Source organism: Phascolarctos cinereus, unplaced genomic scaffold, assembly GCF_003287225.1.
Source record: "Phascolarctos cinereus isolate Bilbo 61053 unplaced genomic scaffold, phaCin_HiC Scaffold_726;HRSCAF=1367, whole genome shotgun sequence".
Classification (NCBI taxonomy): Eukaryota; Metazoa; Chordata; class Mammalia; order Diprotodontia; family Phascolarctidae; genus Phascolarctos; species Phascolarctos cinereus.
Genome location: NW_027556098.1, coordinates 113,229,928 through 113,518,285, shown reverse-complemented (window position 1 = coordinate 113,518,285; position 288,358 = coordinate 113,229,928). Strand labels below are relative to the sequence as shown.

The following is a 288,358-nucleotide window of genomic DNA, read 5'->3' as shown; positions in this document are numbered from 1 at the left end:
TCAGAAGTAAATACTTCTGAGGAGGGACAGGGTCAAAAGAAAGAACAGAATAAATGGGAGGGCAGGATAGGATTAAGGGAAATAGAGTTAGTTTTTTACAACATGTCTACTATGGACATGTTTTGCATAACTGCACACGTATAACCTATATTGAGTTGCTTGCCTTTTCAATGAGGGTGGGTGGGGAGGGAGGAAGGGAGAAGATTTGAAACCTAAAGTTTTAGAAACATATGTTTAATAAAAAATGTTTTCACATGCTACTAGGAAATAAGAAATACAGGAAATGGGGTACAGAAATCTATCCTGCTCTACAGGAAAACAGAAAGGGAAGGGGATAAGAGAAGGGAGGAGAGATAGAAGAGAGTACAGACTAGGGGAAGGGATATTCAGAATGCCTGCCATCTTGGGGTGGGGTGAGGGGTGAGATGGGGTTAAAATTTGGAATTCAAAAATTTGTGGAAGTGAATGTCGAAAACTAAAAATAAATAAATTTATATTAAAAAAAAAAAAGAAAATCTAAGTTCTTTCCCTTTTTGCAAACTTGAGATTTGCCCATCTCAAATTCTGTGACATGTCTCCCTGTCTGGATACCTTTTCAGAGACTACCATGAAAAGCTGAGAAGCAATTACATTCACCAGATGTGCCATAATGGATAAAATGATGGATTTCAAGTTGGGGAAATTTAACTTCAAAATTGCTTCCAACACTTACTACTTGGTGACCGTTAACAAAGCTGCTTTTATTTCTCTACACCTCAGTTTCTTATCTGTCAAATGGAGATTATGATACTTATAGCATCTAACTCATAATACTGTTGTGAAGATCAAATAATAAAGATGTATATAAAATGCTCTGCAACCTTACCTCTATAAAATGTCAGTAATCATTGCTATTGTCTTCGTAGCTTGGAATGTCATTTTGCTTGAGCCTGGTGACTTGAACCCTTTGAAGGGTACCTAATTTGTTCTCTTACCATCCCCTCACTTATTTGGGATTTCAATTCTCTGCTAATTATTTTTTATCCTCAGTCCAAAGTTCATTCCCATTGACAGATAAAACAAGAAGAAAATAAAAGTTGAGTATTTTTGTCTTCTGTAATTATCACATAATACTTTCTTAGGAAGTCGTCTTGATCTCAACAATTTTTTAAAATTTCCTTTTGTTATTCTTTGCATTTATTATAAACTCATCCTGAGCTTTTAGCCTTCCTGGCATGTCACAGGACTATGCCACTCACTAAACTGTATTTAGCCTCAGTTATCTGCCTGGACTTTCATCTTCTGCACATGTCTTTTAAAAAATCTAAATTGGGTGATCAGTTCCTTGTGCAGCCACATTGGTCTCTTCCAATTGTTTAGCACTCAGTATTTCTCCAAAAGGTGTAATTTTTTTCATATTTCACACCAAATGAAGGACAGATTGCTGAAGAGAAGAGTAAGGAAGGCATTCCAAGGAGAGGTGATAATATGTACAAAGACCATCTGGTCCTGGGATTTAGAGATGGATATAGGCTTAGAGATCACCAAGGTCAGCCCTTTCTTTTTACAGATGAGAAAACTGAGGCCCAGACAAGTTATGGGACTTGCCAAAGATCACATATATAGTAAATAATAGAGAACCATGATTTAAACAAGTGTCCCATGCCCCCCAAATCCACTTACATATAGAGGAAGTAAAGAAGGAGAAAGTGGAATGGGAAACAAATACATTTAGAGTAAGACTTCTGTCCCCCTCCCCTACCTTTTTCTAACAGACAGTACTTTAAACTGGATTAAGGGAGGCATTAATGTCCTAATTTATCCGCATCCCCTCCAGCATGTCATTTTTCTTTTCTGTCATGTTATACAATCTGCCAGATTCAAGGAAGTATTTCACAATGCTTTAAATTTGCATTTCTCTAATCATTAGTGATTTAGAGCAGTTTTTCATATGACTATTGATAGCTTTTTTTTTTCTGAAAACTGCCTGTTCATATCCTTTGACCTTTGGTCAAATGGGGAATGGCTCTTACTGTAAATGTGGCTCAGTTCCCTATATATTTGGGAAGTGAGACCTTTACTAGAGAAACTTGCCGTAAAATTTTCTCTGAGTTTAGTTTCCTGCTTTCCTTCTAATTTTGGCTGCATTGGTTTTGTTTGTGCAAAACCTTTTTAATTTTGAAGGGGCAGAGCCAAAATGGTGGAGTGAAAGCAGTGACTTGCTTGAACTCTCCCCCTCCAAATACCTGTAAAAAATGGCTCTAAACAAATTCTAGAGCAGAAGAACCCACAAAAAGAATGAAACAAATTTCCAGCCCAAGACAACCTGAATGGTTGATTGGAAAGGTGTATCTGGGCTGGGAGAGGAACACAGTTCAGCATGGGTGTGCAGGCAAAAACCAGGCCTCAGTGAACCTGGAACAGGCCTCAGGGGACTGAATCACATGGTTTCCAGACCTCTCAACCCACAAATGCCAAAGACATTTTAGAAGGTCAGTAGGAAAGGTCTGTGACTGCAGTAAGAGAGAAGCTTGGTTCCAGCTCCAGTCTCAGTGTAGCCCTGGGGCAGCGGCTGCTTCCAGAGCTCTTGGCCTACAGACAGAGGGGTAACTGAGTGGCTGATCAGAGAGGGACTGTAGGGATCTCTTTGCTGGTGCTGAGGCAGGATTCTCTTGCCTTGCCCCTGCTTGGATCTGGGTCACAGTTCTGGGTGGTGGTCCTGGGGCAAGAAGAAACACTAGCATGGCAGAGCTTGTGATTGTGGAGGAGTGAGAATCCTCCTCACAGTTCTAAGGCAGAAAAGAGTGCTTGTGGTCACTCATACACTAGAGCACAGGCCAGGAAAGGAGTAAACACCTCACCCTAGATCTTACCACCTTGGAAGAACAGAAAATTTCCAAGTCCCTAGAAGCATCCCTGAAAACAGCTGCACAAAACACCCAAAGCTTAGAACAGTACATTCTCCACACTGGAAGCAGACCCCTACCTTAACAAAGCGTTTATAACTCAAGTAATTGGCTGGGAACATGAGCAAACTGCGCAAAAATAAAAAAGTCAGACCATAGAATCTTTCTTTAGTGACAAAGAAGATCAAAACATATGACCAGCAGAAGACAACATAGTCAAAGCTCCTACATCCAAAGCCTCCAAGAAAAATATGAATCAGTCTCAGGCCACGGAAGAGCTCAAAAAGTATTTTGAGAAGTAGAGGAAAAACTGCGAAGAGAAATGAGAGGGAGACAAGAAAATCATGAAAAACAAGTCAACAGCTTGCTAACAGAGATCCAAAAAAAAATACTGAAGAAAATAACCCATTAAAAAAAAGCTTAAACCAAATGCAAATGAGGTACAAAAAGCCAAAGAGGAGAAGAATGTCTTAAAGAGCAGAACTGGCCAAATGGAAAAGTCCAAAAGCTCACTGAAGAAAATACCTCCTTAAAAATTAGAATGGAGCAAAAATTGAACTGCAAGCTAGTGACTTTATGACAAATCAAGACACTGTAAAACAAAACCAAAAGAATAAAAAAATAGAAAACAACGTGAAAGATCTCATTGAAAAACAACTGATCTGGAAGATAGATCCAGGAGAGATAATTTTAAAACTACTGGACTATCTGAAAGCCATGACCAAAAAAAGAGCCTAGACATCACCTTTCAAGAAATTATCAAGGAAAACTGCCCTAATATTCTAGTAACCAGAGGGTAAAATAGAAATTGAAAGAATCCACCTCCTGAAAGAGAGCCCCAAAGGAGAACTCCTAGGAATATTGTAGCCAAATTCCAATGATCCCAGGTCAAGGAGAAAAAATTACAAGTAGCCAGAAAGAAACAATTCAAATATTGTGGAAACACAATCAGGATAACACAAGACTTAGCAGCTTCTACATTAAGGGTTTGGAGGGCTTGGAATATAATATTCTGGAGGTCAAAGCAGATAGGATTATAGCCAACAATCACCTACCCAGCAAAATTGCGTATAATCCTTCAGGGGAAAAGATGGACATTCAGTGAAATAGAGGACTTTCAAGCATTCTTGATGAAAAGACCAGAGCTGAATAGAAAATTTGACTTTCAAATACAAGACTCAAGAGAAGTACGAAGAGGTAAACAGGGAAGAGAAATCATAAGGGATTTATGAAGGTTGAACTGTTTACATTCCTACATGGAAAGATGGTATTTGTAACTCATGAGATCTCTGTCAGTATTAGGGTAGCTGGAGGGAAAAAAAAATATGTATATATAAACAGATAGATAGATAGAGGGCACAGGGCGAGTTGAAGATGAAGGGGTGATATCTGGAGAATAAAATTAACGTGTGAGAGGGGATTACACTGGGAAAAGGAGAAAGGGAGAGGTAGAATGGGGTAAATTATCTCACAGAAAACAGACAAGAAAAGACTTTTACAGTGGAGGGGAAGTGGGGGAAGGTACGAAGGAATGAGTGAATCTTACTCTCATTGGATTTGACTTAAGGATGGAATACCACACACACTCAATCAGGTAAGGAAATCTATCTTACCCTACAGGAAAATAGGGGGGAAGGGGATAAGAGAGCTTGGGGATGATAAAGGGGAGGGCAGATTGGGGGAGGGGGTAATCAGAAGAAAATATTTCCGAGGAGAGACAGGGTCAAAAGAGCAAACAGAATCAATGGGGGTTGGATTAGGATGAAGGGAACTATAGTTAGTTTTCTACAACATGACTACCATGGAAGTGTTTTTCATGACTACACATGTAAAACCTCTATCAAGCTGCTTGCCTTCTCAATGAGGGTGGGTGGGGAGGGAAGAAGGGAGAAAATTTCGAACCCAAGTTTTAAAATCAAATGTAAAAACTTGTCTTCACATGTAACTGGGAAATAAGATATACAGGCAATGAGGTATAGAAATCTATCCTACTCTACAGGAAAATAGAAGGGGAAGGAGATAAGAGAAGGGGAGGGGGAGATAGAAGGGAAGGTAGATTAGGGGAGAAAATCTGGAACTCAAAATCTTGTGGAAATGAAATGCTGAAAACTAAAAATAAATAAATATATATATATATATATATATTTAAAAAAAGACAAAAAACCCCTTCTTAATTTAATACAATCAAAATACCTATTTAATTTCCTGTGGTCCCTTATCCACTGATATAATATGAATTGTTTTCTAAAAATCCTTAATTTGCTTATGATATTATCCTTTACTCCTAAATCATGTATCCATTTGGTCTCTGCCTAGTTTCTGCCAGCCTGCTTCTCAGTTTTCCCAACAGTTTTTGTCAAATAGTGAGTTCTTCTCCTAAAACCTTGGTTCTTTTGATTTATCAAGTGTTAGATTACTGTGGTCATTTACTTCTCTATATATTGTGTACTTAATCTATCTCATTGATTAACCACTCTTATCTCTTATCCACTACTACATTGTTTTGATGGTTACTGCTTTGTAACATAGTTTGAATTCTGGTACTGCTAGGCCCCCTTACTTCACTTAAAAAAAAAATTTGATTCTCTTGATATTCTTGACTTTTTTTCCCCCAGATTGAGTTCTGTAACTATTTTTTCTAGTTCTATAAAATAATTATTTGGTAGCTTTATTGGTGTAGCACTGAATAAGTAAACTGATTTTGGTAATATTATCATTATATTGGTTCAACCTACCCATGGTCAATTAATATTTCTGTAATTGTTTGTTGCTGTTCAGTTGTTTCAGTGATGTCCAACTCTTTGTGATCTCATTTGAAGTTTTCTTGGCAAAGACAATGGAGGGGTTTGCCATTTCCTTCTCCAGCTCATTTGACAGAAAAAGAAACCAAGGCAAACAGGATTAAGTGACTTGTCCAGGGTCACATAGTTATTAAGTCTCTGAAGCCAGATTTGAACTCACAAAGATAAGTCTTCCTGACTCTAGGCCTGGTACTCTATCCACTGCTCCACCTAGCTGCCTTCCCATTGTTTAGATCTGTTTTTGTGTGAAAAGGTTTTAGTGTTCATATAGTTCCTATGGGGTATCTTAGCAGGTAGACTCTAAAGAATTTTATATTATATGCAGTTATTTTAAATGGAATTTCTCTATCTTTTCCTGCTGGGTTTTGTTGGTAATATATGGAAACACTGATGATTTATGTGGTTTTATTTTATATTCTGCAACTGTGCTAATGTTGTTAATTGTTTCAACTAGTTTTCGGGTGATTTTCTCAGGTACTCTAAGTATACTATCATATAATGTAAAAAGAGAGATAGCTTTCCACTTCCAGGAGCCAAGATGGAGGAGTAAAAAGGTAGTCACTCTCACTCTCCCCTATCAACCTTTGAAAGCCCAGAAAATTTCACCCAGGAAAAATCCTGGAACAGCTGAATCAGAAGAAAGACGGGGTACAGCAGTCTAGTAGCCCAGGCCACTTGAGGGATTAATGGGAAAGGCCTGCCTCTTGCCCTGGGGGAAGGGGAACAGTATAGAATGAGAGGGGTCCGAGCAAGCTAGCAGAAAGCCCCACTTTAGCACACCAGGAGGAGATATTGAAACCCAGGTGATGGAACAGGCACACACCAACACCTGGACCTCTGAGTGCCTCAATGAGGGCAGGGAGAACCAGTGGAAACCAGCTCAGAAAACCATCAGGTGCCTCGGCACTCTACTGCAAAGGAATCTCCCAGTGCCTCGCAAAATTAAGGGAAGCAGCACTAAAAAGGGCCCCAGATGGATAAACCCCCTGCAACATCCATCTGAAAGGAGCTGAAGAAAGTGAAAGGAAAGGAAACGGAGGCAAACTAGAGTTCCAGTCTTGCTGATTCCAATCTAACACCAGGTAAGCGGCCAGAAACCTACAGCCTCCTATTGCCAACATAAGAGGCCCCAGCACACAAAGCTAGTGACCAAGACCTAGGCTCCCAACACAAGAAGCTTAGGTCAGTGCCCTCTGCTCCCCAGCAGGAGAGCTCAATCTCTTTAAAGGCCAGGGAATAAGCAAACACCATGAGTAAAAAGAAACGTACCATAGATTCATATTATGAGAAGAGTGAAGATCAAGACAGAAATTCTGAAGAGGACAACATTGTCAACAAACCCACATCTGCAACAACAAAAGGGAATATGAACTGGTCTGAAGCCCAAAAAGCCTTCTTAGAAGAGCTCAAGAAGGATTTTAAAGTCAAATGAGAGAGGTAGAAGAGTCCTTCAAAAATACAATTGGCCAATTGGAAAAAAATACACTGAAGAAAACAAGTCCCTAAAAAAACAATTGGCCAATTGAAGAAGGAAGTACAAAAACTAACAGAAGAAAACAATCTGTTAAAAATAGAATTGGACAAACAGAAACTAATGTCTCTATGAGAGAGCAAGAATCAGTCAAACAGAAACAAAAAAAATGAAAAAATAGATGAAAATAAAATACCTCATGGTAAAACAACGACCTGGAAAATCGATCAGGAGAGACAATTTAAAAATTATTGGACTACCTGAAAATCATGATGAAAAAAAGAGCCTGGACAGTATCTTTCAGGAAATCATAAAGGAAAACTGCCCTGAAGTCCTAGAACCAGAAGGAAAATAACCATAGAAAGAATCCACTGATCACCACCTGAAAGAGATCCCAAATTGACAAAGCCAAGGAATATAATAGCAAAATTCCAAAATTACCAGATGAAAGAGAAGGTGCTGCAAGCAGCCAGAAAGAAACAATTTAAATATCATGGAACCACAGTCAGGATTACACAGGACCTTGCAGCTTCTACATTAAAAGACCAGGGCATGGAACATGATATTCCGTAAGGCAAAGGAGCTTGGAATGCAGCCAAGGATCAATACCCAGCAAAAATGAGCATTTTTTCAAGGGAGGAGAGGATATTCAATGAAATAGGGACTTCCAAACTTTCCTGATAAAAAGACCAGAGCTCAACAAAAAATTTGATCTTCAAGTACAGACTCAAGAAGAGACAAAAAGGTAAATGGGACAGAAAGATACAATATGTTAATAAGGGCTGTTTAATCCCTACAAGGGAAGATGACACTTGCAACCTTGAGAACTGTATTGTTATTACACCATGTTAAAGGAGTATACATAAAGAGGGTGGATATTAGTTGACTTTGATGTAATGATAAAAAAAATCTAATCAAGTGGGTTAAATGGATCCAAGTAAGTAGATTAATCTGATCTGAGAAAGGAGGAGGCAGACAAGGGCAAATTACATTACAGGAAAAGACACAAAATCCTATTACAGCAGAGGGAAAGAAGGGAGGGGGAGCATTGTTTGAACCTTACTCTCATCAGATTTGGCTCAAGAAGGGAATAACATAAAGTTAGGTATAGAAATCTAACTTGCCCTATAGGCAGTAGGAGGGAAAAGGGGAAAGAAAAGGGAGGGGAAGAAGGGAGGGAAGAAGCAGTAAGGTAAAGGGAAGAAAATGGAAAGGGATAATAAAAGGGAGGAGGGACTGAAGGAGGCAGTGGTCAAAAGCAAAACACTAGTGAAGGGGGAAAGGAAAAAGGAGAAAGAAAAGCATAAAAGGGAAAAGGATGGAGAAAAAGACACAGATAGTAATCATAACTGTGAATGTGAATGGGATGAACTCTCCCATAAAATGGAACAGATTGCAGAATGGATTAAAAACCATAATCCTACAATATGTTGTTTACAGGAAACACATTTGAAAAAGAGTGACACATACAGGGTAAAGGTAAAAGGCTGGAGCAGAATATATTATGCTCAGCTGAAGTAAAAAAAGCAGGGGTAGCAATCCTGATCTCAGACAAAGCAAAAGCAAAAATAGATCTAATCAAAAGAGATAAGGAAGGAAACTACATCCTGCTAAAAGGCACCATAGACAATGAAGTAATATCATTACTAAACATATATGCACCAAATGGTATAGCATCCAAATTCTTAGAGGAGAAGTTCAGGGAGTTACAGGAAGAAATAGACAGCAAAACTATACTAGTGGGGTCCTGAACCTCCCCCTCTCTGAACTAGATAAATCTAACCACAAAATAAACAAGAAAGAAGTTAAGGAGGTGAATAGAACATTAGAAAAGTTAGGTATGATAGACCTCTGGAGAAAACTGAATGGGGATAGAAAGGAATATACTTTTTTCTCGCAGTACATGGCACATACACAAAAATTGACCATGTACTAGGGCATAAAAACCTCACAATCCAATGCAGAAAGGCAGAAATATTAAATGCATCCTTTTCAGATCATGATGCAATAAAAATTATATGTAATAAAGGGCCATGGAAAGATAGACTAAAAAATAATTGGAAACTAAATAATCTAATCCTAAAAAATGATTGGGTCAAACAACAAATCATAGAAACAATCAATAATTTCATTCAAGAGAATGACAATAATGAGACAACATACCAAAACTTATGGGATGCAGCGAAAGCAGTTCTTAGGGGAAGTTTTATATCTCTAAATGCTTACATAAATAAAATAGAAAAAGAGGAGATTAATGAATTGGGCATAAAACTAAAAAAACTAGAAAAAGAACAAATTAAAAATCCTCAACTAAACACCAAATTAGAAATATTGAAAACCAAAGGAAAAATTAATAAAATTGAAATTAAGAAAACTATTGAACTAATAAATAAAACTAAGAGCTGGTTTTATGAAAAAACAATAAAATAGATAAACCTTTGGTTAATTTAATTAAAAAAAAAGAAGAAAACAAAATTACTAGTATCAAGAATGAAAAGGTTGAAGCTGACACCAAGGAAGAGGAAATTAAAACAATAATTAGGAATTATTTTGCCCAACTATATGCCAAAATTTGACAATCTTAGTGAAATGGATACATATTTACAAAAATATAAATTGCCCAGATTAACAGAAGAAGAAGTAAAATACTTAAATAACCCCATCTCAGAAAAAGAAATTGAACAAGTCATTGACGAACTCCCTAGGAAAAAATCTCCAGGGCCAGATGGATTTACATATGAATTCTATCAAACATTTAAAGAACAATTTATTCTAATACTATATAGACTATTTGGGAAAATAGGTGAAGTAGTCTTACCAAATTCTTTTTATGATACAAATATGGCGCTGATACCTAAACCAGGAAGAGTCAAAACAGAAAAAGAAAATTATAGAACAATTTCTCTAATGAATATAGATGTAAAATTTTTAAGTAAAATATTAGCAAATAGATTACAGCAACTTATCACAAGAATATACTATGACCAGATAGAATTTATACCAGGAATGCAGAGCTGGTTCAATATTAGGAAAACTATCAGTATCACTGAGCATATCAACACCAAAACCAACAGAAACCACATGATCATCTCAATAGATGCAGAAAAAGCTTTTGACAAAATACAACACCCATTCCTATTAAAAATACTAGAGAACAAAAGAATAAATGGAGCCTTCCTTAAAATAATAAATAGCATCTACCTAAAACCTTCAGCAAGCATATGTAATGGAGACAAGCTAGAAGCATTTCCAGTAAGATCAGGGGTGAAACAAGGATGTCCACAATTACCACTGTTGTTCAATATTGTACTGGAAATGTTAGCTTTAGCAATAAGAGAAGAAAAGGAAATTGAAGGTATTAGCTTGGGCAAAGAAGAAACAAAGCTATCACTCTTTGCAGATGACATGATGATACCCTCAGAGAATCCTAGAGAATCAAGTAAAAAACTACTTGAAATAATAAACAACTTTAGCAAAACTGCAGGCTATAAAATAAACCCACGTAAATCAAAGGTATTTCTATATATTACCAACAAAGCCCAACAGCAAGAGATAGAAAGAGAAATTCCACTTAAACTTACTGTAGACATTATAAAACATTTAGGAGTCTACCTGCTGAAACAAACCCAGGAACTATATGAACACAATTACAAAACACTTTTCACACAAATAAAGTCAGATCTAAATAACGGGAAAAACATCAGTTGCTCATGGGTAGGCCGAGCTAATATAATAAAAATGACAATTCTACCTAAGCTAATTTACTTATTCAGTTCCATACCAATTAAACTACCAAAAAATTATTTTATAGAGTTAGAAAAAATAATAAGAAGATTCATTTGGAAGAACAAAAGGTCCAAAATATCAAGGGAACTAGTGAAAAGAAATGCAGGGGAAGGTGGCCCAGTCATTCCAGATCTTAAATTGTATTATAAAGTAGTAATCATCAAAACTGCTTGGTACTGGCTAAGAAATAGAGTGGTAGATCAGCGGAATAGGTTAAGTATGTAAGATACAGTAGTCAATGACTATAGTAATCTATTATTTGATAAACCCAAAGACCCCAGCTTCTGGGATAAGAACCCACTCTTTGAAAAAAACTGCTGGGAAAACTGGAAAAGAGTATGGCAGAAACTAGGCATTGATCAAAATCTCATACCACCTACCAAAATAAAGTCAAAATGGGTTCATGATTTAGGTATAGAGGCTGATCCTGTAAGCAAACTGGGAGAGCAAGGAGTAGTTTACCTATCAGATTATGGAGAACAGAAGAATTCATGACCAAACAGGAGATAGAGAACATTATGAAAAGCAAAATGGATAACTTTGATTACATTAAATTGAAAGTTTTTGCACAAACAAAGCCAATGCAACTAAGATTAGAAGGAAGGTAGAAAATTGGGAAAGAATTTTTACAACCAGTCTCTCTGATAAGGGCCTCATTTCTAAAACATACAGAGAATTAAGTCAAATTTATAAAAATAAAAGTCATTCCCCAATTGATAAATGGTCAAAGGATATGAAGAGGCAATTCTCACATGAAGAAATTAAAGCCTTCTATAGTCATATGAAAAAATGCTTTAAATCACTACTGATTAGAAAAATGCAGATCAAAACAACTCTGAGGTACCACATCACACCTATCAGATTGGCCAACATGACAAAACAGGAAAATGATAAATGGAGAAGATGTGGGAAAATTGGAACACTAATGCATTGTTGGTGGAGTTGTGAAATGATCCAACCATTTTGGAGAGCAATTTGGGGCTATGCCCAAAGGGCTATAAAAATGTGCATACCCTTTGACCCAGCCATAGCACTTCTAGGGCTATATCCCAAAGAGATCCTACAAATGGGAAAAGGACCCACATGTACAAAAATATTCATAACAGCTCTTTTTGTGGTGGCACAGAACTGGAAATTGAGAGGATGCCCATCAGCTGGGGAATGGCTGAACAAGTTGTGGTATACGAATGTAATAGAATACTACTGTGCTATAAGAAATGATGAACAGGCTGACTTCAGAAAAACTTGGAAAGACTTGTATGGCCTGCTGCTGAGTGAAGTAAGCAGAACCAAGAGAACGTTGTACACAATAACAGCCACATTATATGATTACTAATATTGATAAACTTAACCCTCCCCAAAAATACAAGGATCTAAGACATCTCCAAAGGCCTCGTGATGGAAAATGCTATCCATATCCAAAGAAAGAACTATGGAATTTGAATGCAGATTGAAGCATACTATCTGCTATTTTTTTTCTCTTCTGTTGAGTTTTGTTTCCTCTTTCTGGTGGTTCCTCCTATTGGTTCTAATTCTTTCTTACAACATTGCTAATGTGAAAATATGTTTAACAGGAATGTTAATATATAGGCTATATCAGATTGTGCACTGTCTTGGGGAGGGTGGTGGGGAGGAAGGGGGAGAAAAATTTTAAACTCAAAAGCATATGAGGGGCAGATAGGTGGCGCAGTCAATAGAGCACCAGCCCTGAAGTCAGAAGGACTTGAGTTTAATTCTGGCCTCAGACCAAACACTTGACACTTATTAGCTGTGTGACCCTGGGCAAGTCACTTAATCCCAACCGCCTTAAAAAAAAAAGCATGTGGAAGTGATTGTTGATAAATCAAAATAAATTAATTTAAAAAATACACATCAGAATAAAAAAGAGATAGTTTTCTTTCTTAATTGTGTATTTTTATTCCTTCAATTTATTTTTCCTGACTTGTTGCTATAGCTAGCATTTCTAACATAACACTGAGTAATAATGGTAATAATGGATATCCTTTTTCAATCCCTAATCTTAGTGGGAAGGTTTCTACTTTATCTCCATTACAGATAATGCTTGATCCTGGTTTTAGAAAAATACTACCTATTCTTTTAAGAAAAGCACCATTTATTCCTATGCTTTCTAGTGTTTTTAATAGGAATAGGTGATGTATTTTATCAAAAGCTTTTTCTCCATCTATTGAAATAATCATATGATTTTTGTTATTGATGTGGTCAAATTATGCTGATAACTTTCCTAATTCTAATCCAGCCCTGCATTCCTGGTATAAACCCCACCTAGTCACAGCGTATGATCCTTACGATATATTGCTATAATCTCTTTGCTAGTATTTTGTTTAAAATTTTTGCATCAATATTCATTAGGGAAATTGGTCTATAGTTTCTTCTTGTTTTGCTCTTCCTGGACCAGATATAAGCACTGTATTTGTGCTGTAAAAGAAATTTGGGTTCTTTGCCTATTTCCCCAAATATTTTATATAGTATTGGAATTAACTGTTCTTTAAATGTTTGGTCCTGGGGTTCACAAAAATTTTTTAAAGGTATTTCAACAGGTTAGTCAAGAGGTGACAATAAGGGACCAAACAAGGGTAGAGGACATATACAAGAGATATGGCAAATGTAAAACTGACAGGATTTGACCACAGATTAGGTGAATGAAAGTAAGGAGTCTAGGATGACACTAAGGCTTTGACCCTGAGGTGAGTAGGAGGATGGGTGTGCCCATCACAGTAATAAAGAACTTGCGAAGAGTCAAGTTAACAAGCACTTATTATGTGCTTACTATGTGCCTAGCTACCCCACACTGAGGATACAAATGGACAAAAAGAGACAGACAATTCCTAGTTTTTTAGAGGGGTGGGGGAAAGTAATGATTTCTATTTTAGACATGTTGAGTCTGAGATAAATCTAGGACCTCCAGTTTGAGATGTCTAAAAAGCAATGCAGAACTGGAGCTTAGGAGAAAGACTAGAGCTGGATATACAGATCAGGAAATCATCTGTATAGAGATAATTCAGCCTCGGAGATGATGCGATCATCAAGTGAAATAGTATAAACACAAAAATGAAGAGACCCTAAGACAAAGCTTTGGGGGACATCTATAATTAATGGGCATGGCATGGATGATGAATCAGCCAAGGAGACTGAGGATAGCTGAACAGAAAGGAAGAGAACCAGGAGAGAAGTATGTCCCAAAAACCTAGACGGAATAAAGCATCAAGAAAGAAAAGGTGATCAACATTATCAGTGCTACAGAGAGGTCAAGATGGATGAGGTTTGGGAAAAAAAAAAAGGTCCTTAGATTTGCCAATTAAGAGATCACTGGTCATCCTAGAGAGAGTTATTCAGTTGATGAGGATGGAAGCCAAATTGCAGAAGACATAGGAGAGGAAGTGGAAGCACCGAGTACAGATGGCTTTCTCATGGAATTTAACCATGAAAGGTAGGACAAATATATGATAATAGCTAAAAAGAATAGTAGAATGAAGGTGGAAGTGAAGGTTTTCAATTGTGGGGAAGACACAGGCAGGTTTTGTAGGGAGCAGGAAAGGAGCTAGTAGAAAGTGAGAGAATGAAAATAAAAGAGAGTAACTGACTCAGTACGGAATTGCTTACTTGGAACCCCTGGTGGATTCTGAATCTCTCTTTTCTGGATATATAAGAAAGTGTCAAAGCTGAATGGTACATGCCTCATAATCAGCCCTGCTTCCCTTTGCTGTCCTATCACTAGTGGGAGTCTTTTTTTTTTTTAATGGGAATGTTCTTTTTTTTTGGGGGGGAATAATTTATTTTTAGTTTTCAACATTCACTTCCACACAATTTTGAGTTTTAAATTTTCTCCCCTTTCCACTCTTCTCCCTCGCCCAGTGGGAGTCTTAAAATAAAGTTTTTACTTATCTATTGGCCTACTTAAACACAGACTTTTGGTTTTTCCTAGTTTGGTTGACTACATTAACTAATTTATCTTAATTATAGGAAAGGGTAAAACCTGAGATTCTTTAAACATCTAAGAAAAGAACAACAAATGAGAATGACTGAGAATGTCTGTGATAAAAAAAAGCATTGGAAAAATAGTTTTTCAGTAATAGGCAATTATACGGTAACCTCTTACTCTTACACAACTGAGATTGTCACCACTTGCCTGGATGGACTATTTCCAGCAAATTTAGCTGATGTTCCCGGGATATTCTCATGGCTCTTTGTCTTTGAAGTTGCAACTGTAACCTGAGGTCCTCTTCTTCCTTCTGCTTCTTTAGTTTCAGCAGCTGTTTTTCTCGTTTATTTCTAATAGATGGAAGTATTAACAGAGACTTTAAAATAGTACTACAAAAATCATACAGCCATAAAAATGTCATTCAGTAACCAAAAATCTACATTGTCTTGGCGAACATCTGAAAAAATAGCTAGCATTCTTTAGTCATTACTACTCCTTTCTATCACCTCTAACATCCCTAGCAAAGAGAACCAGGATATATAAAGTCATCACTTTATAGGGTTTACATTTGTCTAGCACTGAAAACATTGTTTATTTTTTCTTTGCACACTGCTCGAAATTAGGACATCCCCTCACCAACTGAATAGGGATGCCCAGGCTATGATCTCATCATGAATGACCATACTTGCCTAATACTTAACAAGTCACTTATCCATTCAGGGCTTCAGGCAACTAAGGCTGGAAATTGTAGAAGAGACTCTGTGTTCTTTGAGATAGTTTCCTATACCAATAAAATCATAGTTTACCTTTCCACATGTCCAGCCCACCACCACTTTATTTCAAATTCAGTATGGCAATAGAAGGAGCAAAGGACTAGCAGTCAGCAAAAACAAATTCTAGTCTCAGCTCTAGTGAAAGTAGTTTCACTGAGCCAACTGGATCAAGTCCTCTTTGGGTCCTAGTGCTTTCTTTTGTAGACTATGGAGTCTGGACCCTGGGGGGAGGAAGAGGTTGAGAGCTAAGATTGAACAAGATGATCTTTAAAGGCCCTCCTTACTCTGAAACTGTATGATTATATAAGATTCATATAGAGTAAAATAAGCACAACAATGTTGAAACCATTCTTCAATTTTCAGGTATATTTTTCCCTTTTTGGTGGCCTCCTGCTTCCCATTTGGCACCCTACCTCACTGGGTATTGTTTGCAATATCCAAAGCCCCCTACTACAGAGTTATACAGTGGTTTGCCCTACAATCGTGTTTTTCTAATCTTTTCTCAATTATAATTACTTCTCTTTTTTCCCCATTTCCTCAGGGACAGTTTGTTAGACAAATAATGAATTAATCTGACAAAGTAATTTGTATTAAAATATTAACAGTTTAATGTATCCCTTCTCTCAGATTTGAACAGGGACTTAAAAATACCTTAACACAAAGGAAGATTTTGTTGTTACTGAGTTATTTTAGTCATGTCTGACTTTTTGTGACCCCATTTGGAGTTTTCACCATTTCCTTTCTCCAGCACATTTTACAGATGAGGAACTGAGGCACAGAGAGTTAAGTGACTTGCCCAGGATCACACACAGCTAGTAAGTATCCAAGGCCAGATTTGAACTCACAAAAATGAGTCTTCCTGACTCCAGACCCAGTGCTCTATCCACTGTGCCACCTAGCTACCCCACAAGAAAGGACTAACGTACAAATTCCTGTTAAAAGGGTGTATGTAGATAAGTGAGGAATTTTGGGCCAAGCAAACTGTTAGGAACCTCTCAAATTACATCATGTGGGAAGAGTTAACATTTCACTGTTATATTCCTTGCACAAGCAAAACCTTAAAGAAAAATGAAGATTGGCCACAAGTCTAACAAGAATTTCTAGAACAGCTGAAACATTAATGAAGGAGCTGAAAATGATTTAAAAAACCAAATGAGAGGGGTGTATAAAACCTCGCTGAAGAAACTAACTCCTTGAAAATCAGAATTAGCCAAATGGAAATTAATGACTCCATAAGACTCCAAAAAATAACATAACCACATCAAAAGGCTAAAAAAAGGTCACCTCATAGGAAAAACAAATGACTTGAAAATAGATTAAGGAAAGAATTTAAGAATCACTGAACTGACAGACGAGAACAAAAAAAGAGCCAAGACATCATATTTCATGGTACATTATAAAGGAAAACTGCCCAGGTATCTTAGAATCAGAAGGCACAGTAGAAACTGAAAGAATCCAGTAGACATTTTTTTTTCTTTTGCTTTTTGGTGAGGCAATTGGGGTTAAGTGACTTGCTCAAGATCACACAGCTAGTAAGTATCAAGCGTCTGAGGGTGGATTTGAACTAAGGTCCTCCTGACTCTAAGGCTGGCGCTCTAACCACTGTGCCATCTAGCTCCTCCCCAGTGGACATTTTTTGAAAGAAACACCAAAATAAAAAATTCAGAACTTGCAGGTCAAGGATAAAATATTGCAAGCAATTAGGGAAAAAACCCTCAAGTACTATGGAGTCCTAGTCTGGATCCCACACAATTTAACAGCCACCACTATTAAAAAGAGGAAGGCTTAGAATGTCATTCTAGAAGGCAAACGAAAAATAAACACAGAGTTAAAATAAGGGGCTGCAGAAGAATCTATTATGCTGCAGCTGAAATAAAAAAAGCAGGAATAGAAATAGTGAACAAAGCAATTTAGAGGAGCTATTTGCCCAACTATATGCCAATAAACTGACAGTCAAAATGAAATGGACAAAAATTTACAAAGATATAAATTGCCCAGATTAACAGAACAGGAAACAGAATAATTAAAATAACCTTATCTTAGAAAAAGAAATTGAACAAGTCATAAATTGCCTTGCCAAAAAAAAAAAAGGAAGGAAGGAATAAGAATACACACACAATTGGGTACAGAAACTCATCTTACCCAACAGGGAAGTAGGAGAGAAATGGCTTAAGAGAAAGGGCAAGAGGGGAAATATTAAGAAGAAGAAAAATTAAGGAAGGCAATGGTCAAAAGCATATCTAGAATTATAACAAAGAATAATCTACACAAAAAAACTGAACATAAAGGAGGAAAAACTAACATATAACAAAATAAAGGACTTTCAAGCATTCCTGATGAAAAGACCAGAGCTGAACAGAAAATCTGACATTCAAATACAAGACTCAAGAGAAACATAAAAAGATAAAAATGAGTGAGGGACTAACATAAGAGACTAAACAAACTATTTACATTCTTCTATGGAGAGATGATACATGTAATGCTTCAGAAGTTTATCATCACCAGGGATCTTAGAGGGTGTCTAATTAGACAGAAAGCCTGGGTATAATTCTATTATGTTTGATTTCAAAAGAAGAATAGAAGGGTGGGGAAGAGGAGTGCAATATGAAAGGAGGGAAGGGAGAAGAATAGGGGAAATTATCTCACATAAATAAACACAAGAGGAATACAAGGAAGAGTTTATAAAACAGAAGTGATACTGAGAAAAGCAGACACATTTGAATTGGTTCAAGAAGGAAGGAACAGGGGCAGCTGGGTGGTGCAACAGATAGAGCACTGGTCCTGGAGTCAGGAGGCCCTAAGTTCAAATGTGACATCAGACACTTGGCACTAGCTGTGTGATTCTGGGCAAGTCACTTAACCCCAATTGCCTTGCCAAAAAAAAAAAAAAAGGAAGGAAGGAATAAGAATACACACACAATTGGGTACAGAAACTCATCTTACCCAACAGGGAAGTAGAAGAGAAATGGCTTAAGAGAAAGGGCAAGAGGGGAAATATTAAGAAGAAGAAAAATTAAGGAAGGCAATGGTCAAAAGCAAAACAGACTCTTAGAGATGTGAAAGGGTAAAAAAAGAGCAGGATAAATAAAAGAAAATAGGATGGAGGGAAATACAAAATTAGCAGTCATAACTATGAATGGGCTCAATTCACCCACAAAACAGAAGAAGACAGTAGAATGGATTAGAAGCCAGATTTCAACAATATGTGTTTACAAGAAACACACACTTGAAACAGAAGAATAAACACAGAGTTAAAATAAGGGGCTGCAGAAGAATCTATTATGCTGCAGCTGAAATAAAAAAAGCAGGAATAGAAATAGTGAACAAAGCAATTTAGAGGAGCTATTTGCCCAACTATATGCCAATAAACTGACAGTCAAAATGAAATGGACAAAAATTTACAAAGATATAAATTGCCCAGATTAACAGAACAGGAAACAGAATAATTAAAATAACCCTATCTTAGAAAAAGAAACTGAACAAGTCATAAATGAACTCACTAAGAAAAAAATCCCAGTACTAGAAGGACTGACAAGAAAATTCTATAAAACATTTAAAGAACAATTAATTCCAATGTTACATATATCATTCCAAAAATAATTAAAGGAGCCCTAACAATTTCCTTCTATAACACAAATATGGTCTTCATACCTAAACCCATGAGAGTCAAAACAGAGAAAGAAAACTATAGACCAATTTCTCTAATAAATATTAATGCAAAATTTTTAAATAAAATACTATCAATACAAAGATCATTCATTATGACCAGGCTAGATTTATAACCAGGAATGCAAGGCTGGTTTAATATCAGGACAATCTGAAGTATATAACTGATCCTATTAACAACAAAAATTATATGATAATTTCAACTGATGAAGAAAAAGCTTTTCGACAAAATACAACATTCATTCTTGTTAAAAATACTAGAAAACAAAAAAAAGACATCCTTCCTTATTATAAATATCTATTTAAAACTAAGAGCAAGCATTTTGTGTAATGGGGATAAGCTAGAAGCCTTTCCAATAAGATTGGAGTGAAGCAAGGATGTCCATTATTACAATTATTACTCAATATTATATTAGAAATGCTAACTATAGCAATAAGACAAGAAAAAGAAATTGAAGGAATAAGCATAAGCAATAAGGAAAGAAAATTATTACTTTTAAAGATGACATGATGGTTCACTTAGAAAACCCTAGACAGTAAAATAAAAAACTGATACATTTAACAATTTTAGCAAAGTTGTAGGATATTAAAAAACCCCACATAAATCATCAGCATTTCTCTACATTAACAGAAAAATCTAGCAGGAAGAGATAGAAAGGGAAATTCCATTTAAAATAATTACAGGCAGTATAAAACACTTAGGAGTCTACCTGCCAAGACACACAAAGGAATTATATGAACATAATTACAAAACACTCCATACAAATAGAGACAGATCTATATAAGTGAAGAAATATTAATTGCTCATAAGGTTGAGCCAATAAAAAATGACCATATTACCTAGTTTAATTTACTTATTCAGTACCATACTAACTGAAGATGTGAGAAAAAATAAAAACAAAATTCATCTGAAAGAATAAAAGTTAAGAATATCGAGGGAATCAATGGAAAAAAAGTAAGGTAGGGGCTAATATTATCAGATCTCAAAGCTGTAACCAGCAAAACAATTTGATACTGAGCAAAATGGAGAGGTTGATCATCAGAAAAGATTAGGTTCATAATACAAAAAAAAAATGACCACAGAATACTAGTGTTTGTTAGACCCAAAGATCCTAGCTTTTGGGGAAAGAACTCACTATTTGACAAAAACTGGAAAAGTAACCTGGCAGAAACTATATATAGACCAACAGTTCACACCATGTAACAAGATAATCTAAAATTTACAAGAATAAAAGCAATTCTACAATTGATAAATGATTCAAGGATATGAATAGGGCATTTTCAGAGGAAGAAATAAAAGCTATCAATAAACATATGAAAAAATGCTTTAAATCTCTAGAGAAATCATTAGAGAAATCTAAAATAAAATAACTTTGAAGTACCACCTCACACCTATCAGATTGGCTAACATGAGCTTGATTTTGATTCTTGGCTAAATCCTAGAACATACTACCAAAAGGATGGTGAGTGAACATGTGGAAAAGGAAATGGTGATAGCAAAGAACAAGAAACAAAGTGGGTGTCCACCAATTTAGGAATGGCTGAATCAACTATGATAAATGGATATAATGGAATATTACTGTGCAATTAAAAAGAATTAATATGAATAATCCCAATAAACAAGGAAAGATGTATATTAACTGATGCAGCATGAAATAAGAAGAGAAAGAAGATATTCAGTGACTACAATAATGAAAAAAGTACTAAGAGGAAACTGAATTCAGAGTTATCCTAATAACTCTTGGTCTTAGAGAACAACTAATAAAATGTATTTTCCTTCTCTTTGCAGAGGCAGGGGGATAGTAGGACATAATGTTACAAACACTAGCAGATAAAGTCATTTTATCTGTTGTTTTTACATACATATCTTCTGTGTTACAAGGGACAGTTTAATTTTAGGGATAGGAATTATATCCAGAAATGACTATGATGAAGAAGCAAGAAGGAAGCAATAAAATTTATTGAAACAGAAAAGAAAGCACTGGCCATTAAAATCTAGTATAATTTCATCAAAAATAGGTAATGCCAAACTCACCTCATTTCCTTTTACTGATAGGTTTACTAGACTAATAGATCACAGAAATCTAATAGGTTTGGTATCCTTGGGTTGTAGGCAAAGCACTTAATGAAATCTCCCATTATCCTCGTTGACAAGTTAGAAAGATGTGGGCTAGGTTGACTGAGAGCCAGTTGAATTACTAAGGAATAGCTCTAATAGACCAATATTGATTTGGAAAGATCTTAGAGGAATGCTTCAAGGATCTATGTTTGACCATTGTGCATTTTTTATTTATTATTTTTTTATCAATATTTTTATCAAGGATGTGAGTGAAGGTATAAGAGGAATGCTTGTTAAATTTGAAAACAACACAAAAATCGGAAGGATAAGTAATATCGAATGACAGATTTGTGATTCAAAAAGATCTTAAGAAGATCAAGCTGAATCTAATGAGGTAAAATTTAATAGGGATAAATATAGGATTCAACAATCACCTTCACAAAAACAGAATGGGGGAAACTTGGTTAGACAACCATTTGTGTGAAAGACATTTGGGTTTCTTTTTACTGGCCTGCAAGCTCATTATGAGTCAACAATGTGAGGTGGCAGCTGAAAAAAAAAAAAAAAACCTCATGTGATTTTACGGGGCATTTCAGAGAGAGAGACAGACAGACAGCATCCAGGCACCAGTTCCCATCATATTCTGCCCTGATCAGACCACATCTAGAGTATTATGTATAATTCCTGATACATTTTAGGAAGAACACTGTAAGCTACAGAGTATAAAAAGAGGGGTAACCAGAATGGTGGGGGGTGGGGGCTATAAATCATGCTATAGATAACTCAACAAGCATTTATTAAATACCCATTATGTAACAGCAACTATGCTACGTCCTGGGGAAACAAAGGCAAGAATGAAATAGTCTCGGCCTGGGGAGAAAACCCCCCACAAAATCCACGTATATAGACAAATTAATATATATAGGGATAAAGATTTGATCTGTGATTTGAGTGATTAAAAGGAACTCCCAAATGGTGAAACTCCCTCTACCAATACAGATCTGCATCTTATCATTATAATTCCTAGAACACTGCAAGGTTAAGTGACTTGCCCAGGGTCACAAAGACAGTATATATTGGAAATGGGACTTGAACACAGGTCTTCTTGGTTCCTAGTTAAACTTTCTATCCCCTAAAATACACACACATACACACAAACACACACATACAGTAATAAGAGGAGAATAACAAGTAGGTGAATCAGGAAAGGCCTTCTGAAGGAGGTGGCACTTAAGCTGAGTCTTGAAAAGAGACAGAGACTCCAAGAAGCAGACAGAAGGAAGACAGAGGCCCAGGGGAGGCAAAGGAGAGGTAAGGGAGAAAGTATGTGGGGAAATATTGGAAACAGAAAATGGGATGTTATGTAGGAGGAACAAAAAGGCCAGCTGGGCTAAAATCTTAGAGGGTGTAAGGGGAGCAATGTATAATCATCTTGGAAAGGTTGAAACTATATTCTGAAGGACTTTAATAACAAACTGAGGAGTTTATACTTGATCTTAGAGACAACATAGTCCAAATAAAGCCACTAACGTTTCTTGAACAGGGGAGTAACATGGTCAAAATTGAGCTTTAGGAATATTCATCTGGTAGCTATGTGAAGCCTGAATCGGACAGGGGAGAAGCTAGAAGCATAGACAAACTAAGAGGCTACTGCAATAATTCAACTGAGAGGTGACGAAGACCAAACTATGGTGGTTAACTATATAGACTAGAGAAAAAGGAACATGATAAGGAATCAGAGAACTTTGTGGAGAATATATACAAAAATGTAACTACTAAAATACCGTTGCTAAGCCATCTTCTGCTAGGAACTGGACAACATTTGTCTTACTACTCTCCACAAAGTTGGTAAGGCCTGCATCATGACACTCTGTTTCCTGCTAGTGGAAGCTGTGCAAGAGAGAAGGCTGTATTTCATTTGCAAAATTGTGAAGCACCATCAATGACCCCAAGCTTCTCTCTGAAAGAAAGTGTCACAATTTTGAGCATCAGTATTTTTCTGGTGATAATTACAATTCATGGAATATCACAGTCTACAAGGAATCAAAACTGTGGGTCACCCAAATATGTAGTAGGTGTAAATGGGCTGTGGCATATCATAAATGCTGAAGTATGTACACGATGTTAAGTTAAAGATGTAACGAAAAGATTACATAAACAGAAAAAAAGTAGGTGAGTTATATAGTAAAAACAATGGACAAAAAAGAACAATAAGAAATGAAAACAGAATGAAAATGAAAACTCCAATCCTTTATACTATATTTTAATACCTTCCCCCTTTCCCTTACTTTTTTTGGTCATATTTTTCTTTCATACTCCCTTTTCTTAAAAGTATACTTTAAGAATTGAGGAAAAATATTTTATATTCCTAAGTTTGCCTTGAGATTTGGTATAATTTTATTTGACAAACAATCACATGCTTTATGTTAGGGTGATTTTTGCTTATTTCAACCCCTCGCTTTAAATATGACATGACTTGTTGACTAGCTCCAGGAAACATTATTGTTTTAATCTTATCATAACTGAGAAATGCAGCTGGTGGATTTAAGTTACTGAAAGCAGAATAGTTTCATATGTATAATTTGTTAACTGCTCCTGATTAGGAAGTTTCACCTGCAAGTTTCCATGCCAAATAAAGTCAGATCTAAACACCAATACAGAGATGTCCTGAAAGCTCATTTTTACTACTCTTTCCAATGCTTCAAAGAATGTGTGTATGTGTATATTTACATTTGCACACTAAGGGGTAAGGTGGGGTGGAAAAAGACAGTAAAACCAGAAATTTGCCCAAGTTTTTTTTTAGCATTCTAGTCTTGCTCTTGCTCTTACCATAATTAAGTAGATAACAGATATTATTATAGATATTAGGGACTGAACCAGTCAGAGAATTATCCACTACCCAGCTCCCTCTACAAATACAGGCCTGACTCATTAGAATCTTATACAGGGAAACATCACCAAGTCCCTGCCATCTTATGCCCCAACCTGAAAATCTGCTTGAGCTGAAGAAGTTACCTCAGAAATTAGTGAGAGCCAATTAAATAAAACAAAGGGATTCAAAAATCACTAAAACTTCAGTTTCATCTATATATCTCTCTGACAGAGCTGTCTCTACTCACTGATTGACCTTCATTCCTCTTTTCCAAGACATGTAAAGAACTCTACAAACCTTAAAGTGCTACCTAAATGCGAGTTATTATTGTTACTATTATTATTGCTGTTCACATTCCTTTACCTGAAATTCCTCTGCAAAGTAGTCACCGCATATGGAAGTTTCTTCATTCTCTTTCTAGTCTGAAAACCCTTCCATGCAGCCTGGATCTTGCAAGCTGCTTGATAAAACTTCTGAAATTTAATACCAGAAAAAGAACTTAAAGGATTTTATTTTCATTTCAGTTCTTGAAAAACGAGTCTTAACAAGAAGTTTTTATCTCAAACAGGAAAGATGGGAGGTAACACCTGCTTTATAATGAACACTGCTGCTCATACTCAGAGCAGCCGTAAAAAGGAAAGCTTCTCTTTTCAACCTATATTGTAATAAGTTATGCAAACAGTAGTTAGAGAATATCTAAAAAGATTAATTCAGCACAACCAGCAATTTAAAGGGCAACTTCAAAACTTATCTCCAAAATGTCTTTTTTGATTAACCATCCATACATTATTGTCCTCTCTGGTGGGTTTTATTACTCTGCTTATTTCAATGCTGTCTAATACTTGATTCTTTGTGCCTTTAAATCATTAGAGAATTTTTGCAGCACAGTCTTATATCTCATACTGACAAAGGGAATGACTGAAGAAGTAGCAACAACAGGCAGAAGGTTCTACAACTGCTCTTAAAAAAATATCCAGGGGCAGCTAGGTGGCACAGTGGATAGAGTACCGGCCCTGGATTCAGGAGGACCTGAATTCAAATTTGACCTCAGACATATAACACTTACTAGCTGTGTGACCCTGGGCAAGTCACTTAACCCCACTGCCTAGCCAAAAAAACAAAACAAAACAAAACAAAAAAACAAAAACAAAATATCCAGAAGATCAGTCAAGATGATAGAGTAGCAAAAAGAAGTACAATTAAACTCTCCACAAAGTACGACTATTTCACAAAGATTTGACAATACATTAGACTGAATTCTGATCAGGAAATCCAAGAAAAAAACAGTCCCAGTGAATGCTATTTCCAGCCCAGATCATCACAGGGAGAAAGAGAGAAAGATCTGTCTACAGTGGGGACGAGGTCTTGCCATGAACATCTGAAGAAGGGCCTGCCTCTAGCAATGCCTATGGCAAGAAGAGGGCCCAGTCCTGGCTCAGAGGAGCCTGACTTTGTGCAAGAAGCAGGGACAGGTGGTACCTGACAGCTCTGTCACTCACTCCTCCTCAGGGTTGGGTCACAGATTAAGATGGAGGAGAGGCTTCTGGATGTCCAGGGCAAGAAGTGATCCCAGGCCTTCAGATGTGTATTGCAAATACAGAAGCAAACAGTAGTTCTGTGGCTCTGAGGCCAACAAAAAGTTCCAAGTCAGAAAGTAACAAAGAAAGAATGAGCAAACAAACAAGAATTATACCATAATGAGCTATTTTGGGACATTCAAGACACAAACCAAGAGAATGATACGCAAAGCCTCAAAGAAAAACAGAGCTTGGTTATAAGTTCAACTAGAATTTCTGAGAATGATGAAAAAAATAGTCTTTAAAAAAGAGCTTAAAATGATTTTGTAAATTAAATGAGTACATTTGAGAGAAAAATGGAAAATAAAAAAGAGCTATGTCAAAAATAATTAGAAAGATAATTAACAGCTTGGATCAAGAGGTATAAGGTCTTACCCAAGAATCAGACTCCTTGAAAATTAGAATAGAGCAAATAGAAGTTAATGATTCCAGGAGGTAAATATTAAAACAAAGTCAAAAGACTGAGCAAAACAGGAGAAAAGGTAAGGTATTTCCTGGTAAAAACAATTAACCTAGAAAACAAATCAAGGAGAAAACATTTGAGAATTCTTGGACTACCTGAATGCTATAATCAGAAAAAGATATAATATTTAAAGAAATCATATAAGAAAACTGCCCTAGATCCCTTTGAACCAGAAGGAAAAGTGAAAATAGAAAGAATTTACTGGTCACTGCATGAATGAAACTACAAAAATAATATTCTAAGGAACATTACATTCAAAATCTAGAACTTCAAGGTCAAAGAAAAAGTACTGCAAGCAGCCAGAAAGAATTAAAGTATCAAACAACCAGAGTCAGGATTATTCATGATTTAGCAGTCAATACTATAAAGGAGGGAAGAGCTTAGAAAATGATATTCCAGAAGACAAAGGATATAAAGCTTACAAACAAAAATAACCTATCAAGCAAAATTGAGTATAATGGTACAGGGGAAAAATGGACCCTTAATGAAATAGAAAACTTGCAAATATTCCTGATGAAAAGATCAGGGCTTTGTAGAAATCTCAAAGTTCAAACATAGGAATTAAGAGAAACATAAAATGGTTGATGTGAATAAGCAATCATAAGCAACTAAATAAGGATAGACTTGTCATACTGTATAGTGCCTGGCACATAAGTAGGAACCTAATAAATGCTTACCGACAGACTAATGTGAGAAAGGAAAAGGGAAGGGGGAAAGTATTTATAAAGTGCCTACTATGTACCAGGCACTATGCTAAGCACTTTTTACAAATACTATCTCATTTTATCCTCACAACAACCCTGCAAGGAAGGTACTATTATTATTATTAATCCCATTTTATAGTTGAGGAAACTGAGGCAAACAAAGGTTAATGACTTGCTCAGGATCACAGAGCTAATAAATACATGAGGTCAAATTTGAATTCAGGTCTTCCTGATTCTAAGCCCAGCACTCTACTCTGCTACCAGCTGCCCACAATAATATAGGAAGATGATAAATCTGTTGCTTCAAACCCTATCATTGTCAGGAGTCTAATTAGGTGGAGAGCATAGGAATTTTTTAAAAATGTTTTGATGATGTTAAAAGAAGAAACGAGTTAACATATCCTGACAAAACTATAAGTTCCTTGAGGTCAGGGACTGTCTTTTGCCTCCTTTTCGTATCCCCAGCGCTTAGCACAGCGCCTGGCACATCGTAAGTGCTTAATAAAGGTTTATTGATTTGATGTTTCTAAAATCTGCATTTCTAAGAATCTGACATCAAAGGAATCATAAAACCAACATAAAATAAAAATACAAGTAGTATGACACATTTAAATTATTTAAAACTTAAAATTATCCTTTAAATCCCATGAAATATGCTAGAGGCCCAGCTCCCATATAACTATTCCTGTAAAAACCTCTGAAGTTCACATCAAACTGCATCATGATTAAGACATCCAGCGAGAAGCCATACTAAGTTATTTCTGGTACTCTAGAACTGCACAAAAGTTACCCAGCATCCTATGGACAACAGGAAAGTCATCTTTCTGCCACTCTACCAGTAAAGACAGTGTAGGCAAACAAGTAGAGTCTCACAGGGAGTTCAGAGGCTGCCAGGAACTAGCAGAAAGCCTCAAAGTGGGAATCTTCAAGCCCCAGGGAACCACAGGAACCAGCAACCAGCACAGTGCCACAGCCCTCAGACATAAGAACTCTGAGGTCCCTAACACTCTGTTCTAAAACACCAAAGAAAGTCCTGAACACAAAATATCCTGGACCTCAAAGATACAGGCAAACACAGGAACTCAATGCAAAGCCAAGCAGGGAAACTTGTGGTAGGGACAGGAACATGAACTTGGCACTAAAAGCCAGAGATGAGTAAATGAAAGGAAACACTAGCAAGTGTTAAAAATTACTGTAGACCTAAAGATTCTCAAAAAGGAGTTAAGTAACTTCCTAACAGTTATAAGCAGAGACCTAAAGGGAAAAAGTGGATTTTCCACAGAGATTATATAGAACAAATGAAGAAGAAATTAAAAATAAAGAGCTCTTGAGAAAAGAACTAAAAGGAGAATAAGCGCCTTAGCAGACAAAATGGTAAGCTTTACCCAAGAAATGGATTCCCTGAAAATTAGAATAGGTCAAATAGAAGTCAACGACTCCATGAGAAACCAAGAAATACTAGTATAAAATCAAAAGACTGAAAAAATAGAAGAAAATGTAAAATATCTGATAGAAAAAAACAACTGAACTGGAAAACAAGTCAAGGAGAAATAACTTAAGAATCACTGTGTTTCCTAAAAGCCAAGAGTATTTTCAAAAGGTTGGACACTATTTCAAGAAATCATGAATAAAAACTGCTCAGATCCATTAGAACCAGAGAACAAAGTAAAAATAGAAAGAATCTTGCAATCACCTACAGACAGAAATCCCAAAAGCAAAAGTCTTAACAATGTCATAGCCAAAATCCAGAGCTTCCTCATCAGTGAATAAATATTGCAAGTTTTTGGAAATAAGCAATTCAAGTACCAAGAAACTTAGTCAAGATCACTACACACCATACAAGAGCACTGTGTGGATCCTTTTTGCTTGACTATGCTTATTTGTTACAAGAATTTTTTCTTTCTCTAGGTCTTTTAAATTATCGTGTGTGGCGAGGGGAGAGAAGGAGTTAGCAATACTGATGCCTGCCCCGCCCCTAAAAAAAGAGGACCACTGAAACTTTTAAAAAAATGAACAGAAGAAAAACAAAAGGAAATTCAGAAAGAAGTACAGACATGGAGTACAGCTTTGAAAGTTATATGTGGAATTTATTATATACTTTAAAAAAAAGTAGTATGAAATAGAGATTCATGATTTCATAGGCAGTCTTCTTTACATTTTTCTGCTATAACTTTGGAAATGCTCTTTTAGAGGGCCTAAGTTCAAAACTTAAAAATATTTTTTTAAAAAGTACAAGTTATAATAAATGCAGGTTGTAACAAATATGCATATTTGCAAAATGTCTATTACATTGAAAGGCAAAAAGGATGACAAAATTATTGTAAGTGAAAGGGGAAAAGGCATTGATAAGATAATATTTTAGTACAAATTCTGACAGGTGATATAGTAACACCTATACACCATAAAGCAGAGAGTTGAATAGTCTACAGTAATTTGAAATCAAAATATCATCAGTTTGGAGTTAATTATAAATAGGATATGTATTTGTAGGCTGGGAGTATTAATCTGAGGGGCAAAGACCTCACCAATCTGATAACATTTCTCAAAGAGAAGCATATTTACTAAAAGTATTAGAAGAGAATATAGAAAATAAAAAAGTCAAGTCAATTAACAAACATATTATGTTAATTATTCAATACCTGATCTTCTTCCTGGTAGACTTCAGAAGATAACAGACTGTGAAGCTGTTTAAGTTCTTGGTCAATTTCTTTTCCAGACCACTGCTTATTTAGCATACTTTTAAGTCCTAGAAATTAATTTTCAAAGGCATTCTTATTTTAAAACAGATTGTTCTTCAACTAATTATCAGAAAAGCATTTGTATCAAAGTTATGACTTTTAAATAAAAAAGCAGTCACTGTATTTTCCCTTTCTCAGTGTCAAAACTAAAGTGTCAAGATTCTTTCTATCCTAATCCTAATAAAAGCCAAGGTAATAGACTTGAGGGTTACCAGACAATATATTTAAATCGACCAGTGAACTCAAATATAGGAGAAACCACTAAGTAGAGGTACAGATGAAGAACAGGTACATGTCTCTGCTTGAGGACACACAGAAATAAGAATGTACTGAGTTACTAACAGATGGTTAGTACTAAAGGAAGGGTCTAAGTTAAGTAAAGATGTTATTCTCCTGTGCAGTTTCTAGCAAATTCACAGGCTCCTTGGCAACATCCAAAATTTTAGATAAGAGGTGCTGTAATATTAACTGTGACTCTGTTTTCTCAATTGAGAAAAGTACTCATGTAAATTCTGTAACTCTGTTTCTAAGAGGTAAAATAGAGATAAGGCATAAGGTGTCCAATACATATTCCCAATGCACATTAGTGTTTTCCACAGGTGAGAAAGACGATGTAGCATGAGCAACAGGCAAAGTCAGGTTTTCTAGGGTTGGTATAATTTCCTTTAAGCTAGCCAATCTTTTCTAAGCTTCAGAATCTCTTTACTGGACAAAGTCTTCAACACCGATACTAATTCCAAAAATCGTGGGTGGGATATACAACTAACGTTACTCAGATACTATTTAGAAAAAGCAAGAAAAATTATGATGGTCAAATTCTACTATAATAAGTTCCATGAAGCATTCACATTTTGTAATTTGAGAACTTTTAATAAAGCATTTTCTCCTTAGCATTATAACCAAAAGTTCTAGCTATCCCGCCTTAACTATACAAACCTCATACCCAAAGTTATTATTTAGTTGTTTTCAGTTGTGTCTGACTTTTTGTGACCCCATTTTTGATTTGTTTTTTTTTTGGGCAGTTGGGGTTAAGTGACTTGCCCAGGGTCACACAGCTAGTACGTGTCAAGTATTTGGTCTGAGGCCAGACTTGAACTGACGTCCTCCTGACTTGAGGGCCGGTGCTCTAGCCACTACACCACCTAGCTGCCCCTGGCTTTTTTTTTTTTTTAGCAAAGCTATTAGAGTGGTTTGCCATTTCCTTCTCCAGGTCATTTTACAGATAAGGAAACTGAGGCAAACAGGGTTAAGTGATTTGTCCAGGGTCATGCAGCTAATAAGTGTCTGAGGCCAAATCTGAACTTAGGTCTTCCTGACTTCAGATATGGCTCTCTATGTACTGTGCCACCTAGCTGCCCCCATGTCTGTGGCACCCAAAGCTAAATGATGTTCATATTAATGACTCTGGTGCCATCCCTCTTAAGTGATTTCTGAATCATGAAAGATAAATTATATTCACTATTGTTTTAGTGTTAAGTATATTTGGATTCTAATAGAAATACTATATTCCAATTCCTTCAAAATCTATGGTTTAATGGTATATACTATCAGTTTTGGTTGATGTCTTGGTTAATTTAACTAAATTGGTTTTTTCCCCTCTTTTATTCTTTGTAACAAGGGATGGCTTTCAGGACAGGGGTGAAGGAAGAGATAAGATTTGGAAATGAATGGGATATAAAAACAAGAGATATCAATAAAATTCTTATCTAAAATAGCAAAATAAATTCATGTTTTACCTAAGAATGCATAATTAGCCAGAGCTCCCTATTTTTGAGAATATTCAGTAACAGAATTTATTGGATTAAATACATTATTCTCATTTGTGTGAACTGGAGATGGAACAGAAAGTCACAAGTGGCAAATTATAAAGTCAGAAGGCCAAAGGGAAAGGCAAAGAAAAACTCTCTCCAACCTTTCCTCTTAGCTTCTCGATCTACTCCTGTGTTATTTCAGAGTTGTTCCTCCCCTCTCCTCCCACTGCCCCGGTTAGGGCCAAGGGAGAGCGAAGCAGAGAAAGTTGAGGTTGGCTAAGAAAGTTGAAGGATAACTGCTACTTGATGAAAGAATAAAAGTATCATGAAAAGCTCAACTATACTTCAGTTACTTTCCTTATCTATCTGTTGTGTCAAGAGAACAAAATCAGGTACGACTAAAATTCCCTTCTGCAACCTTCTGTGATTTCATTTGTCTAGAGAAGTCTCAACATAAAAACTTCCTTAATTAAAGCAGACCTGCAACTGTCTTGCAACTTAAAGTCTTAAATATTTGCCTGGACTCACATGTAGAAAAATATTTACAGCAGCTCTTTCTGTAGTGGCAAAGAACTGGAAATTGAGGGGATGCCCATCAATTGGGGAATGGCTGAATAACTTGTGGTATAAGAATGTAATGGAAATACTATTGTGCTATAAGAAATGATGAGCAAGCAGATTTCAGAAAAACCTGGAAAGACTTTGAACTGATGCTGAGTGAAGTGAGCAGAACCAGGAGAACCCTGTACACAGCAACAGCTACATGACTAATGTGAAAACACGTTTAGTAGGAATGTACATGTAGTGCCTATATCAGATTGCATGCCATCTTGGAGAGGGAAGGGCACAAAATTTAAAATTCAAAAGCTTATGGGATTGTTGAAAACTAAAAATAAATAAATAAATAAATAAATAAATGAATGAATGAATGAATGAATGAATGAATGAATGAATGAATGAATGTTTGCTTGGAATACTATGTGGTTCAGTGACTAACCCAGGATCACAGATATAGCATATATTAGATGCAGGATTTAAACCCAGAAGGATCTTCTTGACTCCAAGGCTAGCCCTCTAGCATTACTCCAGGCTCATTTTTCAGAAAATAATGACATGGATAGAGAATGTCACCAAAGCACTAGAGGCAGGCCATCTGTTAGGACAAAAAAATGGTATTTTACTGGTACACCTCAATTCTTTCTTTCTCATAATAGCTGCACTTCCATTCAAATACCTATCAGTAAAATGCTTTTGTTTTACCAATCTCAAGACCAAAAAAATGCTGCATACATTACCTGTATACCGACTTCTTAGCAGCACTAGAATTTCTGGTTGAGATTTGGCCACCAACAGCAACAGTTTTATAGCAATACTTCCAATGACAAGACTCGTTGAAGACGAAAGCTTAAAAATAAGTTCATCTAAAATTGAATGAAGGGCTTTTTCTTTTATTGTGAGCAAGTCTCCACTAATAAAACAAAAAGAAATCCAAAGAACATTAGCAGCTGAAGCACATGTTAAAATTAATTTCATAAAAGTTCCACTTCTCTGATAACTGACCACAAAACAGTAGTTTGATTTAATGGGGATTACCAATCCTGAAACACATTGCTTGGCTTTAAAGATGCATCAACTCCTATCAACAAGTATTTTTTGACTGCTATGTGCAAGGTACCATGCTAGGCACTGCTAATGATAAAAAATATATAAGTCAAGGTCTATCCCTTCAAGGGGGTTGTGATTTAGGTGGAGACAAGAAAAAATTTAAATGATGATAAAATATTTGGCAATTATTTACTGCCTTGTGACAGCTCAATTCAAGTTATACTGTTACCATGTTACTCAAACAAGTTTAAGCCCTACAGTCATTATCTATACAGTTTATCTAGCTAATTAATCATGCACTATCTTGTGACACTGTCTTGAACAGAGGAAAATGTTACAAAGCACCGTTAATGAATGAACATTTATTAAGCATTTATCACTGTGCTAAATCCACTGGGGATACAAACAGAAAAAATGAGAGTCCCTAATCGCAAGAACTCATACCCTAATTAGGGGAGATAACATATACAGTTCAGCTACAGAGTGAATTAAAGTCCTAAGGATGCAGGGAGAAGGTGGATGGAAAGACCCAGAAGTCCTTAAGGTACATCACTAGGTTTCATGACAGTGTGTAGGGAGAGTATGAAGCGCAAAGAGGCATGGCAGATGGTAAGGCCCAGAGGGCTGATGGTGGCTCTCCATCTCACTAAAGTATTAAAGCAGGTATTTCTCATCTCTTCCAAGAGCAAGATCTCTTCCTGACCAGCTGCCCTATGGGGTCTGGGTTGCCAGGGGATTGGAGCAGAAGTAGAAAAGGATGAGGAGGGGGCGGTGGGGAGAGCGAGAGGAGAATTGTGCCCAAGCAGGTACATCATTGAGAGCCAAATGAACTGAACGGATGATGACTAAAACTTTAACAAATCTGATAGACATGGCCACAGGATGACTATGTGAAACAACCACTACCACTTTTTCCCACCCACTCCATCTCTAATCTTTGGCAGTCTAGTACTATAGGATGATCATCTAATCAGGTCAATCTCCTGACTGTTCCCCAACAAGTCTTCTTTTAAAGCTTTCTTCTTTCTGACTGGGAGGTCCTCTCCACTAATTCAAGCCCATAACCTCTTTCAAGATCCAGTTTGAAATTTACTGCCCCAAAATACTTTCACTGACTAATCCCACAACAATTTGATGTCTCTTTTACTTGATGCCCCATTAGAGGTGATACATATGGTATCATCATGACCTCTAAGGTTCTAACTGGCTTCAACTCTACAATGTGTTCAAATGTCACTTCACAATTGTTTGTTAGTTCCTTGAGGTTTATATGCTTAGTTTCTCAAGCCACCAAACTGATTGAGCCCTCTTTTCCTCTGTATTCCTCCACAGTAACTAATACTGTTTTGTTGAGCACTTCATGTGATCAATTAATATTTACTAAATGGACTGTATAGGGGCAGCTAGATGGATAGTGGATAGAGCTCCAGCCTTGGAGTCAGGAGGACCTGAGCTCAAATCCAGCCTCAGACACTTAACACTTACTAGCTGTGTGACCCTGGGCAAGTCACTCAACCCCCCAACTGCCTCACCCAAAAGCAAAAAATAAATAAATAAATGGACTATATAACGCAGGATTTTACACTGTGCTCCTGATCATCCTCCGCATACTGGGGAGAGAAAAGAAACACCTACTGTTCTGATCATGTTTTGGGAAGTACTACTTTCTGGCACTTCTGGGCTCTAAAAGGAAAAAGAGTTCCATTTGCATATTAAGTTTTCAGCACCCTATGATTCTGTCTTTTTATTTTTTTTCTGTGACAAATATCATTATTTCTCAAGTGTCAGGCACATAGAATATAAAATAGTTTACTTTCTAAAAATTGATATAAGTTAAATATACTTCAGAGAAAAAAAATTACATGAACCAAGTTACCTTTTGACTTGTAAGATGGTCTGTAGTACGGTCATGACTGCAGATCCTGTTTCAACATCATCAGTTAGCAACAAATGTAAAAAATGATCACTTTGTAGTACTGTAGGAATAGAAGGAAAAAAATCAAAGAAATGAATACCGACAAGGCAAATATGAAGCTTCAAGTGACACATCAGCATTAAAACTTTTCCAGTGTCTAAATACAGTACTTCCTGCTCTTTCTTTATACTCTACAACAGGCCTGTACAGCATATGGCCCGAAGGCCACTTGTTGCCCGCCAAAGATTTCAGTACCTCTGAAAAATGTAAGGTTGCCACTGTGTACTTTCCTGTTTATCACATGACCCACAGCAAACAACCATCATCTGTCTGTCTCTAATGTAACCTATCTGCAGCCCGAAGAAGTTTACGAGTCATGCAGGTCTGCTCAACGATAGGGTTTCTAAAGGCCAACAGTTTCATAACCATAAATACAAATCATATCAGTTTTAGTGATTGTATGAACTCTGATTTTCAAATTTGTAACTACCACAGATCAATGAACTTACATTATGAGTTGTTCTTTTTTTTAATTTCATGAACTGTTTAAAGTGTTCTTCATTTAAATGATTCTCTTTCATTTAAAAAAATGCTTAAGGAAGTTCAAAGGTAGCAACAGTATGCAGGGCATTGTTGATACTTCCATTTCAAACTTAACACATTTTTTTAACAGCTATATGTAATAGACTGAGTTTCATTTGTAATCCTTTTTCTACTCTTCTTTGAATATGGAGATGTTAACATGTTTGATTTTCCAGTTCATAATAATTTTTTAAAAAAGAATGCTTAGATTTCTGGGAAAATGATTCTGAAATTGAAGCATGCCTGTTTCAAAGTTTTATATATAGGTTATTCCTATTTTTGTCATTTATTATAAAAATATTATGGGATTCAATAGCTGTCTTTTGAACTTTTGGTAACTGATGTATTTTTTTTCTTCTGGCAGATATGAAGGCTTTTTTCTTTGTTGCAATTTTAAATGTTGTGAATATAATGTAAGTTGAATTTTTATTTTTATTTTCACTTTCTTAGGGTATGAATTCTTTCTTTCTTAGACCCAGAGATTTCATTACCAGAACTCTATCCCAAGGAAGCTATTAACATCCAGAAAAGTCCCACTCTCATAACATGAAAAATGTCCATATAAATATATTCATGCTAAACTTAAGTGTAGGTATCTGATTGGTTTTAGACCTACTGCAACTCAGAATTTAGGTGGCTCACTAGTCTCAACCTGTCCAGCATCAGAGACTATTGGCATGGGTCACCATGCCTGGCTTCAGATTCTATTTTGTTTTCCAGAAACCTTGATGATTATGAGGTTCCTTCTTGATTAGTCTTTCAAATCCAACACTTTTACTGAAATTGTTATCTAGCTCTTTTCCAGCTAAATTATCTTCTGAAATTTTCCTGAATTGAATTGCCTTCATTTATTTTATCCTCCATTATATTTTTTTCCTCTGATGATTGTTGTTGTTTAGTTCTTTAGTAATTTGATTGGTACTATCACTAAACTGGTAGTATTATTTTGGTAGAATTGTGGTTTTTTTTTTACTAAACTGTATGAACAATAAAAAAATGAAAGCTGAGTCCAGATCCTTTGATCACACTCCATCTCCTAATCAAATCAATAAGTATTTATTAACTGCCTACCATGTGCCAGGCACTGTGCTAGACAATGGGAATATACCCTTCTTTGTCAGAGTCCACTTCACCTTAGGCAAGCTTGGGATTGCAGACACTTCTGTTAGAGAAGCATTCACTGGGAAGGCTATAGGACATGGAAGACCCTAGATTCAAATCATGGGAGCAAGAGGTCAGTAAGAATCACAACATGGTGGCAAAAAATGTTTTTATTCAATGGGGAGCTCATGTTTCCAACAGCATGAGAAGCCCCAGTACAGATCATATGAAATGGCAGCCTTTTTTTCTGAACTTTCTGGCATCACTGGCTCAACATGGATAGAAGCTTCCAACAAGTGTCATTTGGGTAAATTCTTTATAGTCAGACCATATGTGGACATGTAACAATGAGTCTTTATGCCATCAAGCAGTTCCCAGATAACTGGAGTCAAGTAGTTACTACCTAGCAAGGTAGATAGCTAATAGTTCTGCTGGCCAAATTCAGAAGGCAGTTACCACTACAATAAGAGAGATCCTTTGTTCACCCTGTATTTCTGCATAAAGGGCCCTTCAAATTTCCTGTCTTACAACATCAACCTACATCTTGGAAAGCAGAGACCTGAAGTCAAGATAATCTGGGAAAAGGGCAGAAGCTGAATCTGGAAGGAAACAGAGGTGCTTTAGAAGCTGGGCTCAGAAGACCTGGGGTCTGGAAAACATTGTAAGGGGGAAGGAGGAAGGTCAGAATGGAGAGGTTAGCTATAACAAAGATACAGATAAAGAAAGTGGTTACTTCTTCCTAAGGAAAACACTTTGCATTTCTTCCTCAAGGACATGACTTACCTCTAGAAGGCTACTTAGGCAAATGTTTTAAGAGATAATAGAAAGAATCCCAGTACCAAAATAACTCTCCCAAATGATGGGATAAAGATTCATTTGGTCTAATAAGCCTCTTTTAAAATATACATATACTTGGTAGACTTTTCTGGGGGAGTGGAGTGGAGCATAAAGGAACCAAGGGAATAGAAAGACAATATCGATTATTTGGCCTCCAGTAGGAAAACTATTTACTTCCTAGCACTTTGCTGAGATCATCTAGCACTAACGGAACTGAAGTTCGATTTGAGAGAAGTAATTTTCAAGTAGCCCTAACCTCTTCCCTCAGGTAGGCAACAGGCCTAGAAATCTACAAATAATCTTGTTTCTTTCCTAAGCTTCCTTGGTTGTAAAAAAGGGATAATAATAATAAAACCCTCATAGGGTGGTTATATAGCTCAAATGAGATTATATACATACATATATATATGTAATATATATATGTATATAAAATGCTGTTGCAAACTAAAGTGCTCTGTAGATGTCAGTTATTATATTTTTCCTTTTCCAACTTTTCAGACTATGTGTTTTTTTCTTCTCATAATGTCTAAAATTTCACCAATTAGAGAACTGAGTAAACAGTTCCTCTCTTAAAATTAAAATGCAAATAGGAGGGTTGAGGCAGCTATTCCAATCCAATCAGCACTTATTAGCTATTTATCATTCATATTTTATTGTAAATTAAACAAATAAATTTCCTCAAAACACTTACACAAGATTATTAGGTCGTAGGTAGAGGAGAAAAGGGAAATTTCTGAGCAGAAAACATTTCACGTGGACAGTCAACCTAGGTCAGACATTACAGTGGAGATTTTGGGCAGCTAGAGGGCACTTTGTGCTCATGAGGATTGGGGCAAGTAGAAAGGGAGATAAGGACACCAAAGACAAAATTCTACTTTTAAATTCTGTCTACATCTGTCTACCTTAGATCTTTTTGGGTCTATTTTGTATTACTATTCAACTATTACTCTTTCTATGTCTCAGCCCTAAAACCAATGTTTTGCCTGACAGAATCAAAGAATTATAAAAGAAAGACAAGCCAATTTCTAAAGTTGAGACAACCCTCAATTATCATTTCTGAGAACATTATAATGGCTATTAAATGTTAACTCCTTGAGAGCAGGGACTGTTTTTGCTTTTCTTTATATCCCCAGGGCTTAGGACAGTGCTTGGCACATAGTAAACACTTAATAAATACTTAGTGACTGACTAAAATATAGATACAAGAAAATTTGACTTTGGTACCATCTCCAACCAACATAATATATTCATTCTATAAATAAAAATTTAACACAAGAATAATCCACACAGACAAATTTCTCTTGGTAAAACAAGGCTGTTTTACTAAGTATCTGTTAAGTTACAGAAAAAAAATATACATATATCTGTACGTGTATATATATATATATATATATACACACACATATATATACACATATACATGTGTGTGTGCGTGTGTATATGTGTGTATATATATAATTCATATATATCTGAATAATACATATATTATTCATATATATCTGAATAATAAAAAATATATCTGGACTCTTAGTAATGGCATTAAAATCTATAATGACCATTTAGTTGCTATTTTGTTCTGTGCTTACCTGCCTAATCTTCTCTTACCATATTTAGTGAGCTGAATATGCCCTCCTAGTAGCCAGCATAGAGAGTCTATCATACTCTGAAAATGCCACAAGAATTCACCTTTTTCTTCATCCTTAATGCAAAGAAAAGACAGCAACTTTAACATAGCTCTACGTGGGAGTCAGAGAAGATAAGTTCTATTTCAAGCTATTCCATTTACTAATTGTGTGACTTTAAGCAACCAAACTTTTGAGCCTTAGCTTCTTTTTTTTTCTATAAAATATGACTAATTCCACCTACCTAGCACATACTAGTTAAGAGGATACTGTACATGAAAATGATGTGAAAACTTTTTAATGACAGAAAAATACAAGGTTTTAGAATCACAGAATCTCAAACTGTGAAAGTATTGAATAGGATCATAAATCTTAATAGCTGTAAAGTTGGCTATATAGCCCATTCCCCTCTTCTGAAGCTCAGAGATATTAACAGACTTGTCCAAGGTCACACAAGCAGTAAGTAAGGTTAAGATTTAGACTCAAGTTCCTAACCCCAGAGTCACTATTCTTTCCATTGTGCCACACTACCTCTTAACCATCTAGTCCAACTTCCTCTAGACCAGAATCCCTTCTACAACATTCCCTGTAAAGTAGGTGTCTTCCACTTTTATGGCATTTCCCAAAGCACCCCCAAAAGAGTTTGAGAATATGTTCCTGTAAGTGAGATTCACTGGTTTTTGGTATCCTCTGGAATTCTCTTTCTAGATATCCATTCCAACCCACATCCTAGCAAAAATCCCATTACAATATCCCCAACAAACGGTCATCTAAACTTTGCTTGAAGATTGCCAATGAAGCCACTACTCAAAAGAGAAAGGCTTTTCTATTTTTGCATAGTCCTCTATATATTTGCAAGTTTTTCTTTGTATCAAACCTTAAATTTGTGTCTCTGCTTCTACCAACTGTTCTTAATTCTGACATTTAGGGATAAGCAGAAGAAATCTAATTTATTCTTCTTTCACATGATAGCCCTTAAAATACTTGAAGCTATGGTTCCCAGAACTCTCTTTGGAGTTCCCAGAACTCCAAAAACAATTACATAGTAACATCAAAGATCACTGATCACAGATCACTGTAACAGATAAAATAATAATGAAAAAGTTACAAGAATTACCAAAATGTGACACAGAGACATGATGTGAGCATGTACTGTTTGGAAAAATATCACTCTAATAGACTTACTCAATTACAGGGTTGCCACAAACCTTCAATTTGTAAAAAAAAAAATGCAATTATCTTTGAAGCAAAATAAAGAAAAGCCCAATAAGATGAGGTATGCCTGTACAGTGGCCATTTATAATCATAGTTTAGGTAATGTGGCCAATAGTTCCTCAATCTCATCCTTAAATTCCTTAAAAACTTCCAAGTGAATAGATTAGCTACAAATTACATTATAGTAAATGACCATAGTAATCTAGTAAATGTAAACCCAAAGATCCAAGCTTTTGGAACAAAAACTCATTATTTGACAAACACTGCTGGGAAAACTGGAAAACAGTATGGCAGAAACCAGGTATAGACCAACATTTCACACCATATACTAAGATAAGGTAAAAATTAGTACATGATTTATGCATAAAGGGTGATGCCATAAGCAAATTAAGAGAGCAAGGAATAGTTTATCTGTCAGATTTATGGATAAGGGAAGAATTTAGGACTAAAGAAGATATAGAGAGCATTATAAAATGTAAAACAGATAATTGATTATATAAAATTAAAAAGTTTTTGCACAAACAAAACCAGTGCAACCAAAATTATAAGGAAAGCAGAAAACTGGGGGAAAACGTTTGCAACAAATATTTCTGATAAAGCGTCATTCCTCAAATATATAGAGAACTCAGTCAAATTTATAAAACATAAGTCATTCCCCAATTGATAAATGATCAAAGGATATAAACGGGCAGTTTTCAGACAAAAAAATCAAAGCTATCTGTAATTACATGAAAAAATGTTCTAAATCATTATTGATCAGATAAATGCAAATTAAAACAACTCTAAGATACCATCTCACACCTATCATATGACAGAAAAGGAAAATGATAAATACTGGAGATGTGTGAAAATTGGGATACTAACGCACTTCGTGGAGTTGTGAACTAATCTAACCATTCTGCAGAACAATTTGGAACTATGCCCAAAGGACTACAAAGCTGTGGATATCCTGTGATCCACAAATACCACTGCTAGGTCTGCATCCCAAAGACATCCAAAAAAAGAGAAAAGGACCTATTTATACAAAAATATTTAAAACAGTGCTTTGAACAGACATTGGAAACAAATATTCCTTTGGACAGTTATGAAAACGAGTGGGAGAAGGCAGCCTTAAAGTAGAGCTATAGTTTCCTTTTTATTCCATTCCAACCAGAATTTTACAACTTTCAAGTTTAAGCCTTCTCTCACCTTCTTCTCTTTGGATGAAATAAAAAAAAAGTTACAAGCCACTACTTTATTTTTTATTCTTACTTTCCATCAAATATGTACTGAAAAAATAACATTCTTTCTTAGAAGAAATGTCTTCAGAAGGCTGAACATATGCACATACCTCAACTGCACCGATGTAGTATTTTTGCAATCGTCTCCCTAAAATAAGGAAACTTTCTGCAGCTGAAGGAAGTAACTTATTGTAAAATTCTTCTGCATCTTCTGTTGGTTCCAAGCCCACGCAGCACTGGCTAAAACAAGAACATAGTTTTGTGTGTGATTTGGTTTGCACTTATTACAAATGTTAGTTGAGAATTAAAACTATCATAAATATTGAACTTTTTTAGCCACAATTCCTTAGCATCCTTTTTCTGTCACAACTGACTGATAAACAAAGGGCTCTTCCTTCAAAATCATATTGGTAACTTTCAGAAAAAGTAAACTTACTTAGGAAAAATAAACAGACTATGGATCATACCAATAGTTAAATCTAGCACTAGGTAAATCTAGATGTCCTGAGCACCTAGCAATCCCATGAGGTTTAGCTGACTTGAAGGAACACACAAGAGAGACATTAAGTCACTCAAAAATGGAAATACATCTTATGTGATATCTGTATCTACCAATTCTTCTTGAAAAAAAAAATTAACATCTGAAAAACACAAAAGTTAAACTCAAAGAGAAATCAGGAAAATAAGAGTACTAATTCCAGCTAGGCTACTGATGTTTCTCTGCGGTGCTTACACCTCCAAAATTTGTGCTTTCATTCCTTCATTTGAGAAAGTAACATAAAAGAGCCCTGTTTTTAATACATTTTAAAGAAATGATTCCTTAAATATTTGTATTCATGATAAGGGAAGAATTTAGTCCAATGCACATCTGACCATAAATACATTCTATAACATTCCCAATCAGTGGTCTTTTAACTTCAGTGAGCCAATAAGCATTTATTAAGTGTCTACTATGTGCCAGGCACTGTGTTAAACACTGGGGATACATAGAAAGGCAAAAGACAGTCCTTCCTCTAAAGGAGCTCCCAGTCAAACTGGAGAGACGACATGCAAACAATTATGTATAAGAGATATACATACATACACACACACACACACACACACACACACACAAATATACTCTCACACAAGATAAACTGGAAATAATCCATAGAGGGAAAGCATCAAGATTAAAGAGAACTGAGAACTGCAGAACTTTAAACTTTAGCTGAGACTTGAAGGAAGTTAGGAAATCCAGAAGGCAGAGATGAGGAGGGAGAGAATTTCTGGCACAGGGGAGAGCAAGTGAAAATGTTCCAAGTCTGAAGATAGGGTATCTAATTAAAGAAACAGCAAGGAAGCCACTGTCACTAGATCAGAGCACACTTTGTGAGGTGTGGAAGGGTGAAAGAGGAGGGGAGGTGTAAGAAGACTGAAAGAGCCAAGTTATGAATGGCTTTAAAACCCAAACAGTGGATTTTATATTTGATCCTGGAGGTAACAAGGAGCCACTGGAATTTAATGAATGGTGATAGGGATATGATCAGATTTAAGCTTTAGGAAGATCAATAAGACAGCTGAGTGGAAGATGGAGTAGAGTAGGAAGACATCTGAGGCAGTGAGAACAGTCAGAGGCTATCTATTATAACAGTCCAGTGAGGTGCTGAAGGTAGTGGCAGTGTCAGAAAAGAAAAGGGAGTATATGAGAGAGATGTTACAAAGTTAAAATAGATAGGTCCTGGCAACAGACTAGACAAGGGGTGCGAAGAGTGAAAAGCTGAGGAAGACACCTATGTTGTGAGCCTGGGTGACTGGAAAGATGATGATGCCCTTTATAGTAATAAGGAAGAGGGGAGGGTTTTTGGGCAAGTCGAGTTCAGTTTTGGACATACTGAGTTTAAGGTGGTTACAGACCATCTACTTCAAGATGTCCAATAGAAAGCTGAAGATGCTGGACAAATAAATCTGAGAATCATCAGAATAGAAAGAATAATCCAACCCCATGAGGTGATGAAATCACCAAATGAAATACCATAGAAGGAGAAGAGGAACCAGGATAGGGCCTTGGGGAATACACAGGGTTAGTGAGCAAGACCCAGACAAAGATCCAGCGATGAAAACTGAGAAAAAGCAGTCAGACAAGTACAAGAAGAATCAGGAGAAAGTAATGTCAAAAAAACCTAGAGGGAAAAAGTTATCAAGAAGAGGGTGACTGATAATGTCAAAGGCTGCAGAGAGGTCAAGAAATCTGAGAATGAAAAAAGGCCATTGGATTTGGAAATTAAGAGATTATTGGCAACTCTGGAAAGAGCAGGTTCAGTTGAATAATGAGGTCAGAAGCCAAACTGCGAAGAATTAAGAAGGAAGTGAGAGTAAAGCAAGTGGAGGCACATAAACAGCTTTCAAAAGGAGTTTAGCCAGAAAACGGAGAAGAGATACAGCGTGACAGCTAGCAGGGATGGATAGATCAAGGGCAGATTTTTTGAGGATAGGAAAGACATAGGAGTATTTGTAGGGAGAAGAGAAGCAGTCAGAAAAGAAGGAGAGAGACTTTAAGATAAGGGACAGAGTAGAGATAATAGAGAGGGCAATCTGCTGGAGGAGATAAGATGGATGCCAAAAGACCTCCAATGAGGGAGAACCCATTACTTTCTGAAGTAGTCCTCAGTGTCTTCTTTTGGACATTCAGAATACAAAACCAAAAGAGTTCCTGCCCTCTAGGAACCTAAGAGGTATTATTATTATTATCATCATTATAATTATTGTTATTGTTTTTGGTGAGGCAGTCGGGGTTAAATGACTTGCCCAGGGTCACACAGCTAGTTAAGTGCCAAGTATCTGAGGCCAGATTTGAACTCAGGTCCTCCTGACTCCAAGGCCAGAGCACTATCCACTGCACCACCTAGCTGCCCCTCTAAGAGGTATTAATGCCAATGATTATGAAGTCTTGGACAATTAAAACAAAGACGATGGGGGCAACTGATTGTGTTATTCTCTGTGCTGTCTTTTGAAGACAAAGAACCATGCAGAAGAGAAAATTACTTTAGGATGTGAAATTTGCTTAGGCTAAGGTGGCACCTGAGAATGGGGTTCAGATTTCTGGACCATGGCTTAAAATATAGAAATTACAAACTTTGGATCAGAAACTGAATATACCTACCAAAAGTTGGTAAGAATATATTTTCTGGATGTCTTGCAAATCTAATCAAGAGAACTTTAAACTAAAAAGGATGGAGAAAGAAGGCAAGCTGGATATAACAGACCATTAACTCCAGTAAAGAAAGAATGGCATCTGAGACACCCAGATGTTCACAGGACAAAAATTCAAAGACAAAAATTCAATAAAAGTGCCAGCCATAAAACCTATTATCTTAAATGTATACAGTCACAAACATTCCTTCATAAAGTTTGGACAGAGGAAAGGAAAGCCTGACACAGTATGGCATGAATTCTAAATTTGGAAAAGGCAAATTTTAAAGGGCTTAGAAGGATGGGTGGTAGGACACAATTCTTCTAGTGTTGTTTTTTTTTGAACAAAGGTAGTCTAGAGAATTCTAGAAATATACTTTATCATACATAAGGGGGAAAGTATCTGTTAACCAAGAATATCAAAAGTGCTGGGGATTCCCCCCTCATAAAACAGCAGCTGTTTTTCATCATACCAGAAAGAGTAAAATTTGGGGGAGGATAAAAAGCCCCACAGACCAAACTAATTCTGGAAGCATTTTTTTCACTTTAAAGAAATTCAAGTAGAAAAGAAGCCAATGCTTTTCCAATAGGTTTTCTGGTTGTTGTGATGTGGCTGACCACAGGCTGTTGGTAAAATACTATTTTTTCTTTTATTTTAGAAAAATCAATTCTTTTTTCATATTCAATCCTTGCCTCTCCTCACCAAAAACAAAAAAACAACAGATTTCTCCCCCAATTTCCTACCTGCCATAATGCTTCTCTCTTCCACTCAAATGAACTTGTTTCTCATATAATGTGTGCCCATGAGTCTGATTTTATTTTAAACAAACATAAAAAACACATACTCAAGTGAGTCTTATCCTCTTAGGCTTTATGTTCATTCTAATGACGCTACCAGTGCTCAAACACCTACATCTCATTCTTCTAAATAAACCTCAATGATAGCAAATCTTTTACTTCTAAGAGTAGATTTTATTTTTGCAAATAGTTAAAAGCACTTGAAAACAATTATTAGGAAATATGGCAGGTATTCAAGCTAGATAATACCAAAAACGTTTCATCTGGTCCTGAACCCAAAGCTTATTTTTCCTTTATCCTCCATCTTGCCTGGCACTGTACTTTACATACAGCTGAACTCAAAAAAATCTGTTTAAGAAAAAAACCACCATCCCCAAAAAGGAACTCCTAAAGAGTATTTCTAAAGATATTGCTAGCAATGACACCATTAACATAAATTTAATGCCTTCCAAAGTGACAACTTTAATGGACAACATTCATATGGATATATGAATTGTGATGTTTGTTTAAAAAAAAAGCAGGGAAGGAGAAAATCAGTCTCATTACTTTAGAGTCACATTTAAATAATGAAGACCTATACACAGTCAAGATATACAATTCCTTTTCTAGTATGAGTCAGCTCGTGAAAAACAAAGAAAAGTAAATACAATAAACTCGTTGGGCTTTGGTAGGCTCTTCTACTGTAAGCCTCTTTCAACAAATGGGCTCACTGCTACAGCTTTCCAAACACTCCCATTAAAACAAACCAAAAAACCTAGCCCTCTCCTAACTGGCACTTTACCAAAAGGAAAAAGTACTAGAAACTGATGTTTCTGATACTTCCTATTAAGTAAATATTCAACTTAGTAAGAGGAATAAATGTTAAAGATAGTAGAATGCTGAAGTTAGCATAGGAAGTTACTTATGCAATATTTTTTAGATCATGGTTGGGATGGAGAGGAGCTAGATTTCTGATTTCCTAAGGTTTTTATAAACAATACTGATTTACATGTCTAAATCACTACTCTTTCATTCATTTATTAATCTCCAGGAGAAAACAAGGAAAATCACAGTACAAATAACTCCCCATTCTCCTACATACCAGCTAATTAAGTTTTTCTTATAACAACACAACAGAGATTCCAGAATGAAAAGGGAAATGAGAACAGTAAGAATTAACTCTTTATCCATTTCTTCATCTTTACCTTAATATCTGTGCAAGTTGGGAAACAGTTATCCAACCACCCTGGATTTTGGTGACATCTTTTCTAAGAACCAATAGGCAATACTGAATGAGGTCATAGCAATATATGTCCTGTTTAATCTTCTTTAATTCTGAGCTTCCCAAAGGGACACTGTTTAACATTTCTGAGGCAAAAGAAAACAAAGCTATATTTAGTTACTTTCACCACAATTACCATAGCTTTTAAAAATTGTTTAATAATAACTTTTGGATAATAAATAAAATAATAATAAAATATTTGAAAGCATCATGAACTGTTCAAAGATAATTCAATATTTAACTATGTTTTGATAGGACTAGATCATAAGGATTCGAAGAAAAATATATAGTTTGGCACTTTGTTCAACCATTCAGTTATTCACAGGAAAGTAAATGCAAATGTGCTCTGGAACAAGTGTCAGTGTAAGATAGACATCTAAAATTCAGAATTAGATGATTAAAATATAATTTTCCAGAGTAACTTTGGAAGTTGATTCTACGGTTTCATTATTCAAATACATATTGTAGAATGACCACAGAAAAGTTTCCTTACCTTTTAATTTTTCTCTTTTTTTCCTAAATTTTAAAAAATGCTCTTTATTTTTAGTTTTCAGCATTTACTTCAATAAGATTTTGAGTTAAAAATTTTCTCCTCCTCTCTCTCTTCCCCCCAACCCAAGACAGTGTGCAATCTGATATAGGCTCTACCTATACATTAATATTAAACATATTTTCACATTAGTCATGTTGTAAAGAAGAATTAGAACCTATGGGAGGAAGCACAGGAAAGAAGAAACAAACAAAAAAAGAGCAAATAGTATGCTTTTATGCTTTGATCTGCATTCAGACTCCATAGTTCTTTTTCTGGATGTGGATAGCATTTCCATCATGAGTCTTTTGGAGTTGTCTTAGATCCTTGCATTGCTAATAGGTAAGTCTATCAAAGTTAGTCATCACACAATGTTGCTATTACTGCGTACAATGTTCTCCTGGTTCTGTTCACTTCACTCAGCATCAGTTCATGTAAGTCCTTCCAGGTTTTTCTCAAGTCTGCCTTGCTCATCATTTCTTATGAAACAACAGTATTCCATTACACTCGTATACTACAACTTGTTCAGCCATTCCCCAATTGATGGGAAGCCCCTCAATTTCCAATTCTTGGCCACCACAAGAAGAGCTGCTATAAAGATTTTTGTACATGTGGGTCCTTTTCCTATTTTTATGATCTCTTTGGGATACAACCCTAGAAGTGGTATTGCTCAGGATCAAAGGGTATGCACAGTTTTATAGCCCTTTGGACATAGTTCCAAATTGCTCTCCAGAATGGCTGGATCATTCACAACTCCACTAAATACAATAGTGTTCCAATTTTCCCATATCTTCTCCAACATTTATTATTTTCCTGTTTTGTCATGTTGGCCAGTCTGATAGGTGTGATGTCTTACCTTTTAATTTCAACAGTATAACAGAAACGTTCTGTTCAGGGCTTTCTGCAACCTCAGCAGCTAGAGACAATACCCTTGGATCCACAGTGATTGATTCCATTTCCCACTGGTTATCTTTGAATAAAAACAGGTATATAATACAGGTCAGTTAAGAGACCTATCACACTATATTATTAAAACATTTTAAATGGAGACATTAGGTGTTTAATAATATTTCACATTTGTAACATCAACAGTTAAAAATTCAAAAACATATATATGTATACTAGCATTACAGAAAAAGTATCAGATCTGGAGTCAGAGCTCTATTACCTTCTAGTTCTATTATCTCTATGACCAAAGGTATCACCTGGGAAAGCCTATGGGTTTGAAATTGTGGGAGCACCTGGACAAGAACCATGACATGCTAGCAAAAAGACCTTTATTAAAAGTGATAAAGACTAATTAACTAAAGTTCAAGTTTCCATTAGTAAGGGGAATCCTCCATTAAAGTCCCTGCAAATTACAAACCATATGTATGTGAAACTTCCAGCATTACAGACTCAGTCAACTAAGGCAGTCCTTTTTTATTTAATTACTTTTAGTTATGTGCCCTAGAGAATCATATTGGTCACATGCAATTGTTCAGAGGTTCCCTAACTGGTTGATGGACAACCAGAGCTGTCCAGTTAATAGTTCATCATCTTAGCTATTAAGAATAAGGTGGGGGGCAGCTAGGTGGCGCAGTGGATAGAGAACCAGCACCAGACCTGAAGTCAGGAGGACCTGAGTTCAAACCTGACCTCAGACCAAACACTTGACACTTACTAGCTGTGTGACCCTGGGCAAGTCACTTAACCTCAACTGCCTAAAACTTAAAAATAAATTTAAAAAAAAACAGAAAGAATAAGGTGGTTCACCTGGCCAGGTTCGGGTAGTGGTCACTACATGGCTTAGCAGATGTTGCATATAGTTTCACTGGCCAAGTTCAGAGCAGATACAACTATAGTTAAGACCAAAAGAAAGAAACAATATGTTCACTTTGTCTTTCTGTACAGTCTTCAGATTTCCAATCTCCCATATTGCCTATATCACTTAATCTCTGGAAATGTGGAAGAGTCCCACCCATAGAACATCTTTTATCATCAGAGAATTCATACAGAAAAGAAGCCTTATGAATGTAACAAATATGGGAAAGCCTTTAACAAGAACTGAAACCTTACTATTCATTAGAGAATTCATACAGGAAAGCAACTTTATAAATGTAATGAAAATGGAAAGGCCTAAAGCCAGAGAGGATATTTTAAAGAATAAAGAATTTATGCTGGAAACAAAAACCCTATAAATGGAAAAAGTGCTTGGAGTCAGAGGACCTGGGTTCTAATTCCAGCTTAGCCATTTACTACCTCGCATAGGTGGAGCAAGTCACTTCACCTCAGAAGGGCCTCATTTTCCTTGTCTATTAAAAAAAAAAAAAGGATGAACTAAACTAACTCTAAGTATCCCTTTAGCTCTAACTCTATGATGCTTTGATATATGCTAATTTTGTCAAACAGAACATCAGTTGTTCTTGATAATTTGTTCTCTTAATACAGAAAGCAAAATATACACCAAATATTAGTCTGCTGAATTGGGGATGCTTCACTTTTCAATGATTCAACAAACACTGATTTCAATTAGCTTTGGAGAATAAAATTCATGACAGAGTCTCTTATGAAACTACAAAATCAATCTAGGGGAAAAAATCATTCTTTTAAATACTGTATTATCAAAAATCGAATTTACTTATCACTGAATTGTGAAAAATATATATATGTACATGTAAACATCTATATTAAGGTTTGAGCAAATGGCAATATGTTTTATGGGGGAAATCATACTGAGTATTGCTGACTAGAATTTAGATAAGATGAAATGAGATATTTGTAAAGCACTTAGTACAGTACCCGGACCACAGCGTTTGTTCCCTTCCTCCCTTTCCTCACATAAAATTACACAATATAAAATGATATAATTTACCATATTATTTGTAACACGCTCATGGCAATTTAGTGTTATGAAAATTACAATTTAACTTGGTTGGATTTTAATAAAATGTACCATCTCTTCTAACTCTCTATGTTATTTCAAATAACATTTAAATGGCATGCTTTCACAGACTTCATTTTTCTTTCCACAGATAACCCATAACTAGCTATATTTGGACTAACTAGCAGCTTAAGGTGAGATTCCACGTTCTAGTCCACCACAGATCTTGTGATTTGAAGTTTACAATGATTAATTAAATTTTTATATTTTATTAGGATCTGACAATACTAACGTTCATGGAAGCAATACAGTTACAGAAACAAAGTCCTGAAAGAATGCAAACAGTTGACATAATCACATAAAATAAAGAGGTTTCTTATGATTCCATTTTCTCCAATCAGAGTAATATCCACACTTATCAAGAGGTCAAATTACCTCAAATCACCTGGAATATAACTCACCAGGAAGTGAAAAAAGCCCTAGGACATTTTTCTGAAACAAATCTGAAGAGAATTTAACTGTTCTGTGAAGTAATCTTTGAATCTGTTTAATACTATTAATATTTATTACCTGAAACTATATCTTGAATAGTTTTGACATTTTTCTCCTTGTCATCAATATTAATACCTACAGGTATATGTGACTGTTAGGTAAGATACAACGTCTTTTCTCCATTTTAGGTAGCTTACAACAGGCTGCAATTTCCCCCTTGTCCCATCACCACGATGCCACTAGTATAACTCTTGTTTACTGGAACACTTCATTTCCTAACATTAAAAATGTGAAATGAAGTATTCTATATAAGTGCATTTTCCAGATCACCTTTTAAATACCCCACACTTATTTTAACATTTACAACCTAAACATGTTTCAAACTAATATTTATGATTTAGTATTGTTATAAGCATCAGTTGTACTATACCATAATGATTTTTGGCAGTGTATTTCTTCTCTTAAAGTTTTTACTTTTGTTAGGGTGCCTCTCAAAATTTTGCTGCAGCAGCACCTCCTCTAATTGACTGTCTAAAGAGATGATTTATACATAATTTTAACACTGCAGGTAAAGAACTTTTAAGTTCTACATGACAATAAAAAAAATTACAGCTGGAAGAGACAACAGAGTTAATAGAGTCCAACCTTTTCATTTTACTGACAAGGGCACTGGTGGTGTAAGAGACAATAAATGCTAACATTTACATGTGGCTTTCAAGGTTTACAAAGAACTTTACAAATATTATCTCATATTATACTCACAACCACTTAGGGAGATATGGTGCTATTATTTTATAGATAAAGAAACTGAGGCAGAAAGTAGTTAAGTGATTTGGCCAGCATCAAAGAAGTACGTATCTGAGGCCACATTTGAACCTACATCTTAACTCCAGCTCTCTATCCACTTTGCCACCTAGCTCCCTCAAGAAATTAAGGAAATTGTCCAGTAAGCCACATTACTAATTATCTGTAGCTGGGCCTAGAATCACAGTCTCCAGAATCCATGTTTAGTGCCCTTTCCATTATACATGCTTCCAAAGGGCGAATCATTATTAGCAATAAAAAAGGACTCATTGGCACAACTGAGTGTCACAAATGGAAAAGTTTTCAAGATGGGCAAATCTGTCTAAGGATATCGTTTGGGTTTGTTTAGGATTGAAGAACTTTACCATCATCCATCCCTTGGCACCCAGTATTATTTAGTTCACGTCCACACCTTTATCTTTCATGGAAACAATTCCCTACTGATTGGACCCCCTGCTTCCATATAATTACTGCGGCCGAATTCCGTAAATTCAGCTAGCATTTACATGGTGCTTTAAAGTTTGCAGAGTGCTTTACAAACATTTCATTTTATCACAACAACCCTGAGAGGTAGGTGCTATTATCATTATCCCTAGTTCACAGATGGGGAAACTGAGGTTAAGAGAGGCCCAAGTGACTGACCCTAGGTCACATAGTTATACATTTAAACTTGGATTTGAAGGCGAGGCTTTCTGACTCAAGTTCAGCACGCTATCCACGGCCTCACTTAACTGCATAGGACAACCCAAAGTTCAAAGAAACTTATCTACCAGTTTCAACCTGTCAGTTTTCTTAAGGGAGACGAAAGGAAAAAGGGAGACAAAACAGGGAGGGAGGAACAGGGAAGGAGGTCTCCAAAAAGGTGCTCAGATAGTAACACAGTAGAAAGCGCTGGGTCAGATATCAAAAGAGATCCGAGTTCAAATGCAGCCTCGGACGCTAGCTGTGTGACCCTGGACAAGTCACTTAACCAGTTTCCTCAAATGCAAAACGGGCATAACAGCACCTATCCTGCAGCCATTGGTACAGCGCCTGGCATACATCTGACGCTTAATAAAATCTTGTTTCTCGCCCCTCTTTGCTTATGCTCAGCACACAAAGCTCGGCGATCAGCGTTGCCCAGGTAACCGAGGCGCCTCTCTTCCCAAGCCCCAGGGGATCTGCTCTACTGCGAGGAGTGGGGGGTGGGGGAGTTTCGCGCAGGAGTGCGAAGGGACGTTCGAAGGCGAGCCCAGACCTGGGTCGTAATGCGGTTTCGACCATTTGTCTCGCAACTGTATAATTAAGTTCAAGAAGTCCCTTCCTGCCCTCTCTGGGACCCACGCTCCGCCTGCGCGCTTCGGCGTCACGGATCCCTCGGAACCCTCCGGCCAGGAACGATGCCACGCGGCGGAAACAACCCCTTCACTTGATGGGAGCCGAAAGTCCTTCCGCCGATTGCTCAAGTAACGTAGTTCTCGATACCCCTCCGCGCCGCGCCCCGCCCCCGTTCCCGTCCCTACCCTTGTGACTTGCGGCGACCTTTACCTCACCCTCGCGCGGGGTTTCGCCAAGAGACGACCACCCGCGGCTGCGGTCGCCCACGTCAGAGCGAGGGGCACCAGACCTAGCGGCCGGGTGACGAATCTCTCTCTCCCAGGTTCACCGGCGAATGGCGGCTGCGCAAACCAGCGGCGGGCGCTCGCGGACCGAAAACGTTTCGGCGGCTCCACTCGAAGCTCCCACAGCCACACCCCCAGTCCTCCCCGGGTTGTCAAGCAACAGCCAATCCGCGCCTCCGAGACTCCCCATTGGCCCGTTCGGGGCGCCGCCCCGTGCCCCGACCTGGCGTGCAGCTGGGAGCTTGCGGCGAGAGGCCGGCAGGCTGCGGCTCCGGGTCCAGGTGGCAGGTGGCGGGCTGCCTAGCTGCGGCGGAGGAGGATGAATGGGCCGGCCGGTGCGCCGTACATTGACAGCCGGGAGCGGGTGCTGAAGTTGGGAGAGAGTTTCGAGAAACATCCGCGCAGTGCCTTCCACACCGTGCGTTGTGAGTGGGGCAAGAAGGGGCCATACCTTGCCTTCTCTACCGGCCCTTTGGGTGGCTCCCAGCAGTCCCCGGAGTCTTCCTTACCGATGTCCCCCACCTTTTTCCTGTGGAGAAAGGCCGCACTCCCCCCTGCCTTCTCTGCCACGCCAACCCCGCGGTGGGGCCCGGGGCCCAGGTGTTTAGTGGGGCTGGAAAGCCCGAGGCGTAGATGAGAAGCTGAGGGGGAGGGGAGGGCTTGAGTGACAGGCGGGTGACAGGCAGGCAGAGCGCAGATGAGTGACAAGCGGAGGCGCCTTGCTGTTCTGGGGGTGAGGGGGCTACTGCCTCCTCGCACGAGGGACAGACAGGTCCTGCTGAGGTGGAAGGAAAGGAACAAATCAGAGATCAAGCGAACCTGGAACCGTTTGCAAGGCTGCTGGTGCCATGCTGGTACGATGGGGGTGTGGGGGGAAAGGAACCGCAATTCTTGACCTCTTGCCCGTGCCTTGTTTTCTTTTCCCTCCCTCTACCACCCCCACCCCAATCAGAAGGATCTTGTGAGGACTTTCACAAGAATTTGAATTTCAGGAGTTTAAAAAGATCGCCTTTATAAACACTACCTGCTCTAAAGTAAGTTCACATATTTGGAACTTGATTCAAAAGTATTTGCTATGGGGAGAAAACCAACACTTGGAGGTCTTTCTATACAGGAGGTAGAAAGACTAATGAATGGGTGTTATGCTTGTTGGGTACTAGAGTGGGTCTTTTGCCACCCCCAAGGTACTGGATGTTTTCTTTTTCTTTCTCTTTTTCTTCCTTTTCTTTTTTCTCTTCCTCTTTCTCAGTTTTCCATATTTGAAAATGAGGGAGGTGTAGTTATGGTTGCCAAACTGAAAGAAAAGATTTAATACAGCTGAAGAAGGTACCAAACCAATCAGGTGGGTGATAGGGCTTCTGTTTTGAGGGTAAAGGACTAAGAACGTTTTAGTCTGGAAATGTAGAAACTTGAAAATATCTGTTTCACCATGAGATATGATTGAAATTCATAAAATCGTAACACATTGGAAGGGTAGACCTGAGCAGGTGGTTTTAGATCAAATTAAAAAGTACACCTTGTGTAAGAGCTAAAGAAGGTATTAAGTTGTTGATGAAGAGTACAGGCTAGTTAGTTTCAGAGAGTTTATTATAAGTTATAGAATCACAGAATCTAGAATTGAAAAGAATCTCTAAAGTCACCCAATCCACCAAACTATATTTGAATAGGTATCTAGTCTAAAATATCCCTGACAATTGGCCATTGAGCCTCTTTTTTTTTTTTGGTGAGGCAGTTGGGGTTAAGTGACTTGCCCAGAGTCACACAGCTAACTGAGTATTATGTGTCTGAGGCCACATTTGAACACAGGGCCTCCTGACTCCAGGGCCACTCCACTGCCCCACATGGCTGCCTCTAGAATCCTGTCTACTTTTTTTTTTTGTTAGGCAACGGGGTAAAGTGACTTGCCTACGGTCACACAGCTAGTAAGTGTTATGTGTCTGAGGTCACATTTGAACTTGGGGTCCTCCTGAATCCAGGGCCAGTGCTCTATCCACTGGCCACCTACCTGCCCCCATTGAGCCTCTGGACTACTAAGATCTAATTGTTAGGGAGATTTTTTTTCTTAAGCTGAACCTCTGTCATCTGCCTTTTTAAAGTTCCTAGTTGTGCACTCCAGGTTCAAACAAAACAAATCTTTTTTTTTTTTTTGGTAGTTGGGGTTAAGTGACTTGGGCAGGGTCACACAGCTGTTAAGTGTCAAGTATTTGGTCTGAGGCCAAATTTGAACTCAGATCCTCCTGACTCCAGGGCGGGTGCTCTATGCACTGCACCACCTAGCTGCCCCCAAACAGAACAAATCTAATTCTTCTTTGATTTGACAGTCCTTCGAACTGTTACATGTTCTTCTTCTCCACTATAGGGAGAGATCAAGTTCTCTGTGCTAAACATGCATTGTTCCTTCCACTGATTCTTTTTATGGCTTGGTTTCCAGTGTCCTCACTAGTCTACCAGCTTTCCTCCAGCTTTTTAGTGTTCTTCCTCTGGCCTCAGCACTTACTGTTTGACCTTGGGCAAGTCACTCTGTTTGTCTCAGTTTCCTCATCTGGAAAATGGGGATAATAATACCACCATCCTAAGGTTGTTGTGAGGATCAAATGAGGTAATAATTATGAAGTGCTTGACACTGTGCCTGGCATATAGTAAGCCCTATATAAATGTTAGCTGTCAAATGTGGCAGCTAGTGATGGACATAATATTCCACATATGGTCTGTCTAGGATAGGCAATAGCAAGATTATGTCATCTACAACATTTATTAATGCAGGCAAAGATCACATTAGCTTTTTTGGCTGCCATATACTGGGCCTGCCATCTTCTAAACCCCTAGCTTTTTTTCCCCACAAGAACTGTTATTTAACCATACATGCCTCTCCTATTCTGTAATCTTTGTAAATGCAAAGTATTTTCTTTGAACCCAATTAGAATACTTTACATTTATCCCTAGTAAATGCCATCTCATTAGATTCAGCTCACCATTCTACCCAGTCAAGATCTTTTGGGAACCTAACTTTTATCCAGCATGTGAATTATTTTCTGCCAGCTTATATCATGTCCATGTGTTGTTCATCCTTGTCATTTATAGAAATGGTGAACAGTGCAGGGCCAAGGGCAAATCCATGGGACCATCTGCTAGATATTACTCCAGGTTAATATCAACTCATTAAACCTTCTCTCTGGACTCTGTAATTCAACTAGTTCTGTATTTGCATAATTCTACCAGCACCTTATGCACGAGGTATAGTATGTCATTGACATATGCCTAATCTACCATCCTAGGAACCCTAGAGAAAAAGGAAATGAGATTAGTGTGGTATGGTCTGTTCTTTCTGAAGTCATACTGCCTGTTGGTTGTTGCTACTTTTTTTCCCAAAAATGCTCAAGAACCATCCTTTTAATAAGATTCAAGAATTTTTCTTCCTTTACTGTCATCTGTTTTCTCATTTACCATTAATAGTGATCCTATCCCTACTTTGACTTTTTCCTTGCTTCTAAAATGGTTTTTTAAAAAGAAGTTTTGTTTTCTATTAGCATTTATCACAAAACTTTGATGTTCCTGAAATTTTTCTTAAAAAGACTGTAACTTTTTTAACCTGCCCTCTCTTCTTCTAAAGGTATCTTTTAAAATTCTAATTTGATCGAATCCTTGTGAATCCACATATGCTTCTCTAAACAGCTCCTTTTCCTCTTCAGAATAGAAGAGTTTTAATAACCTTATAATGGGGCGTTAAGGAAAACAAGTGATATTTGAATACATCCTTGGCATTTTGAGATTGACATCATAGGAAAACAATTGTATTCTCTCACATTGGCCCATGGCCATTATCAGAACAATAGTTAGCTTGATGAACCATAGTTCCTTTCCAGTATGTCATTTTAGTTGATAAATGCTTATTGAGTCCATATGGTGAGCATAGCAACTTGAAGGATACAAAAGGAGGAAGAAGTAATTCCAATGCTCAAGTGATAATCTTGTTAGAGGAACAGTGTATGAGACAATTAGAGACTAGGACTGAACAACCTTTTAGCAACTGATTATAGAATCGTATTATTATACTATAATTATACTATTGCAGAATAGTATAATTATAAAATTATACTGGATGCTGTGATAATTCAGATAATAGATGTAGTCACAGGAAGCACAAAACCACCATCTGAGATGACTGACGCTGCTGTCCTCTTAGCCTAGCTTCCCACCTTGTTAAATATTCATGTGTGGTAGATTCTGCAGTGGTAGGCCCAGAAATAGAGAAGGAGGAGGAAGGGAGTACAAACTCCCAAAGAGGCACCCTTAGTACTAACATTATTTCTTAAACTCCAGCCTCCCCGCTCCCCCCTCCCCAGTTGATTTCCTTCTCTTCTCTTCTCCCAGTATTCCTCCCTCCAGAACTTGCTAGGCGTCTGTGTGAAATAATTTAGAATAGATTCTGGTTCTGTCTGAAATGTAGATGAACATTCCTTAAAGATATAACATTACTATTTGTGTGCAACTTTCTTACTTAGGACCTAGAAAGAAAAAGAGAGAAGGCACTTGTTGGGTAGAATAAGATCAGTCAGTCAGTAAATAAACATTTATTAAGAACCCACTATGTGCCAGGCACTGTGTTAAGTGCAGGAGGTGCAAAGAAAGATAAAGGGCAATCCTTGCTCTTCGAGTTCCCAATCTAATGAGGGGGGACAACATGAAAATAAATAACTATGTGCAGGATATATTGGAAATAATGAACATCAGGAAGGCACTGTTATTAAGAGGGATCAGGAAAAGCTTCCTATAGAAGGTGGGATTTTAGCTGGAAGAAAACCAGGAGGGAGAGCATTCCATGCATGGAAGATAGCCAGTGAAAATGCCTGGAGTTGAGTTGAGAGGGATAAGAGAAGAGGGCCCAGAAAAAGCCCTGGGGGATACCCAGAGTTGACAAATATGAAGATCCAGCAAAGGAAACTGAAGAGTGGTCAACTGAGTAGGAAGACAACCAGGAAAGTAATGTCCTAAAATTTTAGGTAGAAGAGAGTATCAAGGAAAAGAGGGTGATCAACAATGCCAAAGGCTGCAGAGAAGTCAAGAAGGATGAGGTTTGAGAAAAGGCCATTTGATTTGACATCTAAGAGATTGTTAGTAACTTTGGAGAGAGAAGTTTCTGTAGAATGATGAGATCAGATTATAGAAAATTAAGAAGAGAGTGAGAAGAAAGAAGTAGAGGCACCAGGCAGCATTTTCAAGGAGTTTAGGCAAAAAAAAAAAAAGGGAGGAAAGATGTGGGATGATAGTGGGGATGAATGGATCAAGTGAGGGGTTTTTGAGGGTGGAGAACACATAGGCATGTTAGTAGGCAGTGGGGATGTAGCTAGTAGACAGAGAGATTAAAATAAGTGAGAGAGTGCTGATGATAAAGGGGGCAGATTGCTAGAGAATATAAGATGGAATGACATCACTTATAGAGGTAGAGGGGTTTGCCATGGGAAGGAGAAGAGCCATTTCTTCATGTGAGACGGGGGTGAAAGTGAAGATGGTAACAGAAGTCATTTGGATGATGTGAGATGAGGAGGGGAAAAGAAGAAGCTCTCAGTGAGTAGCCTCATTTTTTTTTTCTTCAGGAAAACATGAGACCAGGCTCTCAGCTAACTAAGTGGAGGCAGGAGTAGTCATGGGATGTTTGAGAAAGGATGAAAAGATTTGGAAGAGCTGCTGTGATGAGAGGGATAATGAGTTAATTAGAGAGGTATAAAAAAATTTCCTGGCAGCAGTGAGGGATCAGTTAGGATAAGTAACCTAAATTTGTAATGGATCCATGGTTTCATAATTTTTTCCAGCTTCATTTAGCAGCACATGTGTAAGGGTGAAGGTAGTGGATTTTGGGAATCTTTTCATATCTGCTGTTTTCCTTCCATACTAATAGTAAAAAAAAAAATTTAACAACATGAAAAGGTTTTGATGCTTAAGGACCAGGTAGTAGGGAGAAGATGCAGACTGTTCTGTTATACATTAGGAGAGGAAACAACCTTGGCAGGAGCAAGTGACTTCATCGGTATGATGTGTAAAACTTTATGTGTTTATAGTGAAAATGAAAAGCAAGAGTGATAGAAGCATATACATTCTGTTATATTTATTTGGTGCTTTAAGGTTTCCACATCATATTGTTGAGGTAAGTAATGTATCTCCTCCATACTACATATAGGGAAACTAAAGCTCTCAAATTAAGTGATTTGCATATAGTCACAAAGTAAGTATTAATTATTACTTCTTTTAGTTCCCGGACTCACTCAGGAACTGTGCCTTAGTCATGAGCCCATCACTTCAGCAGCCCAATGGTATCTGTGCTCTAACACTTGAAAGATAACTGTTAATTCACAGTATTCTCAAGGGTGTGTGCTTCAGTCATTGCCTGAGAAACTCCCACCCCTTCTCGTTCTTCCAGGAAATCTCGGTCACATGACCAACAAGATAGCGGACTAAGTATTTTCTCCAATTAAGAAAAATCCTACATTTTCCTTTCAGTGACCTCCACTTCCATGTCATGTTTTGACATGTTTAGTCATGTTTTCAACCTCTTACTATCACTCATAACTTGTTCTTATGAGATCCTGGACACTTAAATTCTCGTCTCAGAGCATAATCTCTTCTTCTACCTCTTCCATGCTTATGAATAAGCAGTATTGAATATATGCTGCATCTTCAGCAAATATTTGATGATCATTACGGAGAAAGGCAATTTTGCACAGTAGATAGAGAGCTGGCTTTGAAGGAAGACCTGAGTTCAAGTCTTATTTCTATGAGTCTAGGCAGGTCACATAACCTCTCAGAGCCCCAGGCAACTCTCTAAGACTAAGTTGCAGGGCAAGTTCAGATCTGTTTTAGTAGAGCTTCCTTTTCAGGAGTTCACTATGTAAATGAAATCATAGATCCATACTAAATCTATACTTGTATTTAAATATTTTGTATTTTTGGCTCTCATTATATTCTCTATATACTTATTATATATACATGGTGTCTCCATGTTAGAATGTGAGCTTCTCAAGAGTAGAGATTTTTTTCATTCTTTGTATTTGTATCCCAAGCACTCAACCCCTTGACATATATATAGTGGTTACATAAGAAATAAACATTTGTTGAATATCATCTGGAATTAAAGATCATTCTTGAAGTACATTTTAATTTTGCAGGGAACACTTGAATGTTACTATTGTGAATTTCTCAGAAGCACTACCAAAATTGTTTGGCCATATGTATTAAAATGAGTCATTCTTACATTACATCAGATTCCCATGAAGCGGTCTTAACATTTTATATAGTCCCAGTTTGGTTGCAATGCCTGGTATTTGTAGAGTGTTTTATTAGAGTGCTATGAGAAGATATAAGTGAGTCAAGAATACAGTTTCAGCCTTAGAGGAGCTTACAATCCAGTTGAGAAAATAGATTTTCTCAGGTGGTGAAAAATGGCCATGCACAAGTATAGAAAGGAGGATACTACATTTTTAAAAAGGACTAATCTGTCAATTTGTAGATAGGGACTTTGCTACAGACTTTATAATGTATATAAAGTATTATACATATCAACTTTTCTAAGCAACAGAAACATTGTAAAATTATTTCCTGTGACTTTTTAGAATCTACAAAACCATACATTTGACCTTTAAATAGATAAAATGATTTAAAATATTAAATATAGTTCTTTTCTTAACTGCATATAGAGAAACAAGCTGTATTGAACTTTTTTTGGATTCCTGAGGTTATTAGAAAATTATTCAATACTTCTGAAATGTGTTCGACTTTTGATATACTAAGTAGTTTTTATAAGTTGTCAAAATCAGTGTTATTTTATTTTTAGATGACTTTAAACCTGCATCTATTGATACCTCTTGTGAAGGAGATCTTGAAGTTGGCAAAGGTGAACAGGTGACAATAACACTGCCAAATATAGAGGTAAGTATTGTCATCCATTTAAAATAAAAGAATGTTTAAATGGGAAAGTATAGTCCGAATTAGGGCTTAAAGAATATTAAAATTTTGAGTCTGAGAGGTTAACAAATTTCAAACATACAAAACTTTAGTTCACTTTCTAATGAATAATATGAACTGTTTAATAGTTCTAAGAGTTTTAGCAGCTCACACTGTTAGTCTGAAAAAATTACATAACCTGATGTCTAAAAAGAATCCTTAAAAGTTTAATCCATTTAATTGTTGCTAGGTAGAATTGCATCTAAATCCTTCTGCAAATGTGTTTACCTTTTTCTGAAAAGTATCTAAAGAAGATTTATTTGATAAAATGTTCCATTCTGCAAAGCCAAGAATTGGCTGTAGGTTGCTTATATTTAAGGGTTTGTTTTTTTCTTTTTCAAAATTCTGAATTTAACAGCAATTAAAATGTGTGTATCCATATACACAGTAAAACAGAAAAAAGGATTGTATTTGAAATTGTGTATTATATACATCACACTTCTCTCTTTAAGTGTATAATAAATTTAACACATAACTTTCAAAACTGTCTTGCTTGTCTGTGATTTCTTTTGGCCTCCTCTTTTTGCATTAAAAACTGCTTCAATGACACTTTCCCTTTTTTTTTCTTTTTCTTTCTCTTTTTTTTCGGGGAGTGGGGTGGGGGGAGGGTCACCCTATTCTTAGATCCCTTTCTACTTCAACTTCTTCTCAATGAGAAAAAAAAGGAAATCAAACTTTGTTATTGCTTCATATTTGTCTTAAATACTTTGTGTTTCCTTCTTAGTTGTCCTAAGGAGAAATTGAAAACATAATGCTGAAATTTGTGTATTAGTATGATACTACTTATTTCAATTCAGTTTAATTCAGCAAATATGTATTAAATGCCCACTGTGATTGCCCAATTCTGCCGTTGTTTGGCATATAGTCTAATAAGGGGACATGGCACAGGCTCAGATAACTCTAATACGTAATACATACATAAGCAAAGTGCTATGTGAGGTGCAAGGAAGGAAAGTTCAACTGAAAAGCCTTCAGTTGGTAACAACCACTGCCATGCTAGACTAGCCTCAAATTGTGTTCTTGACAATGGATGATTCTTTCAAATATTGTGTGTGTGTGTGTGTGTGTGAGAGAGAGAGAGAGAGAGAGAGAGAGAGAGAGAGATTTGACATAGATTGAATTATTGCTTTATCAAATGATCGTCTCTTACCGTCCCCACCAGAAGAACAAGGATTCCTCTATTGAAAATATTTCTTCTAAACTACATTCAGTAAATATTTCTAAATTGTCCACTCAATGTAAAGTATTCTCACTTTCCTTAAGAGTTAATATCTCTAACTCAAAGCTGTAGAGATCAAGGACAAGCCAAACACTGACACAGGTTGTTTCCAAGGTTTTTTTTTCCCCCTTTTTCCTCAAAGTACCCATGAGAATGTTTTATGCTTCTTTCATATGAGACTCTGAGCATTTGCTGACCCAGTAGGCTTTAGATACTGCTTGAGGGAAGAGCATAAAAGCTACTAGCACTACAGTGGAGTTGGTATTTATTTCATTTCCTATTATTCAGAATATTTAGAATCAAAGTCTTGTGTGTTTCTGTTCTCTCCTATACTGAAAAGGCTTTTTTCCTTACATATTCACAGTTAAAAAAATTAATGGATTAGTCTATTGAGGAGACCTGGCTATAGCACAGTTTAACCCGTGACCCAGAACTGAACATTTTTTGTGTATTGATTGAACTTAGTCTTGGGGGAAATTCTCATTAATCATAAACCTTTTCGACTTTCCAGAAAACATTAAAATTTAGCCTCTATCTACATTTCTGTGACAAAGGAGAAAGGTGTAAAAGACCTTCAGATCTCAGGCAAGCATTCAGGCTAATAAAATATTGAATATAGAAGATGCTTTATTTGACTCAACAGCAGTAGCAACAATGAATTTGTTCCTGAACCTATAAACAGCTAAGATAAATAGCTGCCACCTTCTCCACTAAGTCTTATGTTCCCAGGAATCTATATAGTCCTCCAGACCTAAAGTGCCATCCTGGGATTGAGGCCTCCTGCAAGTGGAAAGCATTCAGGGTTGCTAGGGCATCAAATGGCCCATTGTTGTGGTAAATCCCACTTCTACCAGAGAATGATACAGTCCTGACTTCCAGTACAACCCTGGGGAGTGGTACTGTCCTTTTGGGAGAATCTCCATCTTAGAGGGTTAAAGCCAAGCCAGCATATTTGCACAAACAGACTTTATAGCATGTTGTGAAAAACTAGGTCATTTGTACTTTCGGATTAAAAACTTCACTGATGGTTTTCCCTTTTACATATAACGTGAATTTTCTGGTATGATAATGGCATTTCGATTAATGATAATATGCAATGCTATTTTATCCTTCCAAAATAATTGAATACTTTCAATAAAATATATGAATAAGTATCTAGAAGGAGACTTAACTACTTAAGTAGCTGACAGTGATAGTGTTTAAGGTTTGCAAAGTGCTTTACATACATTCTTATAGCAGCCCCATGATAGAGATACTATAAGCATATTCTTATCCCCAGTTTACAGTGGAGAAAACTGAGTCTCAGACAAATTGTAACTTGCCTATAATCACACAGGACTTGCCTGTCTCTAAAAGCAGCACTTTTTCATCAGCACTGTGCCCATTGGCTCCAGTTAAAACTGACTCTTAACTAAAAATGACCACACTTTAAATGTACACAAAATTTTATTGTCCTACACTTTCTGAAGTTCTCTCCATTTCTCTCCTTTGTCTCTTCATCTCTTTTTCTTTTTCTCTTTCTTATTTATATCTTCAAGGTGTCAGCTGTGGAGGAGGCTAGAGAAGAGGCTTTAAAAATCTGCATTAAAACTGTTGAGTGTATTTGATTTTATGAGCTAGGATATATTCATATAGAGAGTTTAATGTGATTGGTGTATGTCTGTGTGTGTGTGCGCGCGCGCATGTATATGAAGAAGATACACTTAAAAAATACCATGTTTAATGGAAATAAGAAAATAACTCCAGGAATACACTATAGCATAAATTTACTAAGCAGTGTACTAAGTGCTAGGGAAGATAGACCATAATTTAAGACATGGTCCTTTCCCTCAAGAATCTAACAGTTTAATAAGCTCCTTTGAGAAATAATTTTGTATGATATGTATGTTGATGTAGTCAGAAGACTGGAAGATCATAATTCTGGAAAATCTTTCTCCTTAACACATCTTTCTTTTACCTACTGTTCCACCCTCACCGTAATACTTGCTAAACTAATATTGTTTAAACTTCTGTGTTGGAACCTCTAATATGAACTCCAAGACTGTGATCTGTTGTAGACATGTAGGAGCCAATTCAGTATAGAGTCAAATCTTGTGAGAGGTTTAGCCAAGACATCAGAGACTTATTCATATTTCTACTTCTTGAATATGTAACCTAGACCATCTTAGTAAATTATTAGTCATCTACCTTGCTTTTTTTAGTCCATGAGCAATCATGAGAAATAAAGAATAGAAGGTATATTCTTGAATAGGCTATACATTTTCCCCCATCATGAAAGTACCCCTTCAAATAAACTCTTTCCAAAGTCCTCAGTCACCATGAAAAATGTGAGGAATTGTATTTTCTGGAAAAAAAATGAGCTTTCCCCTACTAGCTGGTGATTTCATAATACCCAGAAGCTAATTTAATTATCCTAAACATTATTACCTTACATTAGTGTAGTATTATATATTACTCAGTGCTTCCAAGTATGTTCCTATAGTTCATTTTGCCACGTTTACAGCCTTGTCAGTAACTTGTTGTGTTATAGATTTGTGCTAGTGAGAAAAATGTTACAGGTTTGATCACTGTGTTGCCCAGCCACAGACTACTGATCCCAGTCAGAATATGCACTGTCCATCACAATGAGAATACTAGGTGAGAGAATATGAATAGATTATTGTTAACCTTTTCATAGGATTGATATAATTGAAAATACCTTGGATTAAACATTAGGAAACGGGCGTTCCAGTTCTGACTCGAACTGTGTGACCTTGGATAAGCCCATGTTGTAACCTCTTGGCTTTATCATTGGTAATACTTGCCCTGTCTCTGCCTCACCAGGCTAATAATGAAGATCAAACTGGATAATGGAGGTAAAGGTGTTGGAAGGTATAAAGCACTATTTGCATATCAGATATCATACTCTGTAAAGCTCCTTTAATGAAAGGCCCTTGAAAATCCTGTCTCCCTTCCCCCTGTCCCCCAAAGCCAGCTGACTCTTAACTATCACTTTAAAAGGAGACAGATTTAGTCCACCTGGGGCAGTTAGATGGTGCAGTAGATCAAGTGTCTGGAGTAAGGAAGACCTGAGTTCAAATGTGGCCTCAGATATTTACTAGCTGTGTGACCCTGGGCAAGTCACTTAACCCTGTTTTCCTCAATTCCCTCATCTGAAAAATGTGCTGGAGAAGGAAATCTCATACCACTCCAGTGTCTTTGCCAAGAAACCCCTCATAAACATGGGTTCACAAAAAGTCTGATACGGCTGAAACAACAAAACAACAGCATTAGTCCACCCTTTGTCAAAGCACTTTTCTACAGCTACCCTTTGATACAGCTTGGCGGGGAATTCAATGCATTTTTAAAAATTATAACTGTTGTCTGCCACAAGCTTTAGAACAATGTTCTCACCGTTCTAGAACTACGATCCATATTGTAGTTAGAGATAAGTCATTATGGAAGCATGGCCTGACTTCCATATGTTCAAGAGGAGTTCTCTGGGTAATTTTTCCATTTGTATTAAGCTACTGTAAAGAATAAGTGGGCAGCAGCCAATGTTGAAGATTTAGAATGGTGCTAAATTTAGAGAAAAAAGCAAATTCACCTTAAGCATATGGAATGTACATGAGGGAAATAAAGTTTTGTAAATGCTTCATTGCCTTGTTCTTATGAATGAAATCAAGTATCTTCTGTGCTGTCTTCTTAAGTCATTCCATTCTGCTTAAGAATTCAAAGGAACTTAAATATATTGTTTCCTACTGGTAATAATTGGCATTGTACTAATATATCCTCCTCCTTCCCCACCCCCCACAGTAGCATAATTTGCACATGTCTCTTTTTCCTTCTTGAGTTTTATGTTTCAAGGACCTCTGATTTTTTTCAGTAAAGGAACTCTACCAACCTGGATTTTAATAGTGCTATTATAGTTGCTAGTAATTATTATTATGGCAAGTGTATTTTGACATAGCCATTTCCACTCATCTACACAAGTGAATTATTGTGTCTTTTATGATTTGGTGAAGTCACTTGGTAGGATGGGGATCGGTGGTTTTATCCATATGTGTATTCTCTCCATCAATGTTGATCATAAGCCGTTTTTGGCTTCCTATCCTATGAGATTCTTAAACATGTCCTCCCATATACCCTTCATTGAAGATTTACCCAAAACACTGGAAATCTTCCTTATAGGTTTTTAAATATTCTGTAGGTACCAATGAACACTGGGGCTGTCAACGTGTTATTCTTCACTCTTTTTCTTTGCTGATATTTTTACCTAACTTATTAGTGTCATTGTTGATAATATGTTATAGCCTATTAATACCTACAGTAAGCTCTCCTTTATCCTTTGGGTTACCTGCAATTTAAATTATATGGACATCATGGATTTTCACCATAGGGTTCTAGATTTTAAGAAAACAGAAAAAGCAAAAAGTTCATATGTATGAAAGTTAAGTTTGGTGATAATTCTGGGCATTTAGAGTTGAGAGTTTTTTTCATCTTTAAAATTCAGGGATTGAACTAGATATGATCAATCAATTGATCAATAAACATTAAGCACCTACCCTGTGCCAAGCACTGTGCTTAAGCACTGAGGATACAAAAAGAAGCGAAAGATTGTCCTTGTCCTCAAGGAGCTTACAATCTAATGGGGAGACAACATGCAAACAAATATATACAAACCAAGCTACATACAGGATAAATAGGAAATAATTAAAGGAGGGATATGTGTAAGGTTATTTCTAATCCTAAAATTAGATGACAAATTCTAAGTAAATGTCAATTAACTAGTTAAAAATTTTTGAATAGGGTTCAACACCAGCAGTATCTGTTTTCAAAGGCTCAAAGAAACCTTACCTAAAAGAATGTATTTTGATTATTAACCATGATACTGGAGAATGTCGATTAGAAAAACTCAGCAGCAACATCACTGTAAAGAAAACAAGGTAAGTGGTTTAATAAAGAAATAGATGTCCTTTATTAAAAAATATTAAGGAAAGTAAACAAAATATCATGGGATTATTATATTTTAATATATCTATTCTATGAATAGATAAATAGTTTTATTTCCAAATTTTGGAGCCTAAAGTTTTTGTTTTGTTTTGTTTTTTTGTATCTCCCCATCATACTAAATGACTTTTTTTTGTTTTTCTGAATGTTTGTGTATTTTACATGTAATTTATTAATAGTTTTCCTTCCCTGAATAACTTTTACTCACATATTCCAAAAACATTTTGAACTCAGAATCCTTTCACTATGGCAGTTAGTATGTCTTGGCAGAATAGCCAATAACTACAGAGACCATTTGTCTCAGATTTTCTGGAACAGCCCCAATCTCAGGAAGAGTGTAGTTTTCAGAGCAGATATCCTTTATGAGACCATGTGTGTTTATTTTTAGTTTGTAAAATATGATTACCATCCAATAACTTAAATATAAAGTTCTCCTTATATCTCCAATGTATATTTATCTAGTATACTTTATTATTTAAAGATTTCATTGGTGTGAGTTTCCTGCATTGATACAGATCACATTCTTTTGATACTATAATGGATGAGTGAATGGGTAAGAAAAGTTTGTTAATTACTTATTGTGTGCTAAGCATTGTGCTGAGGGTTGGAGATACAAATGTGGGAAAAAAGCTAGATCTTGCACTCAGGCATGCATTCTAATAGGGAAAGACAGTGCATATAAGGGAGTGGTGGCCAGGAAAGGGAGTTTTTGTCTGATGAGTCACAGAGATGGCAAGTTGATGCATAAAGTTAACTAACCTATCCTTTCTAGAAATAATAGTAATGGTGCTATCAGTTATATTACTGTGTCTAGAGTGCAAGGTAGAAGATTGGGGTTGGAGGGAGGTGGTAAGAGGACCTGGGTGGATAGTTATTTGGCTGGATGTAAAGGCAAAGCATGGCCTGGTGAATAGGATTAGCAGTAGTGCTACTCCTTACCCTCTTCCAGAGAGTAAAGTCAGCTAAGTGAGCTAGTTTGCACTCTCTTAGCATTCCCAAAAACAATTAGGTTGGAACATAGGGCAGGAGTGCCAAAGATGAATAGGATTGATTTCTCTAGGTACTGAGGCCCTGGATTATAGAGAGTAAGGCAGGGGACAGCTAGGTGGCACAGTGGATAGAGCACAGGTCCTGAAGTCAGGAGGACCTGAGTTTGAATCCAGCCTCAGACCAAACACTTGACATTAGCTGTGTGACCCTAGGCAAGTCACTTAACCCCAGTTGACTAAAAAAAAACAAAAGAAGAAGAAGTAAAGCAGTGGGGCAGGGCTGGAAGGATGGCTAGATGTTATATGATGTGAAAATGAAGCATGGTTAGGTATTTAGGATCAGCAGGAAACAGAGTGTGCTAAGTGGGCAAAGTTTGAATTCATTTCATCACCAAGTATTCAACTGGGCTGGTAGTTACAAGGCCAGAAAATTTATCATCTGGAGTCCTTCCCTCTGGTGATTTGATTTTCTGAATTTATAGTCTGGACATTGAATAAAAAGCACACAGTCTATATTCAAATGCTTTATAGTTTGCTAGGACCTTTCTGAACTTATCTTCGGCTGCCACAGCCATCAAGAATCTAGGATTTATTATAGGTCATGGAAAAAGCACAGAGCAAAGCTTTAATGTGAAGGATGGATCTAGTACATAGGATCAATACATATAATGATTAATCAATGCCTCAGGAGTCAGTAATTTTATTGGATTGATCACTCCCTCTATTGATGCAAATCTTAGCCCAACTATAACTTAGAAGATGGGCATCAAGAATTGTTGTTGCCAATTAATTTCTCATCCTGTGATCAAAATGGTAATGAGTTCTTCCAAATTTTTTCAAAGTTCCTGCTTAGACAACAAATAAGTCTTCCTTAGATTGTGGCCTATACTTGAAATCTTGTGTACCTTGGTGGGATCTGCCAAAGTTTACCTTTCATGGTCCAGAGTTCCCTCTGTTCCATAATTCAAGAATATTTTTTTAGTACCCTAGTAGATCAGTGATCTTCCCATGGTGAAGATGGTGAGCCATACATAATTTGTCATCCTGTCTCCTATTTTTCCCCTATACCCTTCCCTAACTGCAACTTACTTTCTCATATTTCTCTTTTCTTCAGGTTTGGTGTTCATGTCAATCTTTGCTTTAACTAGTGAGCAGTCTGACTGTATGCAGACAGCTGATTCAGAAATGACTCCCTGCATAATTGATTAGCTCTTTCTTGTGAATATGTAATCAATTTGTTAATTAATATCATTATTTCTAAACAGTAAGTTGAAATATTGGGGCAGCTAGATGGCACAGTGGATAGAATGCTAGGTCTGGAGTTAGGAAAACCTGAGATTAAATCTGGACTCAGACACTTACTAACCGTGTGACCCTGGGCAAGTCACTTGGCCCTCTTTGTCTCAGTTTCCTCTTCTGTAAAATGAGCTGGAGAAGGAAATAGCAAACCACTCCATTATCTTTGCCAAGAAAACCCCAAAAGGAGCCATGAAGAGTCAGACATGACTGAAATGACTAAACAACAAAAAACAATTTGAAATATTACTGGAGGGTAGGAACCATGTCAATACTGACATTAGAATGTCAACTAAAGTTAACTCATGGCCACACCATCCGTTAAACCAGAACACATAAGGATGTTGCAATGAAATGGAAGGATTATTCTCAGGCTCTAATTTGGATGTAGTTTTCATCTTTTGTTCTCTCTAAATTCAATTTTTTGTGGGGTGTTTGGTCATCTCATGCTTATGGTGACCACAATAAAGATTGCCATGAAGGTAATTTGTTTATGTACTGACAGGAGTCACAGAATAGGAAAAATTCTATGACAAATGTCACATTCTCCAAATCAAATTAATGTATATCTCAACACTTTCAGCTTTAAAGTGAAGGTGAACAAAGAGTAGGATGGCAAAAAAAAAAAGTTGAAAAAAATGATTTGGTATTAAAAACATAAGAGCCAGTGTATTACTCAAAATTATACACTTATGTCCTCCCTGATGTCATGGTCCTCCTTGAGGACGAAAGACAAATGATAACATGTACGTCATAAACAATTTCTTTAAGAGGAGAGTAAGATGGAGATAGTGAGGATTGAATAACATCACCAAAAATGAAATTGACTATATACATTGACAGGAAAAGATGAGTTACTGAGGAGGAAAATCCATATCAAATTAATTATCTATGGCTGGCCAGACCATCAACTACTTATAACAACAGTCAAATTCAACCCACTAAATTATAAGAAACGATAAAGATGAGAAGACACAGCAATTAAACAGATCCAATCTGACCTTGGATCCATCAAAACATTGAAGTATAATAGAAAACCCCGAAAGAGAGAGCAAGGTAGAACTCTTATATCCATGAGCCTAGAGCCAAACAGAGACACCCCAAAAGCATATCTTGGCATGCTTTCTAGTTTTATGGTCTCTTCTACATAATTCTGATGTCTGGCCTAGGGGTCATTTCTTAATGACCTTAAGTCGCAAACCATTTGTAAAGCTGAAATGATTTTTTAGTTTTGTGATGTCCTCTCATGAGAGAGTAAAAAGCATTGGTGATGGTGGGGGAAATTGAATGTTTTAATTATTTCACCTTAAAATGAGTAAGGTGTCTTCAGTGCTCTTTGGATTAAGTAAAAAATTTGACTGATTTTCTGTAGTGGTTGATTTTTGATGTGTCTTAATCTTTTACTGAAGTAGTTGAGTATCAGGCAGAGTGGGAAGGAGAAGGCACACCTCCTCACACTTTTCCTCCAGTTCTTGTCACCATTGTATATCTGATTATATTTCTGTGGTGGACCTTTATGCCTCTCTCTTTACTGTTTCTTTGATTCTTTCCAAACCTTTTCTGGAAGGTTGGGGTCCAACTGAGAATATGCCACCTGAAGTTTGTGCTTCCTTCTGTTTAACGGATGGAAACCCATTGTTAAACAATGGGTTTAACAGTTAGGCCTGTGTGATCAACCAGGTGGATTGCTGTGTTCTTTGAGATCAGTAGAGTCCCAGAAAATCTTGTCATGCCTTTATGATCCTTCTGAATATCCACCTAGAACTTCATTTTTATTTCAGTCAGTTCTTCTCACCTCCCACCCTCACTGAAAATGTCTCATTAGTCAACCGAAATGTATCAGAATGTCAACTAAAGTTTAACTCATGGCCACACTATCCATTAACAATCTATCAATCGATGTAGAAACATTTATCAAATATTATTTATTTCTAGGGATACAAAGACGAAGATAAAAACAGAATGGCCCTTGCTTCAAGGAGTTTGTGTACCATACAGAGAGATAACATGTACACATAGGAGTAGACACAAAATGTATTTATGGTAACATGGAGATAGGGGGAAAAGATTAGCTGCTGAGGGGGACAGGGGAGGAAGGAAGGGCAAAAGATTAGGAAAGGCCTCATAAAAAGTAGCATTTGAACTGAGTGTTGAAGGAGGCTAGGCATTCTAAGTGACAGAAGTGAGGAGGAAGTATATTTTAGGCAAAAGTACAGAGATGAGAGATGAAATGTCATGTGTGAAGAACAAGAAATAAGCCACTTTGTTTAGAACATAAAATGTAAAGAGAAATTACAATATAGGTCTGGAAATGTAGGCTGGAGCTAGAAAGTGAAGGCTTTGGAGATGTTTTTATTTACTTGTAGAGGTAATAGGGAGCCACTGGAACTTAATGATCAGGGGAGTTACTTACACGGTCAGATCTGTGCTTTAGGAGGTGATCAGGGCCTGAACTAAATCAGAGACATTTAATGGAGAGAGATGTAAAAGACAGTGTGAAAGATATTGAGAAGAATTTGGCAACTAATTTGATAATGGAGAGTAAGGAGTAAAAGATGACTCTGAGATAGCAAACATAGGTGCTTAGAAGTATCAAGAAATAGGGAAATTTGGAAGAAAGATGAGTTTACACAGAGTGAATATAAAGTGAAAAGAATTAAGGACTAAGTCTTAAGCTATATCCACATTTAGTTGGAAGGGGGTGGATTTTAGGGGAACCATAGTGAATTCTGTCTTGGTCATGTTAAGCTTGAGATGACTATCAACCAGTTCAAAATATCCAATAAACTGTGATACAGGGAGAGAACTCAGGATAAGGGCTAGGGCTGGATTTATCTTCATAGAGATAATAATTGAGTCTATGGGAACTGTTGAGGTTGCTGAAAGAAGCTAGAAATAGAAGAGGAGGCCAGAAGAGAGCTTTATAAGAACACCCAGAAAGTGTGGCATTGTTACTGATTGAGCAAAAGATACTAAAAAGGAGAGAGAGAGAGAGAGAGAGAGAGAGAGAGATCCAAAAATAGAGAAGAGAGGGTATCTAGGTGGAGAATATGGTAGCAATGTCAAATGTTGCAAGTGGCCAAAAAGGATAAAGATTGAGGAGAGTCCAACCAATTTGTCAATCAAGAGATATTTGATAACTTTAGAGAGCAATTTCAGTTGAGTGATGATTTCAAGGAACCATAGATCACAGATTTAGATTTGAAAGGGATCTTTGTGATATTCAAGTCAAGCCTTCTCATTTTACATGTGAGGCAACCGAAGACTAAAGAGATTAACTGACTTGGTGTGTAAGGCAGGATTTCAACTCGTGTCCTCTGACTCCAAGTCCAGCATTCTAACCACTATATAGTACTGTTTTTGGTCCTAAAATCATAGATTTAGAGTCAGAAGGTATCTTAGAGCTCATCTAGTCTAACCTCATTTTGCAGCTGAAAAACTGGGGCCCAGAGAACTGAACTGACTTAACCCAAGGTTGCACCCCTAGCAAGTAATGGCGAGAATTTCAAACTCAATTTCTCTGACTTCAAATCTGATGATTTGCCTACAGCCTTGGCAAACTGACTTCTTTTCCCACTCCACTCAAATGATATTCTCAAAGTTTAAGACTCCCAAATCATCAAATCGATTCAACAGCTTTTTTTCTCAGTCCTCATTCTCTTTGAGCTCTCTGTAGCATTCAAAATTGTTAGCTACCCATTCTTTCTTGAAACTTCCTTCTCTTTTGTCTTCTATAAACCTACACTACCTTAGCTCTCCTTCTAGCTCGGTAACTGCTCTTTCACTCTCTCCTCCAATGGGTCTTCTTTTTCATCTTGTCTGCTAAGTGTAGACATTACCCAAGACTTAGTGCTTAACTCTTTTTACTTTACACTCACTCACTCCCTATACCATCCCTTTCTTATACCATGAAGTATTTTCAGCCTACAGAAATCTCCAGTTTCTCTGAACTCATTCATGCTATCTGAGTCATTTATATGCCAGTAAATTACATATTTATATGAAGAAAGACAACATGGTATAATGAGTAGAGTGGCGTATTAGGATTTAGGAAAACTCAAATCCTACCTCAGATATTACTGTGACTCTGGGCAGGTTACTTAACTTTTCTCAGCCTTAGTTTCCCTATCTCTTAAAGTAACCATGCCTCTGTCATAGGGCTATTATGTAGAACTAATGAGATATAGGAAAGAAAAAAAGAAAGAAGCATTTATTAAGCCTCTACTGTATGTCTGGGACTTTACTGTACTATATGTTAGGCCCTGCTTTACAAGTATTATCTCATTTGATCCTCACCGGAAGGTAGGTGCTATTCTTAGCCACATTTTACAGTTGAGGAAACTAAGAGAGACAGAAATTAAATGAGATCTGCCCAGGGCAATTTAACTTAAGCATATGAGGCCAGATATGAACTCATCTTCCTCACCCCAGGTTTAGCACTCTATTCACTGCTCTACTTAACTGCCTCTATTATTACTGAATATAAGGAGCTCTACAAAACTTTTTTTTGTATTTATTTTATATTGTTGTTTTTTTCTGTAGCATTCTAGAGCCATAGAATGTTAGTACTGAGAAAGATTGAGAAGGGAAATGAAAAGAAGTAGAGACAAGTGTAGAAAACTCTTTCTAGGACTTTAGACCAGAGAGTGAGAAGGGAGATAGAGGGGATAGTAGAGTTACTGAGAGTTTTTTGTTTTGTTTTGTCTGTTAAGTATGAGAGAGTCCTGGGAATACTTGTAGCTATCAAGGAAGGAGTCACTGAAGGGAAAGAACTTGAATGTGAGAGAGTGATATGGGGGTGATGACTGTAGGGAAAATCTACCTGAGGAAATGGGAAGGAATAGAATCAAGGGAACAGGTAGAGAGGTTGGCCTTGTAGAAGAGAGGGTATATCTCTTCATCAGAGACCAGAATAAATGAGGAGAGAATGAGTGATAATGTCTTGGGCAATGGTGAGGGGTGGATAGGTAAGTGGCATATGGAGAATGGAAAAAGAGGTAGATCATGGTAGATGGCCTTGATTTTCTCAGTAAGGAAAGGTCTTCAGTTGTAGGGAAGGGTAATATAGGAGTCTTGAAAAGAAAAGAAAAGTAAAGGTTTGGAACAATTGCTCTAGGGAGTGGGGTAGAGAATGAATTAGGTAAATTAGTAAAAAGAATTGCTTTACTGTAGTGAACTCCTAGCTGAGATTAGATGATGTGAATTTATAATGGGCACAGTCAGTTGGTGACTTTCACTGTTTTTTTCTTTAACACTGTTGTGCAGCATGTGAGTAGGACCCATAGTAGTGGAAGGGTTGGAATAACAAAGAACTGGAGTTTGGTAGAGTGTGCATGAAGATAGGATAAAGGGGCAAGGGATTGGAGAGGACAGGGTGGTGTTGAACTGGTTAATGAGTTAAGATTAGGAAGGGAGAAAAGTGAAGCCAGTAGAAGTGATGAACAGTGATGTCTCAGAGAACACTCAGAGTCAGAGGAACATGGTCATGGCGAAAACAAAAAAAAATGGGTTTAGGAGATGTGAGGCAAGTAGGAAGAGATAAGAATGTCTGGAGATTATAGTTAGATAGAGGAATTTCAAAATTCTTTAAGGGTGTGTGACCTTCTCTGTGTGTTTGAAGTAAAGATAAGATCCATGGGAGCTGATGTTTAATTTGGGATGCAAGGGTATTTAAAGGGGCATTAACACATAAGTTAATGCCCCTTTAAATACCCTTGCATCCCAAATTAAAGACCTTTTGTGTAAAGGCTGGGATTATGGTGGAGAGGAAGACTATGAGCCCAGCTCCTGAATTCCTTAAGGATAGACCTGGATAGGAAGAAAAAAAGACATTTCAACAAAACCAACCAATCCATCAACTGAGGCTAATTCTGACAGTCAGCATACAATATTTCACACTTGTATTCTCCATGTCCCTTTTCCCCCCAAAAGCAAGGAGAGAGGCACATTTTCTTATCTTCGGGGCCAAATTTGATTATTATAATTGCAGAGCATTCAGGGTTTGTTGTTGTTTCCATGAAAATGTTTTTACTGCCTTTGTTTAATGTGCTCCATCTCTGGCAAAGAACCCATTATTCCAATATCTTAAGCCATGGAACATAAATCTAAATTGCATTCTTAGATACCATCTTCCCAACTGTTGTTTACTTCTCCAAACTATTTTTTTTTCCTTCTGATGCCTTTACTTTGATTCAACAGTAATGATGCAATCACCGTCTATGACAGTAATGTCTTTAGTTTCTTGTTTAGGACTTCATGAGCCCTAGCAATGTATTCTAGATTCATTCTGGGTGATCCTTTTTCCTTTTGTGAATCACCAGAAGTAGCAGCAGTTGTAGGCTTGATTGGTGCTTTGTCATGTTACTTATAGGTATAGGTGACCTCTGATTATTAGCAGATGACTTCTACATTAGACTGTGACCTCCTTGAGAGTAGGGACTAACATTTGCCTTTCTTTGCATCCACTGTGCTTGGGACAGTGTTTGACACAAAGTGGGCACCTAATAAACACTTACTGACTGACTTACTGACATGTGGAATTTGTTGTGGATTCTTATTATTCCTTGGAGCAGAAACTACCTTTTCAAAAGTTAGTAGACCATGTTCTACCTGTTTTTCCCTCTGTGGGAAAAATCCTTGTAATATTTCACCGCTCCGAAGGTATAGTCATCTTTCTTCTTACTTTCCTTCTTCATGACGTTCCTTTCCCTTTTCATTTTCCCTTTTAAGCATTTCTTCCATGCTTGTACTAAATCCTTCATCCTACATAGATAGAGAGTATAGGGGTATTCCTGGAGGTATTTTTTAATAGAAAAACCAACCTACGTTTCATGCTGTTGTTGTTGCTGTGGTTTCATTTGGTGTATTTTCTAGATCTGTTTGAAGAAGTTTGTGGAACAGAGCTCACTGCACTGCTTTCTACTACTCTGCTGTCTTAGTTCCACCCTCTATTAATTTTTCCCTCCCAAAATCTTGTTTTGTTTATTGTGTGTTTGTTAAATTTTCTGTTCTGCAGCCCTTAATTTTGGTTTTTAAGATTTCTTCTTTGGGGCTTCTTTTTGGATCATTGATTTGTTTTCTAATTTTTAGCTCCATGTCAAGATATAAAGGTGCCTCTAAGATTTCTTTAGCTGTATACAGAACTTTAAATTGTTATGTAAATGTGAATTATTGCTGTCCCATATTTTGTTATATCACCTATAAATTTCTTTAATATAATTTTTAATAGTGTCTATGATTTATTTTGACCCACCCATTTGAGATTTTCATTTTTTTGTATCCATTGGTGTCCTTTTTATAATAACCTCACTTAGGTTTAAATTCCCTAATAACCATCTTTTATCCTTCTTTTTCTAAAAATTGTTTCCTCTGGGAGAAAAAACAGAAGCAAAATAGGAACTTTGTGTTTCTACTTTCTCTGTTATCATTCTTTCTACCCCAAGCAGTAGTCCCTTCTCTGTGTCCTCCTTTTGGCCTTTACATTCATTCATCCATCCATCCATCCATCCATCCATCCATCCATCCTTCCATCCGTGCATGTGTGTGTATCAATCATTATTTTTCTGTCCTTGGCATTTTTCCCAAGTCTCAGTTCATTCTGGATTTGAGTCTTCCTAACATTATCGTTAGAGGACTCTACCAGTCTTTTGTATCTGTACTCATTTACTTGCCCTTTTATCTTTTGTAACTTTTTTTTTTACTGAGGCAATAGGATTAAGTGACTTGCCCAAGGTCACACAGCTAGTACATTTCAAGTGTTTGGTCTGAGGCCGGATTTGAACTGAGGTCCTCCTGACTTCAGGGCCGGTGCTCTATCCACTGCACCACCTAGCTGCCCTGTCTTTTGTAACTTTTAAGAATCTTAGTTTGTCAGTGAGTTCCTTCTAGCCAGATTAGTCTCTTTAAAAATCTCACTCATCAGAAGCATGCAGAGCCAAGAGAACAGTTTACACAATGACCACGATATCAATACAGGGTCCAGTCATGATTTCAGAGGACTAACCAGGGAAGCATGTTTCTGGCAAAGAGGTGGTGAACTAGGTGCATAATGAGTCATATATTGTCAGACACGACCAAAATATTTCATCTTACTTAAATGTATTTCATTATAAGGGAAGATTCATATGTGTGTGTGTGTGTATGTGTGTGTGTGTGTGTGTGTGTGTGTTGGGAGGGGACAGTGCATGATTGGAATGAAAACTGAGTTGTTATTTAAAAGAAAAAAGCATTAATAAAAAAGTTTATAAAAATCTCATATTTCCTCCATTTGGCTGGTCCATCTGTAGCATATTCTCACCACGTTATCACTTCAGTGTCTCCTTCCTTTTGTACTTGCATGCTTTTCCCCCTCAGGTTTGTGAATTTCCATACAAGTATGTCTTCTTGATATATGATGCCACTACTCCTCTGTCCCTTTTACTTAATATCTTTATTTTCAACAAGGTAAATCTTCCCATTATCATCCTATTCTATTCTATTTGAAGGCATACCCCATCCTGTCGTGAGTTGCATCCTACCAACTTATGAGGCCATATTTACTTCCTTATATTAAGATTTCTAGTTGACTTTCTTATGCATTTTGTAGTCTAAAAAATGCCTTAGTTGTATTTTTTGATGGAAGGGAAGGAAGGTTCGCTTCTTCTGTGATAGGCTGATTCTGCTTTACTCACCACTCTTTCTTCTTGTCTGGCACCCCTCTATCATCTTTCTTGGAATCCTCCATTATTGAAGAATGGAAGTTCCATGCTAGTTCCACAGAGCTTCCAAGCTCTGTGACTCCATGGCCAGGAGATGACTTCTGCTGTATCACTTTAGCATCTTTCTGCCTGTGACATTAGAGGTGAGAAACCAATCAGACACACCCACTATAGATCTTTTTACCACTAAAATCCCAATGGCCTTTGTCCACATGAGCTGCCTTGGCCTGGAGAAGGGAGCCCACGTATCCGATATCATATTGAACTAGGAGTGATGAGAGTTTGGTAGAACCATTATTGACCCCATTTGTCCTCTTGCTGTCGTAGATTATCATATCCAGCCCTGGGTCCAGTTGTGTCCTTCCCCACATCAGCTGAGACTCAATTACATTCTTACCCTCTTGGGTTACTGAGACCTGGCTCTGAATCCTTTTTCAGTTGTCTCTACTGTCCTATGCCTCAGTCACTGAGTGTTTCAAGTTAGGCCTAATGCCTTTTCTTGTGTGCATTAGGATATGTCTTAGAATGAAGACTTATACATTTATAGCATTTCTAGCCTCTCTTTTGTGAAAGCTTTCAAGTCCCACAGCAGTTGTGATGAACCTGGATACTCATACTCGGTGCATTAGCACAGAGACATCTGAGGCCACAAATAATGGTTTTTGCCCCTCACCCTAGTTGACTCCTGTGAGTCACTGGGCTTCTGCTACTTTTCTTTTCTCCCTAATTTTATAAAATTTTATAAATTTAAAAACATTCTGAGAAGGGCTTCACCAGACTGGCAAAGGGGTTTATGACACACAAAAAAGGTTAAGAACTCCTTCTCTAAGGTATCTAGGCAATAGTTATATCTGGGCAGTAGTTTTTTGTTTATTTGTTTTTTAATTTTTTTTTCTACTTTCAGTTTAATGCCCTCTTCATTAGATCAACATCTTGTTGGACACTTGGACATTCTGTTCTGTCCTCATTGGATGGACTCCATCCTCAGCATAGAGTCTATTATATTAAATCATTGTCCAAAAAGCCAAGTCCTGTGCTGACATAATCTTCTTAGCCAACTCTTCCTATATTTGTCTTCCTCTAATAAAGTCCTTATATTCAATCACTAGTGAAAATGAAAACACTGCTTATGCTTCAGGTTCTTCTGTTTCCTCCTCAGCATTTCATAATATTTAGAGATGCTTTCAGGTTCCTTCATGTAGAATCAGTCATTTCTCCATGATCTCTGTAAGTGTAGTAGTAGTCATTGAGTTTGTCAAATTTCAATAGACTTAACATTTTCCAAGGAAGACGCTATAGTGCTTAATTGGTTGTGTCAGGTTGACATACAGCCACTTTCATACACTTCATTAGGGAGTTGTCAGACACCACATTACATCTTCTATCTAAATCCCAAAATTGATATATTTACTACTGACACCTTTTTAGATTCTCATGGAAATAGGAAGCTACTTCCGCTTTAAAAGGTCTAGATCCCCTTTCTCCTGGAAATCTCATGCCCATTTTTTTCTTCCTCGTTAGTGTCGCATTCTTCCTAGTATACTAGAAAGAATAGTGAATTCTTAGGGGTATCTAGGTGGCGCAGTAGATAGAGCACCGGCCCTGGAGTCAGGAGGACCTGAGTTCAAATCTGGGCTCACACCAGATACTTGACAATTACTAGCTGTGTGACCCTGGGCAAGTCACTTAACCCCGATTGCCTTGCCAAAAAACCCCAACAACAACAAAAACAAAAAAAGAATAGTGAATTCTGAGTCTGAGGAACAGGGTTTGGATCCCAAATTGGATAGTCACTTACCTTGCAACCTTTGGCAGTTCTTTTAACCTTTAGTTCCTTAATCTGTATGTTTCAGGTATTGGACTAGAGCCTCTGTAAGCTACATTAGAACTCCAAAATTCTGTGATGCAATGAACCTCTTGACTAGTTTGGATTCAATCAGTCATTTATTCAATAAGCTTTTATTAAGTGTGGTTCAACCAACAAGCATTTATTAAATGCCTACTGTGTGCCAGGCACTGTGCTTTAGAGACATGAAAACAAAAACAGTCTGCTGTCAAGTAACTTACATGCAATTTGGGAAACAACGTGTACACACAGAAGTGAGTAAAAATGCCAGAAAAATATAAAGTTACTTTTTTTGGAGGGGAGAGTCACTAGCAACTGGGGGTGTAATAGTGAAGACCCCATGTAGGAAGTAGCATCTGAGCTGAGCTTTGAAGAAAACCAGAATTCAAAGAGGCAAAAAATCAAGGAGGGGGAGTGCATTCCAGGCATGGGGGACAGGCTGCACCAAAAACATAGATATGAGAGGTGGAAGGTCATATGAGAGCCAGCATGTTGTCCAGCATGAGCATGTGTGTGAAGAGGAATAATGAATAATAAGTCTGGAAAGGTAGGCTATGTCCAGACTGTAAAGGAATTTATATTTTGTCCTTGAGGCAGTTAGAACCCTTTGGAACTTATCGAACAGGGAAGTGGACTGATCAGATTCATGCTTTATAAATATCCATTTGTTAGCTGTGCGGAAGAGACTAGAGAGGGAAGTGACTTGAGGCAAGGAGACCAGTTTGGAGGCTGTTGAAATGGTCCAGACAAGAGATAATGAGGACGTGAAGTAGGCTGGTGGATATGTGAGCGGAGAGAAGGGGTGGTGTCATAGTGAGATTGATAATACTCGGCAACTGATGGATTGTGAGGAGTGAAGGAGGATGGTTTCTCCAGTCTTTCTTCTGCGTTTTCTCCTTGGGATATTTCTTCCATTCAGGGAGAGAACACTTTGTGGAGTCCCTTATAGGCTGCTCTGAGGAGTTTGGATTTGATCCTGTAGGTAGTGGGGAGCATGATGAAATGGGAAGATTCCTGGATTTGACATCAGAGGCCCTAGGTTTGAATCCCAGCTCTGCCGCTTACTCTGTGTAGAGCTTTGGGCAAGTTGCCTAACCTCTCTGGCCCTGTTTCCTTATCTACAAAGTGAGGAGATTGGACTGGTTGTCATCTTAGTTCCCTTCCAGCTCTAAAATTATTAGCTTAGCATCTTCAGTGAGAGCTAGTAAATTTGTTTGAGTAGAGTAAGACGTTCAAAAGCAGTGTGCCAGAAATGATTGCTCAGACGATAGCTTGTGAGGTAGATTGTAGGAAGGGAACTGGATAGGAAATTATGGCAGTTATCAAGCTATGATAGCAGTTAATAGTTAACAGTTATATAGTACTTGCTATATGCAGTTCAGAAAACATGTATATACAGAAGTAAATAAAAAGGGAGGAGAGAGACTGTGGGGGCATAATAGGAAAGACCCCATGTAAGAAGTAGCACTTGGGCTGAGCTTTGTTCCTGTTCCTCTGATAGTGCCAGACACTAAGTGCTTTATAAATATTATCTCATTTGCCAAAAACAAACAAACAAATATTTCATTTGATCCTCACAACAATATAGGTGCTATTATTATTGTTCCCATTTTACAGATGAGAAAACTGAGGAATACGGAAGTTAAATGATTTGCTCAGGGTCACACAGCTAGTAAGTGTCTGAGGCTGGATTTGAATTTAGGTCTTCCTGGCTGGAACCCAGGGCTCTCTCTACTGGACCACCTAGCTTCAAGGTGATGAAAGGCTATATTAGAGTATCAGCAATGGAAATGAAAAAGAATGAATATGTGTGGGAGAATACTGCAATGGAAGAAATTAGTGACTAACTAAATTTAATAATTTGGGGGAAGGAAAGAGTCAAGGTTAACTCTGTTATCAGTCTTTAAAAATCTTTCTCTTAACAGATTCTATTAACCACTTTTGTTGATACACCAAAAATATGGATTCACTTAAAGATCTGGATGGAAAATCAACAAACAGCTGAATTTTCTTTCAGTCGGTCAACCAGAATTTATTATGTGCCTACTACATGTAAGGCACTGTGCAAGATGCTAAGACAAAATATGAAACAATTTCTGCCATCCAAGAGCTTTCGTTCTATCAGGAGAAATATCATAAATAGGTATAACCAGGATAGTCTCTGGACTTAATATCAGCAGGTCAGGTTCCTAAAGCATGGCTGGCTACATCTCTTTCCTCAGGGTTCTCCAGGTCCTGTGGATACCACTGTGAGGGTTCTTCTGTTAGAAAGAAAGCTCTTAGCTCAAGACCCCGTTGCAATGTGTTCTGCCAAGTATCAATCCCTAGTGATTTTTGCCCCCATATCATTTAACCAATTGACATCAATTAGACTTTACCAAGGGATATTTGCTGAGGAGATATAGCATCGTCTTGAACCAGGGCTATTCTCCCCTTTCCCACCTTGATGGGAGTAGAGAGAGTGGGCTCAGATTTAATATGGTCGCTGTGAAGCATCTGACCCCACCAAGTTCATCTGATAATTCAACAAAGGTGATGAGCAGATTTGCTCCATTCCTAGTAGGGTACAGCACCTAAGCTTCCTGGTTGATCCATTGCTGGGCTAGGTCAAGCAGGTAGCTCCTCAGGACCTCTGCAGGAGCATGGGCTCAGCTGCCAGTGTTTTCTGGCATGGACTCCAATTTCTGCACCTCCAGTGACTCTTCCAATCTTTTTAAGCTCACAAGGTCATGCCCTGGCTCATTGCATTCATAACATTCGTTCACAAAGTCCAGAGGAAAGTGGCCTGTGTCGTATAGGGAACATGTGGCGAAGGGATGACTAACAGCTCCTGGTTACTAGAATTATTTTTCTCCCCTTCTTGGAGTCACTCAGCATTTGTTAAGCTCCTACTGTGTGCCAGCTACTATGTGGGGGATTCATAGAAAGGCAAAAGACCCTACTTTCAAGGAGCTCATCATCTAATGGAGGAGACACATGAAAACAACTATTTATGGCCAAGACATGTAAAGGATAAATTGGAGATAATCAGCAGAGGGAAGGCACATATGAAGCTCCTCATAGGCATGGTGGAGCTTTCTGCTAGGCTCCTTTTAGTGTTGAAGCTGCCTTTCCTCAGTGTGTGTAATTTGTCCTTGGCACCCAGGAAAGTCATTGCAGTCAATCACCATTGTACCAGGGACACTGCTAGGCTTAGAATGTCCAAATCCTTTAACCCTCTGAAGTTCACAAGGTCATCTTCCAATAAGGAAGATGCTGGCAACTAAGTGATATCGTGGACAGGATGCTGGATCTGTAATCAGGAAGCAGGGAAAAGAAGGGGAAGAAAATAACCATTTATATAGCACCTATGTGCCCAGTAATGTGCAAAGCACTTTACAAATATTATCTCATTGGACAGGAAGATCTGAGGTCACATCTGACTTCAGACACTTACCAGCTGTATGCTCTGGGCAAATAATTTAACCTCTGTCTTACTCAGATTCCTTAACTATAAAGTGGGGATAATAATAACACTTAATTCACAGGATTGTTGTGAGGATCAAATGAGGTAATATTTGGAAAAGTGCTTAGCACAGTGCCTGGCATGTAGTAGGTGCTTAATAAATGCTTATCCCTTTAGGGGTAGGTTCTCTCCCCTTCCCCCAATCTAGTATTTCTCTCTCTTCCCTAGACTTCTAGATACTGAAATACCTAAGGAGCTTAATTTTAATAGAAATTTTGACAGAGCATTCTTCATCTTTTATTTTTATAATTTTAATTTTTACTTTTAATGTCTAATTTGAATACAGTATTCAAAACCTCTAGGGGAAGAACATAGTGTTTAATTATATTAACATCATAAGAGTCATATTACATTGGAATTGTTAATACTTGCAGAGCTGAAGGAAGCAGTAAAATTCAGTCTCGACTTGAGCAGCAGCAACAACAAATGAGAAATGCAGTTAAAACATCAAACAATGTGAAACATTCTCCACCAAAAGAAAAAATGTCTCCAGAGTCTCCTATGGATGATATTGAGAGAGGTAAAACTGAATCACATAATGTATAATTGTGTGTTTGTGAATATTTCAAGTAAAAATTTTAGTTTTGACTTTAAGATTGTAGGACTTGTGCTTATTTAATTTAATTTAATTTAACTCTGTTCAGGGTCCTCGCTTATTTTTTTCCCAGTCAGGATAGAATTATGTTAGGTGTAGATTTTAAGGTATATTATTTGATGTACAACTAAGCCAGCCCAGTTTTCTTGTCCCCAAACTATTGTGGGTATGAGAGAGAACATGTGATTGTGTACAAAGATGGAAAAATGTGCAGTATCCTTTTTTTCAAGAACTAATGCTGATTACACATCCCTTGTTTGGAGAACATCTCATCTGGGTTCTGGATCCATTTCAAGGCTGAAGATGAGTAAGATGTCACTCACTAGGAGGGCATAATAGAGAAATGGGATATAGTCTCAGTCAAGAACAAATAGACCACAGCAGTGCACAGATTTTTCAAATGTTGCCCTCTTCTCAGCTGTCAGCAAAAGAGTGTTTCATCTCTCTCTTTGGGGTATTAGCAGTCTTGGTTTTGTTTTGTGTTTAGGCGATTGGGGTTAGGTGACTTGCCCAAGGTCACACAGCTAGAAAGTGTCAGGTGTCTGGTCTGAGTACAAATTTGAACTCAGGTCCTCCTGACACCAGGGCCAGTGCTGTATCCACTGCGCCACCTAGCTGCCCCATTAGCAGTCCTGTTGACCAGAAGCAGGAAAACGTTTCTTTCGCTTTTCTCCAGCTTATGTCCTTTGCTTTGCTTGGCAGTGAGCCCAAAGTATTTAGCAACTGCTTCTTCCCTGGTCTCAGAAAATGGTGATGTTCTGCCCTCCCTTTACTCTTTCTCATTTGGCATGAGGGACCAAACTCCTGGTTAGACTCAAAGCTCTCTTGGAAAGGCTTACAGAACTCAGCTTTTAGTTCCACTAGGGATCCTGAATTTTGGATTTATCAAGAGCAATGGCAACAAAAACAATTATACTAACAAGTTTGGTTGCTTGAATTGTACCTGACCCAGGCGTCAAGACAAAGTCGGGGAGCCAAGTGGAAGAGACTGAGAAATTTTTCTTATCTCTGCCTCTTATCCCCAGGGTTGGCTATGATGAGCCTTCCTGTTACCAAGGAGGATGAAGCTGAAAAGTGTTGTTGTTGTTTTTAACTATTTCCTTAACTATTTCTACTGCCTCTCTTTCTTTCATTGCCCCTAACCTGGGTATTTCAGCTTGCTCTGTACTTGAAGTCAAGACAGGGAAAAGACCTTGATGAAACGGTAGATCAAACCAACCTATTGGAAGATAAGCAAAATCTTGAATTTATAGAAGGTGTGCTTTTTTTCGCATATAGAGTAACATGGTTGCATAAATACAAATATATATAAATATATAACTGTACCCTGATATTTGAGGTTGGAGTATGATTCCTCTTCTTGTACTCAGCTCATAAGATACAGAATGATCATAGGTGCCATTTTGGAATTTTGAGCAAAACATGGTTTAGAGTCTAGAAAACTGGATATTCAATCAATCAACAAGCATTAAATGCCTACTATGTGCTAAACATTCTTCTAAGCACTGGGGATACAAAAAAACTAGAGACATCTCCTTCCCTCGAAGGACAATCTAATCTAAACTAACCTAAAGCTAAATGGCCAGTCTAATTGAGGAGACAACATGCAAACAAATACATACAAAGTAAGCTATATACAGGATCAGTAGGAAATAATTAAAAGAGGAGGGGCAGCTAGGTGGTGCAGTGGATAGCACACCAGCCCTGGAGTCAGGAGGATCTGAGTTCAAATCCAGCCTCAGATACTTATTAGCTGTGTGACCCTGGGCAAGTCAACCCCAATTGCCTAAAAAAAAAAATGCTATGATCAATACACCAGAAAAGCCCCAAAATATGTATAGTGTGCTACAGTTATGGACCTCCCACCTCGGCAAAATGGTGGGCTGAAAGTGTTGTCTCACTTCTTTCAATTTCTTTTGAGTCATATTTCTGCTTTTTTTTTTTACCAATATTCAATATTGCTTGTGTGTATGTTTGTGTAGTTTTCTTTTTATTTACATTGTTGTAGTCTTCATGTCTTAGTTTCTTGGCTCTGCTCACTTTCCATTCTCTCTTGTCTAACCATAAGTCTCCCTTGTGAGTTCCTGCTTTCAATCTCATTCCATCAGTTCCCCACCTAAAATGGTAGTCAGAGGGAGAAAAAAATCAGTTATTTGGACCACCTCCTTGTCATGATTCTTTGGTTCCTGGTTGCCATTTTTGATGACTTGCTTTAATAGGTTCTCTATATTTTTTGAAAAGAACAATGAGGTTTTATCTTTTAGGACACATTTGTAGCTCAAGGATAATAATTAAGAGTCTCTTGCTATTTGCTTTCTTGGATAGGTTTGTTTAAGGATGCTAAGAGATTTCTCAAAGTTCAGTGCAAGGTCTCTTTTTACAAAAAAATAAGCAATAGAAGTTTCTTTTTGCACATATAGTGGTTGGGTCCGTATATAATTATGGCTGATTTGTTCCTTTTATATACACAATCTCCAACCCAATGCAGAAGTCCCTTTTCCAGTGTCCCTTCCAGGTGGTCATCTAACCTCAGATGTGAATATTTACAGGATGGTAAATTTAACCTTAATAAGAGCCCATTTCAAATTTGAACAAATCTAATGATTAGAAAGTTCTTCTTTTATAACGAGCTAAATTTTTCCTGTCTCCTTAGTCAGTATCCTTCTTTTTTTTTTTGGCTAGGCAATGGGGTTAAGTGACTTGCCCAGGGTCATACAGCTAGTAAGTGTTATGTGTCTGAGGCTGGATTTGAGTTCTGGTCCTCCTGAATCCAGGGCCGGTACTCTCTCCACTGAGCCACCTAGCTACCCATATCCTTCTTAAAATATTACAAATAAAGTTGAACACAGTAAAATGCCCCAACTAGTAAATATTACCAGATTTCTTTACGTTTTACCTGCGGATGACTTAGACCAGGAAGACCTTAAGGGCTCAGGGGCTTCTTATTCAGTCACAATGATTTCTTTCCTTCCTTATTAAGATCATCTGATTGTAGTATCAGAATTTTGTTACTTAGTTAACACCAATCCCTCTTTTTAAAAATAACATTTTATTTTTTCCAGTTGCATGCAAAAATAATTTTTAACATTCATTTTTTAAAATTTTGAGTTTCAAATTCTCTCTCTTCCTCCATCCTCTCCCCCTTTCCTGAGGTGATAAACAATTTGACTTAGGTTATACATATGAAATCATGCAAAACATATTTCCACATTAGTTGTGTTTTTAAAGAAAACACAGACCAAAAAAATGGAAAAAAAAAGAAAGTGAAAAATATCATGCTCCAATCTGCATTCAGACTCCATTAGCTCTTTCTCTGGAGGTGGATAAAATTTTTTATCATGAGGGTTTTGGAATTGTTTTGGATCATTGTATTGCTGAGAATAGCTAAGTCATTCACAGTTGATCATCATACGATATTGCTGTTACTGTGTACAGTGTTCTCCTGGTTCTGCTCACTTCACTTTGCATCAGTTCATGAAAGTCTTTAAGGTTTTTCTGAAAGCATCCTAATCTTTACTTTGTTTCCCGTGGGATTATAACACCAAAAAAGAAGTTGTCTGCTCTGAATGTCACTTTACTTTTAGTTTCATTTTTTTCCCATCAAGAGTTTCCTGTTAAATCTTGTCCTCTCCCTGTAGCTTTGACTGAATTATTTTCTGCTTCATTCATACTATGGTTCTGTCATTGCTAAGGCAGTATCTATCTGACAATAACAGAGGGAGTTCTAGTGGGAATTTTTCACTAGGGGGAAATTTTGTGTGATTTTAGCATATTTTTAGGGATATGTTTAAGAAATATTCTTGGGGCAGAATGGCCTAGTGCAAAGAGCCTTCAACTCGGAATTGTTCTTCCTCTGTCATGACCTAGCTTTTTGACCACATGTGAGTGCTTCATCACTCCAGGGTTCATTCAGTTCAGTAGATGAAAAATGAAGGGATGTTCTCCCAAGATCTCTTCCTGCCCTCATATTTTATGGATGTTTGGTCTCTGCTGGACTTATTAAACAGTGTCCTAAGTCCTTTGTGAAGAGTAAAAGAATTGAAAGATAGTCACTGTTCTCAAGCTTTAGTTTTAGAGTTAAACATATATACATATAACAAAGAAACTAGGGTAAAATATATCTCCTGTTGATGCCCATCCACTGGGGAGTGGCTGAACAAGTTGTGGTATATGATCGTGTTGGAATACTCTTGCCATAAGAAGTGATGAAGGGTTTGATTTCAGAAAAAACCTGGGAAGATTTGTATGAACTGATCCAAAGTTAATTGAGCAGAACTAGGGTAACATTGTTAAAAAATAAAAAATAAAGCTGGCTTGCTTTACTGAAAATAATTTATCCTCAGTTTTTAAGTACATCTTTATATCTGTTTTTCAGATTATTCATTATGTTTTATATAAGATGAGTTGATATTGTAATGTAAGCACACATTTATGCTCTGAGGAATATAGATTTCTGTATTGCCATGTGCCATGTTAGTTTATAATTTGATTTTCCTAATGAGTATTAAAAAGTGACTTTTGTTTATGTAATACCTCATATCCTATTAATGGATAATCTTACCCATTTTTCATCAGTAGTTTCATAACTACCACCTTTAAGCTTTCATTAGCTCTCAATTTCAATTTGTTGATTCATTTCTTATTTTATTTTTAGAACTGAAGCCAGAAGCCAGTGTAATGGACCAGATGACTAGTTCTGATAGCTCTTCAGAATCCCAAAGTTCTTCGTCTTCCAGTAGTGAAGATAGTTCTAGTGACTCAGAAGACGGAGGGGACAAACTCTCTCATTCCAGCTCAGTAAAACGTGCACCAGGCCATCAGACCTCATCTGCTGAACCACAGCAATGGATTCCTGATGTGGAGACCATGCATAACAGATCTCAGGATGGTAGTGGCCTTTTGATGAATACATTAAGTAAGTTCACTAAACAAAAGAGTAAAGGGAAAATCTCCCAGGATATTTTTGGTAAAAAACTAACATGGCTTTGGTGAAAAGTCTATGTTATATAGATCTGCTTGCATGCTTTTTGGGGAGGGACAAAATGTTACTTTTTTGTGTATCTGTGTTAAGTAGCTATGTTGCTATATGCTAATTCATATTGGATAAGTAAGCAATTAGGAGTAGATAAAACTAGTAAAAATACAGATAAATTGATAGAAGTTAGAGAACCACTAGTAAAAGAGAAAAGAGATTAGGCTAGACGTAGGTGTAGGAAAGCCAGGCCTGAGATACTGTTCTCTCTGAACTGGGAATTGGAGGTGTCAGACACCAGATAGCACTGCTTCTCCTTTGGGTGGCCAGGGTAGTACAAGAAAAGCTGTTTGGATAAGGTAAAAAGAAGAATGGATATGGAAAGAGAATGAAGACTTTTGATAAACTGGGGTGAAAGGGACCTGATGGAATGTTGGATTTAGGTGTATTGATGCAAGATTGAACAGGGGTACTTAAAACACAGGGTCTATCTAAGATATCTCCAAAGTGAGATAAAGATGGACTCTGTCTACTCTTTCTGGATCCTTCTTGGATGATCTTAATGTATGATGGGAGACATCTTATTGCAACAGAGCTTTAAAGGCACCATTTTTAAAAAAATATTTTTATTGCTGTTTTCTGTTTCTTCTATCACCATAGTATCCCATGTATCCCTCCCCACCACATTCCCCAAGAGCCATCCCATATGACAAATAATATTTTTTCATTTGGAGAGAAAAAACAAAACAAAACAGATCAATACATTGAGAAAGTTTGAAAACATCCACAGTGTGTAACACCTGTGGATCTCTCACCTTCATGGAGGGATAGGGTTGGGGAGTGTCTCATACCTTTTCATTTCAGTCCCACTTGATCTTTATAATTTTGTTACATTTACTTTTGATTTTTTGGTGTGTCGTTCTTTCTATTTACATTGTTGTAGTTACTCTGTATATTGTGTTCTTGGCTCTAATTATCTCACTGTGCATCAGTTCACACATACCCACTAATTTCTGTATCATCATATGTATTGTTTATTTATTTTTTTATTTTTTACGCTAGGCAATGGGGTTAAGTGACTCTCCCAGGGTCACACGGCTAGTAAGTGTCAAGTGTCTGGATTTGAACTCAGTTCTTCCTGATTCCAGGGCCAATGCTCTATCCATTGCACCACCCAGCTGCCCCTATTTCTTACAGCATAGTAAGGCTCTTTCTCATTTTTGAAAATAGATTGTGAAGTATGGGTATGAACTGTTTTTAAAAATTTTGATAGAACACCTATCAGATTGGTTAACGTGACAAAAAAGGAAAATGACAAATGTTGGAGAGGATGTGGGAAAATAGGTACATGAACGGATTGTTAATGGAGTAGTTAACTGGTACAACTTGGAACTAAGCCCAAAGAGTTATGAAACTGTAGCATACCTTTTGACCCAGCAATACCACTACTAGGTCCTATATCCCAAAGAGATCAAAGAAAAACGAGAAAGATCCATATGTACAAAAGGATTTATAACAGCTCTTTTTATCGTGACAAGGAATTGGAAATTGAGGCAATGCCCATCAATTGGTAAATTGCTAAACGAGTTGTGGTATATAATTGTGATGAAATACTGTTGTGATATAAGAATGATGAAAGGGATAGTTTCAGAAAAACTAGAAGACTGATATGAACTGATGTAAAGTAGAGTGAGCAGAACCAGAAGACCATTGTACACAAAAGCAATCTTGTAACCATAATCGACTGTGAACGATTTAGCTACTCCAATCAATATAATGATCCACAGTTCTTTTTTTTTTAAAAAACATTTTCACGTTAGTCATGTTGTAAGGAAGAATTCGAACCAAAAGAAGGAGCCACAAGAAAGAGGAAACAAAACATAAGGGGGAAAAAAAAGAACAAATAGAATGCTTTGATCTGCATTCAAATTCCATAGTTCTTTCTTTGGATGTGGATAGCATTTTCCATCGTGAGATTTTTTTGGAGATGTCTTAGATCCTTGTGTTGCTGAGAAGGGCTAAGTCTATCAAAGTTAGTCAATGATCCACAGTTCTAAGGAATTTATGATGAAAAATGCTGTCCACTTCCAGAGAGAAAAATGGTGAACTCTGAGTACAGATTGAAGCATTTTTCCCCAACTTTCTTTATTTTTCTTGCCTTTTTTTGGGGGGGGGCAACATGGCTGCTAAGGATATGGATTTAGCATTACTTTGCATGTATAATAAGCATCATTGCTCACCTTGTCAATGAGTAGGGGAGGGGCTGGGGAAGAGGGAGAGAATTTTGAACTCAAAATTTTAAAATGTAAAAAAAAAAAAAGAAAGCTTGATAGAATTCTCCTGTGAGTCCATCAGAAACAGGGGTTCCTCTCCCATCCCCACTTTTATAGTTCCTTTAGAGTTAGATCTATTTACTTTTTTGAGATTATTTAAGATCTCTTATCTGTTCTTCTGATAGTTGGAGTACTTTATGCTTTTGAAGGTACTCCTCTATTTCTTTTGTATTCTCAGTTTTGTTTGCTTGTTTGTTTTCAGCATGTTACTGTGCATAACATGCTCTGATTATTCTTTTTATTTCTTCTGGTTTGGCTCTGATTTCATCTTTCTCATTTGCTATTTTATTGATTTGATTTTCTGCTCTCTGCTTTTTAATCAGATTAGCTAAAGGTTTATCAATTTTATTAATTTTTTTTTCTCAAAAAGCCAGCTTTTAGTTTTATTTATCCTTTTTTCCTTTGGTTTCCATTTTACCTACTTCCCTCTAATTTTTATTATATCATCTTTTATGCTTTTTTTAGGTTCACTTTTTTTTGATTCTTTAATTATTTGAAATGTATATTTAATTCATTAATCTTCTCTTTTTCTATTTTGTTAATGTATGGATTTTCCCAAGGACTACTTTAGCAGCATCTCAGAAATTTTGGTATTTTGTTTCATCAATGTCACTTTCTTTTACACATTTGTTAATTGTTTCTATGATTTGTTCTTTGGGCCTACTCATTATTTAAGATTTCACTGTTAAGTCACCATTTGGGTCTCTATATCTTTTGTTTATCATCCCTGAACCAATTTATATTCTTACTGCATTATTTGGGGGTTTTTTGTTGTTTTGTTTTTTGGGGGTTTTTTTGGCTAGGTAATGGGGTTAAGTGACTTGCCCAACCTAGGGTGAAACAGCTAATAAGTGTCATGTATTTGGTCTGAGGCTGGATTTGAACTCAGGTCCTCCTGAATCCAGGGCTTGTACTCTATCTGCTGTGCCACCTCGCTGCCCCCTTACTGCATTATTTGTAAAGGATGTAATGAATGTATCTTCCTTCTTACATTTGTTTGCATATCTCTGTGCCCTAGAACCTGGTTGGTTTTTGTAAAAGTTCCATGTAGTGCAGAGAAATAGGTATATCCCTTTGCTGTCCCATTTAGAAAATGTCGTAAGTCTTTTAACTCTACTTTCTCCAGAAATTTGTTCAGTTCTATGTTTTCCCTTTTGTTTAAGGGATATTGTAGTCTCCTGTGAAAATTGTGTTACTGTCTTTGTCTTTTTGAGCTCAAATAATGTTTCTTTTTCAAATTTGGATACTAAAACATTTGGAGTAAATAAGTTTATTAGTGATATTCATTTGTTGTCTATGGTCCCTTTCAGCCTAATATAATTTCCTTGTTTTATCCCCCCTAGTTTTTGAATATTTGTTTTTGTTTTGTCTGAAAACTCCTGCTTTTTTGGATATACTTGATGCATAAATTTTTTTTCCCATTCCCTCAGTTTTATTTTGTGTATGTCTTTGATATTTAAATGTGTTTCTTGTAAGCAACAGATTGTAGATTTTTGTTTTCTTATCCAATATGTTGCCCTTTTTTGTTTCATTGGATTATTCACTCCATTCACATTTAAAGTTATAAAAGGTTTATATTTTTCTCCATCTGTCTCTAAAATTGGGGGAGAATTATTATGATTTTCCCCTCTTCTGATATAAGCACAATATTATATTCCTTCAGTTGTTTTACTTGAGTATTTTTTAAGATAGCCCTGTTACCACTATCTCTATTTGCCTCACCCCTGATCCCCCTCTTCTTGTTTGTTACCTGTTTCCCTTTAGTGTTTTGTTTTTAATTCCTCATCTCCTGATTTTTATCTGGTTATATATTTCTTCCCCATCTTTTTCCTCTCAATCAGGTGAATTCCTCTTTCTTCTTCAGCTAGTTTGCCCACTAGGTTTTTTTTAATTTCATTTTTTATACCCCTTTTGAAAAGTGATTTTTTTCACTCCTTATCTATCTTCTCTTTCTGTTTATTCCAAACCCTCATTCTCTGATTCATGACTCTATACTTGATCTGTCTCTCTCTCTCTCTCTCTCTCTCTCTTCCTCTCTTCCTCTCTTCTCTGTATTCTTCATATAATCAAAGCTTCCAAGGTATCCACTCTAGATTCTGTCCTTTAGGTGCTTTCTGCCACTGTCTTGTAGGGCTTACCCCATGGATTCCCCTTTTCCATTGTGCTTCACTCTCAGAACAATGTCATTTATTGCAGGTATCATAGGGGACAGTGCCCCATGGTAGGGCATCTCTTCCCCAACCCCTCACTGATATATATACTCTCTTGTTGACCTTTTTTCTTTTTATTCTACATTCGCCTGGAAATCTGCTCCCTGGGTCTATGTTCTCTCACTGTTTCAGGTGCCATTTGCCTCTAGGAGTTCCAACTCCCTCCACTCCCTGCTCCTAGAACTTTTCAGGCACCAAATCCCCTAGGCCTCATCTCCCTTCACTCATAGGAGCATTCATCAGTAGAACCCTCTCCCACCTCTAAAATAGGGCCTTCTCCCTTTCTTCCCCTTTTCAGTCTTCCCCCCCCTACTCACTCTTCTGAAGGTTCTTATCTTTCTGAGATCATAAAGGTCACCTGCTCATCGTTTGCCCTTGATTTGACCCCAGTGTATCATTCACTGTACCCCATCCTTTTGCTCTTCTCTCCCGCTTTCATATAATGTAGTCCCACAAAGGATGCATTCCAAGAGATTTTGCCAGATTCTATCCATAATGCCTCCTGTTTAGCTCTTCACTGTTACCTCTGCTAGATTTCCTCATTCCTGTCTCCTTGGGTACATTTAGAAAGAAGTTTCTCACTGGTCTCTACGTTGTCACTCTGTTGTTCATATTGTCTTTGCCGCTTTTATTCATTTCTCCTTCGTTTCTGTTGTTTAGAGTGTTTGAAAGACAAATAATTCCTTCCATTCTGGTTTTCTTTTTTAAAATATTTCAATCACTTCTTTGTTATTGAATGTCTTATCTTTTGTCTTGTATGGTTAGGCTCAGATTTGCAGCTTCAGTCACCCTGGGTTGCATCTCGAGCTCCAGTTCTCTTCAGAACATATTATTCTACTCCCTCTTTTTTCTAATGGGCATGGAATAGTTTTGCATTATTTGAGTGTCTTTTCCTTTGTATTTGAAGGTCTTTCCCCTGTTGGTTTATAGAACTTGTTTCTGAACTGAATTATTAATTTACAACAAGGCATCTTGGAATGCATAGCCTCATGTGTATTTTTTTTCTGGAAATTGTGATTTCTTCGTATTAGAATTTAATTTTCTATGTTGAGAAGTTCTGGGTAGTTCTATTATTCCCTTAATTACGGTGTTAAGATTTTTTATTCTGTCAGGTTCTTCTGGGAACCCTGTGATCCTTCAGTTGTCTCTGTTTATCCTGTCTTTGAGATCTGTCTGTTTTTCTTGCATAGTGAGCATATTTTCTTTTAAGATTACAGTTTTTTGCTTCTCTTCTTCTAGGTTGTCTTTCACTTCTGTGTATTTGGATTCCCAATCCCAATTTCTAATACTTTTCTATTTTGTTTCTTTGGTAGGGCTTACCATTGCAGATTCAAAATTTTCTGTTCTGTTCGGTATTTTTGCTGTGCAAGACATAAATTATAAGCACTGGCCCTGGAGTCAGGAGGACCTGAGTTCCAATCCGGCCTCAGACACATAACACTCACTAGCTGTGTGACTCTGGGCAAGTCACTTAACCCCAATTGCCCTCACAAAATTGGACCACTCAGGAACTATATGTTGGGGGTTCTGTGTTCTTCCCAAATTCCACAGGGTCCTCAGTCTTATCAAGTGTTGGATCGTTGTCCTATATTTTTCAGTATTTATCCATAAATTCCTAAACTCCTCAAAGTGTCTCGACCTCCTCCCAAATTGAGCCTCGGTCTCTGTCCCAACTGACTTTAGGGTGGTCAGAATTGGCCGTAGCTAGATGCTGTGTTCTTTCTTCAGGATTGGTAGGAATGCTGCACAGCTCCCCCCATGCACATGTCCTATCCTGGGGATCTGTCCCACTCCATCTGTTCCTTAGTTCTCTGGCTTGGTACCAGCATTTCAGAGTTACTGACAGTTCAGAGATTTGCAGAGTCGGTACTTCCAGTTGCAGGCCCTGGCAGGCTTTTGTTCCTAAAGGGCTATGACCAAGCTACCTGTTGAGGCTAGAGAAAACTTGTACAGTCTAGAACAAAGAATTCTATGGCATTGGAATGAAAGAGGGGGTATAGGGGTGCATTTTGATGTCAACTTGTGTTGTGAATTTAGATCGACTAGTGCAGCCTCAATCCTGGTAGTATGAGAGGTGTGGATAAGGGGTACTGAGTGAGTGCAGGGTCAGTGAGCATCAGTTCCTGTGTTTTGGGGTGTCTTTTTTTAACCTTTTGGATTCTTGATGTCCTAGACTAGGGGTTTCCAAACTTATTTGACGTACTGCCTCCTTTAAAAAAAAATTACTCAATGCCTCCCCCCATAATCTACTTTCTTTAATTCTTTAACGACTTTTTTGAAATTTGCATCATTTCAAGAAAATCATCTTAAATTTAGTAATTTATTGTAAATTTGTGGGCTTTTTCTTGCATTGAAATTTTGATGACACAATATTGCATCATGTAACTGTATAATACTGTATTATAAATAAGTCATCATACACATATTCCTGCTGATACGTGCTGGATTTCCCAACAATGCATGACACACTTGTTTGCCATCACTTGCTTGTTAACACCTGTTCACTGGACTTGACCACCAATTGGTTATAACTTGTACTTTGTGTGTTTATCTGGAAAATAAATGTAATCACTATGACTTTAGCTCTGTTACACAACAGAAGAAACATGTACAAATGTTTTTTCAAAAGTTTCCTTATCTTCTCTTCTTTCCTTATGCTTATTCCATTGCCCCCTTATTTTTATTTAATGCCCCCCCAATTGCACTTGAAGCTACTACCACCCCCTAAAAAACTATTGTTTTTGCAACAATATTCTAAAAGTCTGGTAATTCATTGAATGTCATTTTTTTTTAATTCAAGATTATGCTTAACTTTGCTGGTGTATGATCTTTTCAGCCCCAACCCCAGTTCTTTTGCTCTTCAATATATAGTGTTCCAAGACCTGTGATCATTTAGTGTCACTGTTGCTAAGTCTTGTGGCTGTACCATATTTGATTACTAATACTAAAAAAAAGAGTAACTACTAACTTATATACCTACTTTCTCATCTATGAAAAACCTTTATGAGCACTGGCCCTGAAGTCAGGAGGACCTGAGTTCAATTCCGGTCTCAGACCAAACACTTGACACTTACTAGCCATGTGACCCTGGGCAAGTCACTTAACCCCAATTGCCTGAAAAAAAAAAGGAAAGAAAAAAAAGAAAAACCTGTATGAGTAACATCTACACACAGACTAAGGGCATCTTTGATGTGAGTATCAGGGGAAAAGCAGGCTTTTCCAAGCAATGTTCAACAATGGACCACATTTTCACCATTTTGCACTTAGCTGAAAGATGTAGAGAAGGCAGAGTCAAGATGGTAGAGTAACAGCTACCAACTTTGCCTCAGCTCCCTCAAAGCTTCTTCCACAACATGTACCAATCTGAATTCTGTGTGGTAAAGCCAAGAAAAGATTTATCTTTGAAAATAGTTAAAATAAAAAGAGTTTTAGGGTGAAAGGAGTAAGTTTCAGTTATCTATAATGTTTACTTGGGTAGACATACATCATTCCCTGAATAATATAAGAGTAAGTAAATATGTATGACAAAGCATTGAAATAGATTTTCACATATACCTTATAGATGTGAACTCATAACTTTATAGGCATACCTTGTAACTATTACTATTTACCTTAATTTATAAGTAAATGAGGTAATACAAAATTGCTCTTTATAAAAGGCCTGCATGATAATAAGGTATCAATTACAAATTGTCTGTATCTAAATTAGTAAAGCTTTATATTAGCAGTAACATAAATAATAAAGCTATATTGGCAGAATTTGACTTAGAAAGAGCCAGAATCTTGCTAGGCTTCCCCTACTGCCTTCTCCTCCAGCTTCCTCCATGCTCCCTCCCCCCTTTTTTTTTTGCTTTTTTAGGCAATTGGGGTTAAGTGACTTGCCCAGGGTCACACAGCTAGTAAGTATCAAGTGTTTGGTCTGAGGCCAGATTTGAACCCAGGTCCTCCTGACTTCAGGGCCGGTGCTCTCTCCACTGCGCCACCTAGCTGCCCCATCCCCCATTTCTTAAACCAATAGAGAGCATGAGCTTAAAAAGGAAGCTTATCTAAATTCCTGCTGTGTCTTGTTCAGACCTTCCCAGAGGAGGTAGAAAGGTAATATTTGTTTAGTTTTCCTATACTATTGAACTAGAGTAAACAAAAGTATTGTTAATATTAACAAATTATAGATATGATAAGATTCAGGGCAGCTAGGTGGCACAGTAGATAGAGTGCTGGCCCTGAAGTCAGGAGGACCTGGGTTCAAATCTGGCCTCAGACCAAACACTTGACACTTACTAGCTGTGTGACCCTGGGCAAGTCACTTAACCCCAATTGCCTAAAAAACAAAACAAAAGAAAATAGATATGATAAGATTCTATGCTTAACATTTGAAAAAACTTGTTGTGGGATAAACTCAGATGTGAATGATCAAAAAAGTTGATTATATATTAATTAGTACCATTTAATTGAGTATAAAACAGAGTTTGCATTCTTGCTTAGAAGAGCCAGGTACTAATTACAGACAACGACTTCACAGAAATATAGTACTGTGGCTTTTTCTTCATAACACCATAATGTTTATGAAATTATTTTAATTTATTCTTTAATGGACTTACAAGCTCATCACTATAGGTAGCCACATTTCTCAGCTGGATATTTCCGTGAATATTGTACCACATGAACTCTTTGAGTACAGCTGGTTTTGGCATCAATATTCTATTAGCCATTTTCATTTTGTCCTGTCCAGTCCAAAGATTATTCTCTCTGGCATAGAAAACAGATGCAAAACAAGATCCGAGCAGCTCTGTCTCCTCTGTCATCTCATCATTGATCAGTTTACTCCAAGCAGTTGTCCTAGCTTTTGTCCTTTTCTTCAGTACAAGCTTTAAAATACCCCAAATTGTTCTTAGCTTGCCTTGCTTAGCTTTAGCATTCTTGACATTATTCTTACAAGACCATCTCATGATTGTGTATTCATCCTGTGTTTGCTACCCCTTGTTTCCCTCTTTTTTTTTTTAAATCCAGAAAAGAGTGGTGAGGTCTCTTTGCTCACACATCTGATAATTCCCCTGTTTCCTTCTGGTGGAATTTTCTTTGTGTATTCAGAGTTTCCTTTAGGAGAACATTTAAGAGAGCTGGCTTCCCCTGAAAAATTTTGTTTTATAGGAATCTAGCTTTCCTTTCTCTGAATCCACTGAAACCTGCTCTCCTAAAATGAATGGTACTTGTCAAACAAAACACATCTTTCCTCTCCATTATCACAATGTTAAGATAGAATGGTTCGTTCAATTCAAGGTTTCTGGAATTTCTACCCCAGCAATTTATTAAGTGTAATCAGATGGGGCAGCTAGGTGGCGCAGTGGATAGAGCACTGGCCCTGGATTCAGGAGGACCTGTGTTCAAATGCGGCCTCAGACACATAACACTGACTAGCTGTGTGACCCTGGGCAAGTCACTTAACCCCATTGCCTAACCAAAAAAAAAAAGTGTAATCAGATGCAGAATAGAATCAATTAGTAAATCCACAAGCATTTGTTAAGCACTTGCTATGCTAGGCACTGGTGGAAATTACAGTGTCAGAAGGCATTCTGTCCTTGATCTCCAGGATAGTGGTGTCAAACTCAAATAGAAACCCACGTATATAAGGATCCCTTCCTGCTTCAAATTGGCTTTATTTGGTTATTAACATTATCGTGTTCAAATGCATTTTTAAATTTATTTTGTTAAATATTTCCCAATTACTTTTTAATTTGATTTTGGCAGCACTAGGGAGTGTTGCAAGATGCAGTGTGGCCTAGGCAGGGTATTTGACACCACTGCTCTAGAGATTTACAGCATTTTGGTAGATGAGTAAGTATGTGATGTCTATGAAACAAATACACAGTGGTGGTATGTGTGGGGTGGGGGTGGAGGGGCACAGAAGAACTAACAACTGAGAGAATCAGAAAAGGCCTCTAAAAGGAAGTCGTATTTCACGTGATCCTTGAAGGGAGCCAAGAGGAAGAAGGTAGGGTTCCAAGAAATGGCACTGAGGAAATAGAGAATTCCAGGCATAGGAAATAGCTTTTGCAAAGGCACGAAAGTGGGAAAGAGAATGACATGCGTGGGGAATAACAAGTAGGCCAGTTTGGCTAGAGTTTAGTCTTATTTAGAGGGAACAATGTATAATCATCTTAGAAAGAGGGTCTGGAATCAAATTGTGAATGGCTCTGAATGTCAGAGGAGTTTACATTTAATCCTAAAGGCAACAGAGAAAACAAAATTTTTCTTAATTTTTTCCCCCTTTCTCAATCCTTCCATTTACTCATGCCTTCTGATTGTCACGGCAGGAGAGGTAGAATACGCTTTGCTCTCCAGTGAACATTCAGATACTCTATATCATCATCTTTCAGCAGCGTCTCTTCCTTTGAGATTCATATTATCCAAATTTATTACTCAATCCAGATCAGGTAGCCATTGTCTTTCAACCCCTAGGATATTCTCCTTCTTTCCTCATGCATTCAGTACCTGGCTCAGTGTTTTCTCTCCATCCCGAACCCTATCCTCATCCTAGGAGATTTCAACATACATATTGATGTTTCCTCAAATACCCCAACTTCTCTGTTCTCTCCGTCAGCTCAGTTCCCATGACCTACTCCTTTACTTCATCTCAGTAACATGCAGAGATGGTCATACCCTTGATCTTGCCATCATCCACAAGTATTTTACTTCCATGTTCATGAACTGCAGAATGCCTTTATCTGATCATAATCTGTTTATCATTCCACCTTTCCCTATGCCTCACAACCCCTAACCCTGATCTTCAGTGTCATCTTAACTTCTAATCCCTCTATTTCTCACTTCTTTTCAAGGTTATCATCCCTGCACTGCCCATACTGTCTTCCCTCCTATATCGAGACACCTTGGCAACTCTACATTATCTTCTACTCTCATCCCTTTTCCCTTTGTGTTACTGATCATACCTTGCCAAACCCCAATCCTGGATGACTTCCACTATCTTCCTCCTTCACTCATCTTCACTTACTGCTGAATGAAGTTAAAGGAAATCATGAAATCGTGTTGACTATACAAATTTATGTTACATAATCATAACTGGGCCCTTATTGAAGCAAGGCAGTCCTTTTACAGTTCCCTAATTTTGATTCAGTATCTCCCTACAATGATTATTCCAGACTTTTTCATTATTCTTCAAGCCTCCCATGATACTTCCTTCCCCTTCAACCCCTCTTGTTTGTTAGTTACCTCATATTTCACAAAAAAGAAATTGAGAGTATTTGCCAAGAGCTTCCTTTTCTTCTCTCTCCCTCAAATAAATTACAAAATAGATTATAAAAGATAAAATAGTAAATTTTGACTAATATTAAAAATCTATACATATGAAATCAATGAAAACAGAATTAAAAGATAAGTAGTAGAGTAAGGAAAAACATTTGCATCAAACATCACTGATATAAATCTATTAGCAAAATTATGTAGGCAATTCACACAAATGCACCAGGAATCATTCCCTAATAGAGGGATAAGTTGTCAAAGGCTATGAACAAACAGTTCTCAAAAGATTTTCAGGGGCAGCTAGGCGGCGCAGTGGATAGAGCTCTGGCCTTGGAGTCAGGAGGGTATGAGTTCAAATCCAGTCTCAAACACATGACACTAGCTGTGTGACACTGGGTGTGTCACTTAACCCTGATTGCCTCACCAAAAAAAAAAAGAAAGAAAGAAAGAAAAAAGATTGGCAAACTATTAAATGGCCACATGGAAGCATTCACCAAAAATGCAAAGCAAATTGTCAAAGATGATAATATATAAGAAGAGTTAAATCGGAGTGGCTATAGAAAGACATGGATATTGATGCATTATTGGTGAAGTTGTGAAGTGATTCAACCATTGTAGATTTCAGTTTAGAATTATCCAAGAGTAAATTGTTCTTGACCCAGAAACCTCACAATTTGTCATAACCTCCAGGAAAGTACAAGGTCCAGGTCATACCCCCCCAAAAAAAGAAACAAAGATGTAATACATACTAAAATATTCATAGTAGTACTTTGTTGTAATAGCAAAGAACTGGGGAAAAAAAGTACAAGTACTTATCAGTTGGGCAGTGGCTAAAATAATGGTATATGAATGTTGTGGAATATCATTATAGAGTTAAAAAAAGGTAAATCTGAAAGAAGAGAGGTTGGTATTGGCAAGGTAGAGAGCCACCTCATCTTCTCATACTGGAACAAAGGAGAGGATGTGGGATAATACTTAGATGATTTGAATTTGGGGAATTGAGGAGGAAAGGAAGTTCATGACAGCCTCAATTTTTCCAGTGAATTTTGAGGCAAGCTATTCTACTCAGAAGGAGGGGGGAGGTGGTGGAGTAACTTTATCAGAGGTTTGGAATAGCCATTGTGTGTGCTTTCATTAGAAAGCTGATCAAAGGACAGTAAAATTATTACTCTATGCAGAGGTTCCCAAACTTATTTTGTCTACCCCCCACTTTAAAAAAGAATTAGTGGGGCAGCTAGGTGGTGCAGTGGATAGAGCTGTGGCCTTGGAGTCAGGAGGACCTGAGTTCAGATGTGACCTCAGACACATGACACTTACTAGCTGTGTGACCATGGGCAAGTCACTTTGAGTGAGACATAGCCTCTGTGAAGACTTCTCAGGGTGGTGATTAAGAGACTGTCTCCAAACTAGAGACAGGCTTTGAAAGACTGAACAGGCCTAAGTTTCGGTTTCCTAGGAATTACCTAACTCATGGGAATTTGGGCCTAACCACTCCCCACTCCCACCCCCGCCTTGATTACCACACCACTGCCACATCAGCATTAAGTTTGCTAAATAAGGACATGTATGTTTGGATTGGCTATACCCTGTCTCCTTGTTCTTTATCTTCCGGGAAGATTTTCACGCCTAGAATGTAAGCCCACCTCCCAGCTAATGGGAATAAGGGATAGTGGTAGATGGAGGTTTGTTTGCGTTAGGGTATATAGTCTCATCTTGCTTTCTGTGCCTAGCCTCTCTCCTGCTGGTAGTGTAACAGAGGAGCAGATGCCCCTTCTCGCGAGATTGTGATAAAGAGTAACTTTTGCTTCCACCTTGAGAAGTCTCTGAGTTTAATTGAGTTAGGGTTGTTGTCCCACACAACTTGACCCCAATTGCCTCACCCAAAAAAAAAAATTACTCAGCAGCTTCCTGGGGTTAGGTTAGGTTAACCCTTATTTTTATTCAATGCCCCCCAATTACACTGGAGGCTACAACTGCCCCCCTGGATCATTCCAGTGCCCCCAGGGGGAAATATCACCCACTTTGGGAACCTATGGCACAGCAACGAGAGCCCATTTGAGATTGTACAACAGATTTTTGGAAGACCCACCCAGAAGAGTTGTATTGAGCAGCTCATGAACTGGTATGGAAAAAACAGAAGGGCAAGAGTGATTCAGGGTTGGGACAAAAATGGAAACATGGATAAAGTTAAATGGGTTAATCAAAGAGTCAAGATTTTGGTGGGAGGAGAATGAAGCCAAAATAAGAGTAACGGTTTGGGAACAGAGATAGATGTAGTGATTAGAAATGGCAATGGATGGGACAGCTAGGTGGCACAATGGATAGAGCACCGGCCCTGAAGTCAGGAGGACCTGAGTTCAAATCCGGCCTCAGACCAAACACTTGACACTTACTAGCTGTGTGACTCTGGGCAAGTCACTTAACCCCAATTGCCTAAAAAAAAAAAAAAGAAAGAAAGAAAGAAAGAAATGGCAATGGAGATGGAAAATAAATTTAAGAGAGGCAAAGCATAAGGAGAGCTGAAATTACAAAAGGGTAGTGGTCAAAGGAATTTCAGAGTTTTGCATTATAAGAGTCCCAAGCCTTCATTTGTAGGTAATAATGAGATCAAAGTTCTGACCATTCCTGTGTGTGGTTGAGGTGTAATGAAAATGCAGATCTATAGGAGGTGAGATTGATGAATTGAGAAGCAAGAGTTTTGTTTGTTTGTTTGTTTTTGGTCGTCCCCCCCAGGCAGTTGGGGTTAAGTGACTTGCCCAGGGTCATACAGCTAGTAAGTGTCAAGTGTTTGGTCTGAGGCTGGATTTGAACTCAGGTCCTCCCTGACTTCAGGGCCTGTGCTCTATCCACTGGGCCACCTAGCTGCCCCGAGAAAGAAGGGTTTTTAAGGGTATATTAACATGTCAGTCCCCAAGTATATAAGGATAGGGATTGGATAGAGAAAAAGACTGTAAACCAGGAGAAAGAAAGGGAAATGACAGGAGCTGATGGATAACAGCTGCTAGGATCTGGATGTCATGAACTTCAAAGGAAGAGAGGTTGCTAAGTGAAGATGGAAGAGGGAGAACCTGGGAATGGCAACGAAGAGAAAGAAGCATATCTAATCTTCTTTCTGGCCCAGTGTGTTGAGGTGCTTGAAAGAAAGTGCATCCAGTACTGGAGAAGGTAACCTGGGATGCAGTGTCTTCAAGAGAGGACTATACAGGTTTTCTGTAATTGTAAGGAGATGGCAGAAGGGTGAGATTAAGAAGTCCAATCTAAAAGACAGTTTTTAAGAAATAGAACTATTAGTCCACAAGACCTATTGGGAGGGGAGGGTAGAACTGGATAACGACCCAGAAAGAATAGTGATAATATGGATGGATAGTCTATGAGGGATCAAAGAGTGATTGACAGGGAAGGAATTCTGAGTGGATTCATAGGGCAGTATTGCTTTCATTGTTTCACCAGCTTTTGTTTTTCTGGGTAATTAATACTCAATTTATTAGTTATGGCTACCAAATAATTAATAGAGTGAGGTCATTGGTTCAGTGACCCAAGAAATAAACCTTGGAAACAACTGAACATTTAAATACCCTTGGAAGAGTAGATGTTCTCGACATCAACTCTGATTGATTAACAATTAATGAGAGAAGGAATATTTTAATGAGAGGTAGGCTTATTCTAATGAGGGTCTGGGGTTGGGGGGATGACTGATCGTGTCATTCTTAAATAAAGAGACTCATTGCCCCGCCCCAGACCACACCCACCTCAGGCAGTCTAGCCAAAGAGATCCACCTCCACCCAGACCATTTTTGTAGTTGAACAATGGGCCAGGATTCACCTAGATTTAATTAAGCTTTCCCAGTATGGTGGGGTCCTGCCCAAATTTGAGGAGAGTATTAACCTAATCTCATCATCAGCTTTGTCCTTCTGAGACTGCTTTAACTTAGTCTTTTTTATTTTTAAATTATTTATTTTTAGTTTTCAGCATTCACTTCCATAAGATTTTGAGTTTTAAATTTTCTCCCCCTCCCCAAGACAGTGTGCAATCTGATATAGGCTCTACTTATATATTCATATTAAGCATATTTTCACATTAGTCATGATATAAAGAAGAATTAGAACTAATGGGAGGAACCATGAGAAATAAGAAACAAAACAAAACAATGAAAGAAAAGGAGACCAAATAGTATGTTTCCATCTTGTTCAGACTCCATAGTTCTTTCTCTGGTTGTGGATATCATTTTCCATCATAAGTCTTTTGGAGTTGTCTTAGATCTTTGCATTGCTGAGGAGAGCTAAGTCTCTTGAAGTCAGTTATGGCACAATGTGGCTGCTACTGTGTTTCCTCCACCTTTTGAAAGATGCTATCATTAAAACAAGTCATGAACTAATGAGCTATTTTGGTTTTGGAAGAGGGAGAGAATTCTTACAATTTGTAATCCCCCAAGACTTCTGTGCCAAGCTTATAGTATTTCTTGAATACCTCATCTGTTTATTCTTTCTGTCTCTCTAGCACATAACACCTGCTGAATGAGATACGCCCTTCTAGAATGACACTTTAGTCAAGTCTCTCATTTTCCATGTCTCAGCGATAGCTGTCAGGTCAACTTTTTCTCATTGTTTTAAGATCTCTAGTTCATTTTATTTTATACTCATATTTTGTGCATTTGGATGTAATAACTACTCCTTTGGGGAATTTTATCTCCTATGAATATACTGGGTTTCTCTACTACTGTCCTTTCTACATAGTAGCTATTCTTTGGTATATAGCATGAAAAATTTACATAGTAGACATTTCTCTCCCTTTCCCTTCCTTATTTTTAGTTTAAAGCCCTCTGTTCATTATCTTTGGACCTAGATCCTCGAAGGCTACAGGTGCCCCTGGCTATCTCTGGTCATGTTGGGAGGCTGTGATGGCTTTGCTAGCGTGAGGAGGAAGTTTTCCTCCTCCTTATGGCCTTCTGGCTGACTTTCTTACCCTGAAAAGTTGAAGGTTGAGGTGAAGGAGTCACTAACTTGTAGTTTTCAATGGAATTATCGAATGTTATTCATTCTGGTGCAGCTAGATGGTGCAGTTAATAAAGTGCCAGGCCTGAAGATAGGAGGACCTGAGTTCAAATCCAGCCTTAAGGCTTTTCCTAGCTATGTGACCCTGGGCAAGTCACTTAACCCTGTTTGCCTCAGTTCCTCATCTGTCAAATGAGCTGGAGAAGGAAATGGCAAAACACTCCAGCATCTTTGCCAAGAGAACCCCAAATGAGGTTACAAAGAGTCAGCCACGACTGAAACAACTCAAGAACAACAAAAACATGATGACTGGCCTTCTTAAGGGTATAAGCACTTTTTAAAAGAGTTGGCTAACACAACTTGATGTGTAATGTGTCAGGGAATTATATTAAGTAGCTTTCCAACGCCACCTTCCTGACCTCACAGGCAATAATAATGAGGATCAATAATAGCACCCCATTTCTGAACCATTTCTAACCTGTCAGGCTTAAGATTGATCTCTAGAGAATAATACCGCTTGGGCACGAACCACGACACCATCAATAACTATCATCCAAGTAAATTAGGTTTTCCTCAATTCTCTGATAATTTCTCAAAAAAAGCCCCAAAGGAAGAGAATCAAACGTGTAATACATAAAGGCTATTTTTAATTTTACAATACATTGGTGATATGAACTAAAATGACAAAAATAGATATTAAGTGACATATGTAAACTAACATTTGACAGTAGCAAATCTGAACGCTAATACGTATTCAGACTTTAAAGTAAGCAAACTAATTCTTAATGTGATAATGTATGTAAAACACTTTGTAAAATATAAAGCATCATATAAATATCAGTGTTGTTATTATTATGGAAAATATCCATGGAAAATAATGAGCTTTAAGTTCACATTTTACCTGATATTATTTATTCTATATTGATTGAATTTTTAAAACTTCAATGTAATAACTTTTCCTGTTTCTTTTTTATTTTAGGAAATGATTTGCAGCTGAGTGAATCAGGAAGTGACAGTGATGAATAAAAAAACCAATGTGCCTCAACATAAATATTTTTTAAATATGAGAATGAGAGAATTTGTTTTGCACTAAGAATAAAATTTCTCAAGACTGAGAGCTGTCTCAATTTTGATAATAATGGAAACGTAATTTGATTTCTTAATTTTCTGCTAATGTTATGTGGAAACAACACAGCTTTAATGTAGGACTGGATTCATAGTAAAATAATTATTGATTGTATTTTATATTTCCCATCTGCTATTCTTGAAATTCTGGTTGATAATAACTATATAGATGTATATAAATTTAAGATCCAAAGTACATGGATCAGAGAAAACAATTTGTTCATTCCTCTTACAGATTCAATATCAATTCCTTATTGATTTTTGAGATGAAAAATAAACAGCTTAATGTCAAAAAGCTAAATCATGTTTCATTTATCAGCATCAGCCTTCCCAGTTCCATACCCTCAGGAACATTTACTCTCAAGAGTCCTTAAGTTCCTATTTGAACTTCTTCAGCAGCCACCTTCACCCACAGCTGCACCTGGTGTGTACTAGGCACTGTGCTAAGTGGTAGGGATTCAAATACAAATAAAAACAGTCCTTGCCCTCAAGGATTGTATACAATTTAATGGAGGAAGATGGGGGGGGCTTGAAGGAGGGCTCCAAAGAAACCCACAAGCAGTGTAACTGGTGGGAAATGGGAAGAAATACTCTGCTGAGCCCCCTCCTTAAATAGAGGTCCTGGAGCCCATCACCTTGTCTTCCAGTCATAGGGTACTGATAAAATGTGAATACCAGGCGGATTCAATCTTGACAGATAATGAGGGGACAGCTAGGTGGAGCAATGGATAGAGCTCCAGACTTGGGGTCAGGAGGACCTGAGTTCAAATTCAGCCTCAGACACATAACACTAGCTGTGTGACCTTGGGCAAGTCACTTAACCCCATTGCCTAGCAAAATAAAAAATTTTTTAAAAAAGATAAGATTTCCCAATGAAAAGGAGGCTAAATCTGGGGCTTTCTGACCATTCTGAGAGTTTCCCAATCTCTATCCCAAGTTTGCTTTCTTCTTCCAGTGCCATGGCTCCTTTATCATTAGGAGCTGAAGCCTCTGGGTCATAGACCATAGGATGGGTGCATGAAAGGGAGTCTCTCCCTCCCCATCCCTTTCAGGAGGGATTTCTTCACGGCAGGGCTTGCTGCTCTACATCGCATTGTTCCTGAAGGGATGAGTACTTTTTTTTTTAATGAACAGCTGCATCGTTTTGCAAATGACTGCCCACATCTGGGGTCTCTTTCTAGCAGCTGAATGTCCTGGCCCAGTTTCTCACTGTTAGCAGCTCAACTTATGCAGTCAACAGAAATGCTGGCTACGGCTCTTTCTTTACCCTCCTGGTCAGTATCCTCCAGCACCCACCAGTATCCCTCTGTCTAAGCATGAGTTTATGGCTAGTCCCATAGCAAAGACTCCCCCTATCCAATCAGGAGGACTCTGGTTATGAAGAACCAGGCAGTGTTGCTTCATCTTTCTGATCACGCTTCCTTCATATTGATATAACTGTATCCCAGCTATGTGTAGTCAAGGCCTCTCATACTTGGTAGGTTCCTGGGACCACTCTAGTCTCTAGCTCCTTATCATTGACATATTTACAGATGGAGACAATGGGGACCCCCATGAGGAAAGCTCAACACCACTGTATTCTTGTTGTGTTAGGGCAAAGTAAACTTCCTCCTTTGTTAAATGCTCAGTGACTTGTGAGTGCCACAGTTCACCCCCCAAATGGAACCTAAACTAAGAGGAACTCTCCCTGGCCATGTCATTCCTTGCAATTATGTTGACGATGCCAGTGCTGGTGCACTCCCTGCACGTAACCTCCCCAGTCTGTCATGTCTGGCATGTAACCCTGCCATCCATATCAATGATGTAATCCAACAATTTAATGATATGGCCTTCATTGTTCCTTCATTGTCTACTCATGGAGAGACCTCCCTTTTTGTGATTTTTATTGTCTTTAGTTCGTAAGTTCCAATCAAATCAGAGGTAAACTGATATTTTTTTATCTGGAAAATGCTTCTTTCACCTGTTCTCTTTATCTATTTCAACTGATTTTCCATTTTCTAATTTTTCTTTGGGACTTAGATCCTAGAAGTACAAGGTGAGAACATAGATGGATAATGTAGATGAGATCATTAATTCAGTTGAAGAAAGTGGATAGTAGAATCCCAGAACTGGTAAAGGCCTTCAGACAGTATCGCTTCCTTCCTTTTGACTATAGGCTACCTCAAATCTGCTCCCTAATTCTCCTCTCCCCCCTCAAATAAAAGCCCCTACTTTTACCAAGTGTAGTCATTCAAAATCACACATTGGCTAAGTCTAAAAAATATGTATATCATGATCACTAGTCCTTTGGGAACTAGCTCTTCTAATTATGACTGACAAAGCCTATTGCTTTCTTTTGCCAAGTACTGTGCATAGGGCTAGGCATACAAATTCAAAAGCAAAGACTACTGGAAAAATACCCAAAAGGGAGCCATGGCTAAGGAAAGGTACTTTGGTCCTGGAAAGACAAACCAATGGTGAGTAGAGGTAAAAAAAAAAAAGAGGGGAGTAGATTGATGTACTCTATCCAGGAACAATGGCAGCAATGATCATGGTTCATGTTCCAGAACTGCATGGGGGAGAGGAGGGTAGAGAGGGGGAAGTGGGGAGTAAAGAGTAAAAAGGTTAAGAGTACAGCTGGATCTCAGTTTGAATAGTGAATCCTCTAAAGTGGTTATATGTATTCAACTTCACACTACTCAAAGCTATAACTGTATAAATTATGGTCATTGTTTTCAGTCCTTTGGAAATGTGAAATATGAATTTAAATGAAGAGAATACTTCAGGGGATCCATTATTTGCTTTAACTGGGGCCTATTTGTGGGGAAATGAGTGAAGCATGGCTGGTCTTTCCTCAAGCACTATATCTTACAGCAGTGGTCCAAGATAGGCAATAGCCAATCTGGACTGTGGGAGCCCTGAGGCAGAAATTTCTTTAGGACATCTAGGCAATTAGTCTTTGTGGGGAAATGCATAAGAAAGTGCAAGCCTGGTGGCCCTAGAGCAGCATTGGTTTTCCTTTCACCTCAGGGTTTGCTGAGATAGGGAAGGGTAGGAAAAGGAACTCTGTTTTGAGTTTTGGGGGGTTTGTGCCAAGAAGATGTATCTCCAATATAAGGAGATCAAGAGAATTAGTAAGACTAGGGATTTTGCTCAGCCCAAAATGGTATTTTGTGTCCATGTCCAATGGGACTTGGAATGGCAGCAATGGTGGCTCACCAAGCATTTAGCCAGGTAGTCATAGTCCTTAAAATAACAAATGAAATTGTGAATTACCTTAGAAACTCTGCCCTAATCTTATCACTCATTAAACATCAAACACAAGGTCCTGGCAAAAAAAAACCAGCCTGTTGGGGAAGGGGGTTGAAAGAAGGGGCACTCTCTGCAGCTTATCTAAATAATATAGGATGGGTGGAAATGCTTAATTCACATGGAACTGACAACTGGGAGTCATTTCATCTGTATATGAGGGCATGAAGGCAATGCCAATATATTCTCAAGCTTGGTTTTCATAACCTCTTCCCTTCCTACCTTCCCAGTCTTCTTATACTTTTCTCCCTCCATGAACTTTATGGTCCAATGATACCCACCATTTTCCCTTTGTCTCTTCACTCTGTGTCTTTTCACTGACTTCTACTTCAGGCCTGGAAGGCTCTCTCTCTGTCTCTCTCTTTCTGTGTGTGTGTGTGTGTGTGTGTGTCTGGATAAAGCATTAGGCCTGAAGAACTCAATTTAAATCCCACAGCAAACACTGCTGTGCAATCCTAGGCAAGTCATTTAATTTGCCTTAGTTTCTTTATCTGTAAAATAGGGATAATAATAGGACCTACCTTCCAGGGTTGTTTTGAGGATCAAATGAGATAATAATTGTAAAGTACTTAGCACTTGGTACCTAGTAAACACTATATGAATGTTAGCTATTATTATTAATTATTATTATCTCTATTGGTTATTACTACCTCTACCTCCTGGCTTCCTCCAAGACTCAGCTTAAATCCCACCTTTTGTCAAGAGGCCTTTCCCACTCCCTACTTTCTTTCCATCTGATCCCCTCACCCCCAAACCCCACTGCTAGTGCCTTCCCTTTAGGACTACTTCCCCCTTCAGACTGTATGTATTTTGTATGTGCATAGCTGTTTTCATGTTGTGAATGGGGAATGTGAACTCCTTGAGGACTTGTTGCTCATTTTGCAGTCATGTCCGACTCTTCATGACCTTATTTGGGGTTTTCTTGGCAAAGATATTGGAGTGGTTTGTCATTTCCTTCTCCAGCTCATTTTGCAGATGAGGAAACTGAGGCAAACAGGATTAAATGACTTTCCCCAGGGTCAAATGACTAGAAAATGTCTGAGGCTAGATTTGAACTCAGGTCTTCCTGACTCCAGGGTGGGTACTTTATCCACTGTGCCACCTAGTTGCCCCTTCCTTGAAGACAGGGACATTTTTTTTGCTTTATTTCCCTTTCTTTGTATCCCTAGCAGTTAGCATTGTGTCTGTCTCATAAGAAAGCACTTAATAAAGGCTTGCCAGTGGATTCATTGGATAGAGAGTCACTGCTGAGGGAACAGCAGCTCCATGATAGCCTGTAGAACTTGGCCAACATGTTCATATTGGTCTGAGGCTTCCATATCGTGGTATCTCTCATTTGGAGGGAGAAGTAGCATAATGAAGAAAAATGTCTATTCAGCTCCCTAGTGGATATAGGACCAGGCCTGGGACAGTGACATAACATATCTTCTGGGCATCTGCAATGACCCTGGCTAACTTGGCTAATAATTTCTAACTATTCATTTGCTCACACCATAGACATTAGTCAAAATAAGTTAGAAAGAACAAGAATTCTGGGAGGAATGGTCTCTAACTTAATCATTAATGCTTTAGTCAGAAAACAAGCTGGACTCTTGTAACTGGAGTTCTTTCCCTTGGGAGCTGGGGTAAGGAATTTGGAAAAAGGAAGAGATAGTAATATTAGCTGACATTTATATGGTACGTTATGACTTTATTATATAATCTTATGGTGTCTCCTCTGGATTACTCCCCCCTCCCCTCCAGTAAAGACAACCTTACCTCCAATTTATGCTTTCAGAATGAGCTCCCAAAGGGCACAAATACCCTAGGTTAAAGGTATTCTTTAAATCTGCACTCCCAAAACTTGAGCTCATTGACCCCTCAGCAGTTTGTTGAAATGGCCTCATAAGAAACAGAATATTTGCCTTATTAAAAAAAATTTTTTTTACTCTGAATTTAACAAACACCTCCCAAAAAGAGAGAACATTTCTGTACAGAAAGTAGAAAAGAAAAAGAGGATTATATTTGTCTATTACATTTAGCTTGCTTTAGTAATTCAATGTTACTTTCAAAGCTTAACTTGGCTGTATTTCTCTCTGAACTTCCTTCTGTTCCTTTCTACACATTTTAAAGAATGCTTCAATGACCTTCCTTTATTTCTTTTATCTTTTTAAAAAATAATATGGTTATTATTGTATGAATTGTTCTATTGGTTCTGTTTACTTCATTCTACATCAGTTCATACAATTCTTGACAGGTTTCTCTGAAATCATCCCTTTTGGTATTTCTTATGGAGCAATAATATTCTATTATATTCATGTACTAGTCATATACCATAATTTTTTTATCCATTCTCCATTTCTCGAATACCCCATTAGTTTATAAATCTTTTCACAACAAAAAGAACTGCTATAAATATTTCTGTATGGGAATGGGGAGAGTCTTTTTCCTCTTTCCTTGATCTCTTTTGGGAATATCTCTTCTTAACCTGGGATGCAGCCTCCCACATAAACACAGAGTATGAGCAAGGAGTGGGCATACACAGAGGTTGACAGCAGAGAAGCATTCACATAAAAAAAGCATGCAAAGGAACAAGGGGAGGGGCAACTCACATTCATGCTTCTGATGCTGTCTGACTACATGCAGATACAAAGCTCCCATTAATCTTGGTCTTTCATGCTTCCAGTCACAGCTCCAGTGAAATACTCAGCGACGGCAGGTACGCTATTCTGTTTTAGAAAAGATACCCGCTGGGGCAGCTAGGTGGCACAGTGGATAGAGCACCAGCCCTGGATTCAGGAGGACCTGAGTTCAAATCGGGTCTCAGACACATAGTACTTACTAGCTGTGTGACCCTGGGCAAGTCACTTAACCCCAATTGCCTCACCAAAATAAAAAATAGTTTCAGCCTAGGACCAGTAGATGACTCCCAGGTTTTGCTCCCTCACAATCCATGCCCAAGGGCTTCCTTCTTATTCTCAGCCCAAGAAGATACCAAACCCTTTTGAAAAATGGCAGAGTGATCCCCTCAGATTATTGTCCTCAGGCTTAGCCTTTTTTTTTTTTTAACACCCCTTTCCTGCTGTGGGGTTAGGTGCCCTAGATCAGAGCCCTCACCATAGCTTATGGTAACTAACCAACACACTTCCTAAATTCGCATCTCTGTAGATCATGCAGATGACCATGTTCCCAATAACCACAAAACAGTTCTGGTGCTTAATTATGCCACTTTTACTTTCAAATATCTGCTGCTCTTGTATGTTAATGAAGGGGAAAGGAAACAAACATTGTTGTTCAGTCATTTTCAGCTGAGCTCAATTCTCCCTGACCCCATTTGGGGTTTTCTTGGCAAAGACATTGAAGAGGTTTGCCATTTCCTTCTCCAGTTCATTTGACAGATGAGGAAACTGAGGCAAACAGGCAAACTTACTATTTTCCAGGCACTGTGCTAAGTGTTTTAAAAAATATTATTTAATTTAAGAATCACAACAACCCAAGAGGTAAATACTTACCATTTCCCCCATTTTATATGTGGGGAAACTGAGACAGACAAAGATTAAGTGACTTGCCCAGTGTCACAAGCAGTGTCTGAGGTTGGTTTTGAACTCAAGTTTTACTAACTGCAGGCCTACTGTTCTATTCGATGTGCTTTCTAGCCCTTAATCACTGAATGGGGCGTTGCCTCGATAAACTGAGGCCTAGGAAAGGCCAAGGTCACCCACTGCATTCAGAGCCGTGGTCTTTGACTTTTATCTAGCCGAAGAACTCTGCCTCACTTAGATCCAATCCACGTGTAAGTCAAGATATCGGCCTGTGATGTCATTGGTTCTCCTCGGGAATGAAAGCCCAGCAACAGCAAGAGCAATAACAACAACAAAAACAACAGCTTAGTTCCCTAAATTAACGTTTAAAGGGAAAGATGTTGTGGCAATTTACACTCATCCACTCATTGTCTTGGTCTAGAGCTCAGTGAATCCCTTTTGAGAAGCAAATGCTGTCATTTAAGGTCTAGAAAGGGAAAAGTCTGAAAGGAACCTTGCTTCTTCCCTACACCTATGCCTCTCCCCCAGACTCTTTGGGTCTGGACTTCACCAAGCCACAGAAACTCCTTCTTCCATAATGTCACGTTAGCCCTTGCAGTTCACCCCTTAGCAGTGTCCTTTGTTCCAATGGCTTTTCTCGGAACCTCTTTAAGTAGAGTATTCAGGTCAGCCATCTCTCATTTCTACACACACACACACACACACACACACACACACACACACACACACACACACACACACACACACACACACACACACACACACACACACACACACACACACCCCTCCTAAAGAGATCAATGGATAAGTTTCACAAGGGAGGGTGATGAGTCTCAAATGTCTCCAATTAGATAAAGAATGTCTACCATTCGTTGAAAACTCCATCAACTCCACCTTTCCCAGATCCTCCAAGGAGGATGGGGAAGGAAGCACCAATTCCCAATTTCAGTGTCCTTCTGGTGTTTCTTGCATCATTCCTTTTATCCTGACCCTTCCTCCCTATTTTCACAGGCACCCCCTAAATCCAAGTACTCATGACCTCGTGCTGGGATCACTGTATTAGCAATTGCAAATCGATACATTCCTTGCCTAAGTCAAATTAAAGCAACAAATATTTGAGTGCCTAGTATGATTAAAGTGCTTTGTTACTATTGTTCAAGACTGCCAAGATAGTCTTCCTCGAAAGCGTTTTTTATCATTCCTCCTCTGGTAATCAATCCATCACATTTTCCCCTCATTCTTCCTCGTGACACTGTTTTTATCAGCGTCAACAAAGCCCCAACTGGAAAGCACGATATAGTGTAGTCAGCTGTTTATCAGAATAAGCTGCGATAATGATGATGAAAATGTTTCCCAGAATATAAAGTACTGTGCACGTTTAAGATGCTGTTTCACAGTTGTTTCCAGGTCTTTCCCCTTACCCACCTTACATTTCAGTGAACCAATCAGTTTAGTCTCCCGACAATTAATTCCCAGCTCTGCCTTATAAGCTACAGAACAGCTACAGCTGACACGCATAGGGTTAACTCCTGAAACCACTTCCCAGTTCCCACCCCCCTCCTCGTCCCTCTTCTCAAAGAAAGCTGGACACTGTCCCAGCCGCTTACTGCAGCCACATGCCTGAGGAGAGAGCTATTGAGGAGCTAGACATGAATACCTTCCCTACAAACGAGTCCAAGGAAACCCTCTTTGCACTCGTCTCCCCAAAAGAGGAACTTCCCCGGCCCTCGAGCCCTCCAAAGAAAACAGCTTGGGTGAGTCTCTACTTTAGTTAGGCTTGTACTGCCTCTCATCAGGGATACCTCACTCCTCTGTCTTTCCCTCTTGGTTCTTTCTGCCTCTTCCAGTTCCAATATGGGCTGTATAGGAGCAAGGAGATCGATTTTGTCTGGGACTGGAATTAACACCTCAAAGCCTTTTCTTAAAATAGGGTGAGGCATAATCATTGTGCTTCATCTTAAATTCAAGGTTCCATTCTATGTTCTGGAAGAATTTACTAAGGGAAAAGAATAACGAGTTTGGGGAGTCTTGTTTGCATGCTGACCTAAAGACCTAAGAGTGAGACAGTTCAGCTCACAGTCCCTCTGGGTATAAGTCCAGGAAGAGTCGGAAGATACAGTCTCTGTCATTGGGAAGTAGCCAGTCTGATGAAAGAGAGGAGACTTAGCCACAGTGCTTTGCACTTGCCATCCCAATTTGTATTTTCAAAATTCTTTAATCTTCCTTATTTCCCTTCATTTTGATAACAAGCTGATAAGTGTTGTTATTAAGTCATCATGGCCAACTCTCCCTGACCCCATTTGGGGTTTTCTTGGCAAAGATACTAGAGTGGTTTGCCATTTCCTTCTCCAGCTCTTTTGACAGATGAGGAAACTGAGGCAAACAGGGTTGACTTGCCCAGGATCAAACAGCTAGTAAGGGTCAAAGACCAGATTTGAACTCAGGAAGATGAGTCTTCCTGACTCCAGGCAGGGCACTGCCCATTCAGCTGCCCACGACCTGATGGGTAGGACCCCTGTTTTTGTCCTCTTTTTGCAAAGGAAGAAACTGAAGCCTAGAGAAATTAAGCAACTTCAGGGTACTCACCATTCATTCATTCAGACAGCAAACATTCATTAAGCCTCTACCCTGTGCTCTTGAAAAGTGATAAAAATAGGCAATGCCCTGTTTGGCATTCAAAGCCCTTTCTGACCTAGCCCCCACGTACCTTTCCAGTCTTCTTACACCTTCCTCTCCACCATGCACTCTTTGATTCCGTGACGCTGGCCTCCTGCCTGTTCCACAGACAAGACACTCCATATCTCAGCTCCTGGCATTTTCTCTGACTGTTCCCTATACCTGGAATGGTCTTCGTCCTTCGCTCTGACTACTGACCTCCCTGGATTCCTTTAAGTCCTAACTAAAATCCCGCCAGAGTCTTTGCTCTGTTAATTATTTTCTATTTATCCTGTATTTAGCTTGCCTTGTAAATTTGTTTGCACTTTGTCTCCCCCATCTAACCTGAAGCTCTTTGAGGGGACTCTCTTTTGCCTCTTTTTTGTATCCCCAGTGCTTAACACAGTACCTGATATATAGTAGGCACGTAATAAATGTTTATTGCTTGATTGACTCACTGATATGTCTGATTGCCTTTGGGAGAGAGGTAGTCTGTCTCAGAGGTTGTTTTTCTCCCCTTGCCCCTGGCTCTGATGAGGTGGGTTAGGACAATGGGCAAAATTTGGGATAAAATGTTCATTTTTTCAGCAATATATCAGCCTGTTTGTACTGAGTACTGTGGGAATGATTCTTCTAACATCCAGGACAGTAGAAATCCAACTGGAGTTGTAAAATCTCCCTTTCTTGGAGACTTGGAGGAAAAGTGAACATAAAATTTTGCAATATATCAGTGGTTTTGTGTTCTGAGTTATTCAGTCATTCCAGTTGTGTCTTTTTTTTTTTTTTTGGTGAGGCAACTGGGGTTAAGTGACTTGCCCAGAGTCACACAGCTAGTGAATGTTACATGTCTGAGGTCGGATTTGAACTTGGGTCCTCCTGACTCCAGGGCTGGTGCTCTATCTACTGTGCCACCTAGCTGCCCCCATGTCTTACTTTTTGTGACCCCATTTGGGGTCTTCTTGGCAAAGACAAATTGAGACAAACAGGGTGACCTGACTTGCCCAGGGTCACATAGCTAGGAAGTGTCTGAAGCTGGATTTGAACTCAAGTCCTCCCAACTTTAGGGGATATATATATAGGTGGCACAGTGGATAGAATGTTTTCATGTTCTGAGTTAAATGGGTCTTAACTAAGTCTTTGATCAATGGAGAGCACAACCTGGTACGCTAAAATTAAACTGACCTCTAAGAATATTTTCTGTCTTTTTTTTAACGTGCCCTGTTTCAAAAATACGATGTCCCTCAAACTGGAGAGTCACTGTGTTTGCAAGCATTCCCCTACAAGGATGCAGAGGTTATCCCTAAATAGCTTGTAGCCCACTACTGAAACTTTAGGATAATAGAGACCAGGTTTAATCTAGGAGGTTTCTTAATAAGTAATTCTCTTTCACTCATGCTCCCACCTAAGTAGTAGAATTCAATTCCTGTTTAGATCTTTTTTTTTTTTTGCTAGGCAGTGGAGTTAAAGTGACTTGCCCAGGATCACACAGCTAGTAAATGTTATGTGGCTGAGACTGGATTTGAACTCAGGTCCTCCTGAATCCAGGGCCGGTGCTCTATCCACTGCGCCACCTAGCTGCCCCGTGTTTAGATCTTTATGAGAGGAAAAGAAAGAGAGAAAGAATCTTTCCACTAGGATAATACTAAGGTTAACAGGACACTGAATATAGGACAGGTTTAATTTAACCTGGTCAAGCAAAGGCAAATGGCTAGACTCAACTTATGTGTCATCCACAATGCATCACTCTCATATCCCATAATAATCAGTTTCTACCTTCATAATATCTCATGTCTTTACCTGTAGTTATGCCTCAAATTGAATTCTAAACTATTCTGTCTATAAATGCCCAATATAGCGATTGTACCTCATTCGGGTCAGTCGTTCAATAAGCATTAAGTGTCTGTCATATGCCAGGCACTCTGTTAAGCTCAAGGGGATACAAAGAAAGATTTTAAAAAAAGGCAGCAGTTCCTGCTTTCATGGACTCACAATCTAATGGGGAAGACAACATGTAAACAGCTATGTACAAATGATTGAATTGGAAATAATCTCAGAGAGAAGGCTTTAAGATGAAGGAAGGCTAGGAAGGTAGAGCTTTAGCTGAGACTTGAAGGAAGTCGGTGACAATGTGTGGAGTCCAAAGATGAATGTTTGATGCCAGACACAGGGAGGTCAGTGTTGCAGGACCCTGGAGTACATGGGGTGGGAGCAGGGGAGAGAGGAAGGTATAAGAAGATTGGAGAAGTAGGAAAGGGCTTTAAAAGTAGCGGAGTTTATTCCTGATTCTAACAGTGATAGGGAGGGAACCACAGGAGATTAGGGATGACATTGTTAGATCTGTCCTTTTTGGAAGATTCATTTGACAGTTGAGTGAGGGTGGAATAGACTTGGGAGAGGCTTAAGGCAGGGAGACTAACCATCAAACTAATGCAATAACTTAGGCAGGAAGTGTTGGGGGCTTGCACCAGGGTGATGGCAGTATAATTGGTGGTATAAAAAAAGAGGCCATATGCATGAAATACTATGAAGGTAGAAATTGATTAGTATGGGATATGAGGGTGAAGAGTTGTGGATGACACATAGGTTGAAAGCCTGGATGACTAGGAGCATATTGGTACCCTTATTAGGGAAGTTAGAAAGATGAGAGGGTTTTTTTTTTTGTTTTTGTTTTGTTTTTTGGTGAGGCAGTTGGGGTTAAGTGACTTGCCCAGGGTCACACAGCTAGTAAGTGTCAAGTGTTTGGTCTGAAGACAGATTTGAACTCAGGCCCTCCTGACTTCAGGGCTGGTGCTCTATCCACTGCACCACCTAGCTGCCCCTGATAAAAGATATTTTTGAGGGGCAGGGGATAGATAATAAGTTCAATTTTAAACATGTTTGATTTAAGAAATAGGACATCCAGTTCAAGATATCCAATAGACAGTTGGAGATGTGAGACTGGAAGTCAGCAGAGAGATTAAAACTGGACGGACAGATCTGAGAACCATCAATATTGAAATGATAATTAAATCTATGGTAGCTAGTCAGATTACCAAACAAATTAATCTAGAGGGAGAAGAGAAGAGGACCAAGAGCCTTGGGTTGAAGATGCAGCCAAGGAAACTCAGGAGTGGTCAGACAGGTGGGAGGAGAATCAAGAGACAGCAGTGTCAAGAAAACTTAGAAGAAGGTGATGCACAGTGTCAAAGGCTGTGGAGAGATGAAGGAGGATGAAGATTAAAATGAAATCCTTAGCTTTGGAGATCTTCCCTTCCTATTAGTTTAGGTTAAGGGTTGGAACATTTAGAGGTCATTCAACAGTTAAAAAGGAGGTTTTATTTAGCCATAGCATAGAAAGGATATTCAACTAGGATACTACTACACTTAGTTTGTGTAGATGCTGGCCTCTTTGCCTGTAGGCAAAGGCGTGGTAACTTGTGTGGCTTTGGCCTTCTGCCCAAATTCAGCTGAATGGATCTTTTTATGTCCTTGGGCAACCTGGACACTGGTCAATATGGACTGAGGCTACCAGGAAACTGTATCAAGTGAGGTACAGGTTGAACTTTACTCCCTTGGATGAAGGTTTTGTCACCCTTGAGGGAAACACTGGCCTGTCCCATGTGGCAGAGGGAAAGAAATCCTCATAGATAAGTGGTCTTGTCACAAGAGTCTTCTACTCTAGCTCCACAAACATTGCCCATGATATTCTGGGAAGAAGGGTAGGATCTTGGGACTGCTGTAGGAGTTACAGGAGGTTTGGGCAACGAGATTTTATGCATTTTGATGCTTCTATACAATGTACATAAAAATGTACAAAATAACTCAGACACGGCCATTATTCCAGAATTGCCACCTCAAGCAAGTTTATCCTGGGGAGTGGAAACCATGGGTATCATCTCACCAATCATTCAATCAACAAACATTTATTAAGTATCTGTTATGTATCAGGTACTATGCTAAGTTGCTAAGTGCTGGGGGTAACAAAAGAGACAAAAGACAGTCCCTGCCCTCAAGGAGGGAAGCTAGCTGGCATAATGGATAGAATGCTGGCCCTAGGGGGCAGCTAGGTGGCACAGTGGATAGAGCACCAGCCCTGGATTCAGGAGGACCTGAGTTCAAATCGGGCCTCAGACACATAGTACTTACTAGCTGTGTGACCCTGGGCAAGTCACTTAACCCCATTGCCCAGCCAAAAAAAAAAAAGAATGCTGGGCCTGGTGTTCAGAAGACTCTTCCTGAGTTCGAATCTGGCCTCAGACAATTACTAGACAGACCCTGGGTAAGTCACTTAACTTTGCCTTAGTTTTCTCATCTATAAAATGAGTTGAGAAGGAAATGGCAAACCATTCCAAGAAAACCCCAAATGGGGTCACAGGTGTCATAGGTTCAGACACAACTAAAACAGATTGAACAGGTGCCCCTCAAGGAGCTCATCATCACTTGCGGGGATGGGAAAGTACGTTTTCTGACTAAGGCCATGGGTTCAGACATTTCAAGTGTATTTGTACTACACCCTTACCCCAATGTACCACCATTTTGTTCCATAGAAAATCTGTGGCTCTAATTACCCACTGAGCATTGCCTTCATCGTGGTGAATGAGTTCTGTGAACGATTCTCCTACTATGGCATGAAAGGTACTCTGTGAATCCCCAAATACCCCTCCCCACCTATCTCACTCTTCCATTCCCCTGTACCATATCCCCCCTCCAACCCTGGAGTCAGATAATTCCCCTTCCTCTCTTAGCATAAGACAAGCCTTCTTTTCTGGCCTAGGCTTAGCCATCTTAGAATTCCTACTGTTTATGAGGAATTACTTTGTAGTTCACACCAGTTAAAAGTAGAAGTCCAGGCCCTAAATGAAGAAATCTTACCGCAAGCTACCAAAACTAAAGGTGGGAATAGAAAAATTCTCCCGCCCTTAGCTGAATTCTGAAAGCTCCTGCTACTCTCACCCAGAAACTATAGAATCCCTGCCCTGACCCTGTGTGGGCTGAGAAATAACAACTATAATAACAATAACCACATTCTTCTGGCATTTTGAGGTTTATGAAGCTCTTTCCCCACAACAACCCTGCAAGGCAGGCATTTTACAGGTGAAGATATTAATGATTAGAGAAGTTAAGTGGCTTGCCCAGGACCCCACACCTGAAGAAAAACTGCTTTCAGACCCAATGGTCTATGAATTCACCATATCTTCATAGTAGTCCAGAGTGTTGGCATGAAGCCAGCTGTGAAATCCCTGCCCGGCAGAGGTGTTAGCTTTGTATTAGTACCAGAAGTACAGGTTAGTACCAGTACTATCAACACACACTGACCAGAGGAAGTAGGAGTGAGTTTTGAGATATGCTTATGCACTCTTTGTCCCTGCTAGCTGTGGTCCCATGATTCCTTAACCGTGACCTGATTCTATTGTCCAGCTGTCAGTCTTCTCAGAAGCCATTTCCCTCCCATAGACAGCACTGAACACAGAATTGCTTAGATGATCTCCAAAAGTCTGATCTAAAAGAAGTCAAGGATGAATTCTCCATATACTTTTCCCAAGGAGTCTGAATTTTTCAGGGTGGGACAAATCTTTTTTTTTTCCAGTCAATAAACACATATTAACCCTCTATTATGTGCCAGGCAATATGTTACCCAAATTTGCATTATTACTCCATCCTTTCCTATCTTACTTTGCATTATCAAATATCCCTTCCCTCTTTTGTGTCATCAGTCTCTCCATATGGGACTAAATCTTTGAGACAAAAGTTTATTTCACCAACCAGGGCCGGACAGAATTTTTTTCCCTTTTCTTTTTTTTTTTTTGTCTTTTGGCCAGGCAATGGGGTGAAGTGACTTGCCCTGGGTCACATAGCTAGTAAGTGTCAAGTGTCTGAGGCCACATTTGAACTCAGGTCCTCCTGAATCCAGGGCCAGTGCTCTATCCACTGCACCATCCAGCTGCCCCAATAGGGCATTTTTTATGTACTAGTTATGGTTACAAAAATCCCTCCCTCCCCTCCCCTAACCTTGGGTTACTTTGAGCCTTAACATGTAGAACTTAACTTATCACAAAATAAATACCTACAGACCACAGAGAGAACAACTTTCTGGCAGTAAAAATATATGAATTTATAGAATCATGTTTAAAAAATACACCTTATTGTACCTCCATGTATTTTACCCTAAAGGGCACCTACCTTGTCTACCCCTAGTCTCAGCTTTGCCTCTAGCTCATTGTTCTGAGTCTTATTTTTTGCCTAGAGCTTTTAAAATTCAATCACTGTAAAATTACAATTAAAAAAATTTTTAAAGACCATTTCTAGTCCCTGAACTACCTATGAAACCCAGAGCAAAGGTATATTAAAATGCATGTGTCTTCCCCCCTCCCAACAACCCCTCCCCTTTGCCTCCTTCTCTAAATCCTTTGCAAATCTTTGGTGGCCTTCAAATCCAGGAAGTTAAACTGCAAACAGGCATTGGCTACTGTGTGATGCCCTGGGAGCAGAGACTCCTTTGGCATCCTAAGCGTTAGTCTACTGTGTCTCATGGCCCATTCCAACCTCCCAGAGACGGGGAGATTAGTTTACTAACTCAGTTTCTCATCTGTATGCAGATTATTAATTTTTTGCATTATCTATGGCAAATTTTAATCCTAGACTGGCTGTCTTTCTGCCACTTCTACGTTAGGTGCTTAGGGCAGGTAGATTAATTTTAACTGACCAAATACAATTGACAAAGGAAATCTGCCATAAAATCATCACATCACACAATGCATTCCAAGCCAAACAGAAGTGATTTTTGTAAAGCCATTATTTTGGATTATTTGTGTTTTGGTTCCACTCCATTAGTACAGGTATTTGAAAATGTACTCTATCCTTCACATAACTGTACAGGTTCTCTATTTGATCATTAACTTCTAACCCCTCCCTTCCCAGATAGGGATCTAATCCAACTTTCATCTCACCTGTACCCTTTTCTCCCTCTAGCTGTGCTGACACTTTACTTTCTGTACTTCCTACACTGGAGTGAAGACACATCTACATCTGTATACCATGCCTTCAGCAGCCTCTGCTATTTCACACCTCTCTTGGGAGCAGTCATGGCTGACTCTTGGTTGGGAAAGTTCAGGTAAGAAAAGAACGTTATTCATTCTCATAATGTGAAAGACCACTTCCCAAGGAAATTCACAGATTGAGGCTACTGAAGTTCCTTTCTTCTTTCCCCTTGGCTGTAGGCCAGGGGTGGAGAACCTGCAGCCTTGAGGCCACATGTGGCCTTCTAGGTCCTTGGGTTTGGAACAAATCCTTTTATTAATGGAATTTATTCTGTGAAGTTAGGCTTCAGTCAAATGGCAGCACTTGAGGATCTAGAGGGCCACATGTGGCCTCTAGATGTCAGGTTCCCCACCCCTGCTCTAGGTAGTAACAGCTTTGTTTTTGTTGTTGAGTCATTTCAGTTGAGTTTGACTCTTAAGACTCCATCTTGGGTTTTCTTGGCAAAGATACTGGAGGGGTTTGCCATTTTCTTCTCCAGCTCATTTTACCGAGGAAGAAACTGAGGCTAACAGGATTAAGTGACTTGCCCAGGGTCACACAGCTAGTAAGTGTCTGAGGCCAGATTTGAACTCAAGAAGATGAGTCTTCCTGACTCTAGGCCCAGCTTTCTATTCCCTACACCACCTAAATGCCCCAGTAACAGATGTACTTCAGGCTTAACAGAAAAAAAAAAGTCTCGTCTAAGTTTACAGACTTTTCTCAGTCATCCTTGCATTGTAGCAGCCATTGCAACCCAGAGATTCTTTCATAAATATTTACTGAATGCCCCATGCTACAGTTTTCATTGTACTCCCCTGGCCTGGTAAAGATGGGAACTATCTACACATTAACAAATATTTTATTCAGCTTTCTTTTCTCTAGGTTATATAATCACAACTCCTTTATCTTTTCTTTAAATTATTAATTGTTATTTTTTTTAGGCAATTGGGGTTAAGTGACTTGCCCAGGGTCATACAGCTAGTAAGTGTCAAGTGTTTGGTCTGAGGCTGGATTTGAACTCAGGGCCTCCTGACTTCAAGGCTGGTGCTCTATCCTCTGCGCTACCCCCTTTATCTTCTCTACACAAGCTTGGCTTTTCTGCTTTTATCCTATTTCTTGGCCTCCTGAGCCTTTGTTATTTTCCTAGCTTCGAATAAGAATATAAAGAATACCTTCTTGAGTGAGCCTGGCTCATTATTTATTCTGTCTCAGAGATTAGCAATGAAAGGGCACTTACAATGTGGTTGTCTTTCACAGCACTTTTCTCACAGGTAATAAAGCATTTTTAAATTAAGGTACGTGTGTTTGGTTTTAGACATAATACTATTACACACTTAATAGGCTATAGTTTAGTGTAAACATAACTTTTATATGCACTAGGGAACCAGAAAATGTGTGTGATTCACTTGATTGCAATATTTGACTCGTTGGTTCAGTTCCAGACCACCACAATAATATCTCCGAGGTATGCCAGTACCAAGAAGGAAGTGAGCCTTCTTCTGAGTGACCCCAAGGGTGTGGTTCGCTCTGATTTTGAAATCGGGCCCTTTGGGTTTTAAAACCTCTCCTCTTGAGAACTGTTCTTTTCTGATTTCTCTCACTCTTCCTTCCCAGGAAGGGCAAGGCCTTCTCCCAAAGCCTATTTGTGTCATGGTTATGTGTGAGGTGGAGGGACAGTCTTTGGACAAGGATGTAGAGTTCTATATCCTTGAAAACCTGTCATCTCTGTCATCGATGCATTATAGATCAATGCATTATGAATTGATCATCATGAAATTAGAAATTTATCCTAACTTTTCTCAAACTCCTTTCTTGTCATTCATTTATCCTTTTACTCATTCATCAAAAAGCCTTTGTTAAATTCCACGCTGAAGAGTTTATTGCTCTGTGTGTGTATACACATATATACATGCAAAAATATGTTGCTTTGTCTGTATATATATAAATTTAAATATATAATGTACACACAAGAATATATTGCTGTAAATATATGTATATGCTTGTGAGAATGTATATACACATATAATGCAAGAGTATACTGTATATAGAGCATACACAAGAGATTGCTGTGTGTGTATATACATATACACACATAAGAGTACATTGCTGTGTGTATATGCATATATACACATAAGTATATATTGCTGTATGCATGTATATATCCACATATATACCCAAGAGTATACTGCTGTAAATATACAAAATACGTAATATACACAATAGTATATTGCTGTGTGTGTGTATGTGTATATATACATATATATGTGTATGTATATATTTATATATACATATATGTATACACACACACATACACGTGCACACACACACACACGAAGGGGAATGATGTTATTAAATCTATTTATTACCTGGAACCAGATTGTGAAGGGCTTTAAAAAACAGAGTTTGTATGTTATCCTACAGCTGTGTTATTGTGCTTCTCAGATTGCTGCATTTTTTATAAATTGAATGTTTGTGACAACCCTGCATCGAACAAACCTATCAGTGTCATTTTTCCAACAGCATGTACTCACATAGTGTCTCTGTGTCACATTTTGGTAATTCTTGCAATATTTCAAACTTTTTCATTATTATTATTATATCTGTTGTAATGATCTGTGACCAGTTAGTAATCTTTGATGTAATTATTTTGTAATTAATTGTAATTATTTTAGGGCACCATGCCCATATCAGACAATGCACTTAATAAATGTTTTGTGTGTGTGTTCTGACTACTCCATTGACCTGCTATTCTGCCATCTCTCCCTCTTCTTGGGCCTCCCTATTTCCTGAGACACAACAATATTGAAATTAGGCCAGTTAATAAACCTACAGTGGCCTCTAAGCGTGTTCAAGTAAAAGGAAGAGTTAACTCATGTGGCAAACTTTGCTGTTGTCTTATTTTAAGAAATTGCCACAGCCACTCCAATCTTCAGCAACTACCACCCTGATCAGTCACCAGCAAGATCCTCAAGACAAGACCTCCCACCAGCAGAAAGATTATGATTTACTGAAGGCTCAGATGATGGTTAGCATTTTTTAGTAATAAAGCATTTTTTAATTGAGGTACGTGTGTTTGTTTTTAGGCATAATACTATTACACACTTAATAGACTATAGTTTAGTGTAAACATAACTTTTATATGCACTAGGAAACCAAAAATGTGTGTGATTCACTTTGTTGCAATAGTTAACTTGTTGGTTCAGTTCCAGACCACCACAATAATATCTCTGAGGTATGCCAGTACCAAGAAGGAAGTGAGCCTTCTTCTGAGTGACCCCAAGGGTGTGGTTTGCTCTGATTTTGAAATCGGGCCCTTTGGGTTTTAAAACCTCTCCTCTTGAGAACTGTTCTTTTCTGATTTCTCTCACTCTTCCTTCCCAGGAAGGGCAAGGCCTTCTCCCAAAGCCTATTTGTGTCATGGTTATGTGTGAGGTGGAGGGACAGCCTTTGGACAAAAATCTCTAAAATGGGGTGAATCCTAACAGCACCTACCTCACAGGGTTGTCTGAAGACCAATTGAGATAACATATTTAAGCACTTTGCAAACTTCATAAGTAAAAGCACTATATAAGTGATAACTGTTATTATTTCTGTTGAGGGAGCACTAGCTACTGAGGAAATCAATCCTTTCCTAAGAGGTGACCCTAAAACTGTGCTTTGAAGGAAGGGAAGAGATTCCATGAGACAGAGGTGAGAATGGAGAAGGAAGTGACCATTCAAATTCAAGTGCTGGCTTTCTTCTTGGTTTTTAGCTATTCTCTGCCTCTAAAATATTTCTGTAGGGACTGGAAGCTGCTTTTGTTACAACTGTGCAACACAAGAACTAGTCCCAAGCAATTACCCTGATAACTGCCCTGTAGTCAGATGCCAGCAACCTGGGGTGGGGGAAGGACAACGTGCTTCCAACCCAGCACCAGCACGTACCTATCTGATCCTCCTCTGTCTCTTTCCAGGCCTGGCCTTACTTCTCCACCCCAAGGGTCCTGTGACCTTCAAGCTGCTGTCCCCACCTTTCTATCAGAGTGGTGTAGACAAGCTGCCTGCATCCCCCTTCCTTCCAACTGGTATAGGTATATGACTGGCATATGCTTAGTATATGCCTGTTATAGGAAATGGTTCCATTCAAACAAAAGGGCTGGGGTTAAGCCAGAAAGGGCACATGCTGGCCCTTAACTCTCTCTTTTCCTCCCTACTTTCTTTTCTTTTTCAGGTAATTAGGATTAAGTGACTTACCCACACAGATTGTAAGTATTAAGTGTTTGGTCTGAGGCCATATTTGAACTTAGGTCCTCCTGACTTCAGGGCCGGTGCTCTATCCACTGCACCACCTACCTACCCTTCCCACTTTCAAATTAAACTCAATACTAGCCCTTCTCAGTCCCTACCTTCTGCCTCTCATTTTCCACTGTGTCTTCCTCTGTTGTAATATAGTAGAAACATAGATGGATTAAGAGTCAGGGAAGCTGATCACGAATATAGGCAGACCTTGGAGATATGTGGTTTCAGGTCCAGACCACCACAGTAAAGGGAATATCACAATAAAGCAAGTCATACAAATTTTTTGGTTTCCCAGTACATAAAAAGTTATATTTAACTTAACTATGGTCTACTTAACTATGGTCTACTAAGTGTATAATAAGTATTATGTCTAAAAAAGTATATACCTTAATTAAAAAATACTTTATTACTAAAAAATACTAACCATCATCTGAGCCATAATCTTTTTGCTGGTGGAGGGTCACCTCAATGTTGGTGGCTGCTGACTGATAAGTATGGTGGCTGCTGAAGGTTGGGGTAGCTATGGCAATTTCTTAAAATAAGACAAAATGCTTAGAGGCCATTGTAGGGTTATTAGTTGGCCTAATTTCAATATTGTATCTCAGGGAATGGGGAGACCCAAGGAGAGGGAGAGAGATGGGGGAATGGTTGGTCAGTGGAGCAGTCAGAGCACACACAATATTTATTAAGTTTGCTGTCTTTTTTTTCCTTTTTCTTTAGTATTTTATTTTCCCCCAAATACATGTAAAAACAATTTTTAACATTTGTATTTAAAACTTTGAGTTCCAGATTCTCTCCTTTCCTCCTTCCCCACCTTCCCCCTCTCCCCCATTGAGAAGGCAAGCAATTTGATATAGGTTATACATGTGTAGTCATGCAAAACGTATCCATAATAGTCATGTTGTGAAAGAAAACAGAGAAAAAGAACCTCAAGAAAATAAAGTAAAAGGAATGTATGCTTTAATCTGTATTCAGACACCATCAGTTCTTTCTCTGGGAATGGATAGAATTTTTCATCATAAGTCTTTCAGAGTTGTCTTGGATGGTTGTATTGCTGAGAATAGCTAAGTCATTCACAGCTGATCATCTTACAATATTGCTGTTACATGTACACTGTACATTTCACTTTGCATCAGCCCATACAAGTCTTTCCAGGTTTTTCTGAGAGCACCCTGCTCATCATTTCTTATAGCACAATAGTATTCCATCATAATCACATACCACAATTTGTTCAGCCATTCCCCAGTTAGTGGGCATCTCTTCAATTTCTAATTCTTTGCCCGCAGAAAAGAGCTGCTATAAATATTTTTGTGCAAAAATGTCCTTTTCCTTTTTGTTTTTTATCTCTTTTGGGATACAGACCTAGTAGTAGTATTGCTAGGTCAAAAGGTATGCATGGTTTTATACCCCTTTGGGCATAGTTCCAAATTGTTCTACAGAATGGTTGAATCAGGGGCAGCTAGGTGGCACAGTGGATAAAGCTCTGGCCTTGGAGTCAGAAGGACCCAAGTTCAAATCTGACTTCAGAGACTTGACACTAACTAGCTCTATGACCCTGGGCAAGTCACTTAACCCTGACTGCTTAACCAAAAAAGCCAAAAAAAAAGAAAAATGGCTGAATCAGTTCACAACTCCACTAATAGTGCATTAATGTCTCATTTTCCCCACATCCCCTCCAACATTTGTCGTTTTCCTTTTCTGTCCTATTAGCCAATCTAATAGGTATGAGGTAGTACCTCAGAATTGTTTTAATTTGCATTTCTCCAATGAATAGTGAGTTAGAGTATTTTTTTCATATGGCTTAGATAGCTTTGATTACTTCATCTGAAAACTGATCATATCTTTTGATAATTTATCAATTGAAGAATGGCTCTTATTTTTATAAATTTGACTCAATGCTCTATATGTCTGAGAAATGAGGCCTTTATCAGAGAAACTTGCTTCAAGTTTTTTTTCAGTTACTGTTGCTAACTGTATTTCTTTACATCCTATTTCCCCTTCTATTTGTATTATTCTTTCTCTCCTTTCACCCTGTCTTTTAAGTTAACTGTCTTATATGGGCTTGGTTTGTGGCACCCCAAAACAATTACAATAGTAACATCAAATATCACTGATCACAGATCACCATAACAGATAAAATAATAAGCAAAAAGTTTAAAATATTGTGAGAATTACCAGGATGTGACACAGGGACATGATGTGAGCCCGTGCTGTTGGGAAAGTGGTGCTGGTAAGCTTGCCACAAACCTTCAATTTCTAAAAAATGCAATATCTGCAGGATACAATAAAGCTAAGTTCAATTAAACAAAGTATACCTATACTGAGTCAACTTATAAGTTATCTGACCTTAGGCAAGCGCCTTTACCTCTTGGGCCTCAGTTTCCTGAACTAGAAAAAGGAAGGGGATGTGGAGGAATTGGACTCACTTTTGAGCTATCAAAAGCGGGCACTGGCTTTTTTTAAAAAAATCTTTCTTGGTATCTCCAGGCCTTAGCACAGTGTCTGGTACACAGTAGATGCTTAATAAATGTTTATTGACTGACTAGCTGACCTAAAGTCCCTCCCAGCTTTAGATATAAATCTATTAACCTAGATCTCTTCTCATATCTCTCCTATAAGGGGGAGTTGATTAGGGAAGCCTCCCTTTCCCTAATGAATTGAGGAGCTCCCCATCAACTGGGTGAATTTATAATGTAGCTAGCCTGACCAGAGGTGCGAATGGGAATGTGGGGCAGCTAGGTAGCTCAGTGGATAGAGTGCTGGGCCTGGAGTCAGGAAGACTCATCTTCCTTAGTTCAAATCTGGCCTCAGACACTTAGTAGCTGTGTGACCCTGGGTAAGTCACATAACCCTTTTGCCTTGGTTTCTCATCTGTAAAAGGAGCTTTAGAGAAGGAAATGGCAAACCACTCCAGTATCTGCCAAGAAAAGCCCAAATGGGATCACAGAGAGTCAGGCACAACTGAAAAATGAACAATGAACAATGAAAAACAACAAGCCTCTAGAATAGAGGTTCTCAACCTGGGATCTATAAGCTTTGTTTTATTTTTAATATTTTCATAGCTGTATTTCAATATACTTGGTTTCCTTTGTAATCCTATGTATTCTGTTTAATGCATTTAAAGGCATTATTCTGAGAAAGGATGCATTGCTTTCACCAGATTGTCAAAGGGTCCGTGATATGTGAAAGGTTAAGAACCCCTGTCATCTCATGGGCACCTCTCTATGGAGAGTGTAGCCGTAGGTACCTTGTTGACAGGAAGAGGGACAGTTTCAGGGGCTAAAGCTGCTACCAAGATGATCTGGTTTGCTCAGATTCTGGGAAGTCAGTTAAGTCAGACAATAAGCATTTATTAAGGGCTAGCTATAATAAGATAGACACCGTGCTAAGTTCTAGGGACAGAAAGAAAGGCAAAGGACAGTTCCAGACCTCAAGGAGCTCACAGTCTAATGAATTCTAAGGAGGAGAACTGATACAGGAGGCACGCAGACACATGGGGATGGGAAAGAGAAAAAATGCCTCCTCCCCATGCTTTTATGTTCTTTCCTTTTCTGTCTTCAAAGCACAGATAAAACCAGAGTGGGAACAAATCTATTTTCTAGGAAGGGATTGTGGGGGTTGTAGGAAGATGTGGAAGCCTATATACCAGTACAGTCTCCTCCTCACTATAAAGTGCTACTGCTTCCCTCTCCTTCAAGGTTACCTTGTTTCTGCCTTGTAAGTGTTTTTACACACTTATATATGAGCATACTCTCCCCTCCACATTAGAATGGGGAGAACAGAAGCCTGTATAAGAGCACAATTCTCCTCCATCTGGAACCAGAGTATACATGCCATAGTGCAGGAGCAGATGGGAGATTCATGTTGTGTTCTCAAACACAACTTTCTGGCTTACTTGACTAGAGAGGAGAATTCCTGCCAGTGGATTTTCCCAGCTCAAGAGATAGTGGTAGCAGTGGTAATGGATATTTGCCAGAAGATTATGAGAGAAGCAGATGTGCTCACCCACCCACACACAGTGTTCCTGATCCCCAGGGTCCTACCTTAGATATTTTCATCCTTTACACCAAGAATTCTGTATTTGGAGGCCCATGAACAGATGACAGGGCATCTATGAACTTGCCTGAAGAAAAATTTACAGATATATTTTCACTAAACCCTAATTGAAATTTAGTATTCAGTTAAGAATGTAAGAAACAAACATTCTGAGAAGATACATCTTCTCTTTTAAAGGGTGACTCTTTCCCTCTTTTTATCCAAGATCTAGATAGGTTTATCCAACAAGCATTTATGAAGTGCCTACTATGTGTAAGGCACCTGGAAAACAAAAATGACAGCAGTCAGGAGTATCTTATTGGTCCCAAACTGTAGTCACTACAGTTTTCCTCCATTGCCTTTTTCTTTGATTATCCTTTAACAATAGTTAACTATACTTCTTAGAGAATACTCATTTTATGCTCTCCATGATTTCCCTAAGGTCCAACAGAGTATATTTTTGAGTCTCTCAGAGAAAGATTTTTAACTCCATTTTCTTTTCAAACGTTGACACTGGCCTAATCTTCCTTATATAGAGAGTTCTCTGCCTATATCACCCTCTCAAAATGGCCCTTCTTTCTGGATTCTGGATGTCCTAATTTGGGGGTTCAACACAGTACTCTAGCTCATCCAAAGTCCTATTGCATCCTGACTGTCACCCGGTGTGTTATCTATCCTTCTCAGCCTTATGTCATCTTCAAATCTGATAAGGATACTCTCTACAGATTCACAAGTCTCCTCCTGTCCCCATCATGTCTCTTATTTTACACATGGTATAGTAGATAGCCCATTGATCTAGTAGTCTGAAAACCAAGTTCTTGTCTTGACTCTTACTCCTAACTATGTCTGTTACCTTCAGCAAATCACTTAACCTCTCTGGGTTCAGTTTTTCATCTATAAAATGAGATGGCTAGAAAGGTTGATACTTTTCAGTTCTAAAGTTTTGCATCCTTTTTGTCCATAAGGAGAATGTGATGTGTGTGTCAAAGTGGCTGTGTTAGCATGTGCATGATTTCATAGCTTTACTTCTGGGTCTGTTGTTGAAGTACCACGGTAGCCTATCTATTGTCCTTCAATTCTTGGCCAAGATCATTCAGTTGAACATACATTCAGTAGGTAATGAAGGGTCCCTGAAGATTTTTGATTAGGGACTAAATGAACATAGCAGGGTTTTAGGAAGATGTATTAGGCAATAATGTGAAAGATATACTGAAGAGGGGATAAAGTAGAGGCAGGAAGACCTGGGCTATCACAATAAAGCAAAAGTGAAGAGAAAGGTACAAGAATAATTCATTGTGGCAGCAGAAACAACAGATCTGTGCAACTGCTCGGATATATAGGGTGACATAAGAAGTAAAAATGTAAGGGGAAAGACCAGGTTGAATAGGGAGGATGATGAGACAACTATTGGGTATATTGAATTTGAGGTGCTAAGGAGACATCCAGACAGAAATATCCAGGAGGCAGTAGTTAGTGATTTTAGGACAACATATTTAGATTTGACAGTACTCTTCAGAGTTGTGATAATTGAAGCCCATGAGAATAGATGAAACATCAAATAAGTGTAGAGGAAGAAGAGAAGAAAGACTAGAACAGAGCCTTGGGGCAAAACCATATTTAAGCACAGGAGCAGGATGGGAACCAACAAAGGAAGCAGAGAAATGGTTTGAAAGGTAAGAGGAGAATAATCAGAGTAAAGTATCATGGAAGCCAAGGGAAGAAAGGCCACCCAGAAGTGATACCAACAGTGATAAATGCTACAGACAGATGAAGGAGGACCAAATGAGAAAAAGAACTGTAGGATTTGGTAATAAAGATGTGATTAATGGTCTTGAACAAAGCTGCTTCAGTAGAGTGATGAGGATAGAAAGGATTTAATGGATTGCGAAGAAGATTGAGTTAAGTTACAGAATCACAGAGGTAAGAGTGTGACCTGGAGGTCGGTAGGTGACAGTGATAAGAATCAGGAGAGGGTATTGTAGTCAAATTTTATGAACTGAAAAAGAGAGGATTTAATTGGACATTATTACATCCTGTGACTACTTTGGCTGAGCTAGGAGTGAGGAGAGGGGAACCAAATTTTCCCTTCCCTTTCATTAGAGTAAGCCTGGAGCAAATCCTGAACAGGCAGCTCTAATTTCTTCTCTGGCCCCTAACCTGGTCTTTATAACTCCCTAGTGGCACAGTCACCCCTTGATCAAAATACACTCTAAACCAAGAAACCCTTCAGCTCTCCTAATTTTATAATCCCTTTGCGGTTTAGAGGTTCAGGGGTCCTGGGACACGCGAGTCCTGTCCAAAAGAATTCGACTCAGGCCTTCTTTCAGCCAAAGACAAGGTTTATTAGAACATTGTCATATGGGCAGACTCTTAAGGAGTCTGAACATGAGTAAGCAGTGGAGCAGTGGCTAGATTATTAGAATCTAAGACGTTGCTAGATTTTAAGAATCAGAGCAGTGGCTAGATTAAAAGAATCTGAGCATCTTAATGGAGACAAGGTGGACCTTATATACAGAAAGACTGTGGGAGGGACCTAGGAGTGGCCAGTAAACTGGGGTGAACAGAACTCCTGGCACCTGAGCCTCAAGGCCATGGGAGAATGGAGCCTACCTAGGATTAAGAGTGGGAAATGGCTGGGCCATGAGAAAGAAGGTAGCCACAATGAAAGTCCAGTTGATGGGATTATAGCCTCAGTCAAACACCAGAGATTTGGCCATGTGGGAAAGTCCAGGGTTTTTCCTTTCTGGGGTCCTGATCCCAACCCGATCACCTTCAACTCTACCAGAGACTCTACTCCTTAGTTTTGTCTTGTTTGCATTTGAAGGGGAGGGAAGTAAATGGGAGATATTTACTATCCTTGCCTAGCCCTTCATAGAAGGAAAGTGTTCATTATTGAACCCCTACCAGTCTTTTCTATTTAACTTCCGCCTTTGTTTTTCATTTAAATTTCTAAAATAGTTCCTTAAAGCAGCTTCTTCCTCTCTGTCCATTGTGTGTAACTTTAATGTTTTCCAAAACATCTACCAGAGGAGGAGGCTGAGAGTGTGGCAGAATATGGCACTTACATTTGTTTGTGCTCCTCTGTGTTCTCAAAGCATGAAATACAGTGTGGATTCTTTGAATGAATGCTATGAAACCTATGAATTCTAAAGCATTGGGTTAATATTGTAAAGTAACCTGTAAACTGCCTCTCACTCTTGAATGACTTGGATTTCTTGACAGGACAATCCTTTATCTCTCTTTGGTGTACGTTCTCGGTCACGTGATCAAGTCACTGGGCGCAGTACCAGTTGTGGGGGGACATCTAATGCACACGTGAGTAGAATCACTGAATGCACATTCTTCTCAGTTGTTCCTGCAGGTTTTGGTTCCCCCTCTGCCCCTTCCTAGGCAGGGAGATCTCTTGTTTTTCCTTAGGAATACTGGAGAGAAAAGACCCCCAGGGTTAGGGTACTCTCTGCTCTAGTGAGCTTTTTGTCTTGGAGCCCCACAATCTTTATTGCAGCAGTAAAACTGTGCATCCATATTGTCAGAATCTTTTTCTCTTTCTTATAGGGTGCTATCCATGGTTGGCCTTTTCCTGATAGCGTTGGGAACAGGAGGTATCAAACCCTGCGTAGCAGCCTTTGGTGGAGACCAGTTTGAAGAAGAACATGTAAGAACCACATGATTTCAGCATCTCCTTTTTGAAAATGAACCCAGGCATCACAGATTGGGGAGGGGCTAAATTAGAGAGGTAGAAGGCCCAGCTAAGCACGAATTGAATGGTTCTCCAATGAGGAGAATCATCAAGCAGACAAAAAATAGAACAGAAAGGTTTTCCATAGATATCACTCAGCTAGAAAAGCCTTCTTTCCCCCTCATTAACCCAAGTCAATGAAGGGGGAAAAATATGAATGGATAGATGAGCAAAGTGAAAATGGTTCACCTGAGATTCTGAGGATACAAGAGAGAATCATGTGTATTTCAAGTTATCCCAAATTCCTAACTTCCTTTTCATCCTTCTCCCACTTTTCCTCCCATTTTCCACCTTGTCCTGATTACTTCATGTGTTTTTCTTTTCTTTCTAACACTGGTCTTTCCCTATCTTGTATTGAGTATGTTTGCTTTTTTTTTTTATTGTTTTTCTTCCTGTTCTTATTCACCTTGTGATTTCTGACTCTTGAGAATTTTCCTGGCCAGGAAAGTGATGCTGTGACCTAGTGGAATAAGGTAATTGCTAATCTTTATGCAAATTTCAAGTTTCCAGTCTTGCATTATGTCCAGGGGGTGGGGAGAAGGCCATTGGAATTTCTTTTTCACTCCAATCACTTATATTGTCGTGTCTCTTTGATGGGCTGATTGTTTGCAAAGACAACTAGCCTCTAAACAGATGGGGATTAGATTCATTTGCTGGCTCTGTGAATTAGAGGATTGGGCAAGCATGAATGGAATGAGGAGAGTCCACTTGGGGATGGGGAAACAAACTTGGGTAAAGGAGCCTGAAGGAGCCAACTTATTTGAAATGTCACACTTTGTCTGAAGGAATTAATTTACCATCTACTTCCCACACTCTTTACTGCAAATGGGAAAGTGGCAGCTCTTCCCAATTTCTCTTTTCCAATTCACAATTCAGTTTATTAATTCTTCCATTAAACTTTCAGATAGGGCCCCTGGCAAGCGCCAGATGAGGTCTTCTGTCAGGTCAATGTTTCCTTTCTTTGCCCTTGGTTCTAACTTGCTTACCCTCCCCATTGCTAACATATTCCTACTATACAACCCATATAATCTGATTTGGTTTGTGTAGGTTTGATGAGCAAAACATGCAAATGACACAAATCTCTAATGTGTAATGTAGTTTGCAGAGACCAGGCAGTGTGCATGTAATGGGTGTCCCAAAAGTCTTACTGCAATTTTAAACTACTATGAAATATGTTTTAATAAAACTTAATAAGCTTAAGTAAATTAAAAAGAAATAAGCTTAATCTTTAATAGCTTTGAGCTGCACTTAGACTTTCAGGCTGCTCTATCATTGTTTACTTTAGTTCTGAGTTTGGCAGGTCAGGGAGATGAGGACTATAGGGATGTGAGGATCTGTTTCTGATAATAATAATGGTGAAGTTTATTCTGTGGGTTTTTTCCTTGTTTTTTTTTTTTTGTCCCAGGCCAAAGAAAGGAGCAGATTCTTCTCAGTCTTCTATTTGGCCATCAATGCAGGGAGTTTGATCTCCGTGTTTGTCACGCCCATGCTAAGAGGTTCGAATCCTTTATGAGGGGCCTGGTGAATGGTTTTGCTGTGACCCATCATGGAGTGGGAAAGTCTTTTTTTCAAAGAGGGCTTGGGAAATAGTAGGTGTTTCCTTCTGTTTAAATTTTCTCTGAAAGGAATTGGATTAAGCAATCCTTACAAAGATCTCCTCACACACCCCCTCCCCATGAGGAGGGTGATGTTGGGGAAAACTGTATGAAATTGATTTGTAGGAAAGCTAAGATTCAGGGTGACCCTGCTTTCTCTGTGCTCTCTCCAGGTGATGTACAGTGCTTTGGAGGAGACTGTTATGCATTAGCCTTTGGGGTTCCAGGAATGCTAATGGTACTAGCTCTTGGTAAGTGGACAGGGAATGTGAGAAGAGAATCCTTCCCTTCCCTCAACCTAGCTTACTAGGTCAAAGACCAGCTCCATGAGCAAATGGAGGATGATTTGATTTCTTAGGGTACCCAAAGGCACGCTCTGAAGTAAATGTATCTAATAATGTATGTAATCTAATGTAACTTGTAGTTGGCTGCCCCCGGTTCTGCCCTAATGACACAAGTTGAGCTCTTTGAGTGACTGGAGCTAGAAAAACCCAGATTCTGCATGTTAATGTGCAGGTGATGGGCTAAGTCTGATGCAGTGGAAATGAAGTGCGATTCTTCATCCACCCAAACCCCTCTTCTAGAGCCTAGCCCCAGAACAGGGGGCTGGGTTGGTTACTTGGGTTACATAATCCAGGGGCTGGTCTGTGTGTTTTTTGTTTTTAATCATTGACCTTAAAATACATTCCTCTCCTGGGGCCCAGTATGACATTTCTTGGAATGGATCCAGCCCCCAAACAACAAGAACTTGATAGAGAAAGAGTAGCCCAGGGATTCAGCATTTTGCTTAATTTTGATTGTTCAGAGAAGGGAGAAATCCTCAGATGGTTCATTTAATGGGGTTCATTTCTTGTTCATTCTAGGGGGGCTTGTTGTCTGTCTTACCCCTCTTCTATACCTTTTCTCTCCCACTCCCACCACCACCACCACCACACACTTCCCCAAGTATTGCCTCAGCCATCCTCTGATTAATCAAGTCAGCAAGTATTTATTAAGCACCTACTATGCACCAGGCCCTGTGGTTATCTGAATCAGATTTGCTACCCAATTATGTCAAGTTCCATATTAGCCATATTGCAAAAAAAAAAAAAAGGCAAGACAAATAAAGTGAGGAAATTATATTTTATCAGTTTTCTCTCTGAAGGTAGATAGCATTTTTACATCATGAGTCCTTTGGAACTGTCTTGGATCACTGTATTGATCAGAGTAGTCAAGTCTTTCACAGTTGATCATCATAACAACATTGCTTTTACTGTGCACAATTATCTCCCAGTTCTTACTTCACTTTGCATCAGTTCATATAGGTCTTGACATTTTTTTTTCTGAAACCACCCCCTCATCATTTCTTTTGTACAAAAATACTCCTAAGGGACTGTTTTTAACCATTAATATTTTATTTTTCCCCTAATTACATGTAAAAACAATTTTTAGCATTATTTTTAAAAATTGAGTTCCAGATTTTCTCCCTCCCTTTCTTCATTCCCCGCCCCCCCATTAAGAAGGCAAGCATCTTGATGTAGGTTATACATGCACAGTCATGTAAAACTCATTCCAGACTATATAGCACATGCCATTTTCTAGTAACTGGGTTCATGACAATTGAGACAACTATCCCTGTAATCAAGGATCAAAACAACAGTAAATTACAGTGCCAGGAATTTTTACCTTAAATAGCAAAATTTCACTCACCACAACTTAGGGCTTGAATATCTTTCCTTGTGTTTCCCTAATGGTTAACATTTCATTTATCCTTTACTTATAAAGTAAAACTACCCATCTTCTGGGGCTTCAGACACACAGCAAATATCTGATGGTTGTCTTGTCATTAATATGTTGAGACTACATCTTTAAACCACTCTATACACTTAGCCAAGATTTTCAAATGAAAATTCACTATTATAGTAAACATTTTTATTATCTGCTTTATAACAAAATATGACTTTTTTAAATATAAAAAATTAACTGTTTTCAAATATCTATTTTTATCACATCCTTTTAAGAGCCCAATTCATGTGTAACAGCATCCAGACTAAAAAGTTGTTTTGTCTAACAGCATTTCTCTTACAATGATCTCACAAATTCACAGTGTAAGAGAATTCAGATGACATCAATTGCATTTCCAAATTATCCCACATAAAAATCATTAATCTTATTACTTTTGACATTTTAAAACAACTTTAGTTATCAAGTATGGAACAATTTCATTCAATTAATGAAATAATAATATAGTGCTTAGCATATGGCAGTCACTGCGTTAAGCACTTTACAATCATCATATTATTTTGATCCTCAACAGCAACCCTGAGAGGTGGGTACCATTATTATTTTTCTCTTTACAGATCAGGAAACTGGGGCAAACAGAGATAAAATAACTTGCCAAAGATTATACAGTTACTAGATTTCTACAACTGGAACTTAATTCAAGTTTCCCTACATATTTTCCCGCATTTTTTTTTCAATCTATGTTTAGGAATCTGATCTGATATGAGAGGGATTAACAGAGTAAGAGGGAGAGGGTCTCTTACCAAGGAAGGGTTAACTGTAGGATAAAATTTAATCCTTATTTTTTCTTAAAACAAATTCTACAGAGTGCCACTCTGAAATTTACTAAGATATTTCAGAAGGGAATGAATTCCTGGAATTACCCAAAATCTCAAGAGTTCTCCCTTGCAATCTTAAAATGACAAATCTTCAAACTCCTTAATGATTAATCTCTAAATTTCCAAAATCTACCAAGATGTTTTTTAGTAATTCTACAACCTTTGACTATCTGACTTTATTTCTGTAATTCCAACATAGCCAAAGTGGAAATGACAGAGAAAAAGTGTCTCGCAGATTTTTTTCCCTTTTTCTCTTTTCTTACAACCTAATCTCCTGCAGAAAGCCTAAAGTGGAAGTTAGTCCTGCTTACTGGAACAATTGCTTCAAGTGTGAAAGTTGATTAATCTTTCCCAGATTTCTAAACTCTTTGACTGTAGCCCCTAGAAGTTTTCCTGGCTGGCTGCATTTTAAATCTTTCAAGGTAACAGAATCTACAAATAACACAAACATGACACAGACATTTAATAAGGACGCAAACAATTTTAACAAAGTGTGCAGTTACAATCAATACAGAGGCCAACAGTTACAGAGACATGCAGTTTAAGAAACATCAGAAGCATGCAGTTTAAAAATAACAGAGGCACACAGAGGGACCAATTAACAGAGGTGTGCAGTTTAGAAAAGGATATCCTTACCAGAGTGATCTGAGTTGGGTGAAGGGCTGGAGTTTTCCTCACAAAGAATGGCAAGCTCGACCAAGGTAAGAGCTTGGGCATTGGAGCAGGGAGAAGGGCAGAAGACTCACCAGATGAGGGTAGTCGTACTCTGAAGAAATAAATATCCAGTAATGCCTAGTCCTTTTCCACTGGTACCAGAAAGTCTAGTGACCTGGTTCCATGTCCAATCCTCCTTCTAATACTGATTGATGTCTATTGGACCAAACTGGCCTTTAACCTGTGGATGGCTGGAGCCAAACAGAGCAAGTAAGAGACAGGAGAGTCAGGAATCAAACAGAAGTTTAATTTCAAAATGAGGGAAATGGTTTGCAAGCAAGGAGGGGATCTAGATATGTGCTGGGGCCCTGCTCCTAGTGGGGGGACCCAAGGCTATGTGGGGAGATCTCAATACTTAACACTAGTGGTTGGACAGTGAACTGTAGCCCTACCGATGAGGATTAACAGCAACAATGTGACAAGTTTGATTCATCACAGGGCTTCATGACCAGAATTTGTTCAAGCTTGTCTAGTGCTTATCTAAGCTCAGAGAATAGCTGGTTCTGATAAGAGAAATACAATAATTAAGTAATTTTACCAGAGGGTCAGATTGTCCAGAGGGTGAGAGCAATCCAAAGGACTGTTGTTATGCCAAGCTCAGGGCACAGCTTGCTTGTTGGGTCTTATATATGGAAAACAGAGTGTCTTCTAATATCTTGACAATATTAAGTACGTAGTGTTTTGTTCGTCCTTATTATTGTGTCTGGTTTTATGTTCCCTGTTGGAATGGCAAATGGAAGGATATTTAAATAAACATGCACCATGTGCAAACCACATGGTCTGCATTCTACAGGATCCCACAAAACCTTAGACACACATATCAGATAATAAAAATGAGCATGACATCTGTTTCCTTATACCTCACCTCACAAATGAAGTTTCTCTACTTCTCCATGCTTGTATCCAATAATGTTTAAACCAAAACTTAGGGATCAAAAGCCAATTCCTTCCATAAGTGGTCTGCTTAACTCACCTATCTGTGTGTCCCTTACAGTTGTGTTTGCTCTTGGAAGTAAGATGTACAAAAAACCTCCCCCTGAAGGAAACATAGTGGTTGAAGTCTCCAAATGTATCTGGGTAAGCCAGTGAATCTTTAATCTTCTCTATTTAAAACTGGAGAGAAATGCATGAAACATTTAACTTAGGGGGCTATAAATATTGGTGCATATTTTTATTCTGTGACTTTGTAGGTCTGTTCTATCATAGCCTAGTTTTCTTTTTTTCTTTTTTATAAATTTATTTATTTTTAGTTTTCAACATTTACTTCCACAAGATTTTTAATTCCAAATTTTCACCCCATCTTTTCCCACCCCCCACCCCGAGATGGCATGCATTCTGAATACCCCTTCCCCTAGTCTGCCCTCCCTTCTATCTCTTCCCCCACTTCTCTTATCCCCTTCCCCTTCTATTTTCCTGTAGGGCAGGATAGATTTCTGTACCTCATATCCTGTATTTCTTATTTCCCAGTTGCATGTGGAAACATTTTTTTTAAACATGTGTTTTTAAAACTTTGGGTTCCAAATTTCCTCCCTTCCTCCCACCCCACCCACCCTCATTGAAAAAGCAAGCAAGTCAATACAGGCCATACATGTGCAGTTATGCAAAACACTTCCATAGTAGACATGTTGTGAAAAACTAACTCTATTTCCCTTAATCCTATCCTGCCACCCCATTTATTCTATTCTTTCTTTTGACCCTGTCCCTCCTCAGAAGTATTTCCTTCTGATTACCTCTTTCCCAGTCTGCCCTTCTCTATCATCCCCCTCTCTCTTGTCCCTTCCTCCCCTATTTTCCTGTAGGGTAAGACAGATTTCTATACCCAATTGAATGTGTATGTTATTCCCTCCTTAAGCCAAATCCTATGAGAATAAGATTCCCTCATTTCCTCTCACCTTCCTGTTTCCCCTCCATTGTAAGAACCTTTTCTTGTCTGTTTTGTGAGATAATGTACCCCATTCTACCTCTCCCTTTCTCCTCTCTAGTATAATCCTCTCTCACCCCTTAATTTTATTCTCCAGATATCACCCCTTCATCTTCAACTCACCCTGTGCCCTCTATCTATCTATCTATCTATCTATACTATAATACATATAATTTTTTCCCCTCCCACTACCCTAACTGACAAAGGTCTCATGAGTTATAAATATCATCTTTCCATGCAGGAATGTAAACAGTTCAGCCTTAATAAGTCTCTTATGATTTCTCTTTCCTGTTTACCTCTTCATGTTCCACTTGAGTCCTGTATTTGAAAGTCAAATTTTCTATTCAGCTCTGGTCTTTTCATCAAGAATGCTTGAAAGTCCTCTATTTCACTGAATGACCATTTTTTCCCCTGAAGGATTATACTCAGTTTTGCTGGGTAGGTGATTCTTGGTTGTAATCCTATCTCCTTTGCCCTCTGGAATATTATATTCCATGCCCTGCAGTCCCTTAATGTAGAAGCTGCTAAATCTTGTGTTATCCTGATTGTGTTTCCACATACTTGAATTGTTTTCTGGCTGCTTGTAATATTTTCTCCTTGACCTGGGAACTCTGGAATTTGGCTACAATATTCCTAGGAGTTTTCCTTTGGGGATCTCTTTCAGGAGGAGATCTGTGGATTCTTTCAATTTCTATTTTGCCCTCTGGTTCTAATATCAGGGCAGTTTTCCTTGATAATTTCTTGAAAGATGATGTCTAGGCTCTTTTTTTGATCATGGCTTTCAGATAGTCCAATAATTTTTAAATTCTCTCTCCTGGATCTATTTTCCAGGTCAGTTGTTTTTCCAATGAGATATTTCACATTTTTTCTAATTTTTCATTCTTTTGGATTTGTTCTACTGTGTCGATTTCTCATAAAGTCACTATCTTCCAATTGCTCTATTCTAATTTTTAAGGAAGTATTTTCTTCAGTAATCTTTTGGACTTCCTTTTCCATTTGGCCAATTTTTTCTTTTTAGGGCATTCTTCTCCTCATTGGCTTTTTGGACCTCTTTTGCCATTTGGGTTAGGCTATTTTTTAAGGTGTTATTTTCTTCAGTATTTTTTTGGGTCTCCTTTAGCAAGCTGTTGACTTGTTTCATGATTTTCTTGCATCACTCTCATTTCTCTTCCCAGTTTTTCCTCTACTTCTCTTACTTGCTTCTCAAAATCCCTTTTGAGCTCTTCCAAGGCCTGGGACTGATTCATATTTTTCTTGGAGGCTTTGGATGTAGGAGCTTTGACTTTGTTGTCTTCTTCTGGTTGTATATTTTGATCTTCTTTTTTACCAAAGTAAGATAATGTAGTCTGACTCTTTTTACGCTGCTTGCTCATGATCCTGGCCAATACTTGAGTTTTAAACTCTTTGTTAAGGTAAGAGTCTGCTTCCAATGTGGAGAATGTACTGTCCGAAGCTTAGGGGGTTTGTATAGCTGTTTTCAGAGATACTTGTAGGGGCCTGTAAATTTTCAGTTCTTCCAACGTGGTATGATAAGGGTTGAGGTGTTTACTCTTTTCCTGGCCTGTGTTCTGGTATTTGAGTGACCGGCCACAAGCAGTCTTTTCTCTCTTGGAATTGTGAGGAGGGTTTTCTCTTCACCGCTACTACAAGCTCCACCACTCCAGCCAGCGCTCCCCCTCACCCCGGGACCACCACCCAAAACTGTGACCCAGATCTAAGCATGGGCAAAGCAAGAGATTCCTGCCTCAGCACTGGCAAAAAGATCCCTGTAGTACCCCTCTGATCAGCTGCTTGATTCCCCCTCAGTCTGTGGGCTGGAAGCTTAGGACACAGCCACTGCGCCAGCACCCTCACTCTGCACTCTGAAACTGGCTCTGACCTAGCTCTACTCTCACCGCAAAAACAGACTTTTCCCACTGATCTTCTAAGTTGTCTTCGGCATTCGTGGATTGAGGAGTCTGGAAACCGCCACAGTTGCCTGTGATTCGGTCCTCTGAGGCCTGCTCCAGGTTCACTGTGGCCTGCGCGCCCAAGCCGAACTGAGCTCCTCTCCCCGCCCTGGGGGATATGCCTTTCCGATCAACCATCCAGGCTGTCTTGGGCTTGAAATTTGTTTTACTCTGCCTTTTTGTGGATTCTGCTGCTTTAGAATTTGTTTAGAGCCATTTTTTTTTTACAGTTATTTGGAGGGGTTTGGGGGAGAGCTCAAGCCAGTCACTGCTTTCATGCCGCCATCTTGGCTCCATCCCCCCATAGCCTAGTTTTCCAAGCTCAGATTGTCACTCTAGTTGTGCTTAGCCATCTTCAAAATGGTAGAATGTTCTTGAATCCTAGCTAGACAAGAGTACTTTCTAGAGACTAAAGTGGAAAAAAAAGTTATTGAGGACTCTGGAATTCTGTGATTAATGGTAATTGATTTGTCTAAAAAATTCAAAGGTGAAATGGATGAAGGTGGTTTTAGTTGGGAAAACATTTCTGCCTCTTTTTTTTTCTTTTTCTGATCCTCTCTTGGCTCTTCCTCAGTTTGCTATTTCAAATCGCCTGAAGAACCGTTCCAGTGAAATTCCAAAGAGAGAGCACTGGCTGGACTGGGCAGAGGAAAAGTATCCGGTGAGTCAGGGTTGTAGAACTGAATGGTCTGCTTAGCGGGCAGTATGGACCATGTGATGGCAAGTGACAGACTGATCACCTTTCCTTTGCCCTTAGCCCCTAGAGGCCATTTACTACTGCTGCTTAGTTGTGTGGACTCCTTCAACTGACATAATTTTCTGTGCCTCTAATTTCTCCACATCACTGGTGCTAATTCCTGATATAAGCAAATTGAGGCAAATTCAGAAGGCAAGCTCTGTTTTGGAGGAGATTTGGGAGCTGTGTGACTTGGGAGAGATTCCATAACCTCATTCATTCACCTGTTCACTAGAGTCTCATTGTCTTCCTGATCTCTAATCTAAATCCATCCTGCTGGTTTAGGCCTTTTCCCTCAGTCAACTCTGACCCAAGCTGTTCTCTTACTGCTTTCTGGCCCCTTTGTTCAGTGTTGGTAGATTTTTTTTTGCAAGCTCAGGAGGTTCCAGCTTTTCCCTTCTTCCTACAGAAACAGCTCATCTTAGAAGTGAAGGCACTGACCCGTGTGTTGTTCCTTTATATTCCACTGCCAATGTTCTGGGCTCTCTTGGATCAGCAGGTAAGAAAAAAGGTTCCTTAATAAGAATTCAGGGCTATACCCTTTCTAAGTTTCTTCCTTCCATTTCCTTCCACCATAGGGTATGAAATATCTCATGGAAACATCTCTGTTCTCTAGGGCTCTCGGTGGACTCTGCAGGCAACTAGGATGAATGGTAATATGGTGAGTAGAAGTGATTTTTCCATGTAAGTTATGCTTTTGATCTTTATCAAGGGAGTTGACTTCTTTGCCAAATGATAGCTTATCCATTTGCATTTATTTTTCCCATCTCTTTTTGGATCAGACCTTTGATTTCTTTGTTATGAGAGCAATTTGTCAATTTTCACTGGTAGATGCAGTTTCCTCATCTTATGAGGAAAGTTCATTTACAGGGGAAAATCAACCAATTGTTCTGAAAGTTAGTTTTATAAAGGTTAATTCTCATCTGTGAAATGGGGGGTTGGATACTATAGATGACCTATAATATCCCTTCAACCTCTGGAGCTATGGTCTTAAGTGACTTGCCCAAGGTCACACAGCCAGTATGTGTTAGGCTAGATTTGAACCCAAGTCCTCCTGACCCTAAGGTCTGCTCTCTACTACTCCACACTGCCATTTGTATAGTCTTCCTCCTATACATCATTATTTTAATGTAATTCATTCATCAGATGGACAGCTAGGTGTCTCAGTGGACAGAATACCAAGCCTGGAGTCAGGAAGATCTGAGTTCAAATCTAGGCTCAAACACATACTAGCTGTGTGACCCTGGGCAGGTCAGTTAACCTCTGTTTGCCTTAATCCACAGGAGAGAGAAATGGCAAACCATATCAGTATCCTTGCCAAGAAAACTCCATGGACAATACTGGTATGCTATTGTCCATGGAATCCCCAAGAGTTGGACCCAACTGAATAACAACAGCATTCATCAGATCCTGACTTTTGTCAGACAGACAATGCTCAATATAGAAGCATCTCTACAAATAATCTTTTCTCACAACAAACCTGTGACATAGGTGGTGTGAAGTATTGCTGTTTCCCCCCCCATTTTACAGATAAGAAATATTTGTTGATTTTCTTTTATATCCTAGGCATATACTAACCACAGGTGGTTATGATCCAACTTCTTTTTTTCAGAGGTTTACTAATGCTTTTTCTTTTCATGTTTCAGGGATTTTTTGTGTTCCAGCCTGACCAGATACAGGTGGGACCCTCCTCATAGCCATGACTTCTTGTACTCTCTTTCTTACCCCTTCCCAGTTCAGCAACTAGATGATGAGACAAGGAGGTCATAGCACTGGAGAAAATGGATTCTTTTTGACCCACTCTTCCAAACTACCCTGTACTACCAGCAAAATGAATATTCAGGCTCTGGATAAATCACAGGGTTTGGTTTATGCCGTTTCAGAGTGGACGCAATAATGTTTTGTAGACACTTTGAGTGCAGAATAGGGTCCCTACTTATATCCTTTAGCTCCACTTCTTATCAGTTGTCCTCCTATCCAGTTTCATTTTCCCTGGGGCTATGAAGTTGAGGCACCTGTGAGGAATGGGCAAATTCACAAATGGTCATTTTTATATCCACTCTACATAGGGATAGCCTGAAGAGAGCTCTTCCACCATGCAATTGGCCTTATTCAGGGAAGTTAGCCTTAGAATTAGACAAATTAAATTAGAATTTGAGAGGTGGGTGGGTAGGTGGCAAGCAGGGGATATTATCAAGAACAGCCATGAATTGGATGTGAAGGATCTGGGAGGTAGACTCTGAAGCTTTAAAGACTCCAGGCAGTGAAGAAATCACCCCTTCCTTATTATTTTTGAAGTATTCGAGATTTTCATGACACTTCCCTCAGCTGGTTCTCCTGTTATCCAAGAAACTTGACTCTCCATCTCTTTTGCTACCTCTTCATCTATGTAATGCTCTGTCCTGAACGTATCTTTTTTTCTTGATGCTCTCTCCCTTTGTGATTGTATCAGCTCCCAGGGGTTATCCTCTATATCCCCTGAATTATCCTCTATTCAGATGAATCTCCAAATCTATATACTCAGTCTCTCTCCTGAACTCCAGTCACACATCTCCAGCTGTCTCTTGGACATTTGAAGCTGGATACTTCAAACTCAGTATGGCCCAAACAGAATTCATCTTTCCCTCCAAACTCTTCCCTCTTCCCAACTTTCCTATTACTGTCTGTGGCCCCACTACCCTCCCAGTCACCCAGGCTCAGTGGCATCCTTAACTCCATATACCCAATATGTTGATAATTTCCTCCTTCCCATCCCCTTCTCTCCACTTGTTCAGGTCCTCATCACTTGAGTTATCACAAAATCCTTCTCTTTTATGTATCTGGTTAATTACGTGTTATCTTCTCTATTAGAATGTGAGCCCCTTGAAGGCAGGGACTGCTTTTTGTCTTTTTTTTTTTATAACACCAGCAAGTAGCTTAATGCCTGACACATGCTAATCACTTAACAAATGCATATGGGCTGAATAACTGACAATGTGATAGCAATGGAAAGTGCAAATCTTTAGAAATTAGTGGGAAATGGGGTGCCAGCTCTAAACTGCATGCCCCAGAGGTCAGCCAATGGATCTGGAGTAAGGGTGCCATCACAGAGTGTTCTAGGGTTTGGCTGGGAATGGACAAGAGAGGGATGACCCTCTTGCCAGTTGGGATATTTCTTTACAAGTTATTGTCTCTGTTGGGATGTTAGTAACTAGTCTTCCTTACATGACATTACAGGTGCTGAATCCCCTTCTGGTGCTTATCTTTATCCCAATGTTTGACTTGGGGATTTACCCTTTGGTCAAGATGTGTGGAATCAATTTAACGTAAGTGCTTGCTGTATATGTTTCATTGGACACAGGTTTTCTCTTTATCTAATTCTGAGATAGATGTTGTGGTTGGTAATATTTGTTTAGTGATACATTGAGATTAGTTTGCCATAGTTTCTCTGCTAATCCCTTATTTGTTCATGTCAAGACCATTTTGTAAATTGTTACAAAATGAGGATTCATTTCTATAGTTTTTATTTTTTAGTTCCACATATATTTGTGCTTTTAATCAGGCTTTATGATGATGAGACCCATTTTTTTTTGTGAGAGTAGAGAGTATAGGAGACAACTTTATCGACCAGCTTTTGTTGTATTGTGCTTTTATGAAATGATATTTGTAAAGGACTTTGCATAGTATCTGATACATAGTAGGTGCTTAACAAATACTGTTCTCTTTTTCATTCCCTAGATTGCCTCTTCTAAGGAGTTCAAAGTATTTAATGGCATAATTTGAATGGGATGGGACCCATTCCTCATTGGAAAGGAGAATCAAATAATCTGTGGGTGGGGACAGTTGTTAATCTTTTTGCCTTCAAGTTAGACTATCTCAATTCAAGTCTACAAATAGATGAATGTATCCCTTGTTTGCAGAAAACATTTCATGGCTTCCTCTCATTGTCTGATTGGTAGGGATATCTTGAAATAGTCCTTTGTTCCATGGATTTTCTTCCTTCCCTTATGCAGGTCTATTAGGAAAATGGCAACTGGTATGATCCTGGCATCCCTAGCATTTGCTATTGCAGCTACTGTTGAGATCAAGATAAATGTGAGTACAAACCTGAGATTCAAGTATATATGAGCTCTAATGCAAATTGAAAATGCCTCCCTGAATATTCTCTGCTTAGTTTGATAATCCACCATAAAAAATAACTATTTTTAAACAATATATTTTACATGCTTTTATAGTCTGTCTCTTCCAGTGCCTGCCCCACCACAAACCAAAAACGAACAAAAAAAGCCCTCATCATAAACATGCATTTGTTTATGCATATGCAAAACAAACTTCCACATTGGTCATGCCCTGAAATGTTTCTTTCTCTCTCCATTTTAAGTTCTTCATCTCCCCAGCAGAAAGTTTCATCTTTAGTCTTCTGGATTTATGGTTTGTCATTGCCATGAGTTCTTTCAAAGTTCTTATGTTCTTAACATAAAAATAGCAAATTATCCATGGTTTTATTAGCGTGGATGGGCCTTTCACTAACACAGAGGGCTTAATCATGTGCACTTTAGTGGCTGATTTTTAGGAGTTGCTATGGCCTAACTTTTATCACCTCGTGGCCAAACTTCTGGTGATAAGCGTAGTTAGGTTGTTTCTTGGATGACCAATGCATAGTCTTTCATTGCAATCATACTCAAAGGCTTTCCAGCTTAATAGGACCTGTCAGAACTTGTGCTCCCCTGTCATCATTTTGATAACCAAAGGTTGCCTCCATGACAGGAGGCATCAGAATCGTTTACTTTATACACTGTCCCAAAAAACTTTATTGGCTTAAAACTACACTAAGACTTTTGGACAAGCTTTATAATGCTTTGACAGTTTATAAACTGGCACTTATCCTCATTTTCCAAAGGAACCGAGGTTCAAAGAGGCTAGATGATTTTCCCAAGATGAGAGAGCTAGTGAATGTAACCTTAACAGAAGTGAGACTTCAACTCCGGTCTTCCAACCACTTCAGAATGCTGCTTGCCTAATTCAGATCTTCCTGAATTTTTCATTTCCAGCCATTCTGATTAAACTATAAATGTAAATGATCCCAGTGCTAGGATGATACATTAAACCAATAAATATCAGGACTAAGTTCCATGATACTTACGATTCCTTTATTTGGGGGAGGGAGTGTTTGGGTTTAAGTGACTTGCACAGGGTCACACAGCTAGTAAGTGTCAAGTGTCTGAGGCCGAATTTGAACTCGGTCCTTATGACCTCAGGGCCAGTGCTCTATCCACTGCACCACCTAGCTGCCCCTGATGCTTACGATTCTTGCATGTTGTTTATTGCTCTTAGGAACTGAGCCCACACACGCCAGGAGGCAAAGAGGTTTACCTAAGGATTCTGAATCTAGCAGATGATGAAGTGAAAGTGTCATTAAAGAATTATCATAACAACTCTGTGTTTCCAGAGCCCATTAAGCCCTTTCAGGTGAGGGGAGGAGATGGAACCAGGGTGGTTTGGGATCATACTTGCACAGTATCCCCAATTATCAGCACGGTTATTTAGAATGGCCCAGCCAAAGATCTCAAACTGTCTCCTAATCATTGACCTTCTAAGAGCAGGAGCTCTTAACCATAGGTCCATGAACTTGGATGGTGAAAAATACGTCTCTATTTCAATATAATTGGTTTCCTTTACATATTTGATGTGCTTAAAAACATTATTCTGAGAAAGAAAGGGTCCATAGGCTTCACTAGGCTGCCAAAGGGGTCCATGGTACAAAAAAGGTCAAGAACTCTTGTTCTATTCACAACTTTGACAATAAGGATTGCTATCTGCATTGCATCTTCATTCAAACCTATAATGACAGTGAAGATTTCTGAGTCTCCATGTCCTTCACCCCTTTTGGAATTATGATGCTCATGAAAGTAGCAAGAAACTATTTGATACCTCAGTTAATAGATTTAAAGCTAAAAGAGACCTTAGAGATCATCTGGTGATCTCTGGATTCTGCTTCCAACCTCCTCATGTACAAATAAGGAAAATGAGACCCCGAGAAGTTATGTGATTTGACCAAGGCTGTGCAGCTACTAAACAGAACTGGGATTCAAACCTATGTGTCCAACTTTACAATAAAGACTCTTTACCCTGAACACATTATGTCTTTCTGCAGAAGACAACAGACCATTCTAAAATGCTCTTGACTACAGAGAGCCAGAGTTTTCACTTCCAGCTACAGTATCACAACAGGTCTGTTACCAGTGAGCACATGCTGGAAGAGAAGAACAGATACAGTTTGGTCATTCGTGGAGATCAAAGTGGAGTTTCCAGCATCCTGGTGAGTGTGGTGAGGTTGACTGGCATATGTAGTGAGGTGATGGGCTCATTAACTGGGCAGAATAGTCTTTGTGATTCTTCTCTCCTAGTATAAATTATTGATGGCTAAGTCTAAAGGATTAAAAAGATTTTTTTTTAGGAGCAGCTAGGTGGCACAGTGGATAGAGCACCGGCCCTGGAGTCAGGATGACCTGAGTTCAAATGTGGCCTCAGACCAAACACTTAACACTTACTAGCTGTGTGACCCTGGGCAAGTCACTTAACCCCAATTGCCTCGCAAAAAAAAAATTTTTTTTTACTCTGAATTTAATGAACAACCCTCCCCCCCCAAAAAAAAGGAGAGGAAAAAAAATTCCACATATTTTCATGATACAAAGTAGAACAGACAGAAGGATTGTATGTGAAACCACAAGTCTCTATTACATACAGCTCGCTTTTCTTAAAAAGAATATAATACATTCAACGTGTTTTTTTCAAAGCTGACCTGCTTATCTGTGTTTACTTCTGAACTTCCATTCTAATCTGTCCTCAAATAAAAAAAAATCCAGTATTCTGGATATTTGCCATGTCCAAAAATGTATGTTTCATTAATTACATTGAGCTTATCACTCTATCAGGAAGTGGGTGTCATGCTTCATCTGTTGCATTCATATACCATAATTTATTTAGCCATCCCCCAATTTCTAGTTCTTGATGCAACAAAAAGTACTGCTATGGGTTGGAGCCAAGATGGCAGAGTAAAGGCAGGGACTTGCCTGAGTTCTCCCCCAAACTACTCCAAATATATTTAAATAATGACTCTATGACTCTAGAATTTGTTTTGAGCAGCAGAAGCCACAAAAAAGACAGAATGATAAAGTACTTCTATGGATACTTTTGTACATTGGGATCTTTTATTCTGATGTCTTTGTGGTTAGGTCTAGTAGTACTATCCTGGATCAAAGCCACAGATTAATTTGGGGATATAGCATTTCAGAATGGCTGGACTTTCCTATTTTTCCTAGACTCTCTCTATTTTTCTGCAGCCCTTTCAACAGTTGTCATTTTCCTTTTTATTTTTTATCTTTGCTAATATAATAAGTATGATGTGACCAAATAGTTTTGATTTTCAATCCAAATGTTCGTTATTTGGAGCATTTTTTCATATGCCTTTTGATCATTTGGGTTTCTTCCTTTGAGAATTGCTACTTATATCCTTTGACAATTTTCTAACTCATTTTGATTTCCCTGTGTTGTAGGTGAAGGGCATGGCAACTTCAACAGCCAATGGGATGGCAGCTGTGAGGTACAAATCACTGGGAATGCCTGGGGTCCTCTTTCCCTGCTGGATCATGGTCTAGGTCTGATCTGTGTGCTGTGGGTGGAGACACCTCTGCTTGTGCTGATTAGAGATTCACTTCTGGATTTCCTAGAGCAATAGGATCAACAAATATTTCCCCTGAGAGTGAAAGCACAGCAGAGAGGCAGGTTGGCTTTGATGGGGTTAGGGCAAGGACCAATCCCTTCACATAGTCCTGGGCCCTGTTGCCTAAATACCTCCTGCTTATATTTATCGTTTTCCTCTTGCTCTGTGCTCCAAAGACAGAAAGAGAGTAGGTCAGAAATTCTTGACCTTTTTTGGTATCATGAACCCATCTGTCAGTCTGAAGCCTATTTGCACTTTCTCAGAAGCATGTTTTTGAAGTCATAATATAAAATACATAGGATTATAAAGAAAACCAATTCTATGGAAAATACAGTTATCAAAACACTTGAAAAAAAACAAACGAACCACAAAATAACAAGGTCATGGATCCCAGGTTAAGAACTCCTGCATTAGGAAAGTTTTTTCAGGGCTTTGTCTGATTCTGTCCTAACAGCCTTTATCCTGACTCACAGGTTTATTAACACCTTGGATAAAGATGTTAACCTCACCTTAAGCAGAGATGTTTCCCTCAGTGTTGGTGAAGACTATGGCATCTCTGACTACAAAACCTTGGAAAGGGGAAAGTAAGAGCCTTATCCTCATGGGAATTACTTCAACAAGATCAAATATTTGTAGTGTGTATCCAGAGTAATCAGATATAGAAAGGGACATGGATCAGGCCTTTGAGTTTTCAGATCATGTTCTTCCCATCTATATTCAAGTTAAATTCATTTTTCCCTCCTACATACCTATAGTCCTGCAAAGACATGGGGAGATAGGAGTTACTCCAGAAACCAGAGGCGAATTGTGAGCAGTAAATTATGAGCGAAGCAAAGCTTGTATTTAGTGACCTATTCCCTGTGGGTAATCCTGCACATCTTGATGGCTTATCAACCAAGGCTTGCCCTCCCTAGGCCCAGCAAATTTCTGCTGCTCCTCAGCTACTTAGGAGCCCTACTGAGGTGCCTCATGGAGATCTACTGTCCATTAAACAGCTACCAGGCTGTTTACCCCTCAGATTTGTTTAACTTAGAAAACCTTGTACCTTGTCATGAAAACTCTACATCAAGGTGTGGAAGTGTAGTCATTATTTCCACATTTCAAAAAATTGCACTTAAATCACTTATTGTTTTTGTTTTATTACATTATTATTTAAATCACATTGAGAGAGAAGTCACTTATTTTCATTTTTATTGCATTATTATTTAAATCACACAGAGAGAGAGAGAGAGAGAAGGAGGGAGAGAGATGTCTAATTTTTTGAGGCATAGTGTAGCTTTGGATTTGAGATCCTTCTTTTGTTGTTTCTCCAGGTACCATCACGTGCAGTGTAGAACAGAAGATAAGGACTTCTCCTTGGACCTGGGACTACTTGACTTTGGTGCAGCATATGTAATTGCTATTACTAATGTAAGTAGCTCTCCCCCTTCTCATTTATGTCTGCCTTACCTTCACTTTCCCTCACCCAAGGAGGCTGCTTGGAAGTGGAGAATAGACTCTGTAAGCAAGTCAAGAAAGATAAGATGTTACAGTCATCATTTCTGCAAGAAGCCCATTGTACTCATCCATTGGGTAAGACATCCATTGCCCAGACTAGCCCTTGAAGGCCCACTGAGGTCTCTGTATGTTGTGTACCTACTTCTAGGACTGAGAATGTAAAGAATGATGGTATTTTATGGTTTTTAAGTGGAGTGAGGGTTGGAAATCAGAATTCACCTTGAGTCTTCACGCTCAAGTAAGACAATCTGCCCTTGTCTCAACATGGCCCCTAGAAACTATCACTATCTGGGATCTGCTTGGGTAAATTGTTGCTTCCTAAATGTGACTTGAACAGAAGGACTCAGGTCATTTGGCTCCTTGAAACCCCTGTCCAGTTAAGTATAAGAAATGAAGTAGCTGTCTAATAATTGCAAAAGGGTGGATTAATTTTGGTCCATTCAAAGCTCTTGTCATGGAGAGCTGGGCAAATTGTGTATATGTGAGGGAAGGTGTGTCCTTGATTTTTAATATAGATTTTAGTCTGATTTAATTTTGTTGATGATGGCCCTGAAAGTAATAGATTGAAAATAATGAAAAGCAAAAGAAGACTGTTAATATGATTGGTTGGAAAGATAACAACATGGGACAGCTAGGTGGCACAGTGGGATAGGATACCACTTCTGGAGTCAGGAGGACTTGAGTTCAAATCCAGCCTCAGACACTTACTAGCTGCGTGATCCTGGGCAAGTCATTTAATGCCAATTGCCTTGCCATGAAAGAAAAGGAAAAGAAAGATAGATGTCAGAAGTATGGGTTTTCTTTCTTTCTTTTTCTTTCTTTCTTTTTCTTTCTTTCTTTCTTTCTTTCTTTCTTTCTTTCTTTCTTTAAGTAATTGGGGTTAAGTGACTTGCCCAGGGTCACACAGCTAGTAAGTGTCAAGTGTTTGGTCTAAGGCCACATTTGAACTCAGGTCTTCCTGACTTCAGGGCCGGTGCTCTATCCCCTGTGCCACCTAGCTGCCCCAGAAGTGTTTTGATAGTACTACTGACTGGTGTGTCTCCCTCCTCTCCTGCTTAGAGTTCTGATCAGGGTCTCCAGGCATGGAAAACTGAAGATATTTCACCCAATCAAATGTCCATTGCATGGCAGTTACCACAGTACATAATGATTACTGCAGCCGAGGTTATGTTTTCTGTCACTGGGCTTGAGTTCTCTTATGCTCAGGTAAGGTATTTTTTTTATATTTTATTTTTAAGTTGAATTTAATAAACACCAAATAACATAGGCATTTTCATATGCATAGTAAAAAAAAAAGAATGAGGAGATTGTACGTGAAACTGCAGATCTTTAGTTTATAATAAGTCAGCTTCCCTGGCTTTCTTCAAGTCCCAGCTAAAATTTCACCTATTACAGGAAGCCTTTCCCAATCCTTCTTCATTCTAGCCTTCCCCTTGTTGATTATTTCCTTTTTAATCATATTTATTGTTTGTCTAGCCATTTTCATGTTGTTGCCCACAACAGATTGAGAGTTCCTCGAGGGTAGGGACTACCCTTTGCCTTTCTTTGTATCCCCAGGGCTTAGCACAGTGCTGGGCAGGCATTTAATAAATATTTATTGACTGACTGACAAGCTTTCAAAGCTGTCTCAGGTGAGGATTTACAGAGTTAGGGGTAGCATGATTCTTGTTGTTCAGTTGTGTCTGAGTCTTCCTCTGACCCCTTGGACCATAGCACACCAGGCCCTTCTATTCTCCACTATCTCTTTAAGTCTGTCCACGTTCATGTACACTGTTTCCATGGCACTATCCATCCATCTCATCCTCTGCCATCCCCTTTTCCTTTTGCCTTCCATCTTTCTTAACATCATGGTCTTTTCTAATGAATCCTGTCTTCTCATTATGTGGCCAAAGGATTTAAGCTTCAGCTTCAGTATTTGACTTTCCAGTGAATAGCATGAATTAATTCTTCATGTATTGACTAGTTTTATTTCCTTGCTGTCCACGAGACTCTCAAGTCTCCTCCAGCACCACAATTCAAAAGTGTCAATTCTGTGGTACCCAGCTTTCCTTACAATCCTACTCTCACAGACATACATTACTATTGGGAAAACCATAGCTTTGACTATATGGACCTTTGTCAGTAAGGTGATATCTCTGCTTTTTAGTATGCTATCCAGATTTGCTATAGATTTCCTTTCAAGGAGCAAGCATCTTTTAATTTCATGGTTGCCATCACCATTTGCAGTAATCTTTGAGCATAATTCAGGGAATTGTTAATTTGAATTCTTGAGTTTCCCTAACAAAAGTGTAGGACACAGGCCAAGGCCCTCCTTCACCCTAGGCCTTAGGCTCCTAACCTATGACATTGGCAGAATGGCAGCTTGGCTCCAAGGGATTCTTTATAACCATAGAACCAAGCAACTCATGTACTCATGAGAAGTCATAGTACTCAAGCCGGCCTGATAGCTAAGCTTAGTGGGTACTGTTTTATTTTAAAGGTTTATATCCCAGTAGAATATAAAGCTGTTTGGAGGCAAGGATTATTTGATTTTTGTCTTTATGTATCCAGAACTTAACATGGGCTCTTATACATAGTAGACATTTAATAAATCCTTATTGAATGAAAAGGTTCTTGGAAAGTGGAGTAGGGATGGGAAGCCTCCTGGGGTGAATGAAAAGACTTAGAGAAGCCCTGTTTACAAGCTTCTTTGTGTCCTCTTTAGGCCCCCCTCAGCATGAAGTCGGTGCTACAAGCAGCCTGGCTCCTGACAGTGGCCATAGGGAATATCATCGTACTTATTGTGGCACAGACAAGTGCTTTGGTACAGGTATGGGTCCTACGATGACAGCAGGTCACATACATTCCCCTAGGCACCCTCTATGATACTATATTGCAAAGCAATTTGGCTGCATGCCTGCTGCTTAGAAAGTGGACAACTAGGGCTATGGCTGTCACTTGAAGTGAACAATGACTCCCATGGGTAGTTAGAAAACATGATGAAATTGGGCCAAGAGACAACTAAGAAAGAACTATCTTTTTAAAAATAATGTAAGCTGATGGTCACAGAATGCCTCAGAATTGCCATAAGTATTCAACCAACGAGGACAGGAAAGGGGTAGGAGGTAGGGGCAAGGAAGCTATCTGGAAGTTAGGTAGAGATGAGAATCCATTCATACTTCTCTGGAGTCCTACTCTGAGATCTCGTCATGGTATGGAGGGAATTCTGAGTTCTCAAAGGTTATGCCAACAGTATAAACTCTTGTCAGATCCTACTGATTTGAAAAGGCTTTGAAAACAAGCCCAGAAATGGCTTCCAAGTCTGCTGTCCAAGCACGAAGTTCAGAGATGCTTATTATCACCAGTAGTTGGTTATCAGGTGGTGAATTTTTGTGGCCTTAGCAACTTATTTAAACTATCTACTGAAGTGTTGAAAGGCTTCAGTGGGAACTCCTTTCATTCATGTGAATCACAATGGTGAAGAGAATACCCAGAAAGAAGAAATCACTGATCTTTGAGGCATTGAATTATGGCCATTTGAAGATGTTTGGATCAGTACAGAATTAAAAGGAGAGTTTAAAAGAAAGAACTTTTCAATGTATCTTCAGGGAATCATGGTGTGGCAGAAAGAATTTGGATTGAGGGGTGTGGAAGGGAGAGAGGGCCCAGGAGAGGGAACCTACGGAGAACAACATTTCCTTTGCTTCTCCCATGGACATCTAGTCACAGCTCTGATCCTTTGAGATCCTTGAGTGAGTTATAGTTATTAATTCAGTGAGGTCAGAGCCTTCAGAGATCACCTCTTACTAATAAAAAGTAATGGCAAGAGTATAAATTTTCTTACAGTACTTTCCCTCACTGATGTCCTATTCTGATATTTCAGCATAGCATATCTTGGAGTGATGAAGACTATGCTTAGCAAAGCATAAACTCCGGTTTATTTTACCAAACTATGAGGTTTTTGAATAAAGAACTGATGGCAGACTATATGTCAGTCATCCAAAGACCAGCCTAGGGACTCATCACCAGGTTGGCTACAGGGTGATGAATTTTTCTTCAACAACAACTCTAAAAGACTCTAATAAGTCATAAAAAGTTGTGATCTACATTGATATCACACTAACAATCCCAGATCCTTAATGTATTGAACCATATAGTAGTTTACAATTTACAAAGCACTTTCCTTATTGTAATTCAGTGAGGCAGCTAATGTAAGTATTATGCATGAGGAAACAGACTTAGGTAAAGTGATTTGTCCAAAGTCACTGAGCTAGGAATTAACTCCAGGTGTTCTGACCTCAAGATACCCAGAGAAGGCAGATTTCAAATCCTTCCACAATTCCAGTACCATATATCATACAATGAAACAAAGTACCTTCTAATACCTAGCTAGCTACCCCTATACTCTAGTACCAGCCTGGTTAGCTTGCCTTAATCCTCAGAAAAGCTAGACTTACTGTTTGCCCATTTTAATAATCATTCCCTCCATCTTTGTATTAATTGATTAGCCTCACAGACCTGAGTTCTCTGGAATGCCTCCCCAAGAAATCTCTGTTCTGAGTGACTTTGTATATGGCAATATGGCCCCATACACCCACTTTCCCAGCGAGCCTTGACATGTTTCCTAAGTCTTTTTTAAATTTCTTTTTTCTTTCTATCTTTCTCTTCACAGTGGGCTGAATTTATCTTGTTTTCCTGTCTCCTGCTTATTGTTTGTCTCATCTTTTCCATCATGGGCTACTTCTACATCCCTATTAAACCAGAAGATGCTTATAATCTGGAGGACACAATGCCTTCCCATATCAAGGAGAACGCGAGAAACCTGGTGACCAAGAAGACAAAACTCTGACTGCTCCCTTAGCTCTATTCCAAGCCCTTTTTTTTAACCTGCCCTAATCAGTCTAACTCATCCCTGGTCCTGGCCCAGCCTACACCTGGCACTGAGTATCCTTCTTCCTACTGGGCTAGGCCAAAGAAGTAGCACCAATTTCATCAGAGACCTTCACCTGCAGCTGTCTTTCATCCTCTCTCTCTGGGGTCACCAACCCTGGAATAGGGACCCATTGCACACTTGAGCAAGAAATCCAACCACTCCATACCTCAGTCCCATCACCAATTCATGGGGAATCATACATTGTTTTGGAGAAGCTGGGACAGATGGTTACTCCTCCTGTGTCTAAAAGAATGTGAAGAACATAATTTAGCATATGTTACTGTGTAACTGTGACATTCTTCTCTGTGTGAATGCATACTGTCAGGGAGAAGGGAGATATGCACCTGTATTTGTCATTTGGAACATTGCCAAATGTACTTGGTCCTCTTGTCTGGGCTCTGGTCATTTAACTTTATGTCTAGGAACTGGACTTTTGTCAGTGCAACAGGATTGCTTGAGCCTAAGTAAACTGATTTAAACTAATCAAACTATAGGAGATGATTAATTTTATGCCATTATTATTATTATTATTATTATTCATGAAGTCTACTAAGGATATTACTACTAATAATAGCTTGTATTTTCATAGCGCTTTCCAGTTTATAACAACTCTATGTGGTAGGTAAATTAACAAGTCAGAATGTTGGTTTATTAACTTCTAATGGGGGGAAAGAGCTTGAAAGAGACTAGGCTGTTTTTATCCCAAGAGAGCCAAAGGGGACATAAAAAGAGGAGACACCTCTTTTCCAAGTATTGATATATATATAATGGAAATCATGTTAAAATGAAAGGTATGCTTGGTATTCTTGGAGCCAGAGAAAGGGAAGTGGAGGGTCTTTAAGGGCATGCTGTATGACAATTATGGGAAAATGATTAACTATCCTTTTTCCACTACACTGAACCATAATGCTTAAGTTTCTCCTCTCTGCTCCTGTCCCAGACCATGCAATGCATTTGCTAATTGTCACCCTCGATTTTCAATATTCAATACTTCTGTGCTAGCCTTTTCTCTGGATTATACCATCCCTTTCCCACTTAACCCTCATTCAAAATAGCTTTATATTTCTGAAAACCTGTTTTATACAGATTCCTCTAGCAATCCAATTCCACAAATATTTGTTAAGCATATACTGTTTGTAGGGCATGCAATGGGGAGATTTTATATATATATATATAGATATGTATATGTATATATATATATATATGTATATATATATATATATATTATATATATATATATATATATGTATATGTGTATATATATATATATATATGACAAATACCATAGTTCCTGATTTCAAGTACTTTACAATACAATAGGAAGATAAAGTATATAAAATAATTTATACAAGTTAGGATGTTCATCAGTGAGATTAAATTTGAAAAATGAATTCCAGGAGAGAGGGATCACTCCTAGCTGGAGGAATTAGAAATGGCTTCTTGGAAGAACTTGAGCTGGGAATTTTTTCGCTGTAGAGGTGATGACACATGCAATGCATGGGTTGTGTGAGTCATGTGATTGCCAACATAATAGAGTACACTCCTACTACATACTTCTACTTTTAAAAAAAAGCCTTTAGAAAAGGAAATTGTGCCAAATCAGAATAATTAAAACAATATACAAGGTAAAAGTCTCATGAAATAGCATTAGATAATTTAAGTAATCAGAGCTCCTACTCAACTGTCCAAACCTAGCCTATCCAATCTCTTGGTCATAGCCACTGCTACCAACCTCACAAGCTTGTGTTTCAGAATCTGGGTGGTGGGGCCCCTGCATGGCTCCTTCACAGCAGTAATTCACTTTGATTCCCTAGCACTCCCCAAAGAGGCAGAAAACATTGATTCTGCGTGGCCACATGAAGGTATGGAAGTGTAATCGTGTGTTGGAGTGAATGATTCAGAAGACACAGAAATTAAAAATCAATTAGATGGGAAAGACTTTTATGTTTACAGGAGAGAGACTATGCTAGAAACTTAGCTGGAGTCAGTCTTCTCTCCCAGGGTTTTACACTGACTTCAGAACTAGCAGGACTACTATACCCCCAAATCAAAAAGGTTGAAGATGCTTAACCTGAAGTATATATTTGTATGAGAGAAGAGAAAAGCAGGAAGTGGGGAAAGGGAAGGTGGGAAACTAGAGTTAAGCTATTGTGAAATATTATAAGATAATATAAATGTCATATAATATAAATTATATTAGTCTTCACCAACACTGAGGGAGACATCTCTGCTTAAGGTGATGTTAACATCTTTATTCAAGGTGTTAATAAACCAGTGAGTCAGGATAAGGCTGTTAGGACAGAATCAGACAAACCCTTGAAAAAACTTCCCTAGTGCAGGAGTTCTTAACCTGGCATCCATGACTTTGTTATTTTGTATGTGTTTTTTTAATTAATCAATTAATTAATTAATTAATTTTTTGTTTTCACAATCACTTCCATAAGGTTTTGAGTTTTAAATTTTCTCCCCCTCCCTCATCTCCTCCCTCCCCAAGACAGCATGCAATCTGATAGAGGCAATCTGATATATATTCCTATTAAACATATTTTCACATTAATCATGTGGTGAGGAAGAATTATAACCAATAAGAGGAACCACAAGAAAGAAGAAATAGAACAAAACAAAACAGAAGAAAAAAAGAGCAAATAGTATGCTTCTATTTGCATCCAAACTATACTTCTTTCTCTGGATGTGGATAGCATTTTCCATCACGAGACTTTTGGAGTTGTCTTGGATCCTTGCATTGCTGAGAAGGGCTAAGACTATCAGCATTAGCCATCACACAATGTGGCTGTTACTGTGTACAATATTCTCCTGGTTCTGTTCACTTCTCTCGACATTAGTCCATACGAGTCTTTCCAGGTTTTTCTGAAGTCCGCTTGCTCATCATTTCTTATAGCACAATAGTATTCCATTACATTTATATACCACAACTTGTTCAGCCATTCCCCAATTGATGGGCATCCCCTTGATTTCCAATTCTTTGCCAGGTGGGTTTTTTTTTTTAATGTTTTGCTAACTGTATTTTTCCATAGATTTGATTTTCTTTATAATCCTATGTATTTTATATTATGACTTCAAAAGCATGCTTCTGAGAAAGTACAAATAGGCTTCAGACTGCCAGATGGGTTCATGATATCAAAAAGATCAAGAATTTCTGACTTTCTTTCTGTCTTTAGAGCACAGAGCAAGAGGGAATTGATAAATATAAGCAGGAGGTGTTTAGGCAACAAGGCCCAGGACTATGTAAAGGGATTGGGCCTTGCCCTAACCCCATCAAAGCCAAACTCCTCTCTGCTGTGCTTTCACTCCCAGGGGAAATATTTATTGATCCTATCACTCTAGGCAATCCAGGAATGAATCTCTAATCAGCACAAGTAGAGGTTCTCCACCCACAGCCCACAGATCAGACCTATATCATGATCCAGTGGGGAAAGAGGACCCCAGGCATTCCAGTGATTTGTACCTCACAGCTGCCATCCCATTGGCTGTTGAGGTTACCATGTCCTTCACTTACAACACAGGGAAATCAAAATGAGTTATAAAATTGTCTAAGGATGTAAGTGGGTAATTCTCAAAGGAAGAAACCTGAAGATCCAAGAGAGAAGGCTTAGATTGCAATTAGGTGTCCAACAATGTTACTCATAAAAACAAGAAGAAATAAATTTAACAAGTATATTACAAAAGAAAACGAAACAAACTATTCTTGTTGAAAAATAATTCTGTGGAATCTCTGGAAATCAAAGAACAATAGCAAGAAGCCCTAGAAACGTTTAAAAGAAAATTTGAAAGAATAAAATAGGATGGAATTAGGTTGGTCTCAAATTAGAAATAATAAAAGTAAACAACAAAGGAGACAACATGGAACCGATGATAGAATTTCTCCAGAGTAGTAGAGGGTTTGAAAAGAATAACAGATTTGGGGGCAGCTAGGTGGCACAGTGGATAGAGCACCGGCCCTGAAGTCAGAAGGACCTGAGTTCAAATCTGGCCTCAGACCAAACACTTGACACTTACTAGCTTTGTGACCCTGGGCAAGTCACTTAACCCCAACTGCCTAAAAAATAAAAAAAAAAAAGATAAAAATTTAAAAAAAGAAAAAAGAATAACAGATTTGGACTTCTAAAAATGAGGAGGTGGAAAATTTGGGTGAAGAGAAGCAAAAGACTATAATTTAGAATAAACTGATTCTATTTAAATCAAAGTGACTGACCTTGAAGACAGGATAAGATGTACATAGAGTTTTGGTTCTCCCAGAAGAACATGATAATTTTACAAATCAGAACATTATGCTGTATGAAAAAAATATATAAGATAATTACCTAGAACATCAGATTGCAAAGAAATAAGGAAAAAAACAAGCATTTACCCTAATGACAGGCCCTGGACACCCACCCCATTTGAACTTCCCCTGAACTTTCTCACAAGGCCTGGTCCCTGGGGTTTGTCTCTGATCTTCATTGTCTGTTACCTTGGACTCAGCCCAGCCCTTCATCTGTTAACCTCTGTACCACTCCAGGCTATTTATTATTCTTAATCCCATCTAGACACCTCTGTTACCTTCTGGTCACCCCAGCCTATTGGCCATTCCTAGATCCCATTCAAATTTTCCCAAAAATCTTTTTCCCCTATAAAAAAGATAAATCTCATTTACCAAATGTGCTGGTTCTTAAAAGTGCTGCCTGTGTCTATTGGTGAAACAATAAACCTTGTTTCTGACCAAAAGAAGGCCTGAGTTGAAATCTTTTAAGGCAGAACTCATGCCTTTTGCCCTAGAATTTTGGAGTTCCCAGCACCCCTAGACTGCAACAAGTGGTTCCCTGACCCGGAAACTGCCCAAGCTCAAGCCTTTCTCCAACTGCGACCATAAGGTATGTAAGCCTTCCTTCTCTATCCGTTTCTCGCTCTGCAGTTGGGGTCACTCTCTAAGCACCTAGGAAAGTTTGGAGATGCATTTTGGCCATGAAGCTCTTAGGTTCAAGTTCGGGTTCAGGTCAGACAGTAAGGAGGCTGTCTCACACCCAGCCTGACTCTCATAACTAGAGCACAACACTGCTGTATTTCAGACACTGTGCCAGGTGCTTTACAATTGTCTCCTTTTATCCTCAAAACAATCCTGGGATGTAGATGCTGCTTTTCCCATTTTACAGTCAAGAAGACTGAGAGAGACAGGGCTTAAGTGCAGGGTATTACAGCTAGTGGTTGAGACCAGATTGGAAGCCTGGTGCTCTTTCCACTGAGCCACCTTGTTGTTGAGTCTTTTTTTAAGTTGTGTCTGTCTGTGACCCCATTTGGGTTTTCTTTGCAAAGATACTGAAGTAGTTTGCCATTTCCTTCTCCGGCTCTTTTCACAAATGAGGAACTGAGGCCAACAGGGCTAAATGACTTATCCAGGGTCATAAAGCTAGTGTCTGAGGAATAACCTGCCCAGGGTCACACAGCTGGTAGGTGTCTGAGGCCAAATGTGAACTCAGGTCCTCCTGACTCCAGGGCCGGCACTCCATCTGCTGTTCCACCTAGCTATCCCAAAACATGAGACAAAACAAAAGGCTGTGATCATTGTTTAAGAATCAAAATTTTTAATTGTCTACACATGGCAGCTAAAAGCATGGAGATAGATTATCTTTCTGAATAAGTGAATTGTTCAGTTGTTTCAGTCATGCCTAATTCTCTGTGACCCCATTTGGTGTTTTCTTGGCAAAGTTACTAGAGCGGTTTGCCATTTTTTTTTCTCTGGCTCATTTTACAGATGAGGAACTGAGACAAACAAGGATAAGTAAGCTGTCCAGGGTCACACAGCTAGTAGGTGCCTGAGGCCAGTTTGAACTCACGAACGTGACTCTTTATTCCAAGCCCAATGCTCTTTCTACTGCACCACCTTGATGCCCTTGTTGCCTTCAAAGTATAATTTGATTCTGCAGATTGTTGCCAGAGAAAAAAGCCCATACGTGAAACCCCAAGTCTTTTCGAAGTTAAATTCCACAATTTCAACACTGGGCAACAAATTTTGTAAACAACTGGGAAAAAAGTTTTCAGTTATGAATAAACAGTAATTTGATTAACTCAGACTTACGCTGAAGTCACAAAGCTGAACCTAATCATCAATTATAAAAAATAGACCTTAAGCAAAGGCGGCACTTAAGATTTTCCTGCAAAACACAAAACACTAGAGGTGAGCAAAATATTCAATTTGCAAATAACCCAAACAAAAGAAACATAAAAGTATCTCTTTATTTATCTAGAAAAGACCAAGCAATGATTTCAATCTCTAACATGTATATTATAGGCTATTTTTAAAACAAAAGAATAAAAATCATCAATGGACAAACAGAATGGAAGTAGCTAATGATCTGAAGACATCAGAAGAGAAAGGAAGAGGAACTGAATTAATACTCTGGACTAAAGGCTAAGCTTCTTTAAAAATGCTTATCTATGATGGGAGGGGAGAAACATGGGAAATTGCTCAGGGAGAAGGAAGGCTGGAGGCAGGGGAGTTTAGCAGTCCTATCTAAGCGAGAGAGGAGCAGAAGAGAATAATTTCTTCAGTCTTTCAGCAAGAATAGGTGAGAGGGTAGGTGCTAGGGGAAAGAACAATAAAAGCACTGATAGGGAGGGACTAGGATGGAGATGTTAGAAGATGGGTTTTGCCCTTAAAGGGAAATAAAGGTTTCCAGTGGAAAATGTTCCTACAGAGTGGGGCTGTATTTGGTGAAAAAGAGGGCCCTTATAATAGGTTTATTTGGGGGGGGGGGCAAATAACAAGGGGTGTCCATCAGTTGGGGAATGGCTAAATTAATTATGGTATGTGAATGTAATGGAATATCATTCCACTAAAAAGAAGCAATGAGCAATATGATTTCAGAGAAACCTAGGAAGACTTGTATGAACTAATGTTGGCTGAGCTGAGTAAAACCAGAAGAAGACTATCCAGTGACTATAACATTGTAAAGAGAAACAACTTGGAAATGCCTAAGAACTTTGATCAATGTAATGACCAACCATGACTCCAGAAAAATGATAACGCTTGCTTCTCATCTCTCAACAGAGAGGTAATGTACCAGTAATGCAGCATAAGATATACATCTTCAGACAGAGCCAATAATATGTGTATTTATTTTGCTTGGAATGCTCATTTATTACTTGGGAGGACTTTTTTTTTTTTTACTGGAGGCAGAGGGGAATTAAGGGGATGGGAGGGCTAGTGAGAGTGACACAAAAGAAACAAAAGAAAAGAATGTCAACTAAATATTTTTTTTAATGAACCCAAGTTTCAGAGGCAAACACAAATAAGCAAGATACCTATGGAATTAACGTGTTGGATTCAGTATGTACTGAAAATTTTAATTATTATATATTATATTATTGTAATATAATACAATAAAATATAACATAATTATATTAAAAGATAAATTTAAAAATATTTTGTTTTCAATTCATAGGACAAAACAAACATTTCCATAATACAGTACAATAAAAAAGATGATTGCATATGAAGCTACAAATCTACCATGTACAATTTGCTGTTCCCTCCAAATATACCATAGTTACATGTAAATTTCTTTTTTCTTCCCTCTCCCTCCACCCCCCTGATGGTTACCTTTAGACACAAATAGGTGTGTGTGTGTGTGTGTATATATATATATATATATGCAAAATCATTCTAAACATACTTCTATTTACTGCTTCTTTCTCTGGATGCAGATAGTGTCTTTCTTCATATGTTCTTTATTTTTAATTTGTGTATAGTCAAAATTTAGAAAAACGTACGAGCTGTATGTAACCAAAGTTTCATATATAGCCCTCTCTTAGGAAGATCCTAGGGCAGTGTGTGTTAGTGTGTGGCACACTAACATCCCTAAGGATGTGTGTTGTCTAACAATTTATCAATGACTTGGATAAAGGCATAGATGGCAGGTTTACCAAATTTACACATAACATAAAGCTAACAGGGAGAAGGATAACAAACACACTGGATATGATAAAGTGAAATTGAATGTGGATAAATATTAAGTATTACCTTTGGATTAAAAAAATACATAGTTTCACAAGTATAGGATGAGGAGTCATGCTGTTTGTAAATACCGTGAGCGCCTGCGTCTGGGGCTGTGGTTTAATGCCGACTGAGTGAGAAGAGAGAAAGACACACGGGCCAGGTGGGAGAGAAGTAAAGAACAAGCTCTGTTTATTAAAATCTGAGGGTTAGGGTTTTTATATGTTTGACTCATGGGAATATCTCCCAAAGTAACAGTGAGTAAAGCAACAGTGTTTACATATCTTTAATAACAAGCAACACCAAGAATTTTTCTCATTCAAATACTGACCAAAGTAACAATAAGCACATTTCTCATTGCAACATTATGCCAGCCATTTCCTTATCTCATGGGAACGTTAACCAGGGAGTTATCCTGTCCGTTTTCTCACTTCCTTGCAATCTCCAGGGGCATCCTGTTCTCAAAAGACAGAACAGGAGGGTGGGGAGCCAACATTTCTGAATTATGCAGCCATCGGATATAGGACATGCTGTAGGTAAAACCTGGCTTGGCCTGAATCCTCTGACTCTTCAGAGCTAGCCCTCTACATGTAGAAAGTTCACTACTTCTAGTCACCTCATCATATCATCTTTCTGCCATGGCACTCCTGCCTTTTAAAGCCCTTCATGACCTGGTCCCTTCCTACCTTTCCAGTATTCTTTTACCTTACTCTGTGATTCAGTGACACAGGTCTTGCTGTTCTTTTCATAAGACACTTCATCTCCTGACTCTAGGAACTTTTTCTGGCTGTCCGCCATGCCTACAATTCCCCGCCTCTTCATTTCCATTTCCTGGATTCCTTCAGATCCCAGCTAAAATCCCACTTTCTACAAGAAGCTTTTTCCTGATCCTCCTTAATGCTAGTGCCTTCAGTTGTACCCCCCCCCTTAGGAAAGAGCCTAGAACATAGTAAGCACTAAATACATGCTTATTGACTTGACTCCTTCTGTGCACCCAACCAATGAGATCCATAGCTCATGTGGGGACATGCTGATGTGTAAGAGTTCACTATATCTAGCTAGTCAATCCCAGTCACTTCTCTATCCTCCTGCCATACCTTCTGTGCATTGGTTCCCCTAACTCCTCATACTTCCACTTCTTGCTCTAGGTACAGTAATAAAATCAATACTCCCATTACTACTCAAAATCATACATCTTTCCATTGCCTTGTGGCTCCACTCACTATCCCTGTGACTTCACTATTTCCTAGTCATAACTTTCCTATATATATTGTTTGAGGGAATGCAAGTTCCTTGAGAGCCAGATCAGTCTCTCTTTTGTATTTGTATTCCCCAATGCATGGGAATTTTTCCCCCTATGTATTTGCTCATCCATCAAGCATGGTTGCATGGTAGTTTGTCTGAAAGAGATCTGGATGTTTCACTGGACTACAAGTTCAACATAAGTCTTTAGTGTTATTTGGGAGTCATGTTGTGATCTTGGGCATCAAGAAAAGCATAGCTTCAAGGTGTAAGGTGGAGATAACCACCATACAATGCCCTGGTCATACTTCATCTGGAATATTGTATTCACTTCTCTGAGACCACTTAGGAAGGACATTGAAAAGCTACAGAGTATTCAGAAGATGGCAAGTTTGATGGTGAATCCATGTATTATGAGTTCCAGTTGAAGGAAGTGGGAATGTTCAGATCACAGAAGATAAAAGTTAGAGGGGACATGATAGCTGCCTTCGGGGATTTGAAGGGCTTTCATGTAGAAGAGATATGAGACTTGTTCTTTGGCCCCAGAGGACAGAACAGTGAATTGAAGTTACAAAGAGGTTTAATGTCAGGAAAACTTCCTGACAAATAGAACTATTCATAAGTGGAATGGACTTCCTCAAGTGTTAACTGTTCATTTTTTTCTCACAGTCTTTCAGTCCCCAAACAGTCTCTCTCTTTGCATATTATTTCAGATAAGATTTGCCCCCCCCCAGCCCCCAAATTCATGCTGTCTGATCTGAAAGACTGATCCTCCCTTTCTTGGCCAACCTTCTAACAAAAACCATCTATACCTGATGCCTCTACTTCCTCACCACTTACTTCTCAATCCTTTGCAATTTGGATTTTGAACTTATCACTCTGTTGAAATTGCTCTCTCCAAACTTACCGACAATCTTCCCTTGCTGGCACAAGTCATGACCCCCAGACACTACCCTAGCACTGCTCTCCTCAGGCCCCTTGGCCAGCTTGCCCCAAAAGCTTTGAAAGAGATTCACTGGTAGAAGATAGCGCTGTGCTGTGGAGGTTGGGCCTGGCTTCTCTTGGGGTCTCTGGTCATGTCTAAATCTAGAAAGAGAAAAAAGGAGGGTGAGCAATCAGAACCATGAGAAAGCAAGATCCCTCCATCTCTAGGTAGAACTTGGTTGTTTCAGACAGGTACATGTCTTCTTGTGGCTGTTCAGTCATTTTTCAGTCATGTCCAACTCTTTGTGACCCCATTTGGGGTTTTCTTGGCAAAGACACTAGAGAGTCTTGCCATTTCCTTCTCCAGCTTGTTTGACAGATGAGGAAACTGAGGCAAACTGGGTTAAGTGACTTGCTCAGGGTCACACAGCTAATAAAGTCTGAGGTCACATTTGAATTCGTCTTCTGACTTCAGGCCCAGTGTTCCACAAAGATCAGCTCCAAATCAACCAATCAATGAACAAAATTTTTAAAGTACCTACCATGTGCTGGGCATTATACTAAACACTAGGGATACAAAAAGAGATAAAAGACAGTTCTTTCCTTCAAGGAACTTACTATCTAATGGTAATATTTGTTGTTGGTGTTGGTCATTTCCATTACATCTCATTGTGACCTCATTTTTGGGTTTTTTTGGCAAAAATACTGGAGTGTTTGGAATTTCCTTCTCTATCTCATTCCACAGATGAGGAACTGAGGCAAATAGGGTTAAGTGATTTGTCCAGGGTTACACAGATAGTAAGTGTCTGAAGCTGAATTTGAATTCATGAAAGTGAGTCGTCCTGATTCCAAGGCCAGTGTTCTATCTATGCCACTTAGCTGCCCCATGGGGGAGAGAATGTGCAAACAAATATACATAAACAAGCTATAGACAGGATAAATAGAAAATAACATAGGGAAGGCACTAGAATTAAGAAGGATTGGGAAAGTCTCCCTGTACGAGATTAGATTTTAGTCGGACTTAAAAGAAGCCAGGGAGGTCAGAAGGCAAAGTTGAAGAGGGAGAGTATTGTAAGTATGGGAGATAGAGAAAATGCCTGGAGCCAAGGAATATAGTGACCAGTGTCACTGATTTAAAAAAATATATAGTGGGGTGTGATGTAAGAGAGATCTGGAAATGAAGAAGGGGGCTAAGTTATTAAAGGCTTTGAATGCCAAAATAGAGGGTTTTATAAGGTGATAGATAGCAGAGCTTATCGAATGGGGGGGTGAGGGGTGTGTGTGACATGGTTGGATCTGAGGTTTAGGAAAATAACTTTGGTGGTTGCTGGAGGATGGATTGGTATGGGGAGGGATTTAAGGCAAGTTGATAATGGAGATAATAGGATAAGTGTTCTAAATAAAAGGTCACATTATAAAGGGGGAAAGAATAAGCATTTATATACTCTGCCTACTATATGCCAGGCACTGAGCTAAGCACTTTATGATTATTTTATTTAATTCTCATCAATAGAAACCCTGGGAGGTAGATGCTGTTACTATTCCCATTTTGCAGTTGAGGCAGAAGTTGCAAGGCTGGTAAGTATCTGAGGGAGGATTTGAACTCAAGGTTTTTCTCACTAGAGGCCCACTGCTCTATCCACTTTGCCACCTACCAGCCTCCATAAAAAAATCAAAAACAAATTAGAAAAACATGAAAGAGATTACCTTTCAGATCTATAAATAGGGGAAGAATTCAGAACAAAACAAGGAATACAAAAAATCATAGAATATAAAATAAATAATTTTGATTACATAAAAGTAAAAGGTTTCAAACAAATCCAACATAGCTAAGGGTAGCATATATATATATATATTATATATATATATATATATATATATATATATATATATATAAAAATTATGTAGCTTTAGACATCTTGTAGATTTGGATAGGAGAGACAGACAGACAGATACATACAGAGAGAGAGAGAGAAGAGAGAGAGAGAGAGAATATGAGCAATTTTCAAAGGCTGAAAACCAAGTTTTCAACAAACATATGAAAATATGTTCCATATAACTAATAATTAGAGAAATTCACATTAAGACAACTCTGAACTTCTACCTCATACCCATTAGATTGGCAAAACTAACAAAAAAGAAAAATAATAAATGTTAGAGAGCTAAGTGTGTTTACTGGCTAACTATTAAGGATCAGCTGACCAGTTGGGGCTTGTGAAGTTCACAAGGTCATACCTGTCTCCAATAATCTCCCTAAAAGCTGGAAGAATAGACACAACAGAGACTGAAACAATAGCAGGGCCATGCCTTCACAGACAATATGGTAGAAGCCTCCATGGGGAGAAATAAAGGCCAAAGGCCTTTCTCTTCACTTGGAAGGTTATAGGATTTCCTGCCTCACCCTATCACAGCTAGGCAGGAATGAGCTAGACCAAGAGACTTACTTTGGCTGGGTAGTACTTTTTAAATGCACCCAAGTACTGGATTTATAGGCAGCACTGCTAACTAGATGGTTAGCAGACTAGAGCCAATTTCACTGCACGTGCTCCAAATAGAGGAGGAAGTTCCTTTTATTACATGGCATCATGCCTTTCTAGAAGTGGGTTCCCCATCCTCTTCCGTGTGATGATCACTTTGGCTGAGTGCATTGTACACACTCACCAGCCTCCCCCCCATTACGCTGACATTTATATAGTTCTTAAAATTTTGCAAAGCATTTTATATATATAGTGGGGAAGAGGTGGTTCTGCAACCCCAGAGAAGTTGCAGTAACTGCAGAAAGTGAGGTATAAATAATAAAGGTAAAAAGGTGTTCGTGTGTTAAATTAAGTACAAAAAATTTATCTATATCCTGTTGTTCCTTTATCAAGTATGAAGAGGTTCCACTTATGGAATTCTCAAGGCAACTGGTCATTGGCTGACCAAAGATTGCCCATGTTCCTGAAGGTTTTTAAAATTACACCTATGAAGGACATAAAAGGAAGACACTGTCTGCACCCAGAGAAAGAACTGATCAATAGAAGTATGTATAGAATGATTTTACATATATATACATTTTTGTGTCTAATGGTAGCCATCTCTAGGGCTGTGGAGAGAGGAGGGAAGGAAAAAAAAGAAAAAAAATTTACATGATAATTTTATTATATATTTAAAGGAATAGCAAGTTGTGCATAATAGAATTGCAGTTTCGTGTGTAATCATCTTTTTTTATGTTATGTTATGTTATGTTATGGAAATGCTTGTTTTATTCCACAAATTGAAAAAAAAAAAGCTAAGCTTGCCAATCCTGAGGCAGAGTTGAAGCATTGTACAGATAGGTAGCAGCTTTATGTAGTGTGTGCGCCTCTATTAGCAGATAGCAGGTAGTGAGGAGGGGATTTTTAGTGTCCTACGATAGAGTTACTTGTTCAGTAGGAGAAACCACATCCAGTAGGGATCAGCAGACTGACAGACAGACAGATAGACACAGAGCCAGGGGCAATCAAGTAATTTCAAAGAGTATGACCTCTGGAAACACAGAAGGGAACCAAATATGGATTTAAGAGAGAACTAGCCCTGGGAGCTTGTGACTTATAGTTTGGGGAATTTAGACCTATAGAGTAATGCTTGATCCTGGAAATATTTGCCCCTTAGGGACTCAATCTGCTAACTTGTAAGTGACAAGTTAAAAGAATTATATCCTATATATACATTGTTTCATTGGAGTGTCACAACATCCTTGTGAGTTAGGTATTATAGGTATCCTAATTCCCATTTTACTGATAAAGAAACTGAGACTCAGAGAGGTTAAGCTCTTGCTTACATGATGTACTGAGTCATTATCAAAGATAAAATTTAAATCCAGTTCTCCTGGCTCCAAGTTTAACATATGCGATTCATTAAATCATCTTGTCTCTCAATAATAATTCCCTGAATAAATGCATGAAGTATTTTTTTTTTAATTTTCCTTCTCATTAGAACACTGGGTTTAAGCGTTATCAGTAGTAGGAGGTACAACTACAAAGTAATTTGATGAGATTAAAAATACAACAACACCTTAAGGTGCATCCAAAAGACTGCTGTGCCTTTTGAAGCAGTTACTTTGGAAGGTTATACTCAAGTAGTATAGGGCGCTCTAGGAGAATTACTTGCTGTGATAGAAACTCAGATCTGAGCTCTTAAGAGATTTTTTTGGCAGAAGGGAACAAATGTTTGGCAAAAGAGCTCTGCAAGTAAATTTCTCACACAACAAGTAAGATAAGGGAATTGTCTTCAACATATGATTCGAAATTCCAGTGTAGATTTTTAGTTTCTACTCTAAATGTTAGAACATGGTTTCCATGACTATTGGTATAAATTATTTTCAGATAACAAGATTGATTGTGTTCAGAAAACTGAAAGACATTTGGTCATTGTGTCATAGGGAAATATGAAAATATTTCTAATAATTCACCCAAATAATAAGTAAACTCATAAATCTGAAATTTATTATATTAGAAATAACACACTCTCATTTTTAATTAAATTGTTATTATAATAATATCAATATCAATACAAACTTTCTTTGCATCTCTTTGTATTTAAGTAAATGAATTTTAACTCATAAAATGTCATAACTTTTCACTCTCATTAATTCTCCATCAGATTTCTAAATTTGTCTATCCTAATGGGAAACCATTAATATTTTTATACAGTGTGTCCCAAAAGTCTTCGTGTCCTTGTAAGCTATTAAAGTGATTAGAGCTTGAAACTGCAGGAAGACTTTTGGGACACCCTGTACAGCTGTAGTTAGGGTGCACTCTGTTCTTGGTGGTGGTGGGGGAACAGAATACACCCCTAGTGGAAGGATTAATTGAAGGGACTAAGGGAGTTTAGCCTGAAGACAAGAAATCTGGGGGTGGGATAGTGGTAGTGAAAAAGGATTTAGCTTTGACCTGCTGAACCCTGTAGGGTGAATAACTAGGACCAAGGAGAGGATACCTATAAGCAGGCAGACTTCACAGCTCAATATAAGGAAAAATTCCCCAGCAATGAAAATTGTTCAAAAGTGGAATAGGCTATTGGTTTCAATCAACAAGTATTTGTTGTCTTTACTTAAAGTGAACTAAGTATTTACTGAGGGCAGTTAGGTGGCACAGTAGATAAAGTGCTGGACCTGGAGTCAGGAAGGCTGATCTTCTTGAGTTCAAATCCAGCTTCAGACACTTACTAACTGTGTGACCCTGGGCAAGTCACCTAATCCTGTTTTCCTCAGTTCCTTATCTGTAAAATGAGCTGGAGAAGAAAATGGCAAACCACTCTAGTATCTCTACCAAGAAAACCCCAAATGGGGGTCACAAAGAGCTGGATACATCTGAAAAACTACTCAACAACAAACTATTTGCCGTGTGCTATCTCACAATACTGAATTCCTTGTCATTAGAGACTTTTCAGAGGTGCTAGGTGACCACTTTTGGGAGATTAATGATTTGAAAATTGTCTGTATTGGATAACCTCTAAGTTCCCTTCCGACCTTGTCTGTGACTCTTTCACCAATGTGACTATTGCCATAGCATTGTTAGGATAATAACTAAACCTGCTGGGTTGCTAAGTGGAATAGTGGATAAAAGACTGTGCCTAGAGTTAGGAAGACCTGGGTTCAAATGCAGCTTCAGACACACACGTGTAGTTGCGTATCCTTGAAGAAATCACAACCTTTGTCTACCTTGGTTTCTTTATTTGTAAAATCAAGATAATAACCTACTTCCTAGGGTTATTGTAAGGAAAAAATGAGATATTTAATATTTAAGCCTCAGAGAGGTTTAAATATGAACTATTGTTGTTATTATTATCATAAAACTGGAATTGGCTATTTGGGTAGTGCATCCCATGTCACTGAAGTGTTCAAGTAGTGACTGAATTACAACTTACTTGTTGGGGACGATGTCAATGGGAATCATGTTTTGATGAAGCAGTGAACTAGATGACCTCTAAGTTCTTTCTAACTCAGATTCTATTAAATTCTTTGGATTATTCTCAATGGTAGGAAATATTGTTCCTTTAAGGAAAGATTTTATTTTTTAAACAGCCAAAAGTTATTTAGACCCAAGTCTGGTGACTAAGCTGGATGATCAAGTTGAATAAGGACATTTCTGTGTTTTTTTTAAATTATGACTATAAAGTAATAGGACTTATTTTGTTCTATAACTAGTAAATTGTCTGAGAAAGCAATACTAAAAGACAGCCCCAGGAATATTTTGAGAGTATTAAAAATGTGGAATATCCCAAGATAACTACTTAGAAGGACAGCCTTCCTTTGAATGCATAGATTCTGCCATATTTATTAAAAGATAAATTCCACTTTTTAATACAACTAGTACAGAGGGGGTCATCCATAAATACTTTCCATTTTTCTGCATGCTTTTATGAATGTCTGTCTCATAAAACAAGTTTACATACATGCTAATTACAAAAAGTAATCAGAAGCTCTGACCAAGGGTACATTTGGATAAGTGCACGATTTACCAAAAACTATGGAAGTGAAGCAATGTAATACAAGTGTTCTTTGGAAAAATTTGAAGATAAAAGGAAAGAGAGAGATATTACAGGGAGGTTGTTTTGTTTTGTTTTGTTTTTAGATAAGAGAGATTTGAAAATGTTGGATAAGGAGAGGAAAGGGCCAATAAAGAAGAAAGATTGAAGATACAAGAAAAGGATGGTATAACAAATGGTCAACAGATTTGAAACCTCAATTTCCAAAAGGAAATACAGTTAATTATCTCTCTCTCTCTCTCTCTCTCTCTCCCTCTCTCTCTCTCTCTCTCTCTCTCTCTCTCTATATATATATATATATATATATATATATATATATATATATATATCTGTATATATATACATATATACATATATATATTTTTTTAAATGCTTAACCTCATTATTCATCAAAGGGATTCAAATGAAAGAATCTTGTAGTATTATATTAGATCTAAAGTTGGCAAGGCAATTAAAAGTTCAATGCTAGGCTGGAAGGACTAAGAAAAAACAGCCATACTAAGTCATCACTGGAGGAGCTGCATAGTATTAGAAACTTTTTGAAAAGCATTCTGGCAAAGCTTGTAGAAAAAGTTATAAAAATAATCATATACTTTGTCCTAGTAGGTTCAACCCAATAATTCCATTGTTCAAAATATAACCCAAAATTACAGAAAAAGAAGTATCTTTTCAAATATTTATAGTAATATCATTTGTAATTGTAAAAAACTGGAAGCAAAAGTCCCTATGTACACCAAAATGTTTATAGCAGGATTGTTGTGTGGATAAAATGAGATAATATATGTAAAGGGCTTTGCAAACCATAAAATTATATGTCAATGTTAGTTATTATTATTATTATTATAGCAGTACTTGTGTAGTAGCAAAGAACTAGAAATAAAGTAGATGTCTACTGATGGAATGGCTAAACAAGTTATGGTACTTGAAAGTAATGGAATATTACTGTGGTATAAGAAAATGAATATGGTGACTACAGAGAAGCATGGAAAGATTTACATGAACTAATAGAAAGAGAAGCTTGCAGGACTAGGAGAGCAATATATTCAACAATGTGAATGAAAAGATCAGCAGCAAAGTAATCAAAGCTGAATGTGGTTAATTACAACATGAACTTACAATGACCAAACCTGGCCCCAAAGAAGAGATATAAGAAGGTACTTACCTCCATCTTGGCAGAAGTGAGAGTTTATGGATATGTAATGCGATATAAAATGTTGCATTTGGTTGATGGGTTTGTTTTTTTTCTTTCAGAAATCTTGTTATAAGGGATATCTACCTTAGAGAAACTTACGGAGAAATGTAGATGATGTAAAAACCAAAAAGATATCAATAAAAATTCAAACTAAGTAAATCTGGAGGCAATCTTAATGTCCAACAGTAGGAGCATGGTTAAATAAATTGTGTAGCATTAATGTAATGGAATAATATAATGAAATTAAGATTGACAACCGTAAGAAATATAAGGAAATATGGAAGGACCTTTACAAAATAATGCAACGTTAAAAAAAATAAAGCAAAGGGGCAGCTAGGTGGTGCAGTGGATAGAGCATTGGCCCTGGCATCAGGAGGACCTGAGTTCAAATCCGGCCTTAGACATATAACACTTACTAGCTGTGTGACTCTGGACAAGTCATTTAACCCCAATTGCCTTGCCAAAACAAAACAAAACAAAAAACAAAAACAAAAAACCAACAGAAGTTTACACTAATTATAGTCATTTTTTGGTGTATTTCTTTGGTGAATTTCTGTGATTTCTTTGGTAAAGGGACCTCTTGACCTAGAAACTCCCTCCACCAATACAGATTTTCAGTTTTCTATAATTTATAGTTTTAGAGATTTGCCTCAGGGCATTGAAAGATTAAATAACTTGTCTGGGTTCAAGCAACCAATATGTGTCAGTGTTATAGGCCCTGATGCCAAGCTGCATCAGTTAAGAAAGTTCCTTATGCTGATGAAATCAGAAGGCCAGACAAAATTAATATGTTTTTTTAAAGAATAGGAGGAATAGCATAATTGACAGAGGAAGGTCCTGGAGGAAACAGGAGGGGATAAGATCAAGAAGATCTGAAAGGCTTGGGATTGGAAAGGAGGAAGGTCATTTCTTCCACTGAATCAAGATGGAAGATGTGTAAATGCTAAGTCTTTGAGATGAAAAGGCAGGAAAATTATTCCATTCCTTCAATAGATTATACTGTCTCCAAGAGAGATTGTTAACTTGAGGAATTTGGTACAATTGCTATTAACAAGGAATGAATAAAAGGATTACTAAGCACAGAGAAGACCTATTGGAAATGTGTATAAATTTGCAATGGGTCATGTCTATGAGCATTTTTTGTGTTTTGTCTCTAACAGAATAGGACCAGTAGCGGAAAAAGTAGAGGTTGGTAACCCAGGGCAGGGGGTTGACATAAAGGGCACAGCTGAAGGTCATCAGGATGGTAGAAGAAGGAGCAAATTAAATAGCCCGTTATGAGGTCTAGGCTAAATAGGAAGACAAGTAAAGCCAGATTAGAAAAATATTCTCACACCATTAATGTGAATGTATGTGAAGACTGTGTTCAGAGCATATTGTTATCAGCGACTTGTTGCAATATTTAATGGAAAGTATCATCTAGAAAAAATGTAATCAGAAAATGGGATATATTGCATGACAAGAAAAATGCTGAATTTGAAGTCAAGACCTGGGTTTGAATTCTTTCTCTGATACTGCCTGTATGACCTTGGATAATCATTTGACATCTCCTGGCCTCAGTTTCCTCATCTGTTTTTTTTTCATTTGTTTTTGTTTTTTTGGTGAGGTAATCAGGATTAAGTGACTTGCCCAGGGTCACACATCTACTAAGTGTCAAGTGTCTGAGGCTGAATTTGAACTTAGGTCCTCCTGACTCCAAGGCCAGAGCTTTATCCACTGTATCACCTAGCCGTTCCCTTTTCCTCATCTGTTAAACGTTGAACTAGACGACCTCTAAGATCCTTTTGAGCTCTAAATCTATCAGTAGCCAATGATAAAGAGAGGGATAATAGATATGTAGCCCAAGTACTACACTGGTAACTATGAAATATAAATAGGACCAAGAAGAAGGCTTTTGCATGTTAGGTAGAGCCTTTGTGAAAGATCCACTTGAGCACACTACTACTCCTTCTCAGTCCCCTTTTGCTGGATCTTCATCCAAGCTATGCTTGCTAACCATGGGGGATCTTCCTCTTCTCTTCTCTCCCTGTACTTCTTCACTTGGTAATCCCATCAGCTTCATGGATTCAATTATCATCTTCATGCAGATGGTTGTCAAATCTATCTATCTAGCCCTAGCCTCCAGTCTCCCAGTTCCAACTTCCTATTGGAACTGCATGAACTGAACTGAACTGCATGTCTCATAGACACCTTAAACTCAATGTGTCCAAAAGTGAACTCATAATACTTCTCCCTAAACCTATTCCTTTTTAACTTCCCTTTTAGGATCAAGGACATCACCAGCTCCTGGTCACTCTGGCTCCCAAACTAGTTATCATTCTCAACTCCTCAATCTCTTTCATCCACATAGCCAATCTGTTGACAATGTCTATCAATTTTACCTTTGTAACATCTCTCATACACGTTCCTTTCTTTCCTCTGGTACTACCATTACCCTGATATAGGCCCTCCTGGATTACTGAAGATAATTGAAAATACCATATTCTCAAGGCTATAGCCACAAGAAGAAGCCCGAAGCCCTAAGCCCTCAGGTGATGACAGCACAGGAAAGAAACCTGCTTTGCCATCAATAAATGCAATCAGTGAAATATATAACCAATGTAAGTGCAAAGTTCCAAGATTTTGCTAGCTAGTTGCTAACTATGCCCTAGCTTCTAGAAAGGGAGAGAGACTCCTCCATCTAACGTTCCAGTGTCTCTGTCCTCATTGTGTCAGCTCTTATCACCTTTTCCAGATGGTTTTTTCTCCAGGGGAAAAGAGACATTCCACAGCTATGTATAGCTTAACTGCTAAGTAATTATTTGGGAGGTTAAAGATCAGACATAGGGGCTTGAAACACATGTTTTGATAAATATCTTTATAAGAACAGATCCCACTTTTTTTTTTGTTTAAGAAACCCTGTAACAATGTATTTGCCTGCTAAGTGTGTGGAGGTAGATAATATGTCTATATGGTCTTCCCATTATGGATAGATGAAGACATTGTTCCAGCATAGTCCTAGCACACATACACAGGCACTTGAGTAATCAACTAATTGTGAAAGTGTTTATAGGAAGGTACCCTCACATCACCTCCAGATTTCCCAGTTCCAGAAAACTAGGGACTGAGAATAGCCCAAAGCAAAGCCAGGTTACCACTATAACAGCATCTTGTTCAAATACTAAATAACTAATTGGTGAAGGTGACATGATTAAAATGTTTTTGTGTCTTATGTCTTCTTATCCTTTTTTGTACCACTTTATAGTTAATCAGAAGGCAGTTTTACATATGTGAGCTCATCTCCTCCCAACTGCCCTAGGAAAATAGGGACAGTGGTGGAAAAAATGAGTGTTGGAGAAACAGAGTTGGAGACTAACATAACATATGGAAGGATCTAATGTAAAGAGAAGGGAATCTAGAATGCTAGGGAAATGGTGGGTCATGAAGCCCAGGCCAGGTAGGGGGAAGTGAAGTCATTGAGATAATTCAATACAATTTAACTGAACAAGTATTTATTTAGTGCTACTAAGTGCCCAGGGTCAGGCTCTGTGCTAGATGCTAGGGATACAAAGACAAAAATAAAAGTCCCTACCCTTAGGTCAAGAATCATTTATCAAGGACCTACTATGCTCCAGGCTCTGTGCTTAAGCATTAAGCCCTGAAGGAACTCATACTATACCAGAAGGGAAACAACATGATAAGTGAATACAAAATATATGCTTTGTGAATCCAAATCCAAAATAATTTTGTGGATAGAAAGGAAGCAGGGCAAGGAGGGGAAAGATAAAGTACATATTATAAAACAGATCATTATTACCCCGCTTTAATTTATGGGAAAACCAAAGATCTGCTGAGAAAAGATTCACTTCCTTTGGAATATCAGAAATCCTACCAAAGTACAGGAAGGTCCTGAAATTCGTTTAAGTGTATTTCCAATCAATCAATCAATAAACATTTATTAAGTGCCAACTATGTTCCAGGCATTGTGATGGGGATACAAAAAGTGGCAAAAGATAATACCTGCCCTAAAGGAGCTTACAAGCTAATGGGGGATTTTTTTTCCAAGTGAGCAATATACAGGATAAATAGGAAGTAATTAACAGAGGGAAGGCACTAGAATTCAGAGGAGTTAAGGAAAGCTTTCTGTAGAAAGTAGGACAACATTCCAATATGGGGGACAGCCAGAGACAATTTATAATAAAATAATCTCAAGCCAATCTTCTTAATGCTGTTAATGGTCTAAGGATATTTCCCCAACCCAACAGTCTCCTTCTGAAGTCTGGCTTCACTTGACTCTCTATTTAGTCTGACCCCATGATCTTCCTTTTCAAGGAAATTTATCTCAACATTTTCATTGATTTAAGAAACATATTCATTATTGACAAAACAACATTATTGACAAAGTAACATTATTAACAAAACAAAACAATGAGGGCTTTGGTATTTTTGGTCCTTATCTGCTATTTTATCTGCGTAGGGAACTTCCCAGTGAGGAATTCCCTCAACAAATGCAATTTGTCTGAGACATCCTCTTAGAGAAGGAGAAGATGGGGTAGGGAGTGGTACATAAGAGGCTATGTAACTTTTCAAGGTTCACACTATCAATTTATGGCAGGGGTGAGATTTGAATCTAGGTGTTCTTCATTTTCTGAGGCAAGTTGGTGGCTCAGTGGATACAGCCATGGGCCTAGAGTCAGGGAGAGTTCAAATCCACTCTCACACACTTACTAGCTGTGTGACCCTGGGCAAGTCACTTAACCTCTGTTTGCCTTAATCCACTGGAGAAGGAAATGGCAAACCACTCCACTATCTTTGCCAAGAAAACCCCACGGACAGTGTGGTCCACAGGATCATGAAGAGTCAGACATAACCGAACAAGTGAACAACAGTTCTTCATTTTTGGGCCAGGCCAATTGTCCTCATTTCCATAGCACCTCAGAGTAGGAAAGGTAAGTGTACCTTCATTATAGTCAAGAGGGAATCAACCCTGTAGAGATGGCCTACAACCTTTCTACAATCTTCAAAATATTCCTGAGAATGAAGTCTGTTAAGGCAAAGAGCTTGCCAGTGTGAACCAGGCAACATATTGCTCCAACCTCTCAAGTTGTGATTATAGCTGTATAAGGCTTTCTGATTTTTTGCCTTTGTTTATTTCTGATGTGGAAGATCTTTCAGAGAAGGCACTGGGTCTTTTTTTTTCTTCTTTCCTTTGAATTCCTCATGCCATGCCAGAAAAAACACAGACCAATAGGTTTGTCCAACAAGTGAATGGAGGAACTGCACTGTTCTCTGCAGAGGTGTTTCTATAACATATGGAATACTGAAGAAGTTCCCCACAATCCCAGATTCTGTTTTCATTATCCTCTTCAATGACAAAACAATACTAATTATTTAAGAACTTGTTATATGCAAAGGCACTGTACTAGTCAGGGGAGATGAAAAGATAAAAAACAGTATGAGATTTTAGATCCACTGACCTATTGAAGAATAAGTCCTGCCCTCTAGGAGCTTACAGATAAATAACAAAGGGAAGAAGGGAACTTACATTTATTAAGTGCTTACTATGTACCAGGCACTGTGCTAAGCACTTTACAGATGTTATCTCTTTTAATCCTTACGACAACCCCTCGAGGTAGATGCTGTTATGACCCTCATTTGACAATTGAGGAGCCTAAGGAAGATAGACGTCACACACAGCTAGTGTGTGAAGCTGGATTTGAACTCAGGTCTTCCTGATTCCACGCCTATCACTGTATTCACTATGCCACCTAACTGCCTACCAAATATTCAAATAAATGTACCACAGGATTGGATATGATCAAGGGAAAAGAGAGATGCAGACAAAGCACTCTAAAAAAATATGAGAAAAGAGTGATGCGTGATCATATCTTCAAGGAAAAAAAAACTATCAAAACCCACCAAACCAACCAGTAATTGTCATAGTCCCTAGAGACTATCTCTGGAAAGACCTGGACCAGCCCACCAAGATTAACTACAGAGCAATTTTATCATCTACAATCCCTGAATTTTAACAATTCAATTCATTTCAACATAAATGCATTAAACAACTATGTAAATAGGTACCTGGGGTTACCAAAATGAAACAGTACCTTGTCCTTGAGGAACTTAATCACAACACCCTATAGCCAATCAGTGTTGTTATTGTCATTGTCTTTTTATAAGAAAATTAAGGAAGAATTCTAATATTGCTTTGACAGATCGTATAAAGTGTTTCCTCCAGGAGCAGGTCTGGCCTCTTAGGGCTTCATGCAGCATGTTTGAATAACTTTTTTTTTTCCATTCTCATCAATAAACCTATCGCTGACTGGATCAGAGTAGATGATGTCCTTATGCCTCCATTCTGTTACCAGTGAAGTAAAGAGGAGTATGTATTAATTTATTACTTGAAACCATGCTTGAGAATATAGACTACAAACTGCTATCATTCACTTGTTTATTCTTTCTATTTTTAAATTTATTTTTAAAATAAATTTTACTTTTTAATTCTTAATTTAACAAATACTAAAAGAGGAAAAAATTTCTGGGTAGAAATTTTATATTTACATATGTGGTTTTCTCAATCCACAGGGATCCATATGTACAGTTTTAGCGGCTGTTGTTTCTATTTGATTTTAATACCACTGATGTGCAATGTTTTCTAAAAAGTATGTAATGATGTGATGGAATACTACTGTGTATCAGAAATGATGAGCAGGTTGACTATAGAAAAACATGGAAAGATTAGCCTGACATAACTCAGAGTGAAAAGAGTAGAACCAAGGGAACGTTGTATATTGTAACAGTAATATTGTTCAACTGTGAATGACTAAGCTACTCTGAATAATGTGATCATTCAAATCAGTTACTAAAGACTTATGAAGGAAAATGCTATACACCTCCAGAGAAAGAACTAATATATGGAATATATATGGAACATGGATACATTGTGTAGTTCCACATATATATGTATATCAAATGTTGGCCTTCTCTAATGTTGGGTTGGGAGGGAGGGAGGAAGACAACTTGGAACTCAAAATGTAACCAAAAAAAATGTTTTTTGAAGTATGTAATGAATTTAACATGTTACTTCCATAGCTGTCCTGCTTGTACTGCTTGTCTGAATGTCTATTCTCTTTTGTACATTTTTAAAAAATGTCTCCAGGTCTCTCATGACTTTCTTTATTCTTTCTTTTCTTTTCTTTTTTTTAGCTATATTATCACTAGTTTCTCTCTCCTTTTCCTTTTTCAAATCCCTCCTCTTCAAGTGAAAATATTGTAACAAGTATAGTAAAGTAAAATGAATCCACAATTTGCCAGATCTAAAAAGGTATGGTTCATTCTGTATGTTGGGCTTATCATTACTCTGGCAGGAGGTGGGTACAATGTTTTATCATCAGTCCTTAGGAATTGTGGTTGGTTATTACTTTAGTGAGAGTTCTTAAGTCCTTCAAAGTTGTCTTTATTTATGTCAAAAAGCATTTATCAAGTGTTTTCTATGTCCCAAGCACTATGTTAAGGGTTGGCAATATAAAAATAAAAAGAGAACAGCTCCTGACTTTAAATAACTTAGAATTTCTTGGGTAGAAATGACATGCACACATGTGACTAAATATATAACATATGGAACATAAATACAAAGGAATCTTGGGGTGACACACTTGGATATTTGCATCCCAGGAGAAATTCTTCCCATTCCCTGGCAATCCATGCAATCCCTTAAGGATTCATCTTTCTCTGACTTACATTTGGACAGCAAATGTCCCGCACTAGTGGGTATTGAGTAAATGTTCTTTGATGTTGTTGATGGGATTGTGTAATGGGACAGAGGCCTGTCTCTTTGGGCTCAGTTTGGAGTCTGGGGGCTGGATAAGATGAGCAACAGAGGACCCTTCCAGCTCTAGAATCCAGTGACTTCACAATGTGGGTCTCTGGCAGTTAGAAGTTGTTAGGAACAGTCTCCCTAAGGGAAAGTCACAACAAAGCCACTGCTGGTGCCTCCAGTCCTAAAGGTCAATAAGAATGGAGACTGTCCAGGAGTCAGTTCCTAAGGTATTTCCAAACTGCTCTTTCATGAGAAATTAAGCTGGTAGAGTCAAGGTGGGGGTGCAGGGGCAGAAAGGCTAATGACCGAGTGATGACAGCTTTTTGGTAGTGGTGAGGCTGTTAGGGAGGTAAGGAGGGTGATGGATCTCTGACATTTAAAGTTTTTCCCATTAGCAGTAAGTGTGGCTCTCTCTCAATATTTGATGTTGGGGGGTAGCAGAGGAGAGAACTTCAGTCCTACCACCTCTTTTCCTGATCTTTCATGCGCTTATTCAAAGAAGATGGAATCCTCAAGCAATCTGGCTCCTTGGCACACCAACTTTTGATACAAAAAGAAATGTGTTAACATTAAGTCTGAGAGATGCGTTTTCCAGGAACAAAAGTTGTAAAAGCCCCTACAGAAGGCTTGAGACAGGGTGAGGTGATCATGGTATCTCTATTGTCTTTCTGTAGATGCTCATACAGCCTCTTCTAGAAACTGAGAGTCTCCCCAAATGAAAAGTATTCCTGATGAAAAAGTTTGGGACTGTCCAATCCAACCCAATCCAATCCAACAAGCATTTATTAAGTGTCCACCATGTGCAAGGTCAAAGAAGAGTCCCTGCCATCAAAGAAATTACATTTTGTTGGAGGAGCGTGACTGGATGGAGAGGGGAGATAGTTCAAATAGCAAATGGATATGGGTGTCTTAGGATCCCAGGAGTGAAGAAAGGTCCTAGTTTAATTTCAACTGCATATGCACTAAGGAAATAAAGTCAACCTTCATTTTTAAAAGTTCCTTGCTTAATTCTGGATTCAGACCTATAGCAGGTCATATCAAGACTTCTGAGCACATAGTGTTTTTAAGTCAAAGCTGGTCTTAAGGGTTGTCTTAAGTCACTGACGTGCTTTGTGGGGTAGCAGGAAGACAGCTACCAAATAACAATCTCTGCTCCCCATTTGTCTATCATTAATCCCTGAAACTACACCATTAGGAATTTATGTGAGGAGCAACACATTCAGGATAGAGTTTTTAATGAGTTGATCATATAGAACACTCTGATATTATAATATCATAGAACACAGTTATAACATTATAGAATAAAACCCAAATATATTTAAATAGATGTAGGTAGGCATGGGGATTATATTTGTCTCTTAAAAGTGTTTTACTGTAATTCTTGTTGTTGAGTATCTTTGAAATGAATTAGTCCATAGCATTGTGAAAAAACATTCCCATATGATACTAAATTTAGGTTTTAGTATTTAGCCTTCTAGGGACTATTTATTTCTGTCTAGTGCTTTGCCTGTAATTAGGGTAAGCTGAAGGTTCCTCTATGAACACGTGGATTGTTAGCATTCCCTTCCATTTCCCCAGACTTAAAGCCAGCAGTCTATTCAGATATCAGAGGTATTCAATAGGATCTGAGCTCCCCTTAGTTTTTGCATAGAAAAGAGAACACCCAAGGGATGGGCTACAAACATTTGAGCGTGAGTATGAGAGAGTCCAGGTCAGGATTACATTTCCACAGTGGAGACAGTTCCTTCTTCCTTTTGGCAGGATTGGTGTGGGTGATAGAGAATCTAGAGATTGAGTGTGTCAACTCCAGTCTGTAATTGAATGTTTTGAGAACTCATAAAGAGGCAGAATCACTTGGGGACAGAGCTTTTGTAGTCCTTTTGAAATAATTTTTATATATGAATCATATTCATCAAAGGTCTTAAATAACCATCCTACTTGGAATTTTTCACTATCTCACAATGAGTCTCCAGATCATTCTTAGTTCAAAGTTCCATTCCAAAAGAAGCCCAATTGAAATGAATCAATGGTGAAATATTGTATCACCCTCACCAAACCCTTCCTTGCCCTCCAAAGTCTGGATTATGGGTGGCAAGTGAACACCACAAATTCAAAGTGGTGAGGCAGGATTGGGGAAGGTGATGTGGAATCTGGAGTGAATAGGTTGATCTAAGGATTCAGATAGGTACAGATGAATAAGTTCAGGACAAAGGTAGGTCAGAATTACATAGACTTGGAAAAAGCAAAGCAGTATTCTGAAATCAGGCAGGAAGTAGATATATCCAGGATACAGACAAAGGGTCAGGAACCAGGAGGTCTGCAAGTGTAGGAGTGTGTCAGGGTCCCATGACCTTGGGGACAGGTACACCTGAAAACAGAGGGAAAGGCTTACATAATAGGAACTTAATAAATGTTTATTGAATGAATGAATGAAAAGACGATCACTGATCTTGTGACAGTTGTTATCTTAGCCCCCCAAGCCCTTTGTTGTATGAGAGGCCTGAAGATCTTTAGAAGCTTCCAGAATAGCACTTTGTACAAGATTTCCAGGGGCACTTACCACAGAGGGACACAAGCACAAACATTGAGGGAAAGCCAGTCAGATATCTGGGCTCTCACAACTGAACTGGACTGCTCTGCCGCACAATCTTTCTTCTGGCTTATTTGCCCCTTTCTTGACAACACATTCAGCTCTTGTGTCTGAGTGCCAGTTTAAAAGCATGAGATGGCCTTAGGGGATAATGATTTTATAAGCTGGCTAGCAGCTGCCTTAGAGAAGAAAGAAGCTAGTGCTCTAATCAGAGTTTTTTTTTTTTAATTGGCAACAGCTTATACTTTCTGTTCCAGAGAGTAATTGTCCTGTTTCCTGGTTATGGTAACAGTATTCCCACTCTGAGACCCAGTTCCCCCTACCTTCATATGTTACGATGGAAGCATTTGATTTAGTTTCTTTATGTATACATTGGAGGAATTGGTACCCTTCTTGTGTATTGGGATCTCATGTATTTGCCTGGGTCTTTATGATCATCTGCTGTTGGTTGGGCACCTTCCCTTGTGTCACTACACAACCGAAAGCCAGTAACACACATCTTGGTGCACTGACATCCAGCATTCTCTTCCTGTGTCTTTTCCTTATTGGCCTTCTGGTGAAGGCTTGTTTGGCACTAATGTTTGTACCCATCATTCCTTCTTTCCCTATTGTTCTTTTAGGGTTGTCTGCCAAGAGTGCAGAACTATTGGTCCTCATACCTTTCCTTTTTCTTGTTTCTTCCCAGTCTGATGCAGAAGCTTAAATTTAAAATTCCTGCCTACCTAGACCTTCTCTTTATCTTTTAAAACAAGCAGTCTTGGACTGTTCTTTTCATGCCAAGGCAAGTTGGACAAACACTCTTTTCAGTTTACTTTGTCTCATGACTCCAACTATTATTTGAGAGGATCTTTGAGGGAAGGTAAATTGACCAGAGCTGTGGACGAGGAACCCACAAGATAAGAAAACATGTATAATTTACAATCTGCACAAGTGAGACAGTGCTTACATTTTTGAGATCCCAGATTAAAGGGAGAATGATTAGAGACTGGGGTTGCAAGGGGTGAATAAAAAAGATTCATATGTTTTTCATTAATAGGTATATATTGACTTTGTCAATCTTAGCATTACTATTTCTTTTTTAAAAATATTTATTTATTTATTTTTAACATTTATTTAAAAAAATTTTTGAGTTCCAAATTTTTTCCCTCCCTCCAGCCCTTCCCATACCCATTGAGAAGGCAAGCAATACAATAACAATTATGCATGTGAAATCATTAATATTACTATTTCAAGGGATCTTGAATTACTCTGGCAATTATCTAATTGATCTTTTAGTGGCCAGAAACCTCTGTACACTTTTCTCAATGTACAACTTCAAATGAGTGATGTTAGTTCTGAGAAGAATGGGGCTCTGTGATTATTAACCTGGTGATAGTGATTTTCTCCTCTCTCCTCACAGATTTTATTGTTTTCATGTTGAACACATTTCTAATATTTAAAGATTTAGATAGCTTATAAAAAGTGATTTTGTTACTTTGTCATACATGCACCAAGCTTACTTATATGCCTATGTAACTAATACTTTATTCCATTTGAATTCTAAAAAAGCAGTTAGATGAAGATTCCATCTTCCCAAGATTTCTGTTGTGGAAGTAATATGACTGACCAAGTATTTAACATTATTGTGCATTAAGTACAGTACTGTATTTGCTCTTATTTCCCTCACCAGGAGAGAAAGTCAATTATTTATTTCTTTAATACAGCAATTTGTCAATACATAGTACTTGCTGATGCAATTGGTGAGTAAAATTGCATATTATAGTTATCTATATTGGGATCTTATTTCCCTATTGGACTACAAATTCCTAGTGGACAGGGACTATGTCTGATCCAAACTTTCTATCTCTCTGAATACCTAGCAGTGTTATGCACACAATAGGTGCTTCAGCAAATGTTTATTGTATTTATAATATGGGAACATCAGCGTCCTCTCTGGCTCCCCATAACCATAGTAGCAAGGGAAGGGAAGTTCCAGGACTTCAGAATCCCATGGGACCAGGGATTGTGTCAGGAGTCATGAACTTTGAAAAAAAGATGGTGAATTATATGGCCAAGGCAGTCTGCGTATGCTCTTGAGCTGCTGTGGAGAGAAATCTAAAGTGGGGAAATCTGTTGTCATGGAAGGGTGTCTAATGAACAGCAGTCGTGGGCATTACAGACTGCACTCAGCACATCAGGGCTCCAGAAACTGGAGGGTGGGAAGCCTGAAGAATGAGTCCACGTGGAAGCTGGCAGCCCAGAGCTGGAGCTGGAGTAAATTATGCCCCAAGGGACTACAGCAGATCTCCATGCTGGTCACTAAGAGCATGCTGCTATAATTGGGTTCATCTGCGTGCTTAAGCATGTCTAGAATAGACAGGAAGTTGGATTGAAGTACCAGCAATAGGCATATTGAAGAAAAAACAGAACTAAAATGTATGTAAGTTTGATAAAGCTCTGTTTTCGGAGTGCTTTTCACTTGTTAATGTACTGTCTAATTCTCAGCAATTTTTCCAGAGCATTGTTTCATCTCTAATCTCTAAATGCAGACAACCATATCATCTGAAATGTTTTGCAACCACACCTCTAGGGGTGGGGAGATGGTTCGAGGTTCCTCTCACAGGCTTCAACTACTTTATCGGAACTAACTTCAAAGTCTAGCATACCAATAGGTGTCTTTTGCTCTTTCTCCAGTTTCATATTTCCAAACACCTACAGGACATTTCCATTTAGCTGCCCCCACGATACTTGATGCTGAGCAAAAAAATGAGCTCATCAAATATTTCCCCTTCAAATAAGGACTTTCTTTCCAACCTCGTTACTCTCAATGATGCCAGCAGCAGCCCAGTGCCTGTTTTGATGAAGAAACATCAATATGAGCTTTGTGAGATTTAAGATTGACTACTTTGTTTTCACAACCTAAGGTACAAATAGGCAGAAATTATCTAAGAAGTGAGAGCATTTCAGAAGATACAGTCTTGTTATTGGGAGTTGGAAAGTATAGTGCATAGCATTATATTAGATTACTAGAACTGGTGACAAATATAAAAAGAATTGGAAGACATAATCTTGATCCTGGGAATTTTGTAATCTATTTACACATAAACTATGGGAGAAACAATTAGAGGACAATTAGGCAGAACCAATGATATCTTGGTACTGGTGAACACAAAGCAAGGAAATAATTATGACAGATTCAGACAGATTAAGTAAGATTGTTTGAAGGAAGTGAATTTTAAAGGAAGAAGTGAGCATAGATTTTCAGAGAGGGAAGAATGCAAGGAAGACATTCCAGGCATGGGTCAGGATAGAATTTCTAGCACTTTATAAGACAAATAGGACTTCAACAAATGGCTTTCTTTGCTTTATACTCTATTACAAAATCATGTCCTTGATATACTCATGCATATTTATTCAGTATATGCAGTATATATAGAGTATAGCCATCATAAGCTGCTATAAAACCACATGAAACAAAACAACTGGAACATTAAGTAAATATACAGATAGATTCCAGTCCTCCAACTCCATATGACTAAATATCTCCTCCTACATGTTCCATAGGCATCTCAAACATAACATGTCCAAAAGAGAAATTCATTATCTTTCCTCTAAATCCATCACCCCTCCTAACTTCTCTATTTCTGTAAGGGCATAACCAATCTTCCAGTCACCCTGCCAGGGGAAAAGGGGAGCTTACTAGCATCCCAGCTTCCTAAACCACTCTCTGAGATGTCTTACAATTTCACCTCAATTTGTCACGTAGCCTGAGCATACCCTAGCCAATGGTATCTCCTCCCTCACTTCCCCTTGCAGCTTTCCAGTTGCACAAAGCTTTATGAGGCCTTGGAATGAGTCCACCTCAAGGCCATACCCCTAGTGATGATGATAACCTATCTAAACTCATTCCTCAATGATTAACAAACTCCCACACCAGCATACCTTCTCTTTCTCTGTGATTCTGAATCCCGGGCTGTTATTATTCAAGCCCTGTTCTCTGTCTCCCACCGAATACTCCTTTGTTTCCCATCTGCCTCAACCCAACATCCATAAGATCTGACTCTACAGCTCCTCACTGCTTCCATGTTGCATTTTGAAGTGCCTGCTCTGTAGAAAACAATCTTGCTTTCATTGTAGATGTTTTCTTTTCTCATTCTCTCCATCTTCTTAGACTCACTGAGACCTGGTTCTGATATATGACTTCCCTAGCCAAACTTTCTAGCACTGGTTGCATTTTCACCAATACTTCTTATACAACAGATGAGGTGGTGGAGTTGGAATGCCCTTGCTCCTCATTGCCACTTTCAAGTTTTCTCTCTACCACCACCTTCCTTTGACATCACTCAATCCTTATTTATCACCCAATTCTGATTCCGATATCTATTGTCCACCAATCTATAGGATGCTGCCCTTCCTCAATGAGTTCAGTGCCTGGCTCATAATCATTTTCTGCTCATCAACTCATTCTCTCATTCTTTAGGACATCTCCCTCAGATGACCTAAACTCCCAGTTTCTCAAAGTATTCATTTCCCATTACTTAATCCTACATCCCATTTCAGTTTCCTACTGAGACAGTCATATCCTTGATCTTGTCATCTGTGTTCATGAATTCTAAAATTAATTTATCTGATCGTAATCTTTTGTCATTCCATCTTTCCCCCTGCTTTACAATCTCTAGCCCTATTCTTCACTTTCATCACAACCTCTAATCCCTCCACCTCTTAGTTCTTTTCCCCAGGTCATCACCTCTCTATTGGCTATACTCTACTCCCTTCCCTTCTTGATTCATTGGTGAACCTGCTTAATGCTAGAGTGTCCTCTTACCCCCAGTTCCTTGCCCCCTTATCCTATCACTGATCTTGCCCTTCCAGGCCTCAGCATTAGATTATTTCTGACATCCCCTGGCTTCATACTTACAAGTTGCTGGATGAAGGTAGAGAAAAACCACAAAATTGGGCTGATTTGGGTCCACCTCAACTGAGTTCTCACTGTGGCAAGGCAATCCTTCTACACCTCCTTAATCTATCAGTTATTCCACCCACCATAACAGCTTTTCTAAGCCCTTTAATTCCTCCTCGAAACTTCCCTTTGTCCCCACCCTCTCAGTTGAGTATCTTGGCTCATGTTTCATGAAAAAATCGAGGCCATTGGCTGAGGGCTCCCTTTTCTCTCTTTCTGTTCATCTCACATCGCTCAGTTGCCTTCTTCCAATATCTCTTCACTCCTCTCACATGAAGGGATGGGTTTTCTCCTTCCTAAGGAAAACCCCTCTATATGTGCACAAGTGATCCCATTCTATCCCATCTTCTCGGGTAGATTGCCTCCTCTATCATCCCCACACTCACTTATCTTCAATTTCTCCCTTTCTAATGGCTGCTTCCCCTACTGCCCACACACATGCCCATGTCTTCCCTATCCTCAAAAAACTCTCACTTGATCCTTCCATTCCTACTATCATTCTATTTCTTCTTTCTTTCATGACTGAATTCCTTGAGAAGACTACAATTGGTGCCTCCACTTTCTTTCCTCTTACTTAATTCTCTGCAGTCTGACTTTTTACCTCTTCATTTAACTGAAACTACTATCTAAAGTTAATAATGATTTTAGTCACCAAATCTAATGGCCTTTTCTTTATCCTCATCTTTTTTTTACTTCTCTGCAGCCCCTGACACTGTTAATCACCTTCTCCTCTATCAAGGTTTTTCCAACACGTCTCCCTCCTGGTTCTCCTCCTGCCTGACCACTCCTCAGTATCCTTTGCTGAATCTTCATCCAGATCCCAACTCTTTTTACTTCTAGTGCCTTTCTCCTTTTAATTACTTGGTATTTATCTTGTATATAGCTTGTTTGTACACATTTGCTTGTTGTGTTCCACATTAGGTTTTAAGTCCTTTGAGGGTAGAGACTAGTTTTCTTTTTGCATCCCTAATACTTTGCACAGTATATGGCATACAGTAGGTATTTAATACATGTTTATTGAATTGAATATGTACATATGAACAACCTATGCTGCATCTACATATATGTATATGTGTATACAACCATTGGTAATACATCCAGATGCAGGACCTGTGATATTATGTGTATGTATCCCAAAATCCTTAGCGTACTTTTTATGATATTAAAGCTTTAAACTGTGTGTTTATGTGTGTATGTATATGTGTGTGTGTGTGTGTGTGTGTGTGTACATTAGAGAGCTCTTGATATGAAACTTCCTTTATTAGTACAGATGCATAAATAGGTGTGTATGTGTGTATCTATATGCATATACATACATATTTGTGCATCAGGGAATGATATTTGAAAGCCCAGAACAGAAAACAGAAACACAACAGAAAACAGAGGACAAAAGGGTTTATTTAAGTTTATTGTAAAAGACACACCCAGGCCAGGACAGACGATCTCTTTATGAAATACAAATTAGCCCCATCAACGAGTCAGGAAGTAAGCAACAAGAGCTGTCAAAAAGATGCCAGCCTGTGTGGATAGAAGGAGTTTCCCTAGCTGGGAAATCTCTGTTTCCATGAATTTGTCAGTCCAGTCCTTAATACCAATCACTGAGTCCAGGACATAGACTCAAAAATGAATACAGCTGTCTGTATATACCCATACATATAGATAGGTAGATGAAGCATTTATTAAGTTTTGCAAAGCACTTTACAGGATCTCATTTTCTCCACACAACAAACCTGGGAGGTAGGTGCTATTATTATCTCCATTTCACAGGTGAGGAAACTGAGGAGACCAGAAGAGTAGACTTGCCAGGGGTTTTAGGCTAGATTTGAACTGAAGTCTTCTTGACTCCCAAGTCCAACACAGCTGCACCTAGCAGCTTCCTGGGGAATAAAAATATAAGGAAGCACGACAATCCCATCCTCTCAAAGAACTGGAATGAGGAAACACAACCCGTGAAAGGGAATAAGAATGGGGTGGGGAACAAGCTTAGCGACACGTTGTGAGATGGCTTAGAAATGGAGTAGAGGCCTAAGGGAAACTGAAAGCTCACCTGTGGGAGCTGGATCGGGGCGGCGGAAGAGATAAAGATGACTGCCAGAATGAAGGCAGCGTGGTGAGGAAATGAGTGGGAAGTGTTAGACATGCATACAGAGATGTAATTTATATATTTTAACTTAAAGTTCTAGCTGCTTTGTTTCATGGCTTTCATTTGGGCCATTTATGAAGGGCAACAGCTTTTTCCAATCTTCCCAACAAAGGCTGGGCTCACAGCATTGATATTTTCACGGGCGAGCGGGGGAGTTGAGGAGGGGGAGGGGGGCAGAGCTCTGAGAAGATGGTGGAGTGAAGGTGCCTCCTCGCTTCCACGCACCTACAAGAAAACAGCCCTCAACCTCAAGGAGTTCCCCGATGATAAGAAGATGAGGGAGGGAACCTTCCTCCATAAGATAGTTTTAGTAGTACAAACAGCTGGACCAGACTGGTTGTGGTCGCCCACTCTGTCCCCCTGTCCTTCCCCCTTCCTCCGCCTGACGCCCTTGTCCCCATCCCCAGCAGCCCCATGAACCACGCATCTGGCTTTTGGGGTGAAGCCTCTTTCAGTTTTTCAGAGAGGTCCACGACGTGGCAGCTGGAGGAGAGGCGGGGCCGCTCCTGCGCAGACCTGAGACTGCAGACTACCCTACCTGCCCACCAGCCCTAATTCTGACCCTGGGCAGTGGCTTTCGGGGCTTAAGCATAGGGAAGTGTGGGGGAGCCCCGCCCTCAGGGTGAGTGGAGGCCCCTAAGAAAGGATACGTAAATGAGGAGAGGTGGTGGCCCAGGAGAGGACAGGCCGCAACCGTAATCGATGTTTGGGGAGGCCAGTCCTTGTTTTCTGGCCAGCACATAATCCAGCACGTCCTACCCCCGTAGAGGTCCAGATGGCAAGCAGAGTGCTTTTTTAAACCTCGGTAAGGAAGAAGGTGGAAGACTGGACAAGGGCTCAGAGGGCAAGGGAACGCTTGAGCTTGCTTCCAGGCAACAAGACTACGTACACTAACCCATTTTAATCTTGCCAGCTCAGAAGGAAAATAGGACTCTGGCTTGGGCCCAGGGTCAGAGATCCCCTGGAGCCGCACGTACCATCACCTGTGAGGAGTTAGCCACAGTGAGCAAACACCCCTCCCATTTGTGACTGGGCCTCCCAGCTAAGTTTGAAGAAGAATTAGGTGTCTAGGACTGCAGCTAGAAAAGTAGGCAGAAGACTGGAGTGGGGGGAGGTGGCATCTGCCTGGCCTCTAAGTTGGGCAGATAGGGAAGCTTCTGCTCTGTGGTTTTCCATTTGTTTGGGAGGTTCTGTCCTTTGGCTCCTCTATTCCTGGGGCTGGGCCTCACCATTAACACATGCCAGAGGTCTGGGCAAGTGGGCAGGGGTGGTAGTAATAAAGGGGACAAATTGATAGGTGGAGAAGGATGTGGACTGAACCCTTTTCCCACATCTCCTGGGACCCTGAACTATCCTTGCACAGCCTAACTAGCTTCTGGTTAGCAAGAATTGGTTGAAATGGGAAGTTTAGTACAATTCTCCTCTTTCAGAAATTCCTAGAAAAAGAACTCTTTCTTCTTTACTTCCTCTCTTTCCATTTCTTACCCCAACAGTCAAATTTCATGTAAACTGGTCTTTATGTAGTAATTGTTAAATCTGAGTTGTTATCCTTCTTGATCTCTCTGCAGATTTTGACCACTCTTATCTCTTGGATACTTGCTTTCCCCTTCATTTTGGTGACACTGCTCTCTCCTGGTTCTCTTACTCAGTTGATTTCTCCTACTGTTTTATGGCATCTTCATTGAAAATCCAACCTTCTCTTGGTGTCTATGAAAGGGTATTTCCCAGGCTACTCTCTTCTGGTTACATTATCTCTTGATGATTTTATCACCTCCTATGGGTCCAATTATCTTTCTTTGAAAATGACTCCCAAGAATTTATGACCAAACAAGAGAGAGAGGATAATGGGAAATAAAATGGGGAATTTTGATTAGATGAAATTAAAAAGGTTTTGCACAAATAAAAGTAATGCAACCAAAATTAGAAGGAAAACAGGAGACAGGGAAAATTTTTGCAGCAAATTTCTCTGATAAAGACTTCGTTTCTCAAACATATAGGGAACAGAACTAAGCCAAATTTATAAAATCCAGCCATTTCCCCAATTGAAAAATCATCAAAGGATATGAACACACAGTTTTCGGAAGAAGAAAATCAAAGCTATCAATACACATATAGAAAAAATGCTCTAAATCACTATTGATTAGAGAAATAGAAATTAAAACAACTCTGAGATACTACCTCACATCTCTGAGATTGGCTAACATGACAGAAAAGGAAAATGACAAATGCTGGAGGGGATGTGGAAAAACAATGCATTAATGCACTGTTAGTGGAGTTGTGAACTGGTCCAGCTGTTCTGGAGAACAATTTGGAACTCTGCCCAAAGGGCTATAAAACTGTGCATATCTTTTAACTCAGCAATACCAGTACTAGATCTGTATCCCAAAGAGATCAAAGAAAAGGGAAAAGGACCTGTATGAACAAAAATATAACAGCTCTTTTTGTAGTGAGAAAGAATTGAAAATTGAGGGGATGCACATCATTTGGGGGGTGGCTGAACAAGTTGTGGTGTGTGATTGTGATGGAATACTATTGTACTATAAGAAAAAATGAGCAGGATGGTCTCAGAAAAACCTGTGAAGACTTATATGAAGTGATGCAAAGTGAAGTGAGCAGAGCCAGGAGAACATTGTACACAGTAACAGCAATATTGTAAGCGATAATGTATATGTAAGGCTGATCAACTGTGAAAAACTTAGCTGCTTTTATTAAGACAATGATCCAGGATAATTCCAAAGAAGCCATGATGAAAAATGCTATCCACTTCCAGAGAAAGAACTGGTGAATTCTTGAGTGTAGGTTCAAGCATTTTTTAATTTTATTTTTCATGTGTATGTGTGTGTGTTTTCTTTTGCAACATAACTAATATGGCAATATATTTTGCATGACTTCACATGTCTAATCAATATCCTATTGCTTGTTTTCTCAATAGGTGGGGAGGGGCTTGAGGGAGAGAGAGAATTTGGAACTCACATTTTTCAAAAATTAATGTTAAAATTTTTTGACATGTAATTGGTAAATATTTACTGAAATAAAAATGTTAAATATTAATATAACATAATTAATAATATAATAAAAATATTAAAAGAATTACTCCCAAGTCTTTATAGCCATCTATGATTTCTTTCACTTCAGCTCCAGTTCTACATTATCAACTGATTATTAGATATTTCCAACTAGATGTCTCAGGAAGACCTCAAATTTAACAAGTGTAGAAAGGATCTCATTATCTTCTATTCTAAACACCACACCTCCTTCAAACTATCTTATTTCTGTTGGGGTCACAGGTTCATGACCTCAGAAGTATCCTCAGCTTTTCCTTCTTCTTTATTCCCTACATCAAGTCAGTTGCCAAATCTTTTTAATTCTATCTTCACAACATATCTTATATCTGTCCCCTTTTCTCCTTTAACAGAGCCGCCATCTTAGATCAATGTATTACCTCTTAACTACACTATTGCCATAGTCTCCTACGTGGATTCCCCAACTTCCAGTTTTCCCCTTTGTAATTCATCATCCACACAGCTGACAAAATAATCTTCCTAAAGCACAAGTCTAGCCATATCCTTTCCCCTTCTCAGTAATTTTTAGTGACTCCCTATTGCTCTTGAATAACATATAAATTCCTTTGCTTGGCATTTAAAGCCCTTCTCATTATGACTCCAGGCTTCCTTGATATTATTCCTCTTCATGTACTCAACATTCAAACGAGCCTATTTCCTTTTTCCTGCTCCTAGAATCTTTAGTTTTCATTAAGGCTTAACTGGAAAAGGCCATTCTTTGCCTCATTTCTTATCTAATTTTTAACTAATGAGTGGGTGTTGCCTCAGACAAACTGAGACCTGAGAAAGACCTTAGCTCATAAAGGGCAAGGTCTCCCACTGCATCTGGGGCCTCTCCAGTCATCCTGATCTATATCTTACCACTGGATCCAGATGGCTCCGAGGAGAGGGTAAGGCTAGTGACTTTGCACAGCCCTCCCTCACTTAAATCCAATTCACTTGCAAATCATGGCATCATCTTCCTGATGTCATGATTCTCTTTGAGAATGAAGGACAAACCACACAAAATATAAACTCTTTTGTATGGCATTTAAAGATCTTCACACTCTCGCTCCAGCTTCTAGACTTGATTTATATATATATATATGTGTGTGTGTGTGTGTGTGTGTGTGTGTGTATATATTTGGCCACATAAAATGACCACATAAAAAAATATATGCATATACCATTGCAAAATATTTTATATATATGTGTGTATATGTGTATATATGTATATATATATACATACACACATACATATATATGTATATACATACATACACACATATATATGTATATATACACCCTTTCACATATGCTACATTTCTGTTAATTGACTCTATTTGTCAGTGCAACCTATTTCTTCTCTAAACCTAATATTCCATCTCATAGCTAGGTGGCACAGTGGATAGAGCTCTGGCCTTGGAGTCAGGATGACGTGAGTTTAAATACAGTCTCAGACAATAACCGTGTGACCCAGGACAAGTTACTTAATCTTTGTCTCAGTTTCCTCAACTATAAAATGCAAATGATAATAACACCTACCTCTCCTAGTTATCGTGAGGATCAAATAAGATATTTGTAAAAAAACACTTAGTATGCACATAGTAGGTACTTAATAAATGTTTGTTCCCTTCCTCTCCTCTCTACCTTTGCACAGACTGTCCAGTGTGCCTGGAATATACTCCTTTCTCAAGTTTACTTCTTCCTTTAAATCTTACCTCTAGTGCCTCCATCTATGGGAAGCCTTTCTTGAACCCCATGGCTGTAAGTGTTCTCTTCCTCCTCAGATTATCTTGCATTTACTTCTTTGTGTAAAGATTATATCCTTCTAGTAGAATGTAAGCTCCCCAATGGAAGACAGTTGCTTTTCACTTTGATTTGTGTGCAGAATGACTAGACTTGTGCCTTGCATATTGTTGTTGTTTAATGTTTGTTGAATTCACCTGGTTTTTTTTTGTAAATAGTATTTTTTTCCAATTACATGTAAAGATAGTTTTCAACATTCATTTTTTATAAGATTTTGATTTCCAAATTTTACTCCCTCCCTTCATCCCTCCCCATCCCCCTCTCCAAGATGGCAAGCAATCTGATATAGGTTATATATGTGCAATCATGTTAAACATATTTCCACATTGGTTGCTGTCCTTTGTTCTCAAAGAGGACTAAAATTACATCGCTATGTTAGAGTCAAATTATAATGTACCTGACTGTGGCTGATAAGACTAATATAAGCTCAAAATGCTCTACCACAGGTTGGGCACAAATAGTCCATGTGAACATTTGGGATTCTCTAAATTTGTTCAGGTCGTGTTTCTTTTGAGCTACATATTTCCATATTAGTCATGTTGTGAAAGAAGAAACAGAACAAAAGGGAAAAACCATGAAAAACAACAACAGAAGAACCAAAAAAAGTGAAAATAGTATGCTTCAATCTTTATTCAGACTTCATAGTTCTTTCTCTGGATGTGGATAGTATTTTCCATCGTGAGACTTTTGGAATTGTCTTTGATCATTGTATTGTTGAGAAGAACTCAGTCTATCATAGTTGATCATCACAAAATGTTGCTTTTACTGTGTACAATGTTCTCCTGGCTCTACTCACTTAGTACCAGTTCACATAAGTCTTTCCAGGTTTTCCTGAAGTTATCCTGCTCATCATTTCTTATGGCACAATAGTATTCCATTACATTCATATACCACAACTTGTTCAGTCATTTCCCAACTGATGGGCATCCCCTAAATATCCAGTTCTTTGCCACCACAAAAAGAGTTTCTGTAAATATTATTGCATGTGTAGGGCCTTTTCCATTTTTTATGATCTCTTTGGGATACAAACCTAGTAGTTGTATCAAAGAGTATGCACAGTTTGGGCATAAACTTTTTTTTTTAATTAACTGACCAAATCTAGTATGGGGGAGTCATGGCTAGACAACTTGATGTAGCAAAAAAAAAAAGCTGGGCATGTACATGAACTACAAATTCAAAATTATTAAGAAAAAAACAAACAACTCCCCCAAAGTATGACATTCCATCCAAACAAACCTCAAACCCAATGTAATCTTAGACTGCATTCAGAGATGTATGGTATCCGTAAGAAGGAAAAAGATAGTTGCTCTGCTCTGATCAGAGCACATCTGCAGTACTGTGTTCAGTTCCGGATGCCATACTTTAGGAAGGTTATTGTCAAGTTGGAGTGCATCCAGCTGAGTGTAGTCAGTATGGTTAAAGGGACTAAAAACCATGCTTTGTGAGAAACAATACAAGGAACTGGGGATATTTAACTTGGAGAAGAGAATACTTAGAGGGAACATGATCTTTTATTCAAATATTTGAAAGGCTGTCATGTGGAAGACAGATTAAACTTATTTTGCTTGGCCCCAGAGGACTGAACTAGAAGGAATGGGTGGACACTTCAGAGACAGATTTTTTATTTTTCTTTTTGGTGAGGCAGTCGGGGTTAAGTGACTTGCCCAGGGTCACACAGCCAGTAAGTGTCATGTGTCTGAGACTGGATTTGAACTCAGGTCCTCCTGACTCCAAGGCCAGAGCTCTATCCACTGTGCCACCTAGCTGCCCCCTCAGAGACAGATTTAAGCTTAAAGATTAATAAGTTGTATATTGAATAATTAAGTATAATTAATAAGTTCTATATTATTAAGTATATACAATTACACATTTAAGCTTACTATAAGACAAAATACCTCCTAACAATTAGAAAGTAGAATGGACTCCTCTGGGAGACAGTGGCGGTCCCTTCATTGGAGATCTTCAAATGACACCTGGATGACCATTAGTTAGAGGTTTTGAACTGGAGATTACTTTTCAGGAATGAGCTGCCCTATATGACTTCTGAGTGCCCTTCCAACTCTAAGATTCTGTCATTGTGTAGGATTGAAGATAAAACCTGAAGATCCTCACTATTGCCTCCATATGTCTGCTACCCAGAGAAGTCATCATACCCAACACCTTTGTAAAAGGAAAAACAAACAAACATCAATTGGTGTAATATAAAAATTCCATCACAATCTCATTTATCAATCATGGCAGACTTTGAGGCGATGCCAGGATTTCCAAATAGAGATGTGTTGTAATCAGCTGGAAACATAGAACTAAAGTCAATAGAGAGGTACTGAAGTGAAAAGAAAGGATTATCTGTAATTTCCCCCAACCTCTCACCTTTTGTCCTTTTGTTTTTTATAGAAAATCTCTGACACCAACTACCCGATAAATATCGTTTTCATCTTGATTAATGAGTTCTGTGAGCGTTTCTCTACTGGTGGTACAACAGGTACTCCAATTAAGGAAAGATGGGCTATTTTAGGGTACTTACTCAAAACTTCTTGACATCATTTCCCCTCTGGTAATAGGCCAATTCTTCCATTCCCACCTGGATATTCCTTCTTTGTGGGGCTATGCTTTCCTTGCATCAGCTGAGGAGCCAAACACCTCTTAGGCTTTACATTTTCTTTGAAGCTTATGCCAATTAGCTGTGCCAAATAGTTCATGGCAGCTAGGTGGTGCAGTGGATAAAGCACCAGCCTAAAGTCAGGAGGACCTTTCTTCCACATGACAGCCCTTCAAATATATGAATGAAAGATTATGTTTCCTCTAAGTATTCTCTTCTCCAAGTTAAATATCCCTCGTTCCTTGTATTATTCCTCATATGGTTTTTAGTCCCTTCACCATAATGACTACATTCAGCTGGATGCACGCCAACTTCACAATATCCTTTCTAAATTCAGCCTCAGACATTTACCAACCGGGTGACCCTGGGCAAGTCACTTAACCCCCCTTTTTGTCTCAGTTTCTTCAGCTGTAAAATGGGGATAATAATAACACCTACCTCCCGGGGTTATTGTGAGGATCAAATGAGATAATGATTGTAAAGTAGTCAGTATAGTGTCCAGGCAAGTCACTTAACCCTGTTTGCCTCAGTTTCCTCATTTGTAAAATGAGCTGAAAAAAGAAATGGCAAATCATTCCAGTAGCTTTGCCAAGAAAACCTCAAAAGGGGTCACAAAGAGTCTGATACAACTGAAACAACTGAACAACAACAAATTAGCTCAAGGGCCAAAGGCCTAAAAGAGATCAGGTTGTGCACATGTGAGCAGAATTGATGTTCCATTTTTCTTCTGTAGTACTCCCTATTCCTTGGATTCATTTCCCCTCCTTTCCTTCTCCCTTTTGATAAGTTAGGGACAAATCAGTGGGTGCGAGTTTGCTTTAGGAACATGCTGGTCTTCCCGACAAATAAAAGCATCATTATACAGATATGCCAAATCTAGGGATGCCCAGATAGATTTGGAGAAATCTAAATCTCAAAAGATTTAAATTAAGTATCCCCATCCCTGATAGGAAAGCTGGCATCAATCAACCAGCAAGCATTGATTAAGAAAAATAAAACATAAAACTATGCTTGCCCTCAAATAGTTTGCATTCTATAAGAAAAAACATGTATGATGACATTCTAAAATGTAAAACCAGAAGCCAAAAAAAAAAAAGCTATACCAAGAGGTAACCCAACCTACCAGATAGAGGGATGGCTTTGCAGTCAGAAAGATCTGTATTCAAGTCTTGCCTCTGACACATACTAGCTATGGGACCCTGAACAATGCGCTTAAACTCTCAGTACAGATCTCTCTCAAATGCTTGCTGATGTCTTCACTTGCAAGCGGAACAACAATCTAAAATAAGTGTCAGCTGAGTTGCTGATCTGCCTCAAATTCCCCGTAAAAGAGAAATAGAAGAATTATAGATTTGGGGCTGAAAGGAACATTAGGGCCTACTTCAGTTCAGCCCTTTCATTTTAAATGTGACTATAGTATGGGGTGGTGGATAAAGCTTTGGACTGGGAGTCAAGAAGACCCTGTCTTGACTCTGTCCTCAGACATGTGTTAACTGTGTGACCTTAGGCAAGTCACTTGACCTCACTGGGCCTCAGCTTCCCCATTTGTAAAATGGGGATAATAGCATCTACTACCCAGAGTTGTTTTAAGCACCAACAGAGATATGTACTTTGCAAATCTCGAAGTGCTATACAAATATAAGCTACCATCATCATCATCATCATCATCATCATTATTGAGTGAACATTGCACTAGACCTAAGATCTGGACCTATCTTGACGTTTGGGTAACTTTTGAGTCAACCAGCTAGTTTGTGTCAGAGGCAGGACTTTAACTATACCTTTTTTTTTTTTTAGGCAATTGGGGTTAAGTGACTTGCCCAAGGTCACACAGCTAGAAAGCACCAAGTGTTTGGTTTGAGGCCGGATTTGAACTCAGATTCTTCTGACTTCAGGGCCGGTGCTCTATCCACTGTACCACCTAGCCATCCCCTTTAACTTCCTTTGAACCCAGCCTCACTTAGCCACCTTTCCCCAATACTAAATCTAATACTCTTTCCACCACTATACCGCACTGCTTCTAGACCAAAAAAAAGTCATGTTTTATTTTGGTTTTATTAGTACCAGAATAACCATGAAAACCTTATATGAGAGAGTTCGTTGTAGGAGAAATATGGCTGTCCTTTATATGTGAATATGATGTCACTGACCAAACATCAGTACTATCGCTAGGCTTTGAAACTTTTTATTGTGGCAGGTTTTTTTTTTTTTGGAGTGGTGATGAAATTACAGAGCAGCTAGGTGGCATAGGGGATGGAATGCCAGGCCTGAAGTCAGGAAGACTCATCTTCCCGAGTTCAAATCTAGCCTCAGACACTTTCTATCTGTGTGACCCTGGGCCAGTCACTTAACTCTGTTTGCCTTAGTTTCGTCATCTGTAAAATGAGCTGGGGAAGGAATGGCAAACCACTCCAGTATCTTTGCCAAGAAAACCCCAAAAGGGCTCATAAAGAGTTGGACGTGATTTAACAACAAAACAACAATTAAATTATTAAGAAGGGTACAGACAGGGGTTGGATGCTTAGAAGTGAAAGGCCAGGACTGACTACATGGAAACGATCATCTCCAGGTTATTTCATTTTAAGAATAACTTTTATGGAATTACAACTTTTTTTGTTTAGTCAATACAGTCATGTCTGACTCTTTGTGACCCCATTTGGGGTATTATTGGCAAAGATACTGGAGTAGTTTGTCATTTCTTTCTCCAGCTCAGTTTTATAGATGAGGAAACTGAGGCAAACAGGGTTAAGTGACTTGCCCAGGGTCACAGAGTTAGTAAGTGTCTGAGGTTAGATTTGAACTCAGGGATATGAAATTTCCTGACTCCAGGCCTGGTACTGCATCCCTGCACCACCTGGGTGCCCCCCTTATCTGGGTTATTTTACACTATACACAAATGTAGCATAATGAGAACTAGAGCAGAAAGAGCCAGCAAGACTTAAGCAGTAAGATAGGGAGGGCAAGCCTTCTCTTCTTGCTTAAAACTTAAGCCTGAAGCTTGAAAGTAAAGGAATTCTGAATGTAAACACCAACATCTCTCAATCAATTGTGACTTAATCTTTCGACCCTCATTCTTTTCTTCACTTTTTTCCTTTAAATACATAGACAATCTTGTGGTCTTGTTCCATTTATCACTGTCTATTGAAAAGCAACTTCTTTTAAAAAACAAAACAAAACACAGATTTATGAAGGTTAAATTCCATCATTTTCAATTCCCCTGGGTTTTTCAAGGCATGTGGCAACTTGATCACATTGATCAGATACATACATGGATACCAAGCGGAAAAACCAAAGCCACTTTGTGCCAGAGTTGCTCAAAATATGCCCATTTGTCACTTGAGAGCCTGAAATGGAAAAACCAAGCAAACAAACAAAATCCCCACTAAACTTTCTGAAGGGAGCTCAAAACTTTTTCAGTCATTTCAAAACGTTCTAAGGACTTGGGCCAGGCAGTAGTTATTGCCAATGGCTTATTTTTAAAAGTAGATTAAAAGTAACTGGAGATACCAGCCTATGGGTAGCTGTCTCCTGTCCAAGAAATACTTTGGGGTGGATTGTTCAAAGTTTCTTTGGAACATTAAAAAAATGCTTTGGAATTAGGGAATGAAAGAAGTTGTTTTAGATTATGGTGTGCAAAGAAAACTGATCTGTACTAGAAAACCCTCATACCATCCCCCAAAGGTAGTATAATGCTTTTCTTTCTCTTAATATAAGACATTAGCTCCTAACAGGGATTAATAAAACTATCTGAAAGTGGAATAGAAGGAACTAAGTTTCAGCCATTGATCTGGAATGCAATGGAACTACATTTGCTTTGTAATTGGGAGAGGAAAGGAGTGAAGGGATGGGATTGGGCGTTAGTGGTGATGAGATGCCCTTTGGCAAATAACCAAACAAAAGAAGTGTTAGCAGAGAAGAACGAAATCACTTGGCAATTCAAAAGGTAGACTGAAGCAATCTGCTTCACTCCCCCCACCATGCTCCCCCTTCTTTTTTTTTTAGAACTAGAAGGACATAAATGACCAGATGGTCATCTAAGCCAACCCATTTATTTTATTTATCTTTTAAAATTAAGCATTTTATGGAAAACTTGAACACCAGAACAACCAAATCACCCTGCTTTGTGATATTTATATTGAAGTTACTTAATTTTAATGTATAAAAGAACATGGTTTTTTTTTCCACCTGAGTCTTCATCAGCATTCTTTATTTGCCCATTCGTTCACATTCTCTTTTTCTCTTATATGATCATAGTGTACTCTCCATACTTCTGCTTCTATTTTTATTTTTGTAGTAAAGCACATTTATCGTGTTCCCCATTAATTCCTTCTATTTGTTAAGCTGGAAAAAATAATCTCCCCTCTACAATTGAGATCTTATGTTTAAATCTCTCATCCAGCTGGAATTCATGGAACATATGATTTAACATGTGGCTCTAAATCCCTTTTCTACCATATTGCCAAATAGTTTTCCCAAATTCATTGGCCAAATAGTAAATCTTCCTAATTTTCTATAGCTTTATCAAACAATAATATTTTGTCTACTTTTGGATGAATGTTCTATTCCATTCATCTATCTGGTCTATTTACCTTCTAGTACTATAAAGTGTTTTTTTTTATGGTAACCCTTTTGTAATATGTTTTCAAATCTAGAATTGCAAGACCACCTTCATTTACTTTTTCCTTCAGTGTGACCTTTGATATTTTTACCCTTCCATTTTTAATATAAATTTCATTTAATTTGGTTCTATAAAGAAGTCCCATTGGTATTTTGGTTCATATTGCATTAGTTATATAAATTAATTTATGGAGTATTATTACTTTTATTAATCTTGTCCATCCATGAACAATGAATTTTTCTCTAGTTTTTTATGTTCTTGTTTATTTTGGTCATTATAGTTTTATCTTTCTTACACAAATCCCAAGCACAAACATTTATTTAATTGTTGGTGCTTTATAATAGGCAGATAGGTTAATTTACTATTTTCTGTTGTTATCACTAAAGAGGTGTTTTTTATTATGTTTTCTTGATCTTGGTTATTAGTAGCTTATTTTTATGGGTTAATGTTGTGTCCTGCAATTTTACTGAGCTCATTTATTATCCTTATAAAATAGTTGATTGAGGCATTTAGAATTTCTAGACAGATTATCATGTTTTATGAAATCTTCATTTCTAATGTTAACCCCTGTAATACCTTCTTTAGTCTTATTGCAATTCCTAGAATGTCCAATACCACTGATTATAGATCTCATCTATATTTAAATTGGAATTCAGCAAAGAACCATAAGAGGATGACTGACATGTCCAAAATGAGCAGCTAAGAAGACACCTTAAAAGTATTAACAATTGGTAAAAGAGGGATGTTGGCAGAGAAGGGCAAGTGGCATAATGTTGTAGCCAATATGAAAGATTGACAACTCCTGTATTAAATCTATGATTACAAGAATTCAAAGGAAGGAGTAGATTTGAAATATATATAATGTAAGCTCCTTGAGGGCAGGGGCTGTCTCACTTTTGTACAGTGTCTAGCACAATACTTGGCACATAATTGGTACTTAATAAATGCTTTTTGATTGATACATTTTTAAAAATCAATATGGTTAAAGCACATCTGGATGGGAAGAGTGAAGAGACATAATAAATTGACAACTCTTCAGGGTTTCTTGCTTGGGAAATTAATGTTTTGTTGTTGAGTTGTTTCAGTTGCATCTTCCTAACCCCATTTGGGGTTTTTTTGGGCAAAGATACTGGAGTGGTTTGCCATTTCCTTCTCCAACTCATTTGACAGATGAGGAAACTGAAGTAAACAGATTAAATGACTTACCCAGAGACCCATAGCTAGTAAGTATCTGAGGTTGGATTTGAACTCAGGTCTTCCTGATTCCAGGACCAGTGTTCTATCCATTGCACCACCTAGCTGCCCTTCTGGTATTGGCCATTCAGTGGGAAAGGTAGATATGGGGATAGTGTCATAGACAAGTTGAATAGCTTTGTCTTTGTATTTTTCCTCCAGCTGTGATCACCTTGTACATGGTCTACTTCCTCCAATGGAATGAAAACACCTCTACTGCCACTTACCATCTCTTTAACGGCTTAAACTTTTTAGTCAGCATCACAGGAGCTATTGTTGCTGACTCTTGGTTGGGAAGTTACAAGTAAGGAAGAAATGCCTTCCATTTCCGTAAGCCCAGAAAATGTAACCTAGGAAATTAGATAATATTTGACTCAAGATCTTGAAATAAAATAGCAAATGAAGTGGATTAGGGCTACACCAAGATAAAAGTCCAAGGAAATACTGTGTAGGATTGACGAAGCTGCTTGGACTTCTTTTACCAGGAAAGAAGTGAGGTTGTTCTGTAATTTGGGGGTTTTAGGTTCAGAAGCTTTCCTTTTGCCCTGAAAATATTCTGATCCCTCCAGTGTACCAAGAAACATGAGGGCTCCTTCTAAAGTCTGCCTCTGTGGCTGTAGTCATCTAGGAGGAAATCAAACAGCAGATGTTGAAATATAACTGCTAAGATATCCCCTGCCCAGAAATCAGCCAGTGGTGGTAAGAGACCAGGAGAGTTCAGGTGCCAGATTCTCTCTGCTTTCCTCAGCTACTATTATTTAACTCTGCTCCTAGTTCATTTCTTCCTTTTTTTTTTCCCAATGGGGTTTGAAGATGCTGCATCGACATTCACTAAATTTGTTGCAGTGGTATTGCTCTCATAATGGGAAGTTCTGTCAAGGTTTCAGGCCAGTGCACAGCTGTCTTCCTGACCAGGCTCTTGGGGTTCTCAAGAGCAGCAGTTTTAGACCCTATGAGAGCATCTGAATGCTCTTATAAGTACATGTGAAGAGACTGGAGAAATGCAGTTCATAGAATGCCAGTGCTTCATTAGAACCATGAACTTTAGACCTCTCACCAAATCAGCAAATCTTTTGGCCAAGTTAAACTAAGACCCCCTTTCCTGGTCACTTGGTTAAAGTGCTAATGAACAGACACTCAGGCACAAGCAGATAAAAGGAACAGGTTTTCATAATTAGCACCAGGTTAATTGAAAGATGATTTCTCATAATATCCCTAATATGTTAGTTTAGTTGTTTTAGTATGAAATCCTTATGAATTTCTGGTTAGTTTACATGTATGCATTCTCCTGAGGGGTTCTAGATTCTCTATTTATGTTTCCAAGTCCTGAGTTCAAATCTCTGTGTGACCGTGGACAAGTTACTCAGCCTCTTTTGGCCTCAGGTGACACTCTGAGATTCATCTAAGTTATAAATGGTTGTGATTTGGCTTTGTGATGATGAACTTCCCACACATCACACATTCCAAACACTAAGGATTACAGAAAATTGATGGTTTGATATTGATAGGGGCACACTCCCACATACACACAAATTGCCTCAAATTCTTTTCCAGCAGTTTCTGTTTCTGGACCGTCCTTGGAAAGTTAGTGTGTGTGATACAGTGCTAAGAGTAATGGCTTTGAACTCATTAAGACCTGGGTCCAAACTGGCCTTACACACTTATTACTTGTGTGATATTGGGCAAGCCACTTAATTTCCCCAAGCCCTAATTTTCTTATCTGTAAAATAAGGATAATGGTAGCACTAACCTCAAAGGATTGTTGTGAAAATCAAATTAGAATAACGTATGTAAAGCACTTTGTGAATCTCAAAATGGCAGCTGTTCTTCCTTCCACTCTTTATACTCTTTGTATATTTAAGGGCACCTAAGTATTTAGTTAATATTATGCCACCTGCTGATAATTAACATTGCCTTTCCCCCCTCTACAGCACAATTGTGACCGGCCACATTTTATGTATGATGGGTCACATGATCCTAATACTCAGTTCAGTGCCCATAAAGGGAGGACAATTGATTCATCTGTGAGTATTCCCTGGGACCTGGGATGGATATTGTCACCTAAATATATGCCCACCTCACCCTCCAGCTAGCTCTTCTCACAGTATCTCAGGAACATTGGTCTTGTTTTGGGGTTTATAGATATCTGGCTGTTTTAGGCATTTGCTTGCTTGTTTAATTCAGCTCTACAGCTGGATAAGTGAGTAGATCCTCACTTGAATTTTTTACTTTACCTCTTGATGAATCTTCGGCACTATAGGCATAAAGCAAGACTTCTCTCCCTTTTTCCATTCCCTTTTTATCTTCTCCCTCTATTTTAACTCTTAGTTCTGAACTTTGCTACCTTCCCCTGGGGTCAGGAAAGGCGACCAACTCATCCATTTATTTTCTTCTCTTATTACCTCACTTATAGGGGCACATTTTTGTCCTGAACCATGAAATGGAAGATGAGGAAGATAAATAGGGCTGGGGAATGAAGAGGGAATTATGAGGATTTTTGAAGGCCTTAAAAGATTGTGAAACCATCATACCTAATTCCAGGAGGCCTACCCTTTCTTTTAATGGTGGGGAGAAAGCTGGTATACTAGTAGATGTCTCAAGTAAGAATTAAATGGTAGCACCCACAAACAGAAAAGGAAGCATTAGAAATGGTGGAAACCAAGAGGGAAACTTCATGTTGGAAGTCTGGCTAATGTCTGGCAAATGTGCTGATTTTCAGAAAGTTGAAGAAAGTGGATTCCACAAATTAGAGACTTGTTAGCTTGACTACAGTCTTCAGAGGCATCATTATAGGGAAGATTTGTGAGTGCTTAGAAAAGAAAACTTTAATCACCATCAGACAGCATAATTCATCAAGGGCAAGCTGTTCCACACTAACCACATTTCCTTTTTTGACAAGGTAACTAGTCTGGTAGATCAGGGGAATGTGGAGATCTGGTATGCCTGGATTTCAGTGAGACATTTTACACAGTCTCTCATGATATCCTTGTGGACGAATTGGACAGATGTGAACTGGGTGATAGTACAGCTAGGTGGGTTCAGAACTGATGGAAGGAATGCTTAGCAAGAGTATTGATCAATGCACTCCTATTAATCTGGTGTAGTGCAGGGCTCCATACTTAGCTCTGTTCTGTTTAACATTTTTTTTATATAAATTTATTTATTTTTAGTTTTCAACATTCACTCCCACAAGTTTTTGAATTCCAAATTTTCGCCCCATCTCACCCCTCACCCCACCCCAAGATGGCATGCATTCTGAATATCACTTCCCCTAGTCTGTCCTCTCTTCTATCTCTCTCCCCTTCTCTTATCCCCTTCCACTTCTATTTTCCTATAGGGCAGGATAGACTTCTGTACCCCATTTCCTGTATTTCTTATTTCCCAGTTGCATGTGAAAACATTTTTTTAACCATGTTTTTAAAACTTTAGGTTTCAAATTTTCTCTCTTCCTCCCTCCCCACCCACGCTCATTGAAAAGGCAAGCAACTCAATGTAGGTTATACATGTGCAGTTATGCAAAACACGTCCATAGTAGACATGTTGTGAAAAACTAACTCTATTTCCCTTAATCCTATCCTGCCCTCCCATTTATTCTATTCTTTCTTTTGACCCTGTCCTCCTCAGAAGTATTTACTTCTGATTACCCCTTTCCCAATCTGCCCTCTCTATCATCCCCGCTCTCTTGTCCCCTTCTCCCCCTATTTTCCTGTAGGGTAAGACAGATTTCCAGACCCAATTGAATGTCTATGTTATTCCCTCCTTAAGCCAAATCCTATGAGAATAAGATTCACTCATTCCCTCTCACCTTCTCCCGTTTCCCCTTCCACTGCAAGAGACTTTTTTTTGTGAGATAATTTACCGCATTCTACCTCTCCCTTTCTTCTTCTCCAGTATAATCCTCTCTCATCCCTTAATTTTATTCTCCAGATATGACCCCTTAATCTTCAACTCACCCTGTGCCCTCTATCTATCTATCTACATATACATACATATAATTTTTTTCCTCCAACTACCCTATACTGACAAAGGTCTCATGAGTTATAAATATCATCTTTCCATGCAGGAATGTTAACAGTTCAATCTTAATAAGTCTCTTATGATTTCTCTTTCCTGTTTACCTCTTTATGTTCCACTTGAGTCCTGTATTTGAAAGTCAAATTTTCTATTCAGCTCTGGTCTTTTCATCAAGAATGCTTGAAAGTCCTCTATTTCACTGAATGATCATTTTTTCCCCTGAAGGATTATACTCAGTTTTGCTGGGTAGGTGATTCTTGGTTGTAATCCTATCTCCCTTGCCCTCCAGAATATTATATTCCATGCCCTGCGGTCCTTTAATGTAGAAGCTGCTAAATCTTGTGTTATCCTGATTGTGTTTCCACAGTACTTGAATGTTTCCTTCTGGTGCTTGTAATATTTTCTCCTTGACCTGGGAACTCTGGAATTTGGCTATAATATTCCTAGGAGTTTTCCTTTGGGGATCTCTTTCAGGAGGAGATCTGTGGATTCTTTCAATTTCTATTTTGCCCTCTGGTTCTAATATCAGGGCAGTTTTCCTTGATAATTTCTTGAAAGATGATGTCTAGGCTCTTTTTTTGATCATGGCTTTCAGATAGTCCAATAATTTTTAAATTCTCTCTCCTGGATCTATTTTCCAGGTCAGTTGTTTTTCCAATGAGATATTTCACATTGTTTTCTAATTTTTCATTCTTTTGGATTTGTTTACTGTGTCGTGATTTCTCATAAAGTCACTATCTTCCAATTGCTCTATTCTAATTTTTAAGGAAGTATTTTCTTCAGTAATCTTTTGGGCTTCCTTTTCCATTTGGCCAATTTTTCTTTTTAGGGCATTTTCTCCTCATTGGCTTTTTGGACCTCTTTTGCCATTTGGGTTAGGCTATTTTTTAAGGTGTTATTTTCTTCAGTATATTTTTGGGTCTCCTTTAGCAAGCTGTTGACTTGTTTCATGATTTTCTTGCATCACTCTCATTTCTCTTCCCAGTTTTTCCTCTGCTTCTCTTACATGCTTCTCAAAATCCCTTTTGAGGTCTTCCAAGGCCTGGGACTGATTCATATTTTTCTTGGAGGCTTTGGATGTAGGAGCTTTGACTTTGTTGTCTTCTTCTGGTTGTATATTTTGATCTTCTTTTTCACCAAAGTAAGATTCTATGGTCTGACTTTTTTTGTGCTGCTTGCTCATGATCCCGGCCAACTACTTGAGTTTTAAACTCTTTGTTAAGGTAAGAGTCTGCTTCCAATGTGGAGAATGTACTGTCCCAAGCTTAGGGGGTTTGTATAGCTGTTTTCAGAGATACTTGTAGGGGCCTGTAAATTTTCAGTTCTTCCAAGGTGGTATGATAAGGGGCGAGGTGTTTACTCCTTTCCTGGCCTGTGACCACAAATATTCCTTTCTGTTCTGTGACTGTGAAGAGGGGTTCCTCTCCACAGCCAGTCCAAGCTCCACCACACCAGCGTTCCTCCTCACCCCAGCACTGCCGCCTAGAACTGTGACCCAGATCCAAACACGGGCAAAGCAAGGGTTTCCTGCCTCAGCACTGGCAAAGAGATCCCTGCAGTCCCTCTCTGATCAGCCACTGGATTCCCCCTCAGTCTGTGGGCTGGAAGCTCGGGGAGCAGCTGCCCTCCCCAGGGCCACTCTCTTGGGGAATGGAGCTGAAACCCCACCTTCCTGTCTCAGCACCAACAGAAACAGCCTTTTCCCACTGACCTTCTAAGTTGTCTTTGGCATTGGTGGATTGAGGAGTCTGGAAACCGCCACAGCTGCCTGTGATTCAGTCCTCTGAGGCCTGCTCCAGGTTTGCTGCGGCCTGTGCGCCCACTCCGCGCTGCGCTGAGCTCCCAGCCTGGTGCGATACACCTTTGCGATCAATCATCCAGGTTGTCTTGGACTGGAAATTTGTTTCACTCTGTCTTTTTGTGGGTTCTGCTGCTTCAGGATTTGTTTAGAGCCATTTTTGATGAGTGTTTGGAGGGGTTTGGAGGAGAGCTCAAGCAAGTCACTGCTTTCACTCCACCATCTTGTCTCCGCCCCCCTCTGTTTAACATTTTTTAATCAATGACTCTGAAGATGTAAATGTCACGCTTGACTACACTTGCTGATGACACTGATATGAGAAGGAAACATATACATTAGATGACACAATCAAGATTCAAGAATATTCAGGTTGAGACAATGGCCCAAATATAACAAAATGAAATTTAGTAGGGATTTAGATAAAGTTCTGTGCTTGAGTTCAAAAACTCAGCTACAAAGTGAGAAGGTGGGGGGAGGCAAAGCTAGACAACATTTGTATGCAAAGGACTGCAAGCTCAGGAAAACCAGTGTAATGTGGTCACCCAATAGGTTGATTCAGTCTCAGGCTGCAGTAATAGATGTATCCAGTGTAAGGGAGTGCTTTGTACATGACAGACCATGTCTAGAAAATTGCATTTAGGTCTGGACGTCACATTTTAGGAGAGATGATGAAAAGTTGGAGCACATTCATGAAAGGGCAACTATGATGATGAGATGGTATAATATGAGGAACCGTTTAGAAGCTGATGATATTTAGCCAGGAATAGAGAATACTTAGGAGAGAGAAAGAAATTATTTGCAAATATTTGAAGGGTTGTCATGTAGGAAAGAGATTAGACTTATTCTGTCCTTGGTCCCAAAGGGCAGAGCTAGGGCCATTAGGTAGAATGGGAAGGGAAGTGAATTTGAGCTTAATATAAGTAAGTCCTTCCTAATCATTAGAGTTGTTAAGAAGTGAAACATGAGGAACCTTCATAAGTAGTGAGTTCCCCATCCCTGTAGAGAGCCAAGAATAGAGTGGTCATTTGTGGTGGTTATTTTAGAGAGGAATTTTGTTTTGGGTGAGTGCTTAACTATGTGGTCTTTAAGGTCCTTTTCTATTCAGAGACTCTTTTCTTCTATGTAGCTTTCTCTGACCCATCCCTATAGGCTTGTGTAACTCATCTTTCAATCTTCCTACTATGTTTCTTCTGTTGAGCTCTTTCTTTCTCCTCACTTCAGCTTGGGCTAGAAATATTTCATTATATAGTATATGCCCTTTCATGACTGAAGGAAAGTAAGAATAGGAAATGGAAGACTGAAGATGGGGGAAAAATACTGGATTTGAGTAGCTGATGTGTTGGGTTTATTTGGAAACTTGAGGGACAGAGGAATGAGAAGTGGGGCCAAAATAGTCATGTGTTTTCTCAATGAAATAGAGACTCCCCTTCCTTTTGATGAGCCCTTCAGTTTGTTCTTCATGAGCCAGTGCCCTTCCCTATTGTTTCTCCAAAGAGAAATCTATCTCTGTCATCATCTCTTTGACCCCAAAGGGACTTTGTTTGGTTGTCATGGATGAGAAATGGGAAAGAAGGGCCAATACACTGAGACTAAGCATACTAATGAAATGTGAAAGACCATCACTGACACAGTCTTCATCTTTCCTTGGCAGGATCCTCTTTATGTCAGGATTCTCCCTGATTGCCTTAGGATCAGGAGTCATTAAACCCTGTGTTGTGGCCTTTATTGGAGACCAGTTTGAAGAAGAGCCTTTTTTATTAGACTCACTTTTGGAAATTAAATTTAACTGTGAGTTTTATGACCTTTTGGTTCTTTTAATTCAGCAATGGATTTTTGGAGCACGTAATCTACCACGTCATAAAATGCAGTATTTACATATGATACTGTCCTGAAGTCATGACAGCATTAACCTGTCATAGAGCTTAACCTGAAACATAAATAACACTTTGATTCTCCAGACTGGAAGTTAATTATTTAAAGTTATTCTCCCATGACATGAAAATATACATCATCATAATATACAGTGGCTTTGTTTTCCATTTTGATTGGTCTACATGACAGGTTACATGAAAGAGCAAATACATTTTAGATTAAAGTCATTTAGATAATAAGAAAGGAACATAATTAATTCTGAGGGAATGATAATAGAACTAGAAGGAACCTTGAAGAGATCATCTTTTCAAGCCCTTTATCTTCAGGCAGGTAAACCACCTAAGATTATCCTATTTTCTTTTTGAAGGCCTTTAGGGATTTTCATGTTTTTTCTCATTATGCTAGTAGTATCACCCTGACATTAAAAAAAATTTTTTTTGTTCAACAGAACAAAGAAAGCGAGAATTATAACGAATCAATTGTCCATTCAGCTCAGTATTCTAGCTTTGACAGTGGAACCTAAGGACACCATGATCATTTGCTACCATGATTTTGACTTCAAAAACTTAAGGATATTTATTTCTAACTTCCTCACTTTAACAATAATTTTTCTTAGAGTATTTCAAATGTACAAACACACATTACTACAGTATACTAGTGATTTTTAGAGTTTTAACTTCGTTTTCATTTTTTAAAGGCCACTGGACTACAATCTGCCTTTACTAGCTTTCTTGTCTCCTTGGCATTTCTCCATTGTGCTAATGTCCCATGAAATATACCCATTTGTCTTTGAAGTGCCTACAAATCTTTCTTTAATTTGTCTTGCCATGCTTTGAACAGTTAAAGCTTAAAACAAAAACCTTTGTAAGCCTTTCTCCCCTTGTAGCCCAAAAGAACCTCTTATAAATTGCTGAAGGCAATTCACAGTATTTCAATAGTAGACCCCAGTGCTTTTTCATCTTTCTCCCTCATTGATTCAGCTCTAAATTTGGAAACCACTTCACAAAACTCTGGGATTACCCAACAATGGCCTCCTTTCAGAAGAAGCCTGTGAAAAGTGATCTGAGCTATTGAGCTGAGGGAATTTCCTAAGAAAATAGCCCTTTACACCAGATAATCGGCTTTCCCAATCCCAAAAGGTCTTTGCACTATTTATGTTTCTTTTAGGTAGAAGAACCATGGTTTGTCTAAAATAGTAGAGGAAATCACAGGAAGGCAAAAAAAAAAAGTAAAGAAAAAAAATTTATTTCAAAAGAAAATCATTATTTGGAAAAAACGTTCCTCTTCATTCCACTCTCCCCCTTTTACTAAAGGCATTCTTTTAGTAGAAAATTCTGACTAGAAAAGGCTGAATATAAAGTTTAAGGCAGCAGGGGAAATGTGACTTTTGAAAGTCATCTAGAGAGAATAGCATGCCTACTTATAGAAAACTAGAGGAATCAATAGCCAGCAGAGCAGCTGATGAGTAGGGCATTAGTCAGTTGAATCCATCGATCTGGGGTACTGAAGAGAAATTAAGCTGCTTTCGGATATATGTATTGTGAGTTGGGAATGGGGAGTGTGAGGGCTACCCAGGGGCATTAGGGTCAGTGTGGAAGGAATAGGCAAGCTTTCAGAATAAAAAATCCTAAGCTTCTGGAAAGCAGCTACAATTCAGACAAAATGTTAACCTTCTTGGCTTTTTTGGACTCCCTATATTTTTTTGCCTCCCTAATTTTTTTTAGCAGATTCTTTTAGCTTTGTGCTCTGACTGGCAGTTTAACTCCTGCAGTGGTAACCCAGTCTTTCTGGCATTGTCCTAGTCAAGCTTTTAGATTATATCCTCTCACCTCCCATCCTTACCCTCATCCCCCTAGCAAGAATTGTCTTGCTGAAGAATTCCCTAATTACTAGGGTGTACAAATTTGGGTGCTACCTAACATCAAAGTTTGATAGTCATTCCCAGATTGTGAAGTAGTGCAGTGATCATCTAGGGTCCCTCCCTCACAGAAAGCCAGAGGAACACAAATATTACATGAGCTTCTGACTACCTTTCCCAAGAGGTTGGACATTGTGGGCCATAGGTAACAATACAGAAATGCAAAGACTATTAAGCCCCTGCAGCTAAGCTCCTCTGAATCTTACCTGGCTGTTTCCTCACATACTCTTGTACCTACCTGCATAGCATCAAAAGTTGGCCATTCAGACATTCATCCGCCAGTGTTGTTCTTCATTACTAACTACTCCTAAATACTTTCCCCCACTAACATGCCTCTGATCTCAAGCATGCTGTTAACACTGGGATCTCATTCTTCCTCAGTCGTGTATTATCCTGCCCCAAACAGGAACTAGTAGACTAGAACTCCTCCACTGATTTAGCTATTATAGTTTGTTTTAAATCTAGGAAAGGGATATAAAGTCATAGTTATTAAGATATGTGAGAAAGGATATGTAAATATCTTGTGATCATTTGATCAATAATGATGAAATAGTATAGGATACTAGCCATATGAATATTAAAATTCTCCTTTAACCTGTCTGGTGAACAATTTTGTGGTTCAATCTATATGTGTCACTGATAATTTAAAAAAAAACTTTGATATCTTCTCTCTTTTTTTCTAACAGTTTCCATATACTTGGCCAATTAGAGGCTTTGTTTTGTTTGACTATATATATTAGTAAGAGGGGTTTTGTTTTTCTTTCTTTCTTTCTCATTTGGGGAGGGGGGCAAAGAAGCCAGGTTTTTGTTTATCATAAAAATGAAATAAAATTTAATTGAAAAAACTCCAAACAGCTTTCATAAAAATACTTCAAAGAATAGTAGTACTCATATAGAAGATACATCATTTTAATTATTTATTATTCTGGATCTTTCCAAGCTCTGTTATTTCATTTTGGAAAAGTTGAAAGAATTATATCAAAGTATTCAGGATGTAAACATATTATAGTTTATTATAAGGGTAAGATCAGGCTTTTTTGTTTGTTTCGTTTTGCTTCCAGAAACATTCCTAATGAACCCTGGGATTTCTTTTTTAAATTAGCTCATAGTCACAGCTCAGCCCCAAATATATAGTCTTTTAAATATTTGGATTCTATTTTTCCTACAAATACCAATGTTGAAAGTCCTTTCTTCATCTCATCACCTGTTCTCACATATGTGATAGTATCTGTGACCTCTGCCTTGATATATACATTGAGGAAAAGAGTATGGTCTTAGGAATGTCAGCTCAAGCCCACGGCAAGGCTGCCTCCTGGGGCACCACGTCATCACTGAGTTTCTCATTCATTTTCTACATGCCATGACCTTTGGGCAACTTGCCTCTGTAGACAAACCATATTTATGCCAGGAAATGCACACGAAATAAATACAGCTGGCTATTCTTCTTGAATAACTAGTTTAGCAGCAGAACACAAAGGTGTATTTGAAGGGTAAGGCACTTCCAAACCATAATGACCTCATTGTCTCTTTGGCTGGAAGATCCTGCTTTCCTTTTCTTTCCTCCATTGTACTTGTTTACTCTTTGATGTCAAAATTATGAGGCCAATATAAGGATTAAACAACAACAGTGCTGTCATAGCCTAACTAACTGCAGCTTCTGCTGAAATGGAAGCAACAGGACAGCTTCCCAGGGTGTCAGCTGGGATCCTTATATCTTGGCAGGGCTACAGGTTACGTCTTTAAGTACATAAAAGGTGGGATTATAGTACCCACATAAGGCAGATCAAATGAGATAATGGATATGAGAATGCTCTACAAAGTACACAACGTCCCACCACTAAAAGGAACTATTAAACATTTGTTGCCCAGCCGGTCATCTTGACTTTTGTCTTACCACTGATCTTTGATGACTTTGGAAGAAACTATGAGGCTGACAACTTTGCCCAGCTCTTCCTCACCCAAATCCAATTCACCCTCATGATGTCATTGGTCCTCTTCAAGAATGAAAGATGTACAGCAATCATCACAGTTTAAACTAGGCTAACCTCCTTGCTTTAGTAATAGTATCCTCATGTTGGATATAGGTCAGGAAGTGACAGAACATCTCAATGCCTTCAAATTCTCTCGACTTGTTCCCATGTCCAGGCTTTTGAACTCACCTCTCTTCTCTCCACCCAATCTATTAGATAATACCATTGATCCCCGTTTTACTTATAGTCCCAAATATTTTGGATTTCATCTTCTTCATGCCTGCTTAGATAGGGAATGATCCTTCCTGTTGTTGTAATGACCACTTTGGTGAACATACTGGCTTGAGAAAATAAATATGGAATGTGGGGAATGTGAATCTTTCACTGTCAAAAGCTCAGAATCCTGTGGTGTAGAGAGTGGAAGAGAAATATTGCATATTCTAGGGAGATTTCCTTTCCATCTTCAAGGAGGGAACCAGTGATAGCAATTCTGGGGTGGGGAAAGTCCTTAGTGTTATCAAGAAGTAACCAGAGTACTTGAAGGGTAAGGCACCTCCTTTAGTGCATTAGTCTGGAAGTTGGCCTGGGTTCTGTGAGCATGGCATCTTGGAAAAAGAGGCAGAGTATACATTTCTTTCTTTCTTTCTTTCTTTCTTTCTTTCTTTCTTTCTTTCTTTCTTTCTTTCTTTCTTTCTTTCTTTCTTTCTTTCTTTCTTTCTTTCTGGCAATTGGGGTTAAGTGACTTGCCCAGGGTCACACAGCTACTAAGTGTCAAATGTTTGGTCCGAGTCTGGATTTGAACTCAGGTCCTCCTGACTTCAGGGCTGGTGCTGTAACCACTGTGCCACCTAGCTGACCCCAAGAGTGTACATTTCTTGTGTGTAGCAGCATGATAGTTGAAAGGGAGAGGGGAGGACCAATGGTTTCAAAGAGAGTATGTTCAGAATAAGCATAGATGAATGTAGATATTGAGCCATTTGAAGTATGTTTTAAAGTAATGAGGTGGAATGTGTAGTTTAAAGCCATGACAGTGGGACACAAGAAACAATACAGAAATGCAAAAATTCATTTTGGGGGTGTCCTGAGAAAGTTGGGATAGGCAAGTTCAGAGGCTGAGGGCTTGAGTCCGGTGGTATATTTCAGGAGTGACCAGAAATGAGTGGACGCTTATAGTTATTGGGAGTTTACTGTGGAGCTTCTTTGTGTGAACATTCCACCCACTCATCCCTTGCCTTGTGTACCAGCATGGAGCAAATGGGGTAGAAAGGCTGAGAGATAAGATTTTATACAGTCTTAACTTATCTGGGCAGCTGAGATTTTTGCCTACAGGTTTCTCTTTTAAGGAAAGCACTTTTTTTTTTTTGCTGTGCAGACTCATAGAGGACATGGACAGGAGCCACATAAGATAGGCAGGTAAGGGTGGGTTGTGATCTGTATCATTGAGGTAACATCCATATCAAGGAGATCAGAAATCCATTTACATTTATCATGTAAATCCTGGGAAGGCCTTGGCATTAAATAGGTAGAATAGTATATTGTAGCCTTTCCTGGTTTCTCATTTGTAGTCGTGGGTCTCAATTCTTTCCTAATTTTTCTGCTACCTCTTCCCCCACCCTTTTTTCCATATTTAAGTTCATTTTGCCACCTCAACAATAGCCTTCAAATGTGTATTTCTCTCCCACCCTCCCCACTGCTAATGCCCTGCCACAGTAGGTAGTTGTTGAGCTTTTTCTATTTATCTACCAACCAGGCAGTGATATGGAATAGAGCCATGTGCAATTTGGAATTGCAATCTTCCTAGGTAGAATGAGTGATAGTGTTTTTGATGGACTCTATTTTGGACCAGCAGAGAGCCCAGTTGTACAAATGTGCCATGTGGTATCATAAAAACTGTTGTCTTGATTAATTTGCCTCATTAACCTATTTGCCTATAAATGACCATCTGTCATGATTAGGAGCTGCATACTCTTTGGTTAGTCTATCTAAAATTTGGTTGAAATTATGGTTTCTGGTTTAATATGATCTACATAGGGAGTTCATGCACTATTTCCCTTGGTAAATACCAGATAATTTGGGGAACAGGTGGCAAATGTATGAGGAGATGAGCTAATATACCCCAGAAAAGTGATAAACATACCTTAGGATGGTAGAATGGGGATAGGTCTATTGTAAAGTCTAAACCTTCAAGATACCAAGGTAATGGAGATAATTAACAATGGCTAGAGGAGACACATTATTCAACCGAACATATAAACATCAACATTCCTACTTCATCATTCAGCTGAAATCTGAAGACCAGCGTCTTGTTGGTCCGTTGTTATCTCTTGCATTCTGGAATGAGTCATGATCTCAATACAGCCACCAGTAATGTTGGCATATGAGTCCTAATTTCTTCCAAGCATCCTGCCAGCAAAAGATTTTTGATATACTCATGAAATTTCTTTTCATCATTATGATAGTAAGGCAGCTTGCCCCTGGAAACATAACTAAGGCTTCCTATTATCTACTCCAAAAGACTATGTATTCTTGTTACAATCTCGTGCTTACAGCAGGAACAGAGTACTTGCTTGAACCAGTCATTTTCATTAGCCCTGCTAGCACACTGGACAATTTCACAACTGTTGCCTTAGTCCTCCCATCCCACTACTAGCTTACCACCTACACACTGCTCTCTGATCCCTGAGAAAACTCCATCCTTATTCCGTTTAATGATTGATGAGTCTGCCTGGAATCTTCATATAGTGAGGAGATGTAAATCTGCCTGAACTGATTGTTTAGTAATTAATATACTCCCATCTTATCACAGAATCCCCGTCCCAGTAATCTTGAACTAACAACTATAATTGTTCAATAAGGAACAGCTGTCCCCCATTTCATACGGCATGCTTGCTAGTACTTATCCCCTAGCCACAGTCCCGCACAAGATTGACCTGACCTAGTTTCCTGCTGATGGCCTCTCATTCTTGACCACCATTTTCAGCATTGGTTGCACTTCATTCATTCTCCCAAATCATCATCATGGTAGTGGGGTCAGAATACTCCTTGCTCCCATTGTCCCTTCCAGATTTTCCCTCTACCACCATTATTCAGTAACATTTCTTCCTTTGAGATTCATTCAAACCGTGTTTATCATGTAATCAAGGTTCTTGAAGCTATTGTGTACTGATCTCTAGAATACTCCCCATTATCCTTCAATGAATTCAATGCTTGACTCATAGTCCTTTCTCCTCAATTTCTTTCCTAATATTAGGGCATTTCAACATACATATGGATACTCAAACACCTTAACCTCCTAGTTACCCAACTTATTCATTTTCCCACAACTCCTCCTCCACCCTATCTCAACCACATAAAGAAAGGGTGCTGCCCTTGACCTTGCCATCATCCATGAGTCTTCCCAATTCCATGTCCATGAACTCTGAAGTTCCTCGATCTAATCATAATCTTTTGTCATTCTACCATTCCCTCTGTCATACAACTCTTAACTTTGTTCTTCGTCCTCACTTATGATCTCCAATTCCTCTCCCTCTCATTTCTTTCCCAGATAATCACCCCTGCAATAGCTACGTTTTCCTATTTCCCTCTTGATACTTCGGTAAAAAAAAAAAATCATGAACTGTGCTAACTGGGCCCATTTATTTTATATAATATCAACTGGGCAGCTAGGTGGCACAACGTATAGAGCACTGGGCCTGAAGTCAGGAAGATTTCTCTTTATGATTTCAAATCTGACCTCAGACACTTAGTAGCTGTGTGACCCTGGGCAAGTCACTTAACTCTGTTTGCCTCACTTCCTCATCTGTAAAAATGCCCTGGAAAAAGAAATGGCAAATCACTCCAGTATTTTTGCCAAGAAAATCCCAAATGGGGTCATGAAGAATCAGGCATGACTGAACAGCACCAGCAACAAAATAATCTCAACTGGACTAATTGTAGCAAGGCAATCCTTTTATATGTTTCTAATCAATTCATTTCCCCACTCTCCACAGTGACTTTTTCTAAATCTTTTTGTCTCTCCTCAAACCAATCATAGCTTCCCCTTACTTCAACCCTCTCAGCTGAGATCCTTGCCTCACATTTCACTGAAAAATCAAGGCCGTTCACAGAGAGCTCTCTCTTCTCCCCTTCTCATCTCACATCACTGAAATACCTTCGCTATGATCTCTTCCTTCACCCCTGATGCATATGAAGACGTGGTCCTTCTCCTTACCAAGAAAACCTTCTCTACATGGGCAAGTGATCCCATTCCATCCCATCTTCTCCAGAAGATTGCCTTCATTATAATCCCTATTCCCTCCCTGACTACCACCTGCTTCCTTGTCTCCCCTCTCCTTAAAAACAAACACAAAAACCCTTATTTTATCCATTCCTTGCCACTAGCTATCATCCTATAGTTTTCATCCCTTTCATGCCTATAGTACTTCAGAAGACCATCTACATTTGGGGCCTCCACTTCCTTTCCTCTCACTCTCTTAATTCCCTGCAGTCTGACTTCCTGCCTCACCATTCAGCTGAAATTCATCTCAGCAAAGTAACCATTGATCTCTTACTTGACAACTTTAATGACCTTTTCTTAACTTTCAACCTTTTTATCTTTTTGATCACTCTCTTCTCCTTGATAATTTTTTCTTAGGTTTTTCCAACACTGTTCTCTCTTGATTCTCTTCCTACCAGGCTGACCACTTTTTCTCAATATCCTTTGTGGGATCTTCATGAAAGTCATACCCACTAACTATGTATTAGTGCCCAAGGCTATTTTTTGGCCCATTTCCTTTCTCCTTCTGTACTATTTCTCTTGGTGAGCTCATCAGCTTCCATAGATTCAGTTATTATCTCTGATCTGTTTGCCCAGCCCTAACCTCTCTCCTGACCTCCAGTGTCACATCTCCAAATGCTTATTGGACATCTTGACTATGTATTCCATAGACATCTTAAACTCAGTACGTACAAAACTGAGCTCATTTTCTTTCCCCTAACCATCTCTTCTTCTCTAATTTCCCCATTATTATTTAGGGTACCACCATCTTCCTAGGCACACAACCTAGGTATCATCTTTAACTCTTTACTCTCTCTAACCCCGTGTCCTGCCCATATCCAGTCTATTACCAAGTCCTATTAACTCTACCTTCACAACATCTCTCATATATAATGCCTTCTCTCTTCTGACACTTTTACCACTCTGGTGTAGGCCCTCATCATCTCATGCCTGGACTATTGCAGTAGTCTTCTGGTTCATCTTCCTGCCTGAAGTCTCTCTCCACTGTAGTCCATCCTCCATTTAGCTGTCAAGTTGCTCTTTCTAAAGTACAGGTCTGACCATATCACTTTCCTGGTCAATAAACTCCATTGGATCCCTACTATATCCAGGATCAAATATAAAATGATCTGTTTGGCTTTTAAAACCCTTCATAACATGGCCTCTTTCTACTTTTCTAATCTTCTTACCACTTATTCTCCCCTTCAAATACTCAGTAATCCAGTGACACTCATCCTTGCTTTCCTCCTACGTTACTATCCATTTCCTAAGTCTGAGTATTTTTGCTGGCTGTTTCTCCTGCCTGGAATATTCTACTTCCTCACCTTTACCTCCTGGCTTCCTTTGTTTCCTTCAAGTTTCAACTAAAATCTCACCTTCAGCAAGAAGACTTTTCTCATCTCCCTTAATGCTAGTGACTTCCCTCTGTTGATTCCAATTTATCCTACCTATATCTTATACATCATTCTTTACGGATTGTCTTTTCCATCAGGTTGTGGGCTCATTAAAGGCAGGGGCTATTTTCACCTTTCTTTGTGCTTGGCCCAGTCCCTGGCACATAGTATATGCTTGTGGACTTAGGATACCAGGAAATCACCAGGAAAACCCCTCAAATCCCTATTAGATCCTCATTGAAGGTAGAAACTCCCAAATAGTAAAGTCAGCTCAGTTGAAGGGAGGCTATAGTGGAAGTATACGTTAGAAGATATCACTTTTATGTCCTGTGCATCTATATCAACCACAGAGGGGTCATGGGAACCTAGATACATAAGCTTAGGAGCCAATGTAAGCATTTCTTGAGTTCACCAAAAGACGCCTCTCTTGCAGGTGTCTAGTAGGAGGCCTTTGCAGACCTTATCAGGCTAGTAGGAGGGTGTCACACACCTTCATAGTTTACAGAAAACTTTAAGCATATTGTTTTGTTATGATGGAAGGGGATTATGAGTACTAGCAAGACTATGAAGGAGATAAGGTGGCTTTCCCATATTAAGGTGTCAATGTACAATTATCCCTTCCACATTAGGTTAGGGGCACAGCACCCCTGTAATCTGGAAAATCTGCATAAAAAGTTTTGGCCCCACCTTTGTCAGAGAAGTCTGAATTATTATGCTATTAAAAGATAAAATATGTTGATATTATATAATACTACACATATATTCTATGCATTTTTGAGTTTCTAAACTTTTTCTATCTCATCTGCTGGACTTCATGTGTCATCTGCGACTTCCACAAAACTCCCCCTAAAAATTCCCATTTAGTTTCTTATGCTGACCCATGACATATCAAAAACGTGCTGGGGAAGGTCATAGTGGAAGGTATAACTAATCTGAAGTTGCAAGGTCTGATCCTGGTTCTGCCACCAATTAGCTGAGCAGCTTTAGCAAATTATTGCACTTTTCTGAAATTTAGTTTCCTATCTGTAAAATGGAGGGCTTGATCTCTAATGTCCGTAAGTGAGAGGTGTGGTCTTCTATGGTTATGATGTCCTAGAATTAGGGGGCTTAAAATTTTTCCTCTGCGGAAGAAAGAGGAATGAGGTAGAACCTTGAGTCCTAGTTGGAGACACGTGATTAGGGGTTTGTGACCTGGTTCAATTTAGAAGATTTAGAAGCACAGCATCAAGCTCCTCTTTTACATCCTTCCTCTTTCTCTCACTCTTTTTCCATCTGGTGGCTGAAGGAGAGGGAACCCCCTCTTCTCTCAGAGACCACAGAGATTAGAGACTTAGTGGGCCTCTTCCAGCTTTTCCCTTTTCCAAGGTGATAACTTTAAGAGCAATGTCCTGGCTTCACTCTAGTGCTCTTCCTCTTACTTGATCTTCCTCCTGGTTGGTCATGGCGTAGCAGAAGCTTTTGGGGGTTCTAGTCCAAACTCGCTATTTGATCTCACTCTCTTCCTTTTCGTTTGTCAATTTCTCTTCTCCTTTCCCTATGTTGAACAGAAGACTTAGAGTATTAGTCCCACGTCTATCTTCTTCCCATCATATCACCCACAAATGTTGGGAAGTCAATGTGACTCCATATCTAGGCAGGCCCCACTGAGCTCAGTCAGTATTGATTGATTTGTATGCTCACCAGTAAACCAACAGGCTCCTTTAATGGTCCAGATGCTCGATAGTTAAAATTATATCTTATCTGTATTTATTGCCATTTTGATAATTTTTTCTACATGCATAAAGTGATGGCAGAGCCTATACTTGCAAACCTGTGTAGTATTCTACTACTTCCCGTTAAACTTCTTTCCTTTCCAAACAAAATCATAAATTTGTTTTCTGGGATTTAGCTTTATCAGTTTCCTGTGTCCACTGCCCCAGGGACCCTAGAATACTAGCTCTCAGAAGACTTGGGGTACAAGCAGACTTCGATAAGAGTGGCGGAAGATGCTAAGAGCATCTTCCTCAGTCTCCTCTTTTTCTGTCAAGTTGGTAAACAACATATAAGGTAGAGCTGTTTTGCAGTGGATGGACTCCACCTCCATGAAAGACCTGTAGCAGGTCCTCAGGCTTATGAGATACTATTGCCATTTTATACTCAGGTTTTCTCCTTTGACAGCCCCTCCCTTTGAAGCATTCCAGTTATTTCCAGTGAGCAATAGAGGAAGGGAAGGGTATATTTAATAACCTGAAGAACCTGGTTTACCTGAGACCTTATCAGCCAGAAAGCAGGATCAATATGCCTATACTCCAGTCTACTTGTCTAGTCTTCAAGAAGAAATGTTGCCCAAACTAAGGATGGATCCATCTTGAATAGGCTCTGATTACTCTTACATGACCTCTTCTGTCAAGGCATGATAAATAATACTCTAACTCTGCTAGGATGACCTGGTGTTGTTGTTTATGACCTTTTGTGGCCATACCTATGACATAATCTTAGTTGGCATGTCCTATCATATCAAATATGGTTTTGGGCCAAAGACCTAGTAGATGAGCTAGGTAACAAGCCTGCCTCTCATTCTACACTTATTACCTCTCTGAAAAAGGGGAAGGTATGTTTCGTTATCAGTCCTTTGGAATCAAGATTGGTCACTTCACTGATCAGAATGATGATATCTTTCAGTGTTGTTTTCTTTTACATTGTTGTTGTTGTTTGTCCTTCATTCTCAAAGAGGATGGAGGTGATGTCATGACATGAAAGTGAATTGGATTTAAGTGAGGGAGGGCTGTGCAAAGTCACCAGCCTCACTTGGTTGTTGTGTAGATGACCGTTTCCCTCTAAGATGACCTCCCAGCTGCTCTGTATGTATCTTGTATGTACCTATTTATTTATTAATTTATTTTCCCCATTAGAATGTGAAGACTTAGTCAAGTGCCTGGCCAATAGAAAGCACTTAATATTATTGACTGTTTCAAATATCAATTGAAAATTAATATTAACTGAATACCAATTGTTTTGAATATTAATGTTTGAATATTGACTGTTTTCTTGATTCTTCTTAATTCACTGCATCAGTTCATAAGTTTTCCCATATTTCCCTGTTTTTCATGGTACAACAATATTCCATTGTATTTATATAACACAACAAAACAGACATTTCAGATCATACAGAACACGTTGTTTCAAAATGTAGAAATTAAGTGGTTTTATTACAGACACTTCAATAAGGAAATGGGGATGAGAGAGCCTTTATGTTTGACTTAGGAGTGAGGTAAAAGATGTTTCAATTCTTTGATTTAAGCCTATTCCCAAGCCCCACTTTTTTTTTGGTCACAGTGAGATTCTTTTCCCTTATTCAATTCTTTATCTCTCTCATTTAAGGAAGAAATTTGAGGTACAAGAAGATGATACCAAAGCATCCCAGAGCTCTGTCACTCCCAGTGCCATAGCAACCAAACTGTCCTTGTCTTCCTGGGCTGGAACTTAAAATATTTAGGAGTAGAGGGTTGGGAGCCTTGAAAGTTCTGCTTTTCATTCTGTTCACTTATTGACAATATCCATGGATTTGGGGGCTTCTATAAGTGTACACACTCTGGAAAGCTGTGGATGAGATTTTCTGCTTTGTTAAGGTACATAAGACCGTACTCAGAGCATCAGTTGCTCACGTCCATTCCAACCTACTTAAAAATGTCATACCCTAAACTTTAATGAATATGTACCATGCTAGTCTTCAATGTTTAATGTATTTTTAAAATATATTTAACAATCATTAAGCTGAAAAAGTTGTCTTTGACCATAGCATTTGTTTCTCCTCTAGCTGTAGTCATTGGTATTCTTCTCCTCTTTATGTCTGTAGAACACAAGATCAGTCCAGAGCAAATATAGTTCAACTGATTCTACAAACATAGGCGCTCGTAAAGACCATACATAAATGGAATAGAAAGAGGAAATTTAATCCATTAAATTTCTGCCAAAGCCATCTCCTAATTACCAATTGTCCAAATCTAATTTCCTTTAGGCCCTGGGCACAAACAAACATAGATGCCAGTTGTAACATTTGTGTTTTAGAAATCCAGGGAATTGTGACTTTTGTTCTTAGTCTTTGTATCCCTGGAGACATTGACATTGTTTTGCTCTATCTTCTTCCAGACAGAAGAAAGGAGAAAGTTATTCTCAATTATGTATCTCTTAGTCAACCTGGCATTCTTGATTTCAACAATTTTCATGCCCCTGCTCAGAGGTCAGTATTGGCTTACCAGGGAACTGAATGGGGTGGAATGTCTTTGCCATGATCTCTTTCAGGGCTCTTAGAAAAATGGTTGTGTGATACAATAAATAGAATGCTGTATTTGGGGTCAGAGAATGTGGGGTCTATCCTAGCTCTGACACTCACTAATTGTGTGACCTTGGACAAATCATTTAACCTCTCTGAGCCTCAGTTTCTTCATAAATGAAATAAGGAGGTTGGATCAGAAAATTTCTAAGGTCCCATCTAGCTCTAAATCTATGATCTGAGGTGACATTGTCCTGAGAAGCTAAGCTGGTTCAGCCTGTGGTAGACTTTGGCAAACTTAAATGCTCAGGAGTATCCACACTTTAACTAATATAGATATTCCAGAAAAGTTGCATGTTAGTTGAATTTTGGGAAACTGATTCATATTTGAAATGAGGCACAGCATATAGTAAACAATGAATGCTTATTAATTAATTGGCTAAAGGTACCCATGTTGAAGCTTTTTGAAAATGAACAATCTTGCCCTGATTAACTTATTAAACTAATCAATTCATTATTGTTTTTAAAGCTAATACTTTCTTAAAGCAAGGAATGCTTTTAATAATAAAAGGATAAAAATAATTCATGCATTATTTATGTGCATGAAGTAGAATAGTGTTTTATCTTTATACCATTCTCTACCTTATAGGATTTTTTACAAAAAATATTTTTTTCCTATTTTCTATATGCAAATAAGAAATGATAAAATTATTTAAACTGTAGTCTTGTATTTCTACATCTACACTCTGGACATTTTCATTTTTATTTATTTTATTAATATATTTAATGGGCATGGTAGAAAAATACTATATGGGGAGTCAGGAAACTTGAATTTCTGCTTCCAACATTGCCCTTAAATTCACTCTGTGTGGGGCATTGGGCAAGTTACTTTCCCCCTCAGACCTTCAGTTTCCTCATCTGGACAATGAGGGGACTGAACTAGATGATCTCTGAAATCCCTTCTAATTCCTGGATCCCATGATCCAATGGTCAAAGGTATTAATAGATTCTCATTGAAAGGAGTATAGGACAAACTGGGATGAACTAAAATTTTTACTAAGCTGGCTTTAAAAGAGAACCTGGTTCACTTCCACAAAGGATTAATGAAAGAGATTAGACAATCACAGACAATTTGAACATCTCTTGGAATATGCAATATGCTTGTTATGTTCAGAGGTTCATGATGCCATTTTTCAATATGTATTCTACTGGAGTATCTGTGGTCAAAATATCTTTATCTATTCTATTGATCCTGGAAAGCATGTCCAGCTCATCACGGTGCTGTTGGGGCATTTTTTTTTTTGTTGAGAAATAACTGCATGCCAAACTGGAAAAGGGCCAAGAAAAGTGGAGTTTCTGTTGCACATTATAGAGATATAGCGGGTCAGAATGGAAAGCAAAAAGGTAAACATGATTTTAACCTGGGGATCTAGACCAATATCAAAGACTTGTAGTGGTTGCTGGGATTTGCAGTATACTACTACGGATTTAACACAGTCCTCTTTTTTCTGTAGTTCCCCCAACAACCTGAATCCAGTGGTTAATTATTACGGAGAAAATGCAGTATTTGATGTTCCCCTCTTGGCCTATACTGTTCTTTTATGTTAGAATTCAGGACTTCAAATGTAGTTGTCAGGGCCGTTTTATTCCAGATAGAACTGTAGTTCAATGTTATCTCATGCCAGCTTCTCTTTGAGCTTCTTGTTGGAAGCATGCACCTACCCCTCCTGGGAGAGCAATAAAAGGTGATGAAACCACCATAGAGTGTGACCACTTTAACTTGGAATATCAACAAACAGACTAAAAACTAAAAGTCAGTGATAGGGCAGGTATTCATGTGTCATATCCAGGTTGATTCCTCACCTGTCCTGTAGTACCAAACTCTTGTAACCTGAAATCTGGACCTTTCCTCAAATCAGCCTTGCTGCTTGCTGTGGATTGTTTGTTTCCACCCTCATTTTATCTCCTACATTGCCTTTTTATCTCTGGCTCTTTCCAGGCAATAGACCACTTCCATTGCTTCCTGGTATCTGGAGACAACTTCCCCAGCTCCAAATTAGGGTTTGGCTGGCACCACGAACCTTGCCTAACCATGATCACTGCCTGGCCCTCCTTCTATTCCTTCTCCCCTGGCAGTCAGGTCACATGAAGCAGTACAGATAGCACATTTTAGAAGGGACACTGACAAACTGGAACATGTTCATAGGAAGGCAGCCAGGATTGTAAGAGGATCCAAAACTTTTGCCATAGATTGGTAGAAGGGATTAGGGATGGTTAACCTCTATAAAAGATGTTCCACAGGAGGTACATTGCTACTAATGTCACCCTCAAAAGACAGCTTGGAGGGTAGAACCAAGACCAATGAATTTGTAGAAGTTCCGAGGAAGCAGATTGTGGGTCAACATAAAGAAAAACTTCCTGGTAATTAGGGTTGTCCAAAAATTGAATGGGTTGCTTTTCTAGGAAGTAAATTTCCCATTACCAAGTCTCCAAGTGAAGGCAGAGTAACCACTTATAGTAAAAGATATAGTAAATAGATATAGTAAAAAGAATTTAACCTTTGGGTGTGAGTTGGACTAGTAAGATGATTTCTGCAGCCCTTTCCAACTCTGAAATTCTAATATCCTATGATTCTATGGTCATTTATTGCAGACCTTGTGATCTGTTAAAATTTCTAAGATTATCTCTAAGAATCATATTGACAAAAATGGGGGAAGAGAATGTGGAGAATCACACTTAATTCTTGGCATTCTGTGCTATCCTCCTCCCATGGACATCTTGGAATGATTAGTGTGGAATGGAGGTATGTGTCCAAATACCAAAAGTCATTATATACATTTTGATCAGAGGCTTCCTGGTGGAATTTTGGGCAGCACTTGTCAGAGTTGGGAATATACATATGTGTGTGTGTGTGTGTGTGTGTGTGTGTGTGTGTGTGCGCGTAGATAGATAGATAGATAGATATAGCTATAGATAGAAAAGAGAGAGTTCTAGATATATAGATCACACCAGATCATAAACAATAGCACAATAGTTGGGATGAGGAGAAATGAGGCCAAGTTGTTTTAGGAGAGGTGAAAGGCATGAGGGCAAATGAAGCTAAAGATTCAGAACCAGATGAGCATTGTTTAGTGTCAGAGGATATGGACACAGATTAGAGCAAATCTATGAGTTAAGAACAAGGTGATTAACTGTAAGTCAGGGCAAAATAAAGTGTAAGCTTTGGATCAATCAGAAGATTGGAAGCTAGGAAGGCAGGAAAGCAGGCAATAACCACTGTGGGGGAGAGCAATATGGGAGCTCCAAGGGAAGGCAAAAAGTCAGGAAAACAAAAAGCTAAATTATATTAAAGCATGTTGAGGATTCAAATATTCATTTAAACAACTGAGAATCAAGGTCATTTGAAGAAAGTAAAGTAGCAGGCCAAAATAAGTGGGATATAAACTCAATGTACCGTAACTTTTTTAAAAAAAAGGAACTTCAGTAACTGAAGCAAATTTTCTGCTTCTTTTAGATCAGAGCTTTTATATGCTTCTTGTGTTAGACCTCACCCCCAAGTTCAGCTCCTGATATGGTCCATTAATTGTGTGCCTGTATGTATTTATCATTTATTTATGAACATATTAGATTCTTCTAGTAGAATGTGTACCTTAGAATCCCTCATAGGATGTAGAACTAGAACATTAGAGATCATCTAGTCCAATGCCTTCATTTGACAGAGAAGGAAACTGAGGCCTGAAGAAGTAAAGTAACTTGCCAGTGTTCCACAGCTCCCAAGTACCAGAGCTGCGACTCAAAACCAAATCTTTGACTCTCAATCCAGTGTGGTTTTTCTCATCATTATCCTTCACTGCCTCAGATGCTGAGTTGTTACTACTTCATTATGGGAAGATTTTCCCTAATAAGGACCTTCCATTTTCAAGGTCACTAATACTTAAATGTTTTGTGTTGTGCAAGTTTGAGAGTGATGGAGATAAAGTTAATAGAGATAAAAATCTCTCTCCAAGAGGGTGTGATGGAAAGGAGTGCCCCAACCAGCCAACCCCCACCTGTAGTTCTGTGAGGTTGAGCCATGGGGAGTGAAGGGAAATGAGGACTGGGATAATGCTCCCTTATTTCTACTCTCTGTAGCTGACATCAGCTGCTTTGGAGGAGATTGTTATATGCTTGTCTTTGGGGTCTCTGGATTATTTCAGCTGTCTGCAGTGGGTAAGTTGGGTCACAATGGGGTAGTAGTGAGGGGAGGGGTGCTTATTTCCAAAAATTGAGGAGTGTAAAGAAAGCAGCAAGGACAGCTACCTGAATGAAGCAACAGTAGTAGTCAAGACTTCTGAATTCCCACCCTGAGAAAGTGCTTTCTCATCCAGATCTTTTATTTCTTTTATTTTCAATTGACCAGCACTTATTTTCTTTCTCCATCTTCCCCCAATCCCCAAAATGAACCAAAATCTTTGTAAGAAATTTGCAGAGTCAAGCAAAACAAATTTGTACATTGACTATGTAACAATGTATGTCTCATTCTGCATCTTGAGGACATCTCCTCAAGATATCCTCTTGGGTGGGTCGTGTTTTTAATTGTCGGTCTTCTGCAAATATGGTTAGTCATGGCACAGATCAGCATTCTTAGACTTTTACAAGTTGTTTTTCTTTTTATTATTATTATTTTTTAAATTTTAAATTAATTAAGTTATTTTTAGTTTTCAACATTCACTTCCATAAGCTTTTGAATTTTCTATTTTCTCCCCTTCCCTTCCCTTCTCTCACTCTTCCCCAAGACAGCATGCAATCTGATATAGGCTATATATACACATTCATATTAAACATCAAGTTGTTTTTCTTTATAATATTTTTATTGTATAATTTACTCTCCTGTTTTTGCTCCCTTCAATCTGTATCAGTTTATATAAGTTTCCCAGCTTTCTCTGGAACCATCCCTTTCATTATTTGTCATGGCACATTTTCCATTACACTTACATAGCATAATTTGTTAGTAAATGACAGAGTTGCCAGTTGGCACCTCTTTCTGTTCTCTGAACAAGGTCAGGGTCCTTTGTAGCAGATCTGGGACCTATGCACAGATGAGGCACTTCCTAAGCTGGAAGGCTCTTTGTAAGGCACTCCTGGCTCAACGCTGTCTCCAATGTCTGCAGTCCTCTCTGTCTCCCTATGCTGACCTGGGCTAGAAAAATTGACTCACTTTTTTTTTTTTGGATTTCCCAATCAGGAATCAATGTGTGTGTTTGCTAGATCCTTGTGGTGTAGAGTTTGGGTCTACTTTATCCTTCCAGTCTGTAATCTTGACTTGTCTCTCCCCCTGAGTCTTAAAACCTTTAAGGAGAGTCACTGTGACCCATACCCACTTTCCCATATTTCCCAGATGAACAGGTCCAGTGAATTATTCACCAACAAGTATGGAAAATTCTCTAGAAATAAGAATAATGGTTTACCCTGGAAAGACTTATATGAACTGATGCAAAGTAAAATAGGTAGAACCAGGAGAACATTGTACACAGTAAAACAGCAATATTGTAAAGTGATCAACTGTTAATGACAGCAATTCTCAGCAATACAATGATCCAAGGCAACTCTGAAGGATTTATGATGAAAAATGATGAAAAACTGATAGAGTTTGAATACAAATTGAAACATACATTTTTTTACTGTCTTTATTTTTCTTTATTTTTTTTGTCTATATTTTCTTTTACAACATGACTGATATGGAAATACATTTTACATGACTATATGTGTATAGCCTATATCAAATTGTTTGCCTTCTCAATGAGGCAGGGGGAGGGAGGAAGAGAAGTTGGAACTTAAATTTTTAAAAATGAATGTTAAAAATTGTTTTTACATGGAATTGGGGAGAAGTAAAATACTAAATAAATAATTGAAAAAAGAATAATGGCTTACAATTATGTAGGACTTTACAATTTACAAAGCATTTTTCTCATGGTAAGACTGAAAAAAACTTACTTAAATCAAAACAAGTTGAATTTCTGGGGTCCATATAGCTCATTTTTAAAGAATCTCCCTAACATGTTTTTACTAGTATATATTCAACCTCAGCATAATATCAAGATTACAGGTACCAGGGGGCAGGTAGGTGGTACAGTGGAAAGAGCTCTGGCCTTAGAGGCAGGAGGACCTGAGTTCAAATTGCCCTCAGACACTTGACACTTACTAGCTGTATGACCTTGGGCAAGTCACTCAACCACAATTGCCTCTCCAAACCCCCTTCCCCCAAAAAAGATTACATGTACCATATAAATGTCAGTTGAAAGAACAAATCCCTCAGCATCAGAACACTTGAACCATGGGATGCTATATAAATCTAAGTTATTGTTTTTGTTATTCTTATATGATCCAATACTACTAAAAACACAAGCCTGTTCCAGGAGCCAAAGAGCTGTAACTCTGGCTCTGTAAATTCATATTAAGGGAATAGAAACTGAGTCCTTCTCAAGAGAGTACTCTAGATTCTTATTCAGACGCAGCAAAGGTGAATGAGCAGAATGAGTATGTGGAGCTAATGGAAGGGATTCAATGTGTTTTCCATTTCACATGTGACATATGTGGGCCTGTCTACCTCAATTCCTGCTCTTCCAATAATTCTGAGAAACTCTATGCATTTCTTTTCAGTTGTGTTCTCATTTGGAAGTGAGATGTACAAAATAATTCCTCCAGAAGGAGACATCATGCTTAAAGTCTGCAAATGCATGTGGGTGAGTCATTAGATTTTTAAAAATCCTTTTTTTCCTATTTTTAAATTGAAAGGTAATAATTATAGTGGTTTGACTGGTCCAAATTTAAGATTTCATTGGTGTAGGAAACCCCTAGTAAGGAAATTCCTTTTATTAAAACAACCTCAACTATCTTTGATTTATAGTCTTAGAGATTAACCTAGAGTACTGAGAGGGTGTGACTTGTCCAAGGTCACATTACCAGTGTTAGAGACAGGACTTGAACAGCAGTTTTCCAAACTCCAATATCTACTACATGCTACCACTCAGTATTAGGACCAAACAGCTGTAAACATCATTACATGTTTTTATTTTTCACCTCATGACTCTTGGGGATTGTTTCCTAGCTATCCTTTTTGCCAAGTTAAAGTTCGTCTTACCTCTCTGCTTAAATATCTTTAATCAGGCAAAACTCTTACCACATCCTGGTTGGACAAGGTATTGTTCAGGGGAACAAGGATAGAAATAATAACCCCTGGAAGATGCTGAAATTCTATGACTAATCTGATTCTGGGAATGATTATAAATCATAGATGGATCATAAAATCACAGAAGATAAATGTGTGCTCGCTCTTTCTGTGGTGGCAAAGAATTTGAAATTGAGGGGATGCCCATCAATTGAGGAATGGCTGAACAAGTTGTGGTATATGAGTGTAATAGAATACTATGGTGCTATAAGAAATGATGAGCAGGCAGATTTCAGAAAAACCTGGAAGGACTTGTATGAACTGATACTGAGTGAAGTGAGCAGAACCAGGAGAATGTTGTATATGGTAAGAGCCATGTTATGCACTGACTGACTTTGATAGACTCACCTCTTCTCAGGAATGCAAGGATCTAAGACATCTCCAAAAGTCTCATGATGGAAAATGCTATCCACATCCAGAGAAAGAACTGTGGAGTTTGAATGCAGATTGAAGCATACTATTTGCTCTTTTTTTCTTGTTTTGTTTTTTCTTTCTTGTGTTTCCTCCTATTGGCTCAATTCTTCTTAACAACATGACTAATGTGAAAACATGTTTAATAAGAATGTATATGTAGAGCCCATATCAGATTGCACACCATCTTGGAGAGGGAGGTGGGGAGGGAGGGGGGAAAATTTTAAATTCAAAAGCTTATGAAAGTGATTGTTGAAAACTAAAAATAATTTAATTAATTAAAAAAAAGGATAAATGTATGCTGTAGGGAGGAAAGTAGATAAGGGTAGGTCTCTTCTCATGACGCTCTGCTTTTTTATAGTTTGCTATTTCAAACCGTCTGAAGAACCGTTCCAGAGATATTCCAAAGAGAGAGCATTGGCTAGACTGGGCAGCTGAAGAGTATCCAGTGAGTCATGATTGTAGGCTTAAGTTGTCTACCAGCAGTGAAGACTGTCGTGACAGCTGACATTCCTCTGTCTTTCATCTCAAGAAGCTATTTTCTGGTGGCCTGGGAGCAACTCTCTCTGCTCCCAGGACTTTTTTGGGCCATCATTCCTTCCGTGTCTAGCTGCTCCATAATTTTCCCCACCTTCCTCCCATGATAATTTAGTGTAGATCAAATCAGACAGTGTCAGATTCTGATGGAGTTGGTATGTGACTATTTATATGGTTGGTACATGAGTGCATGAGTGGGTGCTTGATGGGCTTCGCTAATCATTGTGGCCAAGTTGTATAGTGTTGGAGCTATAGAAAAAAACAGCCAGCTCCTAGCTGGTCTCCACAGGACAGGAAATAGCAGAGTTACCATGGGAAACCAAGGAGACTCAGATATAACAGGGCATGAGCATCTCAAAATGGAGTACAGATAAGTCTTCTGTGCTGAATAGAAACCCAGTCATCCTGGGGACAGCAGCCTGAGAAATCCTCGGTTAAAAAACAAACAAACAAATGTCTAAAAGGGGCATAAGCCCAAGTTATCTTAGCTCATTTCTTCCCTAGTTTCTGCATAGGATTGTCCCTCCCCTCATCCAGAAGCAAGGAGTTCTTTCTGTTTAGAAGGATATCTAGAGGAGATTACATAGACCTATTTACTTCACTGCTTCTATTGTTAGAGTTCTTCCAAATGTCCAACTTAAGTTCTTCTGACTGAAAATTTGATTCTGTTCTCTTACTACTCTGTAATCCTTGTGCTCTGTGTATCGATTCCTAAAGTGGAATTTTTGGAAGCACATTTTTCTTCTTTTTCTTATTTCCTGCAGAAGCAGCTCATCTTAGAGGTAAAAGCACTGACTCGTGTGCTGTTCCTATACATCCCATTGCCGATGTTCTGGGCTCTGTTCCATCAACAGGTAAGAGTTTCTGAAAGTGATTTCTGTCTAGACCTTACTCTTACTAGGTTTCCTTCTTATCTTTGTTATGCAGAGAGATGGGTTCTTCAAAAGTTGGAGTAGATTCCCCAAACTGACAAAATTGAAGTGAAGCCAGTGTAGTACTTATTTCTTAATAGAACCAGTTCTGCAGAAGAGCCCAATTCTGTGTGCATATACCTCCTTTCTGTGAGGACTGGGAATGACATAACTTCCACAGTTTATCATTTGTTTACTTACCTCTGGTAACAGCCCTAAAGCTAAGTCAGGAGGACATCAGAAACTACTTCCCCAGGTATTGAGGAGTCATTGTGTTTCCTGTTTGGGATAAAAGAACTACCATAACCCCAAGTCTATCTTGGGCTGCCCTTAGTATCTCTGGGACAATTCACTATTAGAAGAGGACAGGGAATGGAATAATCCTGATGAAGCAGAGAGCATGTTATACAATATGTAAAAATAGTGTAGCCCACACATTCTCCAGAATATGTCCCTTCCCTCTAGAAATAAACTTTGTCTTAGTCCTATAGTAGAGGATAAGAAGTGTTTGTGAATGAAGGACTTTTTTTTTTTTAAGGAAAGGCATAGTAGCCCACACATTCTCCAGAATATGTCCCTTCCCTCTAGAAATAAACTTTGTCTTAGTCCTATAGTAGAGGATAAGAAGTGTTTGTGAATGAAGGACTTTTTTTTTTTTAAGGAAAGGCATAATGCAGCTGGAAACTTAGGGTTTGGGATTAGCTGGAGCCTTTATTGATTAATGGGGTAGGCAACAAGATATGATGGAAAGAGTACTGAGTCAGAGGATGTAGGTTCAAATCCTGACTGTGACACTTATTGCCTGCATGACCTTGAGCAAGACACTTAATGTTCCTGGCCCTTACTTTGCTCACCTGATAAAATGAGGGAGTTGGACGAGATGGACTCTAAGGTCCCTTTTAGCTCTAAAGGTCAATGATGTGGTCCAATACCCTGGAAAAGTCTTTGGTAATGATTACATGCCCTTTATATTACGTAGGTGAGGAAACAGGTATTAAAAATGGAAATTTTATGCTGGAGATTCATTTATTAATCTTTGGCTGAACCTTGAAAGGCATCCAGACATCCTAAACCCAATTTAGCACTTTTCCCAGAAGATCAGACTGCCTGATTTCTTTGTAGGAGCCCAGCACTAACTTTCCAGATGATACCCATGTGACCAGGGCTTGCGTCCTATCAAAAGGGAGAAAATGAGATGAAGCATTCACCCAAACCCACAGAGGGAGAGGCTCCAAGTACCCTTTACATCTTTTGCTTTGCTTAAGCCCCCCCACCTTCATCTCTAAAATAACATTTCCTTTCACTCTCAATGATTTTAAGAAAGGAAGAGGAGATTCTTCCTATCCATGAGGGAGGTACAGTTTCTAATGATAAGGAAAAAATGACATGAGAAAGAGGGTATGGGGGAGGATATGGGAAATGGGAAAGTGAGGGGAGGAGAAAGAGGAGAAGCAAGGAGACGTTCATGGAATGAGGGACTGATACCCTCCCCATCCTGTTTGTCTCCATGAAGCTTGTGCTTTCTCCCCACAGTGTATGAAAGTTCTCACACCGGCATCTCTCTGCCCTAGGGCTCTCGGTGGACTCTGCAAGCCACCAGGTTGAATGGCAATATGGTGAGTAGTCAATTCTTAATATTTATTCTATAAACTTTTCTATCCATTTTCATTTTGGTTTTTTAAAATGTGTTATTTTATTTTTCAAATGATATATATTTTTAATTAATCTGACCTTGCCACTATCTTTCTCCCCCATTGAACAAAATTTTAAAATCCCTCAATACATATCTACATAGTCCTGCAAAACAAATCTCTGCATTAGTCCATGAAAACATATGTCTGCATTTTAAGTTCATCACCTCTCAGAACGTGGGTGACATGTTTTATCTTCATTCTTTTGGACTCGTGGTTTGTCACTGTGTTGGTTACAATGCTAAAGTTTTTCTAAGTTGTTTTTCTCTGTAGCATTATTACTGCACATATTGTTCTCCTAGTACTACTCACTTCGTTTTGAGAAGTTCATAAAAGTGTTTCCAATTTCCTCTGAAATTGTCTGTTTCATTATTTCTTATGACACAATGATATTCTACTACATTCATTTGCTACAATTTGTTAACCATTCCTCAATAGGAGGATAACCTCTAGTTCCCGTTTTGGGTTTACTTATTCAATCTTTTCTCCTACTGCTACCTAATATGAACCCCCCTATTCTAGGTTCTCTGTTCCTCAGACAGTAAACAGAATACATACTGACTCTAGGCACAGCTGCTGTCTATGGTGCTGACACGGATCCCCCATCAAGCCTTTGTTCTTCCACCCCAGGTCCTGTGGCAAACAGTTTAAGTAGTTCAACAGTCCTACCTGTCCTGTTAACGAAGGAAGAAGAAATGGAAAAAAAGGGGGAGAAGTGGTCCTGAAAGATTATCTAGTCCTATTTTATCATTTAGAGATTAAGATAAAGTGACTTACCCAAAGTCACATAGCTATTTAGGGGCACAAATAGTGCTGAAACCTATTTCTCCTTACTCTTAATCTAGTATTTTTTCCTATACACTATGGCACTGCGACCTGAAATTGATTTCCCTGTATTGTCTTGACTCATTTTGATACTTCATCCTATTGTATCTTGTGTTGTTACCTGTCTCATTCCTGTGTCACTTGTCTTCCCAACAATATTGGAAACTTTCTGGGATTGGGAACCACAGTTTTGACATCTTTTGTTTATTCCAAAGCACTCATTACAGTTCTGAGTACTAAATATGTATTTGTTTAATTGAAGTGAATTTCCCCTCACTTACAGTTAAGCAGATCAGTTCAATGATTTTCCCTGAACACAGAAGCCTATTGACCCATCCCATTCATCTATCTCTAGCATCATGTATTTACACCATAAATGTCTGCAAAATATACTACTGTAGCAGTCTCAGAAGCAATCTCATTGGTGCAATGACAGAAGATAGGCCCTTAGAGAAGCAATGTGTTTCTTAATGTTCATGGTCAAGTTGAATCAGAAATCACTTCTGAGTTTGGAAAAAGTTTAGCTAACCCTCTTGCCTCAAGCATTATTCACAAGGTTTTCTTGGTCCCATTCACACTGATCAGTGCTAATCCCTTGCTCTGTATAGGTCATACTGATCTATTAGATTGTGATATTCATGGAAGTAGAAACCTTTTATTATGTAAACTTGATATGTCCCTCTGCTTCTAAGTACAGTGTTCTGAGTAACATAAACACTTAATAATAATAGCTAGCATTTATAGAGGGTCTTAAGATTTAGAAAATACTTTCCATGTATTATTTTATTTGATCCTCACAACAACCTCATAAGATAGGTACTTTTTGTTATTCCCATCTTAAAGATGAGGAGATTAAGGCCCAGAGAAGTTGTGTCATACCCTGGGTTACATAGTTAATAAGAATTTGATACAGGTTTAAAATTCAGGTCTTCCTGATTCTATCTACTACAGTGCCTAGTGGCTTTTAGTGAAGCTTAACAATTTTTTAATTGAGATACAGTAGTGCTTTCCTTATGATTCCAATATCAGTATTATCTTCCTACATCAAAGATCCTTAGAGCCCCATCTAAATACAGAAGGAATAGAGCAGAAAGATCAATTTGTATATTTAAATATTGCTTGATTTCTTCCTTCATTCGATTAATGAGCATTTAGTGCCTGCCATGTTGTATCATGACCTGTGTTAAGTGTTGGGAATACTAAGACAACAGCGAAAACTATCTCTACCTTCAATGAGTGTAATGGGGGAATGTAAACACATGTTAAGCACATATAGAATATATGCAAAATGAATACAAAGAAATTTTGGGAGAGGGTGCACTAGCAGATGGAAGAACTAGCAAAGGCAGCATTTGAGGCAGTATATGATGTGGATTGTAGTTCATGATTTTTTGAAGGGACTCAGCATATCCTAATTCACTTGCTAATATTAACAGATAGTGTTGGTTATTGGTTTGGTAATACTTAATTAGCTGTTTCATTCTGTTTCAGGGATTTTTTGTAATCAAGCCTGATCAAGTTCAGGTAAGAATCTGTACTACTACCATGGTGTTCTACTTTCTTGCCATCTCCAAATTTACTTTGCTCAACATTTTATAGCTCAAACTAAATGACACATGATAAGTTTAGAGTAGGAAGACAAGGTTTAGGGAGAAGATTTTTGTGAATGGGAGCAGAAGGAAATTGAAGCTTTTAGCATTCCCTTTCAGTCTTGGTATAGGCAGTTCCAGGGTGATTTGCATGGACCCAGTCTGGTGATGAGGGGTTTGGTGGAAGTTTAAAGGAATATATTTGCCCCTGCTCAAATAGCAGATTGAGTTCAAGGGGGTGGCAGGTAATAGGGTGGGAAATCAGTTCAAAAGACAGATATAACCCAAGCACAGTGATTTTGTTTTTGGAGGGGGAACGGTGACAGCCTATCGCAGCTATGGGTTTGACTCATAAAAGTCTGAAATGTCCTAAGGCTATGGCTAAAAATGCTGAAACACCCTCCCTATAAAGAAGAGGTTTTATATGCTAAATTTTAAAATAGGGCTTAATTCTCAATTATTCCCTAGTTTCAAAGTATCTGAGAATCGGGAGGAAAATCAGTGTGAATTAGAGAACTTTCATGCAGGGGAAGGGTTTGATTCTCTTTTTAACTCATGTCCAAATATTTGAATGTAATGGTTTTTCACTCAAAAGGAGCAAGATTCCAAGAGAGCCCTTCAGACAGATACAGTACAGTTCCTCTCCAGCTATCTCTTTGCTGCTTTCTTTTTACAAATCTTCATTCTCATAATGACTTGTCATAACTCTTTCTAGCCAATCTAGTGTCTTCTCTCTTCCCAAATTACCAAGGGTTAAAAGAAGCATATGGTGGGTGACTAATTATCTGAATGTCTCTGAGTATGGGCTTATCACTGATTTTTCTTATCTGGTGTCACAGTTGTTGAATCCCTTCTTGATTCTCATCCTTATCCCAACATTTGATTTGGTCATCTACCCACTAATCAAGATGTGCAGAATCACCTTAAAGTAAGTCTTTCTTGTACTCCTCCCCTAGAATGTTCTTCTGAGATATCTCTATTTCCAGGAAGAACCGTTCCTCCCAAAGTTCATCCAGGGTGATATGTTTCATATTGGTAAAATTCTTTAGAGAAAGAGATAATACAGATTAGTTATATTCAGTACAGGGCTTTTTGGTTTGTTTTCATTCTATGAATTGGGAAATAGAAGTGGAAAACATGTGGATCCAAATTATGCAGTCAATTAAAGAAGGAAAATCAGATATATATCCTAGCTCTACTGCTAGGCTCCTTGCATGATTGACCCAAGGTAAAACCAAGAAACAGGAAAAGTTAATTTTTGGGTTCCTTCCCTGTAGTGTCTCTCTTCCCTCTCTCTTCCCTTCTCCCTCATTCCTATCAAAATTTGCTTTCAGAATATGATTTATGTCAGCTACTTATGCCTTAGTATCAACTTAAGGAAAGAAGGAAACAAGCATTTATTAAGCACCTACTATGTGTCAGGCACTATGCTAAGCACTTTAAAAATATTACCTCATTTAAACTCCTGACTATCCTAGGTGATAGATGCTATTATTATCTCTGTTTTACAGTTAAGGAAACTGAGGCAGACAGATAAAGTAACTTGCCCAAGGTCACATAGTAAGTTTTTGAGCATTAGGTCTTCTGAGGGTTATTTTCATTTATTATCTCTAACTGAAGAAAGAAAGGCTTTGTTCTTTCTGAAAAGAATTTATGGCATCCAGAAATAATGAGAGCTATGGGCATAGTGGAGAGTGCAGGCCTTGGAATCAGTGAGACCTAGGTTCAAATCCTGCCTCACTAGCTTTCTCAGCCTCAGCTTCCTCATCTGTAAAATATGGGGTTGAATCAAGGAGGTAATTGGTGATTCAGGACAGCTCATTCAGGCCTAGATATACAAATTTGGGAATCACCTTCATAGAGATGATAATTGAACTCATGGGAGCTGAAGAAATCATCCAGGGAGAGAAGATGTAGAAAGAAAAGAAGGCCCAATACAGAGCTTAGGGACATTGAGTTATGGGATGGGAGAAGGGTGACGGTCCAATAAATTAGCCTGGGTAAGACAAGTAGTTAGGAGGAGGTCCAGGAGAGAGCATTATCCTGGGAAACAATTATGATTATTACAGGGGAAATAATAACAACTGGTATATAATGCTTTGAGGTTAGCAAAGTATATGTTAACTCATTTTGTCCTCACAACAACCTTGTGAGGTAGGCCTTATTCTTATCCCCATTTTACAGATGAAGGATCTGAGGCAAAGAGAGGGTTCAGTGACTTGCCCAGGGTGATGTGGTTAGTAAGTATCTGAGGCAGGATTTAAACTCAGAAAGAAAAAAAAATATGGGGTTGAACTCAATGACTTTTAAAGTCTCTTTGGGCTCTAGATATCTATTATCTTGTGAAATTTTCAAGGGAAGATATTTTAAGGCAAGGGGACTTTCTGCGAGGAGGTGTATACAAATGTATAAAATGTATAAAATGAGGGTACTTCCTGATCACACCATATATGAAGCACTGTCTATGAGTATGACGAGCTCTTGCTTCATGTTCAGACTCATCAAGTTTTCTCTGTTGTGTGAAGATCTTTTATTTCTGGGACCCAATGATTTTGAGGATTCCCCCAAACAATTGATTTACTAGTTATATGTTCTTGGGAAATCACTTCATTGCTCTGTACCTTCTTATCTATAAAATTAGGGGGAAGAGTAAAATGATCATCCCTTCCAGCACTAATGTTCTTTTTCATTTCCCAAGAGTTCCATGATTACATATGCAACAAGCACTCCCAGAATTCCCCTAGCACAAAATCACAGAAGAACTAAAAAAGTTTTGTTACATTCTCTTTATGCCTTTTTATTAAGATCTTGAACATAGAAGTACTTGCATTTATAACAATAATAGTTAACCTTTATTTAGCTCTTTAAAGTTTGCAAAGAGCTTTACATATATTATCTCATGATCACAGTGTACCCTCAACTGAACAATCCATTTTTTGGAGGGGCTTGGCAGGGGGTAGGGAAGAGAGTTTGTATAGAGCAGCTCCCTTTTACATGGCCAGCCTCTGGCAAAAGCAAACTGAAAAAAAATTCTCTGGCTAAGGATATTGTCTAAGACTCAAGCAACTTCAGTTGTGGGTTCTAGACTTGTTAAAGGGAAAAAATTCAAGGAGAATTTCCAGTGCTTCATGTCTTTCTCTATTAAGCTTCCCAGCAGTTTCTCCCCTCAAACAGGAGCAATCTCCCCAAGAACTGGGTTTTTTTGCTTGGTATTTCCCCCTTATCAAACAGAGATAAATAATTATTCAGCAGATATTTTGAAAGTATTTCCTTTCTTCCTCACGTCTTCCTGTATTTAAGAGACTGCCTGATTTAGTGCCAAGTTTATGAAAGAAGCTAGAAGTGTGCTAATGGGGACCTGTAAATTCTAACCTATGTTAATTTACCATTTTACTATCACTAATAATACATTATAATATGATATGGTATGACAATATATAATGGAGTGTAACACTGCATAACATAGTTGGGGGAGGGGGGAGAGGATGGGGGGTCTGGACCTGTGATTTCATTTGTTTGGGCAACTAACAGTATTGGCAGTTGGAGGCTTCCTAAGGCACTGATAGTAACTTGCCATGCTCTCCCAGCTACTGTAACTCAGAGACAAGAATCAAATCTAGGTATTTCTGATTCCAAGTCTGACCATCTAACCAATATGCCAGGCTATTTCTCAATACAACAACAGTAATAGTAACAACAATATAAAAAAAATGACAATAATGCATATGCCTAAAGGATACCATCCTGTGAAGAAATATAAGTAATGGCAGGAAGGGTAGTATGGAGAAACATCCCCTTTGGTTAGAGAGGTAGGGATAGCCCCTCTCTAAGTACGCACATATACACATGTGCATGTATACAAATTCACATTCAATATTTTTGTCCTAGAGCAGTTGAAAAGCCTGTGTGTTTTAGGAGGTAATGGAAGCCATTTGAAATAAGTTAGTATAAAGAAATATACTTAATTAAAATGATTTATTAAATGGTTTAACCATATTGACCTATGGTAATTTTGATTCAATAAAGTGTGAACTTTTTAAAAAAAGTCAGATTGCTAGACCATGCTAAACTATACACTCAACAACAGTTAGTACATTGGAACCGTATGAGACAGATACACTGATATCTAATGCCTCTGCTTTTAAATGCAGGAAGTCAGAGAAATCTGAGTGAAACAGGGTATTACACGGAGGCTATTTTACTTTATTGTTTGGTTGAGGTGGAAGATTCACTTTTCCTGGTGTGGCCTAGGCAAAATCTATGTCACATTAAGTGTAACTGCCTTTTCATGGGCCACTCGTTATGATCTTTTGTCCCACAGATTTTTTTTCTCCGTCCCTCTGCAGACCCATTACTAAGATGGTTATTGGAATGATTCTGACAGCCTTGGCATTTGTTGCTGTAGCCATTCTACAGTTTAATGTGATGTAAGTATAGACCATCATAGTGCCCAGAACCCCAGGGGTTATAGAGATTGGAAGGGTATCAGCCCATTGCTTTGAGTTTAGAATTTTTCTACTAATTGTGGAAAACACTCCTTTAGTTGTACATTTTGCAGTGGCAATTAGTATAAACTGTTTGTCAGATTATGTAGTAAACTGTTTTGTATCAGATGGATACAAAGTGAAAATATCCCATATCATCACCCAAGTCACAGGTCTAAGGATTATCTATCTGGCCCATCCACACCTCATTGTTCAAGGTAACTCCTTTGTGAGACAATCTATTTAAATAGGGGTTATTTAATGATTTATGAGGAGTGTATAAGAGGAAGCCTGTTGTGCTGGTTTGATTGATTGCATCTGTTAATCTTTCTTTGTGAGTTTTCCTGTGTCCTTTTCATGTGTGTGTTCCTTTTTTCCACATTATATATCTAAGGTCCACATGGTTAGGAATTGGGTTTTCTCTATACACTCACCATGTCTAGTCCAGTTTTCTATGTAAAGCATTAAGTATAAGAAACATCTCAGTTACCTGAAGATTAGCCTCCTAGCAGCCTAAAGAATATGAACAATTGTGAATATGGAAGTAAAACTAAATTTCCATCAGCGAGGACAGAACCTATAAAGAGCAAAAATAGCTAAAGAGAGCTCCAGCACCAATGGTTCGAATACTCTACACAACACAATGAGATTGGTCACACAGTGAGATTTGTTGACCAGAAAGGAATATTCTAATCAACTAGTGATGGCTGTAAAAGTCAGTCCTATCAGTCTGAAAGCCAAGAAGCCCAGGAAAACAGCAGAGGAAGGAGGATTTTATGTTAAAATTAAAAAAGACAAGAAAAAAACCAGGGAAAAAGTGAAATGGCAGACAGAAACCTTCATGGAGATTAGGAATGATGCTGGTGGTGGGGGTGGGGTAGGGAGAATAGATACTGGCAGGATGAAGAAGTGAACCAACTATGAGGAGAGTCCTAGAACAGCTCTAAAGTACAAGGAGAAACACTCAGCAAGACAGTGATGGAAAGAGCATCATGGGACCAAAATAACTGGGTTCAAATTCTGACTCTGCTACTTACTACCTATGTGACCTTGGGCAAGACACTTAACTTCAGTTAAGACAGTTTAGACACTGAGCTTCAGTTATCTTATATACCAAATTTGATATATATACACATATATACACACACATACATATACACACATACACATGTATATATGCACATATATACACATATGTATGAATGCATATATATATTACATATATACAAATATAACATATATATATTACACACATATATATGGCTCAATTATCACTAAGGTTCCTTCCAGCTTGAAATCCTATGGAATTGCTTGCATTTCTAAAGCATTTGAAGAGTTATAAGAAGTTCTGTTCCCAATTCTCTGAGATAGGTAGTGACAGTAGCATCATTCAGTAACTCCTTAGGAGCATCCTTAGGTGATGCTAAAACACATCAACCTTAAGACATTTCTGTAATCTTGTGTAAGGGAGTGTTAGGCATCTAGTGAAAGGTTAGGCTAAGTCCTTTAATAGCTTCATCAAGTATCTTTCAAGTAGTGCCATATGGAAGGCACTAGGACTGTTCTGAAGTTGGGACAGGAAATGTCAGAAGGGAGGGAGGATTGTACCATAGAATTCACTTGTGGTACAGTGATAAAGTTATAATATAATAGAATACTTTAGGTTGGATGGTAGCATATATGCAAGAATGAAAACATATATAACATAGATTTGCAAAGTTCCTCCTATGTCCTTTAGAAAAGCCAAAAGACTGAGTGAGCTATGGCTTAAAAAACAATATGGAGGCATATATAGGATGTGTATGATTTGAAAACTTTGAGCACAGGAAATTTGATAGCTTGTCGAAATGGTTTTTTCCCTCAATTCTGAGTGAAATAGTTTTTTGAACACTGTCATCCCAATGCATTTGGCTAAATCTTCTCTTATCTCTTTCCATTTTTTTCCTTCAGAGATTTTGTCCTCTTTAGTCCTTAGAACATTACTTCAGATTAAGCACTCAATAAATGTTTGTTTAATTTACTAGATCTCCTAGATATCTCTTAGACATGGCATATGGCATATCTATATCCATATATATCTTATATGTTGTTATAAAGTATCTTTTATGAGCAAAAAGATCAGAGGACGTTTTACTTCCTTTTTTGGGGGAGGGGTGAGGCAATTGGGGTTAAGTGACTTGCCCAGAGTCACACAGCTAAGTGAGTGTTATGTGCCTGAGGCCAGATTTGAACTCAAGTCCTCCTGACTTCAGGGGCAGTACTCTAACCACTGTGCCACCTAGCTTCCCCTTGCTTCCTATTTTATAATGCAAATCAAGACCACCAGGGATGGATCCAGGTAGAAAAATAACTGATGATGAAAATATAGAACTGCTCAAATATGATTTTGCTTCTGTTTTCTTTGAATGCTCTTTAGACTGCGAAGGATAGACCAAAAAAAAGTTAGCAGGCAGCAGAGTCCAAAGATTAGTGAGGCATCTAGCTTTCCTTAATAAGTTCAAGTTAACAAGGTCCTAAAGAATTATTTCCTTGGGTTCTGAATGACTTGACAGATGTAATTGTTGCAAGATCTTGGAGAATGGGAAAAATGCACAGAAATAGAAAAGACAAATGTCTTCATTTTTAAAGAAAGTAAGAGGGGAGAGTTTGTAGACTATAGAGCAGTAAGCTCAACCATTTTTGGCAAAATTATAGAACAGAATTATAGAGAATTATTAATGGAATAGTTAGTGAGCCCTTAGAAAAGCAGTAATCACTAAAAGCAAGTATGATTTCCTCAAGAATAGTGAGTATTAGACTAATCTCATTTCCTTGTTTGATAGAGTAATTAGGGGAATGCTACAGACATAGAACACTTCAATTAAGCAAAGCATTTGACAAAGTGTCGCACAATATTCTTGAGCAGAAGATGAAGAAACATGGGTTGAATGATAGTACAGTTAAATGCGTTTAGATCTGATTAATGACCAGAGCAAAGAGCTGTTATTAATGGTTATTTGAGGTCAACTTGGAAGTTTCCAGTGGAAGGCCTCTGGGATCTGTTCTTGGTGCTGTGCTATATTCAATAATTAGTGACTTTGGTGAAGACCTAGATGGCATGCTTGTCAGATTTACAAATGAAGCATAGAAGGATAGTGAGCATGTTGGATAACAGAGTCCAGATTTAAAAAAGATAGTAACAGGTTGTTAAGATGGGTTGAGTTGAATAAGATTATGATTATTAAAAATAAATATAAAATCTTAAGTTTCAAAAATCAATTTCACAAATACAGTATAGGGAAAGGAAGGCTAGATGACAATTCCTATGAAAAAGGTCTGGGCAGGGCAGCTAGGTGGTGCTGTGGATAGAGCACTGGCCCGGGAGTCAGGAGGACCTGAGTTCAAATGTGACCTCAGACACATAACACTCACTAGCTGTGTGACTCTGGGTAAGTCACTTAATCCCAATTGCCCCACAACAAAAAGGGAGTCTGGGTATTTTAGTGATCTGCAAACCCAGTATGAGTCAAAAGTGGGACATGCGGCCAAAAAATGGAATGCTATCCTAAGTTGCATTGATAGAAGCATAGCATAAAGAACAAGGGAAATAACAGTTGTGATATATTCAGCCCTTGTCAGGACACATCAGCAGTACTGTGTCAGTCAGTTCTGGGCGCCACAGGAAAGACATAGACTAGCTTGAGTGTGTCTAGAAGAGCGTGACCAAGATGTTGAGAGGCCTGCAGAATATGCAATGCAAGGATCAGCTGAAGAGACTGAGGATGTTTAGACTGTAAAAGAGAAGACTTAAAGGATACTGTACGCTCCATTCAAACGTCTGAAGGATCGTCATGTTGACTAAGGGATTTGTTCTGCTTGTCTCTGGAGGGCAGAACTGGGAACAACAGGTAGAACATTTTAAAAGGCCAACATAAGGGTAACCTTCCTTGCAGAGCAATCCCGAATCGGGCTGCCTCCAGGAGGTGGTTTTAGAGATCTTCAAGCAAAAGCTGGGGGGTCACTGTTACAGAAACTGTGGAAGGGAATCTTGGTCACGTAAAGGCTTCTGAAATCTCACCCGCTCTTAGGTTCTATGATCTTTCCTCTCTTTCCTTCTGTCCACTTGTATCCATCTCTTTTTTTGCACTCATTCTCTCTTCCTTTCTTCCTCTACCTGTACTCTTGATCATATCAACTCCTATACCTTTTTGTTCCCCCTCAGTTGTCTGAAATCCCTGAAACATCTTTAATCCTTCTTGCAAACATATATCTCTCCTAACTTGATGAACGCTATAGTTACCATCCCTATTTCTTGTCTTTATTTCATATCTACTTTTCTAGACTAAACAGTCTATACCAAATGCCTCCATTTCCTCACTATCTACTCTGTCCAACACACTTGCAATATGGCTTCTGATCCAGCAGTCTACTGAAATAGTTCTCCTAGAGGTCCCTTAATAACATCCTAAATGCCAATGGCCATTTCTTGGGTCTCTTTAACCAACAAAAATAGTTCTCAAAGGCTGCATCTCAAGTCTTATTAGATGCGCTACAAACTTCCCTATATCCTAAGATTCATCCCAAACGACCTCCTCTTCACCTTTATAAATGTTATGTGTACCACATTCTTTCAATCATTTAAGCTCAAAACTCTAGTCATCTCTGTCTCTTCCTTCTCTCTACTCTACCTCTTCCAATTAGTTGCGAAGTCTGTCACTTTTTCCTTTAACTTCTCACCACTGTCCCTTCCTTTCTGGCCTCTGGGCTCCCAAAACCCTAATTCACACTCCTATACCTCATTACTCAACCATTTTAATTGCCTCCTAACTTGTCTCCCTTTTCTAATCTATGCTTTACTTTGTGGCTAGGTAAATATTCCTTAAGATTCATATTTTCTGAAAAAATTATGAGAAATATGCCAATGATGAACAATCAAGCTGACTGAAGGGATTTTTTTTTTTTTAAAAAAGAAAGCAAGTTTCAGAGTATCTCTAAGGATCATTCTTCCCAGTGGCAAATAATTTAATTCTCTGGATCTCAGTTTTCTCATTTGTAGAATATAGTAGTTTTGCTAGATATTCTCTATCATCCCTTCAAGATCTGAGATCCTATAATTATTTATTCTTATGCCAACTCTATCTAGAATAACAACTATAATATTTTATAATAATTGATACACATAATGATGCCTCTGACTTATCAAGACAATGTTAAACTATGTTCAATGTATTCCATCCAAGGAGATGGGGAAGTGTGAAATACTTTTAAGACATTTTTCTTTTAAAAATTGTTAGACTTAACCTCCATATCACATCAGTGCAAAAAAAAAAAAAGATAAAACTTCAGTTATCTGGAAAATTAACTTGCAAATATCTAATTCCCCAATCATACTAAGTAAATTATTACCATATTATTGTTGTTAATAATAATAAAAACAAAATGACTGTCCCATGAGTTGATCAGTTGCTTGATGACTTTGGACATGCAATGAAACAATTCCTTTATTCACATTGTTTAAGAAAACTGAATGACTGGAAAAGAAAGTAAGCTGGTCATGTCACTTGAGTTTGGGAAAACAGATGGACAGCCCAAATACTGCCCTGATATTCACAAAATCGTGAAAGAATCGAAGGAGGGCCTCTAGCACATTTTTCCTTTGGAGAATTTCGTGGAAAGAGATGGAAGAATTTCATGTGATCAAAGTGTGGATAGGTGGCAGACTGCACCAGTGGAGGAAGTGCCAGTTCCAATTATATCATCAATCAATTGAAGTATAATAACAATGAGATTAGGGTATGCCATTCAAACTGTTCTGTTATGATAGTTGTGTTTTAACACTAACATCAATCAAGTGGTTGTTCACCCACACTGTCTTTCATAATGATGTCCACCTTGATGTCTCTATATCTTCTCCTTATCAGCCTGTATTACTGACCCATCTAACCAGGCTCCAATTTCTTTTATTCCTTCTCTTATTTTTCTTTCCTTCTTCCATGCATGTGTGCATACGTACAAAATAATCTGATTGATTTTTTAAAAACAAATATAACAGAACTTACACATCCAAATGAGTATTGCCCTCTTTGAAATAGTCACCTTAGGAGGCTATATACTTATTCCAACATAAAAAAATTTTTTTGAACTCTTTTGGAATTGCCTTCAGAGCCTGCAGTACATTCTTTTGAATATCCTCATCGGTGACAAATCTTTGTCCTTTGAAAGTGGATTTGAGTTTTAGAAATGGCTAAAAGTCATTTGGAGCCAAGTCTGGTGAATAAGGTGGGTGATCAAATAGGGTAATGATATGTGGTGTCAAAAGACAAGGTGTGACTATAAAGTAGCTAGATTGATTGTTTTTCTTGTGGCTCATAAAGTAGCTTTGAAGGCAATTTCAAAAGAGGAGTCTGGAAAATGTTTTGAGCAATGGCAGGGCCATTAACAATTTCCTGCTTTGAAGTGAACAGCACTCCTTTGGGTATATAAGTACCAGTATGATTGCTTAAAATTCAATCTTATTTTATAGTCATATCTCATATTTGGGGCTGCATGTGCTGGTGCATTTATGGATGTGGAGAGGTGTGTGTGTGTGTATATATATATATATATATATATATATATATATATATTATATATATATAATATATATATAATATATTATATATATAATATATATATAATAATATATATATATATATTATATATATATATATATATATATATATATATATAGAGCGAATCTATGGATGTAAATTATGTGTATGAGAGAAAGAGGGATTAAAAGTAGGAGTCTGAGTTGTGGCCATAGAACCCTATATATTTTCTTTTTTTTTTTTTTCTGGGAAAAGATGATAATATGGCACAGGGTTTGAGTAATTTTTACGGAAACTTGAAATAGGAACATGTGCTTGCTGCTGCTTTTCCTCTGCAGCTACTGCTGTTAACTGTTTGATCCCTCCCCGCCAAATCCCTTCAGAGTCTTCCTAGTCTTGCAGCAATACTGGTATAGTCCTGTCCCAGCACTTCTTCCTCTTTCTATTAAGACAAGGGGAAATTCTATATGGTAGGAATTGCTCCTGGTAGCAAGGTCTGAATTATTTCATACCTCTCTCCCTACTCTTTGTTAGTGTCACCACAATGGGGGTCACTTTGAGAGTACAACTAGAGTTGGTATTAATGGTAAAGCCAGGACCAGAGCTGAACACCTGAAATTCATTCTCTGTATTTCCAAAAGGCAGTGTCTTCAAAGTACTGAGAATTTCTCTAGGGCTAAGAGGAGCTCTTTTGCCTAAATAAATGAACTTTGAAGTGGGAGTAGTAGTAGAAGGGAGAGGCATTGCTAGAAATAAACTTTTTTTCAGTTTAAATGTGGTAGGGAATAAAAAAATGAAGCAATCGACAGAGTGTAAGCTCCTTGAGGTGAGAAATTGTTTCATTTTTTTGGTCATTATTCCCAGTGCTTTGCACAAAGTTGATGCTTAATAAAGTCAACAATTCAATTAAACATTTATTAAGCGTGTGCTATATGAGGAGGCATTATTCTAGGTACAGCAGTGTATCTAGGAGATGCAAAGACAAAAATGAAACAGTCTGTCTTCAGGAAGCTTATATCTATCTACTTAAGGTATATAACATGTATACAAGTAAGTAAATACAAAGTATATGGAAAATAACACAAAGTGATTGAGATGGGGAGGAAGAGGAGGAGGGCAGAGGGGGGAAAGAGGGAGAAAAGAGAGAGAGGAGAGGAAGAGAGGAGGGAAAGAAGAGAGAAAGGGGTGACAGGAGAGAAGGCGGAGAGAGAGAGCAGAGAGGAAAAAGAGAGAAGAGACAAAGGAAAGAGAGAAGAGGTAAAGGAGAGAGAAAAGAGGGGTGACAGAGGAGAGAGGGGGGATAGAGGAGAGATGGAGGAAGGAGAGGGAGAGAAAGATTGAGATTTAATAACTATGGGCATTAGGAAAGAATTCATATAATGAGTGGTGCCTGATCTATGCTTTTTATGGAAGCCTGGAATTCTGTGGGGAGAAAGTGAGGACAGAATCCATTGTGAACTTGAACAAAGGCATGGACATGGGAAATTCCATGTTCTTTTAGGTGAACAAGCAAGTAGAAAATTTAGATTGTAATGGAGGACGTGTGAAGGGGGATAATATGAAATTACCATAATGATAAGTAGGAGCCAAATTATGAAGGACTTTAATTGCCAGGATGAACAATTTATATTTCACTCTAGAGGCAATAAGGAAGCCAATGAAAATTTTTTATTGGGATGAGGGGGAGTTTATATATGCATTTTAGGGATATCAATATAGCATTCTTGTGGAGGACAGACAAGAGAGGAGAGAGAGATTGGAGGCAAGGAGACTCAATTAGAAGGCTATTGAAGTACTCCAAGTGAGAGGTGAGGACAGGGTAGAGGATATGCGAATAGAAAGAAGGGGAAGAATGTGAGAGATATTGTGGTGATACTATCTACAAGACAATTGAATACGAGGGGATGTGAGACAGAAAGAGTTGAGTGTGACTCTAAGATTGAAAACTTGGGTTAATTGAAGGAGAGTGATACTGTCAACAAAAATACAGAAAAAAAAGAATTTTGGAGGAAAAACGAATGGGTCTAGGCTGGGAGGCGGAATATAATGAGCTACATTTTGGACATATTGAATTTGAGATGTCTTGGAGTTGAGAGAGATTAGTGCTGGATAAATATATCTGAGAGTCTGCATAAAATGATCGCTGTATCCGTGGGAAATTAAGAGCTCACCAATGTTCTTTTGAAGTATTCTTTGAAGGGAGACAAAAGCGAAGAGGGTCCAGAGCAGAGCCTTGAGGGACTGCCATACTTAGGGAGGGAGGGCAAAGATAATAGTAAAGGAGACAGAGAAAGAAATGGTAAGACTTGTAAGAGGAAAAAGGAGGATGGAAGGGGATGAGCATTTATGTAGCATCTACTATGTGCCAGGCACTGTGTTAAGTGCTTTACAAATATGATCTCATTTGATCCTCACAATCCCCTAGGGAGGTAGATGCTATCATTATCCCCATTCTACATTTGAGGGAACTGAGGCCAGCAGAGGTTAAGTGAATTGCTTAGAGTCACATGGTTGGTAAATGTCATGGAAGAAAAGGGAAGAATGTGTCCAAGGAAGATAGCATCATAAACAGTATCAAAAGCTACAGAGAAGTAAAGTAGAATGAGAAATGAGAAAAAGTCTTTGGTTTTAGCAGTGAAAATCATTGAGGACCTTGGAGAAATCAGTTTAAACTGAGTAGTGAGGTTGGAAGCCAGACTGAAAGGAGTTAAAAAGTGAGTGGGAAGTGAGAAGTAGTGGTAACAAGTATATCCAACCCTTTCTAGAAGTTTGCCTCTGAAAAGGAGAAAAGATACAGGACCATAGATTTAGGGAATGACAGGATCAAGTGAAGGTTTTTAAAGATGGAGGATATCTGAACACTTTTATAGGTGTAAGAAAGAAGCCAATGGATAAGGAAAGTTTGAAGATGAGATGAAATTGTTGAGGTGACAAGCTCCTGAAGAAGATAGGAGAAGATTAGATCAAGAACACAAGTAGTAGAATTAACTTGGCAAAGAAAAGGACAAGGACTACCTCTTCATCAAAGGTGTTTGTTGAAATGAAGTACCCACTATTTGTAAAGAAGAAAAACCAAGAAACTGTACCTTCCAGCCTATACAACCACACTTTTTTTTTTAACCCAGGATGGAGGGGAGGGAGAGGAGATGAGAATTTTTATTTCATTGGTATAGGGAACTCCCAGCGAGGAAACTCTACCAAATAAGACCAGAGACTTCTATGCAATTTATGGTCTTAGAGCTCTACATAGTGCATCGAGAAATAAAATAACTTACCAAGGGGCACGCAGCCAGGGTATATCAGAGGTGGGAGTTGAATCTCATTCTTCCTGACTCTGACACCAGTTTACCTCCCTGCATCCCCACCCCCAATACATATTCCAAGTTCTGGAGTCAGAACTTAATGTTATCAATCTTGTGGGTTACACTAACTTTTAAAAGTCTTACTGGTATGGGGACCCCCCCCTTCTTCCCCTTGACCTTTGGTCAATAAATGATTGTTAGCTAATCTCTATGTCAATCACTCAAAATGCATTTATAAAATACATTTAGCCCCAGGGACACTAAAAAGGCATCATAATAGGTTCCAGGCCTTCTAGTTTTGTTGAAGAATCGATAGGCAAATGCCAAGGATTCTTTTGCCTGGATAAATGTTTGGAAAAGTGACACAAAAAGTGTTTCAACAACCTGGTAGTTTTAGAAAGCAGGAAAAAACAGGTATTGGAAAACTAGTATTTGGAAGGAAGCTATTTTAACAATATACATTTAGAATTGTAAAGGACGTGAAAAGTCATCTAGTACAATCCCCTGATTTTACAGTTGAAGAGCAGAGGTCCAGAAAAGGAAACATTTGAAAATCACATGTCCTATTAATGGCAACTTTGGGGTGTCACAGGCTTGGATCCAGAAGGAAAAAAAACAAAGCAATTTCATGAGGCTTTATATAGACATCTTAGTCTTTCACTCAGATACATGTGGGTCTGACTTTAAAGTGATATTTTATGAATAAAATGGTAGGATCTCAGAACAGAATGAACAAGCAGAGCATCTTGGTACACAATACCTCTCTTCCCCATAGAGGAAGCAGTTACAGGTTGCCCAAAGAAAAGTGAAATCACACAGAATCATAGATCTTTAGAACTAGAAGAAATTTAGAGAGAAGTAAATTGCAAGTATATTAATTTTAGATTGTCATAACAATTCCATCAAAAGCCAAAATAAATGGTTTTGTTATTGTTATTTCTATTTACGTTCAAACAAAAGGACCAGTGATTCACCCTATTCAGTTTTCAGTCTTCTAATTGGTCATTTATGGTCCTCTGGGATCTAGACTCCAGGTCAAGGGTTCCTATAGTCCAAGAAGATACAAGTGAACCTTATTATTTTAGGATTTATAGGTAAAACTCTCATAGACTCTTGACATCGGAAGAGACCTCAGTGGTCATCTGGTCATGTTTTTACATGAATGGCATTCATTTCTACAGCATCCTTAAGAAGTACTCAACCAGGAATCAGCCTGAGGACCCATAAGAATGGGGAAGCCACTATCACCATTCTAGTTTTCAGACGGCTCTAATTTTTAAAAGTTTTATTTTTATTATTACATTGAACCAAAATCTTCTTCTTGGGAACTTCTGCCATTATTTTTGTTTTCTAAATTCAAACTGTCTACTGAAACAACCATATCTTTTTCACTCAAAATCATGCCTCATCCATCCTATGCTTATGCTCTTGATTACATCTCTGTTCAGGTTTCTAAATGCTTTGTAAAAACTAAGGAGTCTATGTTTATAGAGGAAACTAAGATCATATTTGATTTTTTTTTTAAGAAGAGAATTAACAAACCATGAAGATTAAAATATGAGAACCAGGCTGCACAGAAAATCTTATCATCATATAATTCCAGTTAGGGAACTGAGAGTAGGGCATAACGTTTGAGAAATGTTCTTGGAATTTTTTTGATTTTTATTTTCAGTTCCAAATTATCTCCCTCCTCGCACCCCTCCTCCACCCATTGAGAAGTCATGAAATATGATACCCATTATAAGGAATATACTTGGAAATTAACTTCACGTAGGAGTGGAGGTGATGGTAGAGGTGTAGGAGCGGTTTGCTCTACTTGGCACATGTCCATGATAAAGGTAATGTCATTATGGCTACCTGTTGCCAAATGAGAATAATATTGGGACCCAATGAAATGACTTTTCCAGCCAATAAACAGCTTAGGCAGAGTGCCTTGGAGAGTGGATGCCCAAACCTATAGCAAGGTTGTTGAATGGCTAGGCTGAGGCATTAAGGCTTGGTAACTAACCCTGAGAAAAGAGTTTGTGACAATCACAAACTCAGAGAAATCTAGACCTGAAGTTAGAAAAAAAGAAGTACGATATACCACTTTGGCTAACAGCACAAAGGCCTCCAGGGTGTAAATGCTATATTTAGAGGTAATGAAGCTAAAATCTGATGATAACCTGAAGAGGCAGAGCCCTGGCTCTAGAACCCCATTGTCAGAGCAGTCTTTCCTAAAAGGTGAATTTGCTGAGAGAATTTAGCATGGATTAAAAGAACTAATCCCTGGCTAGGTCACAGGCTGATTTCCCAAGTGGAATCCTATGAGGAGAGCTGGGAAATGGAAGCAACAGGTGCAAAGCAGTGTTTCCTGGGAAACCTTAATTTAGATACTCCGAGACCCAAAGACAGGGCTTCTGGCAGCAGAGAAGAGCTGATATTGTACACATTAAAATGACATTATGCGGAAGGAAAGTGCTAAGGAGTGCCTAACGAGCCTCCAGAGGAAGGTTCTGTGGTTTCAGCAGTGTGCAAAAGGGCTTCCTGTTCCAAATGATCTCTTCTGACTGCAGACTGATGATTGAAGTGACATCATTACCTCTCTAAGACTGGGCTTCGATCTTGCTCCTTGACACTTTTAAGCTAGTACAAGTAATTTATACTTGAGGGTGAATAAAATTCACATGCTTTCTTGATTTTTTAAAAAATAGACAATCTCAAATTACTCATTTCCTAAGGTCAAAGTAGTAAGGAAGTGACCTGAGTGACAGAAGGAAAGAATAAAGGATTTTTGGGTGCTTGAGGCAATGTTGTTCAGTCCTATCCAACTCTGTGACCCCATTTGGGTTTTTTTTTTTTGACAAAGATACTTGAGTGGTTTGCCATTTCCTTATCCAGCTCATTTTACAGATAAACAAACCGAGGCCAACAGGGTTAAGTGACTTGCCCAGGGACACACAGCTAGTAAGTGTCTAAGGCCAGATTTAAACTCAGGAAGGTGACTCCAAGCTCAGCACTCTATGCACTGTGCTACCTAGCTGCCCAAGACAAACTCCTTTACAATTTCTCCCCAGGCCTGCCTGCCACTGGGGACTTTTTCATGAACTAAACTTTTGGACTATAAAAAATAATAAGCAGTACTTGTGGTGAGTTGCTATAGTATTTTGGATGACTAGAATTTTCCTGTGCACATGATAATAGCTGTTCTTTTTCAAATAAACCTTCCCTTTGGCACATTACAGCCAGTGTGCTTGCTAGTAAGTGTTTTAGTGTTTATCCTATTGGGCTTCCCACAGGAGATATATTTTCTTTCTTTTTTTTAAAAAATTTTTATTTTTTTGCTTTTAGGCAATTGGGGTTAAGTGACTTGCCCAGGGTCACACAGCTAGTAAGTATTAAGTGTTTGGTCCGAGGCCGGATTTGAACTCAGGTCCTCCCGACTTCAGGGCCGATGCTCTATCCATTGTGCCACCTAGCTGCCCCCTAGGAGATACATTTTCTAGGCTTTAGGTGAAGGGCAGAAATGAGACACCACTGAAAGAAGTTACTAGAGTCCTTTAGATCATAAGAGCCCTTCAGGTGAGGGTGAAGTGCAACAAAAGTCAAATTCGAAAAAAATTTAGATGTCTCCTATACAACCTTACTGGCCCTTCTTATCCCCTCCATCTTCCTTTGTGTGCAAACATGGAATTGATCTCTTGATTTAAAAGATGGCTTTACACAGAATGTGGGAGGCTCTATGGGCCCAATAGAGGTTCAGAACAAGGCAAATTCCTTAGGGAGGTGTGGGTAAGGACAGGAAGTGGAGAAGGAAGAAATGAATCTAAGAAATCTAGTGGAGAAAGAATGACTATTACTTGGTGTTAAATTGGATGGTGGAATGTTGGAGGATGGGGGAAAGAGGGTTGAAGGGAAGAGATGAATGAAGAATTATTCAAAGGTTGTTTCCCATGGGGTTAGTGTTCCTTGGATGGGCAGACTGATGGGGTCAGGGCTGAGTTTTGATCTATCTAAAGAGTACCATGAGTGTATTCTCTGACAAAAATCTCCTATCCTTAGAAAATGGCTCCAGCCAAGCCAGCTGACAGAGAGAGCTTTCTACAGATCGTAAATCTGGCCAAATCAGATGTGAAGATGATAATGCAGAGCAATCAGGGTGATACCTTGTTAGCAAAGCCCATGAAGGCCTTTCAGGTAAGGGGAGGGGAAGGGAAAAATGAGATGGAATGGAATGGGTTGGGTTGATTTTGTAGTAAGTTGTATTGTATCTTCCCCATCACCATTATCACACTTCAGCCAAATATCCTAATATCTTAATTTGCTGGTCTCTAGAGCATGGGTTCTTAATTTTTTTTTTGGTCATGGACCTTTTTGACAATCTGGTGAAGCTTATGGACCCCTTCTCAGAATAATGTTTTTAAATGCATTAAATAAAAGAAGGGTTACAAGAGAAACAAATTATATTGAAATTAAGATGTAGTTTTTTCTCATCTAAATTTATGGATCCCCTGAAATCTGTACAGGCATTCTTGGGGATCCATTGACCCTAAGGTAAAAACCCTTGTTCTGGACACCTTTGAATGAAAGAGCAGGTAATGAGAATTATGAGTATACCTTTTTTAAATTACAAAACTGTCATTAATTAGGGAAAGTTATTTATCTAGGGTTAGAAGTGTGAAACATAACCACAGGATATTAGAGCAGGAGATCATCTACTCCAACTCTCTCATTTTTAGTACAAAATTTAGTCTTTACAGAGAATTATGGAATTGAACTAAGGTGAGTTTATGCTAATAAATAGCTAACGCCACAGATAAGGTCCAAAATGTAGATGTACTGGTGTGGCATTGCCATGTCTACTCTGTGTTTTTTTTTTCTTCTTGGTTAGGCAATGGGGTTAAAGTGACTTGCCCAGGGTCACACAGCTAGTAAGTGTTATGTGTCTGAGGCTGCATTTGAACTCAGGTCCTCCTGAATCCAGGGCCGGTGCTCTATCCACTGCACCACCTAGCTGCCTCCCAAATTTTTTTCTTTTTTTTAGGCATTTGGGGTTAAGTGACTTGCCCAGGGTCACACAGCTAGTAAGTGTCAAGTGTTTTAGTCTGAGGCCGGATTTGAACTCAGGTCCTCCTGACTTCAGGGCCAGCCATGTCAACTCTGAAGGCAGGATGGGAACATCAGAATCATTAGAAGACATTTGGCATCAATATTTTGGATCCCCTTTGTAAGGACTCACAACATTTATGAACTAAAGGAAGCAGTAACTATTCTAATAGGGCACTGTGACTGAGGAAGTGACATTAGACATTTCTGCACCTACTCAAATGGCATGGCTCTGTAAAGGAGTAGTGTCTTAATTATTGAAAGCATATTAGCTGTGAGGAGCAGAAGAAAGGAAGGATGTATTCCCTTCTTTGTACAACAGGCACTAGTATGGTTTACCACCAGATAATATCATGGTAGGGATTGTGATACTTTCGAGTTCCTGATTGTTTTTTTTTTTTTTATTCCATCTGAGTGTTCATAGTTGTAAGCTGCAGTGATTTAGAGTAAGGTTTTGGTTGGATCTTTTGGAAATTTTTATATTTTTTTCAAATTACATGTAAAAATTTTCTAATATTGCTTTTTTAAAATTTTGAGTTCCAAATTTTCTCTCTCTCTTCCCTACCCCCTCATTCACAGCAATTTAGTGTAGATTATACATGTGCAGTCATATACAACATATTTCCATATTAGCCATGTTACAAAAGAAAACAGAAGCCCCCCACACACAAAAAAAACCCCAAGAAAAATAAAGAAAGTTTAAAAAGCATGCTTTGATCTATATTCCATAAATTTTGGCATGTCATTCTCTTTAATGAAATTATTAATGTTTCTATGATTTGTTTTTTGACGCACTCTTCTTTAGGATTAGATTATTTAGTTTCCAATTAACTTTTAATCTATGTTTCCACATTCCCTTATTGAATGTAATTTTTATTGCCTTGTGATATGAAAAGGATGCATTTAATATTTCTGCTTTCCTCCATTTGGTTGTAAGGTTTTTACGCCCTAATACATGGTCAAATTTTGGGTAGATGCCATGTACTGCTGAGAAAAAGTTATATTACTTTCTATTCCCATTCAGTTTTCTCCAGAGGTCTAACATAACTAACTTTTCTGACATTCTATTTATCTTCTTAACTTCTTTCTTGTCTATTTTATAGTTAAATTTATCTAGTTTGGGGAGGGAAAAGTTGAGGTGCCCCACTAGTATCGTTTTACTGTCTTTTTTTTTCTCCTCTAACTCATTTTACTCTTAAGTATTTCTCTTAAGAATTTGGATGCTATACCATTTGGCGTTTATATGTTTAGTATTGATATTGCTTCATTGTCTCTGGAAGTTTTTAGCAAAATGTAGTTTCCCTGCTTATCTCTTAATTAGATCTAATTTTGCTTTTGCTTTGTCTGAGATCATGATTGCTACCCCTGCTTTTTTATTTTAGCTGAACAAAGCACAATAGATCTAGCCCCTTCCCCTTACCCTGTGTGTGTGTGTCTCTGCTTGAAGTGTGTTTCTTGTAAACAACAGATTGTAGGATTCTGGTTTGTAATCCACTCTACTATCTGCTTCCATTTTATGGGTGAGTTCATCCCATTCACACTCACAGTTCTGATTATTACAGGGCCTATTTCCCCTGTTTATCCTTTTTTCCTCTCTCTTTCCTTTCACCCTGTCCCTCCTCAAAAGTGTTTTGCTTCTAACCATGACCTCCCCCAATTCACTATCCCTTCTATCAGTTTCCTCCTTATATTGCCCCCCTCCTACTTCCCTATAGTCAAGATAAATTTCTATACCCAGCTGAATATGTATGTTATTCCAGTGAGAGTAAGGTCCTAAAGTTGCCCACAACTCCTACCACAAACATCTTCCCCCCCACTATAAAACCTGTTTCTCACCTGTTTTATTTGAGATAATTTAACCCCATTCTACCTCTCTCTTCCCCTTTCTCCCAATGTATCTCTTTAATTTAATTTAATTTTGGGGGGTATCATCCCATTATAGTCAACTCACACCTGTGCCCTCTGTCTATGTATGTTCCTTCTAACTTCCCTAAGAATTATAAAATTCTTACGAGTTATAAGTATCATATTCCCAAGTAAGAATGTAAACAGTTTAACCTTATTGAATCCCTTATGATTTTTCTTTCATGTTTAGCTTTTTATATTTCTCTTGAGTTTTCTGTTTGAATGTTACATTTTCTATGCAGTTCTGCTTCTTTTATCAGGAATGCTTGAAATTACGTTTTTCCCTTGAAGGATTTACTTGGCTGTGCTGGGTAGGTTCTTCTTGGTTGTTTTCTCAGCTCCTTTACCCTCCAGAAAATCATATTCTAAGCCCTCTGCTTCTTTAATGTGGAAGCCACTAAATCTTGTGTGATCCTGACTATGGCTCCACGATATTTGAATTGTTTCTTTCTGGTTGCTTGAAGTATTTTCTCTTCGACCTAGGAGCTTTAGAATTTGGTTTATATTATTCCTGGAAGTTTTCATTTGGGTATCTTTTTCAGGAAATGATCAATGGATTCTTTCAATTTCTATTTTACCATGTGGATCTAAGATCAAGGTGATTTTCCTTGATAATTTCTTGAAACATGATGTCTTGGCTCTTTTTTTTATTATAGCTTTCAGGTAGTCCAATAATTTTTAAATTATTTCTCCTCAATCTCTTTTCTGGGTTAGTAGTTTTTCTGATGAGGTATGTCACATTTTCTTTTATTTATTCATTCATTTCATTGTTTTATTATTTCTTGATGTTCATATAGTCATTAGCTTTTACTTGCTAAATTATAATTTTTAAGGAATTATATTCTTCAGGGAGATTTTGTACCTCTTTTTCTATTTGGTCAATTCTGCTTTTCAAGGTGTTCTCCTCAGTGGATTTTTGTATCTCTTTTACCATTTGGCCAATTTTGTTTTTTATTTTTAATATTTTTCATTTTTTGTGTCTCTTTTCACCAAACTGTTAACTCTCTTTTCATAATTTTCTTACACTACTCATTTCTTTTCCCAGTTGTTCCTCTACCACTCATCTCTTTCTTCAACTCTTCCAGGAATTCTTCTTTTGATTGGGTCCAATTAGCATTTTTTCTTTGTGGCTTTTTGTAGCTGTTTTAGCATAGTTGCCTTCTGAGTTTATGTCTGGGTTTTCCCTGTCACTGCAGTAGCTTTTTATGGTCAGATTATTTTTTTATTAATTGCTCATTTTTCCAGTCTATTTCTTGACTTTGAACTTTATATCAAAGTTGGGCTCTGCTGACTGGGCCTGGGGAGGTATTGTGCCAAGCTTCAGGCTTTTTCATACTGCTTTTTTCAGAGTGAGTCTGGGGTCTGCAGTTTTTCTCGTACTTCCAAAGTGGTGGTATCCTAGGAGAGGCATGATCACTGCTGTCCTAGTCAGTGCTCTAGTCTTTATCCAGGAAGGGATCTGTTACCCTGCAGCTTCATGTGCTAGGCTCCTTTTCGCTTTGGTATTGTAACCAATTCCCTGTTCCCTTGTGACTGACCATCAGTGTTCCTCTCCACACTGGAACTGTGATCTAGAACTCTGTATGGAAAAGAGTTGCCAGTCAATGCTAACTGTACCCAGTGCCAGCAAAGGATCCCCTATTATCTCCTTCTGCCCAGTTGTCTGACCTCATATCTGTCTCTGAGCTGAGAGCTCCCAAAGCTGCTGCTGCTGTGGCTGCTTTTGCCACTATTGTTTGTGTGCGCTTCAAGGAGTCCTTTACCTCAGTGTCACAGATTTCTCCTGCTGACCTCTTAAGATTTTTTAGGCCAGGAAAAATGTTTCACCCTGGTCTTTTTTTTTTGGCTCTGCCACTCCAAAATTTTACTTTGAGGCCTTATTTTAAATTTCTTTGGAGTGGAATGTTGGGAGAATTCAGCTATGTGGCTACCCCTAATCCACCATCTTGGCTCTGCCCCTTTCATAATTCAAAGTGGTTTTGATACAATAAAGTTTAGACCCTTTGAAGATCTGTTTTTCTATTGCCTGTTTATTGATATGCAACATGCAGGCAAATATATGTGGAAATGTCGGAGACAGTTTTGAGTAGATATCAAATTGGATTTGCCTGTAATTGGAATAAAAAGGGAGATACTTTTGCCCAGAAAACATAGGATTCCTTTGTAGGATATGGATTTCAGAATCTGAATGCACAGCTCAAAAAAGAAAAATAAGTTTATATAACATTAATAACTAACATTTATATATTGTTTTAAGGTTTACAAAGCACTTTATGTTTTTCCTTTGGTCTTCACAACAGTTCTGTGAGGCGGATACTATTATTATCATTTTACAGATGGAGAAACTGAGGCTGAGAGAGGTTAAGTGATTTACCCAAGGTCACATAGCTAATAAGTGTCTGAGGCAGGATTCTAATTCAGATCATCCAGACTCCAAGTATAGCACTTTTAACACCTTCACCACCTACCTGTCTTCTATATTTAACTTTTAAGGAGTAAATGAAAAAAGCATTTATTAAGCACTTACTATATGCTAAGCACTCTACTTACCATTTGGAACTAAGAGAAAAAGATGATCCCTGCCCTCAAGGAGCTTATGCTCTAATTGAATATGACAACACATATAGGAGGGCCCAGATGCAGAGCATAAGGTCTTAGGGTTTCAGTGATAGGATTGATGGCAAGCCCCCCAAGAGTTCTAAGGATGCATTAGGGTATCTACCCTAAAGAGCTAGGAGTGCCCCACCAACAATGGGAAAGAGAGAGAGAGGGAGATTCTGGGTTTCTATTGATAAGGGTACGTATGTAAGTTAAGGGGGAGTGTCTGATGAAAAGGCCAAAAGGGGAAAGGAGAATTTGCAGGAAGGTTGAAAGAGGGCTTGGTAGCACCCCAGGGTGGGGAAAGGGGAGAGCAGACCTATTTTATAGCAGGTCTGGCTGGGTCCCTTACGGTGCTCTGGCAATATAGGTCTGGGGTGGCCTAGGGTAGAGAAGGAGCAGGTCTCGAGATAGATAGGAATTTACGGAAAGTAGATTACAAACTGCCTTTGCTGTTTAGGCAGATCTATGCACCCTGCTGCACATATCTCTGCACCCTCTCTCTTCATCCCTTTATGCTCACATGAAACCCAGAAGGGAATAAAGATAGAAAACCTAATGAGTTTATGGTTACTTTCTCTACAGCAATCACCAAAATATTCCAAACTCCTTCTGAACACTGAGAGCCAATGTTTCCAGTTTCAGCTACAGTCCAGGAGCTCATCTGTCAGAAATGAGCATGTGGTGGAGGAGAAGAGCCGATATAGCTTGGTCATTCATGGAGATGGAAACAGAGTCTCCAGCATCCTGGTGAGGGCTGAGACATTCAGTATGCTCTCCTTCATGGGCATACTGAAGTCCTAGAGATATGAGGTATCTAGTATATTAATTCTTTGGCAGGGGCAGCTGATAGGCATTGTGTCTCTAGGGAGGCTGGCTTCTCAGGGCCTGGGAAGTTTTATTAATGCATTCATTAATTCATTGTTTATGGAATCAATCAATGAGCTATAGTGTATATCCTTTACACTGACAAGTTTGCATTGGTCAAGTCTTCACAACACAGAGTGAATCAAAGGATTGAACAGTTATCTGGTAATTAAGATAGTTAACCCAACTCCCTGAAAACCATAACCAAACAAAAAACCTGCTCTGTATTAAAAAATTATAAGTGAAAACTGCCCCAAACAAAGTGAAAACAGAATGAATGCACCAATTACCTCCAGAAAGAAACTCTAAAATAAAAATACTCAGGAATGCTATAGCCCAAATCTAATGCTTCTGAATTAAAAAAAAAAATACAATAAGCAGGCAAAAGGGAAGAATCCAAGAACCAAGAAACTACAGTCAGGATCACACAAGACTATTGCAACTTTAAGAAAAGAAAAAATTAAAGAAAATCTTTAAATATAACTTATTTAAAGAAACTTTTAAAATACAACACATTTAAAGATGAAAATTTACAACATAGAATAACTTACCATGAAAAACTGAATATACTCCTATGGGGGGAAATGGACCTTTATAGACCAGAAGACTTTAAAGCATTTCTGTTTAAAAGACCAAAGCGAGGTAGAATTTTTAAAATGCAAACCCAGAAGTTAAAAGTAACCCAGAAAAGTGCTGGGATGCAACTACAGCAGTTTTTAGGGGAAATTTCATATCTCTAAATACTTTCATCAACAAAAGAGAGAAAGACTTTATCAATGACTTTTTGCATGTAACTAAAACAAAACAACTGTGAGAAAACCTCAGATTAACAACAAAAACCCCAACCAGACATAAATAAGAAATTCTAAAATCGAAGAATAAACAAATTTGAAAACAGAAAAACCCTTGAATCTGTAACTGAGTTTGAATTGTAAACTAAGAGCTGCTTTTTAAAAACTAATAAAATAGGTAAACCACTAGTATATCTGTTTTTTTCTTTAAAAGAGATAAAACTAATCAGAAATTTCTAATCAGAAATAGAAAAAGGAGAATTAAGAAAAAATGAATGAGAAATAAATGGAAATTACTAGAAACTACTTTGCCTAATTACATGCCACCAAAACTGTTAAGATGAATGAATACGTACAAAAATATAAATCACTCAGATTAGAAGAAGAAATGACCCAATCTATAAAACCAAAACCAAACAAAAGGAAAAACAATGAAGAAGTCATAAAGATAATAAAAAAGAAAAATAATTCCAAGGCCAGATGGATACATGTGAATTCTATCAAACATTCAAAGAACAGCCAAATCTAGTATTATATAATTTTTTTTCATTGAACTCTTGAAACTCCTTCCATGAGACAAGTACAGTCTTGTTTTCTAAATCAGGGGGAGATAAGACAAAGAAAGAAAATCAGACTAATTTCCCTAATGAATATGGATTCAAAAATATTGAAAAATATCTAAAAGATTATACACTATGACCAGCTTATATTTATACAGGAATGCAGGTTTAGTTCAGTATTAGGAAAATTATAAACATAATGGAAATTATTAATAGCGATAATAAAAATTACATGACTACATCAATAGATGCAGAAAACGTTTTTGAAAAATATACCTTTTTATATTAAAAAAATATTTAAAAATTTAGGAACAAGTGATCCATTCCTTGAAATGGTTTATGTCTAAAACTTGAGAGCTAGCATTATCCTTAATGGAGAAATACAAAAAGTCTAATCAGATCAGAAGTAGGGGCAGCTAGGTGGCACAGTGGATAGCGCACTGACCCTGGAGTTAGGAAGACCTGAGTTCAAATCCGGCCTTAGATACATAACATTCACTAGCTGTGTGACTCTGGGCAAGTCACTTAACCCCAATTGCCTCACCAAAAAAAAAAAGTCAGAAGTAAAGCAACTATGTTCACTTCATCACTATAATTTGATATGACATAATTCTAGATATACTAGCCAGGGCAATAAAACAAGAAAATAACTTGAAAAAATAAGCACAAAGCAGAAACAAAATTATCACTTTTTTGCAGATAGTATGATTTGCTTAGAGAATTGTAGAGAGTTGACTATACATCAGTTGAAACAATTAATAACCAACAAAACCTAGCAGAAAAAGAAAGATAAATTCCACTCAGAATAACTATGGAATGTGTAAAATATCCAGAAATCCAACTACTAAGACATGGAAAGGAATTATATGACTATAACTGAAATCTTTGCAGAAATAAAAATGGACTTCAATAATTAGAGAGATATTGATTGCTCATGGTTTGATAGAACCAATAAAATGGAAATGACAATATTACCTAAATCAATTAACTTGTTCAGTGCTATACCAGTCAAACTACCAAAAGTTTTCTTTATAGAATGAGAAAAATAATCAATTCAGCTTGAGGTACACACAGTCAAGAGTTTCAAGGGAAATTTTTTTTTTAAATGGGAAGGGAGAGCCAAAGCAGCACCAAAGTATGTCACAAAGCATTAATCATAAAAAGTATTTGATACTGGTTTAAAAAATAGAACTGTTGATCAGTGGAACAGATAAGTACCCAGAAGCAATCAAATGTAGCAGCATAGTCCTCAATAAACTGAAAGACAATGACTATTGGGGTAAGAATTTAATATTTAACAAAAGCTACTGAAAAACCTGTAAAGTAGACTGGTCAAAATTAGGTTTAGACCAACATAATATACCATTTATCACAATAAGTCCTAAATGGATACCTGACCTAGATATAAAAGGTCATATCATCAACAAATTCAAGGAGCAGGGAAGTTGATACCTTTCATAATTGTGGTTAAGGTAAACTTTTTGGCAAAAACAAAGTATAGAGAATATCACAGGAGATGAAAAGACAATTTCGATTACATAAAATTAAAAATTATTTACACAAAATCAATCTAATTAAAATTAGAAGGGAAGCAGTTAACTGAGAAAAAATCTTTGTAACAAATTTCTCTGATAAAGGTTTAATACTATACATATGTATGTATTTATACATGAAACAAATATAAATACACATATATAATACGCATATATGTGGAATTGTTATAAATAAATAAGAATCCCATGAGATAAATGGCCAAAGGAAATGAATAAATGGTTCTCAGAAGAAAGGTAAACTGTTAACACAATATGAAAAACACTCTAAATAACTAATAATAAAATAAATACAAATTAAAACAACCATGAAGTTCCACCTCACATCCATCAAAATGGCAAAAATGGCAAAGAAGGAAAATGGCAGTTACTGAAGGGCTTTAGGAAACAACCTCTCTGATGTACTATTGATGGAGTGTGGATTGGACCATTCTGGAAAGCAATTTGAAACTATAACCAAAAAGTCACTAAACTATATATACCGTTTCTCTCAGCAATACCAGTATAGGGCTTATGTCTCAAAGAGATTAAAGAAAGAGGGCATGGACCAATATGTGCAAAAATGTTGGTAGTAGCATTTTTTTTGTTGTTGTGGCAAAGAACTGAAAACAAAGTAGGTGCCCATCAGTTAGGGTGTGCTTGAACAACTTAAGACATATGAATATAAAGGACTATTATTGCGCCATAGGATATTGGGAAAGGGACATGAAACTTGAAAAGACTTGCATGAACTGATGCAGAGTGGCAGAGTGAAGTGAATAGCACAAGGAAAAACAATTTATACACCAACCACTATAACATTATAAAGAAAAACAACTTTGAAAGAATTAAGAATATTGATCAATGACCACTTTAGAAGATTAATGATGAATCATGCTTCCCATCACTTGTTAGAAAGGTGATGAACTATAAGTGCAGAATTACACATACTTTTTTTTTTTTAGCTAGGCAATTGGGGTTAAGTGACTTGCCCAGGGTCACACAGCGAGTAAGTGTTATGTGTCTGCGGCCGAATTTGAACTCAGGTCCTCCTGACTTCAGGGCCAGTGCTCTATCCACTGCACCACCTAGCTGCCCCCAACACATACATTTTCAAATGAGGGTAATGTACAGGGATTTTTTTTTTCTTTGACTAGCCTTATTTGTTACAAGAAAAGGCTTTTATTTTTTAGTGAAAGGAATGCTTCAGGCCTGTGAGTGCAGACTTGCCTGCCTTTAAACTCTTAGTATATATTCTAATATAATAGTTTTTTTATAAGGCACCCTGACCCCAGATTCCTTTGCTATATACAGGTATGGACTACTACATGTCAACCTTTCTTCTATATTTTGGTTAGTTTTGCTAAACCATTAAAAAAAATTCCTCACCCCACTACAGTTTGAAGATCATACCCACCTAATAAACTTATTTTATTTTATTTGTTATAGATGAAAGACATGGGAACCAAACCAACCAATGGAATGGCAGCTGTGAGGTATGTATGATGGAATTCTGGCTCCCAGTGACGTGTTCTGAGTCTCATCTGTAGGGGTGCAGGTGGAGGGTTCTGTGCTGAGCAGGGGTGGTTGTCTCTGAAGCAGCAGGAGAATCGGCAAGCATGTCCCTGGGAAATGAAAGGACAGGAAGGACAGAACTAAAAGGCAGGTTGGCTTAGGATCATAGGAGGTAGCGTTGGAAGAGACCTTAGAGGTCGTATAGTTCAGCCACTACGTTTTGAAGGTGAGGAAGCTGAGGCCTCAAAAGTTCAAATGGCTTACCCAAGATCCCACAGAGCAGAGATCTGATTGCAGATCTTCTGAGGCTTAATCCAGTGCTGGTTTCTGCTATACTGCACTATGTCCCTAAAATACTTAATTTATAAAAACTGTGAGGTAGGGGCAGCTAGGGGTGCAGTGGATAGAGCACTGGCCCTGGAGTCAGGAGCACTTGAGTTCAAATCCGGCCTCAGACACTTGATACTTACTAGCTGTGTGACTCTGGGCAAGTCACTTAACCCCATTGCCTAGGCAAAAAAAGAGAAAAAAAAGACTGTGGATGTATATAGTGCAAGTATTATTATCTTCACTTTTTGGTCTTTGTTCAGTTGTTTCATTCATATCTGATTCTTTGTGACCCCATTTGGCAAATGATACTGGAGTAGTTTGCCATTTCATTCTCCAACCCATTTTATAGATCAAGAAACTGAGGCAAATAAGGTCAAGTGACTTGTCTAGGGTCACACAGCTAGTAAGTATATGAGGTTGGATTTGAACTCAGGTCGGATTTGAACTCCTCTTCCTGACTCTAGGCCCAGTACTCTATTCACTGAGAACTTAGCTGTACCCTTCCTTTATAGATAAGGAAAGCAAGACTCTGAGTGGTTGTTAAGTGACCTACCCATAGGAAGTGTTTGTAGTGGAATTTGAACCCAAGTTTCCTTAACCATGAGTCCAACACTATCCTTCTCATGAAATGTCCTAGAGAGGTCATGACAGAGCCCAATCCTGGAGTGATTGGCCTCCCCATCCTGGAGGCCCCTGTGCCCTGCTGCCTAAATCCCTCCTTCCTCACTTGGTCTATTTCTCATTGAAAAGGGAGAGCTACTGATAAGTATCCTGGAGAGGTACATCAAGGACCTTTGTCAGCATCATAGAGTCCAAGAGTTAAAAAAGACTCCAGGGGTTATCAAGTCCAACATATACCCAAGGCTTTAATCTGTTCTATAACATCTCTGCCAAGTGATAATCCAGTCTTTGTTTAAATGCTTCTAGCAAAGGGAAATTTACTAATTCCTTATTCATTTAGGAAGTCCTATTTAGAATTTTTTCTTATGTCAAACTGAAATCTTCCTTCTCTAGTTCCACTCATTGCCCTAGGAGAATTAGCGTGGTGCAGTAGAAATGGCCTTGGAGTCATCTCAAATTCTGACATGGTCTCTACCTGTGTGGCATTGAGCAAAAGTCATTTTGCCTCTCAAGGCCTCATTTTTCTCTTCTACAAGATGAGGATGTTAGACTAGATGCCTTATGGTCTTGAAGATCTAAATCTAAGATCCTACAATCCTAATTTAGATTTCTGAAGTCAATCAGAGTGCTGCATCCACTGTAACCCCAACAAACACTTCTTGAATACATGAAACTCGGTGCTGTGTAGTTCAGTTTTGATATGTGTGTATATATGCATATATGTATGTATGAATATATGTCTGTATATGTGTTTACATATGTATGTGTATATTTGTATATACACACAAAATCTGATCTGCCCAGCACAGTGTTCTGTTACATATATATGTATGTGTGTATTTGTGTATATATGTGTATGTGTGTGTGTGTGTGTGTATTTGTGTGTATATATATATATGTATATATACAGGGAATTGCATTTGTTCATTCTCCCCCTTCCAACCTGGAAAGTCTCTAATCTCTCTTCCAATTAGAAATTAGATTACTTAATTTTGTGTCCTGGTTAATTTTTTTTAATTAATTGGTCTTGTTTGATTGTTTTTAAAGCATAAAAATCTGTCTCTCCCTGTTTTCGGGCTTCAGCCCTAAGCTGAGGAAATCTGGGCCCGATTTGTTGTGCAGTTGTCATGCATTGCTTAGTAAATTGAGATGCTCAGAAGCTTGAACCTTTGTTTCCTCAGTCATTTCATCTTTCACATGCCACATGTACATATGTGTTAAATGAGTATATATACATATATCTAAAATGTTACACACATATATTCATATACACATACAACTAATATGTACAGAATGCTGTTCTTGCACAGTGTATATATGCATGTTACATGTATGTATGCACGTGGTATACATATGCATGTTACACACGTCTTCATACACACAGCTATGTGCGAAACACTGTGCTAGGCTGGTTAGATTTTATCTATGTATAATTTACATATGTATATATATGTATGTATATTTGTGTGTGTCAGTGCATACATAAATCTATCTAAAATAAAATATAGTCCATGTCCTCATGGAGCTCACAGTCTATTAAGGGACTATGATAATGCACCAATAAAAATAATTCAAAAATAATTTATGATTAGTAACTAAAAAAGGTACAAAGAAGGTGCTATATAAGGTTCAATGAAGTTGGAGTGGGATTGAGGGTTGTAGAAATCTTCATGGAAGGATGGTATAGGAGGGAAATTATATGTAGTGCAGTCCCATAGTGTGTGTCAAAGAGAGTAGTAGTTGTAAGACTGGAAAGGTAGAATGTAGGCAGTCTATGGAGGACCTTGAATGGAAATAGGGAGCCATTGAAAGGATTTGAGCAGAGAAGGGACATGGTCATATCCATGCTTGAGGAAGTTTAATCTAGCAATAGTGTGAAATTGATGAAATGTTAGAAGCAGGAAAATTGGTTGGGAGGCATCAATGAGACATCAAGGTAAGTATGTCTTAAATTTAGTCTAAGATGCAGATATGAAGTTTAGGAAAGGAGAAAGTTAGATGCCTAGGGATAATAATTGTAGTTGTTTGAATGAATGAGATTGACAAAGAGACAGTGTAGAGACAAGAGAAGAGGGCCTAGGACAGATCATGGCAAATAGCAACATTAGGGGCAAGTCAAGAAGAGGAACCAGCAAAGAAGTCAGAGAAATAGATTAGAGAAGAGGAGAATTGGGATAATGCAATATATTGGAGCCAATGCAATATATTGTAACCAAGGAAAAAGAGTATATCCAGGAAGGAGGCACTGATCGATACAGTCGAAAGTATCAAAGAGATCAAGGGGAATGAGGGACTGAGAAAAGGCCTTTGGACTTGGTGATAAGTGAGTCACTGACATCCTCTGAGGGAGCACAGGACAGAGCCCTCCAGCTTGTCCATATTACAATTGTTCAACTCTTTGAAGAAAGGTGTCATCACCCCTATGTATTTTCTCTTTCCCATGCTAAGTATCACCAGTCTTCATGACCAGTACTCAGTGACATGGTTTCACATTTCTTCACCATCTTGGTTGTCTTCCTCTTGACACACTCCGGCTTGTTATTGTTCCTTCTAACATGTAAGTGTATAGAACCAAACACTACAGAGGAAGAGGTCTGATCACCACAAAGCATAGGGTGATGTCACTTTCCTTATTCTGTTCATTATACTTGTGCTAAAACAACCTAACATTGCATTAGCTTTTTCTGCAAACACATCACACTGTTCATTCATACTGAGCTCATAGCGTAAGTCCTTTTTCTCCACATGAAGTCATTACATTTCATCCTGTGCTTGTTTTTTTAAAAACCTGACTGCTGAGTTCTGTTACATTTGTGCTTATTTAAATTTTATCTTGTTAGATTTAGCCTACACTGTATTTCTAACCTATTGATCCCTTTAGGATCTCAAATCTGCTAACCACCATATTTGCTATATACCAGGTAGCTAGGATAGGACAATGGATGTCAAGGATGCTAGACCTGTAGTCAGCAAGACCTTGGTTCAAATCCAGCTTGAGGCATTTACTAGCTGTGTGACCATGGGTAAACCACTTGATCTTTGCCTCAGTTTCCATGAGTATAAAATGGGGATAACAATACCACCTGCCTCTCAGGGTTGTTGTGAAAATTAAAGGAGGTAATATTTGTAAATTGCTTAGCACAGTGCCTGGCACACAGTAGGTGTTAAATATGTGCTTGTTTCCTTCCTTTAAAAAATGTAAATGAGATTACTCTGGCATCACTTAGCAAATCAGGCTGGTTCCTTAGAGGGTCACTCAAGTTCTACCTCTGTGTCAGTGAGAGTCTGTCTGATGCCATAACTCACTGTTTCTCTCCCCATTTACAGATTCGTTAACACTTTGGACAAGGAAGTGAATATCTCCCTGGGCAAAGACAACATTGTCACTGTTGATGAAAACTATAGCGTCTCTTCTTACAGAACTTTGGAAAGGGGAGAGTAAGTACCTTAACTTCAAAGATATTTATATGAGGGGAGGATATTTGTATAATGCTTCACAGGTATCACTGCATGGTCCACTTCCAGTTTTCCAGGCAGTTGCCAGCTCTTTTTACCACCATTCTGATAGCCATGAGGTTACTGTTTTCCTTGGAGAGTTGTCTAATCCTATGTTCTCCTTTCCCTCCACCCCTTAGATACCATTCTGTGCCATGCAGGACAGATGATGAGGAATTCTTCCTAGACCTGGGCCTGCTTGACTTTGGTGCAGCTTACACAGTCTTCATTGTTAAGGTGTAATGAGGGCACTGGATGTTGAAGACATTATCATTGGTCCTTGAGTCATGGTCAATAAATGGATACCAGGCAGCTAAGGCTGAATGTGGGATACATAGCTAGACATCTTCACACAGCTTTCCCGCTCCTACCCCAAAAGATAATAGATAATCATCTTGGTCCCCATGGTGTGCTTGTGATTTTTTTCCGTTTTATCTAAGGGGAGGGAGGTGGGGAGAATGACCTATTGTGTTTCACTGTGACTTGGTAAGGCAATATAGTATAGTGGAAAGAATATTACATTTGGAGTCAGAGGACCTGGCTTTAAATACTGTCTCTGCTGCTTTCTACCTGTGAGACCCAGGACAAATTATTTCTCTGATCTCTGAACATTGGTGTCCTCATCTAGAGAAGAAGCACTGGACAAGATGATCTCTGAGATCCCTTCCAGCTTTAAATTCCATTAGAAAATCTAAGAAAAAAAAGTTTGAGTGGGGTATAACTTAAAGTGAATAAATCTCAGCTCCCCACCATGAGGAGGCACCATGGGGCAGCTAGGGGCACAGTGCATGGAGTGTTGGCCCTGAGGAAAGAAGACTCCTTTTCCTGAGTTCAAATCTGGCCTCAGACACTTAATAGCTGTGTGACCTTGGGCAAGTCATTTAACCCTTTTTGCTTCAGTTCCTCATTTGTAAAATGAACTGGAGAAGGAAATAGCAAACTACTCTAGTATCTTTACTAAGAAAACCCCAAATGGGGTCACAAAGAGTAGGACATGACTGAAAACAACTGAACAACCACCTCTCCATGACCAGAGCAACAGGAATAGGACTAGAGTTAGCAGCCTAGCGACAAGGCATCACTGTGCCTTCAACATGTGGCATTCAATCAGTATACTTGGAGAGGCATCAGGGGATAGTGGGGAAGAGCAATGGGTTTGGATTCTAGATGCATTTGAATTTGAATCCCAGCTCTGACACATTACCTGAAAGCATCACTTTACGAGACTAGAAATAGAAAGTTGGAGTAGATCTGGTCATTAATTTTCCTCTATCCCTGCCAAATTATTGTTTTGCCTACAGAGTATGACTAAGTGCTTCCTCTACCTGGTTCATCATCACTATGACCCTGGAGAAGAAGATATCTGATGAATTAAAAACTACCGCCTCTACAAAATTGTGGCAAACCTCTATCCATTGATGTTAGATAGATGTGTGTAACTGGGATCGTTAATTGATGTGTCTCCTTTCTACTCTTTTGTAGAAGTCTGGAAAAGGCCCCTGGGCCTGGAAAACCAAGAACATTCCCGCCAACAAGGTGTCTATCTTATGGCAGGTGCCACAATATGTGCTTATCACAGCTGGGGAGGTCATGTTCTCTGTCACTAGCTTTGAATTCACATACACTGAGGTAAGCATTTCTAGCACCTGACTCTTGGGAATTGAGTGGAACAAAATGGGAATTCAGAGTTGATGATTTTGAGACTTGACACTTCCCCAACCAAATGCCCCTTCCCTTATCTGTGACCCTGCACAGAAAGCCAGCTCAGCCCTGCAGAGATATCTTGACACAGCGTATAAAGTCTGGCTTTAGGTAGAGTTCACCAAATATGAGACCAAAACCAAATCAAGGCAGTCATTTATCCAGTCTGTTTGATACAGAGGCCCCATGAGCCCTGTAGCTTCCTTGGTTACCTAGTTTTCTTGTGTTCTTTCCAGGCTCCTCCCAGCATGAAGTCAGTGTTACAGGCAGCCCGGCTGTTGACAGTCTCCATAGGAAACTTTATTGTGATCATTGTGGCAAAGTCTGTTTTTCTGATACAGGTCAAGTTCCAAGTTCTGGATCATGAGTCCAGTGGTTAAAATTATAGTATTGTTCCCTAACGCCTAAGCCTTAGCAGATTCTACATTCTGCTACATATGATTGTACACAGAAGTCTCTATTAAGTGATGTGGTTTTCCATGGGTTCATCCCAGTCAGGTGAATTTGCCAAAAGAAGATTGTAGAGTGGGCATCAGGATAGTGACGGCAGATAGAAACCTGAGAATTGCTTCACCCGTACATTGCTGTCACTCACTGTGGCTGGAGGGTTACTGGCTTGGCAAATGTGAAGGGGGAGCCTGCCTCATGAGATGGAGATCAGTTTGCCCTTCCCTCTGTGAGCAGTTGTAAAAACAGAAGGGTTGGGGCAGCTAGGTGGCACATTGGATAGAACACCTGACCTGAAGTCAGGAGGACCTGAGTTCAAATCCAACCTCATACCAAACACTTGACACTTACTAGCTGTGTGACCCTGGGCAAGTCACTTAACCCCAATTGCCTAAAAGAAAAAAAAACAGAAGAGTCATATGTAGCATGGGCGAAGGGCTGAAGGTCCATACACTGGAGATAAGCTCCCTGTTTTGTCCTTCACTGGTTGCATGATAAGGATGGAATTCATGATTTTCTTGTAATAACCTTGCAAGGTAGGTGGTACAACTATCCTCATTTTATAGATGTCAAAACTTGGGCACAGAGTGGTACCTTATCCAAGGTCAAACAGTTCATGAGTGACAGAAGCAGGATTTTAATTCAGGTCTTCTGAGTCCAAATCCCACACTCTTTCCACTTACACTATGTTACTTCCCACTATGCCACATTCTTATGTGTGCTAGGTAGATGTTCTACCTTTTCTCTAGCTATTCTCCAAACCTGAATATAAAATAGAGGGTTGTCAAATTCTCATATATATATATATATATATATATGTATATGTATATATACATGTATAGGTATATACATGTGTATTTATTTTATAAATACATATACCTATACGTATTTACATGCATATATGTATATAAATATATCTACATGTATTTATATACATATATTTGTATGTATACATAAATACATATATATATACATATATATGCATGCATGCATATATAGTACACACATAATTTTATTTAGGGACAAAGCTGAAAAGGAGATTGTTGTGTGAAAGGGTATGTTAAAGGGTCATGGGCATCATCTCACGTTCTTGCTTCATGGGGAGGGAAGATAGGGATTTCAAAGTGTTCTCTACCACCGCAGCTATTCTGTAAAGTTATAATAGCCATGAAATAGAAGTGTGGAAATGTAGTTGGAGTTTGGGGCCAAACTCTAGGGTTCTCATACCTCTTTTTCTACCCATCACTACATGAATTAGATAAGCTATCTGCTCCTTAAAGGCAGAAAAAAAGAACATTGGTGTGATAGCTTTAGATGTCTTTGTGACAGAATAGAAAGACAGAATCCAAGCACAAAGGCCCAACTTCTCCAATCCCATGGCTCTAGCATGGATTTCCCATCTCTAAGCACAGAGACAAGAGTCTCCCTGATCTTAAAAACCTCTATTAAAGTTATTTCCACAGCTTTTCCTCCTTACCTCTTCCCTATCAGAGATGAGTAACTCTCATGATCAGGCAGTTTATTACATATAAATTGTTATTCAGTTATTTCAGTCGTGTGTGACTCTTCATGATCCCATTTGGGATTTTCTTGGCAAAGGTACCAGGGGTGATTCGCCATTTCTTTCTCCAGCTCATTTTATAAATGAGGAAACTGAGGTAAACAGGGTTAAATGACTTGCCCAGGGTCACATAGCTAGGAAGTAACTGAGGCCTGATCTGAAGTCACAAAGATGAATCTTCCTGACTCCAGGCCTAGCACTCCATTCACTGCATCACCTAGCTGCCCTATCTCTAAATCAGGTGCCTCCAAATGGATTTTTAATCTCATTTTCTCTTATTTAGAACCTAGTGAAGGCAAATAATATTACAGGGGCCTTTTTCTGAGACTTCATAGAACTTTCGTCTTCCCAACATCCCTGTCAGAGGGAGGGACAAAATTTTACTCATGAAAAAACTGGAGCAGAAACAGAGAACCAACATGGTTTCTGAGAAGTGCCCTAGGAAGTGCCTCCAGAGCAGGAGGGCAGAAAGCCTGCCGACGGAGAAGAGCTAGTTTCCTTTTCAGATAGGTGTTTTCTGTCAGGGAAATGAGCTAGTAATACTAGTCTTTTCAGTTACCACTTTGAGAACCATTCTCTGTTTAAAAATTTCTTATTTTTATCCCCAAACTTAACAAACATGAAATAAAATGGGCATTTCCATATACTTAGAAAAGAAGATTGTGGATCTCTGTTGTGTACAGCCATGAGAACCATTTTCATTGAATCTTCCCTGAGACCCCCAAGTTGGGGTTCTTGGAATCATTCTTTTCCCAAACCTCTACTTGGTTTCCTATGGAACCCAGATGGGAATTAACTTGTTTCCTAGGGCTCTCCCCATTTTCCTTAACCACTCTTCCCATGAACCCCACCACAGTGCACATTATGGCTATGTTTTCTAACCAGTTTCTGTCCTTCTCTTTTCTCAGTGGATTGAATTCATCTTCTTTTCTGGCCTTCTGTTTGTCGTCTGCTTTATCTTCTCCATTATGGTGGGCCACTATTACGTTCCCACAAATCAGAGAAAGAAGAAAAACCAGAAGGAATTTCCTGAAGTAGAATCTGAGGATCTCCTTATGACCCAGCAGTTCTAATACTTCCTGGACCTTTTTCCTGTTCTCTGGACCTAATCCCTTATTCTGTCAGTCCCATACAGCATTCCTAGATGGAAACTGTCTCTCTCCAATTGAAGGCTTGGCATAGCCTTCCCTCTGCCAGTGGCATGAGAGGTAATCAGCTCCTGTAGAGGGACAAACCCCAGGGCTTCCAGAAGTGAGCAGCCAAACAAGCCTGAGGAGTCAGCTGGACTTACCCTCACCTCATTGTGCAACCCTGGTAAAGGCCCTGGCCACTCTGTGACTCAGTCTTCTAGTTTGTACAATAAGTACAATAGGTGGCTAAATTCTGGGCAGATAATGACTGCTTTGCTGTCCAAAGGAACATGAAGAACACAATAAAGTGCCCATTAATGGGTTTGTAACTGGCTCTGGAGATTTAGGGGGTTGTGGGGTGAGGGGTGTAAGGGATTCAAGCACAGTTAAGTGGGGACACTTTCATATGTATCAGTCCCTTGCTGCATTTTAATATTAATATTTATTAACGAAGGGTTGTTTTTAGAGGGACCAATCGCAGATAACTGCAGACCTAGTGTTACTATAAGCAGGTAAGCAGCAAGTACTTTGTGCCTAAAGTTGTGGTAGGCCCTTTGCGGAATACAGGTTGGGTAAGAAGGCTTGCCCTCTGGAAGCTTAAAATCTAGGTAGGCATTCAAAACAAATGTGTGTGTGTGACCTTGGCCATCACTTTCTATGTTTGGGTTTGCCAAGCTGGCTCTTCAGAGGCTATTTCTTTCTAAACACTATGCCTTAGTTTGAATAGCTTTTACTATATGAATAATGGTAGCTGATTATGGCTAGGTGAACCAATTGGCCTAGCTTGTCTAACCATGAAGTTGTAAAACATAGAACATATCAGCATTTACACCAACCAATTAGGCTTTTTATTTAAAAAAAAACTATTGAAATAAGTATCAACTAATCACTAAATTCTAGCATTCGCATGAAAAATTTAAAAGAAAGGTACAATTTAGAGTAAGATTAAAATTATACATAGCATGGTACTTTTCTCCCTAAACTCCAACTCTTAAACATGATTTTTTCCTAAAAGGAAAGCTAAAAAAAACTTTCTTGCAATTGAAAGACTTAACACCACAGTTCCACAGAGCATAGTTTCAGAAATGCTGATTTAGAGAACCATGTAGGGACTGACTGTGGGTACATTAGGAATTCAGAGAAAAGAATGATCAATGTGGGTTGGAATAGCCAGAGAAGTCTTCCTGGAAGAAGTGGGATATAGCCTGAAGCCACTGACAGGGCTGAGCTTACAGGGATGTATCAATGGTTTGTAGTGAGAATTCAAATTCTGGGAAAGTATTGTAAGCATTGGGGTTCATTTTGGGGGTACCTATGAAAACTAGGTTTGGGGTATTCTGGACTCATAAGTTGTTGATTACTCAGGGACCCTGCTTCTAGGGTCCATAAAAGAGGCTAGGAGTGAAAAGGAAATGAATTCGTATATAAGTGGAAAACAAATTAGAATATTTCTCTGATATTAGCTAGGAAAGTTCTCTTTGAACTCTTTCCAGAGTACTCAGGTGGTACCATCTAGCTTCTTTACTGTACCAAATTCTCAAGCAATGGGATAGCAATATTACTGGAATGAATACAGTGGTTCTGGAAAAATGTGTTCAAATGAAAAGACCACTGGGCCAAGAATCAAGAGAATTGGCCTCTAGGTGCATTTTTACCACTGACCAGCATTGTGATCTTAGGTAGGTAATTTAGTACCTCAGTTTTTGTATCCATCAAGTGGTAATAGTGATGTCTGCCCTGGTTACTTAAAAGTTCATTGTTTATACATCTGTTCCCCCTAACCCCTCAAAATGCAACAACCACCACTCAGTGCTCTGAGTCATCTTTCATTTCTCCCTCTGTTATCCAGTCTCACAAGTTTTCTCAATTCTTACTTAGTAATCTCTCTTGAATTTGTTCTATCCTGTTTCTATTTCAGTTATGACCAAACTACTACAGGCAAGCTCTCATGACCACACACGCCTGGACCCTTCAACTCCCAACATCATTCCACCTGATTTCCCTACTCCCTGTCCCTCACCACTCCAATAAATCATGCACATTTCAGAGTAATTTTCCTAAAACATCTTGTCACTCTTTTTGCTCATCATCTATAATGACTTCCCATTGCCTACTATTTCAAGTCTTAAAATCATCTTAGTATTTAAGATGTTCAAGAATTGGGCCCCACTCTGCCTAATCAGCATATCGCCTGGTGCATAGTAGGCTCTTTAAAATGCTTGCTAACCAGCACTGACCCTGCAGTCAGGAGGACCTGAGTTCAAATCCAGCCTCAAACACTTACTAGCTGTGTGATACTGGGCAAGTCACTTAACCCAGATTGTCATACACACACACACACACACACACACACACACACACACACACACACACACACACACACACTGCTTGTTAACTGGCTAAACTTTATTTCAAAACACTCTCTAACATGAACACTTTGCCTTTCCTCCTACCCCAGACTAAAATAATCTCCTCCATATACCTTTCACTCTCTTGTGTGCCTTTACATACCTTTCCTCATGACATCATTCTTCCTAAAATTACCACCTGCTGACACCTCCATTGAAACTGCTTCTCCTGGAGGAGGGGAAAATCACATAGTGAGAGTCTTAAGATGTTCTTCACATCTACATACATACTATTCATACTTCAGGCCTTTACTCAAGCCACACTTATTCAAGGAAGATTTTTCTAATTACTCATTGTTCTCTCCTCTTCTTGGCCACCCCTAACTCTTTCCATCTATGTTGTTTATCTTGTCATTTGTCACATTATTATTCAATTGCTTCTTGTGTATAGGTCATCACAATGAGACTGTAAACCATTGGGGAGGAGGCTTCTTCTATACAATGCACATAATAAATCCTTTTTTTTTTTAAACTAAAGAAAAGCTGAGTAATCCCTGATAAGAGTCAATAAGGCTAGATAAAGTAAGCAGTAGAAAGCTTTTCTATTTCTAGTTTTGAGTGGCATCAGAGTGGAGTCATTTCAGGAGTCATCAGGGACAGTCTCCCAGAGGAATAGTCATAGGCAAAGCCGTCATTGAGCCTCCAGGCCTGAGGGTGAATGAGGATACAATGTATTTCCATATTGTTATTTGAAGGTAAATTAACCTAGTTGGGGATGGAGATGGGGATAATGGGAGAGAAGGGATGAGTGATGATAGATTTCTGACAAGTAGGACTTAAAGAGATTAGAATGTTGATAATTTTATTGCACATTGGGAGATAAGGGGACTAGAAAATTATGAGTCACTGCAGTATTTCTTCAGTGAGCATGGTTCCACTTAAACAGTTATTAAGCATATTCTGAGGCTATGAAGGCAAACATGAAAGTCTCTGTCCTTGTGGAGATCAGCATACAATATATACACAAATAAATATAAGATAATTTGAGGAGAGAAAAAATATGAACTACTGTAGGGAATATAACCCTTCAAATCAATTAAACCTTTATGTAGTATTTCAGAGCACAGTGCTAAATGTTGGGACATACAGTGATAAATAACACAGTCCATACCTTTGAAGAGTTTACAATTTGGTGTATGTTTATGTGTGTGCCCGTGCGTGTGTGTGTAATACATACACAAGTAACACACAAAATGAAACAAATGTTCAAGAAAAGTATAGAGTCTTATGGGAAGAATGAAAGGGAAATTTTATACACAACTGTAGGAAAGACTTTAGGAAGACAATCTTTGAGTTAATATCTTCAGCAACAAATAGAATTTCAATAGGCAGAGGTAGGTGTGGGACAGGGACAATTTAGATGTGTTTTAAAGGCAAGCACGAATCTCTGCTTACCTTGTGCTTAGGAATGGTAGTTACTATGTTTAAGGTGCTAAAAGGATCGGCAGATTTGATTGCTGGGCCAATCTCAGTGGTCTTTGAAAAACCATGGAGGATCCAGAGAGGTAGGTACCACAACACTGTAGAAGGGCAAATGTCCCAGTTTTCAAAAAAGAGATTCCTGACAAAATTCTAGACTGTGTTGTTAAAGGAGTGATTAGTAAATAGTTAAAAGAAGAAGCAGTAATCACAAAGAATGAGGTTAATCTAATTTCCCTTTTCTCTGTGGTTACTAAGTCAGGGAAATGCTGTATAGCTTACCTGGATATTAGCAAAGCAAAGCAAAGTTTCTAATGCTATTCTTAAAGAATTGGAAAAGTGGGGACTAGATGATAGTATAATTAAATGGGTTCAGAAGTAGCTGAATGGCCTCATTAAAGAGCAGTCATTAATGGTTCAACACTGACTTGAAAGGAACCTTCCAATGGAATATTCAAGGCATCTGTGTTTGATCCTTGTGGCAGGGCCATAAAAACATACATATCTGTATATCTGTATATTCATATATATATATATATATACACACATCTGTACACATACAATATGTGCATACACACAAATACACACATACACAAAACATCTATACATACATATGGGCAGCTAGGTGGTACAGTGGATAGAGTGCCAGAACTGGAGTTAGGAAGACTAGAGTGCAAATCTGGTTTCAAATACTTCCTAGGTCACTTAACACAGTTTGCCTCAGTTTCCTCATCAGTAAAGTGAGCTGGAGAAGGAAAGGGCAAAACATTCTAGTACCTTTGTCAAGAAAACCCCAAATGGGGTCATGAAGAGTTGGACAGGACTGAAAATAACCAAACAACACATACATATGGATATAATTGTTATAGCATGGCATAGTGGACTCTTTTTTTTTTTTTTTGGCTAGGCAATGGAGTTAAGTGACTTGCCCAGGGTCACGCAGCTAATAAGTGTTATGTGTCTGAGGCCGGATTTGAACTCAGGTCCTTCTGAATCCAGGCCCAGTGCTCTATCTACTAGGCCACTTAGCTGTCCCATAGTGGGTTCTTAATAAATGCTTATTACCTTGGCTTGTTGACTTTTATCTGTAAGAGCCAAGCTTCTTTCCTGTATGTAAATGAATTCATATTGCTTGCTAGAGAATTTTGCATTTGTAGGTAGCTAATATTGTCAGACTAAGGCCTTTTTCTTCTTAACATTAGAATCTTCATATAGGTTTTCCACATCTTCCAACCCTTCAAATACTATCTAAATCATCATTCACATGTAAAATCCGAAGGAGAAAGCAGTTGCTCCTAAAGCCATTGTTTTCTGCTAGGAAGCCAGCTTCAAGGCCATCCCCCAGGCAGTGGTCAAATTTGAACAAGAAAAAATTCCTTAGAATACTTTGTTTTCCCTCTTACATTTAGCTATTTTGTTCTTACTTTCCTAAATTGATTGGAAGATACCTCCTTGTCTGAAAAACTGTGATAATGCTCAGTTCAACCCAAAAGATTTTCATACTATATAGAGATATGAAGAATCAGCCTTGAATTCCACTTTCACCATTCTATTCAGCTGATCACAGCCTTAGACTCCCAGGGATCTAGAAGAATTGAAATATCTCTAACATGCTGCAGATGGGATCCATTTTGTGTAAAAAGAGAAAGCTTATGAGCTATCTGCTGACCCCCAACCCCTCTTTCATCTCCACCTCCTAAGCCCCCGCCCTTGTGTCAGCCAATAGCTGACATTAGAGAACAAGTCTCTGCCCTTGTGAAAAGTTGTTTCTGGTCTTGTAATCCTCCAGAAACCCCTGGAGGTTACCTTTCCCACTGGCCCTTTGGGAGCTATTGCTTCTTCCCTTCTCCCATCCCCTTTTCTGGCTGGGCTGAAACTACAAGAAAGCCTTGCCCTCTTGGATAGGTGGCAGAGCCAATTTAAGAAACAGATCTAGGGGAAGCTAGGTGGCACAGTATATAGAGCACCGGCCCTGAAGTCAGGAGGACCTGACTTCAAATCCGGCCTCAGACCAAACACTTAACACTTACTAGCTATGTGACCCTGGGCAAGTCACTTAAGCCCAATTGCCTAAAAAAAAGAAAGAAAGAAAGAAATAGATCTGAGCAGCCACTCATCTCACCATTGTGCTGAGACCTCTACTACCTACAAAGACTATCCTTCAATAAACCCATTAGTTTTCTAAGTTTTATTCACGTAGCCTGTTTGTTTTTCCCTGGCTGTGTTGGTGAGTTTGCCGCAAAGCCCTCATTTACAGGGCAATTCCAACTAAATGTAGAAAGTAATGTGAACAGGAGAAGCCAATCAGTCCTCTTCATTTTCTATTCTACTTTCTACAAACCACAGAAGTGACTTTAGGGGAGGAAAAGTAAGGCCCTAAAAGAGCCATTCAACATTCTTCTCGATGTTTAGCAAGTCCCTTGGCCTCTCTGAGTCCCAGGTAATTCTACAAAACCGTCAGCTGTAGAGTAGTTGGAGGTGCAATCTTTTCTTCTCCTGATGACTGTGGGTTGTCCAGTTTCAGTTTTAGTAGAATCTATAGTACAGAAGTGAAAAAACTCATGATGGGGATAGAGGGGAAGGTGGGAAAAGAATACGTAATATGTCTCCTAAAATCTGTCTGGAAGAGGATGAGGATGGTGGTGACAGCATTTACAAAGTTCTTTAAAGATATTATCTACTTATATCCTTACAAAAACCCTAGGAGATAAGTGCTATTATAACCCTCATTTTGCAGATGTGGAAACTGAGGTTAAGTGACTTGCCCGGGTTGTATAACCAACTAGTAAGAATTTGAAAGAAGATCTGAATGCAGGTCTTGATTTCAGGTCCAGCAGTGAAGAAGACACAAATCACATTGCCAAGAAACCACAGGCAGGATCATAAAAGATTATGCAGGAAATAGGAAAAAGGAAAGGAACACTTAAAATGCAATATGCCCCAAAAGCATGTAATCTATGGCCAAAAATAACTTATTCCAAAAGTCTGAGGAAAAAAAATAGACCTTTAATAGAATAAATTACTTCCAAGAGAACCTGTTGAGAAAAACTGAGTTGGGTAGAATCTTTGAAATGCAAATTCAGGAGTCTACAGAAAGCTAGAAAGGTAAACACATTTGAATAACTAAAGGGTTAAATGATGAACAAGCACTTACATCCTGAAAGAGGAATAAGATCGTTGTTCATTCTGGATCCCACCATTTTTAAAGGTCAAAGAAGGAAGAAATAATAACAAACGCAGGGCTTACATATTTATTTTAGTTTTGTTTCATTTTAAAAGAGAAAAGCAAAAAAGGAGATAAAGGAATACACAATGAAGGAATGATGGGAAGGAAAAAATAACTTATTTCCTGTAATTAGAGTACTGCAAAAGAAGATAATACAAGCATGGAAGTTTGGGTAGAGGAAGTGGATGTTTCTTTTTGGTAAAGCAATTGGAGTTAAATGACTTGCCCAGGGTCACACAGCTAGTAAGTGTCAAATGTTTGAGACTGGATTTGAACTCAGGTCCTGC

The 288,358-nt window shown here is 38.4% G+C and overlaps 4 protein-coding genes across 10 annotated transcripts in view; 3 read left to right on the top strand and 1 right to left on the bottom strand.

Moving 5' to 3' along the window:
- IQCB1 (IQ motif containing B1) overlaps positions 1-53,121 on the bottom strand; it is a 69,357-nt gene extending 16,236 nt beyond the window's left edge. Inside the window, exons 1-11 of one of the 5 annotated variants that reach the window (XM_020985902.2) lie at positions 53,031-53,121; positions 49,095-49,177; positions 48,196-48,309; positions 46,734-46,896; positions 41,694-41,823; positions 39,132-39,225; positions 34,968-35,067; positions 32,782-32,954; positions 29,637-29,743; positions 24,617-24,726; positions 15,091-15,233 (exon numbers count right to left, since the gene is read on the bottom strand). In XM_020985902.2, coding sequence (XP_020841561.1) covers positions 15,091-15,233; positions 24,617-24,726; positions 29,637-29,743; positions 32,782-32,954; positions 34,968-35,067; positions 39,132-39,225; positions 41,694-41,823; positions 46,734-46,896; positions 48,196-48,309; positions 49,095-49,143 — 1,183 coding nt within the window. In that variant the 5' untranslated portion in view covers positions 49,144-49,177; positions 53,031-53,121. Of the gene's footprint in view, positions 1-15,090; positions 15,234-24,616; positions 24,727-29,636; positions 29,744-32,781; positions 32,955-34,967; positions 35,068-39,131; positions 39,226-41,693; positions 41,824-46,733; positions 46,897-48,195; positions 48,310-49,094; positions 49,178-53,025 lie in introns of all 5 variants that reach the window. The other 4 variants (XM_020985901.2, XM_020985904.2, XM_020985905.2 and 1 more) reach the window with 4 other exon arrangements.
- Positions 53,122-53,319: 198 nt separating this feature from the next.
- On the top strand, positions 53,320-107,416 carry EAF2 (ELL associated factor 2). 3 transcript variants are annotated; one of them, XM_020985909.2, is made up of 6 exons: positions 53,320-53,524; positions 60,925-61,019; positions 67,102-67,238; positions 84,009-84,154; positions 88,884-89,144; positions 106,970-107,416. In XM_020985909.2, exons 1-6 carry the CDS (start codon positions 53,419-53,421, stop codon positions 107,014-107,016), a joined length of 792 nt encoding a protein of 263 aa, XP_020841568.1. In that variant the 5' UTR covers positions 53,320-53,418; the 3' UTR covers positions 107,017-107,416. The 3 variants fall into 3 exon arrangements, with proteins under 3 accessions (XP_020841568.1, XP_078002854.1, XP_078002853.1); XM_078146728.1 differs by lacking the exon at positions 53,320-53,524 and adding an exon at positions 53,540-53,699; XM_078146727.1 differs by lacking the exon at positions 53,320-53,524 and adding an exon at positions 53,738-53,953.
- An 8,017-nt stretch (positions 107,417-115,433) lies between these two features.
- On the top strand, positions 115,434-159,758 carry LOC110208092 (solute carrier family 15 member 2-like). Its single transcript, XM_020985911.2, has 22 exons — positions 115,434-115,678; positions 121,106-121,193; positions 123,528-123,669; positions 135,111-135,203; positions 135,444-135,543; positions 137,033-137,123; positions 137,396-137,473; positions 141,531-141,613; positions 144,981-145,067; positions 145,552-145,641; positions 145,759-145,803; positions 146,789-146,821; positions 148,359-148,447; positions 149,135-149,216; positions 150,456-150,590; positions 151,276-151,440; positions 152,678-152,724; positions 153,318-153,428; positions 154,158-154,254; positions 155,401-155,547; positions 157,046-157,150; positions 158,993-159,758. The coding sequence occupies exons 1-22, from the start codon at positions 115,541-115,543 to the stop codon at positions 159,167-159,169; spliced, it is 2,223 nt and encodes a 740-aa protein (XP_020841570.1). The 5' UTR covers positions 115,434-115,540; the 3' UTR covers positions 159,170-159,758.
- A 25,282-nt stretch (positions 159,759-185,040) lies between these two features.
- On the top strand, positions 185,041-281,346 carry LOC110208093 (solute carrier family 15 member 2-like). Its single transcript, XM_020985912.1, is given in 22 exon segments — positions 185,041-185,139; positions 201,829-201,916; positions 208,047-208,188; positions 209,816-209,908; positions 215,348-215,443; positions 226,274-226,277; positions 229,234-229,324; positions 233,489-233,566; positions 235,997-236,079; positions 237,337-237,423; positions 238,277-238,366; positions 239,995-240,039; positions 242,431-242,463; positions 243,368-243,456; positions 246,875-246,959; positions 260,925-261,059; positions 267,057-267,221; positions 271,668-271,714; positions 276,012-276,122; positions 276,320-276,416; positions 277,662-277,808; positions 280,797-281,346. Coding segments are annotated over 22 exon segments (2,001 nt in total). The 5' UTR covers positions 185,041-185,109; the 3' UTR covers positions 280,962-281,346.
- Positions 281,347-288,358: the final 7,012 nt, after the last annotated feature.

Coding starts and splice junctions, on each gene's coding strand:
- EAF2 (XM_078146727.1), top strand. CDS start 53,797: ATGAGTGACAAGCGGAGGCGCCTTGCTGTTCTGGGGGTGAGGGGGCTA. Junction 53,954..60,924: donor AGGCTGCTGGTGCCATGCTG/GTACGATGGGGG, acceptor TTTTATTTTTAG/ATGACTTTAAACCTGCATCT. Junction 84,155..88,883: donor TATGGATGATATTGAGAGAG/GTAAAACTGAAT, acceptor TTTTATTTTTAG/AACTGAAGCCAGAAGCCAGT.
- LOC110208092 (XM_020985911.2), top strand. CDS start 115,541: ATGCCTGAGGAGAGAGCTATTGAGGAGCTAGACATGAATACCTTCCCT. Junction 115,679..121,105: donor CTCCAAAGAAAACAGCTTGG/GTGAGTCTCTAC, acceptor TTTGTTCCATAG/AAAATCTGTGGCTCTAATTA. Junction 154,255..155,400: donor ATGTAATTGCTATTACTAAT/GTAAGTAGCTCT, acceptor TCTCCTGCTTAG/AGTTCTGATCAGGGTCTCCA.